The following is a 224017-nucleotide window of genomic DNA, read 5'->3' as shown; positions in this document are numbered from 1 at the left end:
TCAAAGCAATCTTCTAAATTATGCTGAATCAAGCTTGAAGATGAAATATTTGAATGATTTTGTAAATTCAGGACGGTGGCGGGGGGAGTGGGAAAGAGCTCAGATTTATAGAGCACCTCAGGACAGTCTTTCAGAAATGCCCCAAAGCATTTCAAGTACTTTTGAGGTGCAGTCAGTACTGCTCTGTAAGCAAATGCAGCAGCCATTTTATGCACAGCAAGGTGCAAACAAACAATGACCCTTTCATCTGCTTTCTTGGTAGGTTTTTAAAATTAATTCTCGGGATGTGGGCGTCGCTGGCAAGGCTGGCATTTATTGAGAAGTTGGTGGTGAGCCGCCTTCTTGAACCGCTGCAGTCCGTGTGGTGAAGGTTCTCCCACAGTGCTGTTAGGGAGGGAGTTCCATGATTTTGACCCAGCGACGATGAAGGAACGGCCGATATATTTCGAAGTCGGGATGGTGTGTGACTTGGAGGGGAACGTGCAGGTGGTGTCAGACTTCAGTCATATTATCCTCAAAATTAATTATATTTTGAATGGGGGAGAGTGGGGAGGCTCTTGTCTACCTTCCAATTCAAGAGTAGCACTGGACGCTGTCTAGTGGGTAATACCCTCACCGTCTGACTCAGAGGTGAGAATGTTACCCACTGAGCCATGGCTGATACATTATCCTTCTAACATAAAGCCAGAATCTTAGACCCTCTTGGGGCTCAGTTTGCAAACAAGACAAACACTGAATAACTGAAGAGACAAAGGATTGGGAATTAATGGTTTCTCGTGCACCTGCGGCCCTTGTCCTTCCAAGTGGTGGAGGTCGTCGGTTTAGGAGGTGCTGTCGAAGAAGCCTTGGCGAGTTGCGGCAGTGCATCAGTTGAGGGAGGAATGTTGGCCAGGACACCGGGAGAACTCCCTGCTCTTCTTTAAACAATCTTTCCTGAACCAGCAGTACGGTAGACAGTTTAATGTCTCATTTGAAGGTCGGCACCTCCAACAGTGCAGCACTCCCTCAGTACTGCACTTAAATGTCTGCCTAGATTATGCGTTCAGGCCTTGGATCTTTACCCATAAACTAAGCAAGTTCAGGGTACAAAGCACCATTTCCCACCAGTTTAACAATGAAGGCCATGGAACAGAGTGACAAGGCTGGTGGGCCCCACACACACACCACTGGGCCTAGTCGAACAATCAGCTAGCTTGTTTACTGAGTGATATTTAATTGAAATTGCTTCTCTTATCACATCCACAGTTAAGAGATCACACTGTAATCGGACAGGGCATGGTGTGCAGGAGTTCTGTGTCCATGAGCTGTGGATGAGTGGCCCCACTGAACCTTCACTGTTTAATTCCGTGTCCCCATCGATTTCGATGTATCTCAAGCTGCCGATACTAACAGATCTCAGTACCCTGTTTTGAGACTGATCTATCAATGAGGCAGCATCACTAAGAACGGCCCTCTCCAAACCTCCAGACCACAAAATTAAAGTTGGATAAACCGAGTAAAACAAAATCTAAGCACAAATGGGACAGATCGGCTAGGGCTCGAGGGCTGAGTTTAGACACCTTAGAGAAACCATTAATTCCCAATCCTTTATCTCTCAGTTATTCAGTGTTTGTATTGTTTGCAAACTGAGCCCCAAGAGGGTCTAAGATTCTGGCTTTATGTTAGAAGGATAATGTATCAGCCATGGCTCAGGTGGGTAACATTCTCACCTCTGAGTCAGACGGTGAGGGTATTACCCACTAGACAGTGTCCAGTGCTACTCTTGAATTGGAAGGTAGACAAGAGCCTCCCCACTCTCCCCCATTCAAATATAATTGTTTGAGGATAATATGAATGAAGTCTGACCACAAAATCTAGGCTGACGCTCCCAATGCAGTACTGAGGGAGTGCTGCGCTGTTGGACATGCTGTGTTTTGGATGAGACGTTAAACTGAGGCGCCCGTCTGCCCTCTCAGGTGGAAATAAAAGATCCCATGGGCACTATTTTGAAGAAGAGCAGGGGAGTTCTCCCCGGTGTCCTGGCCAATATTTATCCCTTAACCAACATCACTGAAAAACAGATTATCTGGCCATTAATCACATTGCTGTTTGTGGGATCTTGCTGTGCGTAAATTGGCTGCTCCGTTTCCCACATTACATCAGGGACTACACTTTCAAAAGTACTTAATTGGCTGTAAAGCACTTTGGGATGTCCTGAGGTGATGAAAGGCACCATAGAAATGCAAGTCTTTTTTCTTTCGTTTACTGTAGCTGCTCCACACTCTCACAAATACCCAAATTGAACTGATCACTGGGGCTCGGTATTCCATTATTTCAGACTTGAATCGAGCAAAAGTCATCTTGTTTTCTCAGCCTGTTTTTTTTTGTCATTTGCTGCCAATAATTATATTTCTACACAAACAATTAGACTTAAAAATTGTAGAAATAAAATCGTCATTAAATACAGTCACTCAACAGGTTAATTTGAACTCTGATTCCCTCAATTCTGCCCTCGATCAGGGTTATTTAACCCGATTATTTAACTAGGGACCATAAATATAAGATAGTCACTAATAAATCCAATAAGGAATTCAGAAGAAACTTCTTTACCCAGAGGGTGGTGAGAATGTGGAACTCGCTCCCACTGGTTGAGGTGAATAGTATAGATGCATTTAAGGGGAAGCCAGATAAATACACGAGGGAGAAAGGAATAGCAGGATATGCTGATAGGGTTAGATCGAGTAAGGTGGGAGGAGGCTCGTGTGGAGCATTATTGCTGGCATAGACCTGTTGGGCCGAATGGCCTGTTTCTGTGCTGTAGATTCTATGCAATATGTAATTCTAGATTATATTCTATGATTTTAAAAGGTTCTTTAACACAATTAGCTGAAACATTCTGTGCTCTAGATTTGAGTGCTGCAGTCAGTTTAAGCATTCATTGAATCATAGAATGATACAGCACAGGAGGCCAGTCAGCCCATCGTGCCTGTGCCGGCTCTTTGGAAGAGCTATCCAATTAGTCCCACTCCCCTGCTCTTTCCCCACAGCCCCGCAAACTTTTCCCCTTCAAGTGTTTATCCAATTCCCCTTTTGAAAGTTATTATTGAATCTGCTTCCACCGCCCTTTCAGGCAGCGCATTCCAGATCACAACTCGCTGAGTAAAAAAGTTTCACCTCATCTCGCCTCTGGGGTTCTTTTGCCGATTACCTTAAATCTTTGTCCTCTGGTTACCGACCCTTCGGCCGATGGAAATAGTTTCTCTTTATTTACTCTATCAAAACCCCTCATGATTTTGAACACCTCGATTAAATCTCCCCTTAACCTTCTCTGCTCCAAGGAGAACAACCCCAGCTTCTCTCGTCTCTTCACTTTAACTGAAGTCCCCACGTCCCTGGTACCACTCTGGCAAATCCCCTCTGCACCCTCTCCAAGGCCTTGACATCCTTCCGTTGTTGCTTTCCTCATCCGCACTGTCTCCTTCTACTGGGGCGCCGACTCCAGCTAACGGTGATAGGGGGAGGACACGAGCCTTTAATTGTCCCCGGGGCTAGTCTCAACGCTGAGCAGCCTTGGGGGAGGTGGATTCCACTCGGTGTGATTGATTCTGCCTGTGTGTCTCTCCCTCTCCGAGGGACAAAGGGCTCCCTCTAGTTGCTGGGCCACAGATTGACAGCCTCGTCCACTGAGCTGAACCGAGGATGGGATTGAAAGTCGGGGGCCGTGAGCCGGTGTTGCGTTATCAGAGCTGTTTTGGGTCACACGCTCTTATTGATTACTTCTATAAATAAATTTAGTTTCTTGGAAAAATATGTTTCTTTCTGACAGTGGTACGGTTCAAGTTAAGTTCTCGAAACGCTAGGGAGATAGACTTAAGTGCCCAGACGTATACCTGAAAGGCAAACCTAGGCAGGTAAAGTGTCAGGATGAGTAAAAACCAGTGAATGCTGACTGACACACCACAGGAAGACATCTCTAATCCTCTTTGTGATTTGTTGATGGTAACTCACCCTTTGACTTTTTACATTAGGAATAGTTGGTGCCTCCCTCTCACTGATCTTCTTGCTTCATATTAAGACATTGTCCCACTCATTTTTTAAAACTAATATACTTATCCCGCTCATTTCATTTCCTGCTTATTATTGTAACACTGCTGCTCTCCATCTTTTTGGAAGTGCTGACTCGGCCTGGAATCATTTGGGTAATTTCAATCTTAAGAAAGAAAGATTTGCATTTATACAGCCCCTTTCATGATCTCAGGAAGTCCCAAAGCGCTTTACAGCCAATGAAGTACTTTTGAAGTGTAGTCACTGTCGTAACGTGGGGAAACGCTGCAGCCAATTTGTGCACAGCAAGATCCCACAAACAGCAATTAAATAAATAACTATATAATCTGATATTTTAGGCGTCAGTTGAGGGATAAATATTGGCCAGGACACCGTGGGATCTTTTACGTCCACCTGAGAGAGCAGACGGGACCTCGGTTTAACATCTCGTCCAAAAGACATCACCTCCGACAGTGCAGCACTCCTTCAGTACTGCACTGGAGTGTCAGCTTGGATTATGTGCTCAAGTCCCTGGAGCGGGGCTTACAACCCATGCTCTTCTAACTCAAGAGGCGAGAGTGCCACCCGCTGAACTAACTGCACTTTGTTCCTTTGCTGCAAAATTCTGACAGAATTATTTTCTAGGCGCCGTGGCCAGACCGAGAGGTCACTGGGCGACCCAGTCCCAGAGGCTGCAAAAGGTGCTCGGGGTAAATCCTGCTCTGATTCTCCGGCTGGTGAGGTGGGTGCTGGCTATCTGTGTTGCCTTAAGGAGAGGGGATCTGGACCGGTTCCTGACTGGGGCAGAGATCGCATCATATGGAAGGTAAATGGATTTATGTACGTAATGGTCCATGTGATCTCCTGACTGGTTTCGATTGCCTAAGGGGGTCGGAGAGGAATTTTACAGAGTATTTTTTTCCCGTATTGGTGTTGGGTTTCCCTTTGTGTTTTTGCCTCTCCCGGGAGATGTCATGGCTGTGGGGGTGGGGTGAGTGTCCGGTCACGATGGTCCATCCTTCACGGGGTGTGGGGCAGGCTTGATGGACCAGCTGGTCTTTTCCTGCCCGTCATTTTTGTACATCCCTATGAGCATCAGGAGAGTAAGACAACAGGAGTTATCGGATAGATTTAACTATTCATGGTGTCAGAATAAGAGATGTCTGAGGGGCCTCGGTAAATACAGAGGGTCTTCCTTTATTGCGTTTAGGATTATGGGACAATTGAGTAGAATGTACTTGCTCTTTAACAGGAGTTGGATCATGAGAGGGATGAAAGTTTATCAGACTGTAGGAATCCCTCACACTGGCTCCTTCTATCATTCTGTGACAGCTATGGGTAGTTCAAAAGGAGAATCATCTTAAAATTTGCTTGCAATTTTTTTTTGCAGAGGTCACCAGGTTAGTGGATGAGGGTTGACATTGTCTACCTGGGATTTCAGAAAGCATTTGATAAAGTTCCTCACCTTGGGTTAGTCCATTCTCTCTCAGCCTGTCTCCAGCCCACAGGAGAGCAGGTGGAGGCAGAAGAACATGAATAGGATGAGTAATATAGAGTGATCAGTTGCTTTTTTTTAAGTACAGATGTTAATACAATGGATAGCTATGGTTTGAGAGGTCCATTTACATCATATCTTGAAGGAATTAAAATAAAAGGTACAGCACACTGTTGCACTGACAGATGGCACCACTGACCTGCAAGATTTGGGTCAGGTCACAACTACCCTATATGGTACGTTTGGTAAGTCATCAAGAAGATGACAAATGTCAATGAGACACCTTCCTGCAGGAACAGTAAACTGAAGGGAAAATCACCTCCAGTTCACTAACTTGTTTTCCTAATGGTTATAAAGCAGGTTGAAGCCAAGTTGCTTTTCCGCCCTCCAAAACAGGGGACTAACAGCGGGTGGAAAGAGTAAAGGGAGCTGGACCGTGTTCCTGACTGGAGCAGAGATCCCATCATATCGGAGGTAAGTGTCTGTACAGATAACACCTGGTCCATGTCATCTCCTGGACTGGTTTCGATCGCCTGAGGGGGGTCAGAGAGGAATTTTCCAGAGTGTTATTTCCTTATTGGCCCTGGGTTTTTATCTGTTTATTTTTTGCCTCTCCCAGGAGATGTCTGCGGGTGGGAAATATCAAGTTATAAAAACAGAAAATGCTGGAGAAGCTCAGCAAGTATCTAGTTATGATGCTCTGGCCATCATGGTGTGTGGGGCAGGTTTGATGGACCACCTGCCCCTCAATTTCGTATGTTCATAATAAAATATATTTTAATTTTGAGAAGCAGCCATTTGAGCTATAATGATCCCAGAGAGGTGACAGCCAGGGAATCTACCAATGGGAAAACAGAAAACAGAGAGGGAGCCGTTAAAATGTGAGTAATTATTTAATCGGTAACTGATACCCTGCTTATTTCATCACTGACAGGGATGATGCACAGCACCAATAAACAGAGACAATTCTTCTATCGGAATATAAGGTGACTACTCCCCAGCGCTCAATCACAGAGTCAGCAAATCATTCAGGTTCCTTGTTCCTGCATCATTCAGTCGCAGTAAGATTTTTCTCTTTACAGGTTTCAAAGTATAGCACTCTGTAAATACTGCAGTGTTCCTGTTTAAGGGAGGGGCTAGTCGAAGATAGCAAAGTCACTGCAACTCAAGCCATGTTCCATATGGTTTATTATCTCATAAAAGGTGCAGCTTTCTCAGTGTTGCTTTGTTGGAGTCACTCTGTGGCCTCTGCCCTCCCTACTTCTGAATTCTGCTCCAGCACTGTGTCCCTGTGCTCACCCTCCACTCCCCAGATCTCCTTCCTCGTTCCCTCAGCACCACCATCAGGGGTTTCCCCTTCAGGTGCTGTACCTCCACCCTCTGGATCTCCGTTCTTCAGCATCTCCACCTCTCTCTCTCACCCAACCCAACCCAACCCAACCCAACCTCCCCCCCATCAAAAGCCTCCTTCTTTTCACCGTGCTTTTGCCTCCTCCCGACTCCCTTTCATTTCTTCCACATACTCGGTGTCCACTTGCTATTAAACGCCCTGTCAAACATTCCAAGACGTCTCTGTATTTGACAAACAGAATTCCACTTTAGAAATAACATATAACAGGAAATGTAATTTGAACCTGAGGTTCTCTCCACAAAGGTCAGGCTCACACTGTCAAATATACCACACCATACCGGGCAAGATAGGAAGAAAGACTTGCATTTCTATAGCACCTTTCACAACCTCAGGACGTCCCAAAGTGCTTCACGGCCAATGAAGTACTTATTTGAAATGGAGCCACTGTTGTAATGTAGGAAACGCGGCAGCCAATCTGCGCACAGCAAGATCCCACAAACAGCAATGCGTTTGTATGTTTTAGTGATGTTGGTTGAGGGATAAATATTGGCCAGGACACCGGGGAGAACTCCCCTGCTCTTCTTCAAATAATGGGATCTTTTAATTCCACCTAAGTAGGCAGGTGGGGCCACAGTTTAACTTCTCATCAAAAGACGGCACCTCCGACAGTGCAGCACTCCCTCGGTACTGGCACTGAGGTGTCAGCCTAGATTTGGTGCGGGACTCGAACCCGTAACCTGCTGAGTCAGAGGCGAGAGTGCTACCCGCTGAGCCATTGAATAATACACACGTCACTCCAGGTGTGGGGAAGGTGAGCTGCAGAGATTATATTTCAACAAAGTCAACTCATTTATAAAATTAGACTCCTGCTCCCAATCAATCAGTCACCAAAATGACACCCAGTGAGACAGGCTGAGAACTTAATCGGTCTCAGTATTGTGCTATAGACCATAATTCAAGAGTTGCTGCAGTAGCAATCACTAGAATCAGACAGATATCCCTGGTACAAGGTTAGTCCCAATTCCCTCCAATGGATAGTGGAGATCTTCTGCGTCTTTATTGCTAGTTTCAGTGGTCTTGAACATGCTGCTATTTACAAAGGGGTAATTTTTAGTCTGCAAGCCGGATATTCAGTGATAAACCTTAAATCCCTAAAATATATTGCACATTGAAAGGTCAGATCATTTATCCTGAAGGTAATTTTAAAGGCCTCCTCTCTCACTCTCAATGTAAAAGCAGAGCGTCATCCTCCACTACCCAATCTCCTTTAATTTGCAAACTTGTTTCCATTTTATGGCATCTGCAAATATACTTTTCCATTAACGTCAAATGCTGAATAAAGTACAGGGCAGTGGCCAGAATGGAACTGCAGTGCTAAACTCAAAGCTGCTTAACAGAAGAAAACTTTGGCAAAAGAATATTTTTAGGTGAATCTTTCTTTGGTAAGCACCTTGGGATGACGAAGGCGCTATATAAATGCAAGTAGTTGTAGTTGTTGATAATCAAAGGATTTGAATGAAAGCTGTCAAACAGGCATAGAAACTGCAGAAATCCAAGTCTGTGCTAATCCAGGAATGTGCTAATCCAGGTCTGCGCTACTCTGGGTCTGCGATAATCCAGATCTGTGCTACTCCAGATCTGTGGTACTCCAGGTTTGCGTTACCCCGGGTCTGCGCTAATCCAGGTTTGTGTTAATCCAGATCAGTGCTACTCCAGGTTTACGCTACTCCAGTTTTGTGCTAATCCAGGTCTGTGAGGCTGTGCTGAATCAAGTCGGTGCAAATCCAGTGCTTTCCAAAAATTAGTTTTCTAAATTCTCCAGATTCTTCAGCCACTATGAAGTCTGATGAATTCCAGAGAGGCCAGTTTCTGACAGTCACAAACAGGACTGATGTAACAGCAGCTAACATCCCGTGTGTGAAGATGCAGCAATTACAACCTGGATCAAGAACACAAGGGCAAGCCCCTAACCCATGGTGAATAACAAGAGTTTTTTCCCCTCTTTTAAGGTCCTGCTTTAACCAACTCTCCCCTCCTGTATAACAGTCATTAACTTGGTTTTTGACCCATTATTGAGGTAATGGATTATGCAATCAAGCTTGGTCAGAGGTAGGTTTTAAGGAGCATCTTAAAGGAGGAGAGGGAGATAGTGAGGCGGAGAGGTTTAGGGAGGGAATTCCAGAGCCTAGGGCAGCTGAAGGCACGGCCGTCAATGGTGGAGCGATTAAAATCAGGGATGCACAAGAGACCAGAATTGGAGGAGTGCAGAGATCTCGGAGGAGGTTATTGAGGTAGGGAGGGCGAGTCCATGGAGGGATTTGAAAACAAGGATGAGAATTTTAAAATTGAGGCAATGCCGGACCGGGAGCCAATGTAGGTCAGCGAGCGCAGGGGGTGATGGGTGAACGGGACTTGATGCGAGTTAGGAAACGGGCAGCAGAGTTTTGGATGAGCTGAAGTTTACGGAAGGTGGGAGGCCGGCCAGGAGAGCACTGGAATAGTCGAGTCTGAAGTATCCATCCTAATTATGAGGGGCACAGATAGGATGGATACTAAGGAGCTTTTTCCCTTCGTTGAGGGTACTATAACAAGGGGACATAGATTCAAGGTAAAAGGCGGGAGGTTTAGAGGGGATTTGAGAAAGAACTTTTTCACCCAGAGGGTGGTTGGAGTCTGGAACTCACTGCCTGAAAGGGTTGTGGAGGCAGGAACCCTCACAACATTCAAGAAGCATTTGGATGAGCACTTGAAATGCCATAGCATACAAGGCTACGGACCAAATGCTGGAATATGGGATTAGAGTAGACAGGGCTGATGGCCGGCGCGGACACAATGGGCCGAAGGGCCTCTATCCGTGCTGTATAACTCTATGACTCTATGAAGGTAACAAAGGCATGGATGAGGGTTTCAACAGCAGATGAGCTGGGGCAGGTGCGGAGACCACCTGAGAAGATGAGCACCTGGACTCTGTGCTAGACCCCACAATAATGCTCTTGGCACACCATCAGAAGTTCACCTCAGAAAAACGTATCTGTGTACTTCTGGCGTTGACAGGCTGGATTCAAGCTTCCTGCTAGTAATGAATGGATCAGCCCAGTAGAGGGAGTACAGCGAAGGTTCACCGGACTGATTCCTGGGATGGCAGGACTGTCGTATGAGGAGAGATTGGGTCGACTAGGCCTATATTCACTAGAGTTTAGAAGAATGAGAGGGGATCTCATTGAAACGTATAAAATTCTGACAGGGCTAGACAGACTGGATGCAGGGAGGATGTTTCCCCTGGCTGGGGGGTCCAGAACGAGGGGTCACAGTCTCAGGATACGGGGTAGGACATTTAGGACTGAGATGAGGAGAAATTTCTTCACTCAGAGGGTGGTGAACCTGTGAAATTCTCTACCACAGAAGGCTGTGGAGGCCAAGTCACTGAATATATTTAAGAAGGAGATAGATAGATTCCTAGACACAGAAGGCATCAAGGGACATGGGGAGAGAGCGGGAATATTGTATTGAGATAGAGGATCAACCATGATCATATTGAATGGCAAAGCAGGCTCGAAGGGCCGAATGGCCTACTCCTGCTCCTATTTTCTATGTTTCTATGTGCTAGTATCCTCAACCTACCTCATGGTACCCATATGGCTTGCAAGATCAAACTGATTGTGATCGCTGCACCAGAATGCGTGGGAACAATAAAAGGGAAGGAATGGAAAAATCATTTAATTGTCAATTAACTGGATTTAGCATTTACATTCTCAAATACTATACAATTTATTGAATCCATTATTTGCACAGTGTAATGCCATTATATATAAAGCCTGAGTTTTCATATTTTACAAATGTATTAAACCCTCAAGTCCTGGGCGCACAACACTCTGACTCAGAATCAAGAGTGCTACCAACTGAACTAAACAGACACCTCACAATTCACTTGATTCTGTAGATTATTACAAGTCGTAAAGTTGAATGAAAGTATATTACAAGTCATCTGGTTCTATGGGAGTGATATTACAAATTAGGTGGTTCTATTGGGGTGTATTACAAGTCATCTGGTTCTGTGGAAGTGTTATTACAAATTACGTGGTTCTAGTAGGTGCGAAATAAGTCACATGGTTCCAAGGGGGTGTATTACAAGTCATGTGGTTCTCTGGATTATTACAAGTCATGTGATTCTCTGGATTATTACAGGTCATGTGATTCTCTGGATTATTACAAGTCATGTGATTCTCTGGATTATTACAGGTCATGTGATTCTCTGGATTATTACAAGTCATGTGATTCTCTGGATTATTACAGGTCATGTGATTCTCTGGATTATTACAGGTCATGTGATTCTCTGGATTATTACAGGTCATGTGATTCTCTGGATTATTACAGGTCATGTGATTCTCTGGATTATTACAAGTCATGTGATTCTCTGGATTATTACAGGTCATGTGATTCTCTGGATTATTACAGGTCATGTGATTCTCTGGATTATTACAGGTCATGTGATTCTCTGGATTATTACAGGTCATATGGTTCTACAGGGACACAGTGTAAATCACATGGTGCAGTTTCGAGTGCCTGCGTATCTTTCAGTTTGTAGCGCTGACGTAGTGTCTTCACCTGGAACATTAACCTGGCTTTTGGGATGCTGAGCATTTCCAGCATTTTCTGCTTTTATGTCAGTGTTGGAGAGCGAGAGGGACTGACACGTTAAGCTCAATGACTGACCGAGCCCTGCCCACCTCCACCCAACCTCCCAGTTAACTGAATGCAGCTCTCTTACTCTGGATTGCAATCTCCCCACCGTGATTGCAAAAACCCATAGGGATCGGACTAATTTAGGGACAGGCAGGCACAACTGGAAAAAGTGCACTGGAATGGTCTCTCAGTGTATCCTGGGCTGGCTACAATGATCGGATCCGTCTATAAACTGAATGGGCACAGACAATCCAAGATGCCATGAGAACCACCTCACTGGGAGACTGGAATATAAACAGGGCAGCTCCGATTATTAACCCCTTGCCGTCCCGCCTCAATCCACGTGCTTTCATTCAATGGGCTCCGTACACAGAGCAAAAACAGTCACTCCCGATACAAGTGTAAGCAGGACAGCTGTCAGCCTCACTGTCCAGCCACTTCACTCCTGGTGTAGAGCTGCCTCACTCCTGGTGTAGAGCTGCTTCACTCCTGGTGTAGAGCTGCTTCACTCCTGGTGTAGAGCTGCTTCACTCCTGGTGTAGAGCTGCTTCACTCCTGGTGTAGAGCTGCCTCACTCCTGGTGTAGTGCTGCCTCACTCCTGGTGTAGAGCCGCCTCACTCCTGGTGTAGAGCCGCCTCACTCCTGGTGTAGAGCCGCCTCACTCCTGGTGTAGAGCCGCCTCACTCCTGGTGTAGAGCCGCCTCACTCCTGGTGTAGAGCTGCCTCACTCCTGGTGTAGTGCTGCCTCACTCCTGGTGTAGAGCTGCCTCACTCCTGGTGTAGAGCTGCCTCACTCCTGGTGTAGAGCTGCCTCACTCCTGGTGTAGAGCTGCCTCACTCCTGGTGTAGAGCTGCCTCACTCCTGGTGTAGAGCTGCCACCTGTCCAGTTTTGCATCAGATAGTTTGCTTTTTAACTGGGCTGTCCAGAAACTTAGAATCATACAGCACAGAGACGGAGGCCATTTGGCCCATCGTGCCTTGTGCCGGCTCTTTGAAAGTGCTATCCAATTAGTCCCATTCCCCTGCTCTTTCCCCATAGCCCTGCAAATTTTTCCTTTTCAAGTATTTATCTAATTCCCTTTTTGAAAGTTACTATTGAATCTGCTTCACCTGCCCTTTCAGGCAGCGCATTCCAGATTATAACAACTGGCTGCGTAAAAGAAAAATTCTCCTCCTCTCCCTCCCCCTCTGGTTCCTTTGCCACTTCTGAAGTGTTAAAACGGAAACTAAAGGTCAGGATCTCTCTGAGTCCTGGGTCTGCACTAGTTGTTGTTGGACGATCGTGGGCCAGGCTCCCGATCGTCTCCCCCCTCAAACATCCGGCTTGAAACGTAAGCCGTCAGTTGCTTCCACTTGACATCCGTGCCTCGTTGTGTAGAGGCACTCGTTATCGAGGTTTAGAATCGATCGTCGTCAAACGTCATAGAGCTCAAGCCCGATCCTGAACCCTGTCCCCTCACTTTCCTAACTGCCCCCGGTCTGGTATCAGGCTTTTCGTTAGTTACCAACTCTAGCCTGGTGCAGAGTCACTCCTGGCATGAGTGGAGCCGCAGGAAAGCTCCCCACGGTGGGGAATCCTTTCACCGCCGGTGGTGACGATGCAGTGAATGGTCCGCCCACACGTTTAACCCTTTGACGACCAGAGCATCGCTTTTAGACAAAAACACAGCAAAGCTCGGCGATCCGGGTCGAGTCGGGAGGCTCCCCTGCCTCTGATGAGCTTCTGATTTATTACGTGCGCCATTAGGACATCGTTCTCTGTAGGTGTTATGGAAGAGTAATTAAGTGCGTAAATCGTACCTAGGGCTCGATAATGATGCTCTTCTTTTTTCGTAGCTGTTAAGGCACCAAACAGGAACATGCGAAGGGGCCAGGCAGCTGTTTCCATGCGATGACCAGTGATTTTTTTTTAAAGCCCCCCCAGCCAGTGAGCAGCGTTGGAGCCGACCTTACACGAAAGGTTGACATAAGTTATTTCACAGCACAGAATCAGGCCGTTCTGGCCCCAGCTGGTCTGTGCTGGTGTTTATTCTCCCCGCGAGCCTCCTCCCGCCCCACTGCGTCTCACCCCCAGTGACAAGCTTTGCACGGCCCCTTTTTGCTGCATCTGCGCACGGTTCCACTGGGAGCCCCCGCGCACCCCTCCCTCTCCCCACCCCCCCCACTCCTTGACTTTGCCTCAGGCCATCGGCTACGCTCAGTACAGGGGAGCGGTCGCCTCTACCCCTCTCTCTCTCTCTGTCTAAATCTGAGCTCTCGCCCCGTTCTCCTCCCCCCCCCCCTCGCCCCTCGCCACCCACCCCCCCGTCCCACCCCACACCCTCCGGATCCTACACCGTGTGGGCTTCGACCCACTGGCACAGCCGTCTGGCGTATCTGTCCGGACTGACGGTGGAGAAGGATTGTCCCCGGTACCGGATGGACTTCCACAGGTGCTCCAGCTTCTTGCGGAAGCCGTAGACGGTGAAGACGTCGATGATGCCGACAAAGTAGCGGGACTGGGTCCCATCGATGACGTGCAGCGCGTTCCTGTGGTCGGGCAGCAGTCGTCGGTTCTGAGCCGCCACGTCGCCCAGTTCCAAATCAGCGCTGGCCATCGGGCTCAGCTCGTGTCCGGAGTCCTCCCTGCCCCGGGGGCCCAAGTCCGTGCTGCTCGCCGTCTCGGACCCCGGCTCCAACAAGTCCTGCTGCACCAGCCCCGGGACCGGGGTCCCCGTGGGGGTACTGATGCTGCCCCCGCTGCTCAGCGACCTGCGAGAGGAAGAAAGAGGAAATAGAAAAGAACTTGTGTTTCTATCGCTCCTTTCACCACTTCAGGACGTCCCAAAGAGCTTCACAGCCAATTAAGTACTTTTTCAAAGCGTAGTCGCTGTTGTTAATGTAGGGAAACTGGCCAGCCAATTTCCGCACAGCAAGATCCCGCAAACACCATTGTGATAACGACCAGATAATCTGTTTTAGTGATGCTGGTTGAGGGATAAATATTGGCCCCAGGACACCGGGGAGAACTCCCCCTGCTCTTCTTCCAAATAGTGGCCGTGGGATCTTTTACATCCACCTGAGGGGGCAGTTTAACGTCTCATCCAGAAAGACGGCACCTCCGGCAGTGCAGCACTCCCTCGGTACTGGCACTGGGAGTGTCAGCCTGGATTTTGTGCTCAAGTCTCTGGAGTGGGGACTTGAACCTTCTGACTCAGAGGCGTTGAGTGCGACCCGCTGAGCCAGGGCCAACAGCCAAAGAAATTGTCATTCGAAATCAGCATTGAAGGAGGCCATTTGGCCCATCATGCCTGTGGCTAGATCTTGTTATTTAATACTTTACGCCCGGCTTAATTATGGGATGGCCGGTAGATCCGGGGGGAACGGCCTGAGCCCCTGGGGCTGGTCAGTTTTTTTTTTGGTAAAATCTGCTTACTTCTTGGTGCGGAGAATGACATTGGCAAAGGACCAGCTCAGGCGACCTTCGTCCAGGTGGAGGGGCTGGTGGGCCACCAGGAGACTGTAGTCCAGAACGTTCAGGCCCTTGAGATATTCCGTGTCAACTTCCACTTGCCGGACCAGCCAAGGCCGTTGCTGATCTGGAACAGAAAGTTTCGGGAAATCCAGAGCAAGACAGAAAAAAAAAAATCAAGAAAACCCCCCAGCACAGTCAGAAACACCTGAAGCTAACCTGGGCCGGACGTCCAGACCTCAGTCGGATCGCTCATGATTTAAAATTCTCATTCTCCTGTTCATATCCCTCCCTATCTCTGCAACCGTACATAGAATTACATAGAATGTACAGCACAGAAACAGGCCATTCGGCCCAACAGGTCCATGCTAGTGTTTATCCTCCACGCGAGCTTCCTCCCTCCTCTTTTCATCTCACCATATCAACATATCCTTCTATTCCTTTCTCCCTCATGTGTTTGTCTAGTTTCCCCTTTAAATGCAGCTATGCTATTTGCCTCGTCTACTCCATGTGGTAGTGAATTCCTCTTTCCGATCCTACAACCCTCCGAGAACTCTGTGTTCCTCCAACTCTAGCCTCCTCTGTCCATCCCCCTCTTCCCTTTACTCCACCATTGGCGGCCGTGCCTTCAGCTGACTAGGTCCCAAGCACTGGAATTCCTTCCTTAAACGTCTCCACCTCTCTCTCTCCTCCTTTAAGACACTCCTTAAAGGCCAGGCCTAATGTCTCCTTCTTTTGCTCGGCTCAAATTTTGTTTGATAATCGCTCCTGTGAAGCGCCTTGGGACGTTTTACGACTTTTTTTAAAATTCGTTCATGGGATGTGGGCGTCGCTGGCGAGGCCGGCATTTATTGCCCATCTCTAATTGCCCTTGAGAAGGTGGTGGTGAGCCGCCTTCTTGAACCGCTGCAGTCCGTGTGGTGAAGGTTCTCTCACAGTGCTGTAAGGAAGGGAGTTCCAGGATTTTGACCCAGCGACGATGAAGGAACGGCGATATATTTCCAAGTCGGGATGGTGTGTGACTTGGAGGGGAACGTGCAGGTGGTGTTGTTCCCATGTGCCTGCTGCCTTTGTCCTTCTAGGTGGTAGAGGGTTTGGGAGGTGCTGTCGAAGAAGCCTTGGCGAGTTGCTGCAGTGCATCCTGTGGATGGTACACACTGCAGCCACAGTGCGCCGGTGGTGAAGGGAGTGAATGTTTAGGGTGGAGGATGGGGTGCCAATCAAGTGGGCTGCTTTGTCCTGGATGGTGTTGAGCTTCTTGAGTGTTGTTGGAGCTGCACTCATCCAGGCAAGTGGAGAGTAGTCCATCACACTCCTGACTTGTGCCTTGTAGATGGTGGAAAGGCTTTGGGGAGTCAGGAGGTGAGTCACTCGCCGCAGAATACCCAGCCTCTGACCTACTCTTGTAGCCACAGTATTTATATGGCTGGTCCAGTTAAGTTTCTGGTCAATGGTGACCCCCAGGATGTTGATAGTGGGGGATTCGGCTATGGTAATGCTGTTGAATGTCAAGGAGAGGTGATTAGATTCTCTCTTGTTGGAGATGGTCATTGCCTGGCACTTGTCTGGCACGAATGTTACTTGCCACTTATCAGCCCAAGCCTGGATGTTGTCCAGGTCTTGCTGCATGCGGTTACGGACTGCTTCATTATTTGAGGGGTTGCGAATGCAACTATCATCGAACATCCCCATTTCTGACCTTATGATGGAGGGAAGGTCATTTATGAAGCAGCTGAAGATGGTTGGGCCTAGGACACTGCCCTGAGGAACTCCTGCAGCAACGTCCTGGGGCTGAGATGATTGGCCTCCAACAACCACTACCATTTTCCTTTGTGCTAGGTATGACTCCAGGCACTGGAGAGTTTTCCCCCTGATTCCCATTGACTTCAATTTTACTAGGGCTCCTTGGTGCCACACTTGGTCAAATGCTGCCTTGATGTCAAGGGCAGTTACTCTCACCTCACCTCTGGAATTCAGTTCTTTTGTCCATGTTTGGACCAAGGCTGTAGTGAGGTCTGGAGCTGAGTGGTCCTGGCAGAACCCAAACTGAGCATCGGTGAGCAGGTTATTGGTGAGTAAGTGCCGCTTGATAGCACTGTCGACGATGCCTTCCGTCACTTTGCTGATGATTGAGAGTAGACTGATGGGGCGGTAATTGGCCGGATTGGATTTGTCCTGCTTTTTGTGGACAGGACATACCTGGGCAATTTTCCACATTGTCGGGTAGATGCCAGTGTTGTAGCTGTATTGGAACAGCTTGGCTAGAGGCGCAGCTAGTTCTGGAGCACAAGTCTTCAGCACTACAGCCGGGATGTTGTCGGGGCCCATCGCCTTTGTTGTATCCAGTGCACTCAGCCGTTTCTTGATATCACGTGGAGTGAATCGAATTGGCTGAAGATGTTAAAGGCACTATGTAAATGCAAGCTGTTGTTGTTGAACCCATTCTACTAAAGAGCTGTTGCAAAATATAACTGGAAAAATTAGACTTCCCGAGTAATCCCAAAGTGTGAAAGGGACTCCCTTCCTCTCAGCCAGGCTCACCATTTCCCACCAGAGGGTTGAGTTTGGGGTCCTTGTACTTTCTGCAGTTTGAGAATTTGACTTCAGTTTAAAGAAACAATTTGGAAATATAAAATCTGGAATCTGTAAAAGTGACCACGAAGCTGTCGGATTGTCGTAAAAAAAACATCTGCTTCACTGATGTCCTTTAGTGCCGTCCTGACCCGGTCTGGGCCTATATGTGACTCCAGTCCCACACCAATGTGGTTGACTCCTAACTGCCTTCTGCAATGGCCGAGCAAGTCACTCAGTTGTATTAAAACCATGACTGGTTCAAGAAGACCCACCTTCTCAGGGCAACTAGGGATGGGCAATAAATGCCAGCCTTGCCAATGATGCCCACATCCTGAGAATAATAATAATACTGACCCAGTTCAGCAGGATATCTCTCCCCCCCTGCCTCCCTCCTCACTGTGCTCTGACCGTGAGCCCTGACCAATTCCAGTTTGATCATCAAGTGCAATAGATTCTCCTCCACGTTTCGTTCTGAACCTGATCCAAGGTCACACTGCATCTCATGGCCCACCCTCCCTCCTCACACATGGGGATTGACATTTTGCTGCACAAATGCTGCTGCTCCCATATTAAATACTTCCTCAAATACCAGATTGTATTTGGAGGTGAGTTAGTAAATGTTTTTTTTAAATCATTCCATTTCTACAAGTTTTAGGAGTTGATAATCAGCACTGAACATGGTCGATCCCCACATATCACAAGTTACTGTCTGGTTATCCACACTAGAGACATAACTGTACATTCAGGAACTTACAGACTCAGAGTGTAATGGGATTGGAATCATAAACTCAGGGTGTAACGGGACTCGTATCTTACAGACTCAGGGTGTAATGGGATTGGAATCATAAACTCAGGGTGTAACGGGACTCGTATCTTACAGACTCAGGGTGTAATGGGATTGGAATCATAAACTCAGGGTGCAATGGGACTCATATCTTACAGACTCAGGGTGCAATGGGACTCGTATCTTACAGACTCAGGGTGTAATGGGATTGGAATCATAAACTCAGGGTGCAATGGGACTCATATCTTACAGACTCAGGGTGCAATGGGACTTGTATCTTACAGACTCAGGGTGTAATGGGATTGGAATCATAAACTCAGGGTGCAATGGGACTCATATCTTACAGACTCAGGGTGCAATGGGACTCGTATCTTACAGACTCAGGGTGTAAAGGGACTCATTTTTTTTTATTCGTTCATGGGATGTGGGTGTCGCTAGCGAGGCCGGCATTTATTGCCCATCCCTAATTAGCCTTGAGAAGGTGGTGGTGAGACGCCTTCTTGAACCACTGAAGTCCGTGTGGTGAAGGTTCTCCCACAGTGCTGTTAGGAAGGGAGTTCCAGGATTTTGACCCAGCGGCGATGAAGGAATGGAGATATATTTCCAAGTCGGAATGGTGTGTGACTTGGAGGGGAACGTGCAGGTGGTGTTGTTCCCATGTGCCTGCTGCCCTTGTACTTCTAGGTGGTAAAGGTCGCAGGTTTGGGAGGTGCTGTCGAAGAAGCCTTGGCGAGTTGCTGCAGGGCATCCTGTGGATGGTACACACTGCAGCCACAGTGCGCCGGTGGTGAAGGGAGTGAATGTTTAGGGTGGTGGATGGGGTGCCAATCAAGCAGGCTGCTTTGTCCTAGATGGTGTTGAGCTTCTTGAATGTTGTTGGAGCTGCACTCATCCAGGCAAGTGGAGAGTATTCCATCACACTCCTGACTTATGCCTTGTAGATGGTGGAAAGGCTTTGGGGAGTCAGGAAGTGAGTCACTCGTCACAGAATACCCAGCCTCTGACCTGCTCTTGTAGCCACAGTATTTATGTGGCTGGTCCAGTTAAGTTTCTGGTCAATGGTGACCCCCCCAGGATGTTGATGGTGGGGGATTCGGTGATGGTAATGCCGTTGAATGTCAAGGGGAGGTGGTTAGACTCTCTCTTGTTGGAGATAATCATTGCCTGACACTTGTCCGGTGCGAATGTTACTTGCCACTTATCAGCCCAAGCCTGGATGTTGTCCAGGTCTTGCTGCATGCGGGCTCGGACTGCTTCATTATCTGAGGGGTTGCGAATGGAACTGAACACTGTGCAATCATCAGCGAACATCCCCATTTCTGACCCCTTATGGTGGAGGGAAGGTCATTGATGAAGCAGCTGAAGATGGTTGGGCCTAGGACACTGCCCTGAGGAACTCCTGCAGCAATGTCCTGGGGCCGAGATGATTGGCCTCCAACAACCACTACCATCTTCCTTTGTGCTAGGTATGACTCCAGCCACTGGAGAGTTTTCCCCCTGATTCCCATTGACTTCAATTTTACTAGGGCTCCTTGGTGCCACACTCAGTCAAATGCTGCCTTGATGTCAAGGGCAGTTACTCTCACCTCACCTCTGGAATTGAGCTCTTTTGTCCATGTTTGGACCAAGGCTGTAATGAGGTCTGGAGCTGAGTGGTCCTGGTGGAACCCAAACTGAACTTTGGTGAGCAGGTTATTGGTGAGTAAGTGCCGCTTGATAGCACTGTCGACGACACCTTCCATCTTACAGACTCAGAGTGTAATGGGGATATCTGGTCTTGATCAGCTAATTCCCATCTGCTCAGTGGCGAAACAGCATCACATCCCAGCCCCTTCCTCAACTTCAGAAATAGGGGCAACGATAGTGGTGGCATGGGGGGTAGGGTAGGGGGGATTTAGAGATAGAGAAGTGAAAATAGCTGCAGACAGATTTAATATTTGCGAGTAGAAGAAGCTGAAGGCTGATCCTTACCCAGAGAGATGGTGTTTCCCTCAAAGTTCAAGTCTTTAAGCACCACGATGACGTTGCTGCCTTCGGGGGCGGGTTCTGTCCATCGACTCACCTGGCAGCCCTTGATGTCGTAACTGGATAAAACAGTAACGTTACTGAACAGGGCTATTCTGGTCACACAGCTCGGTGCTGCGGGAGAGCAGTGGGATTTGGCGGGGGGGGAGGTGCGGGGTGGGGGGATACAGGACATTCAAAGACGGCACCTCAGGTTGATAAGGACGTAAAAAACGCTGATGGGATTTTAAGTTTTATCACTGGAGGTGCAGAATCTTAAAGTTGTTTTCGTATCTTCGCGATCTTCCCTTGGGGAATAGTGGAAGGATTCGCAGGCTGATTAACAGTCTGACAGGGTCCTTCCATGGCCGATCGGGCGATTAGTCCTGCCCGGCACGAAACTGAGACCTGAACTGAAGTCGACCTTCAAACAGGCACTGTTGGTGAAACTTCATTCAGTATTTAACTTATTCTAACACATAGAATAATTCTTGCAATGGCTACGTACCGGGCGAGGATTCGCTCATCAGGGTAAAACACACTCTGCATCACGATGAAGTATTTCTGCCAAAAAAAAAAGAGAAAGTTTTGTTTTCAGAAAGTCACCGCACTGAACTCCACGGTAGCAGAGCTGACCGAATCCTCCTGTCCTGCTCCCATCCTGTGCTTAGGACCCGCACATATTAAACAATCCATTAACAATGTATTGGCAGGGCCGTCTGCCACAGGACAGGAGAAGCCTCTCCAGGATGCAGGTTTCTATGGTAACATCTAATATTTTTTTATATAAATATTCATTCTCGGGATGTGGGCGTCGCTGGCAAGGCCGGCATTTATTGCCCGTCCTCCAGTTGCCCCTTGAGATGGTGGTGAGCCGCCCTCTCATTGAGCCGCTGCAGTCCCGTGTGGTGAAGGTGCTCCCACAGTGCTCGTTCCTTCACCGTCGCTGGGTCACAATCCTGGAACTCCCGACCCGACAGCACTGTGGGGAGCGGCAGAGAACACTGGGGAACGTGGCTGAGTCTCTGAGCAACCACATCAGCCTGCACGCCCAGGCCTTAAAAGACTCAGTGAGATGAATAACTTCCTGCGCCCGCTTGTTCAGATCACAAGGTAAACATTCAGAACAGACGCAGTTGACGGGAACATGCTCCCTGGATCTGACAGTCGCTCGATATGAAGGAACGCTTCGACAAATTCGAAAAAAATCAAACAATTTGGAGCCGCAGCAATTTACAGCACCGAGGGAGGCCATTCGGCCCGTCGTGCCCGTGCTAGGGCTTTCCAGAAGGGACAGTAAGACCTTAACCTGAGCGCCATCAATCTGTAGCACAGAAAATATGTGACTGCCAATGAATTTATTTCTCTTAAAAAAAAATTAGTTCAGATCCTGTCGGGGTGTAAATTTGTCTTTGTCATTAATGCGAATCGGGCGGAGTGAAAAACGGGCTGCTGATTCGCCTGAACTTAATTCCCCCCCTTTAGGTCTAAAAGATGGGAATTGATCCTTAATGAAGCTCGGCCCGCCATCCCTCGTCTCACCACCGGGGAGCAGTGCTGCTACAGGAATTATTCTCTCTGACTCTAATTAGTTGAGCAAAATGTGGAGATGCCGGTGATGGACTGGGGTTGACAATTGTAAACAATTTTACAACACCAAGTTATAGTCCAGCAATTTTATTTTAAATTCACAAGCTTTCGGAGGCTTCCTCCTTCCTCAGGTAAATGAGGAAGGAGGAAGCCTCCGAAAGCTTGTGAATTTAAAATAAAATTGCTGGACTATAACTTGGTGTTGTAAAATTGTTTACAGTTTAGCAAAAGAAATTGGTCTCAAGTTCAATTGACCCTTCCACGTCCACCACTCACAAAACAACAGCAAGTGCAAATTTACTGAATACACAAAATTGGCAGCAACGGAGGAAACTCCCCTCCCGGGTGTTTTAACAGTCTGTGAGGGAGTAGAGATATATCATTCTGGGGAAACAGTAACTGTATTGAGAAGTGTAAACAATTTTACAACACCAAGTTATAGTCCAGCAATTTTATTTTAAATTCACAAGCTTTCGGAGGCTTCCTCCTTCGTCAGGTGAACGAAGGAGGAAGCTTCCGAAAGCTTGTGAATTTAAAATAAAATTGCTGGACTATAACTTGGTGTTGTAAAATTGTTTACAATTGTCAACCCCAGTCCATCACCGGCATCTCCACATCATGTATTGAGAAGTGCAGTAAAAACAGAGAAATCTTGCTAGCAAACTAAACGAGCTCAGTGGCAGGAAGCATTTGCAAATTGGTACAGAATTTGAATCCTGCATTTTAAAAAAATCTCAATTTTGTCCCATTTGGATCAGAGCAGTTATTTTATCATTTCTATTTTATGCTCGCTGCCTTCATTCGAAGTCCCTGATATTCTGCGATTATCCACCAGGGGGGGTGGGGGAGCAGCTCATTTGCCTCGCTCTGCCTGTAAGGGACGTACTGCCCCATCAGCCCGTTCCTTTATAAACTGGAACCACATGAAGAGAGAGGCAAACACGCCTGTGCAGCCCCTCCAGACACAAAACCCGTTACCTCTATCTCCCTTTGTGTTTTTTTTTATTTTGCCCCTCTCACGCCCTCCTCTCCTGTCACCCAGTCACCCCTCCAGAGTACGTTGCCCTCCCCAATCCCCTCTCCTGCTGCTGTCCCAGGCTTCGATCGCCTCGGCTTAGCCTGGGCTACCTTCTGTGTTTCTCTCAGGCTTCTCCGAGAGGGCCCATCGAGGCACTCGTCGCTGCCTCCTTAAGAGCGGCGACCCCAACCGCCTCTCACGCCCACCTCCCCGCCCAGCGTGACACTGCTGAGTGCTATTTTTAGCACATCTGTTAAGGCACTGGCATTAATTGGCGGCTGTGCTGCGTTAACAGGTATTAACCAATTTTAAACATCCTTGTTAAGATGACAGACAGGAAACTGCGAATGCATCAAAATGTGTGAGTAAAAAGGAGCTCAGAAGGGATTCAACCCAGTGATATTAATCCATCTTCCTGCTGAAGGGGTTAATTGCCGAGCCATTAACTATTTCTGGTGGGAGCCAGTCCCACGAACCCACTACTGTGGGGAGATAAAAGTCTTCCAACTGGAGACTTTTCAAATCCCTCCATGGCCTCGCCCCTCCCTATCTCTGTAACCTTCTCCAGCCCGACAACCCTCCGAGATCTCTGCGCTCCTCCAATTCTGGCCTCTTGCCCATCCCCGATTTTCTTCGCTCCACCATTGGCGGCCGTGCCTTCAGCTGCCTGGGCCCTAAGCTCTGGAATTCCCTCCCTAAACCTCTCCGCCTCGCTCTCCTCCTCTAAGACGCTACTTAAAACCTACCTCTTTGTCCTAATATCTCCTTGGTGTTAAATTTTGTTTGATAATCGCTCCTCTGAAACGCCTTGGGATGTGTTACTTCATTTAAGGCGCTATATAAATGCACGTTGTTGTTGTTGTTGTTGTTGATTTTAAACCTGGGCCCTTCAGCTCCCTGCTCACATATTAGGCCAACACCTGCTCACTTACATATCACCCATCCCTCCCCTCCCGATCTTCTTCAGCCCGACTGTCTCTTCCAGCCCTGTCCCTGATCCATCCTTGCTGCTTCACTTTGAATTGGCTCCAGTGAATCACCTTTTTGAAGGTAAAAGAAAGAACGGACTTGTATTTCTATCGTGCCTTTCACAACCTCAGGACGTCCCACAGCATTGCACAGCCAATGAAGTACTTTTGAAATGGAGTCACCGCTGTAATGTGGGAAACACAGCAGCCAATTTGCGCACAGCAAGATCCCACAAACAGTAATGAGATAAATGATCAGATAATCTGTTTTTGAGTGACAAATATTGGCCCCAGGACGCCAGGGAGAACTCCCCGGCTCTTCTTCAAAACAGTGTCATGGAATCTTTTACATCCACCTGAGAGGGCAGACGGGGCCTCGTTTTAACGTCTCATCCAAAAGACGGCACCTCCGACAGTGCAGCACTCCCTCAGTACTGAAGTGTCGGCGGATTATGAGCTCAAGTCCCTGCGAGTGCGTCAGTATTTGCAGGAGGTCCCTGCAACTGAGTGTATATTCAGAGGGGGGGTCCCTGGGACTGAGTGAATATTCAGAGGGGGGTCCCTGGGACTGAGTGAATATTCAGAGGGGGGTCCCTGGGACTGAGTGAATATTCAGAGGGGGGTCCCTGCGACTGAGTGAATATTCAGAGGGGGGTCCCTGGGACTGAGTGAATATTCAGAGGGGGGGACCCTGCGACTGAGTGAATATTCAGAGGGGGGTCCCTGGGACTGAGTGAATATTCAGAGGGGGGGACCCTGCGACTGAGTGAATATTCAGAGGGGGGTCCCTGGGACTGAGTGAATATTCAGAGGGGGGGACCCTGCGACTGAGTGAATATTCAGAGGGGGGTCCCTGGGACTGAGTGAATATTCAGAGGGGGGGAACCTGCGACTGAGTGAATATTTAGAGGGGGGGTCCCTGGGACTGAGTGAATATTCAGAGGGGGGGGTCCCTGAGAGTGTGTGAATATTTAGAGGGGGGGTCCCTGGGACTGAGTGAATATTCAGAGGGGGGGTCCCTGAGAGTGTGTGAATATTTAGAGGGGGGGTCCCTGGGACTGAGTGAATATTCAGAGGGGGGGTCCCTGGGAGTGTGTGAATATTTGGAGGGAGGGTCTCTGGGAGTGTGTGAATATTCAGAGGGGTGTCTCTGGGAGTGTGTGAATATTCGGGGGGGGGTCTCTGGGAGTGTGTGAATATTCGGGGGGGGGGGTCTCTGGGAGTGTGAATATTCAGAGGGAGGGGGTTCTCTGTCCTGCTTTGAAACACCTAGACACAGAGTCCAAGAGCACCAGAAGATATAAACTCCAGCACAGCGCGTTATCACTAACCACCGGCGGGAATAAACTAACGTTAAAGTCGGGACGAATTCCAGGTCGAAGCCTGTTTCGTAACGCAGTTTGAAGCTGCCCTGACCGCCTGAGCCAGCGCTGGCAGAGATGGCGGAGGTTGGATCCTTGCCCTGGCGAACACAGCACAGTACAGTTTATTACAGTGGATGCAGATGTAGCCTCACCTTCCCCTCGTGTGGTATCTTGATACTGTGCACACCTACGAGTAAGAGAAGAGAACAATAGCAGCTAAACTCAAACAATTACTCCTCACAAAAACATTCACAGATTCATGAATAAAAGACATAAAATATCTACAGCTGGAGAATGGGCCCGAGACAGTGTGAGGTTATCAGATTTCTGCATTTCTCGGCTTGTTGCCCCATTATTTTTGTTGCTATATATTAATAAAAATTGTTCTTTACAACGATTGCACTGCTTTCCTTTAGGGTAGCTGATAGAATAGGGGGTCCCTGGGAGTGTGTCAGTGTTTACAGGGGGTCCCTGGGAGTGTGTCAGTATTTACAGAGGGTCTCCAGGGAGTGTGTCAGTATTTACAGGGGGTCCCTGGGACGTGTCAGTATTTACAGGGGGTCCCTGTGAGTGTGTCAGTATTTACAGGGGGTCCCTGGGAGTGTGTCAGTATTTACAGGGGGTCCCTGGGAGTGTGTCAGTATTTACAGGGGGTCCCTGGGAGTGTGTCAGTATTTACAGGGGGTCCCCGGGGAGTGTGTCAGTATTTACAGGGGGTCCCCGGGAGTGTGTCAGTATTTACAGGGGTTCCCTGGGAGTGTGTCAGTATTTACAGGGGTTCCCTGGGAGTGTGTCAGTATTAACAGGGGGTCCCTGGGAGCATGTCAGTATTTACAGGGGGTCCCTGGGAGCGTGTCAGTATTTACAGGGGGTCCCCGGGAGTGTGTCAGTATTTACAGGGGGTCCCTGGGAGTGTGTCAGTATTTACAGAGGGTCCCTGTGAGTGTGTCAGTATTTACAGGGGGTCCCTGGGAGTGTGTCAGTATTTATAGGGGGTCCCTGGGAGTGTGTCAGTATTTACAGAGGGTCCCTGGGAGCGTGTCAGTATTTACAGGGGGTCCCTGGGAGCGTGTCAGTATTTACAGAGGGTCCCTGTGAGTGTGTCAGTATTTACAGGGGGTCCCCGGGAGTATGTCAGTATTTACAGGGGGTCCCCGGGGAGTGTGTCAGCATTTACAGGGGGTCCCCGGGAGTATGTCAGTATTTACAGGGGGTCCCCGGGGAGTGTGTCAGTATTTACAGGGGGTCCCCGGGGATTGTGTCAGTATTTACAGGGGGTCCCCGGGGAGTGTGTCAGTATTTACAGGGGGTCCCCGGGGAGTGTGTCAGTATTTACACAGGTTTGGAATTAAGGAGAGGGTAGAAAATTGGATTAAAAACTGGTTAGAAGGGAGGAAACAGAGAGTAGAAATTAAAAGCAGTTTCTCAAGCGTGCTTGGAAGTGGGTAGTGGTGTCCCACAGGGTTCTGTTCTGGCACCACTTCTGTTCATTGTGTACATCAATAATGTGAATATAGAGCTAGAGAGAGCGGAGTCCAAATCTGCGTAAGACACTAAAATAGGCAGCCTTGCAATAATTCTGAGGACCACAGGAAGCTGCAAGGAGATACTGATAAGATGGTGGAATGGTCAGAGCAGTGGCAGATGGAATTCAGTATTAGGAAATGTGAGGTGCTACATTTTGGTATAAAGAAATACAAACAATTACACTTTGAATGGGGAAAGCTGTATGATGTGGAACAGCAGAGGGGTTTGGGGGGTTCAGGTTCATAAAACATTTAAAGCAGAACCGTAAGTAGATAAGGCAAAAAAAGAGCTAATGGAATACTGGGTTATATGGCACAAGATTTACAATATAAAAGTTGAGATGTAATGATGAATCCAAATAAAATCTCAATAAGACCACAGGTAAAGTACTGTCTGCGTTTTTGGGCTCCAGACTATAGAAAGAACATTGAATGAACAGAGAGGGTACAGAGCAGATTCACTGGAATGCTGCCTGGGATGAGGAAATATAAATACAAAGATAAATGGGAAAAATTGGGGCTGTTTTCATTAGCAGATTACGGAGTGATTTGATAGAGATGTTTAAACATAGAAACATAGAAAATAGGAGCAAGAGTCGGCCATTCGGCCCTTCGGGCCTGCTCCACCATTCAAAATGATCATGGCTGATCGTCTAACTCAGTACCCTGTTCCCGCTTTTTCCCCATATCCCTTGATCCCTTTAGCATTAAGAAATATATCTATCTCCTTCTTGAATACATCTAATGACTTGGCCTCCACTGCCCTCTGTGGTAGAGAATTCCACAGGTTCACCACCCTCTGAGTGAAGAAATTTCTCCCCATCTCAGTTCTAAATGGCATACCCCGTATCCTGAGACTGTGACCCCTGGTTCTGGACTCCCCAGCCATCAGGAACATCCTCCCTGCATCTAATCTGTCTAGTCCTGTTAGAATTTTATATGTTTCGATGAGATCACCTCTCATTCTTCTAAACTCTAGTGAATATAGGCCTAGTCGACCCAATCTCTCCTCATAAGTCAGTCCTGCCATCCCAGGAATCAGTCTGGTAAACCTTCGTTGCACTCCCTCCATGGCAAGGACATCTTTCCTCAGATAAGGAGACCAAAACTGCACTCAATACTCCAGATGTGGTCTCATCAAGGTCCTGTATAACTGCAGTAAGACATCCCTGCTCCTGTACTCAAATCCTCTTGCAATGAACGCCAACATACCATTCGCCTTCCTAACTGCTTGCTGCACCTGAATGCTCGCTTTCAGCGACTGGTGTACAAGGTCACCCAGGTCTCGTTGCACCTCCCCTTTTCCCAATCTATCACCATTCAGATAATAATCTGCCTTTCTGTTTTTTACAACCAAAGTGGATAACCTCACATTTATCCACATTATACTGCATCTGCCATGTTCTTGCCCACTCACCCAACTTGTCTAAATCACATTGGAGCCTCTTCGCATCCTCCTCACAGCTCACATTCCACCCCAGCTTTGTGTCGTCTGCAAACTTGGAAATGTTACATTTAGTTCCCTCATCCAAATCATTGATATATATTGTGAATAGCTGGGGCCCAAGCACTGATCCCTGCGGTACCCCACTAGTCACTGCCTGCCACCTGGAAAAAGACCCGTTTATTCCTACTCTATGTTTCCTGTCTGTCAACCAATTCTCAATCCATGCCAGCATATTCCCCCCAATCCCATGTGCTTTAATTTGCACACTAACCTCTTGTGTGGGACCTTATCAAAAGCCTTCTGAAAATCCAAATACACCACATCCACTGGCTCTCCCCTATCTATTCTACTAGTTACATCCTCAAAAAACTCCAGTAGATTCGTTAAGCATGATTTCCCTTTCTTAAACCTGTGATGACTTTGTCCAATCCCATTAATGCCTTCCAAGTGTCCTGTTATCACATCTTTTTTAATAGACTCTAGCATATTCCCCACTATTGATGTTAGGCTAACTGGCCTGTAATTCCCTGTTTTTTCTCTCCCTCCTTTTTTAAATAGTGGGGTTACATTTGTCACCCTCCAATCTGTAGGAACTGTTCCAGAGTCTATAGAATTTTGGAAGATGATCACCAATGCATCCACTATTTCTAGGGCCACTTCCTTTAGTACTCTGGGATGTAGATTATCAGGCCCTGGGGATTTGTCAGCCTTTAGCCCCATTAATTTCCCTAGCACTTTTTTTTACTAATACTGATTTCCTTCAGTTCCTCCCTCTCACTAGACCCTTGGTTCCCTAACATTTCTGGGAGGTTATTTGTGTCTTCCTTTGTGAAGACAGAACCAAAGTATGTGTTTAATTGTTCTGCCATTTCTTTGTTCCCCATTATAATTTCCCCCATTTCTGACTGTAAGGGACCTACATTTGTCTTCACTAATCTTTTTCTCTTGACATATTTATAGAAGCTTTCACAGTCAGTTTTTATGTTCCCTGCTAGTTTACTCTCATATTCTATTTTTTCCCTCTTAATCAATCTCTTTGTCCTCCTTTGCTGAATTCTAAACTGCTCCCAATCCTCAGGCTTGCCGTTTTTTCTGGCAATTTTATATGTCTCCTCTTTGGATCTAATACTATCCCTAATTTCTTTTGTAAGCCACGGTTGAGCCACCTTTCCTGTTTTATTTTTGCATCAGACAGGAATGAATAATTGTTGTAATTCCTGCACATGTTCTTTAAATATTAGCCATTGCCTATCCACCATCATCCCTTTTAGTAAAGTTCCCCAATCTATCCTGGCCAACTCGCACCTCATACTTTCGTAATTTCCTTTATTTAGATTCAGGACCCTAGTTTCGGATCCAACTACTTCACTCTCCATCTTAATGAGGAATTCTATCATGTCATGGTTGCTCTTCCCTAAGGGACCCCACACAAGATTGTTAATTAATCCTTTCTCATTGCACAATACCCAGTCTAGGATCGCCTGTTCTCTAGTTGGTTCCTCAATGTATTGGTCTAGAAAACCATCACGTACACACTCCAGGTATTCCTCCCCCACAGTATTATTGCTAATTTGGTTTGACCAATCTATATGTAGATTAAAGTCACCCATGATTATAGTTGTACCCTTCTTGCATGTGTCTCTAATTTCCTGTTTAATGCCCTCCCCTGCATCTCCACTACTGTTTGGGGGCCTATGAAAATTATGAAGGAGCCGGACAGAGCAGATAGAAACAGACAGTTTCCAATGATTGAGGGGTCTAGAATGAGGGAACATAGATAATAAGATTGAACGTAGGGGATTTAGGACAGAGAATAGGAGAAACATTGTTTTTACACAGAGGGTTGAGAGACCGTGGAATGCACTGCCAGGGTTAGTGATTGAAACAAAGATCATGTCAGCATTTAGGAATAGGTTAGATCGGTGGTCAAAGGAAAGGGGAATAAAGGGATATGGGAACAGGGCGAGCACAAGTTATTAGAATACTGTTCATGTGAAGGATAAACACCAACATGAACTGGTTGGGTTGAACGGCCTGTTTCCGTGTTGTAATTACTGTGTAATTCTATGCAAGGACTCTGGCCTTAGAACAATGTTAAGGCCCCCCTGCCCCCAACTTCTGCCTTCTTTAAAGTACTGTACTGGACGCTTCCTGCAGGCGGGAATGGCCGGCATTCTGGGAAGTGCGTCATCCCGCCAACCCTGACATAAACGGGTCCTGCTCCCACTCAGTGCCCCAAACCAGCCAGGGAGTTCGCAGATTCCCGGGGCCTCGCTATACACGGAGAATGGTTACGTGGGGTAAAACACAGTGCGGGGGAGGGGGTGGAATGTCAGTTGAGGCAGTGCCTTCAGGATGGGTTGGCGAGGAACATTAATTGAGGAGATCGAGGGCTGACAGCTGAACATTGCAGACAGCAGCACCAGTGTAGAGATGTTTGCAATTCACAGGAGGACATTACTAAGCCTGTTTACCAACAGTGGTTCATTGTGCAGTTATGTCGTTATTTAATATACGCAGAATAATGGCTACCAGGGAGCAATTACCAGGCAGAAACCCGATCGAGGGCTTCAAACAACGTCATAAATGGTGACAGTGAGTCGCCCGTAGTTTGTAACTAACTATCATTTGCAACCCTCCCCAGATGGAAGGAGCAACAACACTGCCATCACCCCAGGGTATTGGCTATTTTTTTAACAATACAGCAGGTCTCTTGTGAGATTACTCAGAGAGTGCATAAATAAACGTGTCTCTCACCCGGCGCAGTTAAAGCAATGAAAACTGTGTCCTCACAGACCAGTTACATAAATAACTCTCTCCCTCAGCTGCCGCTGTGCCTAGTTATATAATAATTAGAGATAAAATAGATGATCAGAAACAGACAACAACATGCATTTATATAGCGCCTTTAACATAGTAAAAACGTCCCAAGGCGCTTCACAGGAGCGATTATCAAACATAATTTGACACCGAGTCACAAAAGGAGATATTAGGACAGGCGACCAAAAGCTTGGTCAAAGAGGTAGGTTTTAAGGAGCGTCTTAAAGGAGGAGAGAGAGAGGTGGAGAGGTTTAGGGAGGGAATTCCAGAGCTTAGGGCCGAGGCAGCTGAAGGCACGGCCGCCAATGGTGGAGCGATTAAAATCGGGGATGCGCAAGAGGCCAGAATTGGAGGAGCGCAGAGATCTCGGAGGGTTGTAGGGCTGGAGGAGGTCACAGAGATAGGGAGGGGCGAGGGCCATGGAGAGATTGAATACGAGGATGAGAATTTTAAAATCGAGGAGTTGCCGGACCAGGGACAGACTGTGGAGTGGAATTGGAACAGGTGGCGAGAAATATTTCTGAAAATGACCCACAGTAGATGAAGAATTGGGAGAAAAATACTCGATAATTTAAAGAATAAAACCCAAAATGGCTGGAATTGATCCTTCTGATTGTTGCGTCCTAACCAGATGGCGATACCAGACAGCAGACACAACACTTTTTTGACTGATAGACAGGCGGGTCAGGGATGTGGAGGCCTTAATGGCAGGGCCTCATTTAAATAACATGCTGCAGACTCCCGCCTGACAGCCAGCCAGCGGGCAGGAGCGCTAACAACTGACAGGAGGCCGCAGCCAAGGACCTGTGGGGACATTCCCCAGTAGTTACTGGAGGGGGGGAGGGGGGCAGAAGGGGAGATCGGGGGCATGATGTTAGGGAGGGAGGCTGAGAGATTGGGGGCGTGATCAGGAGGAGGGGGAGGCTGAGAGATTGGGGGCGCGATCAGGAGGAGGAGGAGGCTGAGAGATTGGGGGCATGATTGGGAGGAGGAGGGGGCTGAGAGATTGGGGGCACAATTGGGAGGAGGAGGGGGCTGAGAGATTGGGGGCACGATCGGGAGGAGGGGGAGGAGGCTGAGATATTGGGGGCACAATTGGGAGGAGGGGGAGGAGGCTGAGAGTTTGGGGGCACAATCGGGAGGAGGGGGAGGAGGCTGAGAGTTTGGGGGCACAATCGGGAGGAGGAGGCTGAGAGATCGGGGGCACGACCAGGGTTGGGGGGGGGGGCAGTTAAAATCGAGGCCTGTACTTCTTGAGCGGTTTCAACTCTGTCCTCACCTAACACCCATAAAGATGCACTTTACAGCGCGGGTCACTGGAGTGCGATGGGAAGAGGAGCTCTGGCTGATTGATTTTTAGCCCCTCCATACGGGCCTCAACCGTTCCACTGCCGCCCTGTGCCTGAGGGCAACCAACTCAGCGCAGGCCGACGAAAGAACCTCGGATCTTGTGGCTGGTTTCTCTCGGTTACGCGCTGCCTTTACTAACCCAGCCGCTGCCGGAGCTCCTCGGTTAAACCCCTGTTACAATGAAGTCTCTGCTCGCTATCCTCTTACCTAGAAACTTGACGAGCAGGGAGTGTGGGTACTTCTCGATGTGTTGTATGTAGGACCGCAGGTTCGAGAGCAGAAACTTAATCTCTCTCTTCTCCTGAGTTTTCAGGAAAATCCTCTTGTCGTTCCTAAGTGTGTCAAATAAAAAAACAAATTCAGCACTTTTCCCTCTCCCAATAATCAACAGTTTGACTCTACAGGCCTGTCATTTGTGTGGGGGGCTGGGGTGGGGGAGGGGGAGGGGGAGATGGGGAAGGACGGGGATGGGAGCGAGCCACTCCGTGATGGGAGTGAGCCACTCCGTGATGGGAGTGAGCCACACCCTGCTGGGAGTGAGTCACTCCATGCTGGGAGTGAGCCGCATCATGCTGAGAATGAGCCACTCCGCAATGGGAGTGAGCCACACTGTGCTGAGAGCGAGCCACACCGTGATGGGAGTGAGCCACATCGTGCTAGGAGTGAGCCACTCCGTGATGGGAGTGAGCCAAACTGTGCGGGGAGTGAGCCACTCCATGCTGGGAGTGAGCCAAACTGTGCTGGGAGTGAGCCACTCCATGCTGGGAGTGAGCCAAACTGTGCTGAGAGTGAGCCACTCCGTGCTGGGAGTGAGCCAAACTGTGCAGGGAGTGAGCCACTCCGTGATGGGAGTGAGTCACTCCGTGCTGGGAGTGAGCCACTCTCTACTGGGAGTGAGCCACTCTCTACTGGGAGTGAGCCACTCTCTACTGCGAGTGAGTCACTCCGTGCTGGGAGTGAGCCACTCTCTACTGGGAGTGAGTCACTCCGTGCTGGGAGTGAGTCACTCCGTGCTGGGAGTGAGTCACTCTCTACTGGGAGTGAGCCACTCTCTACTGGGAGTGAGTCACTCCGTGCTGGGAGTGAGCCACTCTCTACTGGGAGTGAGCCACTCTCTACTGGGAGTGAGTCACTCCGTGCTGGGAGTGAGTCACTCCGTGCTGGGAGTGAGTCACTCTCTACTGGGAGTGAGCCACTCTCTACTGGGAGTGAGTCACTCCGTGCTGGGAGTGAGCCACTCTCTACTGGGAGTGAGCCACTCTCTACTGGGAGTGAGTCACTCCGTGCTGGGAGTGAGTCACTCCGTGCTGGGAGTGATTAGGGTCTTTAATTACCGATTATGCCACAGCGTGTTACCTCACCCTCATACACCAGTTCTCTGCGTGTGGCGATCTCACTCACGTCAGGAAGAAGTTGGCCTGGCTCTTGGAGTTGCTGATGAACTGAAGGTAAAATCCTTCTGAGGCGAGGGATTGCTGGTAATCGTTCTCAGTCATCCCCAACATGTGCCGGAACTGTGCAAATACGGGTCCCGCAAACGTCTGCATCTCAAAGTCCTGCCACAGACAACAAAAGGGGAATCTGAGTCTATTACTGTCTGATACGGTGACAAGCCTTAACACACCTTTTAGAACACGACTGCAAACTGGTGAATCTCCTGCCAGGCCACTTTAAACATGTCCTCACTCCCTTGGTTATTTCAGTAATGTTCAGTATTTCAGTCGAAACCAGCAAACTGACTGGACGCGTGACTGAAAATCGGACGGCTTGCGGTTCCTCGAGTTGGGGAATTCACTGCCTGTCACGGAGCAGAACAAAACAGATCAGAAAGGTCACGGGTTCAACTCCTGGTCTACGCTGAGTTAGCTGATTTTAGCCAGGGCAGAAGTAGGCCTCAGTGCAGGGGGAGAAAAATCATCACATTCCTGATTACAATCCGGTGACCCGTGCTGGAAGTGTGCATGTGCACATACGTGCATGTGTATTTGTGTGTGCATGTACACATGCATGCATGTATATGTGTGTGCATACGTGCACGTGTATATGTGTAAATGCTTGCATGTGCACTTGTATATATGCATGTGCATGCATGCGTGTATGTGTGTGTACATGTATATGCGTGAGTAATTGAATCTGTGTACGTATGTGTATATGCGTGCGTGTGTTTGTATATGTGTGTGAGTGTATGTGTGTATATATGTATATGTATTTATGTATATGTGTGTATATATGTATATGTGTGTGTATGTATACGTGCATGTGCATAAGCCGTGTGTCAGGTGGGGACAGGATGTGCTGCTATTACAGGAAAGACTTGGAGTAAGTTTGAGGAACAATAAGCAGGTATTGAGACAGATTCACAGTCATTCTAAACACAAGCCCCTCAGTCCACAGGATGCTGTATTTGTATTTTTAATAGTTTGGCCTAGTCTAGAGTGTAGTTTCCTCGGCCCATTATCACCATACATACACAGCACATGCTCAGTATACTCTGAGGAAGAGATCAATGAGGAAAATGACCATGTATTGCACCTGTGTGAAAAGAGGTGAACAGTGGGGAAAATAAAATGGGAGTAAATCCTTTCCAGCGATAGTCTGGTGGGAATGATAATGAGAACGGATCTAAGCAGTCACCACATGCCCTGACTGACCCAAGGAGCTTGTAACAGCCGGAATCACCTAGATCTGCCCCTTCAAACCACTTCTTCACTGGGAGTACTTGAGCAGTGGCCTTAAAGGGACAGGCCAGGTTAGCAGCTAAACACCATGGGGGGTTGGGGGGGTAGAGTATCCACAGGGGAGGGGGGTTCTCCGGATCTCCTTCTATAACTTCAGCGGACGCCCTGGAGTAATGGCGTTTAGTGGTGTTCCCGAGCTTTCTCCTTGGTTACCGCCGGTTACAGCGGGCGATCGAGAGGACCCCGCGCTAATTCCACCCCCATGACGTACAGCAGCCCACGAGATTCTGCACCAGCCGAGCCATGGGAGGGCTGCGGATACTCCCAAATATTACTTCCTTCTACAGGTCTACTCTGGAGCTATTCCAGCTTCTTCGATGAAAAGGGGGAGTATAGTCTGCACCGGAAGTCTTCACTCAAACATCAGCCTTGGACAGTCAGATCTACCAATCACACATTAGTACAAACAGAATGAGAAAGAAAGAACTTGCATTTATATAGCACCTTTCATGACCTCAGGACGTCCCAAAGCGCTTTACAGCCAATGAAGTAGGCATAATCTTAGAATAGGGGGCTGCTCTTTCAAAACTGAGATGAGGAGAAACTTCTTCACTCAGAGGGTAGTAGGTCTGTGGAATTTGCTGCCCCAGGAAGCTGTGGAAGCTACATCATTAAATAAATTTAAAACAGAAATAGACTGTTTCCTAGAAGTAAAGGGAATTAGGGGTTAAGGGGAGCGGGCAGGAAATTGGACATGAATTTAGATTTGAGGTTAGGATCAGATCAGCCATGATCTTATTGAATGGCGGAGCAGACTCGAGGGGCCGATTGGCCTACTCCTGCTCCTATTTCTTATGTTCTTATGAAGTACTTTTGAAGTGTAGTCACTGTTGTAATGTAGGAAATGTGGCAGCGAATTTGCACACAGCAAGATCCCACAAACAGCAATGAAATAAATGACCAGATCGTTTGTTTTAGTCATGTTGGTTGAGGGATAAATATTGGCCGGGGCACCAGGGTGAACTCCCCAGCTCGTCTTCAAACGTTGCCATGGAATCTTTTACATTCACCTGAGAGGGCAGACGGGGCCTCGGTTTAACGTCTCAATTGAAAGGCAGCACCTCCGACAGTGCAGCACTCCCACCCTGGATCACGTGCTCCAGTCTCTGGAGTGGGACTTGAATCCACAATCTCTGACTCAGAGGCGAGAGCACTGCCCACTGAACCAAGGGTGATACCTTGAAATTAACCTTTCAGACCAACAACCAACTACTGACAATCTCATCGGCTAACGCACTTAGAGAAGATTTGGAATCTCCAAATTAAAGACTGGGGTCACAAGATAAAGGTTAGAAAGTTGGGATTAAAAGGGAAAGTTGGCCAACAGCTTTATTTTTACATTTTGCGTAATAGACTAGGCCCCCAAACAAGGGCACTGAAACGGGAAGTACAATTAGCAACTCAATACGTTTCTGGAGAGAAGGGGATGTGAAGGTGGAGTTAGTCGCTCCATAAGGAAGAAGCTTTTAATCGTCTCCTGAACATTCTTGGGCTCTAAGACTATTCTGAATGAACGGCCTGTCACTCTTCAATGATTAGCACCATACATTCATCTCTAGTTAAATGCAGCAAGAAAAAGTGCAGACCTACCTTGTGCACCTGAGTTAGCACAGCATCAAAGTCTGGATCACTCAGTGTGCCCTGCAAGAGGGAGAAAGGCAAATTACAAACAGGCAGGGTCTTCCCTTCGATTATTTTGAAGTCCTTTCACAACCTCAGGACATCCCAAAACGCTTCACAGCCAATGAAGTGTAGTTACTGTTGTTATGTAGGAAACGCGGCAGCCAATTTGCGCACAGCAAGATCCCACAAACAGCAATGTGATAAAGACCAGATAATCTGTTTTAGTGATGTTGGTTGAGGGATAAATATTGGCCCAGGACAGCGGGGAGAACTCCCCTGCTTTTCTTCGAAATCTTCGAAGTCTCTGGAATGGGACTTGAACCCAAGACTTTCTGACCCACTGAGCCACAGCTGACACAGGAAACAGATGTTCACCCAGCGGCTGTGGCAGTGCAGTGAAGAGGTAATCTGACTGTTGCAGGTTGAAGCTCTTGCTACAGTTGATTCTGAAGAGCGTTTACCGACATGCCCCCAGGTGTGGTTTTACACTCAATCTGCTTGTCCTCATGGTGAAAGCAGGAAGGAGCTCTCATTTCACACACAACAAAATTTGCATTTTATTGGTGTAACTGATTCACGCTTGATAGTTTTGTTAGGTGAGGGTATTAAGGGATTATGGAACTACGGCAGGTAAATGGTGTTGAGGTACAGATTAGCCATGACCGAAGTGAATGGCAGAACAGGCTCGAGGGGCTGAATGGCCTCCTCCTGTTCCTACATGCTGACCAGTAAATATTAACTTAACATTAGCCCCGGTGATGTTGCTTAATGCACCAGGACTTTAACCTGGTTCAGAAAAACCCACGTACTCCTCCGGGGATTAAAGACCTGTGGCTTTATGATGTTGATATTAACTCGGTAACCACAGGAGAACTTGCAGCTGTAATAACAGGGCGGCTTTAACCCTTGGAATATTGGCGGATCTCTGCCACGTGTCGAATCAACAAGCAGCACAGTGTCGCTCAGCTATCAGATTTCCATTCAGTGTATGAGGCGTTGAGAGTGAGAAAGGTCTACAGTTACCATAAAGGAGTGACCTGGTCACGTGACTGCTGTGTGTAGTGGGGAGGGGTTGAGCTGGGTATTGTTCTATCCACCAATGTGCAACTCAGTCTATAGGAACAGGAGGGGGCCATTCAGCCCCTCGGGCCTGCTCTGCTATTCAATTAGGTCCTGGCTGATCTGTACCTCAACTCCATTTCCCCGCCTTTGCTCCATATCCCTCGATACCCTTACCCAACAAAAATCTATCGATCTCAGTCTTGAAAGCTCCAATTGAACCAACATCCACAGCCTGTTGGGGAACAGAGTTCCAGATTTCCACTACTCTGTGTGTGAAGAACTGCTTCCTGATTTCCCTCCTGAATGGCGCAGCTTTAATTTTAAGATTATGTCCCCTGATTCTTGATTTCCCCCACCAGAGGAAACAGCTTCTCTGTATCTACCCTATCGATTTCTTTTAACGTTTTAAACGCCTCAATCACATCACCCCTCAATCTCCTATATCAAGGAACTACAGACCAAGTTTAGGCAGCCTGTCCTCATTATTTAACCCTCTAAACCCCGGTATTACTCTGATGAATCTACCCTGCACCCCCTCCGAGGCCCATATATCCTTCCTGAGGTACGGTGCCCAAAACTGAACCCAGTTCTCTAGATGGGGTCTGACCAGGGCTCTGTATAACTGAAGCATCACTTCCTCCCCTCACCCTTGAGATACACATTGAAAGCCCAAAGCCTCTCATTTCATGGTGGGACTGGCAACATCCCCATTTTATTCAGTTTTGTGTGTGTTCCTGTGCACCTACATTTCATGGACCTGTACCAAAAAAATTCTGCACAAAGGATGGAGATTTTCATTGACAGTGTGGAAACAAACCCTTCTATTGTGAGATGTCTCCTCCGATCGGGGACCTCCTACCTTGCGTTGGTTTCCTGACTGTTACAACTGGTCTCCAGTTCCCTGCCCCAACCTACACTCACTTGGGCTTCTACTGAATGGAAAGTCGAATTGTAATGGAGACTTGTGGAGGTTGCTCCCCGTTCTTGTGGGTGTGCAACGTGAAGAAGTAGACACTGTGGAACGTTTGGCGTATGATATAAATTGGAACCATTCCTCACTCGGCAGCCGTGTCATTTGCCACCTCAGTCAGCCCAGGGCCTCTCCGTTCCCTCGGTGTGGGGTCGGTGTAGTACAAGTGCTGGAGGTGGGAGGCCAAAAATCACCGCACGATCCGTTCTCCATCAGGGAGAGATAACATCCATTCCCCCTCTTAGTGTTACCAATTCTGGTCGGCAAGCAAACAGACTCTCCTTTACCTGACTGGATGATTCTTGACTGTCAGCCTTTTCCCCCCCATCTCCAATATTTTTATAACTAATAAAAGTGCACAAAGAAAATGAAAAAAAACATTTATTTTAATGCCCCTATGATTTTTCTCCTAGGTTTTGCTCGAGACAGTGTCCAAGACATTAATCTTTAATTCCTGGGGACTCCAGGACAATCCTGGAGGGTTGGCAACACTACTCTCTGTATCCTGGATTCGAGATAAGGTCCTAGAAAGGACGAATGTGCTTTAGTGCCTGTTGATCTTGGCTGCATACAGTGACACCACCATTCCTGGCCAGAATGGAGACGATTGGGTAATTTCCCCGTTAATCACACCTGGAGAAAGTGACTGGGATTGATTTTACACACATAAGTTGTATTTTGTGACTATCCTCCACTCACTGCATTTTGCTGGAGAAATAATCCTGCTTTTATCAGGAGAAGTTGCTGTAGTTTCGGTCATGAGTTCTGTTTGGTTTAGTTCGTAGAGACTCTTTTTTTTAAATAGACTCTGTTTGCTGCAGTGCGCTGTTTAAATAGACTGTTTGCTGAGTAAATAGGCTTTGTTTGCTGTAAAATAGACTGTTTGCTGTGAGTCCTGCTGTAAGTCCCGCTCCGCCTCCAACTCATCGGCTGACACAGTGTTGTCAATAGACACTCTGGTTGATCTTACCAATCGTGGGGTGTCGATGGAGACTTGAACTGCAGCTGTCAGTCCCTCCTTCAGCATACAGGTAAAGTCATAAAATTCATGATCTCGGTCAATCTCAAACAGGCCCAGCAGTTTCCACTTCTGTCTGACTCGCCACAGAAACTTCCTCTTCATGGCTGACCGTTGTTTGCTGCTGTTGTCTTGACTGGTTGACTATAAAAACAAACAAACTAAATCAGTGCCGTAAAACCCTCTTAATCATTCATCTAATTGGGTCCCAGGGAGGCTTCGATAGATTACTGCAGGGTTATTATTCAGGGAAGAGCAAGAGACGATGATATTAACCAGGCACAGGGCCTGAGCTAACAATCTCATCTTTGGTGCTGTAGTGTCCACCGAGCTATCTTAGGGGTTGCCAACTCAGGTTGAATGTATTCCTGGAGATTTCATCACATGACCCTCCCGCCGACCCCCACCCCCCCCCACCATTGGTCGCCCGACACGCCCATCCTCGCAGTGCCCCGCCATCCCACAGCCAATCGGGAAGCGAAAGGACTCTTCATTTCCTAACTGGATGATTCTTGACTATCAGTCAAACGGCCTTTCTCGCCCATCTCCAATATTCTGCAACTAACAAACAGAAGTGTTCAAAGAAAATGAAAGAAAACATAATTTTTTTTAATGCTCCTATGATTTTTTTTTCCCCAGGGTTTTTGCTCCCAGCGGTGTCCTGGAGATTAATCGTTCATTCCTGGAGACTCCAGGACAATCCTGGAGGATTGGCAACCCCCCTACGCCAGCTGCTGCAGGCTGGAGAAGCAATAGCAATTCTGATGTTGTGGGGTTATTTCAGGTCAGTGAAAGTACTGAAAAGGGAGCTTTTGTGCCTTAGCTTTCAGGAGACAAGGAATACAAAGGTTGAACGTATTACCGTGAAACAGGGTATTCCATCAGTTAGCTCAGTAATATAAAATCGCAGAAGTATGATAAAGAGCACCCTTTCTCCAGCTGTTAGCTAAATATCAGGGAAAGAAGGCTGCTCATAAACCAAGAAGAAAGATTGCAGATGACAAGCCCACGGAGGTGGTCAATCAGGACGTCACAGAGGAAGGAGGAACTATTTTGATATAGCAACTAAACTACAACAACAACTTGCATTTATATAGCACCTTTAACTGAGTAAAACATCCCAAGGAGCGTAATCAGATAAAAACTGACACCAAGCCACATAAGGAGACATTAGGACAGGAAAGAGGTGGGTTTTAAGGAGGGTCTTAAAGGAGGAGAGAGAGGTAGAGAGGTTTAGGGAGGGAATTCCAGAGGTTAGGGTCTAGACGGCTGAAGGCTCGGCCACCTGTGGCGGGGCAAAGGGAGTGGGGGATGCGCAAGAGGCCAGAATTGGAGGAGCGCAGAGATCTCGGAGGGTTGTAGGGCTGGAGGAGGTTACAGAGATAAGGAGGGGCGAGGCCGTGGAGGGATTTGAACAAAAGGATGAGAAGTTTAAAATCAAGGCATTGCCGGACTGGGAGCCAATGTAGGTCAGTGAGCACAGGGGTGATGGGTGAACGGGACTTGGTGCGAGTTACGGTATGGGCAGCAGAGTTATCATCAACTCGGAGAGGTTGTATCCTCTTATAGTAATGGGCTCTAAAATTGTTCAGGGGTTCTACCCAGCACCCCTGCAGTAATTTCTCTCCACCGCCTACAAGGCACAAGTCAGGAGTGTGATGGAATACTCTCCACTTGCCTGGATGGGTACAGCTCCAACAACACTCAAGAAGCTCGACACCATCCAGGACAAAGCAGCCCGCTTGATCAGCTGCCCATCCACCACCTTAAACATCCACTCCCTCCACCACCGGCGCACTGTGGCTACAGTGTGTACAATCCACAGGATGTACAATCCACAGGATATACTGCAGCACCTCCCAAACCTGCAACTTCCACCACCTAAAAGGGCAAGGGCAGCAGGTGCATGGGAACACCATCACCTCCAAGTTCCCCTCCAAGTCACATACCATCCCGACTTGGAAATATATCGGTTGTTCCTTCATCATCGCTGGGTCAAATGGATGATATGTTGATAGGGTGAGATGAAGTAAAGTGGGAGAAGGCTTGTGTGGAGCATAAACACCGGCATGGACCAGTTGGGCTGAATGGCCTGTTTCTGTGCTGTAAAATTCTATGCAAAATCCTGGAACTAACAGCACCCTTTTTTTTTAATTCATTCATGGGATGTGGGCGTCGCTGGCGAGGCCGGCATTTATTGCCCATCACTAATTGCCCTTGAGAAGGTGGTGGTGAGCCGCCTTCTTGAACCGCTGCAGTCCGTGTGGTGAAGGTTCTCCCACAGTGCTGTAAGGAAGGGAGTTCCAGGATTTTGACCCAGCGACGATGAAGGAACGGCGATATATTTCCAAGTCGGGATGGTGTGTGACTTGGAGGGGAACGTGCAGGTGGTGTTGTTCCCATGTGCCTGCTGCTCTTGTCCTTCTAGGTGGTAGAGGTCGCGGGTTTGGGAGGTGCGGTCGAAGAAGCCTTGGCGAGTTGCTGCAGTGCATCCTGTGGATGGTGCACACTGCAGCCACAGTGCGCCGGTGAAGGGAGTGAATGTTTAGGGTGGTGGATGGGGTGCCAATCAAGTGGGCTAATTGTCCTGGATTGAGTCGAGCTTCTTGAGTGTTGTTGGAGCTGCACTCATCCAGGCGAGTGGAGAGTATTCCATCACACTCCTGACTTATGCCTTGTAGATGGTGGAAAGGCTTTGGGGAGTCAGGAGGTGAGTCACTCACCGCAGAATACCCAGCCTCTGACCTGCTCTTGTAGCCACAGTATTTATGTGGCTGGTCCAGTTAAGTTTCTGGTCAATGGTGACCCCCAGGATGTTGATGGTGGGGGATTCGGCGATATTAATGCCGTTGAATGTCAAGGGGAGGTGGTTAGACCCTCTCTTGTTGGAGATGGTCATTGCCTGGCACTTGTCTGGCGCGAATGTTACTTGCCACTTATGAGCCCAAGCCTGGATGTTGTCCAGGTCTTGCTGCATGCGGGCTCGGACTGCTTCATTATCTGAGGGGTTGTGAATGGAACTGAACACTGTGCAATCATCAGCGAACATCCCCATTTCTGACCTTATGATGGAGGGAAGGTCATTGATGAAGCAGCTGAAGATGGTTGGGCCTAGGACACTGCCCTGAGTACTCTGGGAGCACCTTCACCGCATGGGCTGCAGCGGTTCAAGAAGAAGGCCCACCACCTCCTTCTCAAGGGCAGCTAGGGATGAGCAATAAATGTCGGCCTTGCCAGTGACACCCACATCCTGAGAAAGAATAACAAAAAATAAAATTCTAGCAGGAGACTGTCACGACCCTCAGGGAAATACTGTAAACTGAAGATGGCCACTTATACCGTTTCCACTTACATCGTTTCCCTGGGGATTCTGCCAGTTTCCTGCTGGGAGATGAGCTGATCCCCCGCAGGATTGCAGGGCCAAGTTGTCTAAGATGGAACTAAAGAACATGACTGCCCCTTGTTATTCCTCTATATAAATCGGAAAAAGGGTAACTTTGCTAAGCATGGACTTTAATCTTTAAAGAACAACAACACTGATATGCTGCATTAAGTTGAACCCGGCCAAGGCTCCGATGCTGTAATTTTGAAAATATTAAATTGAACCCAGCAAATACTGGACCGTTATAAATCTCGAACCAAGTTATTGTACTGTTTGTGATGATCTATTTGGCGGTTGGATTGGGCCAGAATTTGCTGAAAAAATTATGGCGTGTAAAATTTTTTTATCTTACTTTTCCTTTGTCTTTTTTTTCTCACTCTCTTAATTTAATTTTTCTTTACCTCTTTATTTCTTTCTGCATCTGATTTGACTTTAATTCACCCTCCTGCTCAGTCCTTCCTCTGTTTATTTCTCAATCCTTAAATCTCACCTCACTGATTGAGGAGATACACTGTTTTGTTCCGTCTTTCGCCAAGGTCCCGGATGCTCTGTTTCCCTCGCCCCGCCCTTATCAGCTCGCACTTCCAGCAAATTACGGGGGCAAAAAAACATGTTTTGAGTTGAATGGCGCAGGAAAACGTCTAACTGACCGGGCACGCCGTGAGATGCCCCCTCCAGCAAATTCTGGCCCATTATCTTATCCAACGTAGAAGTGAAATAAAGTTGTGGTTAGAAATTTATCTTCTGGTGTTCTTTTCAGTCCTGCAACCAAAGTTGTACCGTTTGCCTTCTGATGTCTGAGCTGCGGCTGATCTTTTTAACTTGAGTTGATTTATTTAGGAAAGCTCAAGAAACAAATTGGGCCTCAAACCCTAGACAAATATACCAGCCTGGTCCATTTTTTGCTGTCGTACAATAGTTGAGAGTTAGAAGAAGCATTGTTGGAGGGTTATAGCCTGCAATTGACCTCAGGATGTGTCTATACAGCAATTAGATTTTATGCCCTTAAAGGGACACACCAGTTACACACAGTTCCACCTTAGCAGCAGAATGTGTGTAACATTCCCCAATCCTTATAAAAAGTTTATTCTCTGATTTACCGTGAGGAACACCATGGCAGATTGCTATAGATATGGACAGCAGAATGCTAAGTGCTTCTACAGTCGCTTAAGACCATCGTAGTCCATGGTGCAACACAATGGAGCACCAACATATGACGTCAAGGACTGTGCCACGTTGGTTGCATTCCCCTCTTGGCTAAGCTCCCAATCTTAGCCCTCCTACCATAGGGAGGTCTACTGAGCAATGGACAAAACTGGACCAAATCACCTGCACCAGCTGCTCATACACTCCTTCCCTGTGGTCATCTCGAGCCCAGCAGGGCCGGGGGGGGTGGGGGGGTGACCTGAAGGGGCAGGATCGAGGAGCAGAGGAAGAGAGGGGAAGAATAGAGAATTATATATAGGAACAGGAGGAGGCCATTCACCCCCCTCAATCCTATTCAATTAGATCATGGCTGACTTGTATCTTAACTCCACTTACCCACTTTGGTTCTGTAACCCTTAATATCCTTGCTGAACAAAAATCGTGAAAGAATTTTTTTTTTTAAAAAGAGGGAAAATATTTGCCAAGAAAGTAAGGTTTAGAAACAGAAATTGAAGGAAACAAACGAAGTAACAATCTGTGCCATGAGAGAGTCTGACTGCATCGGAGTCCAGATAAGGGATTTTACTGTACGACAGGACTAAGGAAAGGGATATTGACCCTTACAAAAATGCACATTATCACATTTTGATACTTAAATCATGTTTATTGGGTGTGCCAAATCTGTAGAGCTCTCTTTAAAAAAAAATGGAACAATTGTCAAGAAAATGACAAACCCATATAGAATAATTACACTTGATTTTTTAAAGATTCATTTCTAACTGTTTGGCCAGTAAATACAGTGGGCCTGGTACATAATCTGTGGGTCAATTTTTTATTTCTCACACAAAATCAAGTCTGGTCAAACCACATGCAGAAAGGATGATCCCCCTCCCCACTCCTCATGGTAATAAATTCAGGAGAAGGACGACAAACCCAGTGGAAAATGAATTGTTCATTTGATATCCGTGAGGTCGCCAACTAACAGGAATGGAAAATTAGCATTAAAAATCTTCAGAGAATTTGCACAATGCACTGGGAGAGGATGGAGTTTTCCTTTTAAAACTACAGCGTCACACAAAATCATGATTTGAAACATTTGCAAAAATTCCTGTTAATCCTTTTTTAAAAATCTTTTATTCGTTCTCGGGATGCGGGCGTCGCTGGCAAGGCCGGCATTTATTGCCCATCCCTAGTTGCAATGGAGATTGGTTTTATGTGAGGTCCATACAAGATGCCCGATTGTTTCACGCCCAATACTGAGCTACAAATCAACACAGAGGTTTGTGCGGCATGGGAGAGATTGTGTCCAAAACCAGATGTGAGCCTGATCGGAAGAGTCAAATAGCAAGAAGCTATTCATTACAACCCTCCGAGATCTCTACACTCCTCCGATTCTGGCCCCTTGCGCATCCCCGATTTTCATCGCTCCACCTTTGGCGGCCGTGTCTGCAGCTGCCTAGGTCCTAAGCTCTAGAATTCCCTCCCAAAACCTCTCCGCCTCTCTATCTCTCTCTCCTCCTGTAAGATGCTCCTTAAAACTTACCTCTTTGACCAAGCTTTTGGTCACCTGTCCTAATATCTCCTTATGCGGCTCAGTGTCAAATTTTTGTTTGATAATCGCTGAGAAGCGCCTTGGGACGTTTTACTACGTTAAAAGCGCTATATAAATGCAAGTTGTTTTTACAAACCTGACATGATTTCATCTCCTCAGAAGTGAGGGAGATAGCAACCTTCATTAAACACAGCTTTAAAAGAGAAGGCACTGTTACCACAAAGGGCTTTTACTGATTAATGGCCAATCAGTTGAAAAGCCAATGGAGTGAGTTGGAGGAGTTGTAATCCTCCTTTGCTAACTGACCCGTGTCAGGCACGAACCGACTTTCCTCAATCTGAACTTTCTAACGGATATCAGCTGAGTCTAATCTCTGCTGAGTCACACTCTTTCCTGAGAGTGCTACTGAAAAACTGCAGTTGGAGCCATGCATTCTCTGTGGAACTTGCCAGAATGTTCCATTCTCTTCAGTCCGCTTATTCATTGGTGCGTAGGGTTCGTGACACACAATGTAAACAGGCTCACAATATACCAACACATACTAGAAGCAGAGGTGACATAGAAGGTTCTGACTGAGCAATGAGTCATTACTACGTCTCTCACATTTGGTTAAGCTCCCAGGTTGATAAGATACAGCGTAGTATGCGTGTTTGTAAGTATGCATGTGTGTGTTCACATGCAGTAGTCACTTGACATTATGAAAATACACAGCACATTGTGTATGGTCAGTTATTACTCCTTAACGTTCCCCTTGACATTCAATGGAATTACCATCACCAAATCCCCCACCATTAACATCCAGGGGGTCGCCATTGACCAGAAATTCAACTGGACCAGCCACATAAATGCCCTGGCTACTAGAACAGGTCAGAGGCTGGATATTCTGCAGCGAGTGACTCACCTCCTGACTCCCCAAAGCCTCTCCACCGCCTATAAGGCACAAGTCAGGAGTGTGATGGGATACTCTCCACTTGCCTGGATGGGTGCAGCTGCAATAATGCTCAAAAAGCTCGGCACCATGCAGGACAAAGCAGCCCGCTTGATTGTCAGCCCATCCTCTGGCTTAAACATCCATTCCCTCCACCAGCGGCACACCGGGGGGCTGCAGTGTGCACTATCTACAGGATGGCACTGCAGCAACTCGCCAAGGCTTCTTAGACAGCACCTCCCAAACCCACGACCTCCACCACCCAGCAGGACAAGGGCAGCAGGTGTATGGGAACACCATCACCTCCAAGTTCCCCTCCAAGTCACACAACATCCCGACTTGGAAATATATCGGCTGTTCCTTCATCGTCGCTGGGTCAAAATCCTGGAACTCCCTAACAGCACTGTGGGAGAACCTTCACCACACGGACTGCAGCGGTTCAAGAAGGCAGCTCACCACCACCTTCTCAAGGGGCAACTAGGGATGGGCAATAAATGCCAGCCTTGCTAGCGCACCCATATCCTGAGAATGAATATTAAAAAATATGTAATTTGCTTTCATCAATGAAGGGTGTGAATGAACAGAGACTCCCAAGGAGTCAATCGCTGCAAGTACAGGTAGATAACGCCTAAAAAGGGCTAATAGCATTGTGAGTTTTATAAATAATAAGGGCATAGAGTGCAAGAGTGAAGAGCGAGTGATAAATTTGTACAAGTCATTGGTCAGGCCACAGTTAGAGTGCTGTGTGGAGTTTTTGGGCACCCCATTATAGAAAGGATATTAAAGCCAAGGACAGCGTACAGTGTAAATTCACCAGGATGATGCCATGAATGAGAAACTATGAGGAGACACTTCAGGTACTGGGGCTCTTTCTGCTGCAGCAGAGACGGCTAAGAGGAGATTTAATCAAGTTTTTAAAATGATGAAAGGTTTTGATAGGGTTAATAGATAAAGACTATTTTCTCCGGTTGGGGAGTCAGTGACGAGTGGTTGTCAATTTAAAATCATCACTAATGAAGTGAGGAGAAAAGTTAGGAGAAATCTCCTTTTGCAGAGGGCTGTTGGAGCATGGAATGCTTTGAGGCAGAGACCGTTGTATCTTTTAAGAGAAATGTGGATTAAGTATTAGAAGCAGAGGGAAATGCAGAACTAAAGGAAGGCGCGGAGGAGTGGAATTAGTTTTGGATTGCTCTAGCAAAAAGCCGGCACAGACACGATGGACTGAATGGGCTCCTTCTGTGCTGTAAAATTCTATGAGAGATAATGGGAATGAATAACTTAGTCATTGTTCCCTCTCTGGCCACATAGAATCATGCCGTGTGAATCCTTGGTGTTCTCAATTGGGAAAAGGGGAGGTGCAACGAGACCTGGGTGTCCTTGTGCACCAGTCGCTGAAAGCGAGCATTCAGGTGCAGCAAGCAGTTAGGAAGGCGAATGGTATGTTGGCCTTCATTACAAGAGGATTTGAGTACAGGAGCAGGGATGTCTTACTGCAGTTATACAGGGCCTTGGTGAGACCACATCTGGAGTATTGTGTGCAGTTTTGGTCTCCTTATCTGAGGAAGGATGTCCTCGCCAATGGAGGGAGTGCAACGAAGGTTTACCAGACTGATTCCTGAGATGGGAGGACTGACTTATGAGGAGAGATTGGGTCGACTAGGCCTATATTCACTAGAGTTTAGAAGAATGAGAGGTGATCTCATCGAAACATATAAAATTCTAACAGGACTAAACAGACTAGATGCAGGGAGGATGTTCCCGATGGCTGGGGAGTCCAGAACGAGGGGTCACAGTCTCAGGATACGGGGTATGCCATTTAGAACCGTGATGAGGAGAAATTTCTTCACTCAGAGGGTGGTGAACCTGTGGAATTCTCTACCACAGAAGGCAGTGGAAGCCAAGTCATTAGATGTATTCAAGAAGGAGATAGATATATTTCTTAATGCTAAAGGGATCAAGGGATATGGGGAAAAAGCGGGAACAGGGTACTGAGTTAGACGATCAGCCATGATCATTTTGAATGGCGAAGCAGGCCCGAAGGGCCGAATGGCCTACTCTTGCTCCTATTTTCTATGTTTCTATGTGTAAGAATATAGATATGTTTTTACATTGTTTTTAATACAGAACAGTTAATGTAGGCAGAATTGGTTTAAACTGTACGGTTATAGATCCTATCTTTTGATCACAATGACACTCCTGGGTAAAGTCATAGTTCAGGAAGAGCAAAGATAGGAAGCAAAGGCTGCTGAGATAACATTGGAAAAGGATGATAACTTTGGGCAATGGAGCAGGATATTGATATGGTATGTGTGTGGGTTCAGCAATCTGATGACCTAAGGATCATAAGATGCCCAACAAAGTTATAAACTCAATAACTACGAGTTAGACGATCAGCCATGATCATTTTGAATGGCGGAGCAGGTCCAAAGGGCCGAATGGCCTACTCTTGCTCCTATTTTCTATGTTTCTATGTTTCAAACCAGAGCTAAGCTTCAAACCCCACATCTAATCCATCACCAAGACTGCTTACTGCCACCTTTGCAACATCACCCACCTCCGCCCCGACCTCCTCCTAAACCTTCATCGGTGCTTGTCACCTCTAGACTTGATTGCCCCAATGTTTTCCCATCCTTCGTCCTCCACAAGCTCCAACTTATTCACGACTTCAGCTGTCCGTATCCCAGTTGTCCAGCACCCCTGTCCCTCGCTCATCTATACTGGCTTCCTGTTGCATTAAAATAAATGCTTCACCCTCGCCTTCAAACCCCTGCATGTCCTCACCCTACCTCTGCAACCTCCGGCCTTGTATATCTTCCCGTGTCCTATGCTCTTCCAACTCTAACCTTCTGTGCGTTTGCCCCCTTCTTCATCCCAAAATTGGTGACAAAGCCTTTCGCCATCTTGAGCCCTGCGACTCCCTCCTTAAACCCCTCGCTGCTCTTAACTCTCCCACCTTGGCTTGGCGTCAATTCCATTATTCCTTTTATTTATTTTTTCCTCCTCGCTCCGTAAAGTTCTGTTGCATGTTTTGAACATTAAAGGCACTGTGTAAACGCATGCTGTTGTTGGAAAGAAACTATTAAGAATGCAATATGTCACTGGGGAGTTTTAAGGTAGCTAATTTCCTGGAAGATTTCCTCTCCAAAAACATCACTACGATGCTGGCATGTCGTAAGTCGTATTGTTGCAGGACACAAAGTTGGCTCGGAAAAAAAAAAATGAGCATAGCTATAGCCGTCAATCCATGGATTGTCCATCCTTTTAGAATCATGCTTACCTTGTCGTCAAATTTTCCTAAATTCCCAATCGAACACAGGATCATATTTCCGTGTGTCAGTTTCACTTATGATCTTGTGTTCAGAAAGTAGCAATAACGATAAGTACAAATAGGAGGGACCATTTGTCTCGTCTATCTCGCCCGTCTATAGAAAGCTCCATCCTACTGCCAGATGAAGGACTCCAGAGGTTTTTGTCTCCACTACCTACCCATTCCAGGTGTTGATCACTCTTTGTGTGAAGAAGTACTTCCTGATATCAGTCCTGAACGTGCCTGTGTCCCCTTGTCCTGCAGTCATGGCTTATCTTGAAATATTAGGATTAACCTTTTCGATTCCAATTAGTACCTTATAGCCCTATCATTTGAAAACTGAGATTGATAGATTTTTGTTAGGCAAGGGTATTAAGGGTTACAGAACCAAGGCGGGTAGGTGGAATTTAGATACAGATCAGCCATGATCTAATTAAATGGCGCAACAGGCTCAAGGGGCTGAATGGCCTACTCCTGTTCCTATGTTCCTTTATAAGGTCCCTTCTCATTTACCCCCTTTTCGAAAATGAAGAATCCAAGTTTTTCAACACCTTTGCTCATAACTTGGTCCTCTGACACTAGGGATCAATTCATGGTCCTTCTCTTTCCAGGGCCTTTCCCTTGTGCATCCAAGACCAGAACTGAATACAGGACTCGAGTTCCAGCCTGACCATGAAAGCCTCAGACTTATTCTCTGCTGATGTGGTAAGATTCTGAAAATGGCCATTCTTCAGCAGTGCAAGTTTTTATTCGGATGAATTTAATTCTAAATTTAATTAGGTTTTATGTTTTGCCACGGGAATACTGCCGTGAGGAGTTCAACGAAGATCTTACATTAACTCCACCTCTAGATTCCATTTCTCCTCAACCTTAACCTTTATTGTAAGTAGGGAGAGGGTGTATGTAATAGCACCCTCTCCCCCCATCCTAAAGGGAATGCAGGCAAACAAGGATGTACAAGGATGATACCAGAACTGAGAGATTATAACTATTAAGGCAGACTGAACAGGCTGGGGCTCTTTTTTCTAGAAAAGAGACAGAGGGGTAACCTAATAGAGGTCTTTAAAATTATGAAGGGGTTTGATAGGGTAGACGTAGAGATGATGTATCCCCTTGCGGGGGAGACCAAAACTAGGGGCCAGGAATATAAGATAGTCACTAATAAAACCAATAGGGAATTCAGGAGGAACTTCTCTACCCAGAGAGTGGTGAGAATGTGGAATTTTCTATCACAAGGAGTAGTTGAGTCCTATAGCATAGATGCATTTAAGGGGAAGCTACATAAGCACAGGAGGGGGAAAGGAATAGAAGGATATGCTGATAGGGTTAAATGAAATAGGGAGGGAGGAGGCTCGTGTGGAGATAAACACCAACATAGACCAGTTGGGCTGAATGGCCTGTTTCCACACAGTAAATTCTATGTAATTCGCCACAAAGGCACAGCTCAGTCACTCACAGTGCAGAGAAATGCAGACACAAACCCACATCCTATCACACTATGGTCCATCCATGACCTTCTGTAGCCTGACATTTTTGCTTTTTGAACATATTTTAAACCCGTTTTGGGGCCCTTGCTTCTTTCTCCAGCCAACAAGGGAACGATGAACTTCTCTCTACCCACCATTATTAGCACTTTGCGATCCCGTGAGTTTTGGTGAGTTTTTTTGTGAATGGGAATGGATTTTTCTTCTTACAGGTTTGTTCACCTACCAGCCTGGCCAGGAAGTGTCAAAGCTGAACATCAGTGGGGGCGGATGATCGATCATGGCCATCGAGCTCGACTACCCGAGCTCCAAAAATCACCTGCTCATTGAAAACCTCTACCCTTTCCCACCAAAATTCATGAAAATGTTTCCATCAACTTCCAATACAGAGCACAGTTCCTTCTGGTGCATGCACAACTGAAAAAGATCGGGGTTTGTAGAATGACGCTAATGTTCTCTTCCTTTTCTGTTTGATGGTGGTCCATTAGTTGAGGGGTGAGGGTGGGGTCTCTGCTACATTCTGTAAATGTCAGCATTTCTTGATTTTTTTAAAAAAACAATTGCAATATTGAAGTCCAATGTTTTGGCTGATAGTCTACATGACCCTACATGAACCATAGAATCAGAATGGTTACAGCATGGAAGGAGACCTTTTTTTTTATTCGTTCATGGGATGTGGGCGTTGCTGGCGAGGCCGGCATTTATTGCCCATCACTAATTGCCCTTGAGAAGGTGGTGGTGAGCCGCCTTCTTGAACCGCTGCAGTCCGTGTGGTGAAGGTTCTCCCATAGTGCTGTTAGGAAGGGAGTTCCAGGATTTTCACCCAGCGACGATGAAGGAACGGCGATATATTTCCAAGTCGGGATGGTGTGTGACTTGGAGGGGAATGTGCAGGTGGTGTTGTTCCCATGTGCTTGCTGCCCTTGTCCTTCTAGGTTGTAGACGTCGTGGGTTTGGGAGGTGCTGTCGAAGAAGCCTTGGCGAGTTGCTGCAGTGCATCCTGTGGATGGTACACACTGCAGCCATGGTGCACCGGTGGTGAAGGGAGTGAATGTTTAGGGTGGTGGATGGGATGCCAATCAAGCGAGCTGCTTTGTCCTGGATGGTGTCGAGCTTCTTGAGTGTTGCTGGAGCTGCACTCATCCAGGCAAGTGGAGAGTATTCCATCACATTCCTGACTTGTGCATTGTAGTTGGTGGAAAGGCTTTGGGGAGTCAGGAGGTGAGTCATTCGCCGCAGAATACCCAGCCTCTGACCTGCTCTTGTAGCCACAGTATTTATGTGGCTGGTCAATGGTGACCCCCAGGATGTTGATGGTGTGGGATTTGGCGATGGTAATGCTACTGAATGTCAAGGGGAGATAGTTAGACTCTCTCTTGTTGGAGATGGTCATTGCCTGGCGCAAATGTTACTTGCCACTTATCAGCCCAAGCCTGGATGTTGTCCAGGTCTTGCTGCATGCGGTTACGGACTGCTTCAATATCTGAGGGGTTGCGAATGCAACTGAACATTATGCAATCATCAGCCAACATCCCCATTTCTGACCTTATGATGGAGGGAAGGTCATTGATGAAGCAGCTGAAGATGGTTGGGCCTAGGACGCTGCCCTGAGGAACTCCTGCAGCAATGTCCTGGGGCTGAGATGATTGGCCTCCAACAACCACTACCATCTTCCTTTGTGCTGGGTATGACTCCAGCCACTGGAGAGTTTTCCCCCTGATTCCCATTGACTTCAATTTTACTAGGGCTCCTTGGTGCCACACTTGGTCAAATGCTGCCTTGATGTCAAGGGCAGTCACTCTCACCTCACCTCTGGAATTCAACTCTTTGTCCATGTTTGGACCAAGGCTGTAATGAGGTCTGGAGCCGAGTGGTCCTGGCGGAACCCAAACTGAGCATCGGTGAGCAGGTTATTGGTGAGCAGGTGCCGCTTGATAGCACTGTCGACGACACCTTTCATCATTTTGCTGATGATTGAGAGTAGGCTGACGGGGCGGTAATTGGCCGGATTGGATTTGTCCTGCTTTTTGTGGACAGGACATACCTGGGCAATTTTCCACATTGTCGGGTAGATGCCAGTGTTGTAGCTGTACTGGAACAGCTTGGCTAGAGGCGCGGCTAGTTCTGGCTAATTCCACCCATTGAGTCCGTGCTGGCTCTCTGCAAGAGCGATCCAGCTGGTCCCACTCCCTCGCCCTATCCCTGTAGCCCTGCAAATTTTTTCCTTTCAAATACTTACCCAATTCCCTTTTAAAAGCCACAATTTAATCTGCCTCCACCACCCCCTCGGGCAGTGCATTCCAGATCATAACCACTTGCTGTGTAAAAAAGTTTTTTCTCATGTCGCCTTTGGTTCTTTTGCCAATCACCTTATGTCTACGTCCTCTGGTTCTTGACCCTTCTGCCAATTAGAGCAGTTTCTCGCTACCTACTCTGTCTAGACCCTTCATGATATTGAATACCTCTATGAAATCTCCTCTCAACCTTCTCTGCTCTAAGGAGAACAACCCCAGTTTCTCCAGTCTATCCACGTAACTGAAGTCCCTCATCTCTGGAATCATTCTAGTAAATCTCTTCTGCACCCCCTCTAAGGCCTTCACATCCTTCCTAAAGTGCGGTGCCCAGAACTGGACAAAATACTCCAGTTGTGGCCGAACCAATGTTTTATAAAGGTTTGTCATAACCTTCTTGCTTTTGTACTCTATGCCTCTATTTATAAAGCCCAGGATCCTGTATGCTTTCTTAAATGCTTTCTCAGCCTGCCCTGCCACCTTCAACGGTTTGTGCACATATACCCCCAGATCTCTCTGTTCCTGCACCCCTTTTAGAATTGTACCCTTTAGAATTGTACCCTTTAGTTTATATTGCCTCTCCTCATTTTTCCTACTGAATGTATCACTTTACACTTTTCTGCGTTGAATTTCATCTGCCACGTGTCCGCCCATTCCACCAGCCTGTCTATGTCCTCTTGAAGTCTATCACTATCCTGCTCACTGTTCACTACCCTTCCAAGTTTTGTGACATCTGCAAATTTTGAAATTGTGCCCTGTACACCCAAGTCCAAGTCATTAATATATATTTTAAAAAGCAGTGGTCTTAGTACCGTCCCCTGGGGAACACCACTGTTCACCTCCCTCCAGTCCGAAAAACAACTGTTCACCACTACTCCCTGTTTCCTGTTACTTAGCCAATTCTGTATCCATGCTGCCACTGCCCCCTTTATTCCATGGGCTTCAACTTTGATGACAAGCCTATTATGCGGCACTTTATCAAACGCCTTTTGGAAGTCCATATACACCACATTAACCGCATTGCCCTTATCGACCCTCTGTTACCGCATCAAAAAATTCCATCAAGTTGGTTAAACACGATTTGCCTTTAACAAATCCGTGCTGGCTTTCCTTAATTAATCCACATTTGTCCAAGGCACTAATAATTTTGTCCTAGATTATCGTTTCTAAAAGTTTTCTCACTACTGAGGTTAAACTGACTGGCCTATAGTTGCTGGGTTTATCCTTACACCCTATTTTGAACAAGGTTGTAATATTTGCAATTCTCCAGTCCTCTGGCACCACCCCCGTATCTAAGGATGATTGGAAGATTATGGCCAGTAACTCTGCAGTTTCCATCCTTACTTCCCTCAGCAACCTAGGATGCATCCCATCCGGACCGGGTGACTTATCTACTTTAAGTACAGCTAGCCTTTCTAGTACCTCCTCTATCAATCTTTAGCCCATCCAATACCTCAACTACCTCTTCACTTAGTGTGACTTTGGCAGCATCTTCTTCCTTGGTAAAGACAGATGCAAAATTCTCATTTAGTACCTTAGCCATGCCCTCTGTCTCCAAGCATAGATCTCCTTTTTGGTCCCTAATCAGTCCCACCTCTCCTCTTACTACCCATTTACTGTTTACACGCCTATGGAAGACTTTTGGATTCCCTTTTATGTTAGCCGCCAGTCTATTCTCAGACTCTCTCTTTGCCCCTCTTATTTCCTTTCTCACCTCCCCTCTGAACTTTCTATATTCAGCCTGGTTCTCATTTGTATTATCAACCTGACATCTGTCATACGCCCCTTTTTCTGTTTCATCTTACTCTCTATCTCTTTTGTCATCCAGGGAGCTCTGGCTTTAGTTGCCCTACCTTCCTGCCTCGTGGGAATGTACCTAGACTGTACCCAAACCATCTCCTCTTTAAAGGCCACCCATTGTTTAATTACAGTTTTGCCTGCCAATCTTTGATTCCAATTTACCCGGGCCAGATCAATTCTCATCCCACTGAAATTGGCCCTCCTCCAATTGAGTATTTTTACTTTAGAGTGGTCCTTGTCCTTTTCCATAGCTAATCTAAACTTCATGATACTATGATCGTTGTTTCTTAAATGTTCCCCCAGAACCAGATCCAGCAATGCCTCCTTCCTCGTTGGGCTGGAAACGTACTGGTCAAGAAAGTTCTCCTGAACACACTTCAAAAATTCCTCCCCCTTTTTGCCCCTTAAACTATTACTATCCCAGTCTAGATTTGGACAGTTGAAATCCCCCATTATCACTACTCTATGGTTCTTGCACATCTCTGTAATTTCCCTGCAAATTTGCTCCTCTATATCTTTCCCACTAGTTGGTGGCCTATAGAATACCCCCAGTAGTGTAATGGCACCTCTATTGTTTCTCAACTCTAACCAAATAGATTCTGTCCTTGACCCCTCTGGGACATCCTCTCTCTCCAGCACTACAATATTCTACTTAATCAATACTGCCACCCCCCCTCCTTTCTTTCCTTCCCAATCTTTCCTGAACACCTTGAATCCAGGAATATTTAGTACCCAATCCTGCCCTTTCTGAACCGTCTATCTGAAGCAGAAGTGGGGTGGAATAGGGATTGAGGTACTGCGAGGTGAGAGCTGAAGACAACATCAAGACATTGTCCTTGAGCAAGCCCCGGGAGTACATGTTGAATTTGTACAGAATGGGACAATACAATAAATCTTTCCTACTAGGAATCTTTGAGTTTTCAATGGGAACGAGTGTTCTGTTTTGACTCAATTTGGGGGTAAAGCTCCTACCTACACACCCCCCCAAATTTCACCCCTTTTCTCCTGCAGACATTGCTATTGCTGGGGTACAGATGCTGACAGACCTCTGATATCTCACCCAAGTGGTCGTGAATGAACCTGGAGAGTGAGTGTCAGCGGGCTATTTGACCACAGACCCCCGACCCAGTCCGGCCCAATATCCTCAGACTTTGCACCTTCCAGCCTGAGTCGCTGGATAGTGATCGAGCAGCTACTCTTGCTAATTTTCTTTCTGCCCTCGCCCAGAGGCAATGAAGCCAAGTTGACAACAACAACTTGTATTTATACAGCGCCTTTAACGGAGTGAAACATCCCAAGGCGCTTCGCAGGAGCGTTATCAAACAAAATTTAACACTGAGCCACATTAGGGCAGGTGGCCAAAAGCTTGGATAAAGAAGTAGGTTTTAAGGAGCGTCTTAGAAGAGGAGAGAGGTAGAGAGGCGGAGAGGTTTAGGGAGGGAATTCCAGAGCTTAGGGCCTAGGCAGCTGAAGGCACGGCCGCCAATGGTGGAGCGATTAAAATCCGGGATGCGCAAGAGGCCAGAATTGGAGGAGTGCAGAGATCTTGGAGGGTTGTAGGAGGTTACAGAGATGGGGAGGGGGTGAGGCCATGGAGGGATTTGAAAACAAGGATGAGAATTTTAAAATCAAAGTATTGCTAGACTGGGAGCCAATGTAGGTCAGTGAGCACAGGGGGTGATGGGTGAACGGGGCTTGGTGCAAGTTAGAATACGGGCAGCAGAGTTTTAGATGAGCTCAAGTTTATCAGCTCAAATACTGCTCCAGATGATATCAGCTAACTCAGTACACACAGGTGATCTAACCCGAGACCTTCCTGTTCTATATAGCTTAATGATGCTTATCTACTCAGCCTTCGAGGGAGCTCAGCGAATGGATTGTTAGAAGAACCGCTTAGTTCAACTGTTTACATTGTTATTATTTTACAAGAATCCCTTCCTCCTCCTCTTTATATTTCTTTACAGTAACCTAGGGAATTCAGGAGAAACTTCTTCACCCAAAGGGTGGTTAGAATGTGGAACTCGCTACCACAAGGTGTATTTGAGGTGAATAGCATTTAAGGGGAAGCTAGATACGTAGATGAGGGGGAAAGGAATAGAAGGTTATGCTTATAGAGTTAGAGGAAGAGGGGTGGGAGGAGGCTCGTGTTGAAGCATAAACGCTAGCATAGACCAGTTGGGCCGAATGGGCTGTTTCTGTGCTGTAAATTCTATGTAATTCTATGTAATATACTAACATCCTACTTTAAATTCTGTACAAATGAAAATTTCATAACCTATGCAGTCAACAAAGTTTGTGCCAGCACAGACATCCTTTAATCAATACCATCAACTGCAACTCCTGATTTCATTTTTTTCCCCCTGATTCCAATATTGCTCTGAATATAACCTGATTGGTAGTTACTGTTGAAATCTAGTCTGAATTTTTTTTTTTAACACACAGAAAGGCTTTTTGCAGTTTTAATCGAGTACTGCAGCTTTCAAAATGGGATTAATTCGATCGTACGCAGATAAAATCTGCAACTAAAAACAACGTTCTGTACATTTCTGCAAAGCAAGACTGGAGAAATGCACAAAATCCAGGAATCAATTAATTTGCTGGGTTCGCCAAATTAACTAACTACCGCATAACTCACACGTGTCAAATGAAACTTCCTAAGTTTGGTTGCAAATCCAATTCATTCTTATTATATCATAATAAATGCTTAAAATGAAGAAAAATAAAGCACAGCAATAACCCTTCAGGCACGCAGAGATATTTTGAGAGATTTCACCAGTCCTTACCTCCTCGGACATAATGCAAGGTTGTCGACAGCAATCTGGCTGCCCTCTGATCTGATCTGATCTGCCCAATTTTGTTTTGTGCTCCCTGGGGCTAGGTCGAGCTGATAATCATTCTCTTTGTTTCTGGCATCCTCCTTGCTAGTTGGTCCCTCCCAAGGCCTGGTACAGCTCAGGCCCTTAAGTGTCTTTAATACAGTGTCTCCACTCAGTGACTGACTGTTCATTCCAGGACAGACTGTACATAGAAAGTTGCAAACACAAAACCCATCGCTATTAGTCTGCTGGATCGAAAGCTTGTGGGCTGTACCTTTATTTAAATCGTAGCAGGGGTGGCCAGATTTCAGACTGCAAACTAAAATATACCCTCTAAATAAACCTACACAGATATTGCTTTAAATGATGCCCTCCTTCTCAATTACAAAACTTTTTTCTGACAATCCACCATTTATTTATTTTTTTTTTTAAATCATCTGTGCCACTATCCTGCAACGGAATGGTGCAGGGCAGGGTTTTCAGACTGTACCAGGATAAAAAAAATCTGTAGTCAGCAGGCCTAATATTGACAGCAATGCAGCTGATTCCAGTGCTCCTGATCCACCCCATAATCATACAATAGGTGATAAACAATCACGTTGCCAGGTAACCTCAAACACCTACTTCTTTCAGTGCTGCAGGTGTCTTCTAACAAAACATGCAGCAGAAAAATACCCTTACAGCACAACAAGTGACAGGTGTGCTTCTTCGAGCCAAGTTTGGAAATCCTTACTGCAGTTCCTCGATCCGTTCTGCAGTGCAGACTGTGACACAGGGTCAATAGAAATTTATATGGCGCCTTTCACAACCTCAGGACGTCCCAAAGCGCTTTTATAGAATCATAGAGTACTGAAGGAGGCCATTCGGTCCATCGTGCCTGTACTGGCTCTTTGAAAGAGCTATCCAATTGGTCCCATTCCCCTGCTCTTTCCCCATAGCCCTGCAAATTTTTCCTTTTCAAGTATTTATCCACTTCCTTTTGAAAATTACTATTAATCCGTCCTCTGGTTACCAACCCGTCTGCCACAGGAAACAGTTTCTCCTTATTTACTCTATCAAAACCCTTCATGATTTTGAACAGCTCCATCAAATCTCCTTGCTCTCCTAATCTCTTAACATTCTCTGCTCCAAGGAGAACAACCCCAGATTCTCTAGTCGCTCCGCATAATTGAAGTTAACTTACAGCCAGTTAAGTACTTTTTTTGAAGTAAAAACAGTAAAATGCTGGAAAACACTCAGCAGGTCAGGCAGCAACTGTGGTGAGAGAAACACAGTTAACGTTTCAGGTCGATGGCCTGTCATCAGAAACTGGGGTCAGTTCTGAAATGTTAACTCTCTCCGTAGCTGCTGCCTGACCTGCTGAGTGTTTCCAGCATTTTACTGTTTTTATTTCAGCTTCCTAGCACCCGCAGTATTTTGCTTTTGTTTAAATACCTTTGAAGTGTAGTCACTGTTGTAATGCAGGAAACGCAGCAGCCAATTTGCGCACAGCAAGATCCCACAAACAGCAATGAGATAAATGACCAGATCATCTGTTTTAGTGATGTTAGTTGAGGGATAAATATTGGCCAGGACACCGGGAAGAACTCCCCTGCTCTTACTTCGGAACAGTACCGGAGGATCTTTGATGTCCACCCAAGAGGGCAGACGGGGCCTCGGTTTAACATCTCATCCGAAAGACGGCGCCTCCGACAGTGCAGCACTCCCTCAGTACTGCACTGGGAGTGTCAGCCTAAATTTTGTGCTCAAGTCTCCGCAGTGGGACTTGAACCCACGACCTTCTGACTCAGAGGCAAGAGTGCCATCCACTGAGCCACGGCTGACATGCAATCAGAAGTAGCTTTACCCTAGCACTGGTATAGTGATACATTGATGTATTTTTAAATATTTACTAAACTCAAATATGCTTTCCTTTTAAGAGCATTTGTTTGTTTCAACTGTGGCCTCAGCAACATTCAATCAAGACTGACTGGTCATTTATCTTACTGCTGTGCGTGGGATCTTGCTGTGCACAAGCCGCTGTCTGCATAACAATAGTCCTTTCTGAAGCTTTTAAAAGTTTCACTGTAATGTTTACTCTTCCCATTTCCCACTAAGAGGATGCAAATATCAGCAGCATTAATAAATCATCATGATTTTTAAAAAGAAATAAAAACAAAAACAAAGATGATCGTGATTTAGTGCAAGCAGAGATAACCTAGCTGCCTGGGAGGTGGGATTTCGAAATGGCAGCCCTCGCGGTATTAGAGCAAAAATAGGTCAATAAACTTCTTTAAAAATATGGTATATTCAAGGCTGAGATGGATAGATTTTTGGACTCTAGGGGAATGAAGGGATATGGGGATCGGGCGGGAAAGTGGATTTGAGGTCGAAGATCAGCTATGGTCGTATCGAATGGCGGAGCAGGCTCGAGGGGCCGAATGGCCTACTCCTGCTCCTATTTCTTATGTTCTTATGAAATACTGTTGGTAAAAAAAAAACACATTTACACAAGTACCTCACACAAGTGTGCGTTGTGAGCATCTGCGGGATATCCAACTAGAAACATCAACACAAAATAAGGAGTTAAGCTCGGAGGGTGGGGGTGGGTTGCCATCTCTGGTTGGACATATCCCTGGAGGTCTCATCACATGACCTCCTGCCTCGAACCGCCCCACCCAGTCAAACAGCCTTTTATTCTCATCTCCAATGTTTTTATAACTAACAAATGAAAGTATTTAAAGAAAATGTAAAGAAAACACACACACACAATTGTTCTTGACGCCCCAATGATGTTTCTCCCCAGGAGTTTGCTCGCAGCAGTGTCCAGGAGATGAATCTTTAATTCCTGGAGGCTCCAGGACAATCCAGGAGGGTTGGCAACCCCAAGTAAAACCAGTCCATTTTTGCCCTCTAAACATTCAACAGCAATTTAACTGGAATCATCGGAGGATAGAATGTTATCCATGACTGTAACTCAATCTGCTCTAACTCTCTTGTTCTGATACAAAGTGGAATTTGGAAACAAACCACACGTTGACTGGTTTCCTGACGCTGTCGATAACAATTAGTTGGGAGGTCAGATACGAAACCCAAAACATAGAGCTCAGAAGGAAGCCATTCGGCCCATCATGCCTCTTTGAAGGAGCTACACAATTTAGTCTCACTCCCTCTGCTCTTTCCTCCTAGCCCTGCAAATTTTTTCCTTTTCAAGTATATATCCAATTCCCTTTTGAAAGTTACTATTGACTCTGCTTCCACCACCCTTTCAGGTAGTAAATTCCAGATCATAACAATTCGCTGTGTAAAAAAAAAAATTCTCCTCATCTCCCCTGTTTCTTTTGCCAATTATCTTAAATCTTAACCCCTCCCTTCGCTCCACCATTGGCGGCCGTGCCTTCAGCTGCCTCGGCCCTAAGCTCTGGAATTCCCTCCCTAAACCACTTACCCCTCTCTCTCTCCTCCTTTAAGACCCTCCTTAAAACCCACTTCCTGACCACTTCTAATATCTTCTTCTTTGGCTCATTGTCCATTTTTGATATTTGCACCTCCGAGAAGCTCCCTGGGACATTTTTCTACTTTAAAGGCGCTATATAAAGGTTAGTTGTTGTTGCTAATATTAACTGTAACAGCTGCTAATCGCTTAATAGAAAAGGCACCATTGGCCCCTCTTCCATCTGCAGATCATTTACAGATGGATCACTAGTTGATCACCAGCAACACTGCTCCTAAATAAAAATATAGATTTGCTATACGTACTGCACTACATATAGTTATGTATTTCCTGCTATTCCATTCCTCACTCGCCTGTATTATGTTGAACTCATCCCTCTCCATTTATATTCTATATTTTTGAAGGGAATTTCATACTTGCCAACCATCCACTTTTGAGGCAGGCATCAGTGTTTTGGGGAGTTCTCCCCGGTGTCCTGGGGCCAATATTTATCCCTCAACCAACACCACCAAAGCAGATTATCTGGTCACTGCTGTTTGTGGGATCTTGCTGTGCGCAAATTGGCTGCCGCGTTTCCCTACGTTACACCAGTGACTATACTTCAAAAGTACTTCATTAGTTGTAAAGCGCTTTAGGTCGCCCTGTGGTCATGAAAGGTGCTATAGCGATGCAAGTTCTTTCATTCTTTCTTTGCTGCCCATATTTCTGACTGGAATGATCCCATGGTCAATAAGGCAGGTTCTCCGAATTCTCTATTTGTACTGAGGCAATTAAAAAGATAATTAAATCTTTTACCTCATGCCCCAACCCCCTCACCCCTCCAGTAATAGATTATCTGCTGCAGGGAGAATGACATTTTAAAATATAAAAGAAAAATAGCTCATTCCCAAATGGCAAATTGAGAGTTTTCAATAAAATTCAGCTTCCTTTTTAAAAATGAAAAATATCCAATTCCCATGTTCAATGTAGATTCCAAAGGATTGGAAAATGAATCAAATAAAGTGTCGAAAATCAATTATTTTTTTGAGTTGTCAGGTTTTTTTTGGAGGGGTGGGGTGGTGGGGGAGATGCAGGGGTGGAGGTGCTATGTCACTTTGTTCTAGTTTTCGAGTTGCATGTAATGGAATATTTTGTAAACCAGAAAAAAAAGTTGAAATTGCTGTGCGATGTCACTATTGTTGCAATGTCATTTCCTTGTCACACTCAAATGGTAACTAGAGACCGGTAACAGCCGAGATTTCTTTTTTGTCACAATTCTCCCAATTGCGGACCAATCACAGCACTCGACATCCAAGGATATATAGTTACCATGGAAATAATTACACGGTTATCAGGGACTAAAGCTGTTCCAGTACAAACTAAAACCCAGAATTCCCGCAGTTGTTTGGCCTAGCTTGATAGCAATTAGACCAGAGTGTCATCAAACATGAAACAATCCAACCAATCACATGCTTAGCAGCAACCAATGCAATTTCCAGAAAGTACACATGACCAGAATTCATGCAATTACAATGAGATTGCTCAAAAGGAACATCATTTTCTTTTTACGTTCCTCTTCCTTTCACTGGATCTCTCCCCATGTGCTAAGCTGCATAGTTCCACACGGAGTAGTTGAGGCGACTAGCAGAGATGCATTTAAGGGGAAGCTAGATCAGTACATGAGGGAGAAAGAAATAGAAGGTCATGCTAGGGTGAGATGAAGTAGGGAGGGAGGAGGCTCGTGTGGAGCATAAACATCAGCATGGACCAGATGGGCCGAATGGCCTGTTTCAGTGCTGTAAATTCTACGTGACCCCGATCTGCTTTAGTGTTGTGTTGGTGTATACATTACTGCAGACTTACCTCTCTGTGCTCCATTGTCAATGGCATGTTCATGTTATTTGGACTCAATACTTCAACTCGAACCAATTCCACTGGGCACTTTTTTTGACACCCCTTCACCCTCCCTGAGATCTTCTATGTATCAGGTGGTCCCAATACAAAACTCACTCGTCCATAGTAATTACTGGCCGTTCCCAAATGGAAAATAACACCTCTACGGCACCTTTAACACAGAAAGCAACAGGGTGCTTTATGGTTCGAGGTGGGGTTGGGGGGAATTGGACACCAAGCTAGATGGATGAAGAGTTATGGAAGGTGATCAAAGATACGGTTGAAAAGAACTACACTACAAACAGCACACACTATAGTCCTATCCACTGTCATTCCGTTCAGATTAAGAGTTCCATCAATAAAATCCTACAATACAAAACTAGCCTTGAACAGAAATGTTTAATTCTTCATGAGTAATATGGATTATCCAGAATTTATCTTTTGAATATCTATCCATTTTTTTGTTACTTTGAAGGCAAGAACATTTCTCATTGCCTCTCACTGCTCTGTGCAAGAGAACCTGTATCCAAACCTCTCATCGAGTACAAGACCATCTCCCCGCATGCTTGGCCGTCACCACTTGTGTTGGAATGTCTTCCTCTTCCTTTGCTGGGTCCAATTGTCGTTGCCGTGGTAATATTGATCCTCTTAGCGTCAACTACGAGAGAGAAAATTTGGCTTCTTTATCTGATTCTCCTTCTCAGCACTATTTTCCCAGTTGCTCAGTGTGAGGAGTCGTCTGTTATCACTGAGAGTGAAAATCTCTTGTCCTCTCCAAGGTACTGAGTGTGATAATCTCTTTAGTCCCAGTGAGGGAACCTCCTTCCTTGGTTCACCACTCTTAAGGGCGAGTCTCCTTCCTTCTCAACATCAATCAGCGTGTGAGAATTATATCCTCTCCACATCATTTTGAGTTGCTCAGTGTGTTCCAGCAAAGCTAGGCTGCAAAATGTATCAGCATTACTATTAAATATTCATACCTCAGACGGTTGCTAGGAGATGTCACAAGTACTTTAAAAGATAGTATTCCATTTATAGCTCTACATATTTCAGAACTGACAATAATTTAAGAAATATTACATTTTCTATCTCCAGTCTCTCCTGAAATTCCCAGTGTTTTCATGGCAACAATAACATTAAAAAAGAGAAAATCAAATCATTGGTAATATGAGTCATTCTCTCCTAAAAGCTCACGCTAAGGCGCACTACCTCATTGTCAGCAGCTCCTCCAAGTGGCTTTTCTCCACAGGAACCTGGACAATGAACGTCAGCGGCAGGCTATTCGACTGTGAGGTGGGGTGTGGGTCAGAGTCGAGATTGAACTCAACAATCACACGTGTGCACTTTGCTGCAGGGATCATCAGACATCAGTCCCAAGCAGAGACTCCGGCCCAGGGCAGCTGTGGTGTCACTGGGTGAAATCAGCAAATTCAGCACAGACGGAAGTCATTTTGATTTAATGATTTATAAGAGCAATTGATTGTTTCTAAACTAGACATAGGTAGATGGGAAGGGGAAGATTTATTGTCTGCATTTCCTCTCCTTGCTGCTTTGTCCAGCATCTCTGGATAGGAAATATGAAAAAATATTGACTGGTGGTCCCAAACCCACAACCTCCACCACCTAGAAGGACAAGGACAGCGGGTGTATGGGAATACCATCACCTCCAAGTTCTCTCCGTGGCACACACCATCCCAACTGGGACATATATTGCCGTTCCTTCATCGTCACCGGGTCAGAATCCTGGAACTCCCTTCCCATCAGCACAGTGGGAGCACCTTCACCACATGGACTGCGGCAGTTGAAGTTGGCGGTCCACTGCCACCTTCTCAAGGGCAACTAGGAAGGGGCAATAAATGCTGGCTTTGACAGCGATGCTGGAGAATTAATTTATAAAAGAAACAGAGCTGGGGACTCCCTATGATTCCCAAGTGAGTTCAATATGCAGAATCATCGTTTGGCTTTGGGTGTGTGTAATAAACAATCTGGTTTTACACTGGGATCAGCGTGCAAGAGGAACCTTAAGATTTATTCCAAAAATAGGTGTGTTTATGACATTGTTTCACACTTGGAGAGACAGGGCTGGAACCTTTGCTTGGAAAAACAAGGGCAAAAGAAACTTCGAAAACAAAATAGATTTTCCTATATTGTAACATACCAATCCATTTCAAGATCTTCAAAACCAGAATCAGAGCTGGACCATTGGGCCATAAAAGTAATTTTAGTCGAACTATCAGAGCTGGTGTAAACAGTCACTCTCCCATTACTCTGCCAAGCTGAAGATATTGGGCCAGATTTTGCTGAAAAAATATTGGTATGTGAACGATGCACGCTGTAATTAATGCGCAAATCGGCCAGCAACTTGTACTGAGGAAGAGATACCTCATGATTTGTGAATCGCCACAAGTTGCTGGCCGATTCACACCACTTGGTTGTTAGTTTCGCGAAAACAGCATCTCGTACTGAGCCTCCCCATGATTTTCGTGAAATTGCTGCATTTTCACTTTAATTGCCCATTAAACTTGCCACAGAAAGTTAAGACTAGTAATTATCAGCGTAAATCCCCTTTTAATTGTTAATGACTGCCAGTCAAACTCTCTGGTCCAGAAAGTGAACAATTGTAAGTGTGGAGTCTCATTCCTTCAGCTTGTGAATTGTTTTAGATTTTAAAAATGTCAAATTTTAAATGTTACATTTCTTTTCTTACTTTTCCTTTATGTCTTTTTTTTCTCTCTCTCTTAATTCAATCTTTCTTTCCCTTTATTTATTTCTCGTTCTGAACCTGATTTCAGTTCCTTCTCTGTTTCTTTCTCAATCCTTAAATCTCACTGGTTGAGGAGATACACTGTTTGTCCCTTTGTTCACCAAGGTCCCAGATGCCCTGTTTCCCTCGCTGTGCCATTATGAGCTCGCATTTCCAGCAACTTTGTGGGCAAAGAATTTTAAAACCTAAACAAGTCTAACAGGGCTTGCTCCAGCAAAATCTGTCCCATTACGTTTTATGCAGTCTAGTGTGATTTTTCCTGTCGTCAGTCACATGCCACACCTATATCACTTAGTACATCATCCAGAGAACTTTATAACAAACAATCACACTCAGATGGAACAACAGAACTCGGGCTATAATTAACTCTAATGTTGCTAATTTTAAATTTCCACAACATTCTCTGAAACCAACCAGACCACCTGCAGCATTCTAGAACTGAGGTAAATAAAACAGCTTCTACCAAAACAGGTATTAACACTTTCCACAATTACAGTAAACACATTGCAGTTTGCTACAATATTCTCACATTTAATTTCCAGAGAGAAAATATATTTAGACTCAAAAATAAACAAAAGCGCAAGCAGGGAGTAGCTGAGCCACACAAACCAAGGAGGTCTCGGGTTCAGTCTCCTATCTGGGCTGAGTTAACTTATCTCATCCAGGCAGCAGCAGAGATGCTACTTTTGGCCTCAGCCGGGGGGTGGGAGGGTTGGGCAGAAAAAAAAATGAACCAGTGTTCCCACTCCCGACTGCCTGTGCTGGGTGTGGTCTTGTTGGAGGGTCTATGAGGACAGAGTCAGGCTTCGTTGCAATGCACCCCGTGATAGGATAGCTTGCTGACGCTCACAGTTGAGGCTGGGAAATTGAAGAACGCTCACTTTGGCAAGGTACTAGGGGCGACCCCCCGCAGGGAGTCCACATTTCAGAAGAAGAGGGATAGGGCGAGGGAAAAAATGTGATGAACACGATGGGCCGAATGGCCTCCTTCTTTACTCTATGATTCTATGTTCCATTTTGATCCAAATAAGCAAAACTAAACTAAAGAAATTGTAACAAAATAAAACCACAGTTTCCGAACAGAACATTTCCCAGTTAAAAATAGGATGTTTCACTCAGTCTTGACAGAGATCCACAGTCAAGAAATTCTAATTTTCTAACGAACAGAACATCCTTTTCCCTCACTTTGAAATGATTTTTATTGCTTGTTTCTAATAGACGTGTCATTCACATAAATCTATTTACAGGTCATTTTATACTTCATCCTCATTTGTATTGTAAAAGCAGGACTCCTCCTACACTGTCATACGGAAACTTTTAATATAACAACAGGATCCCTTTGTGTTGGTTTCTATTAATGTCAATTTCTGATACAAAATGTGCTTTATGATTTAAAAAAAATTACACAGAACTATTCCCAGCTCAGCTCTCCCACAATTCAAGTTGTTTTTAAAATACTGCAGCGTTATGCCAAGGGTCCAGTTATACTCAAACTTTTACATCGCAAAGCAATTTCCACTTTGTAGTGACACAAGGATTGTGTATCTGCAGAGTCAGGTCCCGATCTGACTTCAGAACACAGCAGGGAGAGACACCGTTTAGGAGAAAGCAGTCTGCTTGATCGGCAACCCATCCACCACCGGCGCACCATGGCTGCAGTGTGTGCTATCTACAGGATGCACTGCAGCAACTTGCCAAGGCTGTGAGAATTGGATACTTCCAATAGTGCTCTCAAAACATTAAAACTTTGTTAGCCAGGAGTTCAGCTCTGCACATGTGCGAGTGAAGGCTCTCTTTTCTTTTCCTCTTTCTCCCTCTCCCTCCCCCTCCCCACCACCCCTCTCTCCCCCTCCCCCTCCCCACCACCCCTCTCTCTCTCCTCTCTCTTTTCCCACCACCCCCGGAGGTTTAGGGAACAATTTTCAGTCTAACTCAGCTGCTGTTGGCTGTAGGGGGCACTCAGCCCTCAACAGCCTCAGACCTATAATGAATTATAACTGCAACATTCTCAAAAGTACTTTCTCTAAAGATGTTAGGAGTCTCCGGGTTTCCTGTACGGTAGACTTGATTGCAGCAAACCTGCACGGAATTTGTTTCGCATCATGTTTAAAAAGATAATAGATTAGAAACTTTGACAAGTGATCTTCAGAATTGGTGAATGCAGTGCTCGTATTAAATTCTTTCCCTAATGCTTTCTAAAGCTCCACGATAGTTGGGGCAGCTCAACTATGTTTGTTAGCCTCTCCAATGTACAAGAATTATGTTTGACTGCATCTCAGCTTTTCCTATAAACAGATGTATTGCACAAGTCCTAATTTTGCTCTTACTTTAACGATTCTTTATGGTCAAACATTTTAAGAGCAGAACTGATTTTTTTTTATATACACTCAAACTAAGCACAATGTTCAATTTTCACAGTGAAACAGCATTAATAGTCTAACACAAGGGGGCACTCTGTCCAAATCTGCTGATGGTAGAATCCCATTACAGACTGGAATGGGGTACTAATACAATACGGCAGACAGTCATTAAAAAACAATGTATGATGGCATCTCACAGCTATCAGCAAAGCAGAAAAGTTTATTTTGTTAATCCGCTGTCTGTATTTTAATCCGCCGTTTAATCCGTTTTCTGACCTGGACAGTTGACAATGGATAAACTGCAGTCCCCATTTGAATCGGGTTTAATTTGTCTTCTTTGCTGGTTTTCTGTTTTTCCACATAACCACAGTAATAAATATTCCTGGGAGGAAAAGAGAAAAGAACACCATCAATGCAATGAGACTGCCCAACACATGCCCGCCCTTATTATATAACATCGAATGTACAGCACAGAACCAGGCCATTCGGCCCAACTGGTCTGTGCCGGTGTTTATGCTCCACACGAGCCTCCTCCCACCCCTTTTCATCTCACCCTATCAGCATATCCTTCTATTCCTTTCTCCCTCATGTGTTTATCTAGCTTCCCCTTAAATGCATCGATGCTATTTGCCTCAACTACTCCATGTGGCAGCAAGTTCCACATTCTAACCACTCTCTGGGTAAAGAAGTTTCTCCTGAATTCCTTATTAGATTTATTAGTGACTATCTTATATTAATGGTCCCCAGCCTGTTCAGTCTTTCCCAATAAGTTATAACCTCTCAGTTCCCTCATGGCTGTTGACTATATTTTAATTTCTTCTACAGCTCTTGTGTTTTCCTACTTCAAATATCACCTTCTCCAACAGCAAGTGGACTCAAACTCTACTCTCACCAGTTTCTAACAGGCATAGAAAGAAAGAACTTGCATTTCTACAGTGCCTTTCACATCCTCAGGACGTCCCAACGTGCTTAAGAGCCAATTGAGTACATTTGAAGTGTAGTCACTGTTGTTAATGTAGGCAAACGCAGATTTTGCACACAGCAAGGTCCCACAAACAGCAACGTGATAATGATCAGATAATTTGTTTTGAGAGATGTTGGATGAGGGATGAATATTGGCCCCAGGACACCGGGGAAATCTCCCCTGCTCTTCTTCGAATAGTGCCACGGGATCTTTTATGTCCACCTGAGAGGGCAGACAGGACCTCTGTGTAACGCCTCATCCAAAAGACGACGCCGCCGACAGTGCAGCACTCCCTCAGTGCCGTGATTGTCTTACAAAAAAGTGCAGGCAGAAGGTGTGTTGGGAGAGATCACAAGCCTCTAAAATAAGAAAAAAAAGAAATGCCGGCACACCACATAGCTCTGAGCTCAAGAACACCATCAGCAAAGGCCTTGGAGAAGGCCATCTATCAGCCCTCTTAGTCAGAGGAAGGTGTGAGGCACGGGGTGGAGGGGGGGGGGGGGGGGGGGGGGAGGAAGAAATTTACAAAGTGGAGAGGAGTGAAATTTAACAAGACAACACTGGTACAGTTTTAGAACGATCAACAATGCAATGGCTGGTCGGTGCACTTTTCTGTAATTCACAAACCCTCCCTACCACTGAATCCTGTGATACTGGGACTGGGAATTGCTAAACACCAGAGAACAGAGTTGATTAAGATGAAAAATATCTCTTTCCTTTTTGCCATAAAGCATTAATCTGAAGGCCTGTCTTAAATTGCTGTTATATAGTAGCCAACTGGGACCGAAAGTAAAACAAGAATCTGGACAGTAGTTTCCTCCCCTCCCACAGAGACCAACTCCCACCATCAATCAGCCAACTATAGGGGTCAGGAGCAATGTCTGGCTGGCAGAAACTATGTTAAATGTTTTGATGAAATTATTACTGGGTAACAAAGAGAGAAAGCTGTGCACTCACCTACTAATAAAACCAGCATCAGACCAGCAACAGCAGGGAGGATAACAGCATACTCCCGTGGCAGGAAATAGCTGTGAAGAATATGACTACTGTCCACAAATGGCTGCAAATACAAGAATTGCTTTGGTCAGCAGATTTACTCACGATATTTAAGGCAGCATAAAGAATGAAAAGTCACTTTACTCTTATCAGGAAGCTGCAAGATTGGACAGGAAAAAAAAAGTACAGCAAACTTAAAAATGCTTCTCAGGTCAGGGCAGCTAAGCCCCAGAGTCTGACAGTGGGACTGTTTACTAGTGATTATTATATAAGTAAATGGCCAACCTGATTGGGAATTCCACAACACACAGGCTGAAATGGAGGCACAAGGTACGAACACGTAACAGAATTGTTTTAAGTGTCAATATGGGCGAACGGACAGTTTTACTCAGCTTTTTCTATCACGTATAGAATGATACAGCACAACAGGAGGCTATTCGGCCCATCGTGCCATTGCTGGCTCTTTGAAAGAGCTATCCAATTAGTCCCACTCACTTGCTCTTTCCCCACAGTCCTGCAAATTTTTCCTTTTCAAGTATTTATCCAATTCCCTTTTGAAAGTTACTACTGAATCTGCTTCCACCGCCCTTTCAGGCAGCGCATTCCAGATCGTAACAACTCGCTGTGTAAAAACATTTCTCCTCATCTCCCGCCTGGCTTACTTGCCAATTATTTTAAGTCTGTGTCCTCTGGTTACCAACCCTTCAGCCAGTGGAATCAGTTTAATATTTTAATATTGTTTTAATTATTTAAATATAAAATGTTAAATATTGTATTATATAGACTACGTTGAGGCTAATGGAGAGGGGTATCAGCTTGAATATGGCATTTAAATAAATGTTTACATTAGAACAATGAAAAACATTTTGAACAACCAACTGTATAGGGCAGTGATGAATGTTAGAAAAAGTACAGACCAAGGTGGCCATTTGGGCCCATTTAGTGCCTCCTTCCACAGACACCTATCACAGCATCGAAGTGCCTTTTAAATGACTCCAGAGATTTTACCTCCACTACCCTGCGCAGAAGATATTCCAGGTAATAACCACTCTTTGGAGTACGGCAGAGACGGTAAAAGCTTTTTTTTCTCATCAGTGCTGTTTGCTAAACTCCAGGTTTTAACCACTCTTTAGGTGTCAGCTGTGGCTCAGTGGGTAGCACTCTCGCCTCTGAATCAGAAGGTCGTGGGTTCAAGTCCCATGCCAGAGACTTGAGCCCATAATCCAGGCTGACACTCCATGGGGAGTGCTGCACTGTCGAAGGTGCCGTCTTTTGGATGAGACGTTAAACCAAGGCCACATCTGCCCTCTCAGGTGGATCTTTAAAAGATCCTGTGGCACTATTTGAATGAAAGCAGGTGAATTCTCCCCATGTCCTGGCTAATATTTATCCCTTAATCACCATCACTTTAAAAACAGATTATCTGGCAATTTAACTCATTGCTGTTTGTGGGACCTTGCTGTGTGCACACTGGCTGCCGCGATTCCTATATTACAATCGTGACTACATTTCAGAAGTAGCTGAGAAACACTTTGGGACAATCTGAGGTCATCAAAAAGGCTCTATAAATGCAAGTTCTTTCTTTCTGCCTTGTGTCAAGAAGGGTGATGTAATTAAATAAACATTCAGATTAAAAAATCTGGAACCAAAAAAGCTTGTATGAGTAAGATTGACCGTGAATGTTTTCGGATTGTCGTACAAACCCAACTGGTTCACTAATGTCCTTTAGGGAAGGAAACCTGCCGTCCTTACCCGGTCTGGGCCTATATGTGACTCCAGTCCCACACCAACATGGTTGACACTTAATTGCCTTCTGAGATGACCTAACTTCTTAGTCACGGCAACTAGGGATGGGCAAAAAATGCCCGCCTTGCCAGCGACATCCCGAGAATGAATATTTAAAAAATCCCAGATCTGGGTCTCATTTCAAAATGATACAGGCTACAGAGTGGATAATCTTATGCAGATATGTCACATCAATTAAAAGGATGTCTGAAAATGGAAAAATTTAAAACAATTCTGGACGTTAACACATATGCTCAGCATCTTCCTGATTTATGGAAGTATTTAAATTCCCATTATCTAATTCTTATAGAGTTATATTTAATACAACGTCACCTCATCTTTAAATCAGTACTTACCAACACAATGACCCAGAGAGTGTAGTATGTGAAAAGTAGCAGGCTGAACCCCACTAGGCCCATCCCAACCACCTGGTCCACTCCCGTAGCCTGAGAGAGAGAGAAAACGAGAAGAAGTTTAGCAAACAGCATTGAAGTACACAATCTGGCTATCTCTGCTGCACTCAGTAATAGTCAAACTTACAACATACCTTACAAAGCTTCAGCCCTTTTACAGAGTTCCATGTAGCTCCTGAGCAAACTCACTGACTACTCCAATACCATGCTACCCAAGGTATTCAAACATAGACCACAGGTAAAACTCAAACTTTAACAGGTGGGTTTACTCATGAATTCGACTTATAAAATCAATAACTTCAAATTGACTTTACAATTTTGGATTTTCTTTTGTGCTTATAAAAGGCGAGGAATATTGGTAGACATTTGCCACGTTTTGCATCTAGCATTCCTAGGTCCCTATATAACACAGACTGGGTGCAGACAAATACTATCCTACACTATCTCAATAATAGAAGCTCTAAAGAGTAGCCCATATTACACCCGTGTGACATTCAGACCCTGCAGTCGGCACCCTGTGGGTTCAAAGATTTCTAATTCAGTGATAACTGTGACAGAATTACGGGTAACTTGTACCGTACACATACCGTTAATCACTGGATAGCGACTGATTTGAATAACGAGGATTTGATTTGTTTTGATTGAAGATAAGCTGATTTATTTTTCTGGCATTTTTCTCCACTTCCTGGATCTTTACAAGGCCATAACCCATCTCCAACTGAGAAAGTTGACAACTTGCTCCTGTGGCCTTTATCAAAGTTGTCCTTGAAGCCTGTCACTAGAAGGTGTGCAAGAGCAGCCCAGGGAGGCACTCTCTCTAATGATTTCTCTCCCCATGCAGTACCAAGGATGTATAGGGACTGACAGTGAGAATCTACCGCTACCAAAGCCAAGTCCACAGCAGTCCCAACTTACCGTTTCACTTGTGGTACAGAGCCTTGGTCAGACTGTCTGGAGTACTCCGTTCAGGTTAGGGCACTGCACCTCAGGAAGGATATATTGGCCTTGGAGGGGGTGCAGCGCAGATTCACCAGAATGATACCAAGGCTTAGAGGGTTAAATTATGAGGACAGGTTGCATTAACTTGGCTTGTATTCTCTTGAGTTTAAAAGATTGAGGGGTGATCTGATTGAGGTGTTTAAAATGTTAAACGGATTTGATAAGGTAGATACAGAGAAACTATTTCCTTTGGTGGGGGAAATCAAGAACAAGGGGGCACAATCTTAAAATTATAGCTAGGCCATTCAGGAGGGAAATCAAGAAACACAAATGGTGCTGCGATTATTTATTCAGAGTGACACAAGTGAGGTTTTTTTAAAAATTAAGATGGGCGAATGTAACTCCAAATGAAAGATACTTTACAGGTTTGTTCTGAACACTGATTCTAGTTATCAGTGTTACAGGAAGTCTGAATGGAGATTAAGTGTCTGAAGAACCAGGAGAAATGCCTAAAGATTGGAATACTGGAATGTGAGAAACTAATATTATACGGGTAAAATATAAAAGGTGACAGAAGAGTTTGGTTCAAGTGCACTGGAAGGATAATGGACAGATAGTAAGTCTCAGCCACGGAGAACACAGAAATGGTATGCAGGCGATCCCCGACAAAGAGATTGTCAAGAGTCTGAAAGGTTATTGAGGTTTCTTTCATGGGATATTTTATGAAATTGGAAACCATATCATTCAGTATTGATATAAGAGTAGGAGTAGGCCATTCAGCCCCTCAAGCCTGTTCCGCCATTCATTTAGATCATGGCTCTTCTGTATCTTAACTCCATCTACCCGCCTTGGTTCCGTAACCCTTAATACTCTTGCCTAACAAAAATCTATCAATCTCAGTTTTGAAATTTTCAACTGAACATAGTTCAACTGAAAATACCAACAGTAGATTGTGAAGAGCCAGGAAAAATTCATCATCATCATAAGAACATGAACTCTGAAGAGTAAAAAGACACGAGAATGTAATAGAAACAGACAGAGAAATGACAAACAAATCAGACCAAGAATTGTGTCGAAAGCAATGATTAATTGTGATGAACACTTGGTGTAATTGTGCACCCGAAAGGTTACACATGTGGAATGGGCCAAAAGACAGTGAAAAGCAAATGATAAGAAATCAAATGGACTATGGCCCAGCATTTTAGAAACTCAACAAAGAACAGACCGACTGAGGCTACAATTCAACAAATGCAGAGAACAATCAAGCTCAAGATTAACAAGATCACAATTTCAGTAAGGATCAGTATTAGCAGTTTTCAAAGATCAGAGCGCAAAGGAATATTCTGTGGAAATATTTAGAACATTTAAATGGGATACAGAAAAAGAATAATAAAAATGTACCATTGCAGAATGTTGGGCAACTTTCAAACAGCTCTGGTTAGAACAGCAGAGGAAATCTTGAATGAAAAAGCTAAAGGAAAGGTAACAAGGAATCCTCCACCTAAGTGAAACTGAGGAGAAAATGTAAAGGACCAGGTGATTTTAAACAAAAGGAAGTTGATAAAACGATAAAGGAAAAATACACGAGGCACAAGAGATGTGAATGGAAGAACAGCTGCAGAAAAACCCAAGAAACAAAAGCCCCAGAGAAAAATAAAAGAGCTAACCAGCAATGGGAAGAAAAATACAAGAAGCAATTGCATTAGGAGTAAATTGAAAAATACTTTCCATGATAGGATGGAGACCAGTTGGGTCAAGTGGCTGGTTTCTGTGCTGTGAATTCTATGTGAATCTATGATATCATAACTAGATAAACAGAATACACCTCTCTCTCCTCCTTTAAGAGGCTCCTTAAAACCTACCTCTTTGACCAAGCTTTTAGTCACCTGTCCTAGTATCTCCTTATGTGGCTCAGTGTCAAATTTTGTTTGATAATCGCTACTGTGAAGTGCCTTGGGACGTTTTACTACATTAAAGGCACGATATAAATGCAAGTTACTGTTAAACATTTTTCTGACTCAAGCCCCAAAGAAAAGGCCAATAATACAGCTGAGCTGGGAAGATTGGAGAATTTTAAATCAGAGGTTGAGCACGCTATAAAGTATAGTGAAATAAGGCAGGTGGTGACCCAACAGATGCTGCAGAATATGGGAGAACGGTGCACAGGTTATAACCCAACTCTCGCACAATCGACAGCTCAGGGATCCTGCCCCTGGACTTCAACAGATATTGCTCCCAAAAGAAAAATCACAGACCGCAGAATGTAGAATCCCACCCCTCTTCAAAAAAGTAAACTGGATTGGGAATTAAATGAAGAACAGTTTGGTTTTAACAGTAGAAAATGAACAAACAAATGAATATATGGTTTGAGAATTTTTGAATAGTTAATAAAAAGAGAAGTGTATCTGAATAACAGATTGAAAAAGCATTTGACAGTGAAATATGAAAAATGAATTGATGAGCTACAAAGAACTGGACCTGATGGGAAAGGCAGGAGTCTTTATTAAGAATCTTTATTGAGAACAACCAGCAGAGTCGATAATAAGTGAACAAAATGGGCAAAGATGAGAAGAGTCAGACGAGGATGTGTTATATCACCCAACCTTTTCAATACGAAGTCTAAATTCATTATGCAACGGTCTGGATGACTTAGAAACTGGGTTCTAACATTAATGGCGAATTGATCAACAAATTAAGTTATGTCGATGACACACATCAATATATGTATAAATGACATAGAATCAAGGATAGGGGCACAAAATCAAAGTTTGCAGTTGACACAAAAATAGGGAGAGGACTGTACGTGAATTCAGGAGGGCATAGGTTAGTGGTTTGGACAGATGAAATTTAACATAAATGTTGATTTTTTAAAAATACAGCTTTATCAACTGGTCTTATTTTTAAAGATCCTTTAAGACTGTGCTATTCTGTTAAAGTTTTACCATTTAGTGTATATTTCCTCTCATTCCTCCTCCCAAAACGTGATGCTTGAATCCACAACCTTCTCACTCAGCAAAGCTGACACAAATCATAAAAAGTAACAAAAAGAAACTGCAAAAGCTGGAAACACACAAGTCAATGAGCATCTGTGGAAAGGACAGACAACTTAACCTTTTGGGTGTAACCCTTCATCGGAACTATTGCTGACTGACCTGCTAGGTCCACAATGTACTGATTCAAATCACTATTTCGGCCACTGTTTGAATGTAATATTGTGTCCATCTGCGGGGGGTTTACTCCAGGAAAGATATGATGGGCACGGAGAGGGTGTGGAAAAGATTCACTAAGATGATGCCAGGAATGAGAGGCTTCAGTAATTAACAGTGACTGGAGACACTGGGGCTCTTTTCACTGGAATAAAGATAGAGTCATAGAGTTATACAGCACGGATAGAGGCCCTTCGGCCCATCATGTCCACGCCGGCCATCAAGCCCTGTCTAATCTAATCCCATATTCCAGCATTTGGTCCGTAGCCTTGTATGCTATGGCATTTCAAGTGCTCATCCAAATGCTTCTTGAATGTTGTGAGGGTTCCTGCCTCCACAACCCTTTCAGGCAGTGAGTTCCAGACTCCAACCACCCTCTGGGTGAAAAAGTTCTTTCTCAAATCCCCTCTAAACCTCCCGCCTTTTACCTTGAATCTATGTCCCCTTGTTATAGAACCCTCAACGAAGGGAAAAAGCTCCTTAGTATCCATCCTATCTGTGCCCCTCATAATTTTGTACACCTCAATCATGTCCCCCCTCAGCCTCCTCTGCTCCAAGGAAAACAAACCCAATCTTCCCAGTCTCTCTTCATAGCTGAAGCGCTCCAGCCCTGGTAACATCCTGGTGAATCTCCTCTGCACCCTCTCCAAAGCGATCACATCCTTCCTGTAGTGTGGCGACCAGAACTGCACACAGTACTCCAGCTGTGGCCTAACCAGTGTTTTATACAGCTCCATCATAACCTCCTTGCTCTTATATTCTATGCCTCGGCTAATAAAGACAAGTATCCCATATGCCTTCTTTACCACCTTATCTACCTGTTCCGCCGCCTTCAGGGATCTGTGAACTTGCACACCAAGATCCCTCTGACCCTCTGTCTTGCCTAGGGTCCTCCCATTCATTGTGTATTCCCTTGCCTTGTTAGTGCATCACCTCGCACTTTTCCGGGTTAAATTCCATTTGCCACTGTTCCGCCCATCTGACCAACCCATCTATATCGTCCTGCAGACTGAGGCTATCCTCCTCGCTATTTACCACCCTACCAATTTTTGTATCATCAGCGAACTTACTGATCATACCTTTTACATTCATATCCAAGTCGTTAATGTAGACCACAAACAGCAAGGGACCCAGCACCGATCCCTGTGGTACCCCACTGGCCACAGGCTTCCAGTCACAAAAACAACCTTCGACCATCACTCTCTGCCTTCTGCCACTAAGCCAGTTTTGTATCCAAAGTGCCAAGGCACCCTGGATTCCATGGGCTCGTACCTTCTTGACCAGTCTCCTGTGCGGGACTTTATCGAAGGCCTTACTGAAATCCATGTATACCACATCCACTGCGTTACCCTCATCCACACGCCTAGTCACCCCCTCAAAAAATTCAATCAAATTAGTCAGACATGATCTTCCCTTGACAAAGCCATGTTGACTATCCCTGATTAATCCTTGCTTCTCCAAGTGGAGACTAATTTTGTCCTTCAGAATTTTTTCCAATAATTTTCCTACCACTGATGTTAGGCTCACTGGCCTGTAGTTCCCCGGTTTTTCCCTACTCCCCTTCTTGAATAATGGTACTACATTAGCGGTTCTCCAGTCGTCTGGCACATCCCCTGTGGCCAGAGAGGCTCTGAATATATGTGTTAGAGCCCCCGCAATCTCCTCCTTTGCCTCACACAGTAGCCTGGGATACATTTCGTCCGGGCCTGGGGATTTATCCATTTTTAGGCCTGCTAAAACCGCCAATACCTCCTCCCGCTCGATGTTAATATGTTCGAGTATATCACAGTCCCCCTGCCGTATTTCTATGTCTACATCGTCCTTCTCCATAGTGAAAACAGATGCAAAAAATTCATTTAGAACCCCTCCTACATCTGCCGGTTCCACACACAGATTGCCATTTTTGTCCCTAATGGGCCCTATTTTTTCCCTAGTCATCCTCTTACCCTTAATATACTTATAAAACATCTTAGGATTTTCCTTTATTTTGCTCGCCAGTGTTATTTCATGGCCCCTCCTTGATCTCCTAATTTCTTTTTTAAGTATCCCCCTGCACTTTTTGTACTCCTCTAGGGCTTCCTCCGTCTTTAGCCTTTTGTATCTGCCAAAAGCCCTCCTTTTTTTCCTAATCCATTCTCGTATATCCCCTGACATCCAAGGTTCCCTGGAGTTCTTGGAACCACCCTTGACCTTTACGGGAACATGTTGCCATTGTATGGTCTCAATCTCCCTTCTGAAAGACTCCCATTGCTCCGATGCGGATTTTCCTACAAGCAGCTGATCCCAGTCCATTTTGGCCAGATCCTGCCTTATCCTATTAAAATCGGCCTTCCCCCAATTTAGAACCTTTATTTCCGGCCCCCTCCCTGTCCTTTTCCATGACCAACTTAAATCTCACCGAATTATGGTCACTGTCACCAAAGTGCTCACCTACTAGCACTTCTTCCACTTGGCCGGCCACATTCCCTAGAATTAGGTCCAGTACCGCCCCCTCTCTTGTAGGACTTTCTACATGCTGGCTCAAAAAGCTCTCCTGGATGCACGCTAAGAATTTTGTACCCTCTAAGCCTTTTACACTCTGAGTATCCCAGTTAATATTGGGGAAGTTGAAATCCCCCACTATTATTACCCTATTATTTGCACAATTTTCTGAGATTTGCCTACATATCTGTTCCTCTATCTCCCCCTGACTGTTTGGGGGCCTATAGTGCACTCCCATCAAAGTGCTTGCCCCCTTTTTGTTTTTAAGCTCCACCCATATGGCCTCATTAGAGGAACCTGCTAATATATCATCCCTCCTTATGGCAGTAATTGATTCTTTAATTAATATTGCGACCCCCCCTCCTCTTATACCTCCCCCTCTGTCTCGCCTGAAGATTCTGTACCCCGGAATATTGAGCTGCCAGTCTTGCCCCTCCCTCAACCATGTCTCTGTGACAGCAACAATATCATACTCCCATGTGTTTATCAACACCTTCAGTTCATCCACCTTATTCGCAAGACTCCTTGCATTAAAATAGATGCCATCCAGCCTTGCCCTTACATATTTGCCCTGTCTTTCAAGCTGACTTGTTTTTTTCTCTATATTTGGCTGCACATCACCCCCTATTGTAGTTCTACTCTGTATCCCATCCCCCTGCCAAGTTAGTTTAAACCCCCCGCAACAGTGCTAGCAAACCTCCCCGCAAGGATATTTGTCCCGCTCTGGTTCAGGTGCAACCCGTCCGACTTGTACAAGTCCCACCTTCCCCAGAAGCAGGCCCAGTGATCCAGGAAACTGAAACCCTCCCTCCTGCACCAACTCTTTAGCCACACATTCATCTGTTCTATCCTCCTATTTCTATATCTATGATTAAGAAGAGATCTGATAGAGGGGTTCAAAATTATGAGAGATTTTATAATCAGGAAAAACTATCTCCACCGGCCAGTGAGTGAGTCAGTAGAGAATATAAATTGATGATCACCAACAAAAGAAAGGAAAAGGGTAGATTTTTAAAAACAGATGGACATGGAAGGCCGAAATTGGCTTTTAATATGGGAATAGATATTTGATGTTTGAAAAATAAATTTAAAAGAGAAAAAAATGGGGAACAGGGCCTGAGGGGAGAGTTCTTCCAGAGAGAGGGTACAGGGGCGATGGGCCGAATGGAGAGTGGAAGAGGGAGACAGGGGGAGGGGGTGGGACGGGGAGGAGGAGGAGGACCGGGGGGAGGGGGGACGGGGCAGGGGGGACGGGGAGGGGGCAGGGGGACGGGGGAGGGGGCAGGGGGACGGGGGAGGGGGACGAGGAGGAGGACCGGGGGCAGGGGGACGGGGGAGGGGGACGGGGGAGGGGGCAGGGGGCAGGGGGACGGGGGCAGGGGGACGGGGGCAGGGGGACGGGGACCGGACACTGACCGACGGACGGACTCTCTCCCCTCCCGCCCCACACTCACCATCTCCACAGCTCCGGCCACCCTGTCATCAACTTCCGGGGTCACGGGCCAGGGTCGCGGCGCGTCTTCCCCTGTCGACCAATCAGCGCTCACTTTTGCTCGCCGCGGGTCACAGAGGTCATGGAAGCCTCTTACAACCGGAAGCTCCGTTGTTATTAATCCTCAATCAGCCTGAATCATGTCCTTTTTTATTTCGGATTGGTTTGTGTGTCGGAGCGCGAAAAAACGTTTAGTTTCTGAAATAAAAACATCCGCAGTATTTTGCTTTTTTTGTATTTCGTTCCTGGTTGGCCGTCTGCGCTGTCAATCATTGTGGGCCCCGCCCCTGTCTGCAGGCGTGAAACCAGGTCTTGCGCATGCGCTTCACACAAGGCGCACCGTCGATGGACCAGTTTCCAATGACGTCATGGGAGGACGCGCCCCCTCCTGGTAAAATGCGGTAGTTTCCATCAGAGCCTCCTCCAGGCTGCCAGCCCAGCTTGTTATTTGTGAGAAGGTTTATTTGCTGCAACTCTTGAAATACAGTTTCACACAATTTCATACTTTTCCATAATAGCAGTGCAATCACGGGACACATTGGTACCCTGGGGTTCCTCTGTATAGCTCCCCAGCCAGCAAGTCCTCCAAATCAATCAGCCATTCTGCATAGGTAGCAACTGAAACCACTGCACCAAAAACAGGGAGCGGATATTACATAGAATTTACAGCACAGAAACAGGCCATTCGGCCCAACAGGTCCATGCCGGTGTTTATGGTCCACACACGCCTCCTCCCACCCCTCTTCCTCTCACCCGATCAGCATATCCTTCTATTCCTTTCTCCCTCATGTGTTTATCTAGCTTCCCCTTAAATGCATCTGTGCTATTCGCCTCAACTACTCCATGTGGTAGCAAGTTCCACATTCTAACCACTCTCCTGAATTTGATTTATTAGTGATGCTAATTGTACAGGGCTCACCTGGAGTACTGTGTACAGTTTTGGTCTCTTTACCTAAGGAAGGATACACTTCCTTAGAGGCTGTGCACCAAAGGTTCACTAGATTGATTCCTGGGATGAGAGGGTTGTCCTATGTGGAGAGATTGAGTAGAATGGGCCTATACTCTCTGGAGTTTAGAAGAATGAGAGGTGATCTCATTGAAACATAAGATTCTGAGGGGTCTTGAGGGGTAGATGCTGAGAGGTTGTTTCCCCTGGCTGGAGAGTCTAGAACTAGGGGATATAGTTTCAGGATAAGGGGTCGGCCATTTAAGACTGAGATGAGGAGGAATTTCTTCACTGAGAGGGTTGTAAGTCTTTGGAATTCTCTACCCCAGAGGGCTGTGGATGCTGAGTCGTTGAGTATATTCAAGGCTGAAATAGATTGATGTTTGGACTCTGGGGGAATCAAGGGATATGGGGATCGGGCGGGAAAGTGGAATTGAGAGTGAAGATCACCCACGATCTTATTGAATGGAGGAGCAGGCTCGAGGGGCTGTATGGCCTACTCCTGCTCCCATTTCTTATGTTCTTATGTTGACCCTCGTAATTATGATCCCTAGTTTTGGACTCCCCCACAAGTGGAAACAACCTCTCTCTGACTACCCTATCAAACCTTTACATAATTTTATGAGAGTCACCCCTTAGCCTTCTCTTTTCTAGAGAAAAGGGCCCCAGCCTGTTCAGTCTTTCCCGATAGGTACAACCTCTCAGAAATCTATAAGTTTATATACATCCTATTTGTAAGTTTCAAGAGTGGCAAAGGAATGGGAACAGTTTTCCTGTCAACCTTTGGATGGAAGGATTGTGGGACACACCTTTGAATCATGGAATCTTACAGCACAGAAGGAGCCCATTCGGCCCATCGTGCCTGTGCCAGCCCTTTGAAAGAGCTATCCAATTAGTCCCACACCCTTGCTCTTTCCCCATAGCCCTGCAAGTATTTCCCTTTTCAAGCATTTATCCAATTCCCTTTTGAAAGTTACTATTGAATCTTCTTCCACCCCCCTTTCCGGCAGTGCATTCCAGATCATAACAACTCGTTGCATTAGAGGAAAGTCTGTTTTGGTAACAGTGACTTTGCAGAGGAGGTCACAGTGTTGGTTTTGTACCGATCAGCCAAGGCGGTTTCTGCTACCTCTATGTTAACTTATTAACTGAGACTTTAGTATCAATAAGCGACTGCAAACAGTTTCCTTTTAACTGCCGACTCCAATACTCTTCTCACTCTGATGATATTTAAACATGGATTCATCGTGAGGAATTCCTCTCCGAGATGCCGAGCGTTGGGACTGGGACTGGGACTGGGACTGGGTCTCTCAGCTGGATGTACCTGCTGGTGATATTATGGGCTTCACCTTCTTCCTCCCAGAAAACAGAATGCATTAAAATGAACCCCTGCAAATGTATAATGAAGGACGGATCAGGGGTGATTAATCTGGCAGCAATAGGGGACTCTGATGGATTTCTGGAGAGAGATAAGCCAATGTCCAGTTCAGCCAAGGAATCTGATCCTGATATTCTGTATTCGTTTAGTCCTTGTCACCCGTTTAGTGAACCTATCGAATATGCCCCAGAGTGCTTGGACGTTGCTGTTTGTCTGATTCTCAGGTACCGGACTCAGAGTGGGGAGATCAGGCATTTTCTCAACTTTGGAAGACACGAGAACAATGAATTCAGCTATGACAACAATTCGAAGGCACTCACTGTCACCTACCCTGGTAAGAATTCTCCTTGATTTGCTTTTGGAAACTTAAGTGAAGGGCCAAGGCTTCAGTCGGAGTTGAAAAAAACTAGGAAAGGTGAAAGGCTCGAGGGGCTGAATGGCCTCCTTCTGTTGCTAATGTTCCTAAATGAACAAGTAATGGTTGGGTTTTAAAGGGGCACACGATAAATTGGAGGAGGAATGGGGGAACTGAAGGAATTGCGTGGCTTTGAGTTCCTGGGAAAGAAAGATTTATTGAGGGGAGACTGTGCAATGAGTCCAATTTCAACAGAGTAAGGATGGAGGAAAGGAGAGAAAGTCCAGCTTAGGAGGAACCAGAGAGATTGGTTCAAAGAACCAGCGGCCATAGTGTTATCGATAAAGTGCGACAAGAAAGAATGCCCAGGCCCCAAGCTCTGGAATTCACTCCCTAAACCTCTCCGCCTCTCTTCCCCCTTTAAGACGCTTCTTAAAACCTACCTCTTTGACCGAGCTTTTGGTCACCTGTCCCAATGTCTCCTTACGTGGCTTGGTGTCAAATTTTGTTTGATAATCGCTCCTGCGAAGCGCCTTGGGACGTTTTACTACGTTAAAGGCGCTATATAAATGCAAGTTGTTAAATGATCAAACTCTACCTTCAAGCTTCACAGATCCCACTTTGCCTCTTTAATGCCAAGGCTCCTAGTTTTCAGTGAAATCCATTTGCCTGAATGTTCTTAATTTTTCGTTGTTGTAGCAGTTTGATGGGACCGAGTGGCTCACTAGGCCACTCCTGAGGGCAGTTAAGAGTCAACCACGTTGGATTGGCCACCATCTTCTCAGGGGCAACTGGGGATGGGCAATAAATGCCGACCTTGCCAGCAACACCCATATCCTCGGAATGAATTTTTTAAAAGAAGTCCTGTTTTTGCAAGTTTTAGAAACATATTGTAAGAAAACTGGAATAGCCTGAAAGGCCCAGGGTCTCCCTGCTGAGTGTGATCAACTGGCGACTATGGTGCCCTGAATACCCCACATTAGGGGATGCCAACTCTGGTTGGACGTATTCCTGAAGGTTTCATCACATGACCCTCCCGTGTCCAACTGCCCCGACGCCTCCGTCCAGCCATTGGTCGCCCGACGCGTCCATCCTCGCGGTGTCCGGCCTTCCCGCACAGCCAATTGGGAAACAAACAAACTCTTCATTATCCGATTGGATGATTCTTGACTGTCAGTCAAACAGCCTTTTCTCCCCATCTCCGATATTTTTATAAATAATAAACGGAAGTGTTCAAAGAAAATGAACAAAACACCTTTTTTTTAGTACCCTTATGATTTTTCTCCCGGGGTTTTTGTTTGCAGCAGTGTCCTGGAGATTAATCTTCAATTCCTGGAGGCTCCAGGACAATCCTGGAGGGGTTGGCAACCCCCTTACCCTGCACAGCCTGGTTTAGTTAATGATCACAACTTTAAAATGCATGAGGACTTCGCCTGAGCCGGAGGGGGCGGGGGGGGAGAATGCAGACATTCTTGGAAAGGTGGGGGCTGGGAGGGGGAGGGGGAGGGGGAGTGGGAGGGGGAGGGGGAAATGCAGTCACACTGTGTGAGGGGGGGAGGGGGAAATGCAGCCTCTGGGGGAGGAGGGCTGAGGTTGCTTTGCTTGTTCACTCTGAAGGTCTGGCTGAAAACATTAAACACCACAGGCAACAAACCAAGTCTGGGCGACACTAATTAAAAATCTTCAGCTGCCTCCCACCATCAGCAGAAAAATACATTCTCAATTAGACCGCTGGTAAAATGTCCACTTCTGCAGATGGCACTTGTTTATATTTTAAAGTTTAATTTTGTGCTTATTGAGGTATTGGATAATGTGGTTGATGTAGTACTCTGACCATCAAAACTCTCCCTCAGCTCAGGTACAGCGCAGGTCGTTGAAGAGTGAGGGTTCGTCCTCTGGCTCAGTCAGAAGGTCGTGGGTTCAAGGCCCCACTCCAGAGACTTCAGCCCATAATCCAGGCTGACACTCCCAATGCCAGTACTGAGGGAGTGCTGCGCTGTCGGAGGTGCCGTCTTTTGGATCAGACGTTAAACCGAGGCCCCGTCTGCCCTCTCAGGTGGACGTAAAAGAGCCCACAGCACTATTTTGAAGAAGAGCAGGGGGACTTCGTCCCAGTGTCCTGGCCAATATTTATTTCTCAACCAACATCACTAAAACAGATTATCTAGTTACTATAGCATTGCTGTGTGTGGGATCTTGCTGTGTGCAAATTGACTGCTGCATTTCCTACATTACAACAGTGGCTGAATTATTTTTGAAGTGTATTGTTTGTAAAGCATTTGGAACATCCTGAGGTTGTGAAAGGCACTATATAAATGCAAAATCTTTCTTCAGAATTAAAATGTACGATCCAGTCACTCTTGTGCCCAATGTATTTCTTTCCACTCAGTAGGCCATTCAGCCCCTCAAGCCTGTTCTGCCATTCAATAAGATCATGGCTGATCTGTACCTCAACTCCATTTACCCTCCTTAGCTCCATATCCTTAACACCATTACCCAACAAAAATCTTGAAAATTTCAATTGACTCGTAGGATCCACAGCCTTTTGGGGAAGAGAATTCCACATTTCCCTACACTTTGGGTGAAAAAGTGCTTCCTGATTTCACCCATGAACGGCCTGGCTCTAATTTTAAGATTATGCCCCCTTGTTCTGGACTCCCTCATCAGAGGAAATAGTTTCTCTGTATTTATCCTGTCGAATCCCGTTATCATTTTAAACACGTTGATTAGATCATCCCTCAATTGTCTAAACACGTGGGAACACAAACCAAGTTTATGCAACCTGTCCTCAAAATTCAACCCTTTAAGCCCTGGTATTATTCTGGTGAATCTGCGCTGCACCCCCTCCAAGACCAATATATCTCTTCCTGAGGTGCAGTGCCCAAATCCGAACACAGTACTCCAGATGGGGTCTGACCAATGCTCTGTACAACTGAAGCATCACTTCCTCACTTTTGAATTCCAACCATCTTGAGATAAAGGCCAATATTCCATTTGCCTTTTTAAATTAGTTTTGTACCTGTGCCCAGAACTGAACACGTTACTCTAGATGGGAGTTCGATTATTATTACCACCAACAATCTATGGGCCTGATTTAGGACCTCGTGGCACATTGAATTGTACCTTACTGCTATAGTTGACAATTTCTGGGTGCACTTTGTGTTTTGTTTCCTATGTTATCTCTGTAAACTGCACCAGCCTTACAACCCTCAGAGATCGCTGCGCTCCTCCAACTCTGGCCTCTTGCGCATCCCCCGTTTCCTTCACTGCACCATTGGCGGCCGTGCCCTCAGCTACCTAGGCCCTAAGCTCTAGAATTCCCTCCCTAAACCTCTCCGCCTCTCTAACTTCCTTTAAAACGCTCCTCAAAATCTAATTTGACCACCTGGCCTGATATCTCTTTACGGGGCTCGGTGTCAAATTTTGTCTGATAACGCTCGTGAATGCCCCTTGGGCTGTTTTACTACGTGAAAGGTGATATATAAATGAAAGTAGTTGCTGTTGATATTCTCCCCCAAATTTTACACACTTTCATCCTCTTGTGTTGCAGCATCAGACAGCAGTCCGCTGCGTACAGTGGCTCGGTATAACTGCAGCTCCAGTCGCTCGGTGCGTCTATCACGAGATCCGGAGACTCCCAACGTGTTACAGATTTCGGTCGACAGCCCTTGCGTCTGTCCCAACAGCTGCAAACCTCAGGACGTAGGCCCTGGAACCATCATCTTAATAGTCTTCAGCGTAACGGTCACTGCCTACTTCCTGTTTGGTGGGTTAACAACAACTTGTATCTAAAGAGAGTCTTTAATGTAGAAAAGAAGTCCCAAGGTGCTTCACAGAGGCAAAATCAAAAATATGGACACCAAACAAGAGCTTGGTCAAAAAGGATGGGTTTTAGGGAGGGTCTTACCAAAGGAGAGGGAGGTGGAGAGGTCGGAGGGACCGAGGGAGGGAGGGAATTACAGAGTGTGGGGACTAGGCGGCTGAAGGTATAGCCACCAACGTTGAGGCGAAGGCAGTGGGGGGATGCACAAGAAGCCAGAGTTAGAAGAGGGGACAGTTTGGAGGGGTGGGGGTTGTAGGGCTGGACGAGGTTAGAGAGAAAGTGAGGGGCGAGGCAGTGAAGGGATTTAAACACAAGGATGAGAATTTTAAATCTGAACCCACGCTAGCTAGTGGCTTTGATTAGGTTAACCCAGTCTATGTACGGTTAAATGCTGGTGAACCTTATAACTAAGATTACCAGGGTACTCCCGACAATATGCTTTCTTCACTGTGCACATTAAGAATTTAATGTTTTTTTTTTAAAGTAGCTAGTAGAATCTCTAAGCCACTCTGATGTAACGGCTGAATCCCCTCCTCCATTACACAAATGTTTGTGGATGGGAACATTGGAGCGAGGAATTTCAAATCTCTCTGCTTATTTTCTCAGGCTTGTGCGCACTCAATCCAGTCAGAACTCCAAACGGCATTGAAATCGTTCCCAAGGAAAATATCTGGTGCAGTTTGTGTTACGTTTGTGTAGAGAGGAAAGGAAGAAAGTGGAGGAAACATCGACAGCACAAATGAAGATCCCAGATTATAGTTGCTCTGATCTACATTCTGTGCTGGAGACCTACAGCAAGTATTTGCTATAATATGTTCAGATTTCAGACTCTGTGTTGAGGTACATTGTGTGTATAAAAACAGTATTTGTAAAAGTCTCATTTTGCGGTTGGGTCATTTTTCAAATCTGCTCTTCAATGTTTGCATTTTTCAACAGTTTTAATACTTCTGCCACTTGCACTCCCTCAAAAATCAAACAAAGCCTGCTCCAAAAATGGTTCCCTATGGATTGAAAGCAAACACAGGGCCCAAGACGGTAGATCAGTAGTTCTCGAACTTCTCTGTTTGGGAACCCCCTGTAAGTACCGACACGCTCCCGGGGGCCCCCTGTAAGTACAGATACGCTCCTGGGGGGGGGGGGGGGGGGGGGGGAGGGGGGGGGTCTCCTATGGTGGCTATAGTACAGAGTTTACATCCAACATGGGGAGCTCCCTATGGGCACACTGTCGCTCTGTAATTTTGAACAGTGGAATTGTAATCACCGTGCAAGTTGAATTGCAGCTTCAAACTGCACTAAAGACAGAGCAGGTGCCGATAAAAAGTACCCGCCTGACAGCACTAGGCCATACACACCTCTCCGTCCCAGCTTCAATTCCTGGTCTGTGCAGACTTGGGTCATCTTAGCCAGAGCAGCAATTGAAACACTACAATCGATGACTGTACAATCCTAAGTACACCCCTAATGCTGGCAAAGGCTTCCATCCCATCCCAACAACTTTCATTTTTATAGCACTTTTAATGTAGCAAAATGTCCCACATAGATTTGTGAACTTTTGTATGCCTTGCTCACTTTCAATTAAATACACTGGGCACAAGGGTGACTGGACAGTACCTTTTAATTTGGAAGAACTTTAATTTATATCGCGCCTTTCATGACCTCAGGACATCCCAAAGGAGCTTTACAGCCAATGAAGTACTTTTTGAAGTGTAGCCACTGTTATAATGTAGGAAACGCAGCAGTTAATTTGCATACAGCCAGATCCCACAAACAGCAATGTGATAACGATCAGATAATCTATTTTCTGTGAGTCTTGGTAGTGTCAGCAGCAGTTTGACTGTGGAGGGCATCACCAGTCCTGTTCCAGCTAGACTTCCACATTCACACACTTTTTAGCAGTGGATATTGATTAGGAGCAGGAACCCTGGCTGTGGTTTCCCCTCCCCTAACTTAGGAGTGAAGAGCAGGGAGGTACCAACACATGCAGGAGGGAAGGGGACTGTCCATACTCTTTGGTTCCCAATAGTAGGCCAGCGAGCTCCACATCCTGCAGCACTGACCTGCCCACCTCACCCCTCTGCCAACCTGCAAACCAGACACTGGAACTGTCCAACACTGGACCCACCTTTCTCTTTCCCCACCCCCCAATAAGAAATCACGTTCCTGCTGCAGTGTATCGGTGAATCACTGGAAGCCTTTGGACATGATTTGTTCCTTCTGCCTGTGGGCCACTCTCGCTAATGCAGGTGAGAAGCATGATTCACAATACAACATGGAAAATGAAGTCCTTGTGTGGAGTGAATGAGAATTTTTAAGTGCCGACTCTGACTGCTGTCCCTCAGGGGGAAGAGAGGCACCAATAAAAAGCAAAATAACCATAATTAAACCATAGTTAATTTTAAAATAAAATTCTTTATGCTAAACACAAAATAACAGTTTTATTGTTAATACAGGTACCCAATATCATTTATTTCCCAGAAAACAGACAGTATTACATGATACTGCTCCTATAGTTACACTTTAAAATATGAAACAAATAACCTTAATACAAATATCTTTTAACCAATTACAGTACATTGTGCATTCTAAACATATCTAAATGTTATACAATATTCCAGCTGATAAACATTTCTATAAATTCCACATCCTCTGGGCATGTTTTTTTTAAGAAACCTGTACACCCACCTCCATAGGGTCACAAAAATAAGTGTCTAAATATATCATTCGGAATACATTCTTGTAACACCTTTGTTTTTAACAAAAATCATAAAAATCTTTTTGTCATCATTTAACTTTAGTTGAGAGTTAGGTCATTTCAGAAAATGTTAAATCCATCTATTGAAGGGCCTAGAACTCCCAATGCATAGCTTCAAATCCCTTTCAGAAATACAGATTTACTTAAGACAAGTGGGGTGCCAGATATCCACACTTCATTTGCCCGAAAATGACTGGTTAAAGGAGGTGTTTAGGATCATTAATATCAATCTACTGAATGTGCCACCTGGTCAGATATAGGTGTGTTGGCACCTTCAGCATCCCATATAGGTTTAAGATGCTGCCATTTAATCAGCTGTTGATTAAAAATAAGCTAAAAATGAGTATTAAACACTATCAAACAGTCCAGATTTGAGGTGATGCTGCTCGTTAGTTGGAACTTCCAGAACCTACAAGGTTCCCATATACCCTAGGGAAATCACACAATAACATTCCAAAGGCAATGCAGACACAAGCAACAATTCACCAAGGAAGCAATTAAAAGTACACTGATAGTCACTAAAGTAGTCCAATCAATAACCAGGCTTTTGAATAAACCACTTGTCAGAGTTTACACCCCACTGTTGCATTCAGTGAACCTACTCCACTCCTTTAAACAGCCAAAAAGCCTCCAGAACACATGATCGTCAGCAGTAGTTCGTGGAGCGTACAGCAGATTCCAATTCCCCTCTTACTTCCTGCTCGCTTTTGAAAGTGGCATGTCCAGCACTGTGATAACTAGCTAACTAGTTACTCGAATTACCCAGTTAACTGTTAGCTAGGAGGTTTTAGCAATTTGCTTTTCCATAAGAAATGCATAGGAAATTGACTGCCATTTGCTTTAAGTCGGGTCTCTTTCTGAATGCTATTTCCATTTATATCACTTTCATTCATTCTATGCTAATGAAGTTGCAGAATCTCAACTCAAAAATATCTGCTTTTCAGTTTAAACCAGGACCCAAGGTCTCAGGCACCAGTAATTCCAGTTGTATGAATTAGTTTAAAACAAATGATAATCAAAATAAACCTTTGGAATGAAGCAAGTGCTCACATCTGGTTGACAATATTTAGTCGCCTGTAAAAGATTCAAGAGTGAGATTCTGCAAACTCAAGACATTCACAACAGACAGCAAAATAAGTCTCCTCTGTGCAATGGGAACACATCCTAACTAGTCTGTCTGCTGGTCATTAAATCAGCCTCTCCTGGAAGGGAGAGGAAACAGGGGACAGGTACTGCAAAATTAAAGGGGTTAATGGCTTTAGGTTGATTTGGTTAAAATATCATTTATCGTTTATATTGTTTGACCTTCCCATCCCTCCCCAATCCAAGTAAGGACGTACAACTAATGATTTTAGATGGATGGCTATGCTGTGCACAGTAGCTTTAATTGATCTATCCATTATAAAGTGAACACACTGTAGGCTTCACATAGCTGGTGCAATTAACTGCACTCATTTTAATATCCAAGAGTGACTGCATTCAACTGTTGCTGTAATATCCTGAGGCGGTGATCTGGAAAACCCTCGTTACATGTGTCAATATTTTGCTGTCTGCTGTGAATATATCATGGGAACTAAAACAGGGGCACAAACAAAATCTCAACTAATTACCTTTATCCTGACTGGGCAGAGGCTGCCTTGGTCAGTGTGGATAGGTGGCACTCCATCATGCAAATGTCTTTAGTCAGAGGTTACACAGTCCAGTATAAATTCTCATACACTGTAATACCAAAAAAAAATGCTGCCTTTTACAAAAGAAAATCAGAAACACGATCGACACCAAAGTGTAATATACTAAACGCACAATTTCTAATATCACACTGGGAGGTGCCCATGTTAATGGGCTTTCCTCTCACTATGGCAACAGTACAGCACACAAACCAGCCTGCTGGTTGTAAGCACTGTAAGACATGGCAAAAAAACCAAAAATCAAACCAGAAACAACTAAAAAAAAAACAGCTCCTACAACAGTGGTCAACATTGGACAGTTTTACAAATAAAAGCAATCACCAAATAGTTATTTGTTTTTTTCAAAAATCAGTGATCAATATTTGATTGGCAGAAGAAGCAATTAAATTTGAGTTGAAAAAAGCAGTACACCTGAGCTCTAAACTGGATTAATGGCTAATACAGTATCTTTATAATGGATTGAGTAAAGTGGACCCACAGACCATACTCAACAAGAGCAAGGTGCTTTCACTTCAATAGTGGTCTTTTGGGAACACAAGTTTCTTGGTGCGATGTAGTCTCGTTATTAAAAAGAAGCCCCATGAGTTACGTTTTGTCGTAACTAAAATGTCCCGCCTTCCTTTTAAAGTTACTGGTTTCACGTGGTCTTGTAAGCAAGTGCAACCTTCAGTGCAGAGATCGCCTTTTAAGTCCGCTCTCTTCAATCTCCAGGTTGCAAGAGCGCTGTCCCTACTTAGAAAAGGACCTCTGAGGTGGCATGGTGGGTTGGTACTCCAATGTTGCTGTGCCATGGAGTGGCAGTACATGAGTTCACACAGGGCAAAGGTACAAAGGTGAGGGAAGAGGCCTGGTAAGAGGTCACCTATCAGCTTCTCAACCAGGGAATGACATAGAAGTGGGAGAAAATTAAACTGGGATGGGAGAAGAAATGAGAAGGAATTAAAAGACCGCTGCTCCAAGTCTCAGTTACCAACACATTTTGCTTTGGTTGAATAAAATTGTTTCTTTCGATGGCAACAGCAAGTCACAGAATAAGTGGAGCTCAGAGTAAGTGGCAATTCAGTTCGTATTTCCCACATTTAAAGTACTGTACAAATTGAAGCTTCCTCAGTCAGTGAAACCTGCAGTAACTTGTGATGCTTCCTCCTAAAACAGCAAGTAAAAATGGGAAACACTGCTAGAACAAAAAGAAAACAGTTCAAAGGGAATTTGGTCTAAACTTTGATTAACTGAATGCCTTGATCTCCAATAATCAAATGTCATTAAAACAAAAAAAAAGTAGTCAGTTTTAACCCTTGATCTGGTTTTGTAGCAGTACTATGCTGAAAACATCTGCTTTTCAGCACCTCCTGAGAAGCTTACTAACTTCTCTTGATAAAAATCAATACAGAAAAAGGCTGTGGTACTACACACACATATATGCACTTGTACATATATATGTGCGTGATCCCTTTGATGGGCATGGAATTTAGCTACAGTAAAGGTTTTCCATGGAAATCCCTGCATGGTATCCTAACACGCAAGAACCTCTCTGAGCTGCCTGCAATAAATGTGTATTGCACTCTGCCAATTCAACATTCAAAGGCTGTTTATGTTGTTAAAAAAAACAGGAGTCAGAAATCTGTTTTAGATCTATACAATCAAGTGCCACAATGCAGAAAATTAAACAGAGCCAAGTGGCGGGGAGATCAATCACTAGTACAATGGGGGTCACGAGACTGTTGGCCATTTAGCTGATAAGCATTATTAAGTACACTGATCGATGATGTTGGAGATAATTTTTTACAACTAAAATCTACAAAACCAAAATACAACTACATAGATAATTAAAGTATTTAACATTTTCTTTTCCTTTGATTAAGTAGAATGGAAAATATTTTTTATTCACTCTAATTTTGTCAATAGGGGCAGCATTCCACTTTGTGGACAGTTAACAGTAGAAAAATCTATAGTTTTTTTTACTATACTTATAACATTTGCGCGACGTGAACTTGCATAACAAGCTTCTGTGCTCAGATTAAACGCCTGTGGCAGTTATTGCCCCTGGCCATACACAATATATAACAATGTTATTACTTCGAAACAAGGAAGAGTATGTAAGCGCCTCACTTCATTGTACTGAACCTTAATGGGACTATTTTGGACAGACACCAGCTGTAGCAGGGGACTAGCCCGAAGCTGGAGAGGATGCAAGCTGAGAAAGTGACCTCTCAGTAAAATAAGCAAGTTGGGGGCAGCACAAAAACGGAGAAACAAACTGTGCGCAAATTCCAAATGGGTGCAAGCATGTGCTTTGAGGATCCAATTAATAGGTATTACTTAAGCCTTGGCACTAATACCAAGATCCTTTTCTTTTTCCTGCTGAAAAAACACACAAATCTGCACTAAAAGTGCCCACTGCAGCCTCAGTTATGAGTGGACATACGTAACGCATCACAGGCCACTTGTCAACTTCTGCTTAAATCAGCTGGCTGGCGAAGGGCTGATAAAACTCTTTTTACAAGGGCTGGGCGGCAGACTCTCCTTTCACCTAAGGGGATCTTGAGTTTGAATCCAACCCAGTCTGATGGGATGAAAGTCTCCTCTGTCTGTTGGCTATAAGGAATGAGGAGTTTGAGCAATCACAACACTGTTCCTAGTGGGCATGTGCCGTTAGTACAAAAATGCTCTAATTTGGTATTAATTCTCAATCTCAGAGGTCACTGAGTTGTGGGAAAATGGAAAAAATGTCAACTGGTGCAGCAGGGCGAGCTTTACTCTGCATCTAACTGCGCTATACTTGATCCTGGGGGGAGGGGGAGTGCTCAGTGCAGACACTGGGTTTCCATGTTCCAACACCAACACTGATGAGTACAAAATTCACCATAATTAAAGAAAACGCCTTCCATCTTTATATAGGTTGACTGAATGGGGTTTCTTTTACTGCTTCAAGCATCTTGCGCTTTAGTGCGGTGGCTGAACAAAGGCCGCAAAAAGATTTTTTTTTGAACAAATATGCAGACTTTTAGGGGCTTGAAGTAGGTGAGTTTAGTCATTTGTGAACCTGTCTGCGCGACTGAAGTATCTCCCAGCAGGTAAAGTGTTAATTCTGACTCTGCAGTCAAAATATAACTAAGCAAGAGTTTTCCTTACACTAGCTGTCACAGAACAGTTGTTAAAACAGTAACAAAAATCAGGAGATAAGATTCATCACAGCCTTGTGTTTTAGGCCTCAAAATACCACAGATAGAGATAGTGTACAAGTTAACTGTTCACAGTACGTCAAACTGGGCCACAATATTCACCTATGGCATGCAATAGCAAGACGACACGGAGAGTGTAGGAAATGTACAAGTTTTCAAAGTGCATAGCTAACCAATGCTAGGACCGCCAGAAGACAGGAACAGCAAATGACATCACTAAAGAGATCCCACTTATAGGCTTGAATGATTGGAGTCATTTGTTCCATTAAGGGGCAACCAATGCTGCTAGTAGCTAGCAGAAAACTGGCTCCGGACCAGAAAGTCCAAGATCTGGACAATTAGAATACACATTCGCAGTCTGATTGACCAGTGAAAAGCAGTGGATGAAGGACAGAGTACTGTACTACTGGTGTGCTCAATTCTCATCACTAGATGCTTCCAATGGCAAGAATCAAGTATTGCAATTGTATAGTACTCTATGAGAAACACTGTTGTTAATGCTGTGTAGCAAAAATCCATGGCACTTCTTCAACTTGTCCCTCTGATCAACAGGGCAGTAAATTCTACTCTGCTGTCCCAGAATTGATACTGGAAAAAAAAACATTTTCAACCCTGAAGGATTACAGGAACCATCTTTCAAAGCAGGCAAAGTCTATACTAAAGGACACTTACCAATGGACTTTGAGGGTAATCCCAGTTTTAGAATCAGCAGCCTGTACTTATACTTAGAATATAATTCAGCTGTGAGGAAATATCAGAAATTCAGCAAGGGCAGGACTTCCCTACTGTTATGGACAGTTGGGTACAATTAGAAGGTATCATTGGTCACCAATGCCTGGTTCAGTGACACATCACCAGTATCTGCAAGTAGGTATCAGAACACACATGAATGCACTTTTTGCTCCGGATAATTTCTGACTAGGTTATTGTTACTGCAACAGTATGCCACTTGACTCTTTAAAAACGTTCATCCTTGGACATGAAAACTCGGCCATGGTCCTTTTAGTAAGTGTTCAGATAGTACAAGTTAAAACACACGTTTGTTTTTTTTTTACTTCTGCAACAGAGATTTAAAAAAAAATATGGATTTTTATGAAGATGAATGAACTTGCTCCCTGCCTATAACGTTTTAAAGAAACATGCTCCCCTAACTTCAGTTATTAAAAGAACATTTATGTGCATGAAGTTGCCGAGTCCCTGACTTACGCAGGAAGCATCAGAAAACATGAATAAAGTCACTACAGAAAAAAAATCATCCTATTACTTCATTTCAGGAGAAATCCAACTCCCAACAGGTACTCAAATACTCAGTACAAAGACATCACCGTATTTGATGTGCCCTCTGATGGCGTCATGGTTGACTCTGATTAGGAATTGGAACAAATCACAGTTTTATTTGGAATTGGATCACCCTACTTTGTTAAAAAAAATGGCCCCACCTTTTCTTGACGGGTGATTCTGAAACCAGAAATTATGGTATTGGAATTGTTAAAATTAAATGAAAAACTTGTGTGCTTTTCTTGTAACCAAAATCACGATCACTTTTGGCTGTGTAAAACAAACTAGTGGTTCCTACACACGCAGGGTAACTTAGATAGTTGGGCTAAACACAATAAAATCTTTAAAAGTTGATTTCTCTTGACACCACAGTCAAAAATTCAAAGGGCAACGTGCAGTCTTCAGCCCTGGTCTATGAATGGCTCAGGAATGGGGAGACAGCAATATATATATATATATATATATATATATATAGAGCTCTGGTTTACCATGAAATAACAATGCCACAACATCTCATGGAAAAATGGTCACCTTTTTAACTGACTCATTGCCAAATGGTTTTGGTATTTGTGTGCTGTGTTTCAAAAGGATTTTTGAAACAAAATTTCAATGTCACAAAAATTATTTATCTAAAATTAAATCCCAATATCTGTATTGATTCAGTAGGCTTTGCGACTGAAAGGGATGGAGTTCCTTTTTTGAACTTGTCTCCCACCCAATTCCCTATTACTCCAATGCAGTCAGAATCAACGTCTGCCAATTCTTGGGGTTGTCGGATAGAAATAGCCACCCTCCTCGTTCAGTCCAGCTGTGCGGGTGGGCGGCATGACCTGATGATAAGACTAGGTGCACGGTAGGCAAGGAGCTTGAATGGAAAGTGGTTAGTAGATGCAGAGTGGCTCACAAGCTTCTCAACGGCTTTCGATAACAACAGGCTCAAAGACACCTGCAGACACCCTGTGGAGAAAGGAACAGTGTTTGTTACTCAACACAGAATATAGATTCCGTGGCAATACTCAGATCATTCTATTGCTTGAGCACTGACGTCATAAGCAAAAATATCTCATGAGAAAATACACAATCACAAACATACATTTGAGTATAGCATAGACTGACGGTACGATCTATAGCAAATCTCAGTTTGATTACTTTTTTACATTCATTCTGTTTTTAGAATTTGTTTGCACAGCTGATGCTGGGATGGCAAGCAGTTTTGGTCAATAGATTCTCTCAGCTTTTATCTTTCCGGGTTTCTGGACCTTGTGCAATATAAAGTATATTTTGCTGTCCCTGCACACCTAATAAGAGTCATGTTTTAGGTTGGAGGGTACTAAATGGTATTTTCCCCAGATTGGATGGGAAAAGAAAGAAAACCATTAAACGAGGATTAAACTTTGTATTGCTGTGGGAGATCAGTTTGTTGAATGAACAGCGGGGGAGGGAAAAAAAATTTCTGTATAGCAAAATTTTCAACATTTTTATAAAGAATGTGTTTACAATTTCTGTATACCTGGCAGAGAGGAAACCCTTCCCTCAGGAGATGGTGTTCACCTAGATACTGTTAAACAAAACCTCTCGATCACAGGATTGTCAGGTAGAGAAGTCACTATATTGCATTAAAACACTTGTGGATTTAAAGGGTCAAAAATATTACTCTAAAGGATTCCTCTGTGCAAATAGGAGAAAGACAAGCTAAAGACTGAAAGGGCTCAACCGTATAATACAAGACAAACCTCAAAAGGGTTATTTTAAAAAGAAAGTACCAAAGGACCATTTTAGAAGAAAATCCCACACTAAATAATCTGGGGTTATATAGATAACTATATAGGACCACTCAGCTGTGGTCCACTGAGCATGTGATTTATGAAACCCACCTGTTTCCCAGCTGAATGCCACTGAGTGCTGTTGTTCCATCTCTGCTCACAAACAGCCTTAAATTACTGTCTGTAAATGAAATGAAGAGTACGCAGTATTAGCACACTGTAGAAAAAAAAACTCAAAGCGCATTCCTGGCTCAAAACTTCAACAGCAGAAGAACTTATGCCCTTGATGACAGCTCTCATTTTCAGAACACTGAGTTAAAGGCTTGTATTTATATAACACCACATCATGTCTCTCAGAACAACCCAAAGCACAATTGTGCAATGATTGCTGCTCTGCAGGTAAACACGCAGCCATTTGGTGCACAAGTTCTCACAAACAACAAGGAGATAAATGACCAGTTAATTGGCGTTTGATGGTGTTTGTTGAGGAATGTTGGTCAGAACAGCAGAAGAACGCCCCGTTTTTCCTTCGAATACTGGCATGGGATCTTTGACGTTCACCTGAATCAGGAGAACATACAGACACAGCCTTGGTTTAATGGCTCATCCAAATGCTGGCACCTTCAATAATGCAGCACAACATCAGCACTGCAATGAATTGATGAACTGAATTAATAAATTGATCAAAAGAGAATCTATTACATCCAGAGTCTGTCAGTGACTATTTTTACACAATGAGGTCAAGATCAAGGAGTTTTAAAAAAAAATTAGGAGCCATCCATGTGCACCTCCTTGTGGCTGGTTGATGAATGGGTTGCACTTGGCTACAGAACAGTGGAGAGAAAAAAGGAAAGGAGCCTAAAAATAACTTGTTTTTAAACTGGAAGGTATTCTTTGGACTTAAAACAAAATCCTTGGATAGGAATTCTGTAATTTTCTGAAATCTACCCAGATTAACAAAAGGAGAAATTTGCAGGGCTTTGGGGAAAGAGCAGGGGTGTGGGACTAACTGGTTAGCTCTTTCAAAGAGCCAGCACAGGCATGATGGGCCGAATGGCCTCCCTCTGTGCTGCATAATTCTAACTCGTGCTGCTTAGATTGCTGGGGCCAAGAGGCCTCTTGTTGGCACTGTCTTTTCACATTAAAAATAATGTGGCCAGGAGTATACGTGAAAGTCACCTTGCCAAGAACAAGAAACACACTTCCTGTTCCACTCTACATGGGGGATGGTGGAGTGTTTTTATTCACCTTTCTTACTATGGACATATTACCAATCACATCCTCAATTATTATCTTTATCACTGCTAATATCTAAAAAAATCTCCATCAGATTTAGAAATATATAGAAGATACTTTCCACTGCAGGCAACAAGCCGATTAATACTGGCACTTTAGTCTTTATTCCCTTAACTGGATGGAACCATTTGGCTGATGACTTGCATTACTGCTGTATTAAATTTCCATTAGACTTGAAATGAGTTGGAGCAAGTGCAATGCTGCATTTTTTTTTGCTTCTCCAGTTTATGTGCCTGTGAACTGACACAAGTGGAAACGTTTTGGTTTCCCTTTGGTTCTAATGAAGTAACACCACTTCTTGTATTGCATTGTCCATATTTGTACAAAGTACCAATCTGTTTGTAAATGATTACATGTGGGCAAAATTAACCCCACCAGAGGGCACTGTGAAATAGATAACGAGGATTTCAATGAACTGCAACGGTGAGTGCGTGAGATGTTCAGACTGGCTTCACTGTGAAAACACCCTGCAGTACAATTACAGATTCTGCCCTTCTAAACTGGGGTTGTATATAAAGACAACTTTTTGAGCTAGGAACACTAGGGTGAAGTACTGATGGTTACAGTCCTGTCACCACAGTGGTAGCATTAGGAGAAATTTGAGCTGATGAATTAAGAACATCACAAATGAAAGCAAATTGGTTTAAGTGTGTTTTTCACTGCAGCATATTGGTACCTTTTATTCAAAATAAGGCTAATGGCAACATTGGGTAACCCAAGAACCTGAACTCCCCATCACCAGCACTCATGCTCCTATTTACACCAACGCAGTACAGTATTACCAGCAAATGTTTCGTTTAAAAAATAAAAAGTGGCGACATTTATGATCATTAACTATCTACATCATAAGAAACTCGCCATCAGTCTGAACTCCATATACAAACTACAGTATAAATGATCAGTCTTAAATGGCAGGCATCCCAGAATACTGAAGGAGGTTGGGGAGGAGGTAGCAGAGGCATCCCAGAATACTGAAGGAGGTTGGGGAGGAGGTAGCAGAGGCATCCCAGAATACTGAAGGAGGGAGCAGGGGCATTGACCATAATTTTCCCAAAATCTTAAAATTGTGACAAAGGACTGCAGAATGGCAAATATTGCACTCCTGTTCAAGAGGGGGGAAAGCCAGGAAATTAGTCTCATCTCTTGTGAGTAAACCTCTAGTCCATTTTGTGGGATGAAATTAATGAACATTTAGGGAGGCCATTCAGGGATAGTCAGAATGGGTTTGTAAAGAGCAAGTCATGCTTAAATAATTAAGCATACAAATAAAAAGGAATGGGGTGGTTTTTGTACATATGGATTTTCAGAAGGCATGAGAAGATGCCATGATACTTAATATAAAAATTAAGTCACTAAGGAAAATGTAGCCCCATGGCTAGAGAGAAGGCAAAAAGTAGGGGTAAATTGATGCTTTTCAGATTAGGGGATGTGGATAGTGAATCATAGAATCATTGAAATTTACGGCACAGTAGGAGGCCATTCGGCCCATCGTGTCTGTGCCAAAAGAGAGCTATCCAGCCTAATCCCATGTTCCAGCTCTTTGTCCGCAGCCCTGTAGGTTACGGCACTTCAAGGACATATCCAAGTACCTTTTAAAAGCGATGAGGGTTTCTGCCTCTACCACCCTTTCAGGCGGTGAGTTCCAGGCCCCCATTACCCTCTGGGTGAAAAAAAATTCTCCTCAACTCCCCTCTAATCCTTCTACCAATTACTTTAAATCTATGCCCCTGGTTATTGACCTCTCTACTAAGGGAAATAGGTCCTTCCTAGCCACTATCTAGGCCCCTCATAATTTTTATACACCTCAATTAAATCTCCCCTCAGCCTCCTCTGTTCCAAAGAAAACAACCCCAGCCTATCCAATCTTTCCTCATAGCTAAAATTCTTCAGTCCTGGCAACATCCTCATAAATCTCCTCTGTACCCACTCTAATGCAATCACATCTTTCCTGTAATGTGGTGACCAGAACTGTACACAGTACTCAAGCTGTGGCCTAGTGTTTTATACAGCTCTAGCATAACCTCCCTGCTGTTATATTCTATGCTTCGGTTAATAAAGGAAAGTATCCCATATGCCTTCTTAACCACCTTATCTACCTGTCCTGCTATCTTCAGGGATCTGTGGACATGCACTCCAAGGTCCCTCTGTTCCTCTACACCTCTAAGTATCCTACCATTTATTGTGTATTCCCTTGCCTTGTTTGCCCTCCCCAAATGCATTACCTCACATTTCTACGGGTTAAATTCCATTTGCCACTTTTCTGCCCACCTGACCAGTCCATGGATATCTTCCTGCAGCCTACAGCTTTCTTGCTCACTATCAACCACACGGCCAATTTTTGTATCATCTGCAAACTTCTTCTTCATCATGCTCCCTACATTTAAGTCTAAATCACTGATACATACCACAAAAAGCAAGGGACCTAGTACTGAGCCCTGCAGAACCCCACTGGAAACAGCCTTCCAGTCACAAAAACACCCGTCGACCATTACCCGTTGCTTCCTGCCACCGAGCCAATTTTGGATCCAACTTGCCCCTTTCCCTTGGATCCCATGGGCTTTTACTTTTCTGACCAGTCTGCCATGTGGGACCTTGTCAAAAGCCCTGGTGCCCCTGGGATCTGCGCTGGAACCTATTTTGTTTTCCATTTATATAATGATTTGGACCCAAGCACAAGAGGAACAACATCAAAGTTTGCTGATGAGATCAAACTGAGGGTTCCAGCATACTCTGTGGTAGAATGCAAGAGATTGTAGGAGGACATTGCCAAGTTAATGGAGTGGGCTGATAGCGTTTGATGCAGATAAATGTGAAGTAATACATTTTAGGAAAAAGAACAGTGAAAGTATAACCTAAATGATCAGATTTTTAACAGAGCAACGAAACAAAGAGCTCTAGGGGTGCAGATGCATAAAACTATAAAAAGGTAGAAGTGCAGGTAGAAAAGGCCATAAAAAGGCAAATAAGATTCTGGGTTTACACTCACGGGTTATACAAGTAATTGGTTTGGCTGCAATTGTTTTTTTTTTTAATTTCCTGGAACAGTGACTGTTAAGAAACATCTACCAGGGGTTTTCAAAGTTTAGGAAAGGAATTTGAGAGGGTGAATAGTGAAGGATTGTTTCCACTGATTGGCAGATCAGTAACTGTGGGTCACGGACTCAGGACTGTCACTAGTTGAACGAAAGGAGAAGTTTGAAGATTTTTTTCTATATGCAATGTTATTTAGAACATGGACTGCTTTACCACAAGTTGAGACTGACGCTGAGACCATAATGTCATTTAAAAGTGATTGGATAAGGATTTGAAAAGGAAGCATAAAAGAGTATGGGATGGGCAGGAAAGTGGGATTAGCTCTGATTGAAGAGCCAGCTATGATGAGCTGAGTGGCCTCTGCCTGTGCTGTAATTTCTATAATACTTGTGTGGCCTAATTGACAATAGTGGAATACAAGATTTGGCAATTGTTGAAATCAACATATTTCCACAGTTGTCTCATCAACAGACCACACAACATCACAGTTTTTCCCACCAGCAACTGATGCACGTGATGACTGTTCTGCCAGAGCCAGACTCTCTATAGCAGCTGGACATAAATGGAGTTAGATCACCAGCAAATTTAAATGACATTTTTCTTTTTGTTATGAACTTAAAAGTCATACTAACCTCACAACACATTTGTAAAATAAGCAGCATTTTGGAAAGAGGCAGTTCCCGATTTGGGTGATTTTCCAAGGTTTAACAGCCCTCTTGGCCATAAAAGAGTAGCCACTTGGACGAGGTAACAGATGGTTGATGGTGCCCTGGGAATCATACCCCAGAATTAGGAGGGGGAAAAAAAACCTGGCACCATGAAGTGGTGAGCTTACCTTCAGCGTTACTGACATCTGTGAAATCTTGACTCTGTACGATTTTTTCCACAATGTCATCTGCATCAATTCTGGTGTCATCAACCCAAGTGGGTTGACTCTCCACCGTTTCCTTCTTCCGCCTAAGGGATGGAGAATCTGTTAGAAGTTATAGAACTACACACTTAAAAATTATTAGATCAATGATTCGTACACGAGGACTCTGCATTACAGAAAGAAGTGGTCATATTTTTTTCCTTACAATTCTCTCCTGAAAGTGCTGACTTTTACAGGCCTTGCCCAAGGAGTCATTATAAATCGGTTGAGCAGCTATAGGACATTCCACCTCGGGAACCAGCAGTCAATCCCATCTTCACCCAACATCTGCATGGACTACTTGATCATAATTAGGAGCAAGAATTCGGGCCAAATTTCCTCTCCTTAGCAGAGGACCGCAAAGGCCAACGTGCAGCATCCACGCAGCTGCCCTGGGTGAGATCAGCTAATTCAGCAGAGTACAGGGCTTTCATGGTCTATATAGCCTAGTACTACACCAAGCACTTGCTCGCCAAGCCATCAGGGCAGCTGCAATTAGGTTTTCTTAGGCTGTTTCCACTGATGCCGTATCAAATTGGAATTTACAAACAGTACTATTTCGTGACAACAGGTTGTGCAACACTGTGGCTCAAACACAAACAGAATATGCCAAGGTCACAGATCAGCTAATGCACTAATTAAGCTTTTATTAACTTCTACATAATTAGCATTGTTGCACTCCAGGTCTGATATTTATTTCAAAATTTTGTGCCCACTTTTTGCATTGTCAAATACAGCACAGGTCAGATGAAAATTCAAGTACTTTCTACTCTGCCCACATCAAACACATTCCTACAACGGAAACTCTTGGGTCTTTGAGGAAGGCTACAAATTTAATACCAATTAGTAATGAGCTATATGAAGTCTTAGGGGGCACAGACAATCATCCACTAGGACACAGATTGAGACTGCCCAAACTTCAGTCAGCAGAGGTGAATTTGGTCAAATCACTCTGGGTTGGATTGGAACCCAGCTTGTAGAGGTGGAAGGACAGCTCGTCCCCTCTCCCTGTATTTTCTATTTTGGACACGAGGTAATACAATGCCTTGAAACACCGTAACTTGGTCAATAGATTGGATATTCAGAGACAAACAGTCAAAACCAAAATCGAAGATATCCAGCTATTTGAATCCTGTTAATTCAAATTGTTTCTTTGCTTGAAAAAAAAAATATTGAATTATCCAGTGGCACGAAATAAGCAATTTAAAAGAATAGCACGATTTAAATTTGAATGAACAGATAATTCAAACAAAGCAACTTTGAATTAAGAGTAGAATGTATTTAAAACCCAAGCATTTGGAGCTATAAAATATCCACCCATTTAGTCAGACAGAATTTTAAGTTTCCCTACAGTGAGAGGTTACAGGGTACAAAGATGCTCAGGCCATCTGGTGGCAGAGTAGAAAACATTGAATGGTACGAAGCATGCATTATTTACAGTTTTGTTTAAAATGTCAGACTACAGACAAACATTTTCTGATCTGGAACAAACACATCTCAGATACCGAACAGTGTGGAGCTGGATAAAATGTAAAAAACACAGAAAATATCATGAGTTGGTAACAGTAACACCCTTCAAATCAAAACTGTACACACAATGTTCCGTGGTCTCACCTTCTATGGGTCCTGCTATCAGGATGTGCACTATCCAGAGATAGGGAACTACCTCTTTTAAACAGAACAGCTGTGTACCTGGATGGCCTGTCAGGAGGGAGTGCTGGCCTCGGGGGCCGTGGCGGTTTCTCCAGTTTGTGTTCCTTCTCTCCTTCTGTGCTCTCGACGGTTATGCTGAGGCCTCCAGAGGCACTGCTACTACTGGATGTGTTACGCCGGTGAGTTAGGTCTGAGAGACTAGAGGACCGGGAGTGCTCAGTGCTGTAACCTGAATTTTGAAACAATATTGAATTTTCAATAAACAATTGTAAGTTGCAAGTATAAAAGAATTTCCTCTATAGATATAAACTACGCACCAAACTTTGGGATCAGCGTCCTTTTTAGTGCAGTTTTAATTAACGGCAATTAGCCAAAAATTGCTATTCGATTTGGACTATTTAAGAACTATCCACAGACAAATACAACATGACTAATCTCTTTCAACAATTCATCTTAGCCCCAGGCCTTCCAAAGAACAAACCATCTCGATATGGGATTGGGCGTCTAGATTCTAGATTGCACCCTCCTGTGAATCACGCAACTATATTCTTCTGTACTGTATTACAATAGTCTTTCATTTGGCACTAATTTTAGTTCATCAGCATGATTTCCATACGAGACTGCCATGTACATTTAAAAAAAATAGCCGAGAATGAGCAAAATCTGGCACTTAATCTGTTTATGACATCATCCAGAGCACAAACAAACTGCAGCTTTAATACTCATTCCATATGTGAAATATCCCATTACCCATCATGACAGGCAGAAATACAGTCAACATCTTTGCTCACTAAAGACCAAACAACAAATATTTAACTATTCTAGTAAGGTCTCTAATTTCTTTTAATATGCTTCTTCCAGTAGTCTCATGTTAATATCATTTCAGCCATTTAACCATTTCCTATTTTTCTTTTAGAGACGGCAGGTCATTCTACCCATACTTATTCTCTCGTGAGTTCTTTTGCTCCCCTTACCCTTTGGTCATTTCCCATTTAAATGCTGATAATTTTCCATTTTTCCAGTTCTGACATAGGGTTACACCCGATAGCTTAGCTTCTCTGTTCTTTTCAGAGATGTTGATTGGCCTGCTGAGTGTTTCCAACGTTTTCTGCTGTTGTTCCACTATTTTGGAACATCTGATGCAGTATTCACATCAAGGTTCCACACAAGAGATTATTAGCAAAAATATGGAATAGGAGGTAACCTTGTGATATGGGTCGGTAATTGATCGAGAAGGAGGCAGAGAGCAGGGATAAAGGGAATGTTCTGTGATTAGCTGGATGTGACAAGTGTTGTTCCCCAGGGATCTGTACCTCAGCTTTTCACTATATGACTTGGATGAAGGAAGAGAGAGAGAGAGAGAGAGAGAGAGAGAGAGAGAGAGAGAGAGAGAGAGAGAGTTATATATCTAAATTTGCAGATGATACCAAGTTAGGAGGCACAGGAAGTTACAAAGGGACAGATAGACTAAGTGAGTGGGCGTTCAATGTTGAAAAGTGAGAGGCTTGAATCTAAGACAAATCCGAATATTTTCTTAACTCTGTTTCTCTCTCCACAGATGCTGCCTGGCCTGCTGAGTGTTTCCAGCATTTACTGTTTTTATTTTCTTAATGGTGAGAATGGGAAGTGCGGAGAAGCAAAGGGATTTTTGTATACAAATCATTAAAAGCTTGAACTCAGATACAGAGTAATTAAAAAGATTAATGAAATGTTGGCCTAAGCTGGTTAGAATTCAAAAGTGAGGAAGTTGTATACAGCCTTGGTCAGATCCCGCCTGGAGTGCTGCATTCAGTTTTAAACACAGAACCTCAGGAAAGATATAATGGCCTTGGAAGAGATATAGCACACATTCACCAGAATGATACTGGGGTTTAAATGGTTAAATTATGACGACAGGTTGCATAAACTTTCCTCATAATTTAACATGAACTCAGCTTGTATTCCCTTGAGTTTAGAAGGTTGAGGGTGATCGAATCAAGGTATTTAATATGATAAAGAGATTCGATAGGGTAGATACAGGGAAACTTTTTCCTCTGGTGGGGGAATTCAGAACAAGACGGCAATAAATGCTGGGCTTATCAGCGACACCCACATTTCATCTTCCACGATCATGACAGCAGTGTCGAGATCCACTGACTTGTCTCAACCAGTTATGTACTGATGCACTGGAGTAGAATACTACAGACATCAGGGCTCTGAAGTTGACCTGGTCTCCAATCCCACTATTGATTCCCATCGATTAATATATAAAAGGTATCGCTAAAGGTGGAATTCCGTTTAAATGTGCCTAGTTTTCTGCACTGGCAATGATACTGAAACACAAACTGTGACGGACTTTGATCCTGAAAGGGATCTTGGACTGTACTGATTCCACTGCACTCCTCCTAATGAGAGTGTGCAGATTAAAAAAAGATTTGTGGGACGTGGTTATGTGCTCCATGACCTTAATCCTAAACAGCTTTAGTTCTGCATCTATCTAAAGTTTTGTTAGCTCAAGCTGCTGCAGTTTTCTCTCAAGATTTGCCTTGAGACAGTTAAAAGTTGTGATGTGTCTAAAAGGCACCAGTTGTAACCACATGTAATCTGAAGTTATCTTCCTTTGGAGGATGGAGATTTCAAACTCAGCATCTAAAATAGTGTATTTTTTTTTTTCGAACAACAAAAATGTATAAATCTGAATTAATTGCTTAAATGATTAAGCCTACAGACTAAAAACAGATGGTTTATGGTTTAGAGACGAAAATATTCATCACTTTGGGAGTAAACATGACTGATCCAAATAGGAGGCAACTTACTGGGGACTGGATGGTACAGTGGGTTAACACACTGCCCTTTCATTACTGGCACCCCAAGTTTCAATCTAGCCCAGAGTACAGCAAAGAAGGTCTCTGGCTTTGAGGGTCCAACGTGATATGAGGGTGGGCAGACCCAACTCAAGTTCCTAGTGGGCACATAGCATAAATCTCTAATCTGGTATTAACTGGCAATCTCAACCAGACAGACTGAGAGAATAACTGGTGTGGGAAATGGAAAATTTATGCAGTGGGAGTTGGCTATATTATACATGCCCTGGGAATGTTTGACAATAACACTGGGTGCTGAAATAAGAAAGTGGAAAAGAGAAGGCTGAGGGGTGACCTAATAGAGGTCTTTAAAATTATGAAGGGGTTCGATAGGGTGGATGTAGAGAAGATGTTTCCACTCGTCGGGGAGACCAAAACTAGGGGTCATAAATATAAGATAGTCACTAATAAATCCTACAAGGAATTCAGGAGAAACTTCTTTACCCAGAGAGTGGTTAGAATGTGGAACTCACTACCACATTGAATCATAGAAAGGTTACAGCACAGAAGGAGGCCATTCGGCCCATGGAGTAGTCGAGGTGAATAGCACAGATGCATTTAAGGGGAAGTTGGATAAACACATGAGGGAGAAAGGAATAGAAGGTCATGCTGATAGGGTGAGATGAAGTAAGGTGGGAGGAGGCTCAGGAGGAGCATTAACATTGGCTGAATGGCCTGTTTCTGTGCTGTACATTCTATGTAATTCTATGTCCATTTGTCAGCACTGATTTCCTTTAACTGCCTTGCTGAGTGCAAAAAAAAAGTTTTAAAAAAATACAATAAACACTCCAGAATACAAGACAAGGGAAGGTTATACCATGAAAAGCAATAAAAAAACCTCTAAACGGCAACTGAATAACACCCCACCCCCAAAATAGGATTGTGCTACTTGGATGAGAAGGAACAAAAGGCTATTGCAGTCATATCTTTGGAAAGGTCACTGCAACAGAGAAAGCCATCAGGAATTTTCAAATGCAGTCAGTTCTTTTCATTTGCTTCACCATGAAAGAGTGAACTGTAGTCACTTCTTGCATTTGGTTCCAGACTCTCAATTTTTTTTTATTTGAACTCTCTGCCCACACTTAGCTAGATCCTTTCATTAATGGAGCATTGAGCAAAATATACTCCCTTCAGTATATCATTTTCTGAGTCAAGGACAGTGCTACCAGTAAGGACACATTTGTCACACACATCTTAAGTGTACAATAACAGGGTAAAAGTGACTTTTAGAATCTGAAATTTGCAATGTGTAAAACATTGCAAGAGCAACCAATACGTTTGTACTGCAGAACAGGGAAAGCTGAATACACTTCATCAGCCCCCTTCTTTACATATAGCCGCAACAACTAAAACACTCTGATTGAAAGGTACTTGTGTAAAGAACATACTTGGAGTAATTAACCATTTTTGCTTTCTCTACTTTCAAAGACAAAATCTTTGAGCATCTGTTTAGCTTCTACTTGCACACTTGTTTGCTTCTTTTAAAATCCAGCCTCTCCTCCTCCCCCCCAACCAGTTACTTTCTCTGGACACCGAATTCTGGCTTCGACTCCTCATGTCACCTTGTTCTGTTGATTTCTCTACATTGTCCATTTTTACTGCCCCAGAGAACAGCACAAACTATTTCCTCTTTCTGAAATGATTCAACATCCTACTCAGGCCCTGCTGTTCCAGCCTCAGAAATTGGCCTCTTCCACTGAACCGTATGGCTAAATAAAGAAAATCACCCAAACAATACTGAAGCCCATTATACAGTCATCAGATCCACATCGTACTCCCAACACTCTATAGTTTAGCTTCTTCTGAATACCTCCCAAAATTACACCTCCCCAGCCTACAATGAGCCTCTCCAAGAGAAGACAGAGACAGAAAAAAGAACCACAGGAAATATTTACCTGACACTTTAGAATGTTGACTGGCATAGCTGGAATTCCGAGAATGGCCTGTTTGAAACACTTCATCTGGACTGGACGGGGTCTGATCAGCATCCTCAGTCAGACCTAACAGGAACAGTACAAACACGGGCATTACTGCAAAAAACTCTTCATTTTCTTTATACCCAAGATCAATTTAAGCATCACTCAAGACAAAAGCAAATTATAACTTAGTGGTACAAAGAGAGAGGGATGGAGGAACAAAGTTTTTCCAGCAAGAAACTTGCAGAAGCATATCTCTACTCAGCTAATTGAAACACAGCTACTGGGCTGTGCTGTGTGATGGTCTGCGAGTTCTGGCTGAACCACCTTCCCGGAGGAGAGGAGCTTCAATGTGAAATAGCAGTAGCGAGGGGTTAAAAAAAAACTGTATTTAAACTTTATTCAAAAAAACTACTGCAGTGGGGAGGAGAATCCCCAGTACTGTCTACTACAGTTAAATGTGCTTTGTATCCAATAAAATTCTAATCTTAAAATACACAAAGTCCTTGAAATAGTCTCAGTTTGCACACTGATAATTTGGTATTTAAAAAAATATATACATTCTAGCAAATCTATCATGGCACTGCTGATGGTAAGTTGAATGATGTGTTGTTTATAATGACGGCCACTTTATAAGATGTAATGCACAATTATTATGCTGCTAAGGTGCATGTGTTTAACTGGCCTTTGAATGCAAGTGCTGTAAATAGCAATATCATGAAATCACTTGCTGTTCATGAGGCAAGTAATATTTTCTCACTTTAATTGTGAAGTTTACATTACTAACAGACTAACGCTAACCGAGAAGCCCAAGTACTTGCACATAAAGTGTACTGTATGGCAGCTGACCTTTCTATTATGTAAAATATGTTCATCATTGTTATATCTGCTGGACATAGAAACTATGATTTCACATCAATAAATCACAAACCTGTTTGACTTTACACATCAACAAGAAATTTAAGTTTTCTAAAAACAATCTAAAACTTTGACAGAATCTTGCAATTGGCTCACTGCCATTTCGCCTTAAGACACGAGTCCACCAATTGATGTTCCTGCTGACCAGACAATGGAAGGCCATGAGGAACACTAGGGAGATGCCATAAGGAAGTTGGCACACCACTCATAGACTGCGTGAATTCTAGGCTGAAAGTCTGATGTACAGGGCCAAGAAGCTGAGTGCAGTGAGTGAGATGAGCTCAATCAACAGCAGTACAATGGAAGGGCCTGGCTAGACTATAAAGGGCAGTTGTAAAAATCAATAGAGGGAAATTAAAATTTACTTGCACAGAGGACAGGGTCGGCACAAACTGCTTTAGATCCACATCCAATGCTTTATTTAAAATAAAAACTCTCGTCTCTAAGGCTTTCCAGTTATGACAATCTCAGATGGGTTGGACGTCGAACGGAGCAGCAGACTAAATCAAGGCTAAATGGTGCAGATGACGACATTTCAGAAATCCCCAAGTGATGTGTGAGTGATAAACAGTAATATCTGCCCTGGTTAAGCAAATAAGATTTATGGGTCTGTTGCATGAGATCATCTTTAACCTTTACAGCAAATGTAGTGACTATGGACAGGACTGTTTTTTCAATTGTAATAGATGGGAGGAAATTGCTACATTAGCAGTTTAGTTTATTTAAAATCCATCATTTATTTTGCATTAAGAAACTGATACTACCTGGGTCCTATGTGCAGAGAAATGTGCACTTAATACAGCTGGAGTATCTTTTACCTGAGCTGAGTGGAGGCCGAGGTTTTGGTTGCCTCACTGAATTCAAGCCTCCGGAGGCAACGTTATTGTCTGTGGTCCCATCTCCCTTGCAGTCCAGCTGCAAGGAGCTATCTTGGCCTGGGATTGAGATAGACTTGGCAGTGCATGCAGGCCTGTAGGAATCAACGCAAGAAATTAGCTGCAACATTTTGAAACTCAGTATTTTTGGTTGAAATAGTTTCTGAGAAAAGTGACAGGCAATAAAATTCTGCAGCTGGGCAGATGATTGTGTCCAGATATTTTACACCTTTGGTTCCTATCTCTGGAACCCAAATTTCAATTCGGCTCAGACAGCATCTGTACTGATAAGAGAATGGGCTGCAGAGAAATACAATATTATCTCTTCATCTCCAGGATCTTATGATGAGCATTAAGATTTCCAAATGAAATCTCCAATTGCTCAGCTGGATGAAAAAAAGGTTAACCTCTTGTGCATCCCTGATTTTCATCACCCCACCATTGGCGGCCGTGCCTTCAGCTGCCTCGGCCCCAAACTCTGGAATTCCCTCCCTAAACCTCCACCTCTCTCTCTCTCTCTCTCTCTCCTCCTTTAAGACGCTCCTCAAAACCCACCTCTTTGACTAAGCTTTTGGTCACCTGTCCTAATATCTCCTTGTGGCTCGGTGTCAAATTTTGCTTGATTACGCTCCTGTGAAGTGCCTTGGGACGTTTTACTAGATTAAAAGAGCTATATAAATGCAAGCTATTGTTGTTCACCCCATTGTTGTTTGTGGGATGTTGACGGCACAGAATGATTGCCACTGATACCTACATAATAGTCACTGCAATCAAATTCATTTCATGAACATGTTGAAAAGTTTCCACAGTGTGAGAATGTGCTATGTATAAATGAAAATATTTATTTTATTTCTTATCCCAGGTTTGATCCCTGGTCTGTGATGAGTTAGCTGATCTCAGATTAGGCAGTGATGTGGCATAACAACTGGCCTCAGTGTCCTTGGCCAGGTGGGGTGGAAGGGAGAAGGAGGTGGAAATCGGCCAGACTGCCATTCAGTAATACACGTAAGTGTGTTTGGGCTTAGCTGAAACATTTGTAAACAATTTTACAACACCAAGTTATAGTCCAGCAATTTTATTTTAAATTCACAAGCTTTCGGAGATTTTCTCCTTCCTCAGGCAAATGTTTCAAGATTTCGAGATCTTGAAACATTTGCCTGAGGAAGGAGAAAATCTCCGAAAGCTTGTGAATTTAAAATAAAATTGCTGGACTATAACTTGGTGTTGTAAAATTGTTTACAATTGTCAACCCCAGTCCATCACCGGCATCTCCACATCTTAGCTGAAACATACACCCATGGACACACAGACTGCTGACACAGAGAATGGCCACTTGGGTGAGGCACTGGAGGGCTGCTGGCTCCTGTGGAACTGGCCCCCAGTCTGACTTGCTATCTTCACGAGAGGAGAAGGAAAGTAGAGAAAATTGGAAGAACAAATCCATAAGTGAATTAAATTTAAATTTCCAATTAAGTTCCCAGTTGACAACAGTTCACAGCTTAAAATTCCTACAAAATTAGACCAACATTCTTTGCTTCATTCATGCTAATGTAGACATATACAAATATGCATACAGGTGCGAGTAGCCCTCTGGTATCTCACATCATAACGCTCAGGGGAGGGAGGGGGAAGTACTCAACTATAGCTCTGATCTGTGCTATCCCTAACCTGGGAATGCTCCATTCTGTCTCTGGATGCTACATAGACAGCAAGCATTTTATTTCAGGCTACTCCTCATCTTCAGTACACGTCAAAGGACTCGATGGGCCGAATAGCCTCCTTCCGTGCTGTAACCTGTGAAATCCTTTATAGCCTGTGAACAGACTTTAGTTCAGCTTCCCTATTTGGGCATTTATGACAGGAGACCAATAGATAAATTAAAACAGTAGTGAAAAGACTAGATGAGGAAGCAAGGACACAACTGAAAATAAATCTAGCCTCTACCAAAAAGAGAACCTGATTTTCATTTCTTTAAAAAGTAGTCTCCTTGTTGTAAAATTCAAAACTTTCTCACCATGTTATCAATGGTGGAAAAACCCTGGAATCATTTTAAAAAAATAGCTGGATGCTGTAATGGGAGGGAGCTGTAGGATTTTTGCCCCTCAGATCCAAAATCCAACTGAACGTCTTCGTTTGTATCCATCATATGACAAAGATAAATACAATTTGTTGTTGAATATGGCGCAGATAGTCACAGGCACCAGAGGGCAACAGAGACACAGACACAACTCAGTATTCTCATAAACCCTGAAACAATGAAACAAAATGGAGATTTTCTAACTGGTAAAGCAAGATTGCCCAGTGACTGGATTAGAAACATTTATAGCAAATTAACCCCAACATCACATTTGAATTCAATGCTGAGCTAATACATTTCAAGGTATTCATTGTATGATGAGTAATGTTTTTCAGAGGACCGTGTGCACATAAACAGGCAAAGAGCTACTGAAAAGGTTTCCTGTGGTAGATAGAGGTTCGTGGTCGGTTAGTATTGTGCTATGGTTGCGTGCAAACACAGCAGATTTGGTCAAAAACGTTAAGATTGAACTCTAACTGCTGACAGCCTCGGCTCAGTGGTAGCACTCATATCGTTAGGTCATGGGTTCAAGCCCTACTTCAGGGACTAGAGGACATAATCTTCCTGATGGCTCAGTGAGCAAATGAGCCACACTCGCCAGGAACACCCCCAAGTTCAAACTGGTCTAAATATGTCCTGAAAGTCAAAGTTTAATTGCTGAGAGATGTTTACAGACCGGGAAAAAAATACAGCAAGAGATAGAGGTTGCTGACTAGTGACACCTGCTGGAGGTGTGTGTGGATTTCAGGTGAATCCAGAAGTGCATTAGAATGTGATGTGCCTTCATGAATCGATAGCCTGTGGTCAATCACTGTTAGAGCCCATACATCATAATAGCCACTTAGGCAAGGCGACATACCCAAAATAAGGCAGTCAATGCTTTCAGGAATGAAAAAATGCCAGTCTCTGCTACAGAATGTAATATGGCAACATTTCTCCCCCACCCAGTATTCTCCTCTTCTGAAGGTGGCTATTAATGGGGTACGGGGTTCCATGGAAGTGGGCAGCCTCCCCAGTATTTTGCCCAAGGAGGCATTCTTTATGTCTATGCCTGCATCTATGCCCCAGATGTCCCTGTCCTCATCCAATAGCCACAAGCACTTTCGATCAAAGCCAGGACTTCCCCTGGTCTGCACGGTTCAGTACCGCACCATGTATCTCACTGCCAATCATCAGGAACCTCAAACATTTTGGTTACATACAAAATAATGTTGTTTGATGAGAGTGATTACAAGAAAATAATCAACGTTTCACATGATGCCAGGAGTTACTCTCTCCCTCTGCTGCCCTACTTCAGATTTTGGAATTTTCAATAGAATTTTTTTAAAGTTGGCATTTACTTTGCAACTTCCTTCAGCATAGGACCCAAGCTCAAGTGTCCCACAACAGTTGCTCTTTCAGGGATAGCCATTCTTTGTGGTTGTAAAGTATTCCTAACATGCTCTTTCGGCTTTATAGATCTTTTGTAATATTGCATGAGCTTTTCAGATGGTTGTGCACTACATTTCCTTAAGTTTGTCACAATAGAACGGAAAGAGTAATCTTCACAGTCATCATTTGGCAATGTGGTCTTGGCAAAGTCTTGCCTTAAGCCCAGTCCTGTAAAACTCGTGACTGTTGCCACAGTTGCTACGTCAACAAAGAACAATTACTTTATTTTTAACTTGTGACGTTCAAAGCCCACAATAATTTTGAGAGTTCTCACTATTGAGCCACTGCATTCATCCTCACATGAACTCCCAATCTCAAACTCAACTGTCTGAGGAACTGAGGTGCTTCCAGAGTTCTATTTCTTTTGGAAACAGAGGGTGGGGAAAAGAGGAAGAAGACATTCAGAATGTGTCAACCTGTATCACCTTCTTGCAGCCAGTTAGAGTGATGTTCACTGAGCAGGTCTCCTTTGTAGGTGCTCTCAGTCAGGGAATGGTGGGTGACACGAAGAGCTCCAACAAGCCAAGCAGAAATTGTACAAACAAGGCGGCGTGGACATTCTCCAATGGTTCAGCAGGGCGAATGTACTATGCAACGTGACAATGAACCAAACAGAACAGCAAAATCCCAGGTTTCCATCTGTGGTCTGTGCTGGGTCAGCAAATGCCAACCAGGGATGGCTGCCAAGCTCACTGTCCGGACTGACAGGAAGAGCAGCCATTTAAACACGGGTACTGTTGCCAATGGAACTATATGCCAGCATGGGTCTCTCATTTCATGAAAGAAGAACACTGGTCTTAATATTACAAAAATGATATCAAGGCACTGGAGAAGGAGCAAAAAAGATTTACAAGGTTGATACCAGAACTGTGAGGTTATAACCATCAGGAAAGACTGAACTGGCAGGGGCTCTTTTCTCTAGAAAAGAGAAGGATCAGGGGTAACCTAATAGAGGTCTTAAAGTATGAAGGTGTTTGATAGGGTAGACGTAGAGATGATGTTTCCACTTGTGGGGGAGTCCAAAACTAGGGATCTTAAATATAAGATAGTCACTAATAAATCCAATAAAGAATTCAGGAGAAACTTCTTTACCCACAGAGTGATTAGAATGTGGACCTTGCTACCACATGAAGTAGTTGAGGCGAATAACATAGATGCATTTAAAGGGAAGCTAGATAATACATGAGAGAGAAAGGAATAGGTGGTTATGCTGATAGGGTTAGATGAAGTAGGGAGGGAGGAGGCTCATGTGGAACATAAACACTGGCACAGACCACAGCCAAATGGCCTATTTCTGTACTGTTAATTCTATGTAATATGAAAAACAAACAAACAAAATGGCCAGGGAGTAAACTGTGAGATTCTATTTTTTGGTGGTGATATCTGATGGATTTTGATGCATTGCACAATGTACATTACATGTCTTCTTGTGTTACTTTATAACCTGAGTAAAATTCACACAATTTATGTTTGAGATGTGCACTAATCAGGAGGATTAGTCCAGGGAAAGCAAGAATATAACTGGAACCTTCCAAACAAGGAGAGAAAATGGGAAAATTATTGGGGGGAAAATGTTGTTCTGACAAATATGTTGATTTTTTTTTAGTGCTTCTTGAACAAAAAAAGGAGGGGAAAAATTTCTTAAACCTCAAAAGCTAATCACATTAGGAACCAGCCTCCTTCACGGTCTCTGGTTTAATGTTATTTGCAAATTTACTCTTTCAGAACTGAATTTAAAGATTTCAGCATATACGCACTTCAATTGGATCTCCAGAAGCAATGCATAAACCTTCAATGTCAAATGCTATGAAATAAAATTAAATGAGGATTTAGAACAACAATATCCTTACTCTTAGTGCAAAAATAATCTTAGAATTGAACCAGTTCTTCGCAATCTCCATTTTTTATTAGAACTTTAGCCAATTAACTGAAGGGATTAACTGGTTACAATTTTAATATGCAAAAAGTCACATTTCCTTATACTCCTGTGATCAAACCAGCCAGCATTTGAACAGTGCAGCACTAGACAAATTTGATCCAGTTGAGCTGATCCTGCTCTACCACATTCCACTGATGTCACTATGCCAACAGGACAAATACTGAAGTGTATTTTTAGTATTTAGTTCATTATCTGGACAATTGACGTATATACCTTCATCTGAAAAATGTCACCCAACGCCATCGGGTGGCTGTCAACCAGCTATTGTTCAATATATTGAGTGCACATTTAACAAGAGCGGTGCCAGGGTTTAATCCATCACAGTAGATGCAACAATAGATTATGTGACGCTTAAGAACTCAGCTGGCAAAACTCTACCAAGAAACTTTTCCTACCCCATTTGATTATTTTTTTCTTTCCAGAATCTATGTGTAGAACCATCCTTTACATGGTCTCACCATCAGTACGGCTTAACTTTTTAAAAAAGTCAACCATCAAAAAGCACATCCTATTTTAATAAATTATTTTAATCTCAATAAATTACAGGGAGCTGCCTTGAAGGAATTATTTAGCAAGGAACATGAATTAATACACAATGATGGTCATGAAATCTTTGAAATACCCTGTATTTGAGGTTAATTCTGCTCCCCCAGGTGATAAACACAGCAACTTTTACCAGTTAGCTCCCCTATATCATCAATGCTTCAAAATATTCAATAAACAGAAAGAGATGCTTGCCACAATAATAACTACTTTACAAAGAAGGGAGAACTGAGGTCAGGATTTATTCTTTAAAAGACAAGCTTCATTAAATATTGTGACACTGTAGAACTTCTACACTTGGTATTGAGAGTGACGTGCAGCTCCACTGAACTCTCACTGGATATTTTTGGAAAGCAACTCATCCATACAGGAAGTTCCCCGGGTAAGAGAGTTTAAAACCAATTAACAGGATCCCGCATATTGCAAAGCAGGTCACATTCTGAAAGATGCACAATTTCTGAATCTTTGTCCACACGATACAACCCCCAAGAGAATGGGTTACTCCTGCAGTTAATCTACTGCTGACACATGGTAAGCTTTGAAAAACTAAACTTGATTTCAGGTCATCCCAATCTGCCACTTCAGACAGCGACAAACCGATTAGACTTTTAAATTCAATTTACAGCCCTATGGGACAGCCGCTAAGATCGACGCAAATTAGGGCCTCTTACAGCAGTTTACTTTTATAGATTTTATGAAAATTCTCCCTCCACCCTTTTTGCTAGAAGTAAGCAAGCAGCTGCTCTGTGAAAAAGCATAAAAATAACTGATTGCCTTTTAATGTATGGAGGAGTAAAATCCAAGAACCTGTGTCAACCTGGCAGGATGTAGATCCCAGAGGGAACAAGCATTTTGTTTTTAGAAATCTTCTGTTTTTTGAAACTGAAGAACTTCTGTAACACTAAAAGTACAGAGAAAGGTTTCACGCTGGTTAAAACAGCCCCTATCCAGTTTCAATTGCTCAGCAATTCTTACAAATTGGATGTATTGTCTTCTGAATGCATCCATAACACATATTCTGATATTTGGATTATCACTTTTTCCTGCTTAGTTAAACTTGCAGCATCAGGTACCGTTACATTACTTTGCTCTGACAACCAAATCAACATTAACAATTCTAAGAGTTTAAGTAAAAGAAATTGAAAAACTTTTGGTCCCATTTTACCACCTCTTCACAGTCAACAGCTTGGCCAACATCACCAGCTGCTGATGGTACTGACTGAGAATCACAATTTAGCCATTTTGCCACTTAAGTTGGAGGTGAGTGGGCAGAGAATAAGAGATATATTGTCACACTCTCAAACTGAACAATTCATTCAGAAGCCTTCACAGCGATGACACTGTGGGGTATTCGTTTAAAGTCTCTGTTTGTAAATGAAGGCAGGAAAGCACTCTCCTTTAAAAAGAGCCCTACCATTGTTAAATTGCATTAGTAATACATTTTTAAAAATGTATATCATTCCAAGTTCCTATTTGCAATCTGTGTCAATGCCGCACTATAACATAAAGGAGTGAACGTTCCTCCGCCATGTTCAGCACTTGGCTTTTATTGTGTCTCAACAGTGGCCGGAGGTGTAGAAAATGCAAAGCAGCTCCTATCACATCCTGCTTCATGGTGGTAAATGCAAAGAAACAACTGATGCTTGGCGGTAGATCTTCATGGGGCATTACCCAGCTAGTGCCCCAGCATCAACATACAAGCGGCTCTAGTGAACACTACAGCCAGCCAAATAGGGTATGTGGCATCTCAAAATAAAAGTTTGAGCTGTAGAAATGAGTTACTTTTTAAACAAGAAAGTAAATAAAAGTATGGAGGGAGCATAATTCCCTTTAAACTATGCCAGCATCTAGAAAAACACAAGTCAGGCTGAATTTTTTTTTGCTGTGTGAATTGAGCTATAGCAGCTACAACTGAACTGACCCCATACACAAAAGGTAGGGTAACTTTTATTGCAACACTTACGTTTTGAAGCAAGGGTCGCCTGACAACAGCTGCATACCTATGGTGACCTGAAAAGAGAAACAGGTTGTGTAAGAAACTAGATAGATTTTTTTTTAAAAAAGTAGCCAGGTGAGAATCTGAGGGAAATAGGTAGCTTTTAAATAAAACTAAATAGATAACTGAGTAATTAAAAAGGCATCAATTTCATCCAGAGGTTAGAAGTCACCTAAACCCAAACATGAGATCACAACTCTAGAATCACTTCCAGACCCCCATTATTTTGATAATATGTATTGCAAGTTTGAGCAGACTTTGTTTTCTTTTTGCTGGTGGTGTGGTGATCTGCACTATACAGTCTGCACAGCAAACCTCCTATTAGCATGTTTTAAACAAAAAATTGCTATGTCATAAATTGGATAGCAATTTACAAGTGTTGAAGGATAGAATACTAGAGCAAGGTCTTCAATTGCTTCCAAGCCTTTATTCACAGAGATCCCCCTTACACACACACCACACCCTAGATAAGCGTTCATATAAAAAGGATACAAGAGAGTCCCCAATTGACACACATCACCTGAATACAATTAACATTTTGATATAAATCACATGTTACACAAAATGATGTTTCAGAAATGAGCAAGTTTAATCCTTAGCTTTTAAACTAGATAAAAAGCTTCTTGGGACTTGCAGTAAGGATCAACAATTATCAAGTTACTACCAGGTTTTTGACTAATTATCTATAAAAGACAAATTTGCATTTGTATAGTGCCTTTCACAGCAAACAAATCATTTTTGAAGCACAGTCGCTGTTGTGTGTAGGGAAACACAGCGAATTTGCACAAAGTGTCACAAACAACAATGAAATAAACAATCTGTTTTTGGTGGTATTGATTGAGAGGGGAATTTTAGCCAGGACACCAGAAGAACTCCCGTACTCCTCTTCGAATAGTGCCATGAGATTTTTTTTTACATCCATCTGGGCAGGCACACAAGGTCTTGGTTTAACATGCACATTTTAAAAAATATATTCTGTTTTAAGCCTCAGAATCCTCTCTCTCCAACAGTACCTTAAGGATAGAGTTGTCCTGTCGAGTATTCTTTGTGTCATAGCCCTCCAATAAACAGCAACGTGCAGTGGAGCCTGAACCTGCAAACTCCGCTAGATTGAGGTCAGCAAACCCAAGCTGGTAGGTGGGGAAAAAAACAAAACAAAATTACCACAGAAATCAAATCCGATTTACCCTCATATTGGCACACTAGTTCATTAATATTTTCATACTCTTTCTAAAACACTCTACTGGATTCACCATCATTACTGGAGACAGCCTTACCTTCACAGAAATAAACAACTCGGAGAGACACCCACACCCATGTACACCCAAATATAGACAGACATCCAAAATCTTCTTATGCTGAAGTTCACACCTGCAAACAAGCTATAGGTCTATTCTCATTATTGTAAACAATTTTACAACACCAAGTTATAGTCCAGCAATTTTATTTTAAATTCACAAGCTTTCGGAGATTTTCTCCTTCCTCAGGAAACATTTGCCTGAGGAAGGAGAAAATCTCTGAAAGCTTGTGAATTTAAAATAAAATTGCTGGACTATAACTTGGTGTTGTAAAATTGTTTACAATTGTCAACCCCAGTCCATCACCGGCATCTCCACCTCATTATTGTAGACAACTGGCTAGTTCTAATTTAATTCCTTAAACCTTAACTTCAATTTCCTCCCACAGCAAAAGAAAGTTGCATCGACAGGGAAATCACATTGGACTGAAATCAATGCAAACAAGTATGACTTTCCCAGAAAGTATGGTGAAACAATGCTTATGTGGCAGCAGCTCTCAACCAACAAAGTACACTGAACATGCAGGATTGGGTATGCATAGCAACAGAGAAAGATGATCTGTAATCACTTCCAGCAGCTACAACTTATAAACCAAACAACACTTGCACTTTGCTAAGCATTTGAAAACTCAGACTTTAAACCTGCACTATTAGTTTTCTAAGCTAACTAAAACACCAATTCTGCACTGAACCAAAAACAGTTTAGAACTGTCATAGAAACACAAGTTAAGGAGAAACATCCAGCTTCCAGAAACTGCTAGACATTTAGCTGAATCAAGAATGTGAATATGGAGGACAGACCAAGACCAAAATCTGACATTTGTTGATGAAGGGGAAGAAAATTGATGGAAGCTTAAAAGAAACCCATCTCAGAGGTTTATTTATGGAATGATAAATAGCAAGCGAGACTCACAGACACATCTCCTATTGCATCAGCATAATTCATCCTACTGCATATTCCGGCCACAGCTTCATTTTAAACAAAATTAAATAAAAGATCCATTATATTGCTTGCATATGTGCAAACAAATTGTGCAAACGCTTGTTTATGGCTATGGAGCTGTTCCAAGAGCTATTACAGCCCAAAAAAAACAGGGATACACTAAATTCATCCGAGTGGATTTGAATAATAAACCCTGATTATGGCACAGACTCTCCATGTAAACAAAGTACCAAAGAAGCTGGAAAAAGACACCATATTTTTATGAAAATCTAAATGTGGTTTCACAAAATATTTTGAAAAACTTCTGAATAAAATAAATGTCAAAGGAAAGGACACGGATGTGAAAATACTTTCTATAAAGCTGTCCCGTACCATGGGTTTAGCTGGTTAAAGCTGTGAGTAGCACAACCTGGGAGGTGTCTTGCACTATGGGCTTAAGTCCTTCAGTTAGGTTTCTCAATAGAAAAAAAAAACTGCACCCCTTTTTTGTTAAGGCTGTAGGTATGTCTGGAGTCAGGATGTGTTGCTGTTTTAAGGATGGGGAGGACTATTCATACAGTATATCTGTAAACAATATTTATTGTTAAATTGATCTGCACAGTGCTGAATAACACATGTGTGGGTCAAGCCAGTCATTTTAAACTATCAATTCTTATCTTGCTGCTAACCATCTACTATCTGATCATTTTTCCCCCACCCACACATTAAAATCACATTATGAAAACTGCAGTTAGATAAGTGGAATTTGGTGTAACTTAATATATTGAGATACAGACCACTACCACTCTCCCAGCTATCTGTTATTCAATATACACACTATAGATACAGGATTATAAATTTAAAAAGGGATGATTTAATAAAACATAGTCACACGAGCAGCCCAGATTGTTAGTGTCTTAGTAACCCCGTTCCTCCCCACCTCTGCTGTCAGCTGCAAGAGGCATCATTGCAATAATGCGCAGTAATTGTTCGAGAAATATGAACAGCAAAAATTGAAAACTAATATTCTTTACTTATAAAGGAAAGATGATGTGTACAAAGCTACAAGACCAGCTCCAGATTCAGATTCAGAGGACTTAAACGGTTCAAGTTATCCAAAGTTGACCGTTTTTCTCAATATAACCAGATTCCTCTATATGTACTTGGACATCGATGCAAGCAAGGCATGGGTTCCTACAACTGTAATGCACAACAAGGAATTCCTATGTCTGTGTTTTATGTGCAGGTGTCACATTATCATAAGTAATGTGCTTTATTTTTTTTTAAAAAAGTATCCAGAGGATTCAGTTCTCATTACTTTTAAAAGCCTCACCATCAGTAAAATGTCCTCAGGCAGCACGTACCATTTAATGGGTTATCCCAGATCTACATGCAGGTGTTTGCCACTGATGGAGTTTAATTGCATATCCTTGTTAACAGTGCTGATTAAACTGACAATTTTAGACTATGCGATACTGTTTAGGGGAGGTCATTTCACATTGAAACAAGAGAGTCATTGTCCCAGTCTCTCCTGAACCTATTATAGGAGAGCAGTAAATACTGTTTTAGAAAATCAAACTTCCTCTTAACTCACGATGAAAAGAACAATTCAAGCTTTCACAGATTTCCACAAACCAGTACAAGATGTTAGCATTTTTCTTGGCACTTATGAAAGCATTGATTTATCAACTGTAGAATGGACAGTGTAACTTTCGTACTCCTGCTAACAGATGAATGTCTAATAATTGGGGCTGGACAGAGGCACATAGAAAACCAGCATCGACACAAGAATGGCATGAGTTTTAGTTTCCCAAAAATGCATGCCTCAGAAGTTGCTCAATAATTTAGTCCATGTCCAGGCATTGGCACAAGCCTCCAAAAAGTCAAGTGGATTCTTGACATTTGAGTTTGTAAGGAGAGTGGCACATTATCTGCATGCTGCACAATTATTTCCATCTTAGGCTGGGGGCACTTGGCAGCTTCTTGTTATTCAAGAGAAACCAGGGCAATTTAATGGAGAGAAACTTGCCAACTGCAAGTAAATGCTGGGTGAAGAACTTGTAACTTTATTTGTCAGATTCTTTTAAGATAAAAGTTGAAGGCAAACATATGCTGAAAATGTGGAATGTATCTATACAGTGGGCATGATCCATTCACAGTTGAGATGTTGGGTGAGCTTATTCCCAGGGTGGGATGCAGAGCCATCGAACCTACCTCCAAGCACTGCTTCCTGTTGACTAATCTAGGAAGCAGTATTGGAGTGTAAAATCCTGGATGTGCAACTGCTTAACAGAAGGTAATGGCAAAGAGGTAATCAGCTAGAATGTTGGGGAGCAAGGGAAGGATTAAGATAATTGAGAACAGAGGAGGAAAGAAAAATAATTGAAAATTACTTGGGGGAGGCGGGGGGGGGTGGGGAAAGAGATTTGATTTTCTGCTGTTTAACACGTTCAATCTGGCACAATCCAGAACAATGGAGAAGCAATGTAAATCCACCTTCCATAGATTAATGTAAGCTTGTGAAACAATAAGAGCAATGTTACCTTTTTTAGAGGCATCGGCAAAACCAAACACCTTTTTCACTGGTCAACTTTTTGATTAGAGTACAAACTGGTATTCAAAATGCTGCTTTGGCATCATTCACTATCTGGTGCTTGATATGAATCTTCAGTGTTCGTGAAAATAAAAAGTGGACAAATGGGTAACTCTGGCACAAGAATACTGGAGCCCAGGTACACGATTCCTCGTTTAATTTCTAACTTTAATACACATTCAAATTTAATCGACCTTCCAGACTTTGCCAACTTTGAGCCAAGGTATCGGATGCAGCGCATTTCCTAATGTAAAACTGTAAAACTCACAGAATCAGTTAGAGACATGAAGTGTTCCGGACCAACCGACCCTGAAAGCCAGAGCAGGAAGAACAGCAGCAAACAGGATTTTGTGTGTGTTTTTTTTAAAAAGTGGGGGAAGAGTGCATTCGAGAAGAGAAAAAAAAAATCTAGCAAGTCCATTAAAATCGCGGGTTAAATGAAACAGCCCAGACTGAACACTGAACATTGAAAGACAGAACCCCTCTTAAAATACCAGACTGATTTTAAAATGCTTGCTCAGCATGGAAATGGTGTAAAATATTATGTACTATAGGAACCCTTCTCTCCCTTAGCCACAGTGCAGAATGCTATTATGCAGCCCCTGTTATTTAAATTAACTGAACTGTTCGCACACCAACACAGACAGCACTGTCATATTATTTTTCAAGAACAATTAGGAACATGTCAGCAATTACTGCCTTGGAAGAGATTGGTCTCCAGGTGAGTATTCACTATTTGTAGCAACACAATCCTTCAAAATAGTCCAATGACAAATTTGATGCATATCCAATAACCAATTGAGGTCACACTGGAAGCAAAAATACGTGTTCACATCGACTGCTATCTTGCAGCTTCACCATAGCAACGGCAACTGGCAACATATTGTTGACTGTTGGAAAAATTATGTCACTGTTAAAGACTGCATTGATGAGAGAACCGTTCAATTTATTCCTTTCAGGGACAATGGAAAATGTTAAAATATTACTGTAAAATGTTATTTTAATTAGTTCACCAATATATCTGTATGCTTTTGTAAAGAGGTATAAAACGTATTGCAGTAAGCAGGGCAAAGGAGCAAAGTGCTAGCAGCTCCAATTCCTGGCACAAATAGAGTGACAGCATGCATGTTCAATTTTCCCCAATCTACTGCATTTCTCAATCTCACCAAGTTATTATGGTGAGGAAACAAAAAAAGTTGCATTCATATAGAACTGTGTCATATTTCTCAAAAATATCTCAAAGTGCTTCAAATACAATTACTGTGAACGCACATACGCAAGTAAACATGGCATTTTGCACATAGTTAGATCCCACAAACAGGAAGGGGATGAATGACCAAATAATCTGAGGTTTTTTTTTTAAAAAGCAGTCTTGGGTAAGTGAGGAATGTAACAGGAGAACTCCCAAGCTATTCTTCGGCATCTTTAATGTCCACCTGAACCAGTGGAACATGCAGATGAGCTTTGGTTTAACATCTTGTCCAAAGGACATTGCCTACGCAAGTGCAATATTCACTCATTACTGCACTGCAGTATCAGTTGAGATTATATGCTCAAGTTCTGGAGGGGGGTCTTGAACCCACAAACTTCTGACCAGAAGCAAAAATGCTACCACCTGAATCAAAGGTTCCTGTTTACTCACTTTGGTTAGAGCTGCATTCTTCAGTCAGGAAGAAGCATTTCTCCCCACCCCACCCGCCTTCATTTCATTTTCAGTGGAGTTGGAAAAGGAGGAAATTGGGGTTGAAAACACAGTTAACAAAAATGGTGAGGAGTAGTCTCGATGCCCAACGCAAAGTGGTTTCCTGTCAAATGCCTATTGTATTACTCACTGATTTGAGTCACATATAATGCAAACATCCTGACCGTGTGAGCCCCGCAGCTTTACCACACACCCTCAAGTCTATAGCTTACATGTCACTATCTGCACAAAAATATGTAATCTTACCTTAGAGAACGTCTTTCCGCCTTTCAGTTCCTGCAACAAAACAGGAAGGAGCGACAATTAATCTTTACAAACTCTATTCTTAGCATTTCGTACGGCTCTCAGGATGGACACATGAAGATTTACTCTAGTGCACGGTCATGTGTTTGAATGGGCTCCAGAAATGCCTTTCTTACTGAAGGTTAGTTTTACATGAAGTATTTCAAACAGGGAAAAGTTAGTTTATATTTCCAAACAAATTCAACAATGTTCCTACCTGAAAGGCTTTGACTGGAAGAGAAGGACTGTCATGACTATTAAATATTATATGGATTACAGAAATGATTAAAATATATGAACAGTCATGAATATAAGTATGTTTTAAAGATTGCAAGTGTTTTAAAGGGAATAGAAAAAGTTGGTTAAAAATTTGGATGAATCATGAAAATCTCACATGAATTCACACAAAATCTACCAATTGACATCTCAGCTCCAAAATGTCCATGGGGATGCGCAGGACAATTTACTTATAAAGAGAATGCAGCAACACAGGCAGTTTTTTTGAGCAGGGCATTAAAAAAAATTCCTACAGAAAATTCTTTATGTTTCACCTGGAATTCGCAATAGGGAAAGAGTTTGGGGGAGGTGAAGAAGTGGAACAAGCTGTGTATTTAAAAATTATTAAACACAACAGGTAATAACTGGGTGAAACAACAGGTTAGAATACCACCCTTACAGCTATGGGATCTTAAATCCATCCCAGACACTTAAGACAAAGTCTCTTTTCTCTGATGAACATAATGTGGAATCAAGTTTCTCACAAACGCAAGGCACAGCACAAAACTGTCCATATTTCAAGATCAATTGATCAATTCTCCAGGAGCACACAGGATGGTCAAGGCACTAAGCATTCTTCTGAAGTTTAAGATTAAGCTGCATCTGGGCAGAGTTTTTCCTCTATAAGAAACTGATAAAGAAACAAAGAGAAAGAAAAGCTGCTCAGATAAAGGAAGCTTTGCCCTACATATCTCATCTCAGGTCAACTGAATTCACCAGTGTTGAACATGAGGCAATGGCGCATTTCACAAAACAAACATGCATAACATTTACCAAAAAGTAAAAACATGTTTCATCACACAGTACAAAGAATTATTCTGAGAAGTTCGGAGTTCCAAGGTACCTACCTTCCGTACAGATACTCTGCAGATACAGGGATCCAGTACACCAGTTGCTGGATTTGCACTCATCTTGCAGATGAAACTGAATTTCTTCTTCCAACGAACACAATTCTCCTGAACTTCCTCTCTACGAAAAGATGAGGAATTTGTTTTTTTTTTACTGCTTGCATCGCATTTTCAAGTCAATATGGTTTTTAAAATCAAGCATAATTTAAAATTGAAATGCTCCCTCTGGTTTTTTCTGGATATAAATCATCTGCCCCATTCTCTCCTTACCGATTCTTCTCCACAACCACCATCACACACTTCCTCCAGCCAAGGCGGTGAGTGTAAGTGGCCAGCCCCAAAGTCCTCACACCACCAATGCTCTCAGCTAGTCAGGAGGCACACAAGACCAGTATGCTGGGACACTCTTCATTTGTTTCTTCTTTTCAACCACCTCTTCCCCCCCCCCCCCCCCTTCCCCAGTGTGAAGTTTGTTGACTTTACTTTGCAGCTCGCCAGAGTGCGGCTAAGTAGCAATGGAGGAGGGGGGAGATTATAACTGAGGTCATGCCTTTGTGTTTGGACAGTTCAGGGATGAATTTCAGAACTGGACAATTTCTGATTAGCATTACCCATTCACAAAGGAAAGTACTAACTACCAGCTTAATTTTGTCAAACTTCTCACACTGTTGTCAATTAATGATTTTCTTCAGACACTATTATATTGTCAGGACCAGGAGATCATTTTATAACAAGTAGCAACACAATTTTGGCACTAAAATTAGGATCACGAGCTTTGAGGCACAAAGGTTTAACTCATTTTGCTTTCTGCAAATATATTTTCTTCTCCCCGACATGCAGTGTTTTTTCTTCCTTCCAATGTCTTGCATCATCCTCTTCAAGCAGGACCATTTCTGCACCATGTCCCACAATAATTAAATTACAATTTCCTTTATGTTTATAGATGTACAAGACTCAATACTGACTTTAGAAAATAGAAAATGGAGCCGAAGCACAGATTGGTACCATCAGTCGGCTGTGGATGGTTTCAATTGGAAACAGAAAGGTGATCAAACTCTGATTTAAATACAAAAGTTCAAAAAAGAAAAAAAAAATTCTAGTTTCCCTGTAACAAACATTCAGCCTGGTTTCTGTTCTCAAACTCAAATACCAGACTGATCGAATCAGCAAAGATTTGGAAATTAGTAAATACCCTTCAGCTTACTTGAATTCCAGACCAGATTCTGACAAAAGACTTCATCAGGTTTATAAAAACAGCTGTAAGAATACTTCTGCTGCTGAAATTAGTCACAGTTATAATTCACAGTCCAGTTTTTATAGAACACTCAATTTTTTTTAGAAGTCGGTGTGTGGATTATTTCCCCTGGTTTTATGAGGAAGGTCAGACTAGTAGGCAAGTAAATTAAATAGGTGCTAGGAGAGGAAGCATCCACCCCTACCAACAATTTACAGCTTGGATAAGTGCTGAGCTATCTTCCTGAATATTAGAAAACAGATGGAGTATTCGACAGACTCAAGGTCGAGGATCTACAGGAGTGCGAGTCTGAAGCAGTTGGACTTTTGGGGCAAATTTAAATAACGTAGCGCCTATTCTTTTGTCACTGCTATTTCCATAACTTATTGTGGATCTCTAACTGCTTAAAGTCAATATGGCAGTATTAAGAATGGGCTCAAAATGTTCAGCATCAGATCCAGGACCAGTACATCGACAAAATAATTTTCTCCATACTGGATGAAAACAATATAAATATGAAAGAACCCTTTCAATGAAAATCATAAAAGCACTGGATTACTTTCTCAACTGTGAGGTCTCTCACAACTTCTACACAGGGCGAATGCCTACTTACCACTATTTACCAAAAACTAGCCTCCACCCACCATGTTACATTTTTAAAAAAAATTTCAGAAGGTACTAATGAATTTTGTTAAATTACTGTAGTTTCAGAATTTTTGTCTTTAGGAGTTATCAGTAGATATCCCAGTGTGCAGGCACTGCAGTTAAATGCTACCAGATGAGTGTATTACTAGTAGATTTATTCATGCAGCCAGGATGAATCCAACTTCCAGAACAGCAGACTGGCAGGCTTTGATTAGCTGAGAAGTAATTACAGCAAAGGCCGAGCACAATAATTAATTATCGAACAACTAAGTAATAAACAGATTTTTGAAATTGCTTAGATCATTCATAACTAAAGGAGGTTAAAAAAAGCAACAAGATAGTTCTTTCAAGAATAATTCAACTCTAACTAACAGGTTGAAAAGGGAAAGAGTGACCTGATAACCAGAGCTCTCTCCTAGTCCTTATTGACACTGGTGGTCATAAATGCTTTTCAACAAGGGCTCCACTTGCAGGTCTGAAGATGCTGTTAGGCAATAACTCCCACACCCAAAAAGGCTTTTATGAATACCCAAAAAAGCTGATAGGGAGTGGAAAGGGACTTGTCCAGTGCAGCCAGCTTCAGTTCAGTGGTCAGGTGCACTGATTATGAAGATGATGAATGTTGGCTGAATGCTCAGTCTCTGTCTGAGTTACAGATTGTTGGGAGACCTCAAACACATCACATCATGGGTACTAAATTATATTGGCAAAAAGGCCTGGGACCCACTACAGGGATATGAATGCGTTTTGAAGTACAGAGTATTTGCGAGAGTAGGAAATACATTGTATTAGAGACTGCAGGTGCCTGCTTGTGATTCCACTGGGTCAATCATCTTAAATGATTGCATAATAGCTCCAAATTTTCCATATAGCTACATAGGGAATGTAAACAAAAAAACTGCCTAAGGAATTTACATAGCAAATTATGCTCTTAGGAACATAGGAACAGGAGTAGGCCATTCAGCCCCTCATGCCTGCTCCGCCATTTGATAAGATCATGGCTGATCTGTGATCTAACTCCATATACCTGCCTTTGGCCCATATCCCTTAATACCTATGGTTGCCAAAAAGCTATCTATCTCAGATTTAAATTTAGCAATTGAGCTAGTATCAATTGCCGTTTGCGGAAGAGAGTTCCAAACTTCTACCACCCTTTGTGTGTAGAAATGTTTTCTAATCTAGCTCCTGAAAGGTCTGGCTCTAATTTTTAGACTGTGCCCCCTACTCCTAGAATCCCCAACCAGCGGAAATAGTTTCTCTCTATTCACCCTATCCGTTCCCCTTAATATCTTCTAAACTTCGATCAGATCACCCCGTAACCTTCTAAACTCAAGAGAAAGAACCCCAATCTGTGTACTTCGAAAGAGGGGCTTTCCCAAAGGAATTAAAATGTCATGTCAGTCCTACTAAAGACTTGGAAAATACCCACAACAGAGCAAGTTTCTTCTCTCATGACAGTAGCCTTGGTACCGGGCAGCACAATCCAAGACAGCAGTGGCTAAGGCCATTAAAGGCGAGTTACAGCAGAGGATAGGTTGCAATCTTGGAGTCTTCCTATGTCAAGTCAAGAATTAATAGGATGAAGGAAAAGAGTCAAAATATATCAGACAATATAGTAGTCACATAGGGCACAGGGTGGCACAGTACAAGACTGGTCCTTCAGCTATAGCACCCGAGTTTGAGTCCGACTTAGTCTGATGAGATTAAATACTCCTCTAACAGAGGAGTATTTAACAGACAGAGAGCGAGATCTTGTAATTCAACACCAGCTGGCAATCTCATGAAGATAGGCTAGTAAAATGGGTAGTCCCTTCAGCCCAACCTCAGAACATTGCTAGGGCAGGATACAAAGTCTTATTCAGTTTCCAAATTGTGCTATACCTCAGTTGTAAACAATTTTACAACACCAAGTTATAGTCCAGCAATTTTATTTTAAATTCACAAGCTTTCGGAGATTTTCTCCTTCCTCAGGTAAATGTTCAGGATCTCCTTGAAGCCTACGCATTTATACATATTGAATAATACATGGTGTTTACAGACTGCCCCTGCAACTGCCCGTTGCCAAGGCAATCACCGTGTTCAGACAGAGAGGTGTCATCTGCAGAACCCCCGAATACACATTCAACAAAAAAACAAACAGGGAAAAAAAACAGAGAAAAAAAAACACAGAGAGAGGCAGAAACATCCGGAAGGCAGAGAGAGCCAGCAAATGACCCATTATATTAAAAACAGATAACATTTGTTCGCTGGTGGGGTAACGTGTAGCGTGACATGAACCCAAGATCCCGGTTGAGGCCGTCCTCATGGGTGCGGAACTTGGCTATCAATTTCTGCTCGACGATTTTGCGTTGTCGTGTGTCTCGAAGGCCGCCTTGGAGTACGCTTACCCGAAGGTCGGTGGATGAATGTCCATGACTGCTGAAGTGTTCCCCGACTTGAGGAAGGAGAAAATCTCCGAAAGCTTGTGAATTTAAAATAAAATTGCTGGACTATAACTTGGTGTTGTAAAATTGTTTACAATTGTCAACCCCAGTCCATCACCGGCATCTCCACATCATGACTACCATCGACACCACAAACTGCCGGCTCACAGTGGAAAGGATATCCAAGAAGATCGCGCATTTAGACACAGACATCAAGTTTTTACAGAGCTGCAAGAAAGCAGACAAGATCCCGAAAGGACTCCAGATCACGAACCCACTCAAGTCCACATACAACTCGGATTACGCTGAGAGACTCTGCCGCCGTACCTCTCGCACACTCCGCAACCATCTCATACACCAACTCTACAGCAGACGCCACAACCTCGAAACCAAGATAGAGTCCATACTCTCAACCTGTACTCAGGACACAGCAGACCAGCTACGTTATACCGCCAAACAGACGAGGCAACGGAACTACGCTGCCTACATGAAAACCAAGAGCAGGAAGCTTGAGAAACTCGGCATCACCACCAGCAACGACCAAGCTTCCCCTGGTACCACGGTTGCAACCACAGGGAAGTCTATTGTCAATTTATCCGACCACACCCTTCAACCAGACGAAATCGAAGTTCTCAGCCGAGGGCTCAATTTCTGCCCCACTACCAAAATGGACCCCACTAGTCTCGCGGCGGACACAGAGGAATTCATCAGGAGAATGAGGCTCCGGGAATTCTACCACAAACCCCAAGATTTCAGCAGCGAACCCAATGAGACAATCGACGATCCGGAACAGCAGACAGAGGGATCCGCGGTACAGCAACCGAAGAGGAAAGAGTCAAACTGGACTCCTCCGGAGGGTCGCTGCCCTCAGCTGGACATGTATGCTCAAGCTGTCAGGAAATGCGTCAATGCCAGATTCATCAGCCGCACTCAGAAGACAGTCCAGAATGTCACCCGAGCACAACGCAACGCCATCAACGCTCTCAAGACCAACCGCAACATAGTCATCAAACCAGCGGACAAAGGAGGAGCCATAGTCATACAGAACAGAACAGACTATTGCAAAGAAGCATACCGACAACTGGACAACCAGGAACACTACAGACGGTTACCCGCAGATCCGACCAAAGAACACACCCACCAGCTCAACAAACTGATCAAGACCTTCGATCCAGACCTTCAAAGCATCCTACGCATTCTCATCCCACGTAATCCCCGCGTGGGAGACTTCTACTGCCTCCCAAAGATACACAAAGCCAACACACCCGGACGTCCCATCGTATCAGGCAACGGAACCCTGTGTGAGAACCTCTCTGGATACATCGAGGGCATCCTGAAACCCATCGTACAGGGAACCCCCAGCTTCTGTCGCGACACTACAGACTTCCTACAAAAACTCAGTACCCACGGACCAGTTGAACCAGGAACACTTCTCACCACGATGGACGTCTCGGCACTATACACCAGTATCCCCCACGATGACGGCATCGCTGCGACAGCATCAATACTCAACACCAACAACAGCCAATCTCCGGAAGCCATCCTACAACTCATCCGCTTCATCCTGGATCACAATGTCTTCACCTTCGATAACCAGTTCTTTACCCAAACACACGGAACAGCCATGGGGACCAAATTCGCACCCCAATACGCCAACATTTTCATGCACAAGTTCGAGCAGGACTTCTTCACTGCACAAGACCTCCAACCAACACTATACACCAGATACATCGACGACATTTTCTTTCTATGGACCCACGGCAAGGAATCACTAAAGAGACTACACGATAACATCAACAAGTTCCATCCCACCATCAAGCTCACCATGGACTACTCCTCAGAATCAGTTTCTTTCTTGGACACACGAATCTCCATCAAAGACGGGCACCTCAGCACCTCACTCTACCGCAAGCCCACGGACAACCTCACGATGCTCCACTTTTCCAGCTTCCACCCTAACCACGTCAAAGAGGCCATCCCCTATGGACAGGCCCTGCGAATACACAGGGTCTGCTCAGACGAGGAGGAACGCGATGGACACCTACAGACGCTGAAAGACGCCCTAGTAAGAACGGGATATGACGCTCGACTCATCGATCGACAGTTCCGACGGGCCACAGCAAAAAATCGCATAGACCTCCTCAGGAGACTAACACGGGACGCAACCAACAGAGTACCCTTTGTCGTCCAGTACTTCCCCGGAGCGGAGAAACTACGCCATGTTCTCCGCAGCCTTCAACATGTCATCAATGAGGACAAACACCTCGCTATGGCCATCCCCACACCTCCACTACTCGCCTTTAAACAGCCACCCAACCTCAAACAGACCATCGTTCGCAGCAAACTACCCAGCTTTCAAGAGAACAGCGTCCACGACGCCACACAACCCTGCCACGGTAACCTCTGCAAGACATGCCAGATCATCGACACAGATACCACCATCACACGAGATGACACCACCCACCAGGTGCATGGTTCATACTCCTGTGACTCGGCCAACGTTGTCTACCTCATACGTTGCAGGAAAGGATGCCCCAGAGCATGGTACATTGGCGAGACCATGCAGACGCTGCGACAACGGATGAACGGACACCGCGCAACAATCGCCAAACAGGAGGGTTCCCTCCCAGTCGGGGAACACTTCAGCAGTCATGGACATTCATCCACCGACCTTCGGGTAAGCGTACTCCAAGGCGGCCTTCGAGACACACGACAACGCAAAATCGTCGAGCAGAAATTGATAGCCAAGTTCCGCACCCATGAGGACGGCCTCAACCGGGATCTTGGGTTCATGTCACGCTACACGTTACCCCACCAGCGAACAAATGTTATCTGTTTTTAATATAATGGGTCATTTGCTGGCTCTCTCTGCCTTCCGGATGTTTCTGCCTCTCTCTGTGTTTTTTTTTCTCTGTTTTTTTTCCCTGTTTGTTTTTTTGTTGAATGTGTATTCGGGGGTTCTGCAGATGACACCTCTCTGTCTGAACACGGTGATTGCCTTGGCAACGGGCAGTTGCAGGGGCAGTCTGTAAACACCATGTATTATTCAATATGTATAAATGCGTAGGCTTCAAGGAGATCCTGAACATTTACCTGAGGAAGGAGAAAATCTCCGAAAGCTTGTGAATTTAAAATAAAATTGCTGGACTATAACTTGGTGTTGTAAAATTGTTTACAATTGTCAACCCCAGTCCATCACCGGCATCTCCACATCATGAATACCTCAGTTGGCAATGCTCAATGCTGAATTGGAATGCAAACAATGAAAACCATTCTGCTTCACAGCATCAACACCTCTCTCCTCAATTAGCACAAAGTTCACCTTCTGTTCTGAAAGAATAAAAGTATCCTGGTGCAATGACTCATGGGCCACAATCTTAACACAGCATAGTAACAGTGCACATCTCACAGCGTGACAGGGTTGCGGTAGGTGTTTCTCTGTCTTCACAGTAGTACACACACTTAGGATGAAAAAATGGGGCCTAAATTCCTTAGTGCCACAAACTTCGCACAATTCTGGTGGTGTGCTTCGACGGCATGCGGAACGGAGAGGCCAGAGGACCCAAGTAAATTCGTCCTCCAGCCTCAGAGTAAATCAGGCAAGATGCGGGCACCAATAAGGCACAATGACGCAGCTCGCCTGTTGGGGCCTTACGACATTTGCCCCATGCCAAGCCCAGAGGTACGTTTGGAGGGAGGGGGATCAGGAGGGGGCCGAGGGCTGGCCAGTAACGACCCACTGTCGGCCTGTTCCTTCAAACTCCACAAAATACAAAAAAAATTCCACGGTTTTGGTCCTTTTTTGAGTGGTCTCCAACGGCCCCTTTAAAGAACCATAAAACGGGCACAACGGTGTCAACTTTAGGCCAGAGTGTTTTGGCAGGAGTGGAGCAAAATAGACAATTTTCATTACTTGAAATAGAATAACTGAATGGAATTGATATAAAACAATTTTGTAACTAGTGACCCCAGACAGAAACCTGGTGACTGTGCACAGTTCAGTACTATCTCAGATTGCAAATAAAAAAAATGGTTTCACACCAGAATCTGTCATTTGTCCTGTGACTGCTCCACATGATGACTCAGTCTCATTATTAGACAGCATATACACTTATAACTGTCGCACTGGTCTGCTTCACATTGAGACTACAGTTGTAGAGGAAACACAGCCTTAAATCCTCTACAAAATGCAAAATTTATGCAATCAAATCTTTATTAATATTTTTTAAAAATTAGCAAATCTGCACTATGTTCCCAGCAGCCTCATGAATAGTTTGGCACTGCAAACAGATTGAGAAAAGTCAAATTTAACAGTTAGAACTAAAGTTCCATTTAGAAGATTTGATGTAATGCAGGGATATTTGAGATCCTCCCTAAATTCCCGTTTAGATTTGTGTGGCAAAGCCACTGGGAATCAAGAGAGATCAAAATATGCTTGGCTTCAAAATTCTGCTCAGCGAGTCAACATTTGCACTACATATGCCCTCCACGTCTGCCACGTCCACAATGTTTTGGGACGAACTCTTGCATCATTTGAACTCATACAGGTTTATGCTTGTTGTATATAAATTCGGATATAGATTCTGAGCAAATCCTCTAGTGTTTGCGTGCGTTCATTTCAAGTCAACACAAATTAGTTAACTTTAAGTATCAATCTTTAAATCTAAATTAGTTGTCAATTTGTTTGATTTTGAATACAAAGCAATTTGACAAGGCTTTCATCAGCATTAGGTGCTACAGATGAACAAATAGCATTCCTCAGTTACTTAGAGACACGTTGAGAACTAAATAAAGGATAGTTAACAAATCATTGGAGGCTGTGCAGTAACATACTGTATTAGTGCTGAGGTGGGAATGAAGTCCTCCTATAGTCAGCTAAACTAACTGTCCCGATGTTACAAACTGCACCAGTATCCCGGCAATGGAAAAATTCATTTCACTTTAAATCCCCAGTCCGTCAAAGGCCAGGAACTGACATTTTCCCTTATGTAATCAAAAATATGTGGAGCCTTAAGTCAAGGATACATCTGTGTGCAGTAGGTGTGCTAGAGCAAGGACACTAAGAATTAGAGAAATGTTACAAAGAGTCGTTCCCTTCCGCTCCACCTCCAAAACTAAATGTCATGCCAAAAATCTATGGAAAATGAGAGCACTTGCAGCACCTTTTAAAATGTTTCTGGTTAAGGGGGGTGGGGGTGGAGGAGGGTCTCAAAAGCTATAATAAATAGTTCTGGAAAGGGAGGCACTCAAAAACTTTTTAAAATACTCAAAATCTTACATCTGCATGCACTTCCTGGCAACTTTTCCCTATTACAAATTCCTTTATCCACATTTATAATGGAAACTGCCCATATAAACTGGTCACATTGTAATTACACCTCCTGCCTATGTCTCACTGTAGTTGCACCGTCCCACCTCCAACCTAACAAGTAATAGGTAATTTCCATTATACACATGGATTAAGGCATTTATAATGGAAATATAAAAAATATGAACCAAATGCATGACTTTAAAATGGGGATTGAATTACATCTTTGCAACTTGGTTCAATTATTCCCTGGCCTCTAACCTCACTTTACCCAAAGACAACACTTGGTCTTGACTCCTCGTGTGTAACAACGCTACAGTTTGACTAGTATATGTCCAGCTCCCTTTTCCCTACAGGAAAGCACAAAGACCAATTACACAAAGTGTTATCGTTCACCAGCTCTGGGATTAGAAACTCTGGCTTCATACACTTGGCTCTCCCCTCCAGACCGGTCCTTTACAAAAACACTCCTCGATAATTTTAAATATTTTCCTGTGTGCTAACACTAAATGTTTTCCTTCATTTTTAAAATATGTTTCAGTTTTGCAAAATAATAAACACTAGTCAGCTTCAAGACTGGTTGTTATTCAGATATTTTATACTAATGCTCAGACCATAAACAGCCCACTGCTCTCAAGTTATGACAGCCCCATCTTCCCTGACAGAACTGACCAAGCCTGGCATTTGTGAAGTGCAGCAGGGCAGGGTGAGGGGTGCTGTCCCTCCAAAGACCAATTTTACACAGTGTTTTCTTGTACACTAGAATCCCTGTGGTACCTGGAGTCCTAAATTTATTTTATTACTTGCTTCCTGCAAGAAGAATTTGAAACTAATGTACTGCAAGAGAATTAACTGGGGAAATTCTGAAATCCAAATACACCTCCTGTTGAAACTTACTTATGTGACACAAACATTTTTAATACTAACTGAGCACATGACTCCCAAACACCAGCTACTTCACTCAAGGTTATGAGCCCTTGAGCTATGCAGCATTCTTGCAGAGGTTAAAAAGTAGGAATGGAAAGCAGCCAAAATGTAATCAGTAGACAGACATATGAATGTCATTGCACGTTAAAAAGGTCAGATTTTCAAAAATTCTGCAGAAGCAAAATAGGTTGTGCTATTTTTAAAGGGGCTAGATCACCTTGGAAGACGAAAACACCACGGGGCTAGATTGTATTAACAATGTTAATCAGGGTAAACGTACCACGTTGGTCGATACAAACCAGAAACGTCTCCGTCTCTATCGCTAGCCTCTGCTGAGTTAGGTAATCTCAGCCCGGTTGGCAGCACACAGGCTACAACTGTTATGTTGTCCTTGGAGAGAGGAAACAAAACAGACCAACTTTTCATTCTCAATTGCTGTCCAATGATTCCCCCAACATCATCAACTGAGACCAGGGCCGTGCTCAATGGGGATAATAGCTCTCTCAAATAGCCTGCCCATTCTCGCCAATTAACCTATGAAGAATGGCCACTGGGGCAAGCTGCTAAAATGCCACTATTGCCACCCATGGAACCACCTGTCACCACCTTGAAAAGAAGTGGCAAAATCGGAGACAACAAAGTTTCAAAGATGGAGTCCAGATCACAAATGCTATGCAATCTTTAGTACTGAATAGTCAAACTGCAATAAATTTGAAAAGTTATACATAATCTAATACTCCACTTACTTTTCCTCTATGCTGTCAATTGGAGTTCCAGCAGAAAAGTAGCAAACAAGGCAACGTACAACAAAAATGGTGGTGTGAGTCTGCAACACTGATGGCAATATTAACAGTTAGCAGCGGGGACAGCATGAGTTTGTCTTCAGAGGGTGACATCTGAAGAGCTTCCCCCCGTGTACAGGCCAGCAAAGCAATTTTATTCCCACTGGTGTATGTAGTGTTTCTCAGCTAGGCATGGAGAAAGGTACTAGACCACACAGATGAAATATTAATAGAAATCAGTGACTTCAGAACAACTGTGCACGTGTAATTTACATGTGGATCTGGCGCTGTAGAAACAGTCCCCGTTACTCCCAACCCCCGATACAAAGCACCAGATGCTAGTACAGACCAGAATTAATCACTTAAAATCAGGGCACCGAAAACGAAAGGTCCAGTCCCCGTCACTCCTCACTCACCTAGAGAACAATTTACATTTATTTAGTGCTTTCCACATAACAAAACATCCAAGCTCAGCTGGAGGAGACGGGGGTGGGAGGGGGCGAGAAAACGAAGAGAACGGTGAGATGGTTTAGATGATATTGGATCCTTTGTGCAGCCTTTGCAATAAGATGGCAGAAGTAATTTATAAAATTGGAGAGCAAAGTATGTGCACAAAACTTTTTGCAGACCTGTACTTACATTACGAGAATATTTTGAAGATTGAAAAGGTTTATTTAGTACACAAGTTGTCAAATGGCTTGTATTCATTTGGTGCTGTGTTATCCCAAGCTGGATGAAGCATATTGAAGAACAAACGCATTTAAATAGTGTCTTTCACATCCTTAGGATGTGCTATTAAGTACTTTACAGCCAGTTTCTGAAGTGCAGTCACTGAAGTTATGCAGGCAAGATATAGAAAGAAACATACAGCCATGTGTGCCACCAGTTAGGATAATTAAATATCAAACCAGCGCTGGCCCTTTTGAGTATGGCAGCTGTTTTGTTACCTCCACATTCTGGGCCCATCTACATAATTTACCAGCCGTACAATAACTTTTTTATTTAAAAAAAATGTACAGAAAATCTAGCCTGGGAGTACTGTGCAAATAAAAATGTTTCATTGTCATACAAAAATGTGACAGCAGTCCCTCAGGGAATATTTGTGCAGGAAAAAAAGAGGAACCAAGAACATGGAGGTTTCCAAAGTAGGTTTAAACAAAATGTAGAAACTACACAGTGGAACATTTAAAGAAAAAAAATTAATAAAATGTAACATATGGAGCTCCCAATTGTTTCCTTCCAGCAAACACACATTTATACAAGGTCATAAAACATTACAGAATTACAAGCATCTAACACCAATTGATGTATTTTAGCACTAAAGTTTGAGACCAGTTATACAATAAAACAGAAAAAAAATCTGTGGAAGTTGGTCAAGGGTGACGAGAGACCTTAGCTTAATGTCATATGATTCTGTCACAGCAGCATCCTTTGTTTTTAATCATGTTCTGCATTCAAGTAGTTTTAAGAGTTTAAATGAAAGTGGAAAAAAGAGAAGCAAACTTAAGACTTGCTGTGGCATCACAGCACTATACGTAGAATCTACAGCACAGAAACAGGCCATTTGCCTAACTGGTTCATGAAGGTGTTTATACTCCACACAAATCTCCTCCCACTCTAATTACCTTTTCCCTCCCTGCCCCTGTATCCCACTATTTTCTTCTCCCTCATGTCTGCATCAAGCCTCCCCTTAAATGCATCAATGCTATCTGCTTCATCCACTCCATATGACCACAAGTTCCACATTCTCATAATTTTCTGTGTAAAGAAATTCCTCCTAAATTCTTTATTTGATCTGTTAATGGCTATCTTATATTTACATCCCTTTGTTCTGGACTCACCCACAAGTGAAAACAGTTTCTCCACATTTACCCTATCAAACTCCTTCATAATTCTAAAGACCTCTTATTAGGTCTATTGTAGTCTTCTCTCTCCCACAGAAAAGAGCACCAGCCTGCTCAGTCTTTCCTGATAATTGCATCCTCTCAATTCTGGTAACATCCTTGTAAATCTTTCCTGTACTTTCTCCAGTGCTTCAATATCCTTTTTTGTAGCATGGAGACCAGAATTGCACACAGTACTCCAAGTGCAGTCTAACCAAGGTTCTATATAAATTTAACATTAGCTCCCTGCATTTGTATTCTATTTCTCTAGAAATTAACCCCAGTACTGTTTGCAGTTGATGGCCTTATAACTTAACTTGTGTTGAACATCGGTGCATTCCTTGAATATAGGAGTGTCTTTTAGTGATCTAGATTGTTGACTGGTAGGGCACAAAAAGGGAACAAAAAGGAATAAGTGAAAAAGACACACAACTCAGAGCCACAAAGGAGGTACAGAAAAGATTCAAAAGCAGTCATCTTGAGATTACAAGATTTGGACCAATGACCCAGAAAGGGGCATCTCTGACCCCTAACGTTTCAGATACGAAAGAGATGGATGTGTTTTTAAAAAAATCTTCTCCAGTACTCTCTCCCTCATCATTTCTCTCCTGACAGCAATATCTTATACAGTACAGTTCCACTGGTGCTGGCAGTCCTCCAGTACCAAATCCAAGTGGTCGTTCTTCATGCTTGAGCTCAAATAGTGTCAGTGAGCTAATGACCATGAGAGTCACTGGAATGGAGTATAACCCTGTCCTCAACCAATATTTGTCCCTAACAGGTGATCAGTGGGTAGCAATCAGTAATGCATACCAATAGTCAAGGAACTCTCACAGCTACCCTGACTCACAGCACAGGCCAGACAATGAACCAAAGACGTTTTTGATATGTGAGATTCAGTGCTGCCCCGTGTGATGGAAATCGGCACTGAGCCTTTGGGCTAGATTTTTTACCCATTGACTATGAATGAGTGGATAACGCTGTTATTTTTTGGATGAGGAGGGGTTGGAAAAGAGGAGATGGAACCAGGGCCATCACAGAGATGGAATTTTCCCTGGCATGGTTTCAGCCATATATTCCTGTGGGTCAAACGATTAGCAGGTATGATTCAGAATCATACCAGGCAATATTCATTTTTCCAATGACAACTATATTAACAAAAGGACTTTGCCCTGCATGGATTTTGAAGCTTATGCTTACAAAAATACACTTTCCTTTGTTTCTAAATCAATATTAATCAAACGGATGGCTATTCACCAGTACTAATGGATGCACTATATGCATGGTATCACATTGTGATGCAAAGGTGATTTTTTTTTGGTCTTGGACCAATAATCTTTTCAGAATTGCAGAAGCAATTCTGCCACAGATGCAAAGTACAATAGTAGAGAATTTCTTTCAATGTCAGATAAAGTTGAAATTGTAGAAATGTAGTTTTGTTTTTAAACATATACTTAAGCAACAAAATGAACAATAATCTTTTACATAGGACATGGGACAGAAAACACAATCATACGCTACAAGATTTCAAAGCACAAATCAGTGGTTGAAGGTTAGGAGAACAATCAGAGTTTGCTTTTAACTTGGAACCACTGGTTAGGTACAGCTGACTAAGTGTTTTTAGTGTTCAGTGAGCACTAGACCTTTGGAAATAGCTACAGGTAAATCTCATTCCACTTTACATGAAGAGAGGAATGTTAGGTTATGTATTATTTTCAGAATGTGACCTCCTGTAAAACTGAGATTCCTCCTACAAGTACACAGCTGTTATTTCAGAAGATAATTACCCAAAATGCAGTTACAAATGCCAACCTTGTTCACATAGCTCCTGGCTTCGTGGCCTAAACAGACAATTTTGGAAAAATGATCCATGTAGGTTTTCAAATCACAGGCGGCAGCCAAGAACTTGAATCAGGATACACTCAAATACAGCTCAACAACAGTACATCACTTCCAACATCAGAGAGCAAGATCAAAATATATCACTGCTATGCCCAATCAAAGGAATAGCTACTAATAGTTGGACTGACAATATTACCTTATTTTCACAGCATTCTGATGTATAATACACAAATGAACACTCCTTGCTTTTTGTCCCTTATTTAGTTCCCCTCCCCCAAACCATCAAACTTTTTAATTCCATCTAAAAAATGGATGTGTCTAAACAGACACTTCCAAACTACTCCCGATACATTCCATCCACTCATCTGAAACCCAGATCAATTTAGAGTCCAGACAGGAAAACAACTGCGGAGGAAAAATGGCCATCACTGCTCGCAATGCGTTAACTCCCCACAGCTCCCGGGACTGGTATCTAGGGACTAAAGAAGCAGTGACAAAAAGTGAGCTTTTTAAAAAAAAGTGTTCCCCCTCCAATGGCCTGGTGAGTAGCTGAGCTACATAAATCAGGACGGTCCCAGGTTCAATCCCCGGTCCATGTCGAGTTAGCCTATCTCAACCAAGGCAGCATTAGAGGGAGTACAATTGGTGTCAGCACTCCTGGATTTAGAAAAGGGGAGATGGAATCAGCCAGGGTTTCCACTCCTGATTGCAATATGATGATTCCTGCTGAAAGTGCATGCGATGTCAAGATTGGGCTTAGATGCTCCCTGCAGTTGATATGCACCCTTCTAGGTTCACGCTTGAATAATGGCCATTTGGGCAGGGTTCTAGAGAGTGCTTGGTATCAATGAAACCATACTCCAATGAGGAGTCAATGTTCTCAGGAGAGATGGTTTGGGGACAAAGTTGGCAAGAAGTAAAGTAAGTGAAGCAGAGAAAAAAAATGCATGCAATGACAAGTACCATTGAAAAAATACTTAATTTTAGTTGCAATGCCTTCTGCAGTAGCCAAAGGAGGCAAGAAAAGCAGTGTTGAAGGAAGAGCTGGGTATAAATGCGCAGAAATGGCTTAAATAACAAGAGTGAGAGGAGCACAAGAAAGCAATGAGAAATCGAGTCTATAATTTACCATAAAATCTAGTGCGGGCATTTCCCTCCTCCATGTAGATTTTTTGTGGGATGGGTAAAGTGGGAATCAAATTTAAGAGGGATTTTGAAGCAGGTGAGTGGGAAGACAAGTGTCCCAATTACTACACACTGGATTTTACACTACTTTTTTTCTTTGACTCTGTCACTACTGGGCTAACTATTTGAAGGTGAGCAAAAATCAGCCTGGAACAATTCACTCATTTTCTCTTTCAATGGCAGGGCATTTGGTCACTCATCATGTGTTTCCAGAGAGGTCCAGCTATGATTGAAAACCCACTGTCTAGTGAATTGCAAGAGCAAACCCACATCTTACTACATTGGCACAGCACGGCAAAGTACATGTGACAAGACATAAAATGTGGAGAAAAGTTTTTGCGGAAGTTGGGTAATGGAAAGAGATTTTAAAAGCTGCACAGGTCACGTCTTTGAAAAGATTTCAGAAGTCGTCTGTGTGCTTGGAAGTAACCTTGCATAAAAAGTGCAAAATAACATATCAGCTACCAGTGCAGAAAAGTGAAAGGTAATCTGAAAACAGTCACTCCAGCTCTGGATACACAATCTCCAACTACTCTTTAAACAACAGCCCTTTGTATTAGCTTGAATAGTGCCATTTCAAAACTCCAGACACTAAACACAAATCTGAAGGAGACACAACGGATGTCTTACTGGGTCTTGAAAATTATGACAACTTTCTTTTATCATTTTATCATTACCATCCTTGGCTACATTATTTAAAAACAACTCTGCAACAAATCTTAGAAACAAAGGAAGGAATGCTGTAGAATTTTGAGCTGACTTTTTGAAATTGAACTGCTAACACCGCCTATTGTGTATTTGAAGTTTAGTCAACTCAAAGAAATAGAGGAGCTTCAAAGTAGCGTAGTACAAGTAAGGTTTCTGATGTCAAATGCGTTTGAATGCAAATCTCAGATTAGATTAGACTGGCCACAAAATCCTTTCATCTGGTAAAAGGATCAAAACTAAAAGGATCAAAACTAATTATACAGAATGTGGTCCCTGAATACATCAGTAGCTTCTGTTCAGACACAAGCAGACGGAGCAAGGGCCCAACTAAACTACAGCACCATGATCCAATAAGAGCTCAATGCACATCAGCTGTCTCAGGATCCAAAAAGGTTGCCTAGGGTCAAACTACTCCTCTTGAGCAGACTGCAACATCACTACCATCTGGTTCTTATCCAACTGTACACAAAAACACCTCAAAGTAGGCAAGGTACTACTTCAAATAAGCCAGGCTGGGTCCCAAGGCTTTAATGGATGGTAAGAAAGAAAGACTTGCATTTATATAGCGTGTTTCACGACCTCAGGGCGTCTGAAAGGATTTTGCAATGAACTACTTTTGAAGTGTATGTAATGCAGGAAATGCGGCAACCAATTTGTGCACAGCGAGGTCCCACAAACAGCAATGTGATAATGACCAGATAATCTATTTTGGGGATGATGGCTGGCGGAAAATATTGTCCAGGACACCAGGGAAAACTCCCTTGCTCTTCTTCAAAATAATGCCATGGGATCTTTTACATCCACCTGAGGGGACAAACGCGGCCTCGATTTAACGCCTCATCCGAAAGGGGAGATCTTAGTTTCTGAGAAAATTACATTGATTTGAATCAATTAAAAGCGAAGTTATATTTAAACCACCACAAACAAACCGGCCCTGTTCAAATAGATTCTGGCGGGAGGATCAGTAAGCAGGGGACAGAGATTTAAGATAATTGGCAAAAGAGGGGAGATGGAGACTTTTAAAAAAAATGCAGCGAGTTGTTATGATCTGGAATGCACTGCCTGAAAAGGGTGGTGGAAGCAGATTCAATATTAGGCCACAAATTGCTCACCTGAGGACACTGTATTGCAATGCCGCCCCCTCTGACTGCCAGAGAATCAATGGAATAAATTCACGAATGTGCATGTGCGCAGTAAAACCCCAAAATCGCGAACTTGCTTCCATTGGTTCATCAGCGGTTTGACAATTACGAAAAAAACTTTTAACTTCTGTAAGTTTCATTAAATTATTTCCTTGGCGTTTTATAAGATGTGTTAAATTTTTATTTGCACTAACAGTGTATGATTCTAAATGGTATAAGGACTTTTTGATTAAAATCTGAATTTCCTCCAAGAGTTTAAGTAGTTGCTGTGAATTCATTTAAAATGAAAACTGAACACCTCCATAATAGGAAAAAGTGTTGTATAAAAAGAACGGTGCAGAGTGAATCCTATTCAGTTATTTTTATATTTCAGTCTGAAGTGCCCAGTGTCAACTAAATAGGGCTCAAAGTCCACAAACATACTACACAAAATCTAAAATCATACAATGGGACGACAACTCTAGTTTTGAAACCATCTCTAGGAATCTTTACCATTAAGTATCTGCCCACTATCGTAGCTGAGGATCCACATGTTGGCACTTGTCAATGCTCCATCATCGAAAATCGGCCACAGTCTGTAACAGGCGTACAGTTAGCACACAGTCTAACTTTGGACCATGAAATTCTGGCTAATCAAAGCTTCCCACCAGTTAATCAGCATAACGTACCACGTTCAACGGTCAACTTTGTTTTAGGCCAATAAGCAAAAGTTCAAACAGCTAACAATCACGTGGAATGTGATTCCGTTATGTAAGCTCATTAAAAACAACTCCTTTTACATTTTCAAACACCGTATAACAGGAACAGGCTGTGGAAGAGTTTTAAAAGTGTCAACTATATCACATCACATTGCAGGAAAGGTTGACAACGGCATTTTTGACTGATTTGGAACCAGTTTGTGGTACATACAGAACACATCTCAAACCAAACCAGCGAATTTAAGAGGTCGTTTCCATGCTTTGACAGAACTGTCAGAAGGGCTTTTCTTAGCACCATTCATGGTGACAACAGGTTAAACTGCAACACCAAAATATATAGGAACTGAAAAGTTGATATACATTGGGCAGGTTTATAGTAATTGTAGTTGCACCTTCAAAGTACTTTTCATTTATAATTTGGTCCATTGTTATCAGAAGTGGATGAAAAGAATGGTCATATGGAATATGGAACAGTACAATCAGAAATGAGTGACTCATGAAAGGAAATGCACCAACGCCTCCCCTGCTATTAAGGCAAACACATGTCAAGCTTGGACACTTGGTAAGAAAACAGGAAGAGGTAGCAACAGCATGATATTTGCACCAAGCCTATTCCACATCCAATAGCATACACAAGGCATTAGGGCTGAGTGCCAAAGAAACTCTTTCCCCTCACCCCAAGTAGTACAAGGTCAAGTTATTGAACTGGAATATTCCAGTCTAAAAGGTCAATAACCCAGCTCCAAACAAGTTCCTCCTCATTTCCATACAGATTACCAGACCAACAATATAAAGAAAGATTGTGCATTTATATAACGCCTTTCACGACCTCAGGATGTCCCAAAGCACTTTACAGCCAATGAAGTACTGTTTGAAGTGTAGTCACTGTTGTAATGTAGGAAATGCGGCAGCCAAAATTGCACACAGCAAGGTCCACAAACAGCAATGTGATAATGACCAAATAATCTGTTTTTCAGTCATGTTCTTCAGGGATAAATGTTGGCCAGGACAATGAGGAGAACTTCCCTGCTCTTCTTTGAAATAGTGCCATGGGATCTTCTACGTCCACCTGAGAGGGCAGACGGGACCTCGGTTTAACGTCTCATCCGAAAGATGGCACTTCCGACAGTGCAGCACTCCCTCAGTAATGCACTGGAGTATAAATATAAAAACATTAGTTCAAACAAAACGAGTTTTTAAACTCATTTTGTTTTCTGTTTTAATTTCCCAATTCAGATATTAGTTACATTTTTTACTGTACATCATCTTTTATTCACATTACATTGTTTACACTAATGTACCACTAAAAGCTGGTGCCAGTCTGGTATCTGCAATAATCCACCACCAGACACATGGGAAATGTGGAGATCACAGAAGATTTCTTCAGATCAATTTTGTCAGTGCTGCCTGTTGATGATAGAAGATCACATAATTTCAACACCATCTTTCAGCTTCCCCTTTATTGCCAGTGACTTTATCCAGTACGTAGCTGAACCATGTTGACCAGGAAAGTCCCAGAATCGAACATGATCACTATACAGTGCTGATATCCACACACGCAATATTACGCAGGGACAGAATCAGACTTAGCGGTGATGCCCCTATAGTCAAGTAGAATGCCAGCACAGCTCCCACATGAATAATTGCCACATGGCTGAGATACCAAAGCGCAGCTGGTACGGTGATCAATTGGTACCTGTGGAATTGCACTGCAGTAAGGAATTGATAACTGCTGGAGTAAAGGGAGGGGAGGGAGAAAAGGTGTCAGTCAAACCCAAAAAAAGACAAGCTACACAGTGGTGCATTGAAGGCGGCCACTTGGCCCATCGCCTCAAGGCCTTTTCTGGTACGTTCAGCACTTCAGAAACAACGTACTGTTTTCTCTGTCGCTGAACAAAATGAACGTGCACGAGTCAACCTGCTAGCCATCAATGAACTTGTACAAATCCAATCTAGATAGTTGGATCGTTCATTTCACATAAAATCCTCCAGGATCTGTCATGGGCCTAAAAATCACATGTACTAACTAGCTGTAACAGACACCAATTAATCAGGAGCCCTGTGGTACTTTACACTTACAACTCAACAGTTCCCTACAGTGAATCAATTTCATGTTGCATTTACATGGCAAGAATCACTGGATGTATTTCACAAAGTACAAAATGCCCATCCTCTGGAATTTATCCTGTCGTCAACAATAATAACAACAACAACAACTTCTTGCATTTATATAGTGCCTTTAACGTTGTAAAACATCCCAATGTGCTTCTTGGAAGCGGAATCAGACAAAAATGGACACTGAGCCAAGGAGACACCAGGACAAGTAACCAAAAGCTTGGTCAAAGATGTAGCTTTTAAGGAGCATCTTAAATGAGGAGAGAGGTGGAGGGGTTTAGGGAGGGAATTCCAGAGCTTAGGGCCTAGTCGGCTGAAGGCACGGCTGCTAATGATGGGGCAATGGAAGTGGGGAATGCACAAGAGGCCAGAGTTGGAGGAATGCGGAGTTCTTGGAGGGTGGTAGGGCTGGACGAGGTTACAGAGATAGGAATGGGCGAGGCCACGGAGGGATTTGAACAGGAGGATGAGAATTTTAAATTCGAGGCGTTGATCAACCAGAAGCCAATGTAAGCAGGGGAGAGAGGTGAACGGGACTTGGTGAGTTAGGATATGGGCAGCAGTGTTTTGAATTAATTCAAGTTTAAGGAGAGCGGAAGATGTGAGGCCGGCCAGGAGAGCATCAGAAAAGTCAAGTCTGGAGGTAACAACATGGATGAGGGGTTCAGCAGCAGATGGGCTGAGGTAGAGGTAGAGATGGGCGATATTACGTAGGTGGAAGTAGAAGGTCTTTGTGACGGACAGGATATGGGGTCGGAAGTAGTCCTGATGTCAGGGGAAAGCCCATACAGGCCAGCAATGTTTAGCTATATGAGCATCAGAGCTCAGCCAGCACTTGGCTAGAACAAAATGGTGTGATGGAGCATGCACCTATGATGATAGCACCTAGTTTGGCATTGGTGGCATAGCACAGTAGGAAACCACCTTTTGAGATGACAGAAGCAGTGGTACTGCCAAAGATTCCCCCAACAAAGCAGTAGTGCAGTATGACAAACACAGCATCGGCTACGGTGGGCAGGGTGTTTACCAAACAAATGTATAGCGTTTACTGGAGTCGCCTGGGGTGGAGAGACAGATCATAGAATCATAGAATGATACAGCACAGAAGGAGGCAATTCAGCCCACCATACCTGTGCCAGGTCTTTGAAAGAACTATCCAAGAGTAACTCAGCTTTACCTCTTCTTGCCCCATTCCCCTTAATAATAAATGGTGCAGCGCAACCAGAGAAGCCTTGAAGTGGGTCTCACCTGCTTGGGGTGGGTTAAGAGGGAGGTGTAGAATTTTTTGAAAAAGCAGCCAGGAACAGAAGTCTATGAAAAAGATTGCTGGGATATGTTTTGTCAGGCACTGGCCACCCTCCAATACCTCTTCCAAATGCCCATTCTTACATGGGAATCCAGGATTGTGCACTGGCAGGCTATGCAGTAACAGGAGCATCACAGACAAATCTGAGCCTATCTTCACAAGTCCCACAGGTACACACTTTCCAGCAACAGCTCTGGCTGATATTTCCCTCCCCTGGTCAACGAGTACCAAGGACAAACTTGGTGCCCCAGCTGAGATCAGGTAACACAAAACAGACTGGAATTTGAACCCAAGACTTCCTGTTCTGCATGGTTAAGCAACACACTCAATATGCAACACCACCCACTGATGTGACCTACTTTGATGGCTAGTGGCACAGGCACATCAGTGATTCTATCAACAGCAGCTGTCTATGTTGAAATGCTAATATTGTCTTGATTTAGGAAATAATCATCTTTGTATACTGTTGAACAATTGTTTTGTCCTAAACAAAAATGAATGAAAATCTTTGAAGTGCCCAATATTTATGTCAATTAAAATTGCTGTCCAGTAATCATAGCTAAAAAGGTAAGTACACAAAAAGGCACAGTTCTGGTTTGCAATACGGTACTTTTTCTGTTGGTGACAGACAAGTTGAACTACACACTAGGAGCCAAATGTGGAACAGACTTCACAACTTGAAAGGAAACCCCAAACCACCATCTAAAACATTTGGAAGATTTAGGTTACACAACCTATTTGAAATAAACTGACCACAATGGTGTGTTTGTTTTTAGGGGGCAGGGAGAGGTAAAGTGGGACAAGCTTCCAAGCTGACCTACATTCTACAGAATGTGAAATGGATTTTCTTCTAGCTTCAACAATTAAATAAATTACCACACTCTAGAAAACTAAAAAGAAAATATATCAACTATTAACTCAGTGGTCGTTCACATCTGCCAAATTTCACTTTTGTAAAGTGGAACTTGGAGATGGTTATACTTTTAATCAAAAATACTATACGGCAATTTGAAAATGTACACACATCTCTATACAAAAATGTCATTAGCAGATGTAATGCTGCAACTGAAACAGAATGAACTTGTGAATCACTCAAGGGTCAGAGAAGGTAGTAAACCCCAAACTGGGTTTCAAAAGTGAAGGAAAAAACATTCAAGATAATTTGAAAAGAATGTTATTGCCTGTTTTCAGGTAGTCTCAGCCCTCAAACAGCCAGCTCTGAAATCCTACTCTTAAAATACAGTCATGTTGGCCACTGAGCAAAGTTTGCACGCTGCATGAACTTTCACAAAACACATTTCACTTTTGAAGGTTTGATTCTTATAAATTAAAACTGAAGATAGATAGCATATACCATATATTAAATACGTGGATGAAGGAATAGAGAGAGTTGTATATCCAAGTTTGCAGAGGACATTAAGTTGGGAGGCACAAAAAGTTGTCTAGATGGGAGCAGGAAGTTAGAAACAGACAGAGATAGACTAAGTGAGTAGGCAAAGCTATGACAGGCAGAGTTCAATGTGGGAAGTGTGAGGTTATCCATTTTGGATCCTAGAAAGACAAATTGGAATATTTTCTTAATGGTGAGACTAGGAGCTGTTGAGGAGTAAAGGGATTTAGATATCCAGGTATACTAATCACTAAAAGCTAGTGCACAGGTACAAAAAGTAATCAAAAAGGCTGATAGAATGTTGGCCTTTCTCTCCAAGGGATTGGAATTCAAAAGTGAGGAAGTGATGTCCCAGTTATACAGAGCCTTGGTCAGGCCTCACCTGGAGTACTGCGTTCAGATTTGGGCAACGCGCCACAGGAAAGATATATTGGTGTTTGAGAGGGTACAATGCAGATTCACAAGAATTATACCAGGGCTTAAATGGTTAACTTATGAGGACAGGTTGCATAAACTTGGGTTGTATTCCCTTGAGTTTAGAAGGTTGAACTAAACTGCTGGGCAGACTTAGCAACAGCAAAACAACTGCTCTTATGCAAAGTTGTTCAAGAATCATGATTGTGCCTTTCCAATTCTGGCTGTGGAACTTCCCTGATGTTGGAGGAAGGTCTGACAGGCCAACATGTAAATTATGTTGCTAGCCTGCGAGTTCAACCCACCAGCAGCTAGAATAAAAAGGTGACCCCAGCCACAACCATTTACCTCTGCCACCGGCAATGTCTTCCTCCACAGGCAGAGAATGAACCGCCTTGTGCGGTGGTGTTCTCCACTGCCATAGAATCATAGAAAGGTTACAGCACGGAAGGAGACCATTCGGCCCATCGAGTCCATGCTGGCTCTATGCAAGAGCAATCCAGCTAGTCGCACTTCCCCGCCCTATCCCCGTAGCCCTGCAAATTTTTTCCTTTCAAGTACTTATCCAGTTCCCTTTTGAAAGCCATGATTGAATCTGCCTTCACCATCCCCTCAGGCAGTGCAATCCAGATCCTAGCCACTCACTCTGTAAAAAAGTTTTTCCTCATATCACCTTTGGTGCTTTTGGCAATCAACTTAAATTTACGTCCTCTGGTTCTTGAGCCTTCTGCCAATGGGAACAGTTTCTCTCTATCTACCCTGTCTAGACCCTTCATGATTTTGAATACCTCTATCAAATCTCCTCTCAACCTTCACTGTTCCAAGGAGAACAACCCCTTCTCTAGTCTATCCATGAAACTAAAGTCCCTCATCCCTGGAATCATTCTAATAAATCTCTTCTGCACCCTCTCTAAGGCCTTCACATCTTACCTAAAGAACTGGACACAATACTCCAGTTGTGGCTGAACCAGTGTTTTATAAAAGTTCATCATAACCTCCTTGCTTTTGTATTCTATGTCTCTTTTTAAAAGTCCAGGATCCTGTATGCTTTTTTAAACCGCTTTCTCAATCTGCCCTGCCACCTTCAATGATTTGTGTACATATACCCCCTGATCTCTCTGTTCCTGTACCCCTTCACAACAACCGTTCACCACTACTGTTTCCTGTTACCTAGCCAATTCTGTATCCATGCTGCTAATGCCCCTTTTATTCCATGGGCTTCAATCTTGATGACAAACCTATTATGCTGCACTTTATCAAATGCCTTCTAAAAGTCCATATACACCACATCAACTGCATTGCCCTCATCTACCCTCTCTATTACCTCATCAAAAAATACTATCAAGTTGGTTAAACACGATTTGCCTTTAACAATTCCATGCTGGCTTTCCCTAATCAATCCACACTTGTCCAACTGACTGCTAATGCTGTCCCGGATTATCGTTTCTAAAAGTTTCCCCACCACCCAGGTTAAACTGACTGGCCTGTAGTTGCTGGGTTTATCCTTACACCCTTTTTTGAACAAGGGTATAACATTCCCAATTCTCCAGTTCTCTGGCACCACCCCAATATCTAAGGATGTTTGGAAGATTATGGCCAGTATCTCTGCAATTTCCATCCTTACTTCCCTCAGCAAGCTAGGATGCATCCCATCCGGACAGGGTACTTCCCTCAGCAAGCTAGGATGCATCCCATCCGGACAGGGTGACTTATCTACTTTAAGTACAGCTAGCCTTTCTAGTACCTCCACTAACAATTTTTAGCCCATCCAATTTTTAGCCCACAACTACCTCTTCCTTTATTAAGACTCTGGCAGCATCTTCTTCCTTGGTAAAGACAGATGCAAGATATTCCTTTAGTACCTTGGCCATGCCCTCTGCCTCCATGAGCAGATCTTTTTGGTCCCTAATCAGCCCCACCCCTCCTCTTACTATCCATTTACGTGCCTATAGAAGACTTTTGGATTCCCTTTCATGTTGGCCGCCAATCTATTCTCATACTCTCTTTGCCCCACATTTCCTTTTTCACTTCCCCTCTGAACTTTCTATATTCAGCCTAGTTCTCACTTGTGTTATCAACCTGACATCTGTCATAGGCCCCTTTTTTCTGCTTCATCTTACTCTCTATCTCGTCACCCAGGGAGCTTTAGTTGCCCTACGTTTCTTCCTCGTGGGAATGTACCTAGATTGTACCTGAACCATCTCCTCCTTAAAGGCCGCCCATTGTTCAGTTACAGTTTAGCCTGCCAATCTTTGATTCCAATTTACCCAGGCCAGATCTGTTTTCATACCACAGAAACTGGCCCTCCTCCAATTGAGTATTTTTACTTTAGAGTGGTCCATGCCCTTTTCCATGGCTATTCTAAACCTTACGATACTACGATCGCTGTTCCCTCAATGTTCCCCCACTGACACTTGCTCCACTTGGCCCGCCTCATTCTCCAAAACCAAGTCCAGCAATGCCTCCTTCCTCACTGGGCTGGAAATGTACTGGCCAAGAAGGTTATCCTGAACACACTTCAAAAATTCCTCCCCAATTTTGCACCTTATATTATTACTATCCCAGTCTACATTAGGATAGTTGAAGTCCCCCATTATCACTACTCTATGGGCTTTTGCACCCCTCTGTACTTTCCCTACAAATTTGCTCCTCTTATATCCTTCCAACTAGTTAGTGGCCCAAAGAATATACCCAGTGGTGTAATGGCACCTCTTTTGTTTCTTAACTCTAACCAAATAGATTCTATCCTTGACCCCTCCCGGACATCCTTCCTCTCCAGCATTGCAATATTCTCCTTAATCAATACTGCCACCACCGCCCCCTCCCCCACTTCTTTCTTTCTTTCCCTATCTTTCCTGAAACCTTGTATCCAAGAAAATTTAGTACCGAATCCTGCCCTTTTTTGAGGCAGGTCTCCTTTATCACCACAACATCATATTCCCAAGTGGCTATTTGTGCCTGCAGCTCACCAACCTTGTTTACCCTGCATTGCGCGTTTACACACATGCCCTGTAAACCAATCTTAAACTTTCTTGTATTCTCTCTTGGTCTGATCCCACCTAATACCGTACTATTTCTTATTCTAGCGTTATTTTTCTCTCCCAATTCTTTGTGCGCCTTGATTCTCGTTTCCAACGCTACATCCTGGTGCCCATCCCCCTGCCAAATTAGTTTCAACCCTCCCCGCACAGCACTATCGAACCTCCCCGTGAGGACATTGGTCCCAGCTCTTTTGAGGTGCAACCTCTCCGGCCTGTACAGGTTCCACTGCCCCCAGAACTGGTCCCAATGCCCCAGGAATCTAAAGCCCTCCCTCCTGCACCATCTATCCAGTCACGCATTCACCTGCTCCATCCTATTTCCATACGCACTAGCAATCCAGAGATTACTACCTTTGAGGTCCTGCTTTTTAATCTCTTTCCTAACTCCGTAAAATCTGCCTGCAGGACCTCATCCCTCTTTCTACCTATGTTGTTGGTACAGATATGGACCATGACCTCTGGCTGTTCACCCTCCCCCTCCAGAATGTTCTACAGCTGCTTAGTGACATCCTTGGCCCGGTCTTGAAGGAGGCAACATCCTGGAATCACATCTGCAGCCGCAGAAAATGCTTGTCTGTTCCCCTAACTATAGAATCCCCTATCACTATTGTTCTCTTGACCTTTCTCTTCCCCCCCCACCCCCCACCGGGTACAACTGAGCCACCCATGGTGCTGTGGACTTGGCTCTGGCTGCACTCCCCAGAGGAACCCTCTCCCTCACCAGCATTCAGAACTGAATACTGGTTAGAGAGTGAGCTGCCCTCAAGAGACTCCTGCACTACCTGCCTGGTCCTCCTTGTCTATTTGGCGGTCACCCAGTCCCTCTCTTAAGCTGTGGGGTGACCATCTCCTGAAATGTGCTATCCACATAGATCTCAACCTCACGGATGCACTGCAGTGACGCCAGCTGCTGCTCAAGCTCCGAAACCCGGAGCTCGAGCTCCTCCCGCTAATGACATTTCTTGCACCTTTGGTTGTCCAGGACACGGGAAGCATCCTGGAGTTCCCCCATGTTAATGAGGTATTAAGTACAAATTTAACCTAGCTATTGGCTCCAAACCATAGGGATGGGGTTCAAGAGCAATATTTTGTAATAAAAAGCTCATGGTGAAAACATGAACATGACCATTTTTATTTCAAGAAAGAAAAACTGATCAAATAATTTTTCTTATTCTTAAACTATTAAGCCCCCTCTCTTTACCCAATACTTTCCCCCCTTAATATAGGCACTGAAACAACACAGTCAGGTCAACAATGCAACCACTCAATACAACGATCAGTGTTTAAAAGATATGAATTACTCATTTCAATGGATGCCTTTTGTTAAGTTGGTTTGTAACCCATCAATAAATCATACCTACCAAAAAAAACTCTTAAAAACAAACAGTAAACAGGTGATGTTAGATTTTAGAAAAATTTGTTTAGAAAAATTTCAGTGACACCGGAGAGACTGCATTTATTGCCCATCCCATAAGAGGATGACGGCAGTCTGCATTCTTGAAGCATTGCAGACCATGTAATGATGGCATTTCCACAACAGTTTTAGGTAGAGAATGCCAGGATTTTGAACCAGTGATGATGAAGGAACAGCAATTATATCTGCAGGTCAGGGTGATCTTGGAGGTGATGGTGCTCCAATGGTATTGCTGCTTGTCTTTTTTGGTGCTTGAGATCATAGGGCTGGCTGTGCTGCTGAAGTCAGCTCAGTGAATTGCTACAATGCACACTGTACTGCAGCCATTATACGCTAGTGGTGGAAGGGATCGATATTAACTCCTGCATTATAAGGAGAGAATTGAATACCAAATGCCTCGTGTGTCTTGCAGATAAGTTAGATGACTTGTGGGGAATAAAACTGTGGCTTATTGAAACAACAATTCTGCTATGACAACAAGCTCAATATCTACTACATTAAACACAAAGAGTTTTGCCATCTCCAGAGATTCACATTCCTGACGTACTGATTAAGGAAAGTGTGGCAGGCACAAACTGACTAAACTCTAGTTAAACACAACGCAGATAGAATACATCAACTAGCGCAATGCATTTCTGAAAATGGCACAAGCAGGCAGCCACAGTTATCCTGTCTGCTTACACTGCTGTTGAATGGAGAGGGTAGAACATATATACTCAAAACACGTGCACAAAGCTCTGCTCACCAAGCACCAAGGTAGTTGCCGGTGAGATTTCTGAAAAGGATTCATCAGAGATTGAACTGTGGGACTCCACTGATGACTCACTGGGTCAAATGCACTACATACAAACCAGCTTTGATGACTTCGTCGTTAGTGAATTAGTCAGGACAGCAATGGTCACTACAATTGGCCTATGTCCCAAGTCAAAATGGGGTGGGAGGTGATCTGCAGCTGACTGTTATCCAGTGATCCTTCTGGAAAGTGCACATATATGGATGCTGTGTGAGAACAGACTGAACCTGGCTGCGACTTCCTCCACCCCTCCCCCAAACAGCCTGCTCCATGCAGAGGCTAGGTGAGAGAAGGGAGGAAAGCGGAGGAGGGTGCAAAAGGAAATTAAAAGATGGTCAGTGGACAGCTGGAGGTTCCCTGTTCTTTAAAACTTAAAGTTTAAATAAAACTGGCACAATTTATTAGCAGCACGAGACATCGATTGGAAAGGAGCCTCAAGCATGGCTAAACATCACTGTAATGCTAAATTGGTGCAGTTATGCAGTAGGGCTTGCACTGAAATGGCCTTTCAAATCAGTCTGATACGAGGCCTCTGATCTAACTAGGAATATAAATTCAAGTGACTGGCTGGCCAAGGCTCCAGCATTTGCTTTCAATGGATGAAGAAAATGAAACTTTAAAGAAAAAAAAAGTTTTTAAAGAATTATTCACTGTTTCAACTGAAAGTTAGATTAGTTTCACTCTTTCCCCCCTTTAAATGAAATAAGGATTTAGACGTCTAGAACCCTCAGATTCCCAACAATCCCATGACAATCTGAGATTATCCATGCTCAGATAGTGTAAAATTTAACAGTGAGCCCATTACCTTTGATGCTGTACCAAGCGTTGTGGAATTAGGCTCAGGAAGCTGGGTTAGAGAACATCCCTCTAATGGCGTAGTTGTAAGCAAACGCAAGCCAAGACTGGACCAATAGAATGATCTGAATTTCTGTTTGTCCCCTCTAAGCCTACATTTAGGCAGCTCTTAAACTATTAGATAACAACTATTCAACTCAGTCCACCCTGCCATACAGCAGAACAGAAATGCAGACACCACCAGTGACAGTGGGTCAATAACCTACCGTCATCAGCTGAATTCCACTGCATTAACACTTCAGCAGAGGTATCAGGTTTCACAAAAATTATTGGCAAGTCTGACTGTGCTGACAGGAACTTGCATTTCATAAGCACTCATTTGATAACCAAATTTCTAAGATCCTTTCAGCTACAATGATGAACTATGTCTTTTTCAGATGGTCATTACTGACTTAATTCCAGATAAATGAATGCCATGTAGTATTGAGACAACCATACAGGAAGATACCAGATTCAATCCCAGTCTGTGCTGAGTCAAATGAGCTCAGCCAGAGAGATAAGGGGCACTGCAATTGGCCTCACCAGTCTGGTCACTTGGGCAAGATACCAGACAACAGCTGGTGCCCATGGAACTGCACCCCAAAACACATCAGCATCTTCAGGAGAAGACTAAGAAAACATTTCCCACAGTCACAGCATAATTGTACAATCCGAAGAACTGCTTTAGTAACCTAGCTGAGGAATACAAAAGTCCATTAAAGGCTAAGTTTGGAAGAAATATCATAAAATATCAAGGAGTTGATAGATGTGTTGAACAGATTCTTCACATAAATCTTCATTCCTTTGTGTAACCTTTCAGCATATCCCTAGGCTGAGTGCCTTCTCAGAAATATCTGCCCAATGTTACTTTGTAAGCAGCAAGTTGGAACTACATACAATGGCACTGAGTGATTGGTCCTCCAGTTTCTGTTCCCCTTGCTTATAGGGAGCTGTTAAGATTTGCTCAGCACCTCTCTCATTGATACCAGGTAGGGAACTGCAGACACATCCCATGACATACCACTCCATGGTGTAAAATGTTAGAGTTCAAATATACTGCACAACCAGTCAAAAACCATTTAATTGTGAACTACAGATGTAATCAATCTGCTTTTTTTCTAGTATAGCCTTTTTTCCAACTTGTTTAAGAGAACATCAGCATCAGGAAGAGGAAATCAGCAGCCAGTCTTTCCATGTTTCCAACATTCCATTACGGTGAGAAGGATCCAAACTGAAAGCATTCAGGAAATCACCTTCAGTTGACTCCTTACTAACAACTGCTATCTGATACAAATTCTTCCCAAATCTGTTCAGTCTCTTCTCTCTAGCCTAACCTCGCAATGTAGACAGTATTATTTTAGGTTTGCCTACATAATTGTCACCAAACTTCAAATCAATGCATTTGAAACATCCAAGAGTTGATAAGGCAAGGTACAAATGCCAGGTACGGTAGCATAGTGGTTATGTTACTGAATTAGTAATCCAGAGTCATAAGTTCAAATCCCGCCATGACAGCGGGTGAATTTAAATTCAATTAAATAAAATTCTGGAATTTAAAAAAAACTAGTATCAGTAATGGTGGTCATGAAACTACCGGATTGTCGTAAAAACCCATCTGGATCACTAATGGCCTTTAGGGAAGGAAACCTGCCGTCCTTACCCGGTCTGGCCTATATGTGACTCCAAACCCACAGCGATGTGGTTGATTCTTAATCGCCCTCTGAAATGGCCGAGCAAGCCACTCAGTTGTAAAATCTTGCGACAAAAAGTCATAATAAGAATAAAACCGGACGGACCACCCAGCATCAGACAACGACAAAGGCAAACCAAGCCCAGTCGACCCTGCAAAGTCCTCCTCACTAACATCTGGGGACTTGTGCCAAAATTGGGAGAGCTATCCCACAGACTAGTCAAGCAACAGCCTGACATAGCCATACTCACAGAATCATACCTTTCAGCCAATGTCCCAGACTCTTCCATCACCATCCCTGGGTATGTCCTGTCCCACCGGCAGGACAGACTCACCAGAGGTGGCGGTACAGTGATATACAGTCAGAAGGGAGTGGCCCTGGGAGTCCTCAACATTGACTCCGGACCCCGTGAAATCTCATGGCATCAGGTCAATGGGCAAGGAAACCTCCTGCTGATTACCACTTACCACCCTCCCTCAGCTGATGAATCAGTCCTCCTCCAGGTTGAGCACCACTTGGAGGAAGCACTGAAGGTAGCAAGGGCACAGAATGTACTCTAGGTGGGGGACTTCAATGTCCATCACCAAGAGTAGCTCGGTAGCACCACGACTGACCGAGCTGGCCGAGTCCTGAAGGACATAGCTGCCAGACTGGGCCTGCGGCAGGTGGTGAGCGAACCAATACAAGGGGAAAAACCTACTTGACCTCATCCTCACCAATCTACCTGTCGCAGGTGCATCTGTCCATGACAGTATTGATACGAGTGACCACCGCATAGTCCTCGTGAAGACGAAGTCCCGTCTTTGCACTGAGGACACCATCCAACATGTTGTGTGGCACTACCACCGTGCTAAATGGGATAGATTCAGAACAGATCTAACAGCTAAAAACTGGGCATCCATGAGGCGCTGTGGGCCATCAGCAGCAGCAATGTATTCCAGCACAATCTGTAACCTCATGGCCCGGCATATTCCTCACTCTACCATTACCAACAAAGCCAGGGGATCAACCCTGGTTCAATGAGGAGCGTGAAAGAGCATGCCAGAAGCAGCACCTGGCATACCTAAAAATGAGGTGGCAACCTGGTGAAGCTACAACACAGGACTACATGCATGCTAAACAGCGGAAGCAACATGCTATAGACAGAGCTAAGCGATTCCAAAATCAACGGATCAGATCAAAGCTCTGCCGTCCTGCCACATCCAGTCGTGAATGGTGGTGGACAGTTAAACAACTAACAGGAGGAGGAGGCTGTGTAAACATCCCCATCCTCAATGATGGCGGAGTCCAGCACGTGAGTGCAAAAGACAAGGCTGAAGCGTTTGCAACCATCTTCAGCCAGAAGTGCCAAGTAGATGATCCATCTCGGCCTCCTCCCGATATCCCCACCATCACAGAGGCCAGTCTTCAGCCAATTCGATTCACTCCACATGATATCAAGAAACGGCTGAGTGCACTGGATACAGCAAAGGCTATGGGCCCCGACAACATCCCGGCTGTAGTGCTGAAGACTTGCGCTCCAGAACTATCCGCGCCTCTAGCCAAACTGTTCCAGTACAGCTACAACACTGGCATCTACCTGACAATTGTGGAAAATTGCCTAGGTATGTCCTGTCCACAAAAACACTCCCTTCACCACAGGCGCTCCGTGGCTGCAGTGTGTACCATCCACAGGATGCACTGCAGCAACTCACCAAGGCTTCTTTCGACAGCACCTCCCAAACCTGCGACCTCTACCACCTAGAAGGACAAAAGCAGCAGGCACATGGGAACAACACCACCTGCTCCTTCCCCTCCAAGTCACACACCATCCCGACTTGGAAATATACCGCCGTTCCTTCATCGTCGCTGGGTCAAAATCCTGGAACTCCCTTCCTAACGGCAATGTGGGAGAACCTTCACCACACGGCCTGCAGCGGTTCAAGAAGGCAGCTCACCACCATCTTCTCAAGGGCAATTAGGGATGGACAATAAATGCTGGCCTTGCCAGTGACGCCCACATCCCATGAACAAATAAAAAAGTTTTTCATTGTTTTGATATAACCAAGTCTCTCCATCTGCCTGTTCCCTGTCCATCTTCCTATTTTTCCTCGCCCTTTTATGACTATTTTGCAATTATTGGACATTAATGCATTACTTTTCCTTCCGAATGATTAAGCACACCAGCCTGTGTTGAAACTATGAAATCAATGCTTTGAAGGAAATGTGCTCTTTATTTTCACAAGCCATTCCAGTTAAGCTGCAGCTCAAAATGAGACCATGGCTGTTCCTTTTTAAAACTGTACATTAATTACAGAACTTACCAAATGTACCAGAGCTCTTTTGCACTGAAAATATTGCATAAAACTTCATTAACTTCTTTGATGACAAAAGCAGTTCTGCATCAAATTTTTAGAACAAAAAACAATTTTGTTAACAAAATGATTTCACACATTATTCTGTGGTACAATAGGAAGCACTAAAATTATGTAGATATGCAGGATATTACACCAATCAGAATTTTCCAGAATAGATGAACGAGAAACCAAAATGGTCAGGTACTATAGCCCAGGACAAATGTAACATTAACATTTTTGTTATAATCACAGAACGTTACAACCATGTGTACCATGTGATAGAAGTGTTTATTTGATAACTGGAGACATCTGAACTAAAGGGGTTAATCAGGCAGAACTCGAGTTCTTGTGTACAAAAGGAGTTTCTGTACTGAGAAAGTGTGAGTTGAATAAGAATAAGATTAATACTGGCTGTGCAATGCTGGGGATGTCTGGTGCCACATTAAAATAGGCACCTTTTTATATTCACTCTCGCGCTGTTCAAAAGCTGCTGTTGACTAGACAAGAGCAAGATTCAATATTTTAGCTGAAACAATCCTCCCCATTGAAAACAGGACTGGCTAGTACAGCTGAATTTGGAAAAAAAATGCAGGACTAGCTTGCCAAGAGACTTTCTGCTTGGATCAGCATTTGAGCAGTCTGCTTATTAACAACAAATCTGTAATAATTGTACTGCAGTCCACTTAATCATTTATGCTGCAATCAAATCAAAATTCAAACAATTATAATCGCACATATTTCACTAGTGTTTGTGTGAAAGATACAGTGTGTACTGAGATGATAAACTGCAGTCATTAAAGAAATAATTGGGTAACAGTTTATGCCAGAATCAGGAATATGCATTTAACCATTATGCTGGGCAAGGAATTCTTTACAAGAGAGTGAATGGAACATGTTTGGTACACAAGAATTTGCTGTTTGAATTGGAAAAGCAGTGTCTGAAATCAGCTGCCTATTAAAAAAAAGATTTGGGGTCTGCTAATATTGTAGAATACTGTATGACGCAACTTATCCTCACCACAAAAATAAAATGCTATTCCTTTCACCGCACCCTCTTAATGATGTACAATATTAGCTGTATGAGACGCAGTTTGTCCAAAATTCAATATGAGCAACAAACTTCAATAATACTAATTTTACACATGTGAGGCGAAAGACATCAAAGGGACTTACAGCCTGAAGACAATCTAAGTTTCAAAATAGCACAAATGTCCATTCTCACTGAGAGGCACAACACCTGACCAGAGTATGGATTTTACATACTTTTGTACATACAAAACTAACACCCACGTGATCACAGTAAAAATGTCTGAGGACTGCTGGTTTAAACAAACCAAAATCAGTTCCACTTTTGCATAATGGCAACAGGACTGCAGTATTATGAATTTAATTTACAACTAAAGGCTCATCTTCTCCTTAATATGGTTATAGGATTAAATTTATGTTTTATAAGACCAAAATTAAAAGTATGAAAGGAGATGAAACTACAGCCAATAACAGATTTGCCTCATTCTATTAATAGATGTAGTGTCACAATCTGTACAAATCTATGCTTCAGAGTGGATTGATCACTATTTAATATTTAAAAAAATTAGGCTAATTATATATTTTGTTCATACTACGGATTGCAATTCAGATTCCAATTCCTGCTATTCTCAGATATGGCCTCATGTACTAATCAACGAGCACTCGAGCTTGATGCATCTACGTGCATTATGTTCTCAGTGTAATCTGTCTGAATAGAACAGATGCAGATTGGGTAGATAGGGCTAGGACCTGCCTCAGAGAAGGCTGCCTTACTCCATCAAAAGCAAAATACTGCAGATGCTGGAAATCAAATAGTAACAAAAAATGCTGGAAATACTCAGCAGGTCAGGCAGCATCTGTGGAGAAAGAAAGAGTTAACATTTCAGGTCAATGACCTTTCTTCAGAACTGGCAGGGTTACACATGGCTCTCAAAACTCAGTAAAGCCCAGTAAACTTGTTTCTATTTGCACTGATATTTCTTATTCGCTGGGTTGTTCTATTTGAATTGCGTATGTCTGGAGGTTTTGAAAGGATTGTTTTTAGTGCAGTTGCCTCATTTATGGTCAAATCCTGCAGCAGAATATTCATTAGTATCAGCTGCTTAAGGTATAAGCAAACTAATCGAAATACCATGAAGTTCCATGCCACAAAATGCAGCTCAGATGCGAAAAAAAGGCTGGACTCCTATCCGTCAAAATTTGATTCATCCTGGTGAGCAGGTGTTAGCTTTTTCAACATTCCCCTTTCCACTCAAAGTAGTTACATTATAATCATAGGAATGTCAAACAAACAATCAAAAGGCAAGTTGAGTGTAATTCCCAGAGTGGCAAACAACAGGCCTTAATGGTGAATTTGGAGTAGTTCAACCTATCACTCCAAAAATGGTCCTGCAACAAAGGTTGACTTTCAATTTCCTAATTTATTTTTTAAACTTTACCTGAGCCCTCAGTGGAAAATAAAACAATCCAAAAATGTACAAAATTCTATTACATCACTGTTAATGTGCTGTGTTGGAAGCTCAGACTTTCTGGTAGCAGATTATCCACAGTGAGAATCAACTCAGAAATAGGATGCAACAAGCTCTTTGTGTTGGCACAGTTTGCAAATTGATTGAATATGATTGCACAAAGACAAAATGAGGCTACGGCACAAAAGAATACATCCTGCAAAGACACGGGTAATTTTATCTCAAAGTACTGCGTCAATGTACATACAGCAGTTTATAAAAGCACGGGTAACAGAAGCTCCTCTGCCCAGTCAACAGAGTGCATGAGCAATTCACAAATCATTACCCATCACTGATGTACAAAGCAGCACTGCTGAGGTTAAAATTACACGTGACTTACACCTATTACAACAATACACAATATTTGAGTAAATTCACAACCTTTTGCTGTAAATTCACAGCAATTACTTTCTCAATATATTTGAATAAGTATAAAATATATAGCCATGATTTAAGGGCCATCAATAAGAGTGTAAAACCTTCTCCACAGCTAAAAGCAGTGTTCCTGTACCAACACCGTAATAAAAAAACTTGCCGAATACGCTCTAACACTTTAGTTTTCAAAGCAGCTAAAAAGAAAGTTTCAGGAGATGCCAGCACTAAAAGAACACAAACAGCAATTGCCCTATTTAGTATGTGGGAACCATAAAAATACAAGGCACACACTCATACCTCATGCTTCTCTTCAGATTTGGGGTGTGTGTGTGTGCGCGCGTGGTTGGATCGCTTCCTAGGCTAAGAGATGAAGCACTGTGTATGATGGTAAGAGCAGGTGTTAAATGATCTGGTCAATGGATCCAAATGGGATGAGAAACAATTAACAGCTTCTTAATTGAATAAGGGTCTCTGGACCAGAAGTGACCAATGAATTTCACCTTTCTAGCACATTACAACATATATATTTATATTTTGTACACCCAATTTAAATACCCAAATAAAATCATGCAATGTGCAACACCATTTTAGCCAAATGCACTAATTTTAATCGAAAGCACCTTACATACACTCACACAATACAGGTAAATGTACTTCACAAGTGCATATAACAAACATCTACCATCATTCAGCAACCAAGGAAATAAAGCACTCAATGATCAAAAAACAATCACATTAGTTTTTTGTTTTACCATTTTACCAACAAACACACAAAAATGTTGAGATGCACATGCATACGCCATACGAATATGAGTACTGAGATCACATGTTGGTGTCTATTACTCATTTTTTAAAATTTACTAATCAGAAGGGGGGAAATTAGTACAAAATTATGCACTATTTGGCCAAGATTATAGACAAGTTTAGGCTGCTCTCTGAAATGACAATCTCACTGCACAATTTGAGATTTTCTTTTCCACAATAGCATTCAGATTACCAGAGGTCTAATCATAAAATAAGCACCTGGAGCTCAGAGTCTACAAATGCATTACATGTAATTTGCTCAGCACATCTCTCCTGCTGTGAACAGTACAAACAAAGCAAGCAAAATTCCATTTTATATAAGTATTTGTTCTAAGAGTTTTGTAGTCCCTGGGAGTAGAAATGCAAATAAACTATAGGAGAAAGGAAAAATTACAATGCCCAAACCACCGTTCATTCAAATAGGAGTAAGCAGCTTAACTAGTACATCACACAACCAAATCAGATGTTTTCAGTCAGTCACAAATTGAGCAGTTTGTACTAATTTGATTTGAAAAAGTGTAAAAGGTACAAACTGAATAGTTCAATATGGAATTTCACATTTAACAGGAGGTGCAGTGTGCTGGATAGCAAGTGATCACAATCAAAAAAAAATCATGATGTGGAGATGCCGGAGATGGACTGGGGTTGACAATTGTAAACAATTTTACAACACCAAGTTATAGTCCAACAATTTTATTTTAAAATTCACAAGCTTTCGGAGGCTTCCTCCTTCCTCAGGTGAATGTCAAGAAATCCTCGAACCTCTCGCATTTATAAATCACAGAACAATACCTGGTGATTACAGATAGTCTTTTCAACTGCCCATTGCCAAGGCAACCAAAGTGTTCAGACAGATAGGTGTTACCTACAGGGCCACCGAATATACAAACGGCCAGAACAAAAAAAAAGAGGCAGAAACATAGAAACATCCAGAAGCCCACGGACAACCTCACGATGCTCCACTTTTCCAGCTTCCACCCTAACCATGTCAAAGAGGCCATCCCCTATGGACAGGCCCTGCGAATACACAGGGTCTGCTCAGACGAGGAGGAACGCGATGGACACCTACAGACGCTGAAAGACGCCCTAGTAAGAACGGGATATGACACTCGACTCATCGATCGACAGTTCAGACGGGCCACAGCGAAAAATCGCATAGACCTCCTCAGAAGACTAACACGGGACGCAACCAACAGAGTACCCTTCGTCATCCAGTACTTCCCCGGAGCGGAGAAACTACGCCATGTTCTCCGCAGCCTTCAACATGTCATCAATGACGACGAACACCTCGCTATGGCCATCCCCACACCTCCACTACTCGCCTTTAAACAGCCACCCAATCTCAAACAGACCATCGTTCACAGCAAATTACCCAGCTTTCAGGAGAACAGCGTCCACGACACCACACAACCCTGCCACGGTAACCTCTGCAAGACATGCCAGATCATCGACACGGATACCACCATCACACGAGAGGACACCACCCACCAGGTGCATGGTTCATACTCCTGTGACTCGGCCAACGTTGTCTACCTCATACGTTGCAGGAAAGGATGCCCCAGAGCATGGTACATTGGCGAGACCATGCAGGCGCTGCGACAACGGATGAACAGACACCGCGCAACAATCGCCAGACAGGAGGGTTCCCTCCCAGTCGGGGAACACTTCAGCAGTCAAGGACATTCAGCCACTGACCTTCGGGTAAGCGTACTCCAAGGCGGCCTTCGAGACACACGACAACGCAAAATCGTCGAGCAGAAATTGATAGCCAAGTTCCGCACCCATGAGGACGGCCTCAACCGGGATCTTGGGTTCATGTCACGCTACACGTAACCCCACCAGCGAACAAAAGTTATCTGTTTTTAATATAATGGGTCATTTGCTGTCTTTCTCTTCCTTCCGGATGTTTCTGCCTCTCTCTCGCTCTCTTTTTTTTGTTCTGGCCGTTTGTATATTCGGTGGCCCTGTAGGTAACACCTATCTGTCTGAACACTTTGGTTGCCTTGGCAACGGGCAGTTGAAAAGACGATCTGTAATCACCAGGTATTGTTCTGTGATTTATAAATGCGAGAGGTTCGAGGATTTCTTGACATTCACCTGAGGAAGGAGGAAGCCTCCGAAAGCTTGTGAATTTTAAAATAAAATTGTTGGACTATAACTTGGTGTTGTAAAATTGTTTACAAAAAAAAAAATCAAGTGCTTTCTGACATCAACATGTTTCAGTTATAACGTGGGCATTAAAGTGCTCAGACTTACTGGTAATCTGCTATTCCACTCTGGGATGCTAATTCCTACAGAGACTCATCTTAAAGGCACCATTATATAGATAATGTACCATTAGTGGTATGAGCACAGTACTTCTACCACTAACTGCACTAGACAATATACAGAAGGTGAACACACCTCCAACTGGATCCAAGATCTGACGTTTTCTGGATTCCAAGAGTGGCTGAAGGCCTGGGAAACTTGCAACTTTTTTCTCACTGGCCTTCAAAAGGACCCCACAATCACTAGCACCACGCTGCAAAATTGAAGAAAGGGGGAGAACAGTGCTTGGAAGTCTCGGGTCTCGACTTCAACACCACTCCTTGCAACTACTGTATATAAAAGTGGCTTTAGATTCAGTTTCCAGTGCCATTTCTCTTCATCTGATGTGGCTATTAACTGTTTTTAAATCCAAACTCTTGCGTTGTTCTCAATTTCAGAGCAAGACAAGTCCAGAGAACTGGCTTTGTACTTTCCTTGGAGTTTCCAATACCTTGAAGGAATAACAAATCAAAAGGATTCTTCTCACTGCAACAAACATGTGGCCACTACAAAGGCAGAGAATTTTAAATTCAGCAACTTTTTCCACTTTTCTCCCCTTAGGTTGGTACTAGATTTTAAAATGCATCTGGCAGCACTTCCCACATGAACCACTTCAAAGGCCAAGCAGCAATTTGATCTGAGCCTCTCTTCAGCAATAATCCATGTCCATAAAATATAATTTGTTACCAGGCTCAATCCTAGAACACCATGTACACACAAAGATGGACAAGTGGACTGCACTTCGCAGTGCTTGCAGATGCCATCTAAGAATGAGTTCAAAATGTGTTTTTCTCCCCCTCACTTTGTCTAATGAACAAGCTAAAAACAGTTACTATATCTTCTACATGTAGAACATCTTGTACTAATTAGTAGATGGTCTAAAGCTTGCCATTTTATTCTATACGAAGTGTAGCACATTTGGCACCACCCTATTCCCTCCCATGCAGACTTTCAACAAATGTGTCAAAACTGAGTAAGGGACTAAAAGCCGACAAACCCCCTGGACCTGAAGGGTCCTAGGGTTCTAAAAGAGGTGGCTGCAGAGATAGTGGATGAATTGATTATGATCTTATAAAATTCTCTAGATTCTGGAACAGTCCCAGTGGACTGGAAGGTAGCAAATGTTACCCTGCTATTCAAGGGAGGGAGAGAGAAAACAGGGAACTACAGGCCAGTTAGCCTGACATTGGTCATCAGGAAAATGCTGGAATCCATTATTAAGGAAGTGGTAACAGGGCACTTAGAAAATCATACGATTAGGCAGAGTCAACATGGTTTTATGAAAGGGAAATCGGGTTTGACAAATTTATTAGAGTTTTTTGAGAATGTAACTAGCAGGGTAGATAAAGGGGAACCAGTGGATGTAGTATATTTGGATTTTCAAAAGGCATTTAATAAGGTGCCACATAAAAGGCTGTTATTCATGGGGTTGGGGGTAATATATTAGCATGGTTAGAGATTGGTTAAAGGACAGAAAACAGAGTAGGGATAAACAGGTCATTCTCAGGTTGGCAGACTGCAAGGATTGGTACTTGGGTCTCAGCTATTTACAATCTATATTAATGACTTAGATGAAGGGACCGAGTGCAATGTATCCAAGTTTGCTGACGATACAAAGCTAGGTGGGAAAGTAAGCTGGAAGGACACAAAGAGTCTGCAAAAGGATTTAGACAGGTTAAGTGAGTGGGCAAGAAGGTGGCAAATGATGTATAATGTGAGGTTATTCACTTTGGTAGGAAGAATAGAAAAACAGAATATTTTTTAAATGGTGAGAAACTATTAAATGTTGGTGTTCAGAGAGACTTGGGTGTCCTCATACAAGAAACATAAAACATTAGCATGCAAATACAGCAGGCAATTAGGAAAGCAAATGGCATGTTGGCCTTTATTGCAAGGTGGTTGGAGTACAAGAGAATGGAAGTCTTACTACAGTTGTACAGGGCTTTATGTGACCTCACCTGGAGTACTGCGTACAGTTTTAGTCTCCTTATCTAAGGAAGGATATACTCGCCTTAGAGGTGGCGCAACAAAGGTTCTGTAGATTAATTCCTGAGATGAGAGGGTTGTCCTATGAGGAGAGGTTGAGTAGAATGGGCCTATACTCTCTGGAGTTTAGAAGAATGAGAGGTGATCTCATTGAAATATATAAGATTATGAAGGGACTTGACAGGGTAGATGCTGAGAGGTTGTTTCCCCTGGCTGGAGAGTCTAGAACCAGGGGGCATAGTTGCAGGATAAGGGGTCGGCCATTCAAGACTGAGATGAGGAGGAATTTCTTCACGCAGAGGGTTGTGAATCTTTGGAATTCTCTACCCCAGTGGGCTGTGGATGCTGAGTCATTGAATATATTCAGGGCTGAAATAGATAGATTTTTGGACTCTAGGGGAATCAAGGAATATGGGGATCGGGCGGGAAAGTGGAGTTGAGGTCGAAGATCAGCCATGATCTGAATGAATGGCGGAGCAGGCTCGAGGGTCCGTATGGCCTACTCCTGCTCCTATTTCTTATGTTCCTATGCTCTTAAATGTCAAAGAAAGGAAAACACCACTACCACCAATTTGTACATTTTTCTGAAGCTCCAATCCACAAAAAGTACCTGGGAGATCTGCTGCCAACCACTAAACAGAACAAGACTTCACGTTGCCAAAAAACACAACCATTAGAAGACAGACCAAATGAGGAACTGGGTGGTACAGTGGGTTAGACACTGGCCTTTTGTCTCAGAGGCCTAGATTCAAATCCAGCCCAAACTAATGAAATGAAGGTCTCTTCTGTCCTTGCTGTAAAGGTCCAATGTGAAATGGGTTATGCCAATTTCAATCCAGTACCTAGTGGGCATGGGTTTACATCTTTTTTTAAAAAACGTCCCCAATTCTCCACTAACTGGCAATCTCACTCAAAGGTCATTCCTCTTCTTTCTCTGGCGCTAAAGGAGAGCTCGACGCTGGCGCTAAGGAAGAGCTCCATTCCCCAAACGGTAACATCCTTCATTTGAGAACAAAATTCACAAAAAGAACAGCAAAGTTATAGTGAATTATATAATGATGTGGAGATGCCGGTGATGGACTGGGGTTGACAATTGTAAACAATTTTACAACACCAAGTTATAGTCCAGCAATTTTATTTTAAATTCACAAGCTTTCGGAGACTTCCTCCTTCCTCAGGTAAATGAATTATATAAAACAGGGTAAAAATATTACTGCAGCAACTGATGGCAAACTCATTAGTAGTCTAACAATCTGTGAAAGGAACCACGTTACGTAACATGTTATGGTACAACTCATCACGATTACCTGTGGGTATATAGCATCATTCTCATGAAAATCCTAAATTCTATCAGTCTGCTAATCTAACTTAAGCCTCAGCTTTCAGCAGGACGGAACTGCAACAGATCAGAATTCTAAAATCCTAAATATAGGATCTCACCTAAACACAATACTCAGAGTTCAGCAAAACTATTTAAAACAATGTCTGAAGATGATTTAGAGGGTAACTATGACTATCGAGTCATAATGAGCCACAGAGCCAAAGAAGGTTGAAAGTTTGATCCCAGTCTGCACTGTTAACTGATATCTGTGAGGACAATGGCAGGGACACAACTAACTCCCTGGGCTGAGATGTGGGGAAATCAGGCAGGACTCTTATTTCTGATCACTATCTAGATCCCTGTTGGAAATAAGCATATATGGAAACCAGCTGACGATTAAAGCAGCCCATCTACCAAAGGAGGTCCTGATGGAAGCTGCTACCAGCCCCAATAGCACACGAACTGCAAACAGAACTGTATGGCAGATTCAGAGCACTCTGGTTTGTAATTGCCAGCATAAACTGGAAATAATAATAGATTTTACAATTCTATTATATTAGTTACTTCAGACCTATAAAATGGTCATGTCAAATCACTTGGGACAGGTAAAAATGAGCAATATGGATGATAGCCAGAGATGAAAGTTGCAGACTTTAAAAAGAAACATGAATAAGGAATAAATGTACCACAGCATGGATTTTGAATGCAAGGACAAATGCATCCATACAGGACAGCTAAATATCTCAGTTATAGCTGTTGGAGCCAAATGTTTACAACTATTTTCCAGAATTGTATTAGCCACATGTATGTACCTATCGTTTTTTTTAAAAAAGCTCTCAAGTCAAATAAAATGAGTTTTCTATATCATAACGATACTTACTATAATCAGATAAAAGCACTTGCCTAGACAGGCAAACATCCAGGAGCAAGTGAAGATTAATGTTAACTGTTCTTCAGGTTAGGTTACTTAACTTGAGATCAACCCAGAAACAGCATAATCAGTCTTAATGTTGTGGAGATATGCTTAACTGTAACTTGAGAAGGCAATAATTCAGCAGGTTGAGAAATGTTTTGTGGTCTGCGCATTGGACATGATTTCATCAGCTTCCAAAACACTGCATTTACTAGAATGAGAGTGAGCTTTCTCAGGAGATGCCATGGCTTTTCATACTCTTGCCTTTAATTACTCACTTCCCCATTAGTGCATGTTTTAACTAATGAACACATGGATTCCTGAACTGTAACACACAGAATTCAAGACAGCAGCAGGTGGGGTCCCCAGTGCCTCAGTGGGCCAAGTACACTTTAAGGTGTGATACTGACAGACCAGGAATATCCCACATTCAACCCTTGGTCTGTGCTGAGTTCGATGCTCTCAGCCAGGGCTGTGTTGTGGACATTGTAGCTGACCTCATGGTTCTGATTAGAGAACAAGTGGGTGAAAACTAGAAGGGGGGAAAAAGAAACACATCCAGAATTCCTGCTCTCAATTGCTGTTCAGTGATTACCGCAAGTGTCTTCATGGATCACACCCAAGTCAAAAGGTTGTGAGTTTAAGCCCCATTGTGAAACTTGCGAATATAGCGTACAGTGACACTTCACTGTAGTAGAGGGAGGCCTGCATTTTTGAAGGTGCCCTTCTCTCCGATGAGATGTTAAACCAAGGCCGTGTCTGCCTGTTCAAGTGGATGCAAAAGATTCCATGGCACTATTCAAAGAAAAGCACGGAGGATCTCCTGGTGACCTGGCAAACATTTATCCCTCAATCAACACTACCAAAACAGATGAATGAGTCATGCACCTCAGTGCTGTTTGTGAGGCCTTGCTGTGTGCAAATTGGCTGTTGAGTTTGCCTATATAAACAACACTTCACTGGTTGTGAAGCACTTTGGGATGTGAGAGGAGCTATATGAATGCAAGTATTTTCTTTCTTTTTCCTTCTTGTTGAAAAAGTGCATTCTTTTGGTCTCTAGACAAGGACTTGGCAGTGATGCCCCCAGTCAAAAAGCCCGTCGACACCAACTACCTAGTCTCACATGTGAAGAGTGGCCACTTGGGAGCTATACTAGGGAGCTGCCAAGGTCTGCTGAGCCATACCCAGAATGAATCACTGCCTTCAAGTGAGGATTGTAAACAATTTTACAACACCAAGTTATAGTCCAGCAATTTTATTTTAAATTCACAAGCTTTCGGAGGCTTCCTCCTTTGTCAGGTGAACGATGTGAAAGGGAGGAATGGGAGGAAGATGGAAAAGAAAAAAGGAGAAATTTTGGTACACAGTAATTTAAAAAAAATACACAAAAAAAAACCAGATCCCACATTTGAGCTTTGATATATGGAGTTTAAAGCATTCTTTACTTATACCAAGGATTCCCCAACCCCACTCAGTCACAGAGTCAGCTGCAATCCATTCTTTTAGTACCACAGCCACCACTAAGCCAAACCACAAAAAACCTGTCAATGATCCAGTTAATGTCAGTGTTATGCATTGCATTTCCCCATAAAGATCCCCTTCAGTGTAATCCAATCCAACTATTCCCATCCCCCATGCTAGACTGCACTTTCATCTGACCCTCAACTGCAGCATATTCTCTCCTTTCCCACACATTCCAGTGCAGAATGTTAACCACTTCCGTGCAGCTTTCATTAGTTTTTGTTTTATAGAGAATCAAAAACATACGTGCTTTTTGCCTTTGGCTCAAAATATATAAAAAAAACGAAAACTGCACATTCAACATCTGGTATTGAAGGAGCATGTGTCTTTGATGTCATTTTAACCTGGAACTTTATTGCAAAGGCTGCACAATCACTTCCCCACGATTTATCAATCTTGCCTGCAGTAAAAACATCCTGAAGGCCACTCACTTCTAGTGACCACTGATCATCAGATCAACTACAAATTCCTGCTTCAGACTTAAAACTTTCATTAGGAAATCTCATGCCCTATATCCCAAAGGGAATCACAACAGGGACTGTTTAAGATTGTTAACACTTAACACAAACCGCACTGTACAGATGGCTATAGCAGTATCCATTTAAATGCCCACAAGTGCATTCCACATCAATATGAACCATGGCACTTTCTGTGGACTGGCGATATCGTAACAATTTATTTTGACAGCAAGTTAATAGTTAATGAGACAACTGATGATGAGAATTAGAAATCATTTGTAATCCAAGTAAAATTAGATTTACTTTTAATTTTAATCTCATTTTCTGTTTAGGTAACTGCATCATGCTCACAGGAAGGCAGAGGTGACATATAAGGACTTTTAAAGATTTCTATGCAAGACTGCCATACTCTTAGCCCAGGTGAGGTCATTTTCATTTTTAAAGTAACCAAATGGAAGAAATCCTCTAACAATGTGGTTTATAACACCAGGCTTACCTGGAAATATAGAATACGGTGGACCTGTGTTAAAGAAAAAACACTTCATTCAAATATAAAATCTCAAGCACTGATCATTCAAACTCTTCAGAGCTAGGAAGATCAGAATAAAGGGGAAACTGAAAAATAACAAAACTTTGATATTAAATGTCAGCTCGCCTTAATTAGAAGGTTTTGGGCTCAGGCTCCAATCCAGAAATTGAGCAAATAATCTCGGCTGACACTTCAGTGCAGTACTATGGGAGTGCTGCATTGTCAGAAGTGCTGTCTTTCAGATGAGACATTAAACTGAGGCCCCATCTGCCCTCTCCGGTGGATGCAAAAGACCCCACAGCACTATTCAAAGAGCAGCAAAGGAGGTAGCCTAGTGTACTGGCCAACATTTATCCATCAACCAACACCAAAACATTTTAACTGCAGTTTATGGAATCTTGCCATGTGCAAATTGGCTACCGTGTTTGCCTACACAACGACCACACTTCAAAATCAATTCATTGGCTGCTAAGCACTTTGGGACATCATGACGTCGTGGAAAGCCTTATATAGATGCAAGTTCTTTCTATTCTTTCTTTAACAGTATGTTTACATAGGCTCACTATTTTAATTTAAAAAGTGCAAGTGCACTGCACGATTTAGAGAACACAGGCAGACGAGTACTTTTCTAAATGTTAGTAAAAGAGAGCCATTCTAAAAATTAGTAGAAAAAAATACTTGAGCTGATTTTTCTCTTTTTTTCCTAAGGCTAGTGAAACTTCAGCCTCAAAACAAGATATATCTTAGTAAATTAATTCACAATTTAAAGGATTGGGCACTGGTCTCCAGGTCAAAAATTTGAGTTAGTCATAATATCTTAGGCAAGATCTCCTAGCAATCATGTTGCGCATAATTTCTTCTCATTTTACTTTTGCAGGCTCATTCTAATTATTTTTTTTAAAACAAACAACCTTCTGCCTATAGACTCCAGGTCTTTGGAGCAATCAGTTAAACTGTCTATTTTGCCACTACAAAAAAAAACTGTCAGCAAAGGAAGCAGTATGTAATGTAGTTTTCAGTCTCTGCAATCTTACACTATTTACTCATTGTCCCATAGCTTGCAGCTCATAGCAACATTCAAAATTCACTGCATCACTGGCAATAGAAAAACATTCTTTCATGACAGAAACGCATGGGTGCCTTGTAAAAACAAAGAGGAACTGTATGCAATGTCATTGTGCATCACTCCTCCACCCTCCACTGGAACAATAGCCCAGTCTTAGCAGTCACACTGTACAAAGCACTGCAGAGCACCAACTTTCAGTCCAATTCTAGGCTGAGCAGGGTGATGTATCTGCGCTTTGTCTGGACTTTCAAAGGAAGATTTTCCAAAGACGGGCACTACCATCAGCTGCCTGGTACAGCTGAAGCCTGATCAATGCATGGCTATCCTGACAGGTTTCCTTACATCAGAATTTTAATGTAGTGGAAATGAGCAGGACTGGGAATCCTTGGATGAAGTATGCATGCATCCACTAGCTATTCAATTGTTTTGCTAAACTGCAAGCTTCTAACAGCACCCATAAGAACTCTTGCATCTGCTGATACTTGCCACCTTTGAACTATGACCTGAAGCAGCACCTGCTCATCATTAACAAAGAAAACAAAACGTGCAGAACTGCAAAGCTCGGTTACCATGAATCTCGCTCACCATGAATCTCGCTCGAGGCACCAGCCGAAATACAGTGTATCTGGGAAATCAGATTTTGACAAAATTCAGGTTTTATGGAATCTCTAAAAACACTCTATATACATGCCTATTAATAGTTAAAATTTGAAACTACTTTTATGCCCAAATAAAATCATTTTGCTGTTCGTAGATCTATGACAAATTTTATTAGCAGAATTCATTGTGCAACTGGCTTCACACATTTTAAACAAGACATACAAGTGAAAAGTTTCAAACCGTACACTGAAGTTCCACCCTGTCCCCTTAGACTGCAACAAAATTACACATTTCCAAATTTATTCAAAAAAGAAACTCAAACTTAGCTTAAGTGTTGAATTTTTATGTTTGCCGCGTCAGGTTTACAAGAACATTATCTTTCACGCAATGTCCCCTCCCGGGGCACAGTCTGGCAAGACAATCTGAAAACAATGCTGAGCTTGGGATGCCACCGTGTCTTGCTGCTTTTCAGCCATCCCATCTGGTTATGGTCACTGTGCACACAGTGTTGAACAGAATGAGGCAGAGTAAGAAAACATCTGCCACTGTTGGTTTACAAACACAGGGCAGAAAGGCAGGGTCACAGCGCTGCCATTCCATAGAAGTTGTCCCCTCCCCAAAAACCCCATACTGTCCCCTCGAGCAGGGATCCTTACTGTCTGAGTCTGTCAAAACAAATCACACCATTTAAGAGGCTTCAATTTAACGTTAATACATTTTTAGTTTTGCAAGTTCAACTTTTCCCACAGAGTTTTACTAACCAAATTCCCAACGTGATATTTAAAAGTAGAGTTCAGTAGCCTACTATGCAACACCTGGTTTACCCTTGGGCACACCTTGCTCCTTTCAAGTTTTGTTAAAGGAAAAGTCAAAAAGCAAAAAAAAATTACTGATTAAAAAAACAGCATTTAAATGGAAGAGCAACAGCTTAAAGATCTGTGCCATTTCTTCTAAATCACGAAGTTCTAGGCAACTAAAGTTTTCTTGGACAATCACTGACATATTAAACAAAAAACAGAGTGCTGGAAACACAGAACTGATCAGTCAGCATTTGTGGAGAAAACAGACATATTAACATTCTGGCTGTAATCCTTCATCAAAACTGCACTGATGAAGGCTCTCTTACCAGAGTACCAACATGTGCATTCTCTCCACAAATACTGACTGACCTGCTGTGTGTTTCCAACATTTTCTGATTTTGTATCAGATTTCCAGCACTTGCAGTTTTTGCTTTTTAATTCACATTGACTCATTACTGCTTTAAGAGGGATGGGATGTCATTTATCTGAACAGATCAGGAAATACCCACATTGAAACAAGAGAAAGGGATTTGAATTAACAGTCATACACATAGTACTGTATTATTTCAACAGAAAAATGATTATAAAATGAACATACATCAAAATAAATATAGGTTCCCACTATACTCTTAAGTTACCAACTCCCACCCGAAACTTTGCAGGATCTGTGCTCAAATTCTTTTTGAGATGTCTCTGAATGGAACAGTAATGGGGCTGAGGGAAAGCAGAAAGTTTTTGCCCTCCTAAATTTGTGCGGCTCACTGGATCAATGAAGGCAAATGAAAACATCTGTGCTTCAAACTCACTACCTTTATCTAAATAAGTGCCACGTTTCATGCTACTTTCAAGAGCTACTTTCCTCCCAACCCCACCCCCACCCGCTCCCCCCAATTCCTCTTGAGAGTTCATGTCAGAAAGGGAACGTCAGGATAGCTAATTACTACCAGAGTTTCACCAGATTGTTTTGTCAAATGGCAGTGGCCCCCAAGTAGGGCCTAGAGCCAGAAAGAGGTTAACTAATAGAATACTGCTCAGTCTACAGCAAATAACATTCCACTTTATACTGACATTAAACTTCTGTAGCCTAAATCTGGAGTCAGGGCCCGACCTCATTCCGAAGCAGAGCTAGACTCTCAGGGAATCTCATTCTACTTCACTTCAGCGTCAGGCTGAGTCCTGCCTCAGGATTTAGGCTACATTTACACTATAAATGTAGCACTGGTACAAAGCAAAACCTCACACCTGTGTCTCTAACTCACAACCATCAGATATAATATTTAAAAAGACGTCTCTTTACTTTAGCTTACTTTCAGTGTCTTACTACAGAACTATATGGATCACTGCAGTTTCCCCAGCTAATCCTAAAGTCATAGAATCTTACAAGAAGGCGACCATTCAGCTCATCGTAACTGAGCCAGTTCTTTGAAAGAGCTATCCAATTAGTCCGACTCACCTGCTCTTTCCTCATAGCCCTGTAAATTTTTCCTGTTCAATTATATATCCAGTTCCCTTTTGAAAGTTATTACTGAATCTGCTTCCACCACCCTTCCAGGCAGTGAATTCTAGATCATAACAACTCGCTGCTCATCTCCCCTCTAGTTCTTTTGCCAATTATCTTAAATCTGTGTCCTCTGGTTACTGACCCTCCTACCAGTGGAAACAGTTCCTAGCAGTTAATGTCCCCAGTAGTACTCACACTGGACTATGATTCCACAGGCCCCAGTAGTACTCACACTGGACTATGATTCCACAGGCCCCAGTAGTACTCACACTGGACTATGATTCCACAGGCCCCAGTAGTACTCACACTGGACTATGATTCCACAGGCCCCAGTAGTACTCACACTGGACTATGATTCCACAGGCCCCAGTAGTACTCACACTGGACTATGATTCCACAGGCCCCAGTAGTACTCACACTGGACTATGATTCCACAGGCCCCAGTAGTACTCACACTGGACTATGATTCCACAGGCCCCAGTAGTACTCACACTGGACTATGATTCCACAGGCCCCAGTAGTACTCACACTGGACTATGATTCCACAGGCCCCAGTAGTACTCACACTGGACTATGATTCCACAGGCCCCAGTAGTACTCACACTGGACTATGATTCCACAGGCCCCAGTAGTACTCACACTGGACTATGATTCCACAGGCCCCAGTAGTACTCACACTGGACTATGATTCCACAGGCCCCAGGAGTACTCACACTGGACTATGATTCCACAGTCCAAGCAGTACTCACACTGGACTATGATTCCACAGGCCCCAGTAGTACTCACACTGGACTATGATTCCACAGGCCCCAGTAGTACTCACACTGGACTATGATTCCACAGGCCCCAGTAGTACTCACACTGGACTATGATTCCACAGGCCCCAGGAGTACTCACACTGGACTATGATTCCACAGGCCCTAGAAGCCCTTCACTCCTTCATCCCAAGTGAGCAAGAGCAAGCTAGTAAATTAGTTAGGGTATGACCTAATCAACCTCATCTTTTCTAACTCTTCAATTTTCATAAGAGTCCTGCGCTATGGACCTTGATACTTTACCTTGGTTTCTCAATGAATTTTTTTTTGAAAATTCAATCCTATTTAACATCCACACAGCAGGAACCACTGGACAGCAGTCAAGAGTGCAAACTCTGGCTGATTTTACCCCCTTCCCTAGCCTTGGAGGGGTACACCAATATATTACCTCTGCTGCACCAGATATCAACTACCTCTCTCTGCAGACCTTTCTGATGTGTATGGCTCAGTACCATACTATACCATGCCATGTAGCGTCTTTACCCACAAGATAATTGCAGATTAGGAAAGAACCTAAAAAGTCTGCCCGTGGCAGCATTCAATTATTTCTTAAATGACTCCAGGGGTTTGCCTCCACTACTCTATCCAGAAGTCCATTTCATGTATTGATCACCCTGTGAAGAACTCCTCGATATCAGTCCAATTTTTTTTTTGGGGGGGGGGGGGGGGGGCGGGGGGGGGGGTCAGGTGAAGGGAAATTTAGAAATCTAAAAGAGACAAAAAGAGAAAGTCAAGGCAACTGAGCAGTGTAGTGATTTGGGTAAAGATAAGCACAGTGTGGGAGGAAGGGACAGAGAGTTTAACGGTAACAGTGCATCAGTGAATAAAGTCAAAGCAGGGAAAAATGGTGAAAAGTTGAAATTAAAGGCTCTTTATCTGAATGCACAAAGCATTCATGACAAGATAGACAAACTGATGGTACAAAGAGAGATAAATGGGTTTGATCTAATAGCCATTACAGAGATGTGGTTGCAAGGTGATCAAGGTTGGGAACTAAATATTCCAAGGTACTTGATGTTTTGAAAAGACAGGCAGAATGGAAAGGGAAGGGGGCAGCAGTGATAATAAAGAATGACATAAGCGCATTTGGTGAGAAAGGATCTTGGCTTGGAGGATCAGGAAGTAGAAACAGTATGGGTGGAGCTAAGAAATAACAAGGGGCAGAAAACACTGGTGGGAGTAGTTTATAGGCCATTAACTAGCTATACCGTTGGACACTGTATTAATCAAGAAATACGAGGAACTTGTAACAAAGGTAATGCAATAACCGTGGGGCACTTTAATCTTCACATAGACTGGGCAAATCAAATTGGCAACGGTAGTCTGAAGGATGAGTTCATGGAATGCATTCAAGACAGTCTCCTGGAACAATACGTCATGGAACCAACCAGGGAACAGGCTATTTTAGATCTTGTATTGTGTGATGAGACAGGGTTAATTAGTAATCTCACAGTAAAGGATCCTCTGGGGAAGAGTGATCATAATATGATGGAATTTCACACTGAGTTTGAGAGTGATGTACTTAAGTCCGAAACTAGAGTCGTAAACTTAAATAAAGCCAGTTACATAGGACGTGGGGGCGAGTTGGCTAAAGGAAATTAGATTAAAAAGTGTGACGGTAGATAAGCAATGGCAAACATTTAAAGAAATATTTCAATATTCTCAACGAATATACATTCCATTGAAAAATAAAAACACCACGGGAATTAATTCATCTGCAGCTAACTAAAGAAGTTAAGGATAGTATCTGATTAAAAGAAGAGGCCTATAATGTTGCGAAGAAGCGTAGTAAGCTTGAGGATTGGGAGAGCTTTAGAAACCAGCAAAGGATGACCAAAAAATTGATGAGGAGGTGCCGGTGATGGACTGGGGTGGACAAATGTAAGGAATCTTACAACACCAGGTTATAGTCCAACAGTTTTATTTGAAAATCACAAGCTTTCGGAGCTTACCTCCTTCGTCAGGTGAGTGAGTGAAGGATTCTAAAATCGCATAGCATATATTAGGCTGGGAGACAATCACAGCAATCAACGGTGTCCAGACAGGTTAGCCATGGAAAACATTACATCCCAGTATACTGAATACACAATGGGTCAGATTACAAAGACAGAGAGAGAAAGAGACCCGAAAGGCAGAGAGAGAGAGAGAGAGAGAGAGAGAGAGAGAGCGCGAGAGCGAGAGAATGTCCAGTTGTATTAAAAACAGATAACTTTTTTTTCCGCTGGTGGGGTTACGTGTAGCGTGACATGAACCCAAGATCCCAGTTGAGGCCGTCCTCATGGGTGTGGAACTTGGCTATCGATTTCTGCTCGACGATTTTGCATTGTCGTGTCTGAAAGGCCGCCTTGGAGAACGCTTACCCGAAGATCGGTGGCTGAATGTCCTTGACTGCTGAAGTGTTCCCCGGCTGGGAGGGAACCCTCCTGTCTGGCAATTGTCGCACGGTGTCCGTTCATCCGTTGTCGCAGTGTCATTTTTGGGTTGGCAGGCTATAACTAGTGGGGTGCTGCAAGGATCGGTGCTTGAGCATCAGCTATTTACAATCTATATTAATGACTTAGATGAAGGGACCGAGTGTAATGTATCCAAGTTTGCTGACGATACAAAGCTAGGTGGGAAAGTAAACTATGAAAAGGACAAAGAGCCTGCAAAAGTATATAGACAGGTTAAGTGAATGGGCAAGAAGATGGCAGATGGAGTATTATGTGGGGAAGTGTGGGGTTATTCACTTTGGTAGGAAGAATAGAAAAACAGAATATTTTTTTAAAGGGTGAGAAACTATTAAATGTTGGTGTTCAGGTGGATTTGGGTATCCTCATACAAGAGTACCTCACCTGCAGTACTGTGTACAGTTTTGGCCTCTTTATCTAAGGAAGGACATACTTGCCTTTGAGGCAGTGCAATGAAAGTTCACTAGATTGATTCCTGGGATGAGGGGGTTATTCTATAAGGAGAGGTTGAGTAGAATGGGCCTATACTCTCTGGAGTTTAGAAGAATGAGAGGTGATCTCATTGAAACATACAAGATTCTGAGGGGGCTTGACAGGATAGATGCTGTGAGGTTGTTTCCCCCGGTTGGAGAGTCTAGAACTAGGGAGCATAGTCACAGGATAAGGGGTCGGCCATTTAAGACTGAGATGAGGGATAATTTCTTCACTCAGAGGGTTGTGAATCTTTAGAATTCTCTACCCCAGAGGGCTATGGATGCTGAGGCATTGAGTATGTTCAAGGCTGAGATAGATTGATTTTTGGACTCTAGGAGAATCAAGGGAAATGGGGATCGGGCGCAAAAGTGGAGTTGAGGTCGAAGATCAGCCATTATCTTATTGAATAGCGGAGTAGGCTTGAGGGGCCGTATGGCCTGCTCCTGCTCCTATTTTTTGTGTTCTTGTCTTATACCAGTTTGAACCCGTGCTCCTGCGTCTGACTGACAATTCAGTTGAAAATAATTTTTCAGATTTTACCTTTCTCATACCATTTACAAGAATGCATTTGTCTTTTACAACCTCAGGACTTCCTAAAGTGCTCGCAGCCAATTAAATACTTTTGAAGTGTAGTCACTGTTGAAATGTAGGGAAATGCAGCAGCTAATTTGCTCACAGCAAGGTCCCACAATCAGCGATGACCAGATAATCTGTTTTAATGATACCGAATGAGGGATAAATGTTGGCAAGGTCACCGGGAGAACTCCCCTGCTCTTCTTCAAATAGTGTCATGGGATCTTTTACAGTGGTGCACTGAAGGTCAGCCTAGATTATGTGCTCCAGTCCTGGCATGGGGCTTGAATCCACGACCATCTGACTCAAAAGCAAGAGTGCTACCACTGAGCCAAGGCTGACATACATGGTTTATAACTCCATGAAATCACATGTCAGATGCCTCCTTTCAAGGTTGAAAAACCCAAGTTTTTCCTGTCTTACTACGGTGGAAGAAACATAATCTCTTCGGCTTTGTTGATTGTTGCTCTGCATTGGTTAAACATGTTGAGTATACCATTCTACTAAGGCTCCTAGGTGTCTTTCAACTTGGTGATTACTATTTCAAAACCATTTATGCAGAACATGTGTCACCCATTTTTCCCTTATGCGCAGTACTTTATACGTTGCATTAAATTTCAGCTCCCATTGTTCTGCCCACTTGCATATTTTGTCTAACTCAGTGTTTTTTGAGCTACTGTCTTAAATTCCACTGCCCCTACTTGTTTGGCATGATCTTCAAATTTGACCAATTTGTATTGAGTTTATGAATCTAAATCAGTGTAATTTAGAAACATTGAGCCATTGGTGATCTACAACTTCATTATTGAAATTTGCTTTTAATTTTTGTTTGGCATATTCTCAGATTTTTTCCCCAGATTTAATTCTACTCTTTTGCATTTTAGTAGTTGCCCCTTTACAATTTGTTTGTCGGCTCAGTTTTTGTTAAATGCATGTAGAGACATTGATCAATTAGAGATAAAAAGTTAATCCTAGTTCAGCCAGTCCATGGTACTGGTTTCTCACCTCCTCACATGTGCTTCCATTACTAACATTTGTTGCATACAGAAGACATCAGCTGCTAGCAATTCCTTTCCAATAAGTCCAAATGAAGCTGTCGGAGCTACTTTAAACTTAATAGAAGTGACTGTAGTTGGAACAGTTCCAAAAGCACCAATTATGATCATCAAGGTTAGACATTTCATACTGAATTTACAACACTCATCTCATTTTACCGTGGTATGCCAATACTTTTAGTCAGGAACTCTAATAACCAGGTCATTTCATTGCTAACAAAGTCAAAAGTTACCAGCGTCTATCACCCTTAATATCAAAGGCACATTAGTTTTACAATTCCATGATAATGTAGGCAGGATCAGTGTCATGATTCAGTTCAAGTAACACTGCCTATAGAATAAATAGCGAACGGTTCAGTCACTGTTGGTGTAATGTTACCAATTTACGGCAATATTTACACAATTGCCAGAAAAAAAACTTCCCAGATTTTCTACCGGTTAATTCAATGAAAGTCTATTATATCTTGAAATTGCAATGCTACAATTTTATTTTCGATAGCTTCCATTTTCACACGAGATGAGACTAACAGTTAGTGGGGAAAAAACATTAGGATTTATGAAAAATCTGGATTAAACATTAATAAAGCAGAAACAAAAAGGGACAATAAATACATAACTAATAAGGGTAGCCTCATTTGTAAAAGCTGTCTTGTAGAAATTCACTCAAATCTGTGGGGAAAATGACTCAGGAGTTGGAAATCAAGAGATTCTGTCCAAGCTAAACAGCTGAGGAAACAGTTAATGTGAAAAAGCAACAGTTGAGTAATTGAGCTTATAATACAATCAAAAAGGCAATTAAGGCATTAGCCCATTTAAAATATCAGAAGTTAATGCCACTGATAAAGTAACAGATAAAGAAATTTCATAGGAAAGCTTTAAGCCTTTGTATGTTTATATCTCACAATAATTTCAAGGTAATTTTCTCTCTCACACACAATTCTGTGAACTTTATTTGACAGTCAGATCAATGTATATTACTTTAATAGACTCCAGCATTTGCAAAGAATAGGATCATCAATGAGAGCAGGAAATTGCAGACGTACAACGGTAATTCTAGGAGAGTGTTACATCGAGTCTACAACATGGACACATGCCATTCAGCCCAACTGGTCTATGCTGGTATTTATGAGCCTCCTCGCTCCCTACTTCATCGAACCCCATCAACATACCCTTCTATTCCTTTCTCCCTTGGATGCTTATCTAGGTTTCCTTTAGATGCATCTATGCTATTTGCCTCACCTACTCCTTGTGGTAGCATGTTCCACATTCTAACCACTCTTTGGGTAAAGAAATATCCCCTGAATTCCCTATTGGATTCATTAACGACTAACTTATATTTATGACCTCTAGTTTTGGACTCCCCACAAGTGGAAACATTTTCTCTACGTCTACCCTATTAAACCCTTTCATTATCTTAAAGACCTCTATCAGGTCACCCCTCAGCCTTCTCTTCTCTACAGAAAAGAGCCCCAGCCTGTTCAGCCTTTCCTGATAAGGATATCCTCAGTTCTGGTATCATCCTTGTGAATCTTTTTTTCACTTTTTTCAATGCCTCTATATCCTTTTTATAATATGGAGACCAGAACTGTGCACAGTACTCCAATTGTGGTCTAAACAAGGTTCTATACAAGTTTAGCATAACTTCTCTGCTTTTCAATTCTATCCATCTAGAAATGAACCCCTACGCCCCCAGATCCCATTGCTCCTCTACCCCATTTAGACTCTTACTATCCAAGCTGTATGTGGCTTACATACTAACGTACAAATTAAGAGTAGGCCATTCGGCCCCTCAAGCCCGCTCTGCCATTTGATAAGATCATGGCTGATCTGATTGTGACTTCAACCCTACTTTCCCGTCTACCTACTATAACCTTTGACTCCCTTGTTAATCAGGAATCTATCTAACTCAGCCTTAAAAATATTCAATAACCCTGCCTCCACCACTCTCTGGGGAAGGGAAATCCACAGACTCACGACCCTCAGAGGAAAATTTCTCCTCATCTCCGTCTTAAATGGGAGACCCCTTATTTTTAAACCATGTCCCCTAGTTCTAGTCTCTCCCACAAGGGGAGACATCCTCTCAGCATCCACCCCTTCGAGTCCCCTCAGGATCTTATATGTTTCAATAAGATCACCTCTCATTTTTCTAAACTCCAATGTATACAGGCCCAACTTGTCCAACCTGTCCTCATCCCAGGAATCAGTCGAGTGAACCTTCTCTGAACCGCCTCTAAAGCAATTATGTCCTTTCTTAAATAAGGAGATCAAAACTGCATGCAGTATTCTAGATGTGGTCTCACCAATGCCCTGTACAACTGTAGCAAAACATCTCTACTTTTATATTCCATTCCCCTTGCAATAAAAGACAACATTCTATTTGCCTTCCTCATCACTTGCTGTACCTGCATACTAACTTTTTGCGATTCATGTACTAGGACACTCAGATCCCTCTGTACCTCAGAGTTCTGCAATCTCTCTCCATTTAAATAATATACTGCTTTTCTATTCCTCCTGCCAAAGTGGACAAGTTCACATTTTCCCACATTATACTCCATCTGCCAGATTTTTGCCCACTCACTTAACCTATCGATATCCCTTATGTCCTTTTCACAACTTACTTTCCTACACACCTTTGTGTCATCAGCAAATTTAGCAACCATCCATTTGGTCCCTTCATCCAAGTCATTGATATAGATTGTAAATAATTGAGGCCCCAGCACTGATCCCTGTGGCACTCCACTCGTTACATCTTGCCAACCTGAAAATGACCCATTTATGCCTACTCTATTTCCTGTTCACTAACCATTCCTTTATCCATGCTAATATGTTGCCCCCTACTCCATAAGCTCTTATTTTGTGTAGTAGCATTTGATGTGGCCTCCTTATTCTTCCTACCAAAATGCACCACCTCACACTTAGCTATATTGAAATTCATTTGCCAATTACACACCATTCAAGTTTATTAATGTCATCTTGCATTTTGATGCATTCTTCCTTTGTATTAACCACAATTTGGTGCAATCTGCAAATTGTGAATTTGTACTTCCGATTCCAGATTCCAAATTGTTAATGTAAATTGTGAACAACAGTAGTCCCAGCAACAATCCCTGTGCAACACCACGTCCCACTTTTTGCCAGTATGAGTGGTAGGGAGCCTCTAGATTTACTCAAAAATTATAAACAGAAGTGTTGCAACACGTGTGATTTTCACTCTAGGGTGTGGACATGACAACCAGAGAGGTTTATTAGGTGTTGTGAACTGGTCCACCAATGTACTACACTACAGGGCAGGGGATCAAGGTTTCACCCCCACACTCTCCTCTCCCAAGCTCCCACTCACTGCTGGATCATTGCACCAGAGAAAGGAAAAAACTGCAGCTAAACAGAGACCAAACAGTCGCCTACCTCCTGGTGCCGGTCTGAAAAATATTAGCAGAAACCGAGGCTCAGCTCAGCTGCTGGGAAGACCTGCACATGAAGAATGGGATAACGGGAAAGAAAGTCTGGAATGTTCTATTCTTTACTGACACTTGGACAACTTTAAGAAGCTGAAAAACCACAAATTCATTTTGTTCAATGCGGTCCTATTTCAAGTATACCTTCAAGGTAACATCAGCATGAAACTGTAACAGGGCATATTTGCATGACAGAAAATGTATTACAAATGCAAATGATTTTGTTACATCTTACAGATGCACCGGAAATGTGTAAATGGTTTTGAAAATGTGCTGCAATTGTTAGTTTTTAGAAATGTTTGCAAATTAAGGTCAAATTATAGAAATAAACCCAAGTGCAGAATGTTTCACACATAACTGGAAAAGCAGAACTTCACAAATGAAGTCACAGAAATTTATGGCACAGAAGGACGCCGTTCAGCCCATCGTGTCTGTGCCGGCCGAACTGATGTCTTCACTTTATGGGAAATAAACACATACTTCCCAAACGTAAGGCACACTGTTCCAATTGCCAATTTTAGTCCTGTAGAACCAAATACTGCAGTATTATTTTAAAATTACATTAGATTTTGTCTTGTATTGGGATTTATTCCCAGCTAGCGGCAGACACTACTTGAATCACTTGAAAGCAACTACAAGTAAAATGATGCCAGCAACTTCCAGTCCAATTCACTCTTTGAAATAATGCATAGCTCTGAAATTTTGTTTTATGAAAAGAATCTACACAATGTAAACAGATTACTTGAATGTTTTGTGCTATTAATTTGAGTTGCAAGATTTTTTCCCCCACGTAGCATAAACCAATTGCCAGAGATGGTTTGGCCTAAATAAGAATGTTTTATTTTAGTCACTCCACAACCAATGGATTGGGAAAATTAAGACCTCGTTGGTTTTACACATTAGTAGGCTATAACTGTGCTTAAAATCTGTTTTTGTGTAACAGACTGGTTCTTTTATATGAATTTTGGAAGCCAGATTAAAAGGAAGTCTAAGCATACTGCATTTATCTTTGACATCGATTTAATCATTTAAAGGCTATCTTAGCAAGGTTACATATTAATTTAATAAGTACAGTGCACTCAGTCCCATACTCTATAGTTCTAAGAAATATTGTATTTGAGCTAAGAATGGCAATTATTTTTCCATAAAATAACATGGCAAAAAGATACGAAAGAGATTCAGAAATTGAGTTAATTTGCTGAAAGTTTCAATTAAAAAAATCCATTTGACAAACTTCTCAATAGGGAGAAGGTCCAGAAGTCATTTTCATCACAATGGAATCATGCAGAGCTGAGAGAATTCATCTACATGATTTATATCTTTACCCAGAGAGTGGAACATACTACCACATGGAATCGTTGAGGCAAATAGCATGGATGCATTTAAGGGGAAGATAGATAAGTACATGAGGAATAAAGGAACAGGTTAAGCTGATAAGGGGAGATGAAGAGGATGGGAGGAGGCTCGTGTGGAGCATAAACACCGGCATGGACCAGATGGGCCGAATGGCCTGTGTCTGTACTGTACCCTCCTAATTTGTTTACAGTTACAGTCGACCTGTCACAGCTGCCCAGAACACGAAAACAAACAACAACTTGCATTTGTACAGCACCTTTAATGTAGTAAAACGTTCCAAAGCACTGCACAGAAGCATTTTCAAACAAAATTTGACACCGAGCTAGATTAGGAGATATTAGGACAGGTGACCAAATGAGGTAGGTTTTAAAGAGCGACTTAAAAGGAGAAGAGAGAGAGGTAGCGAGGCAGAGTGGTTTAGGGAGTGAATTCCAGAGCTTAGGGCCTAGATAGCTAAAGACACAGCTGCCAATGGTGGAGCAAAGAAAATCGGGGATGGGCAAGAGGCTGAATTGGAGGAGCGCAGAGATCTGAGGGTTGTAGGGCTGAAGGAGTTTACAGAGCAGGACATGGAAAGATCAAGACAAGAGGAATGTCAACAATGTTGTCAAGGCCAGGAGGTCATTTTATAACCAGTAGCAACATAATTTTGGCAATAAAAATTAAACGGCACGATTAGAATCACTAGCTTTGAGGTACAAAGGTTTAACTCATTTTGTTTTGCAAATAATTTTTTTCATCTCCCTTTTATGTTCTCCCTACTGACAATTTTAGAAATGGACACGTTGCTGGACCGGGAGCCAATGTAGGTCAGCGAGCACAGAGGTGATGGGTGAAAGGGACTTGGTGCGAGTTAGGATACAGGCAGCAGAGTTTTGGATGAGCTCAAGTTACAGAGGGTGCAAGATGGGAGGCTGGCCAGGAAAGCATTGGAATAGTCGAGTTTAGAGGTACTATGACATGGATGAGCGTTTCAGCAGCAGATGATACCTGACCAGAAAGTACTGCAAGAACGGCAAATAGCTGCCAACCGAGGCTACAGTTAGTTACTACACACGGTCAGTGCACCAGATGGTAAAATAATTTCAGAGTATTCTGGAAAAACTGATGGTTTTTGTGACATTACATAAAACTTCTATTCTGGAGGACGGGTTACATAAACAGCAACCAACACAAAGCGATCGTATGCCTACTTCCAGTCATTTTTTAAAAAATGTTTTTAAATATCAAAAGCTGGTTTATGTGAAGAGGCAACATCCAAACTAATTTGAAAATTCCTACTTTATAACTGGTCAGCAGGCTTAACCAAGTAAACAGCATAATCTGAACATTTCAACAGCATTGGCTGAGAAACTCACTAATGAATGGCACAAGTTCAGATAAGGCAAAGTATGAGCACAATGCAGAAATCAAGTTGAAATGGTTAGAGCATTTTTCAAACCCAGGCGTCAGCTCCTTTACCGCATAAAAGTACAGCATTAAAGTGAACAATCGGCTCAATAACTATCCACACATACCCATATTTTTGTAGCAGGTTGAAATTTCACCCAGCAGCTATACTTAATAGTAACTTGAAGAAAAAGATGCATCTTTTTCTTCATCAACTTTTCAACTACCTTACATAGAAGAAACTACTTGCAAAGCTCATTCTAATCAACAGTTCTGAAGGGGCATAAAAGAAGTTTTCCTAGAATTAATAAACTAGATTCACTTAAATGTTTTGTTTATTAAAAAAATACGGTCGCTTTGAAAGCCAGCAAATTGTAATGTGTTTAATCTTCAGCTCACAGAACTTGCACAATCATTAGGAACATAGGAACGGAAGTAGGCCATTCAGCCCCTCGAGCCTGCTCCGCCATTAGTTAGATCATGGCTGATCTGTACCTCAACTCCATTTACCCACCTTAGCTCCATATCCTGTGATACCCTCATTGAAGAATGGCACAAGTTCAGATAAGGCAAAGTATGAGGACAATACAGAAATCAAGTTGAAATGGTTACAGCATTCTTTAAACCTAGCTTTCAGCTGCTTTTCAGCAAAAAAAATACAGCATTACAAAACTGCAAGCATAAAACCAGATTTCCCAAGATCCCATTGTTTATTCCTCTTGCCAAGGAGTGGGGGTGACATATAAAAAGATGGAAGGCATTAAAACTAATTTTAGAAACACAAAGTGAATAAAAAACAACTTAACTTGAAATTCAAAGCATTCTCAAATTCAATTTAAAAAAAACAAATGTGGAGAATCCTTTAAAGGAGGCTAAAAGGTTCTATCACCATTTCCTTCTGACATATTATCTTTATTATGCACCTGCTGTTCAAGATTAGATAATCAATTCCGTGCTGTATTACTTAAACGCCAATCTGGCTCTAATCCATTCACATCCTACTGGGCAATGCAAGTACAGTAATTACAAGTTAACGGACTGTTGAACACTCCGTACCTCCCCAGACAATTTAAAAAGGACCACAACCAACAGGTATTTCTTATTGCAAATGTTTAAAGTTCCAACAGAAGATAATGTGCTGCCCATAAAAGTGATGCTAGCAAACGGACTGTTTAAACAAATGTATCGAGTGTATTTGGTTAATTGTTATCATGAAAAAAAATCTAAAAAGGAAAAAAACTAAGTAACTAAATCTAACTAAAAGTAAATATAATGGTCATCTTTTGCCAGGCTTGATGATAATGATATGATCCTTTTAGGGAAGGCAAGAGACTACTGATAATATATTCTGTGTGAAAGGGGTGGTAAAACTGCTGCAACTGGCACTCTCTCTCAGAAGCTGAGTCCAACTGTATTAACGTGATAATACAGGGGTCCAAAGGTTAAATTATGAGGAGAGATTTCATAAACTAGGTTTGTATACCCTAGAATATAGACGGTAAAGGAGTGATATGATTGAGGTTTTAAGGGTTTTGAAAAGAATTGATAGGGTAGATGGAGAGAAACTTTTTCCGCTGGTGGGGTAGTCTAGGACAAGGAGATATAATCTTAAAAATCAGAGCCAGGCCTTTCAGGAGAGAAGTTAGGAAACACTTCTTCACGCAAAGGGTGGTAGAAGTGTGGAACTCTCTCCCACTAAAAAGCAGTAGATGCTAGCTCAATTAATGATTTTAAATCTGAGATCGATGGATTTTTGCGAGCCAAGGGTATTAAGGGATATGGAGCCAAGGCAGGTGGATGGAGTTAGGATAATGATCAGCCATGATCTCATTAAATGGCAGAACAGGCTCGAGGGGCTGAATGGCCTACACCTGTTCCTATGTTCCTACAAGTCCAACTATAACAACAGTCATAACACACACATTCTTCATCCTAAATCTCAATCCATTTGACTCAGCTGCAATCTTATAGCAACAGGAAAACTTTTCTGGAGAAAAATATGTGCTCACCATATCAATGTTTAAATTCACACCCACAATCCCCTCTATGGCGAGTTCCCAATTTCAGTCATGCCATAGTAAGGAGGTGCCATGTGGAGACCAGGGGTCTCATTCCCCTCCTCCTTCCCCCAGAAACAAGGGAAGAATTTCAGTTTTTAAAATAGTGACAGTGTCACCCAGACCACTTCTAGAAAGCTTCAATCAGCTTGATCAAGCACATTAACAGAAGCCTAGGAGCATGGTACATGGGAATAAGAGGAAAAGACAGAACAGAAAAAATATAGAAACAGCTTTAGAAAATAATATTTTACATTGAATAGGTCCCTCTCAATCAAAGAATCTCAAACTTCTCCAACTCACAAAATGTTTTTAAGGATCCCTTGTGAATTCTTACTGAAAGATGAGGGATGGTCATGCTGGGGAATTAATACTTTTTTATTTCAGGCACCCAATGTCCCAATTACACCCAGGTTAGACACAGCATGTTTAAATGAAGGATAAGAACTCAGTTACAACTCCACCCAACCTCAAAAGCACCCTGTACTGCATCAATTTGACAATATTCCATTTCTCACAGCCACGTTGTGGTTCCTCAGAGTGAGACTGTCAATTTAGTGCCAATTATTACCAAATTAAGGATAGTTTTGTGCCATGGGTTTATGTCCTTTAGGAGGTCGATTATAACTATCCAAACTCATCTCACATAAGACATGTACAGTCAGGAGATTTTTATCCTATCATTTCAGGGTGGATTCAAACTCAAAGTCAGTGTTGAAAAGTAAGTGTCTAACCCACTGCACCATTCCCTCCTCCCTAACTTGAATGTCTCTTTTAAACATCCAAAGGGTAAATGACAACAATGGATTTTTTTAAATCTCCAAAATTGTTCGACACACACTTAAAAAGGGTAACAATTTTTTTTTATTCATTCATGGGATGTGGGCGTCGCTGGCGAGGCCGGCATTTATTGCCCATCTCTAATTGCCCTCGAGAAGGTGGTGGTGAGCCGCCTTCTTGAACTGCTGCAGTCCGTGTGGTGACGGTTCTCCCACAGTGCTGTTAGGAAGAGAGTTCCAGGATTTTGATCCAGCGACGATGAAGGAACGGCGATATATTTCCAAGTCGGGATGGTGTGTGACTTGGAGGGGAACGTGCAGGTGGTGTTGTTCCCATGTGCCTGCTGCTCTTGTCCTTCTAGGTGGTAGAGGTCGTGGGTTTGGGAGGTGCTGTCGAAGAAGCCTTGGCGAGTTGCTGCAGTGCATCCTGAGGATGGTACACACTGCAGCCACAGTGCGCCGGTGAAGGGAGTGAATGTTTAGGGTGGTGGATGGGGTGCCAATCAAGCGGGCTGCTTTATCTTGGATGGTGTCGAGCTTCTTGAGTGTTGTTGGAGCCGCACTCATCCAAGCAAGTGGAGAGTATTCCATCACACTCCTGACTTGTGCCTTGTAGATGGTGGAAAGGCTTTGGGGAGTCAGGAGGGAAGTCACTCGCCGCAGAATACCCAGCCTCTGATCTGCTCTTGTAGCCACAGTATTTATATGGCTGGTCTAGTTAAGTTTCTGGTCAATGGTGACCCCCAGGATGTTGATGGTGGGGGATGCTGGACTCCGCCATCATTGAGGATGGGGATGTTTGGAGTAGTATATTTAACAAAACTATTCACCTGAAATTATACCTCCTGCCAATTGGGCAATGCAATATAACCCCTATTTTATATGGTTACATTTGATTGCACAGGCAGTCAGCAGTTTGTAGATCAACTAATTACCTAAAACAGAGATGGACAATTTCAACATGGGGAGGCAGGGGAAAAGAGAGAAAGAGGTCCACTCTGAATATTATTTCCAAACTGGCCAGGTGAGCTGTTTAGACATTTGCCAATGCTCTTCTGTAAGCATATCACAGTTCCAGATCATAAATATAAAATAGAGTATATCAGCTCTAATCTGAATTTGCATGTTTTTAATGCAGGGTCATTTACCACAGATTATATAAATAACCAGATTTTACAATGCAATCTTTCCAGCTCAATTGACAAACTCGCTTCTCTTATTTTGTTTCAAACTTTTCACAGTAACCTACACATGCACTTTATTTGAATTGCTTTATTTTGAGTTTAAATATTGTTTAAATGATTTATGTTATTCAAGTGAAAAGCTATGAACTTGTGGGCAAAAGGTGACCGGACATCAACTGAACACAAATTAAATAGCATATTTTACAAAAAGTTACATTTTTAAGAATAATGCATGATGTTTTAAATCATCAGTTAGAACAAGTTACAAGATTTTACCCATTCCTTGACTCTCAGACCAATACAGACTTCAGGAAATATTGTACTTTACTCCCTGCTTCCCATTTCTGAACTGCACCTCAATTACCCAAAAGCAAACACTCCAACCCCAGCACAGAGAACTACATTAGAAGCCAGCTCATGACAGAGGGGAGGGTTTTTTTTAAAATGTGGAGAAAAAATGTTTGCTTTTGATACAAGTTGCTAACCTTGTAATCATCTGGGACTGACAGTTATAATTGTAATGCTGGATTCTATCCAGAACAATTTTCCTGTTAACAGCCTAAACTGTTCCACTCCAGTCACAAAGCTCTCAAAAACATCTCCGTTTGCTGGGTCCAATTATTGCCTCCACTGCTGACTAAGAGATTTTGTTTTGACAAACTACATATGGACATATTTTAAAGTAAACCAAAAAGGTGGTAATCCCCAAAGAACTTTCAGGCACAAAGCAATATTTTTCCATGGTTCTCTGAGCAATTAGATTAGGATAATCTGCAGTTTGAGTCGTTGAGCACTGACTGATCACTCTGACATAATTACTTAAACTGTACAAATGTAAGTTGGACCTCAATTTGAAAACTTACCATTACAGAACAGTGGAAGAAATACTAGCATTTCCAATCTCACCGCACCTTCAATTGGCTAATCGTGAAGCAACATTGCTGAAAGTTGTAATGTAATGTAGTGTAGGTGGTCCACACCATTCTACCCTCCCAACGAAAGGAGAATGACAGCAACAACAACTTGCATTTATATAGCCCCTTTAAGTAGTAAGGAGCTTTACATAAGCGATCAAATAAAATATGACACCGAGCCACATTAGGAGATATTAGATCAGGTGGCCAAAAGCTTGGTCAAAGAGGTAGGTTTTATGGGGCGTCTTAAAGGAGGAGAGGTTTAGGAAGACAATTCCAGAGCTTAGGGCCTAAGCAGCTGAAGGCATGGCCGCCAATGGTGCAGCGATTAAAATCGGGTGCAAAAGGGTGAAGAAAGGGAGTGGAACATATAAAAGAAATTGTACTTGATTAGAATTTGATAGGACTCCTCCCCCCCCACCCCAAGTTTAGACTACTCTAATGCAATTTTGCTCAATCAGCAAGCAACTGTCTAAACACGAGACCACGGGGGGAGGGTGGGGGAAGAGAAGGGGAGGGTGGGGGAAGAGAAGGGGAGGGTGGGGGAAGAGGGGGGGAGGGTGGGGGAAGAGAAGGGGAGGGTGGGGGAAGAGGGGGGGAGGGTGGGGGAAGAGGGGGGGAGGGTGGGGGAAGAGAGGGGGAGGGTGGGGGAAGAGAAGGGGAGGGTGGGGGAAGAGAGGGGGAGGGTGGGGGAAGAGAAGGGGAGGGTGGGGGAAGAGAAGGGGAGGGTGGGGGAAGAGAGGGGGAGGGTGGGGGAAGAGAGGGGGAGGGTGGGGGAAGAGAAGGGGAGGGTGGGGGAAGAGAAGGGGAGGGTGGGGGAAGAGAAGGGGAGGGTGGGGGAAGAGAAGGGGAGGGTGGGGGAAGAGAAGGGGAGGGTGGGGGAAGAGAAGGGGAGGGTGGGGGAAGAGAAGGGGAGGGTGGGGGAAGAGAAGGGGAGGGTGGGGGAAGAGAAGGGGAGGGTGGGGGAAGAGAAGGGGAGGGTGGGGGAAGAGAAGGGGAGGGTGGGGGAAGAGAAGGGGAGGGTGGGGGAAGAGAAGGGGAGGGTGGGGGAAGAGAAGGGGAGGGTGGGGGAAGAGAAGGGGAGGGTGGGGGAAGAGAAGGGGAGGGTGGGGGAAGAGAAGGGGAGGGTGGGGGAAGAGAAGGGGAGGGTGGGGGAAGAGAAGGGGAGGGTGGGGGAAGAGAAGGGGAGGGTGGGGGAAGAGAAGGGGAGGGTGGGGGAAGAGAAGGGGAGGGTGGGGGAAGAGAAGGGGAGGGTGGGGGAAGAGAAGGGGAGGGTGGGGGAAGAGAAGGGGAGGGTGGGGGAAGAGAAGGGGAGGGTGGGGGAAGAGAAGGGGAGGGTGGGGGAAGAGAAGGGGAGGGTGGGGGAAGAGAAGGGGAGGGTGGGGGAAGAGAAGGGGAGGGTGGGGGAAGAGAAGGGGAGGGTGGGGGAAGAGAAGGGGAGGGTGGGGGAAGAGAAGGGGAGGGTGGGGGAAGAGAAGGGGAGGGTGGGGGAAGAGAAGGGGAGGGTGGGGGAAGAGAAGGGGAGGGTGGGGGAAGAGAAGGGGAGGGTGGGGGAAGAGAAGGGGAGGGTGGGGGAAGAGAAGGGGAGGGTGGGGGAAGAGAAGGGGAGGGTGGGGGAAGAGAAGGGGAGGGTGGGGGAAGAGAAGGGGAGGGTGGGGGAAGAGAAGGGGAGGGTGGGGGAAGAGAAGGGGAGGGTGGGGGAAGAGAAGGGGAGGGTGGGGGAAGAGAAGGGGAGGGTGGGGGAAGAGAAGGGGAGGGTGGGGGAAGAGAAGGGGAGGGTGGGGGAAGAGAAGGGGAGGGTGGGGGAAGAGAAGGGGAGGGTGGGGGAAGAGAAGGGGAGGGTGGGGGAAGAGAAGGGGAGGGTGGGGGAAGAGAAGGGGAGGGTGGGGGAAGAGAAGGGGAGGGTGGGGGAAGAGAAGGGGAGGGTGGGGGAAGAGAAGGGGAGGGTGGGGGAAGAGAAGGGGAGGGTGGGGGAAGAGAAGGGGAGGGTGGGGGAAGAGAAGGGGAGGGTGGGGGAAGAGAAGGGGAGGGTGGGGGAAGAGAAGGGGAGGGTGGGGGAAGAGAAGGGGAGGGTGGGGGAAGAGAAGGGGAGGGTGGGGGAAGAGAAGGGGAGGGTGGGGGAAGAGAAGGGGAGGGTGGGGGAAGAGAAGGGGAGGGTGGGGGAAGAGAAGGGGAGGGTGGGGGAAGAGAAGGGGAGGGTGGGGGAAGAGAAGGGGAGGGTGGGGGAAGAGAAGGGGAGGGTGGGGGAAGAGAAGGGGAGGGTGGGGGAAGAGAAGGGGAGGGTGGGGGAAGAGAAGGGGAGGGTGGGGGAAGAGAAGGGGAGGGTGGGGGAAGAGAAGGGGAGGGTGGGGGAAGAGAAGGGGAGGGTGGGGGAAGAGAAGGGGAGGGTGGGGGAAGAGAAGGGGAGGGTGGGGGAAGAGAAGGGGAGGGTGGGGGAAGAGAAGGGGAGGGTGGGGGAAGAGAAGGGGAGGGTGGGGGAAGAGAAGGGGAGGGTGGGGGAAGAGAAGGGGAGGGTGGGGGAAGAGAAGGGGAGGGTGGGGGAAGAGAAGGGGAGGGTGGGGGAAGAGAAGGGGAGGGTGGGGGAAGAGAAGGGGAGGGTGGGGGAAGAGAAGGGGAGGGTGGGGGAAGAGAAGGGGAGGGTGGGGGAAGAGAAGGGGAGGGTGGGGGAAGAGAAGGGGAGGGTGGGGGAAGAGAAGGGGAGGGTGGGGGAAGAGAAGGGGAGGGTGGGGGAAGAGAAGGGGAGGGTGGGGGAAGAGAAGGGGAGGGTGGGGGAAGAGAAGGGGAGGGTGGGGGAAGAGAAGGGGAGGGTGGGGGAAGAGAAGGGGAGGGTGGGGGAAGAGAAGGGGAGGGTGGGGGAAGAGAAGGGGAGGGTGGGGGAAGAGAAGGGGAGGGTGGGGGAAGAGAAGGGGAGGGTGGGGGAAGAGAAGGGGAGGGTGGGGGAAGAGAAGGGGAGGGTGGGGGAAGAGAAGGGGAGGGTGGGGGAAGAGAAGGGGAGGGTGGGGGAAGAGAAGGGGAGGGTGGGGGAAGAGAAGGGGAGGGTGGGGGAAGAGAAGGGGAGGGTGGGGGAAGAGAAGGGGAGGGTGGGGGAAGAGAAGGGGAGGGTGGGGGAAGAGAAGGGGAGGGTGGGGGAAGAGAAGGGGAGGGTGGGGGAAGAGAAGGGGAGGGTGGGGGAAGAGAAGGGGAGGGTGGGGGAAGAGAAGGGGAGGGTGGGGGAAGAGAAGGGGAGGGTGGGGGAAGAGAAGGGGAGGGTGGGGGAAGAGAAGGGGAGGGTGGGGGAAGAGAAGGGGAGGGTGGGGGAAGAGAAGGGGAGGGTGGGGGAAGAGAAGGGGAGGGTGGGGGAAGAGAAGGGGAGGGTGGGGGAAGAGAAGGGGAGGGTGGGGGAAGAGAAGGGGAGGGTGGGGGAAGAGAAGGGGAGGGTGGGGGAAGAGAAGGGGAGGGTGGGGGAAGAGAAGGGGAGGGTGGGGGAAGAGAAGGGGAGGGTGGGGGAAGAGAAGGGGAGGGTGGGGGAAGAGAAGGGGAGGGTGGGGGAAGAGAAGGGGAGGGTGGGGGAAGAGAAGGGGAGGGTGGGGGAAGAGAAGGGGAGGGTGGGGGAAGAGAAGGGGAGGGTGGGGGAAGAGAAGGGGAGGGTGGGGGAAGAGAAGGGGAGGGTGGGGGAAGAGAAGGGGAGGGTGGGGGAAGAGAAGGGGAGGGTGGGGGAAGAGAAGGGGAGGGTGGGGGAAGAGAAGGGGAGGGTGGGGGAAGAGAAGGGGAGGGTGGGGGAAGAGAAGGGGAGGGTGGGGGAAGAGAAGGGGAGGGTGGGGGAAGAGAAGGGGAGGGTGGGGGAAGAGAAGGGGAGGGTGGGGGAAGAGAAGGGGAGGGTGGGGGAAGAGAAGGGGAGGGTGGGGGAAGAGAAGGGGAGGGTGGGGGAAGAGAAGGGGAGGGTGGGGGAAGAGAAGGGGAGGGTGGGGGAAGAGAAGGGGAGGGTGGGGGAAGAGAAGGGGAGGGTGGGGGAAGAGAAGGGGAGGGTGGGGGAAGAGAAGGGGAGGGTGGGGGAAGAGAAGGGGAGGGTGGGGGAAGAGAAGGGGAGGGTGGGGGAAGAGAAGGGGAGGGTGGGGGAAGAGAAGGGGAGGGTGGGGGAAGAGAAGGGGAGGGTGGGGGAAGAGAGGGTGGGGGAAGAAGAGAGGGGGGGGAAGAAGAGAGGGGGGGGAAGAAGAGAGGGGGGGGGAAGAAGAGAGGGGGGGGGAAGAAGAGAGGGGGGGGGAAGAAGAGAGGGGGGGGAAGAAGAGAGGGGGGGGAAGAAGAGAGGGGGGGGAAGAAGAGAGGGGGGGGGGAAGAAGAGAGGGGGGGGGAAGAAGAGAGGGGGGGGGGAAGAAGAGAGGGGGGGGGGAAGAAGAGAGGGGGGGGGGAAGAAGAGAGGGGGGGGGGAAGAAGAGAGGGGGGGGGGAAGAAGAGAGGGGGGGGGAAGAAGAGAGGGGGGGGGAAGAAGAGAGGGGGGGGGAAGAAGAGAGGGGGGGGGAAGAAGAGAGGGGGGGGAAGAAGAGAGGGGGGGGGAAGAAGAGAGGGGGGGGGAAGAAGAGAGGGGGGGGGAAGAAGAGAGGGGGGGGGAAGAAGAGAGGGGGGGGGAAGAAGAGAGGGGGGGGTTGGGGGGGGAAGAAGAGAGGGGGGGGGAAGAAGAGAGGGGGGGGGAAGAAGAGAGGGGGGGGGAAGAAGAGAGGGGGGGGAAGAAGAGAGGGGGGGGGAAGAAGAGAGGGGGGGGGAAGAAGAGAGGGGGGGGGAAGAAGAGAGGGGGGGGGAAGAAGAGAGGGGGGGGGAAGAAGAGAGGGGGGGGAAGAAGAGAGGGGGGGGGAAGAAGAGAGGGGGGGGGAAGAAGAGAGGGGGGGGGAAGAAGAGAGGGGGGGGGAAGAAGAGAGGGGGGGGGGAAGAAGAGAGGGGGGGGAAGAAGAGAGGGGGGGGAAGAAGAGAGGGGGGGGGAAGAAGAGAGGGGGGGGAAGAAGAGAGGGGGGGGAGGGAGAGAGGGGGGGGGGGAGGGAGAGAGAGGGGGGGGAGGTAGAGAGAGGGGGGGGAGGTAGAGAGAGGGGGGGGAGGTAGAGAGAGGGGGGGGAGGGAGAGAGAGGGGGGGGAGGGAGAGAGAGGGGGGGGAGGGAGAGAGAGGGGGGGGAGGGAGAGAGAGGGGGGGGAGGAGAGAGAGGGGGGGGAGGGAGAGAGAGGGGGGGGAGGGAGAGAGAGGGGGGGGAGGGAGAGAGAGGGGGGGGGAGGGAGAGAGAGGGGGGGGAGGTGAGGAGCAACTATGGTATTGCAGCAGCAGGCATAAAATCATGCTCTGCCAATGGACATCTCCCACTGACTGACTAATCATGGAACAGTACTGACTACAATTGCAAGAAAGTCTGCACCACAAATTGAAATATCTTTCCAGCATAGGGATGGTGATTCTGGAAGGGGGGAGGAGGAGGGCAATCTATCTATCAACACAGGAAAATTCAGTTAGATTATCTCTAATAGAAATGAAGATTCTTTAGTACAGAGTATTAATCTTCTGTTTGGAAGGAAGCAGCCAGAGTTCAGAGATGCAATTTTTTTTACCTGAATAATGTTTTATCACAATAAAATGCAGGCCGAGTACTGCACTACCTCGACACGTAGCTGGCCTCTATCTATGTTAACACAATTAACATCATTTGGTGCTGCCTGGGAAACTGGGTCAAGCTGCAAATTGGCTAAAAACGCAGAGTGCTCATTTCCCCACATTCAAAATGCTACCCCACTAAAAAATAGCAACACTCCTCCTCCAGTTAAAGTTAAACTAATTAGAATTGTATATTCAGGTGGCATATATTACCTCCAATGCCAATTAAGTGCAGAATTTGTCTAAGAAAGAGTCAGGCAGTCATTACTCAAAACATCTCAAAGCTCCTCCAGAGAATTAAAACTACACAAAGTTTCCATTTTCACTTGTAAACAAATTAAACAGCTGTCAGGTTTTTGCTTCAAAAGAGCAGCACTCACTGTTAGGATGGGCTCACTCTCCTCAGTAACCGTTACTTATTGGAAGCACCCTTGTTCATCTTTACAAACATATGTAACAGATTAATACAAATAGTAAAAGACATACTAGTATGTTACACTCCACCAGCTTTCTTTGCCAAAGATGGCTGCCCATTCCAATTTCTGCATATTTCATCAATTAAAAGTAAAACCATAGAAAGGAAGCTCAGAAATAAGAAAAAAAAGTTATTAGTAAATACATTTATGTATGTTTGAACAAAACACAATTAACATAATCAGGCATGCATGCAGCTTTTTCTTTTTTGCACCATGGATGAAACATCACATCAGTCCAACCTTTTGAGAATGGACACAACACAGTTCAAACACTAAAACTGTTTGCAATGTAATGTAGTAAATATCAGTGAATTTACAGAGTTTTGTATTGTCCAGAAGCTTTTTATGGTGCAGTTATTTCTGAATCCAAGTTACCAATGACAATACACTGGAAATGAATGATGTGGAGATGCCGGTGATGGACTGGGGTTGACAATTGTAAACAATTTTACAACACCAAGTTATAGTCCAGCAATTTTATTTTAAATTCACAAGCTTTCGGAGGCTTCCCCCTTCCTCAGGTGAACGATGTGAAAATCGTTCACCTGAGGAAGGGGGAAGCCTCCGAAAGCTTGTGAATTTAAAATAAAATTGCTGGACTATAACTTGGTGTTGTAAAATTGTTTACAATTGGAAATGAATGAACAGAGCAGACCCATAAGTTGGATTAAATAGTTAAACACCATTTAATAACTCTCAATAATTCTTAATCATACATCCCAAACAGATCATGTCTGAACAGGATTATCTTCTTGTATTAACCGTTTCAGCACTACTTTATAGCTTTTAATCACAAACATGCTTTTCATCAAAGTCTACAAAAGTTAGTCACAATTTCCAAGAGTAAATTCTGAAGAAATAGGAGATGTGGTTAATCCTCAGAAGGTACAAGTCATAATTTCTTAGCCAATGAATCAGTAAACTGTGATGAGGTAATGTTGGAGAACTACTGCATCCAGCTTCCCCCACCACAACCACTTTGCATTCACTGGTATGTTTCAAGCAGGCAGATTAGACAAAATGTCTGCTCAATATCTTATCAGGGACAGCATTATCTACACAATCAGTAGAAGTATTCAGAAAAGAAATTGAGGTATCCTGGCTGGGTTTAAGTACATAAACTGACCCTAGATTAAAATCAATGATACATCCATTAATACAGTTCATCCAAGTGGTTTGAACTCAAAAACAAAATTGAAAATACCATATCAACAGAATACAGTCTTGACTGTTAATTCTGGATCAAGATTGTGACAAGACATTGAATGGTGGTGGCATATTGCAATTCTTTATTTGGATCCTTTATCAAAATCATTTGCATGAACTGTTGTACAAAACACACAGCTAAAAAGTTCTAAAATGGAACCATTGGACAAATTGTACTTGCATGCAACGTACTGGAAGAAGCTAGTTCACCCACAATTAACATGTCAACATCTCAACAGATTGGAAAGTTTGCATGACAACCCACTAAAAACCACAGAACTAGTATTACCTTTTCCTACCATTGCTCATGCGCTCTTAGTGTTACAGAAATAACCTCAGCTCTACTGCAGTACCAAGAAATGTTCAGTGACTCAGAGCACAAACACTTGATAACCAAGTTCTTTCAAGATGTTCCACATGAAAGTAAACCTCTATTTTACAAAAAAAATCTTCATGTGCCTTATTGGATGCAAAGCGCTGAGGTCATGAAAGGTGCTATATAAATGCAAGTTCTTTCTTTTATAGTTTCTGCGATGAGAGCTACTATTGGCAATTATTTGTATCTGTGGGTAAATGCCCTCCCTTGTGGGGTACAGAATCATAAAGACCAGGATGGCCACTTGATTGATCTTTCAATTGGGCAGAATTAGCTGATGTCAGCCTGCTCTCCATATCCTTGGGCTAGAGAGACAGGAAAATAAAATACGCCTGCCAAGTTTCCTATTCTGATGACTGTTCATTAGCTCCTGCTGGAATATATACGTGTGCATACACACAAACTTCAGGTCAGGACAGTGCTCAGCTATAGTACCCTATTCCCCTCCCCAGTCCAACTGAGTAGCCTGCCAGTACACATTCTCCAGCCTCATGCACCAAGAATGATAATTTGAGCAGGGCAACATTAGGCTACAGGTAAATGTGGAACTACACCCTAGTATGAGTCAGCACCAGGGAGGGAAAACAGAGAAAGTAAAAATTTACAGTTTAATAGATTTGTTGCGCATGAAGTGGTTCTACAAGTACAACTTGCTAGAAAATGGTTATTGCAGATCTGATATGTTTATCTGCTTGGTTTATTGAGTCTAATGAAAAGCAAATTCATATTTTCATCCATACACATTACGATAAATGCAAGGAACAGGAGACAGCACACGTACACAAAGATGGGGTAGTATTTTGGAATGGGCTCATTAATTAGAATAGGGAAAAGGCTCATCCACTGAAACACATCAAGGTTTTCCCTCATACAAAGGACACCACTAATAATCTTTTACCTTAATAAGCGCTGTGCTTTTACAAAAAGGACACCACGAGCACCATAAGGAAAGTGTGGTTCATCCAAACTGATATTTTAAAATCGATATCAATGATAATTTTAATATAATCTGGAAAAATTAAATGAAAACATGATTTAGCACCCAGCAAACTAACAGTCACTGCATATCAGTAATCATCAATTAGCAAAGGAAAGGGATTTGGATGTGACATTCAAAAAGTCTGGTCAACATGAAGCTGTTATCAACAAAGCTAAACCAACACTAGGATAAATCAATAGTATATAAAAATAGATCGGACATTTGACTACAAGTCCAAACAAATTATTCTACCTTTTCACAGATCACTGGTAAAGCCAGATGTGATTTCACACACTATCAAAAGGATGTTTACTTTTTTTTAAAAATTGTCCTCGGGATGTGGGTGACACTGGTAAGGCCACATTTATTGCCCCTCCCTAGTTGCCCTGAGAAGGTAGGGAGGTCCATAATGATTGTACAACTAAGCTGCTTTCTAGGCTACTTCAGAGGATATTAGGCTTCAACGAAGTGTGTGGACTGGAGTCACATGTAGGCCAGACAGGTTAGGGGTGGCAGGTTCACATCCTTGAACGAAATTAGTGACCCAGTTGGGTTTTTAAATGATAATGTGACAGCTTTCATGATTGTTTTTTCTGGTGCCATGATGGGATTTAGACTCAGGACTTTTAGGTTACTAGTCCAGTACCACAGCACCTACACTGTGTGTTAAACGGGGTTCAGGAAAGAACCAAAACAAAAATCTATTATAAAAGGATGTGATAACAGGACACTTAGAAAATAATAATTGGATTTGGCATAGATTTATGAAAGGGAAATCATGTTTGACAAACCTATTGGAGTTCTTTGAGGATGTAACTAGTAGAATAGATAAGGGGGAACCAGTGGATGGTGTATTTGGATTTTCAGAAGGCTTTCAATAAGGTCCCACACAGGAGGTTGGTGAACAAAGTTAGAGCGCATGGAATTGGGGATAATATACTGGCATAGATTGAGAATTGGTTAACAGACAGACAACAGAGTAGGAATAAACTGGTCTTTTTCAGGATGGCAGACTGTGACTAGTGGAGTACCGTCAGGATCGGTGCTTGGGCCCCTGCTATTCACAAGCTATATCAATGATTTGGATGAGGGGACCAAATGTAATATTTCCAAGTTTGCTGATCACACAAAACTAGGTAGGAACATGAGTTGTGAGGAGGATGCAAAGAGGCTTCAAGGGGGTATAGACAGGCTAAGTGAATGGGCAGATGGAATATAATGTGGAAAAATGTGAAGTTATCCATTTTGGTAGGAAAAACAGAAATGCAGAGTATTTTTTAAATGGTAAGAGATTGAGAAATGTTGATGTTCAAAGGGACCTGGGTGTCCTTGTACATGAGTCACTCAAAGCTAACATGCAGGTGCAGCAAGCAATTAGGAAGGCAAATGATATGTTGGCCTTTATTTCAAGAGGATTTGAGTACTGGAGTAAAGATGTCTTACTGCAATTATATAGGGCCTTCGTGAGACTGCACCTGGAGTATTGTGTACAATTTTGGTCTCCTTACCTAAGAAAAGATATACTTGCCATAGAGGGAGTGCAACAAAGGTTCACCAGACTGATTCCTTGCATGGTGGGATTGTCGTATGAGGAGAGATTGACTAGACTAGGCCTGTATTCCCTAGAATTTAGAAGAATGAGAAGTGAACTCATTGAAACATACAAAAGTCTTACGGCGCTCGACAGGGTCGATGCAAGGAGGAGGTTTCCCCTGGCTGGGGAGTCTAGAACCATGGGTCACAGTCTCAGAATAAGGGGTAGGCCATTTAGGACTGAGATGAGGAGAAATTTCTTCACTCAGAGGGTGATGAATCTTTGGAATTCTCTACCCCAGAGGGCTGTGGATGCTCAGTCATTGAGTACATTCAAAACAGAGATCGATAGATTTCTAGATATTAAAGGCATCAAGGGATATGGGGATGGTGCAGGAAAATGGCGTTGAGGTAGAAGATCAGCCATGATCATGTTGAATGGAGGAGCAGGCTCGAGGGGCCGGATGGCCTACTCCTGCTCCTATTTCTTATGTTCTTAAATCTAGAAACTAAGACTTTTCTCAAAATAAGAACAAAAAAATTGTATAGATCTTTAAAATGCTGAAAAGATTAAATTATGTAAATATTGGTTGGAAGCACAGAAAGAGAGGACAAGGGTTTAAAATTTAATAGGATCATGTAAGGCTGGGGATCAAAAAAAGACTTGCAATTATATAGCGCCTTTCACAACCTCAGGACGTCCCAAAGCACTTTACAGCCAATGAAGTACATTTGAAATGTAGTCACTGTTGTAATGTAGTAAACATTTAGAAGAAATATTACCTCTGCCCATCAGAGTAATTGCTATATGGAACAGGCTCCCAGCAAACGTAATGAAGTTCTAAGAATAGGTATAAACTAAGATCAAATACTCCACTGAGCACAATAGTTCCTATCCTGCTGGGGCCAGAGAGGAGAAGATGGCTGTGATTGTCTATGGGAAAGGGGACAGCAGGTTAGAGTTGAACAGTAAATATGTGAGGGTAGATGAATTCTCTACAGTTTTTCCCAATTACCTTTGGGGATCAAATAATATCTAAGCAAATCATTAAGTGGAGTAGAGTCCATGATAGGTCAATTTTATAAGTCTGCAGAAGGAGTGGGTTTGATGATCGGAATATTTCTTCTCATACTACAGTTTCTTGTATCCTGATTCTCTTGTATCCTGATTCTGTTTCACCGATATCGACATTATAATACAAGATTCATCACTGTATATTCCCAGAACAAGTTAACAACCAGTACTGCCTAAAAATACAGAGAGTGTGTCAATGGCTCTGGTAGAAAATATAGTCAAAAAAAAAGTAACGTTATTTTACTGTAACTTTGAGCCCAGCTGATTTAACAGTGAATTTAGTGGGACAAGACCCACTACAAAATATTAAAATACAATTCAAAAGATCACTGCCCTAACAAGTTTCATAGAACTTGCCCAGTGATGCAATAACCAGTATTATTAATATTCTCAATTGGAAATCTTAAAAATGCAAAAAGTCCAAGATTGCCAAAACTATTGCTTCCCCAATCTGCCCAATGATCAGATTTGTACTTTGACTGCACATACCAACAATTTTCATCTCTGAAGAACTGACCCAGAGGCTAACAAAAGAGAACTACAGCAGTAGAGGAGAATTAAGTAATATTTTCAGCATGAGTAATGCTGGCGGTAACTATTTCGCCATGCGTTTTATACTGAAATGCATCCTTTTATTACTCAGCAATTTTTTTTACTCTAACAATTGGAATCTAAAGTGACTTATGACACACAAAATTAAAAAATTATGAGGGCCTAGATAGAGTGGATAGGAAGGACCTATTTCCCTTAGCAGAGAGGTCAATAACCGGGGGGCATAGATTTAAAGTGATTGGTAGAAGGATTAGAGGGGAGCTGAGAAAATTTTTTCACCCAGAGGGTGGTGGGGGTCTGGAACTCACTACCTGAGAGGGTGGTAGACGCAGAAACCCTCATCACATTTAAAAAGTACCTGGATGTGCACCTGAAGTGCCGTGACCTACAAGGCTATGGACCAAGTGCTGGAAAGTGGGATTAGGCTGGTTGGCTCATTTTCGGCCAGTGTGGACATGATGGGCCAAATCGCCTCCTTCTGTGCCGAAAATTTTCTATGATTCTATGATTCCAAAGGTCAGTGCTTGAAAAATGTTATCAGTGTTACAATGGAGCAGTGTGTTGTATGAACATGCTGTGGTAAGTGAGATGGTTCACAGGTGAGAACACTTAATCCCTGCTCCCCCCACCAAACAGCAATTCCAAAGCTACTGGGGTGGCCCAGGTACTTTCTCCTAAAAGGATGGAGCCACCCTCCTGATCCCATCTGCCTCCAAACAGCAGAGTGAGCACCTGTCCACCCTGTCAAGCAAGGGAATGTTCAATTGCAAAATCATGAAATGAGTTTACAAAATATATGCGAGGGAGAAGAAAAAGTGACAACTCAGCTTCACAGTAAAGGCACAATACAAAAGGACATAAATACAGCAGCGAGACCCTCCAATCTCCCTTTACAGGGTCATTCATTAGCAGCGAATACAGGAGATCAGTGCAGAGACGTGATATCACCAGATAGCCTTGGCTGTGCTACTCCACAACTGCATCCCCTGGTGTAAGCACTGCTGCTGTAAGCGTTGACACTGAATTTAGTACGAGGAGAATTAAATCACTGTCACTCTAATGCAGCTCAGTGCAGTACTGTGGAAGCTGCACAGTTGAAGGTGCCGTCTTTCGGATGAGATGTTAACCGAGGCCACGTCTACCCTCTCAGATGGCATTTTTTTCAAAGAGCAGGTGAGTTCTCCCTGGTCTCCTGGCCAATATTTATGGCTCAACTAACATCACTAAAACAGATTATCTGGTCATTATCACATTGCTGTTTGTGGGACGTTGCTGCGTGCAAAATTTCCTACATTACAACTGTGACTGCACTTCAAAAGCACTTCATTGACTATAAAGCGCTTTGGATCATCCTGAAGTTGCGAAAGGCGCTATATAAAACGCAAGTATTTCTTTTTTTATTCTTACCTTACGGAACTCTTAACTGTATTCACAATAGCGTCTTTGCAAACTTCTTTGTTCCAAGCTGTGCGAAAGGCAAGGAATCAGTCAAGAAACCTTTCTGCAGGTCTGAACAAGTGATCCCACAGCTTCAATGTTACAACTTGTTGGATTACTTTAAGAGTAATTGTTTTGCTTCTAACTGACTTGGAATACAAGGTGAAATCATTATGGACATCACCACTCCTATCATGAGTCATATTGAACATTGTGTTATGTCAATGAAAACCATTTTATGTACTTTTTTAATTATGGAAATTTCCTTAAAAACAGTAGCTTAATGTTTTCAAAAGCAAATGGTAAAACCTTCACATAATTGGACCCAGAAACCAAACTCTATATCCAGGTCTACTGCAATTTGGTCTGAGAAAAGCCCAAAATCAAAATCCCATGAAACTGCTTCATAAATACCTTTCATACAATTAAGTGCGCAAAGCAAAATATAAAACAGTTTTACATTCCATACTTTTATGCTGAAAACAGTACAGTAAAAGATAACAAGTCTGCAACCGTAGTAAGAATGGAAAGCATTTCAACGCTCTTAATATGGAAAGTAGTTCCTGTACTTTGACCGTAGTAGTTCACCACAATCGGTGACTTGCTGACACGTTGAACAGACAGCATCACTTTTATGGTTCCACCAGAGTTTTACTTCACATTAGAAACTATATCTACACCACATCCTTCGCTACTATTCTAACAACACTCGTCCAATGAAAACCAACAATGCCAATACTGCTAACACCATCCAATGGCTTCACTTGCTGGCTCAGAAAAAAGAACTGCATCATTTGTAACCAGTATTATTCAGTTATCAATTAAGAAATTTAGAAAGAAAAACACTCAAATTGAATAAGTTTAGCCAGAGAATTTCTGGCTCACAAAAAGTCTACATTCCCATACATTTATTTGGGCAGAAAACAATGATTACAAGGAGACTTTCTTTCCAATTCATTTCAGCAATAATTTGAGCTCTTCAAAACCTGTCATTTTCTGCAGCACAGTATAAAAAGCAGCTGTCCCAAGCAACTGCAAGAGTAATATTGAATAGTTGTGAGTTCTCTATTACTGTAACAGAAAGCAGTACTGTCACCTAATCTGACTGAACTGCTAACTACAAAAGACAAAAATTAGGTTTAACTTGTAAAGTCAACCAATTTTTGAATTTTAAAAAATTCAAAGTAAAATACTGTATTTCAAAAGGATTTAAGAATGAAATCTAATTCAAAAGAGTGGACTTGATCAAGTATTAACAGGTTCAAGGACAATGCATGTACATAACAGATGTAGTAGATAAACATGGACCAGTTTCAGTGAACCCAACTCTTAATTTGTTTAAAGGAGGTTGAAATGTTCCCAGCAACAGACATCACTGCATTTAGCCCAGAATCATATTCTGAACTCCCTGACAGTAGGTAAATGTTCCCATTAGTGTGACAGAGCCAACAGACCAGAACCAGGTTTGATTACAAGTCTGTGCCATGCCAGCTGAAGTGGCAATGGCGGGTGCTACAATTGGCTTCATCATGCCCAAAGAAGGGAGAGGGAAATAAATCAGCCAGGATTCTCACTCGAGTGTTGTTAAGTGACACCTATTGGAAAGTGTACCTGTTTGCATATAAGTGAGGGTCAGGACTGAGCTCTGCTGTAATTCATCCACGGTCAAATACTCAACATCTAGACTGATATGTGAAGAATGGTCACTGAAGAGTTTCCTACACCTAATAAATTGCATTCTCCATTGCTAAAAAAATTACCACCGTCTCGAGAAACAGAGGGAGAAGGAAGAGAGTTTATATCTAGCTAAGCCAAAAATAAATATAAGCAAAGCTGTGGTTTTGGAGTTGGTCCCAATCACTTTATATCACCTGCCAGTTAAACCAATGACACAATGCCACTGTACATATAGCCATGAAACAGACTGTTACCTGGAAAAAACCTTCAGATTTCCAACACATGGTCCAACATACATAGAATGTGCAGCACAGAAACAGGCCATTCAGCCCAACTGGTCTATGCCGGCGTTTATGCTCCACATGAGCCTCCTCTCTCTCTAATGCATCTAACCCGATCAGGATATCCTTCTATTTCTGTCTCCCTTGTGTGCTTATCCAACTTCCCCTTAAATGTATCTGTGCTATTTACCTCAACTACTCCTTGTGGCAGCACATTCCACATTCTTACCACTCTTTGGGTAAAGAAGTTTCTCCTGAATTACCTATTGGATTTATTAGCAACTATTTTATATTTACGACCTCTAGTTTTGGACTCCCCCACAAGTGGGGGCTTCACTGATTTGAATGGAAATAAACACGATGGAAAGCTCAGGGAGCCACTTGGTGCCTCCCAACCCTAGAAAAACCACTACCAGATCCGAACACACTGAAGTCAACGAGGTTCTTCCGGGAGACCGCTGTTAAAGAGCACTGAGGGAATACAAATAACTATATATAACAAATAACAATTACCTTGCGGTAATGAAAATGGCACACAAAAGTGAGGTTCTCTTAACAGGACAGAGATATTCTGCTTCAAAAAAATGGGATGGGGAAAGAGAGTACAGAAAGTGCTCCCCATGGCTTACTTTCACCTTTGACTATTGTGGCATAATTACTGTACTGCATATTTATCAAGTGATAATTAACAGTTTACTTGTAAATCATACTATAGATTCCTAGACTTTTGCCTCCACCACACCAGCCGGGAGCCCTCTGATACCACGTGTGAAGTAGAACTTACTATCTTAAATTCGCCTTTTACTAGTTTGAGCCTGAGCCCCCCTCCCTTGTTCTATTCCTACTGTTTAATTTGAAGTAATTTTCCAGATTTACCGTTACCATCTTATATCCTCAATAAGACCACCTTTCAGGTGTCTCCTTTCAAGAGTGAAAAGCCTATTCTTTCCTCACTGCTACATCCTCTGACATTATTAATCGATGTTGAGGCTCTTCTCTGCCTAGTCTGCTTGAATGTCTACCATGTCTTAGTGACCAGAACCGAGCCAAGTGTTAGTATATATTCTCCAGACTTGTACTCTGTTTTGGCTGTTTAGTTCAGCACTCGATATTTGCTTTGCTGATTGCCGCTGCAGAGTAAGTGGACATGCCAGCATCAGAGGCTTTCGGACCCTCCGAAAGCTTGTGATTTCAAATAAAGCTGTTGGACTATAACCTGGTGTTGTAAGACTCCTTGCATTTGTCCACCACCGGCATCTCCACATCATGGCCAGCATCAGGGCCACGCAAAAACATAGCTAAATTGCAAAAGCACTGAAGCTTATGGTCATATCTTGCAACAAACCAACTCAGTGCAGAGCCACAAAGTGGGGTCATATACTCTCAATGTGACTCAAGTCTTCCACACTTACAATCGAGGATATTGTTATTTCAAAAAAAGTCTTTTGTCCCCCTACGCCCAAACTAGAGGTCAAGTGGGACCCAATGTCAATTGTACCTGTGCATCTTTTGTCAAAACAAATACTGGTCTCTCCCAAGAAACTATTTTCTTGACTTGTACTAGTTTTAAACAGGAATATATATCCCAGGCTGGCACGTCGCGAAAGAACTGGCCATTGGCAAGCAAACCTCAGGGATACCTTCCCTTCTCCCTCCCTCCCTCCCTCTCCTCTCGGCTCCAGGTTGCAGCAGGTGCTGGGTGGGTCCTTACCTGGATGAGAGTTGGGTGAAATCTCCTCCGTCCAAGAGGCGGATCTTACAGAAGAGCACCCCGTTGACGAAGGGCACGGCGGCCAGCTCCTCCAGGCTGAAGGTGGTCTGGAACTTGAATTTCTTCTTCTTCATTATGAAAGCCATGAGCGGTCGCGGAGAGTCCGCTTTTTTTTTTCCCCCCCTCGAAGGTGCCCTTTCCAGTCACGGTTGGAGAGCCCCGGGCGGACGGCGGCGGAGGTGGAGGCTGGCGAGAGGCACGGGACCAACAAGCGAAACCACCGCGGAACGGACAAGGCCCCGGGAGTAGTGGGTGTGTGTCGGGGCGGTGGGGTGGGGGGGGGGGGAACTAGGCCGGTACGAAGCCCGGGCTGCGAAGTTGGAACGAGTCAGGTTCGGGTACACAGGGGTCGGCGCTTGGCCCACAACCGTCTTCCTCGAAGCAGGGCATCGGCGCACAGCGGGGATGGCATCGTCCTCATCGCAACCAAACGGCGCTGATCTCTTCCCCCCACCCCTCCTCAAAGGCCGGTGGCGGGGGTGGGTTAACGGTCCCTCAGATTTACCCCCCTCCCTCCCCGGGTGTTATTATTATTTTATTCCCCTCACAACCCCCCCCCGCCTATCGCCGCTCTCACCGCCTCCTGTCAGCGCCGAGCGAGCCTCCGCCTCAAGAGCCGCTCCGCTCCGCGCCGGCCGCCGCTCCCCTCCAATCATTGGCCGCCCACCATTGCAGCCTCGCTGATTGGTTCCGGCCGGCCCATCAACAATCAATAAACAACAGTGCTGATTGGTCAGAAACCGAGGCGCGATATAAAACAAAGCATTTCATTGGCCCGCGCGCCGATCAAGGGTAAAAGAACAACGCCGATTGGCGAATATGTAAACGGCTTCTGAAACAACATCGCTGATTGGTCACAATCGACAGACGTCACCGCCGAATAGCCGTAGTCGCTGATTGGTTAGGTGGGATTCGTATCTGATTGGCTTATCTCTTTACTTCTGTAGTCGCAATTACTATTGGCTACTTATTGGGCGGCCTGGTTACTGGGCAATGTAATTGGCGACCTGTTTATTATTTATTTACCATTTGTAATGTTTAAGTGCAGGTGATAGGCCAGTGCCCATCCCATCCTTAAAGGTATTGTTGCAGAGTTCATTAGCATGAAGTCCACATGTTGTAAGACAGATGTTGAGTGATGCTTGTGATCACCAAAAGCTAACCAAACACGTGGAGTTTGTATTTATTTTTTTGAGGGTGTTGCATCAAACTGGGTGATATGTTTTAAACCAAAAATAAGTGATTGTCATTCTTAATGAGTGACATTTAGAGGGTCTGACATTGTGCACAGATGTGGAGATGCCGGTGATGGACTGGGGTGGACAAATGTAAGGAGTTGTTGTCAGCTGTTGGACTATAACCTGGTGTTGTAAGACTCCTTACAATTATGCACAGAGAAAACACACAATGACACTTTGTGGTGTGAGAAACAGTGATGGACCGAGAAGCAAAGGCTCATTTAATATCAACGTAATAAGTCATGAGCTTGCACACTGAGTGAGCTGTGCAAGCCCAGTTCTGTGATTATTTTACCCGCTTTCTCTGCAGCACCCCCCGCCCCCCCCCCCACTTTTGGATGAGACATTAAACCCAGGCTCCGTCTGCCCTCTCAGGTGGATGTTAAGGATTCCATGGCAATATTCAAAGAAGAGCAGGGGAGTTCTCCCCAGTGTCCTGTCCAATATTTATCCCTCAACTAATATCATTAAAACATATTATCTGGTCATTATCATATTGCTGTTTGTGGGGTCTTGTGTGCAAATCGGCTGCCGCGTTTCCTACATTACAACAGTGACTGCACTTCAAAAGTACTTCATTGGCTGTAAAGCGCTTTGGGATATCCTGAGGTCATGAAAGGCTGTATATAAATGCAATCCTTTCTTTTAAAAGAAATGACTAATCCTTTGATACTTTACCAAGCAATCACTTTTCATATGTACACCCAGACAATAGGCTTATAGATTGGGGTTCATGGATTCTAGCATGTCTATGAGGTCATCAGAATTCTGTATTCTATAATTTGTCTGTATTTGTTTACTCACATAGGTGATTTGTACTTTCTGTAAAGATTGCACTGTTTTCCTTTGGGTGGTTGATACTGTGTTTTGGATGTTGGGACAAGGGGCCCTTGGTGTGTATTAATATTGTTAGGGGTCACCCACCAGAAAAGTTTGACAATCACTAGCCTAGATGACAGAAACCATCCTAATCTTGCCTGCATCTGAAGCAGATGTCACTGGATGGTAATCAGGTGTAGGGACCCAATCTAATTTTCAATCCAGGCGCAAATGGAACACAACATAGTCCAGTGATAGGACCTGGGAATTTCCTGGTTTTATGGCTCAGTCCCTCGCCATGCATTGGAACAGCTATAGGTTGCTTATTTGCCCATAAATTGCCAAGCCTCAGCATGGCTCACTGGGTAGGACTCTCGTTTCTGAGTTAGTAGGTTGTAGGTTCAAGTCCCACTCAGAAACTTAAGCACATAATCTAGGCTGACACTACAGTGCAGTATCGAGGGAGTGCTGCACTGTTGGAGGTGGTGCCTTATGGATGAGACATTAAACTGAGGCCCTGTTTGCCCTCACATGTGGACATAAAAGATCCCATGGTACTATTTGAAGAAGGGATGAGGTATTCTCCCAAGTGTCCTAGAGCGATATCTATCCCTCAACCAATATTACTAAAAAAAGATTATCCGGGCATTATCTCTGTGCTGTTTGTGGGAACTTGCTGTGTGCAAATTGGCTGCTGCTGTGTTTCCTACATTACAAAAGTGACTACACTTCAAAAGTACTTAATTGACTGTAAAGTGCTTTGTGATGTTGTGAAAGGCACTGTTCTTTGTGTGCCTTTATAGATGTTCTGATTTATTTTAGAAATTAATTTATTTTTTATTATAAAGATCAAGACAACAATAAGGACACCTCAATGTCCAATGGGTAAATGTAGTTCATGACATAGTGTTGAGCTAATATGTATTGGAAAAGTCTTGAGTTCGATCACTGGTGTGTTGTAAGTTAGCTCATCTCAGCCAGACCAGTAATCTACAACTCCATAGATCTTAAGGCTCGGGAGGGGATAAAGCACCCACTTTCCCTACTCCTAATCACTAACCAGTGATGCTGGCTAGAAAATGTGGACATTGGGTGAGAGCAGGATCAGGTTCTGCTGTGTTCATCCATGGCTGTGATGCCATACGCTGCTCAGGTTTGGATGTGAAGAATGGACACTTGGGGTTGGTAGCAATAAGTCCACGTCACCCATAGAACAAGTACCCCAGCATGAGTCACTGCCTTCAAGACAGGAAGGGGTAAGTTGGCAATAAAAAGAATCAAAAATGACACTCGACTCTACTTTCTCTTCTCCCTCCCACCCCCCCAAAAAAATATTCCAAACCTATGAAGGAAGTACCTCCAACAGTGATTCTCAACAAATGGATGTTGTGGCAATGATTACATAATTGTACCTGATGTAAAGCATTTAAGTGAGAGAGGCCTCCATCATGGGTTGGTTAACATGTTTGTATCAGATGCAAAGACCTGTATGAAATGTGCCAATTTCACAATAAATCTACCTAAAAAAAACGATTAATGCTTGTCCTACACATGAGCTGTCCATTCCCGCGGTAGTGTTCTTCAGAATGCAAATAGTACCAAGGTCCCTTGTCACGCTGTACCTCTGGAATGGGCATAGTTAGTTCAAGTCAAGGCTGTTTCTGTCAGTCCTGATTTATCGCATGGAATAGAGTTCCACTGTGTTTATTTTACTGAAAACATATACTTATACAATAACTGAGCAATCATCATGACCTCATGTTTTTTTCAAAATCCAGCACAGAGAGAAATAACTTGATGTACATTACACCAGGGCCCCCTAGAGGGAATAAAAAGACTTCATAATATTTTATAGATTTGAAAATACATCGGTTGTATTTGCAAATGAAATTTAAATGCAAAAAACGAGAAGTTATATCCATGGCCACAAAAAGCTGTGCTTCGTTATTTTAAGTTGAACCAGTCTTAGTATAAAAAGAATTTAGAATTTGTTATTTCATAGAATAGAATATAGAATCATAGGAAGTTACGGCACAGAAGGAGGCCATTCGGCCCATCGTGTCTGTGCCGGCCGAAAAAGAGCTAACCAGCTTATTCCCACTTTCCAGCACTTGGTCCGTAGCCCTGTAGGTTACGGCACTTCCCACCGGCAGGACAGACCCACCAGAGTTGGCGGTACAGTGATATACAGTCAGGAGGGAGTGGCCCTGGGAGTCCTTAACTTTGACTCTGGACCCCCTGAAATCTCATGGCATCAGGTCAACCATGGGCAAGGAAACCTCCTGCTGATTACCACCTACCACCCTCCCTCAGCTGATGAATCAGTCCTCCTCCATGTTGAGCACCACTTGGAGGAAGCACTGAGGGTAGCAAGGGCACAGAATGTACTCTGGGTGGGGGACTTCAATGTTCATCACCAAAAGTGGCTCGGTAGCACCACGACTGACCGAGCTGGCCGAGTCCTGAAGGACACAACCGACGGATCAGATCAAAGCTCTGCAGTCCTGCCACATCCAGTTGTGAATGGTGGTGGACAATTAAACAACTAATTCACCAGGATGTTACCAGGGCTGGAGCGCTTCAGCTATGAAAAGAGACTGGGAAGATTGGGTTTGTTTTCCTTGGAGCAGAGGAGGCTGAGGGGGGACATGATTGAGGTGTACAAAATTATGAGGGGCACAGATAGGATGGATACTAAGAAGCTTTTTCCCTTCGTTGAGGGTTCTATAACAAGGGGACATAGATTCAAGGTAAAAGGCGGGAGGTTTAGAGGGGATTTGAGAAAGAACTTTTTCACCCAGAGGGTGGTTGGAGTCTGGAACTCACTGCCTGAAAGGATTGTGGAGGCAGGAACCCTCACAACATTCAAGAAGCATTTGGATGAGCACTTGAAATGCCATAGCATACAAGGCTACGGACCAAATGCTGGAATATGGGATTAGAGTAGACAGGGCTGATGGCCGGCGCGGACACGATGGGCCGAAGGGCCTCTATCCGTGCTGTATAACTCTATGACTCTATAATGGGAGGAGGAGGCTCTATAAACATCCCCATCCTCAATGATGGCGGAGTCCAGCATGTGAGTGCAAAAGACAAGGCTGAAGCGTTTGCAACGATCTTCAGCCAGAAGTGCCGAGTCGATGATCCATCTTGGCCTCCTCCCGATATCCCCACCATCATATAAGCCAGTCTTCAGCCAATTCGATTCACTCCACATGATATCAAGAAACGGCTGAGTGCACTGGATACAACAAAGGCTATGGGCCCCGACAACATCCCGGCTGTAGTGCTGAAGACTTGTGCTCCAGAACTAGCTGCGCCTCTAGCCAAACTGTTCCAGTACAGCTACAACACTGGCATCTACCCGACAATGTGGAAAATTGCCCAGGTATGTCCTGTCCACAAAAAGCAGAACAAATCCAATTCAACCAATTACCGCCCCATCAGTCTACTCTCAAACATCAGCCAAGTGATGGAAGGTGTCGTCGACAGTGCTATCAAGCGGCACTTACTCACCAATAACCTGCTCACCAATGGTCAGTTTGGGTTCCGCCAGGACCACTCGGCTCCAGACCTCATTACAGCCTTGGTCCAAACATGGACAAAAGAGCTGAATTCCAGAGGTGAAGTGAGAGTAACTGCCCTTGACATCAAGGCAGCATTTCACCATGTGTGGCACCAAGGAGCCTGAGTAAAATTGGGAATCAGGGGGAAAACTCTCGAGTGGCTGGAGTCATACGTAGCACAAAGGAAGATGGTAGTGGTTGTTGGAGGCCAATCATCTCAGCCCAAGGGCACTGCTGCAGGAGTTCCTCAAGGCAGTGTCCTACGCCCAAACATCTTCAGCTGCTTCATCAATGACCTTCCCTTCATCATAAGGTCAGAAATGGGGATGCTCGCTGATGACTGCACAGTGTTCAGTTCCATTCGCAACCCCTCAGATAATGAAGCAGTCCTTGCCTGCATGCAGCAAGACCTGGACAACATCCAGGCTTGGGCTGATAAGTGGCAAGTAACTTTCGCGCCAGACAAGTTCCAGGCAATGACCATCTCCAACAAGAGAGAATCTAACCACCTCCCCTTGACATTCAACGGCATTACCATCGCCGAATCCCCCACCATCAACATCCTGGGGGTCACCATTGACCAGAAACTTAACTGGACCAGCCACATAAATACTGTGGCTACAAGGGCAGGTCAGAGGCTGGGTATTCTGCGGTGAGTGACTCACCTCCTGACTCCCCAAAGCCTTTCCACCACTTACAAGGCACAAGTCAGGAGTGTGATGGAATACTCTCCACTTGCCTGGATGAGTGCAGCTCCAACAACACTCAAGAAGCTTGACACCATCCAGGATAAAGCAGCCCGCTTGATTGGCACCCCATCCACCACCCTAAACATTCACTCCCTTCACCACTGGCGCACAGTGGCTGCAGTGTGTACCATCTACCATCTACAGGATGCACTGCAGCAACTCGCCAAGGCTTCTTCAACGGCACCTCCCAAAACCACGACCTTTACCACCTAGAAGGTCAAAGGCGGCAGGCACATGGAAACACACCACCTACACGTTCCCTCCAAGTCACACACCATCCCGACTTGGAAATATATCGCCGTTCCTTCATCGTTGCTGGGTCAAAATCATGGAACTCCCTTCCTAACAGCACTGTGGGAGAACCTTCAACACACAGACTGCAGCGGTTCAAGAAGGCGGCTCACCACCACCTTCTCAAGGGCAATTAGGGATGGGCAATAAATGCCGGCCTCGCCAGTGACGCTGACATCCCACGAACGAATAAAAAAAAAGGTGCACATCCAAGCACTTTTTAAAATGAGTTGAGGGTTTCTGCCTCTACCACCCTTTCAGGCAGTGAGTTCCAGACCTCCCACCACCCTCTGGGTCAAAAGATTTCTCCTCAGCTCCTGTCTAACCTTTCTACCAATTACTTTAAATCTATGCCCCCTGGTCACTAACCCGTCTGCTAAGGGAAATAGATCCTCCCTATCCACTCTATCTAGTCCCGCCATAATTTTATATACCTCAATTAAATTTCCCCTCAGCCTCCTCTGTTCCAAAGAAAACAACCCCAATCTTTTCTCATAGCTAAAATTCTCCAGCCTTGGCAACATCCTTGTAAACCTCCTCTGTACCCTCTCTAGTGCAATCACATCTTTCCTGTAATGTGGTGACCAGAAATGTACATGGTACTCAAGCTGTGGCCCAACCAATGTTTTATACAGTTCTAGCATAACTTCCCTGCTCTTATATTCCATGCCTCGGCTAATAAAGGAAAGTATCCCGCATGCCTTTTTAAACCACCTTATCTACCTGTCCTGCTACCTTCAAGGATCTGTGGACATGCACTCCAAGGTCCCTCGGTTCCTCTACACCTCCCATTTATTGTGTACTCCCTTGCCTCGTTTGCCCTCCCCAAATGCATTACCTCACACTTCTCTGGATTGAATTCCATTTGCCACTTTTCTGCCCATCTGACCAGTTCATTGATATCTTCCTGCAGTCTACAGCTTTCCTCCTCACTATCAACCACACGGCCAATTTTTGCATCATCTGCAAACTTCTTGATCATGCCCCCCACATTCAAGTCCAAATCATTAATATATACCACAAAAAGCAAGGGACCTAGAACTGAGCCTTGCGGGACCCCCCTGGAAACAGCCTTCCAATCGCAATAACACCCGTCAACCATTACCCTTTCCTTCCTGCCACTGAGCCAATTTTGGATCCAACTTGCCACTTTCCCTTGGATCCCATGGACTTTTACTTTTTTGACCAGTCTGCCATGTGGGACCTTGTCAAAAGCCTTGCTAAAATCCATGTAGACTACATCAAATGCGTTACCCTCATCGAACCTCCTTGTTACCTGCTCAAAAAATTCAATCAAGTTAGTCAGACACGACCTTCCCTTTACAAATCCACACTGACGGTCCTTGATTAACCTGTGTCTTTCTAAATGATGATTTATGCTGTCCCTCAGAATCGATTCCAATAATTTGCTCACCACCGAGGTTAGACTGACTGGCCTGTAATTACTCGGTCTATCTCTTTCTCCCTTTTTAATCAACGGTACAATGTTAGCAGTCCTCCAATCCTCCGGCACCATGCCTGTAGCCAGGGACGATTGGAAAATGATGGTCAGAGCCTCCGATATTTCCTCCCTTGCTTCTCTTAGCAGCCTAGGATACATTTCATCCAGGCCTGGCGATTTATCTACTTTCAAAGATACTAAGCCCCTTAATACTTCCTCTCTCACTATGTTTATTCCATATAATATTTCACACTCTTCATCCTCAACTACAATCTCTGCATCGTCCCCCTCTTTTGTGAAGACAGACGCGAAGTATTCATTAAGACCCATATCCACATCTTCCGCCTCCACGCATAGGTTACTTTTTTGGTCTCTAATAGGCCCTACTCTTTCCTTAGTTATCTTTGCTCTCATTTCACGCAAGGCAGGGAGAAGGATACACAAAACACATTTATCTAAAGCATTAAAGATACAATTGAAAAGCAACAACCTTGAGTCTTCAGTGCTGGCTACAAGCTGATTAGTACAAGGTTTGGGGCAACTGTCCATTTCTCCGTAAGATGTTTAGCTAGTGCCATTGAGCACTGGCTGTGATTGGAGCAGCTCCCTCAATTGATGGAATAATTAATTCCACAGAGAATGACCATACTCCAGGCCAAGATTCTCCATAAACATCACTGACATTGTGACGGGGCTCTCAACTCTCTACAAGATCACGGCCACAAGATCAGCAGCAGCAGGAGATCCATTGGTACTTTAAGTCAGGCCCTCCTAATTTGTTTACAGTTCCACTCGACCTGTCACAGCTGCAGGTCAACATTCTGTATCAGTCCTAAAAGTCTGTGCAGAATTATCAGCAGCAAAGCTTTGCACAGGGTTTCTCCTTCACATCGAGCACACCCCAAGATAACATCATTGCCCAGAACACGAAAACAAATAACTTGCATTTATACAGCACCTTTAACGTAGTAAAACGTCCCAAGGAGCTTGACAGGAGCGATTATCAAACAAAATTTGACACCGAGCCACATATTAGGACAGGTGACCAAAAGCTTGGTCAAAGAGGTAGGTTTTAAGGAGCGTCTTAAAGGAGGAGAGAGAAGTAGAGAGGCGGAGAGATTTAGGGAAGGAATTCCAGAACTTAGGGCCTCGGCAGCTAAAGGCACGGCCGCCAACGGTGGGGTGATTAAAATCAGGGATGTGCAAGAGGCAATAATTGCCGGAGCGCAGAGATCTCAGAGGGTTGTAGGGCTGGACAAGGTTATAGAGATAGGGAGGGGCGAGGCCATGAAGGGATTTCAAAAACAAAGATAAGAGTTTTAAAACTGAGGCGTTGCCGGACTGGGAGCCAATGTAGGTCAGCGAGCACAGGGGTGATGGGTGAATGGGACTTGGTGTGAGTTAGGATACGGGGGCAGCAGAGTTTTGGATCAGCTCAAGTGTAGGGAGGGTGGAAGCTGGGAGGCCGGCCAGGAGAGCATTGGAATAGTCAAGTCTGGAGGTAACGAAGGCGTGGATGAGAGTTTCAGCAGCAGATGAGCCGAGGCAGGGGCGGAGACGAGTGATGTTACGGAGGTGGAAGTAGGCGGTCTTGGTGATGGAGGGGGTATGGGGGGTTGAAAGCTCATCTCAGGGTCAAATAGGACAGCAAGGTTGCGAACGGTCTGGTTCAGCCTCAGACACTGGCCAGGGAGAAGGATGGAGTCAGTGGCTGGGGAACAGAGTTTGTGGTGGGAACTGAAAGAAATGGCTTGCTGAACCAGAGTTGTCGAAGCATGCACCAGGCCAATAAAAACCCTTCTGAATTGGTGTCAGCCATGGCTCAGTTGTAGCACTCTCACTCCTGGTCGTGGGTTCAAGAAAATCGGGAGAGTTGCAAAATAGGCTGCTGATTACTGTCGCACGTTTTACACTATCGTACAAAGTGACTATTACCCTTAGGAAGCGATGCTTCAGTTGTACAGAGCCTATGTGTCAGACACCATCTGGAATACTGCATTCAGTTTTGGGCACCACACCTCACGAAAGATATTAGCCCCGGAGGGGGTGCAGCGCAGATTCACCAGAATGATGCCAGGGCTTACAGGGTTAAATTGTGAGGACAGGTTACATAAGCGACTTGAATTCCCTTGAGTTTTGAAAGTTGAGGGGTGATCTAATCGAGGTGTTTAAAGTGATAAAGGGATTCGATAGGATTGATACTGTTTCCTTTGGTAAAGAAAGAAAGACTTGCATTTATATAGCACCTTTCATCAACCTCCCTGGCCACTGTCTGAGGATCGATCAGACCGTTCGCAATCTTGGCATCCTGTTTGACCAAGTTGAGCTTCCGACCTCATATCCTCTCCATCACCAAGACCGCCTACTTCCATCTCCGTAATATCACCCGTCTCTGCCCCTGCCTCAGCCCTTCGGCTGCTGAAACCCTCATCCATGCCTTTATTACTTCTAGACTCGAATATTCCAACGCTCTCCCGGCCGGCCTCCAATCTTCCATCCTCCATAAACTTGAGCTCATCCAAAACTCTGCTGCCTGTATCCTAACTCACGCCAAGTCCCGTTCACCCATCACCCGCTGTGCTCGCCGACCTACATTTGATCCTGGTCCAGCAACGCCTCAAATTTAAAATTCTCATTGTTGTGTTCAAATGCCTCCATGGCCTCCTCCCTCGCTATCTCTGTAACCTCTTCCAGCCCTACAAACCTCAGAGAACTCTGCGCTCCTCCAATTCCGGCCTCTTGTGAATCCCCGATTTTCATCGCTCCACCTTTGGCGGCTACGCTTTCAGCTGCCTGGGCCCTAAGCTCTGGAATTCCCTGCCTAAACCCCTCTGCCTCTCTACCTCTCCCTCCTCCTTTAAGACGCTCCTTAAAACCTACCTCTTGGTCACCTGTCCTAATATCTCCTTATGTGGCTCGGTGTCAAATTTTGTCTGATAACACTCCTGTGAAGCGCCTTGGGATGGTTTATTATGTTAAAGGTGCTGTATAAATGCAAGTTATTGTTGCCTTTCAAGAACTCAGGATGTCTTTAAAGCACTTTATAGGTAATGAAGTACTTTTTAGAAGTGTAGTCACTGTTATACTGTAGGAAACGCTGCAGCCAATTTGCAATTTGCACACAGCAAGATCCCTGAGATAATGACCAGATTATCTGTTTTTATTTTTAGTGATGTTGGTTGAGGGATAAATATTGGCCCAGGAGATTGGGGAGAACTCCCCTGCTCTTCTTCAAATTAGTGCTATGGGAATCTTTTACATGCACCTGAGAGGGCAGATGGGGCCTCAGTTTAACACCATGCAAACAATGGCATCTCTGTACAGTTGTAAACAATTTTACAACACCAAGTTATAGTCCAGCAATTTTATTTTAAATTCACAAGCTTTCGGAGGCTTCCTCCTTCGTCAGGTAAATGTTCAGGAGCTCCTTGAAGCCTACGCATTTATACATCACAGAACAATACATGGTGTTTACAGACTGCCCCTGCAACTGCCCGTTGCCAAGGCAACGGGCAGTTGCCTTGTTCTGTGATGTATAAATGCGTAGGCTTCAAGGAGCTCCTGAACATTTACCTGACGAAGGAGGAAGCCTCCGAAAGCTTGTGAATTTAAAATAAAATTGCTGGACTATAACTTGGTGTTGTAAAATTGTTTACAATTGTCAACCCCAGTCCATCACCGGCATCTCCACATCATCTCTGTACAGTGCAGCACTGGGAGTGTCAGCCTGAAATTATGCGCTCAAGTCTCTGGAGTGGGACTTGAACCCACGACCTTCTGACTCAGGGGTGAGAGTGCTACCCACTGAGCCATGGCCGACTCTACAGAAAG

The 224017-nt window shown here is 43.8% G+C and overlaps 4 protein-coding genes across 8 annotated transcripts; 1 reads left to right on the top strand and 3 right to left on the bottom strand.

The window, feature by feature from the left end:
- Window positions 1-13884: 13884 nt before the first annotated feature.
- pip5kl1 (phosphatidylinositol-4-phosphate 5-kinase-like 1) lies at window positions 13885-69351 on the bottom strand. Its single transcript, XM_067969906.1, has 10 exons — window positions 69273-69351; window positions 39814-40005; window positions 36779-36829; window positions 33852-34006; window positions 32658-32782; window positions 25460-25494; window positions 20876-20931; window positions 20335-20447; window positions 14970-15132; window positions 13885-14305 (listed from the first exon to the last, which is right to left on the bottom strand). The coding sequence occupies exons 1-10, from the start codon at window positions 69306-69308 to the stop codon at window positions 13885-13887; spliced, it is 1347 nt and encodes a 448-aa protein (XP_067826007.1). The 5' UTR covers window positions 69309-69351.
- Window positions 64253-81316, bottom strand: dpm2 (dolichyl-phosphate mannosyltransferase subunit 2, regulatory). 4 transcript variants are annotated; one of them, XM_067969908.1, is made up of 5 exons: window positions 81235-81316; window positions 73098-73187; window positions 70918-71020; window positions 69273-69378; window positions 64253-64814 (listed from the first exon to the last, which is right to left on the bottom strand). In XM_067969908.1, the coding sequence occupies exons 1-4, from the start codon at window positions 81235-81237 to the stop codon at window positions 69320-69322; spliced, it is 255 nt and encodes an 84-aa protein (XP_067826009.1). In that variant the 5' UTR covers window positions 81238-81316; the 3' UTR covers window positions 64253-64814; window positions 69273-69319. The 4 variants fall into 4 exon arrangements, with proteins under 4 accessions (XP_067826009.1, XP_067826008.1, XP_067826011.1 ...); XM_067969907.1 differs by lacking the exon at window positions 64253-64814 and having other exon boundaries at window positions 65875-69378; XM_067969910.1 differs by lacking the exons at window positions 64253-64814; window positions 81235-81316 and adding an exon at window positions 74070-74481 and having other exon boundaries at window positions 65875-69378.
- A 2008-nt stretch (window positions 81317-83324) lies between these two features.
- On the top strand, window positions 83325-88608 carry LOC137300438 (uncharacterized). The gene is made up of 3 exons (XM_067969504.1): window positions 83325-83930; window positions 87502-87717; window positions 88381-88608. Exons 1-3 carry the CDS (start codon window positions 83486-83488, stop codon window positions 88515-88517), a joined length of 798 nt encoding a protein of 265 aa, XP_067825605.1. The 5' UTR covers window positions 83325-83485; the 3' UTR covers window positions 88518-88608.
- Window positions 88609-90163: 1555 nt separating this feature from the next.
- eeig1b (estrogen-induced osteoclastogenesis regulator 1b) lies at window positions 90164-212591 on the bottom strand. 2 transcript variants are annotated; one of them, XM_067969904.1, is made up of 11 exons: window positions 212023-212591; window positions 127788-127908; window positions 126628-126657; window positions 120881-120997; window positions 119835-119881; window positions 111825-111976; window positions 110068-110172; window positions 105291-105558; window positions 103602-103723; window positions 98549-98618; window positions 90164-97631 (listed from the first exon to the last, which is right to left on the bottom strand). In XM_067969904.1, the coding sequence occupies exons 1-11, from the start codon at window positions 212166-212168 to the stop codon at window positions 97586-97588; spliced, it is 1224 nt and encodes a 407-aa protein (XP_067826005.1). In that variant the 5' UTR covers window positions 212169-212591; the 3' UTR covers window positions 90164-97585. The 2 variants fall into 2 exon arrangements, with proteins under 2 accessions (XP_067826005.1, XP_067826006.1); XM_067969905.1 differs by having other exon boundaries at window positions 105369-105558.
- Between the last annotated feature and the right edge of the window lie 11426 nt (window positions 212592-224017).

The sequence above is a fragment of the Heptranchias perlo genome, chromosome 31, assembly GCF_035084215.1.
Source record: "Heptranchias perlo isolate sHepPer1 chromosome 31, sHepPer1.hap1, whole genome shotgun sequence".
NCBI lineage: Eukaryota > Metazoa > Chordata > Chondrichthyes > Hexanchiformes > Hexanchidae > Heptranchias > Heptranchias perlo.
This window is presented reverse-complemented; position numbering and strand designations above follow the sequence as displayed.

Bases quoted from the DNA above. Each gene is read 5' to 3' on its own strand.
- pip5kl1 (XM_067969906.1), bottom strand. From the start codon at position 69,308: ATGGGGACTGCAGTTTATCCATTGTCAACTGTCCAG. The intron at 40,006-69,272 runs GTCAGAAAACGG...TTGTTTTTATAG, and splicing joins ATCCATTGTCAACTGTCCAG to TCAACCAGTCAAGACAACAG. The intron at 15,133-20,334 runs GTAAGGATCAGC...TTTCTGTTCCAG, and splicing joins GGGAAACACCATCTCTCTGG to ATCAGCAACGGCCTTGGCTG.
- dpm2 (XM_067969908.1), bottom strand. The intron at 71,021-73,097 runs GTAAGTACTGAT...TTGTATTTGCAG, and splicing joins CTCTCTGGGTCATTGTGTTG to CCATTTGTGGACAGTAGTCA. The intron at 69,379-70,917 runs GTGAGTGCACAG...TTTTCCTCCCAG, and splicing joins GATGCTGGTTTTATTAGTAG to GAATATTTATTACTGTGGTT.
- eeig1b (XM_067969904.1), bottom strand. From the start codon at position 212,168: ATGGCTTTCATAATGAAGAAGAAGAAATTCAAGTTCCAGACCACCTTC. The intron at 126,658-127,787 runs GTAGGTACCTTG...GTTTTGTTGCAG, and splicing joins GCAGAGTATCTGTACGGAAG to GAACTGAAAGGCGGAAAGAC. The intron at 103,724-105,290 runs GTGAGACCACGG...TCCATCCCTTAG, and splicing joins GATAGCAGGACCCATAGAAG to GCGGAAGAAGGAAACGGTGG.
- LOC137300438 (XM_067969504.1), top strand. From the start codon at position 83,486: ATGCCGAGCGTTGGGACTGGGACTGGGACTGGGACTGGGTCTCTCAGC. The intron at 83,931-87,501 runs GTAAGAATTCTC...CTTGTGTTGCAG, and splicing joins ACTCACTGTCACCTACCCTG to CATCAGACAGCAGTCCGCTG. The intron at 87,718-88,380 runs GTGGGTTAACAA...TTATTTTCTCAG, and splicing joins CACTGCCTACTTCCTGTTTG to GCTTGTGCGCACTCAATCCA.